General features: G+C 42.4%; 2 protein-coding genes across 7 annotated transcripts; one reads left to right on the forward strand and one right to left on the reverse strand.

Moving 5' to 3' along the window:
* The first annotated feature begins 18,358 nt into the window (after window positions 1-18,358).
* On the forward strand, window positions 18,359-33,075 carry SHH (sonic hedgehog signaling molecule). The gene is made up of 3 exons (XM_073334563.1): window positions 18,359-18,890; window positions 23,839-24,100; window positions 32,127-33,075. The coding sequence occupies exons 1-3, from the start codon at window positions 18,582-18,584 to the stop codon at window positions 32,849-32,851; spliced, it is 1,296 nt and encodes a 431-aa protein (XP_073190664.1). The 5' UTR covers window positions 18,359-18,581; the 3' UTR covers window positions 32,852-33,075.
* Window positions 33,076-66,269: 33,194 nt separating this feature from the next.
* On the reverse strand, window positions 66,270-212,537 carry RBM33 (RNA binding motif protein 33). 6 transcript variants are annotated; one of them, XM_073334566.1, is made up of 19 exons: window positions 212,429-212,537; window positions 202,847-202,925; window positions 195,128-195,176; window positions 190,264-190,340; window positions 182,785-183,097; window positions 181,153-181,266; window positions 168,521-168,692; window positions 161,299-161,507; window positions 158,320-158,569; window positions 150,290-150,348; window positions 130,048-130,216; window positions 128,923-129,254; window positions 127,633-127,902; window positions 126,515-126,802; window positions 118,006-118,647; window positions 100,473-100,676; window positions 95,466-95,654; window positions 71,925-72,013; window positions 66,270-71,706 (listed from the first exon to the last, which is right to left on the reverse strand). In XM_073334566.1, exons 1-19 carry the CDS (start codon window positions 212,451-212,453, stop codon window positions 71,658-71,660), a joined length of 3,579 nt encoding a protein of 1,192 aa, XP_073190667.1. In that variant the 5' UTR covers window positions 212,454-212,537; the 3' UTR covers window positions 66,270-71,657. The 6 variants fall into 6 exon arrangements, 5 of the variants coding, with proteins under 5 accessions (XP_073190667.1, XP_073190666.1, XP_073190665.1 ...); XM_073334565.1 differs by lacking the exon at window positions 212,429-212,537 and adding an exon at window positions 204,182-204,960 and having other exon boundaries at window positions 100,473-100,673; XM_073334564.1 differs by lacking the exon at window positions 212,429-212,537 and adding an exon at window positions 204,182-204,960.
* Window positions 212,538-288,358: the final 75,821 nt, after the last annotated feature.

Here is a 288,358-nt window from a genome sequence, read left to right on the forward strand (position 1 = left end):
CCCCAGAATGTATAATTCTGTGACATCAAACATCATGGATTGCACAAATGGCAATGAGGCTTTCCATATTTGTGATGTCCCATTCTGGCGTAGCTTCAGGGAATGCATTAAACAGGCTTTGAAGAGGGAATACTAGAAAAGGTTAACTATAACCTATTGTAGCTGACTCCCTTTTGGTCCAGATTGGCCTAAGCCTGATGCTGTGTGAGCAGTGTAGACTTGAAATTGGCTAGTGGCAACAGCTAAAATGAGAGACTTAGGCAGCTAAGTGACTTTCGTGCTTTCCAAAATTTGACCTAACCACCCCACATCCCCCTAGGGGCAGCACAGTAGGTATTCCACATAGTATAGTCACATGGACAGCTAACTCTTGGCAAATTCACCTAAGAATGACATGTGTTGTTCTTTGCATTACAACAACCAAAGTTTGTATAATCCACACACCTCCTGGGTGTGGTGCTCTGTCACATGTAATGGCACCAAGACCACTTAGAGAGGGATTAATGAGTTTGCTCTACAGCAGTGATGGGCAACCTGCAGCTCGTGGGCCACACACGGCCCGTCAGGGTAATCTGCTAGCCAGCCACGAGACAGTTTTGTTACATTGACCATCTGCAGGCATGGCTGCCCACAGCTCTCAGTGGCCGCAGTTCACCGTTCCCGGCCAATAGGAGCTTCGGGAAGCAGTACGGGCTGGCCGCTGCTTGGGAGATGCGGGCAGCTGTGCCTGTGGACTGTCAATGTAAACAAACTGTCTTGCGGCCCACCAGAGGATTACCCTGATGGGCCGCATGCGGCCCACCACTGCTCTACAGCCTTAGCTAAGAGTCATATGGCTTTAAACTGATGCATTTAGCTCCAGAGGTCCCAAATTCAATCCCGCTCGCTAACAACCGGGGTCGGTTGGTGTTACACTTGCAATTAACAGAGCTATTTTTACTTAACCAGAAATTAGGGTTTGTCATTTGCTGCAGCTCATTCTCTGTCTCACAAAAGGGATCCCTTTGGCCCTTCCAGCCACACCCACATCCTTACACAACAGCTGCTCCACACAACAATTGAGTGCAAAGGCTGAAACTTTCTACACTTGGCTTTTGTGATAAGGTGAATAAGGACCCAATCCCACAGTCAGATTCATGCACATTGACCTTCGCACCCAGGAAACTCCCCACTAATTCCCAGGGGATGCCACATTGGCATTCAGGGAGTCCATCTGGAGTCAACCGGACTCTAACAAGTGCAAAGATCCACACATATGGATCCAGTTGCACAACTGGGGCCTTATTTTGGAAAAGTATGAGGCAAAAGACTCTTGTTCCTCTTTTGAGTTATGAGAGAGTGGGGGGGAAATATATACATTTCCCATTGAGAAAAGAAATACTAAAAATGCTTTTTTGACCAGGCTATTTATGCTATATTGGGGAAGAGTCAACATGGCTTTTTTAAAAGGGAAATCATGCCTCACCATTCTATTAGAATTCTTTGAGGGGGTCAACAAACATGTGGACAAGGATGATCCAGTGGATATAGTGTACTTGGACATTCAAAAAGCCTTTGACAAGGTCCCATAGCAAATGCTCTTAAGTAAACTAAGCATTCATGGGATAAGAAGGAAAGTCCTCTCATGGATCAGTAACTGGTTAAAAGAAAGGAAACAAAGGATAGGAATATATGGTCAGTTTTTACAATGGACAGAGGTAAATAGCAGGGTACACTAAGGATCTGTCCTGGGAACAGAGCTGTTCAACGTATTCATAAATGCTCTGGAAAAGGGGGGTAAACAGTGAGATGACAGTTTGCAGAGGATACAAAATTACTTAAGATAGTTAAGTCCAAAGCTGACTACAAAAAGTTACAAAGGGATCCCCCAAAACTGGGTGACTGGGTAACAAAATGGCAGTGAGGAGGGGTTTGTTAAGAGGGAAAAATGTGTGAGGATGTAAGCCATCCTCAGCAGGAATTACTTGTGGGTGAGGTGGTATTACTTGTTTTTATTTTCTAGACCTCTGGCACATTGGGGGTGTGGGGGAAGAGGGCTCATAGGTGATGATTAGAACAGAAGTTCCTCCCATCTCCCTATCTGAATGCATTTAGGGACCCTCCTTGAGTTCCTGAAGGGAGATTGCTATTCTTCCACCTTCTCAATCACCCTGAGGATGTCTCTTCTAATTGTAATATCTGCTTCTCTGGGAGTTTTTCTGGTAGGAATATGTTACAGATGAAGTGTGAATCAGATCTACCCCTTGTTGTTTTTTTTCTTATCTTCAGGCCCCCTAGGATTTTGTTGTCTACACAGAATAAGGAGGAAAGCATCCCTTTGTGCAATTTCCTTGTGTTTGTTCTCCCACTTATACTATCCTTTCCCCTAGCAGAAGAGTTCCAGAGATAACAAAGGATGCAGATTGGCTTAATCAGCAACTCAGCGCTCCCTCTGGAAAGAGTTCCTAATATCTCCTAGTGAAAAGCCCACCTGATTTAGCTTGCTTTGGCATTCCCACTGTCAGCCCAGAGCTAGCTTGTCTGAAGTAAAGCCATCAGCAACTTTCATTTCAGAGGGGGTCTGTGGGGGTAAAGCAAACAGCCACCTGCTGCTAATCATGGCCATTAGGCAGAGGCAAGCCCAGATGAGATTAACGGAACAGTTCAAAGGTGGACAATCAGTAGTTATTATGAAGCAAAGATCATGGGATGTCTATTTAAGGCTTGAGCCTGGCTACAACCCACTTCTGGTGGGATCCTGGGGAGGTGGCCTGTGCCCATGGGTTTCTGGAGTGCTGTAAGGTGCTTTGGTTTAGTTAATAAATGTCCTGACTAATTCTGCCTCCCAACGTGCTTGTATTGTCTTCATTTATCAGACAGGGCTCAGAGTGATATGACAACATGTAAAAACACTTGACTGAGCATGTGCAGTAGAACATATGCCTAAAAATAAAAGAACAACTCTTCCCACGCCTGTACTGTGCATGTATTCACAGGTTGACAAGGGGATTCTGTCTGGTGTAGAAGATGAAATAGACCAGTTGTGCTTTACCCACTGAGGGACTGGGGGGGATTTGTGGGCCTGTGGGAGGGGCGCAAGAATGTTGGACCTCTAGCTATGCTGATGTACCAAGATCTCCAGTTAAATCCTACAGATCTCTGCTAAGACCACAGTCCCAGATTCTCAAAGGTAGTTTGGTTCCTAACTTCCATTAATTTCAGTGGACGTTAGGAGCCTAAATACCATTTGAGGAGCTGGGTAATGGTGTCTGCAAAGACCAAGCTGTTCCTGCAAACGGCTCTTAAGCCACCCTCCCTCTTGGCAGCATGGGGACTCAGGAGCTGCCATGGCCTCATGACCTATGTCTGGGCCATGCACCTGCCAAGGGAGTTACTGGCCCAGAGCAGGACTCTGCAAGTGTTAAGAATAGTGGGGTTGGAAATTTTCTATAAAAAAAACTTTTTGACAGAAAATTGGCTTTTCTGTTACACTAATGTTTTCTCAGGATGTGTCCTCAAAAAAGTTTGATATTTCATCAGAAACCTCTCCTCTTCCCAGCCACACACAAAAAAAGTTTTTCTGCAATTTTCAGACAACATTTTTCAGTTTGGGGCCAAAAGTTTTCAGGTTTGGGGGGGGCGGGGTTTTCTCACAGAAAATTTCAACAACCAAAAGTTTATTTTACATGAAATTTTCCTCAGGGGAAAAAACAATTTTCCAACCAACACTACTTAATAATGACAGGCTTAACATTAACTTCCACATGTTGTTGTAATTATTATGATTAATTCTTTATTATTTGTATTAGTAGAGCATCTAGAACCACTAGTCATGGACCAAGACCCAGCTAGGCGCTGTACAAACTCAGAACAAAAAGAACAGTCCATACCCCAAAGAACTTATAAACTAAGTATAAGACAAGAGACAACAGATGGAAACAGACAGGTGGGGGAGTGCAAGTAAACAGTGATGCAATCCTGGGCACCATGATAGGCACATGATCTCTGCACAGTAGCAGCCTAACTGTTGTCAAGTTTTATGTCGGTATCATGACAAAAGAGGAGCTTTGAAGAGCCATTTGAAGGTGGATAGTGAGGTGGCTTGTAGACATATAGAATGTCTGGCCATGCCCCTGCTCTCTAAACCCATAGATCCTGGATCAAATAGTGTTTGTGTAAGGAGGTTTCCAAAATCTTAGAGGAGGGGACATGATACTGTGTTGGCTCCTCTCCCATCAGGAGTTTTAGGGCTAGTGTAGCAGCTCTCCATTTCTTTCATCCCTTTTATTGTTGGGGATGAAGGGAAATAGTTCATGCCTCCTTCAGAGCTCACAGTGCAAGATATACTTCTTTGTACAGTCCTTTTCTCAGTCAAGAACATGAGTTCCATGTGGAGTAAGAGACATGCAGAAGAAACATTACATTTCCTGTTCTCCATACGGTTCTGCTCTTTGACTCAAGTCGTTATGCCCTAGACTTCTGGTCAAAAGAAATGAGTGCTTACCTGATTGGAAGATGCTGCTTTTCTTCCTAAATCTCAGTCCAGTAACCTGAGAGCAGTGAGAAATGTATTTCCAGCTTCTTTGCTCTATCATGACAAACTATCCTGAGATACAAGCATGTACAAACTGTTTCAGATCAGATCAAATCTGACCTAATAAATTGGTCAATTATTCCATTAGTGTCCTGTTTGTTTTGCTTACATCCACCTTCTGTTCAACCTCCATTTCTAGGTTGCTTTTAATATGTTTCAAGTCTTATCACAGTGCATCAAGACTAGGCATAAGCAGTGTGGCACAGGTCTTTGACATGATACATTGTTCTAAGGAGGCCTGCTGTTCAAAGCCATCATGATGATATATCATGAAAATATACAGCATGGAGACCTTATCAGGCTGAGCTTTGCCTTGTGACTTCCTGTCAATGCATTGGACCAATGCTGTCATAATCAGATCTCTGAAATGATATATGATGTGAATGTACCATATTTGAGATATTACTCTTAATAATTATTGACGTGATATGCTAAAAATGACTCCTTTAGAATCAATATTGTGCATGCTGTCAATGCAAACTAAGACTAGCATACACCATACTTTTTATGAACATAGACAAAGAATCATTACCACCAATGGGAATTTACTCACCCTTATTAGGAATGAAGGCACTGGAAGTAAGGGCTAAATAATTCCAGGGTATAGACTGACTATGGCCACCATAGATCCTGGAGGAGTGCCTCAGCAACAGAAAGGCCGCCAACAAAGAGGTTGCTTTGATGGACAGCATCGACAACCTATTTTCTACTGGGGACATGCAAAGGCAAACACAGCCACCAACAAGGATAATGTTGGCCAAACAAGAAGTGTGGACATGGGCTTAATTCATTCCATCCTCTGAGAAGCTGCTCTGTAGGAGCCCTGGTCACCACTTAGAGCTGCTCCTTCAACTACACACCACAACATGACCTTCTCTGTCTTGGGGTGAATCCCCACAGATGAGGAAGGGCATTGGTTGGCACAGGGGAATTTTGCCATCTTGCAGAGTCCTAGAGCCTGGGCTCCCGCCCAAGCCCAAATGTCTACACCACAATGAAACTGCCCCTTAGCCCAAGCCCCATGGCCTGAGACAGCTGGCAGGGACCAGCCACAGGTGTCTAACTGCAGTGAAGATGTACCTTAGAAGTTTCTTCCTAACTGTAGGCAGTAGTGGTAGCCTTATGTCCAGAAGCCTGGAGGCTAACACCTCTCATAAACATATATCCTAGCTAGTGCAGAGATTCTAATTAATTATGTCTTTTTTGGAACCCTCCAGAGCTCTTTGCAGCAGTAACATCCAGTAGCAGTGATTTCTACAGGTGAATTACCTACCTCCTAGGCACATTCTCTGCCCGGGGATCATTTCCTGTGTGAAGCAGGGCCTGCAGGGGTTCAGACCTGGCCAGGAGTGTGCAATGTACGGGAAGAAAAGTAAAGAATGATGCAAATTTTGATGGAAGCCTAATGGGTCACATTCATCCCGGGTGTAACAGCACGGACTTTGTTAGAGATACACCAAGGATGAGTTTGGCCTGACAGCTTTAAAAACACTCAGCTTTGCTGGAGCTACAGCCTATTCAGACAAACTCCTGTCAGGGATGGTCTAGAAGATAATACTTAGTCCTGCCTCAGTGCCGGGGACTGCACTAGATGACCTCTCAAGGTCCCTTCCAGTCCTACCTTTCTGTGATTCAGTGTCTGATCCTCCAGGGTGGTTCCTTTCTGTGGGCTAGATTGCAACACCCTGAGTCACATTTGGTAGTGTCTTACTCTGTGAATAGTCCCATTGTCCTCAAAAGGATTTCTCAGCAGAAAGAGTCTGCTCAGTGTGAATAAGGGTGTAAGCACACTGTGACAGGGACTGACTCTTATTCTTTGTTAGTACAATGCCAGCCGCAACAGGATCCCATTCTCACTTGGCACTACCATAATAATAATAATAATAATATAATAAATATGACCATATATGAAGACAAACCAGCTTTTGAAACAACCTTGGCTTGGCCCTTCCTCACTGCCATTATAATGGCAAAAATACTAATTAGAACTGAATCATTCTGCATCAAATTGAATGAATTTTCACTTTATAGTTGATCTGGGGAAATGTTAGTTTGCTCTTTCCTCAGCATATTTAGATATAATGAATACATTCTAACAATCGCCTCTGTCTTCTGGTTAGTGCATTTTGAATTTATTTCAAAATTTCCTTAGGTTATATCAGAGGACATTCTCCAGCGGCTCAGAAATCACGGGGCACCCAGTGCCCTGTTGTCTTTGTGTCTTACGTTGTTTACGTGCCAGGACCATTCTCTACACCACACACTGAGCCTTACTTTGTAAGGCTGCCCTTATATTACTTCGCAACTGTTGAGATTTTCAAGCATCCATGCGTAAATTATCATTTATTTTGCTCTCCAAATGGAAGGTTGAGAGAGTATTTGTGTGTGGGGGGGGGTGCGTTATGAATATTTTTAAAGGATTTTTTCTTCTAAAAAAAATATTGCACATCAGCTAAATTTAAATGTTCTTTCTACATAAAAAAAACTACACAACATACAACGCTGAAATTAACTGAAAAAAATAGCCTTGGGCCCTGTATTAAGAGGTGCTCAGCACTTGTAACTCTCATTGGAGTCTACAGGAGCTACAGCTGCTCAGCATCCTCAAAAGTTGGCCTTCTGTGATCATTAATATTCCGTCATATATATATGTATGTGTGTGTGTGTGCATATCATGCCATGTAATATCAGCTAGATAGCTACAGACCACCATTACATACATTTGTCAGTACTAACAACAGATATATGAATTTAATAGGCATCAATATAAATATTGTCCAATTTTGAACATAACGATAGTGCAGTATATTGTTGCCCACAAGTTACTCAGACGTTATTATGATACTGAGAGCCAAAAGGTGAGGGCATAATTGAACTATTGCCCAAAGGCAATTACTGACTAAAATTGATTCATTCTACAAACAAATTTGACCAATGGCTTAGTAGACACATTACAGCAGATTTGGGCAATTATGCCATAATTGTTGAAGAGACATAACTGCCTAATATTAGGCAGTTAATATAATTTGTTATACTCTAATGTTTCTTGTTTGGGTTAGCCAAATAGATCTCATGCAGGAATAGGGAGCTGCACAGTATTTTGTGAAGTACATGAGTTTTCTCTTGCTTCCATAAAAAGCCAACAAAAATGGCTTTTTGGTTTTGGGGGTTTTTTCAGTATCTTCAATGGAAATGCTAAACTTTCAGTAATATGAGGAGGGCTGCTCTAAATGTAACGGGCTCATTAGGGGCCTGAGCCAAAGCCCATTGAAAACAATGGAAAGTCTCCTACTTATTTCAATGGGTTTTGGATCAGGGCCTATCCCATTAAGATGAAGGTCATCCTTCCTTGTATGAAGCCTGATGGGTTTTCTGTGGGGAACTCTGTGGGAACTGGGAGGGAACGAAGTTAGCTCCTATCAACCCATAGTCAGATTGCAGGGATTTGGGGCCACTGACATGGACATGGACTCATGCCCACTTTTAATAGTTCAGCACCTGAACAGAGACCACTTCCATGGTGGCACATAGCATAAGGGAGCCTTTTGTTGCCATCCTTCTTGTGAGCCCCCAGTTCCTCCACACCCAGAGGAATTCACCTTAAGAGAGGAAACTGCTTTTTAAAGCCGTCTGGGCTGAAGATGGTCAGGCCTGCTACTAAATGCCCATGTAGGAGCTGCACTAAACATTTTACTTAAATTTATTTATTTATTACATCGTCACCTAACAAATGACTGTTGTTTTTGGATGTAAACATTGCCACAATTATACACCACCTTGAGACTAGGCTACTGTAATGTGCATTACATGGGGCTGCATTTAAGACTACCTGGAAACTGAAGCAGAATGTAGCTGCCCACTTTCTAGTGTGGTGTCTCACTGGGAGCAAAAAAGTCCAAAGGTCCATTTCCTACACTGGCTATCATTAGCTTCCGAATGGAGTCTGAGGTATTGGTTTTAACCTGTAAAGCTATACATGGCTTGGGATCAGGACACTAGAGAGATTCTCTGTTCCCATGTGACACTGCGGCACTTATGATCACTGGGGGAGCCCATTGTGGAGATATCTGGGACAATTCCTCAGCTGATGTAAATGGGTGTAACTCCATTGACAATGCCTCCTGAGGAATGGGCCTGCCTCAATTTAAAGAGGAAGGGCTGAACACAGCATTCTACATGAATGCCCCTAAGCTTTGGAATTTGCCTCCCCATTTGGTCTGCAAGAATGTAGTTTTTGTTAAACCTCCCAAAACCCTTCAAAGCCACCCCCTTTCTTTTCTTAGGCATTTTTGGTGGGCTAGGATATAGCTGAGAGATTGAAGGTCAAGAGGGGAATGTGTGAGGCATCGGGGTGCTGTTATTTTGGGTGGGCAATGGATGATGCAGACAGATAGTTTAGTACATGATCCTTGTGTTATTTTATAGTGATGTTGCAGTATTAATGATTGTAAAGTGCCCAGAGTGATTCAGATGGGCACTTACTGTTGTTATTAGAAATCAAAATAAATAAATAAAAGTGATCAAGTTTGATGCATCTAAGAATTGCTTCAGAATCTACTGCTGTGATACATGTATGTCAAGCAATATTAGGCACTTTTTTATCAAGGTCACAGATCAATAGGACAGTTAAATCATTTTCAGGCACATACAATATATTAGGGACAATTTTAACAAGCACATTGGCACACTCTGACTGGATTAAACAAAGTATCTGGAAAAGCTAGATGTAAATATGCCAGAAGAGAAAGAAAACATGTATACTATGTTCAAAAATAGTCTGCAAGTGTAAGGAAACAAGAAAAACTGAGACAATCATGTGCATACCTCTCCTGCTGCCATGGACCAATGAATACAGTGGTTACCATGGCTGGATCAGGCTATGAGGTGGACTTTAGAGGGAAAGCTTTGTTTCTGGTCATTACCCAAACAGAGAGTCTTGATCCAGTCTGTTGGTTTGTGTACTTTGGGCAAGCCAATTTCACATTGCAAGAGCCAAGGAGATCACTTCAGTCAGAATTTATCTCATGCCTTCACGGTTTCTCTTAGCATTCTCCTGCCTGGCTGTCATATCATACAAACATGGAGATGAATTTCATTTGAAATTCCAAAATATGACTCTGCATTTTTTTTCCTGAAAAAGTGCAGTGAGGAACAGTAAAAGTCACAGTGATAACGTTACTTTCATTGCCAAAGGCTATTTATGGATCCTCTTTTTTTTCAAAGAGAAAAATAGTAACTTAAAATGTAGATCCTACTAGTAAACTAGCTCTGTCACTGATCTGGGAAGTGTTACTATTTAACACGTGGGCGACAGTTTTTTCAAAGCTGAGCTGTTAAACACGTACATTGGACTTGATCCTAGCTCTTGATGAAGGCAATTAGAGGAAGAGGCCTTCCCACAAATTCTGGAGTGCCTTCTGCAAAAGGGGAGCCCCAAGATTTTCAAGTAAGAATTTTCTTATTCTAATATTCGGGGTCGGGAGGGGAGATCTATTGCAACATCTATATCTTGCCACAATCTAGTACTAATGATAGAATTTCTTTTAAAGGTCACATCATAATAATGTTTAGAAAATGTAAACATTAATGTTAAGTGACTTACCCTCAGAGCAGGTGAGCATCAGAATCAGGACTAGGGCTCAGGAGTCCTGTGCTTGACCAGCTGGAATACACTGTCTCTTCAGCCTTCTGAATCATTCATAAGAACAGAAGAATGGCCATATTGGGTCAGACCAATGGTCCATGTAGCCCAGTATGCTGTCTTCTGACAGTGGGCAATGCCAGGTGCATCAGAGGGAATGAATAGAACAGGCAATCATTGAGTGATCCATCCCCGTCACCTATTCCCAGATTCTGGCAATCAGAGGCTAAGGCCATCCAAAGCATGTGATTGCATCCATGACCATCCTGGCTAATAGCCATTGATGGACCTATCCGCCATGAACTTAGCTAATTCTTTTTTTTGAACCACGTTATAGTTTTGGCCTTCAAAACATCCTTTGGCAACAAGTTACCCAAGTTGACTCCAACAATTAGAAGCTTAAAGAATATGTACCACCAGGCTATTTTACCTCACTGTATTGATATATTCATACAAATAATTTTTTTTTGCAAATATATAGAGTGAGAAAATGCTTTGTTACAAAGTTATGTCTGTGGCCCCAAAACTTTTCCATCTGGCTTTTAGCTGAAGACCTGATCTCAAATCTACTCTCAAGCTTCCACTTATGGGAATGGCAGGAGACTATGTAAACTGTGGAGGTGATGCTTTGAGACTTGAGATGCTTTAAGAGAGTTCTGATCTTTTTAATATCTAGCACCCCTAGTGGCTGTTTCATGGAGTTCCACTTGTTTCATCTGCAAAGATAGCTTCTTGCTTTTCCCCCTTGCATTCCCAGAGGAAAGTAGCTGAAAAGAGGTGTGGATGCAGATCACAGAGCAGGGAAAACATGAGGATAAAAGTAATCTCTACTTGAGAAATCTAAAATGGGAATAATTCTGAGCGGGGGGCGGGGAGAGGAATATAGAGTTGGGGATGTCATAGAGAAGGGGAAAAACTAGAACAATAAATCTGACAATTTCTCCATAATTAGAAGTATAATTAGACCCATGCATTGTATTTTGTTTTGTATTTGCCTGTTTGCTCTGATTTTTGAGGTACTATGGGTATCGAGAATCCTGTGGAAAACTCTGTTTTAAAGTACATCTAGCAACAACAAAAAATATATAACCTGTGTGTAATGGTGATGGAAGACACTATGGGCCACATTTGAACCAGTGAAAAGCAAGAGGTATCACCACTGTTACCCACACAGGTGCACATGAAAACTACAAAAGCCACATTAATAGGTGCCCATACCCTGGAAGTCCATGGTCCCACCCACGCCAACATGCAGATTATTTCTTCCTGAAGCATGAATAATATGTGGGAAGGGTGTGTCTATGGACCTTTGCCAGGACAAGTGGCATACAGCCATAAACATGTCGTCCATACTGCAGAGTATCCTGCCATGGCAGTGCAAAGCCAGGCAGTGTCCATGGAGTGGCTCTTCCCTAGGTGTTGCTGCAGAGCAGAACTGGGGTGGACAAATTCTGACTCTAGTTTGCCTTGCTGAATACAGGTTTTCTGACAAGGTCTGTGCCCATTACTTTCTCAAATTTGGCCCTATAATTGTGACATAAATGATATTATCTGCTATTTGTTCAAAATTCTAAATTGACCATGAAGATGTCATTTCCAATATCATCAAGAGAGGTGAAGTTTGCTACCATTGGTTAAACATTTTCTTCTGCAAGAGAAAATAGTTTAACATTTTAATGAGTGTGTGTGTGGGGGGTCAACCTCCAAGGTTGAAGACAATGGGCCTGCCTGATTCTCCTTTTACTTATCCCAGTTTTAGAGCAGTATAACTCCCTTGACTTCGCTGGAGTTAGTCATGATTTACTTCTCTGTAAATGAAGACTCAGGCCCAATATTTCTTGATAAATATCACACATGCAAAGAGGTTACAAGACATGAAGCTTTAACACTCTGCAAAGTGATAAACTGATTTCAAAAGTCATGTATTAGAGGTGAGTATAAAGGGTGACTGTTAGAAGAGTAATTAACATCCAGTTATCTACACAAACATTGCATCTGCTGTTTTGTGAAGGAAACTTGAGTACTTGTGGCTGCATTCATAATTACGTAAAAGCAATGAACCTCGCAACGTTTAAAATAAGCCACTAATAAACTTGCTGTGATGTTGAAATGCCTCAATGCTCTTACATAATGCAAAATAATAGACTACCAGTCTTTTTAAAAAAAAATAGTCAAGATCTCAAGTAGTTTATATTCCTGAACTGCAAAGTGGAATAATGAAGTCAATTTATAGATATTTATGATACATATATAAACATACAAACCCAATGTGTGTGTTTATAGGGGGGTATGTGGTTCATATATTTACATGTGCACAACATATAGATACACACATTGGCATGCTGTGCCTGATCCAACGTCACTGGAGTTAATGCAGAGCCTGATTTACAGCAATACAATGGTACTCGCCGCTGCCAATGCTTTCAACGATAGTATGGTTGCCCAACACCACTGAATGTCAGGGCACTCTAAAAGGTGATTCTCTGTGTGTCTGTCATGGCACTATTCATCTGCAATTTAAAAAAAAGAGGAGGACTTGTGGCACCTTAGAGACTCACAAATTTATCTGAGGATAAGCTTTCGTGAGCTACAGCTCACTTCATCGGATGCAATGAGCAACAAGAGCTTATGCTCTAATAAATTTGTTAGTCCCTAAGGTGCCACAAGTCCACCTTTTCTTTTTGCGGATACAGACTAATAACACGGCTGCTACTCTGAAACCTGTCATCTACAATAGGTGCCACTGAGAGACAATGACACTACAACCAGAGCCTCTCCAAAGGGCAATGGAAGATGCTGGGCCTGCTGCAACCCTTGATCTCAGCAGCCATAGTTTTAAGAGAGGATGAAGCTGGTGCAGAGGCTGAGAGTGACAGCTGAAGTTGCTGCAACAGGGGAGAAATCTTGACCCCACTGAAGTCCATGGGAGAATTGCCATGGACTTCAGTGGGGCCTGAATGTCACTAGGAGTGGAAGGTACAGGAGCTGGGACTTCTCCAGGGGAGATGAGGGCAGACGGTCCTGGAGCCCACACCTGATAACAGAGCAGCTCCAGTGGGCTTGGCAGGGAGAGGAACTAGCCACTTCCCTGGAGCAGGAGATGCTCCATGGAAATGAAAGCGGCTGACACACTGGAGCAGCGTGCTAGGCCTGGAGCAGGCCCTGCAGCAGTGAGAGTGGGAGGCGCTGGGCTAGAGCCCTTGTCACAGCAGGCTTAAGCTACAGCGTGCAGAGGAGGTGAGAGGCCCCCAAAATGGAGGTGGCCCAGTCAGTAGGTTGGAGCCAGCTGCGGGTGTAGGGAGAAATGCCCGAGAGAGCAGCAGGCCTCCCTGGAACTACGATTAGAGGAAAGAGCCGGAGCCCCTGGCTACAGAGAGGGCAGGGTGAGGGAGGCTGGAGGCAGAGCCCTTACAGGAGAGGTGAGAGGCGCTGGACCCCGCAGCGCAGGTGGGAGGCCTTAGCCCCACCCCCAAGCCGGTGCAGCGAAAGTGGGATGCGCTGGGTGCGCTGGAGCCGGCCCCAGAGGGTTGCCCGCCGGGCGCGAAGCAGCGGCGGCAGAGCCCTGCAGTGAGACGGGGGGGAGCCACTGGAATCTGGCTGCAGTGCGCGGTGGGGGGGGGGCGGGAGCGGGCTCATCCCGCTGACAAGCGCTGGAGCTCTGGGGAAGGGGGCGCTGGAAGCACTGCAAGGGGAGGGGAGCGGGGAGAGGAGCCGGACCCTGCTCCCTGCCGCAGCCCGAGCCCCGCGGAGGCGCTGCTGGGGTGGGAGCCTCCGGGAGAAGCGCTGCAGCCGGGTGCTTGGCAGAGGGGGTCCGGCCGTGCCCCTCGGGGCGGCGGGGTCCGGGGGGCCAGCCGGCGCTGTGAGTACCGGGCTCGGGCGGGTCCCAGGCAGCCCTGCCCTAGGTGCGGAAACAGGCCCGACTGAGACTCGGGCCCAGTGGGCGCAGTTGCGGCAGCCAGCGGCCGCCCTCCGCCGCTGCTTCCCTGGCAACTTTCAGACACCGGGAGAAAAGCACTGAGGGGGGCTAGCGCCTGCCGAGCGGCTGGGGGGCGGGATCGGGGGCGCCCTGCCGTGAGTCGGGGGGGGCGCCCTGCCGAGCGCCGGGGAGAGATCGGGGCCCCTGCTGTGCGCCGCGGCTGGGATCGGGGTGCGCTGCTGGGCGAAGCGGAAAGGAGCACCCCGTGCTGTGCCCGAGAGGGAATCGGGGGGCGGAAGGCAGCACCGCTGTGCCAGAAGAGACGTGAGGGGGCCGGGGGAAGAAATGCGCCGATGACAAGGATTCTCTGATTGTGCCAGGGCAGGGCTGGCATCCAGCAGTGGGCAGCAGCGGGCCCGGGAAGTGATGGGGAGAGAAAGGCACAGAGGGCAGGGAGCATCTCACGTGGGTGGGGAGGGGACAGGAGAGTTGGGGAGAGGCTTGCACTGAGCACAGAGGTTATCCAGATGTGCCAGGGCACGGCTGGCCTCCTGCCCTGGGCACAGGAAGGAGGAGAAGTTGGAGGGGGAAGGCTGAAGGAATGGGGACAGAGAGAGCCTAGGTACGCTGTATGGATAGGCAGGGGAGGGAAGCAGTGACGGGCAGCTGAGATAGAGGGACACTGCAAGGAGAGGGCCGGAGTGATGGCTAGAGAGAGAGTGATACTGGCGGAGGTAGATGCAGAGATGCTGCTAATGGAGGGAGACCCGGAGAGCTCAGCAGTAGGGTTACAGGCCTGGGGGGGGGGGGCGCCAGACATGCATTGATGCTCCGCATTTTAAAGACGGAGCGATGAGGCAATGAGTGTTGGAGACAAAGTGCCAGGAGAAAGAGCGGGTGGCCGGGGGGAAGAGGTGTTAGAACCCTCCTCGCAGTCTGATGCAGACAGAGCCTGGATACAGGGCAGCAGAGAGCCCTGCTTTGTTGTTTCCCTCAAAGAGTTTGGGGCTGCCTGGTGAGGGGCCAGAGTGCAGGAGCGGGCTGGTGTCTCTGGGACCTGGAGGCACTGGGATCTGAAGGCAAAGAGAAGGTGGAAGCAGGCTTGTGAATGGAAAACAGAGACACCAGGCACCTGAAGGCCGGGGGGGGGGGCAGCCTTTGAAATGGATGGGACCTCAAGATGGGGCACTTTTATGTCTGTTGAGCCTCAAGGCGGAAGGAAGGAATCCTGTGTCCAGGACCGGAAGCAGAGGAAGGGAGCTGTCTTGCATCTGGGGACCTAGAGGAGGAGAGGGAGCAATCTTTTCTCAGTGGGACGGTCTCACGCAAAAGGAGGGAGCCAACTTGTGTCTGGGGACCTGCAGGCAGCGAAGGGAGCAGCCTCTGTGACCTTTTAGGCATGTGGGAGGCGAAGCCAGGAGCAGTCTGATGGCTAGGGACCTGCAGGCAGAGGGATCAGGGCTCTGCATCCTTCCCTTCTGAGGCTTGGCAGCTTTTCCAGCTCCATTTGGTTGAAGAAGGGAAGATTCTTTCACAAAAGAGCAAAAGAAAAAGCCAAAGGAGCTTCCGAATTTTGAGACAACTGGACTCAACACTGATTTTTTAAATCCAAGACTGAGCGATTAATCCTCCTAAAGAAGGCATCAGTGCCCGAATGGTGGTGGTTGGTTTTTCTTAGTGCACACAGATACACATCTATTATACACAGAATTTACAATCTCAAAAATCCAGGCACATCGGGTAAAAATGTGCTCTGGTCTCTTTATCCCCAGTATTTCTTTAGAAGTTGTGGTTAAAAAGATGTAATTTTAGTAACAGCACAAACTAGTGTTATTGATGCATGCAAAATGTATCATCAAGGCACAAAGGCTGAAGTGAAGAGTCTGCCCTCCTCCTACCCCATAGAAATAACCTTCCGTTTGCATTCACGTTCATTTCTCTGCTAGGTCATCAGAAAGTACAGCTGGTAGCCATAGACTTTAGGTGAAACTGACCAGATCCACCCAGAAACCATAGCTCTGCTTTCTTTCACATCTAATTTGATAGCAGGCTGATTTTAAGCTTCCCATCGTTACAACTTTTCTTGATTTCTCCCTTTTCTCCCCCCCATGCATTTATTGCTTGCATTTAATTAATTCCTTCTTTGCGTTTCCTTTCCTGTTAATCTTTGGGTGACTGCTTTGTACATATGGCAATCTGATAATGAGGGTGTTTATCCTTATTCTATACTTCATCATTGCAATGTCCACGCATTTACTAACTGGTGTATCGATCATCTTTCATGGGGGGCGGGGGGAAAGAAATAGGCAGGGGGATAAAGGATTTGTAATATCCCCCACCGTTAGGAGTAGTACTTATAACCTGGCACTATCTAATCAACTGTTACATCAAGTCATGGTGATTGAGGTAACCACATCAAAAGAATATACTTTTTTTGTATAAATTATATATTCCCTGTATCTTGTCTTGGCACACGCACACACACAGACAGAGAGAGGGAGAAGTTAGTTTAAAAAAAAATAGTGTCAAGCAGGTATTTAGCTGTTGTACAACTTGTTTCTTAAACTAAGTTACTTCTCTCTGAGAAGTTAAAAGGTAAATCTTTCCAGATTCCAAGTTTAATCATGGAAAGGGGAAATCAATGTAGTAGTAAAAATTATAAAAAGAAAAGTACTTTGGGTTTTTTTGGTGAAGGGAGGATCACAGGTTGAAATCGGTCTGTCAATTTTGAAAGGAGTTCATTCGGCTTTAAAAAATTGTCTAAAGGAAAATCACATACAGTTCTCTGAAACTCTGGTGTTCTGTTTGTTACAGCTTAGGACAGAAAACTTTTTTGCACTTAAAACTACTTTGTTTTTTGTAAAGTCCATTTTTACACGGTTTAAGTTGATTGAACTTAGTTATGTCGCAGACAGGAAAACTCCCCTGTGCTGCTTGTCCCAAAAAGTTTGCCTTTTTAAATAAAGTGGATTTTTTTTCCTGAATAGGGGAACTTTTGGATTACTTCAACATGTCGCTTAGGATTTTAAAGAACTCTTTTTAAAAAGTCCTTAAAGTTTCTAAATTCTTGGACAAATTGTATTTTCTTTGGAGCAAAAGCAAATGAGCTCTTTACAGAAACAGAAGTGTTTGTTCATAGTGGAACGCTGCTTTTCTGTCTAACCTGCTTTATCAGCACCATCTCTCTGCGATTTTGCTCGTCTCTCAACACCTTTGTCTGATTAGTAGCTTTTGGAGATCGGGATAAAGACATCACTTGCCACGCTGCATAAGATAACAATTAATTTAACATTAAACTTATCCCCTTTCCATTCACTTTACTTGGATCGATCTCTGGTAATTGTGTTTGCGGATGCTTTCAATACGATGCTTTTCTAAAAACTTAATGACACCCCACAAGAAGGTATAAGGGTTTTTAATGCACTTCTTAGAGTTAGACCAAAGAAACAAAGCATATAGTCCCAACATGCTCAGGACATCAGAGTCTGGTCTTTTAAAAATATATAATCAGTTCGCTGCTTGTTTCCTTCTTAAGGTACAATATTTTGTTATTTTAAGCTGTTTTGTAATAAAGTACCATTTAACATCTATGTACACTGCAATTGCACCATGTAAAAAAGTTACACACACAAACTTTATAAAACTACCATTTTATATTTAAAAAAAAAACTTTTTTTCCTCCCCTAAGTCAGCCACTTACCTGCTGAAAAAGTAAATGTGTTTGAAAAGTTGCGGTGCTTTCATGCAATGTTTCTTTTCAATGAAAAAGAAAGATACCCTTAGAGGGGTTAACTCTCAAAGGGCTAGTCATTTTGCCCCTGACAGGCTATTTTTCAAAGTTGTTTGATAGCCAACGTTTTATTTTATTTTATTTTTATTTAAACCCGCCCTCGAAAAACTTTAAATGCAGTGAGGCAGCTTGCTAATATTTTTATTTCACAGAGACATCTGTTACTCCTGCTGACAAATGTACCACTCTGCCAAGAAAGTTTAAAAAAAAACAAAACAGCATGTAATTGATGTTATCCCAAGAAAGCGCTATCTCCACCCCTTTCAGCTCCAAGCCCTTCAGGTAAAAGAAAAAAAATATCTTTCAAGAATTTGTTGCCTTTTTGAGGGTTAATACATCAGAAGACAAGCTTGTCTCGCCTTGGCCAATCAGAACTCGGCTCTGGCAGCTATAATATAGAACTAAAGGCAGACTCCTCTCACAAGCGTCTCTAGCCTTGCTACCATTAAAATCAGACCCTTTTTGTCTCTCGATTGCTGTCTCACGACCAAACTCCGATGTGTTCCGTTATCAGCGACCTAAAGCCTGCCATTCCAACACCTGCCTTGCTAGGGATCGGTGGATAGTATACGATTCAGAACGCAGACAAGGACGTAGGAAGAGAGAGATCTAGAGAGACAGCCAGGGATAGACACAGAGAGCTTTGAAGTAATTGGATTCAATGGACGAAATGCTGCTGTTGACAAGAATTCTGTTGGTGGGCTTCCTCTGCGTTCTCTTGGTCTCCTCTGGGCTGACGTGTGGACCAGGCAGGGGTATTGGAAAAAGGAGACACCCCAAAAAACTGACCCCTTTAGCCTATAAGCAGTTTATTCCCAATGTGGCAGAGAAGACCCTAGGGGCCAGTGGAAGATATGAAGGGAAGATCTCAAGAAACTCGGAGAGATTTAAAGAACTAACCCCAAATTACAACCCTGACATTATTTTTAAGGATGAAGAGAACACTGGAGCTGACAGACTGATGACTCAGGTAGAGCTACATAGATACATATATTTTTATTTGTTAGCATATCTGAGCAATCATAAATTAAAACATCTGTCTTAGCATTTTTAAAGACACCCCTCACCCCAAAAACCCCTCATCGGTTAGATTAATATTTAAATATCCAGTTAAGTTTGCAGGGGCATATAGTCATAGATATATATTTTGGGGGGTTGTGTAATACTTACAAATATAACCTTGCCATGACGTTCCCTGTAACTTGGTTAGAGATTTCTGTTTGCATTTGTCCCCAAGCCTGCACTTTGATCAAACGAATTGTATACAGCTAAGAGGACCCCAAGTGTCTAGTGACCGTCAGGCCACTCTTTCATCGGTTGGTACAGCTGCCGACTTCTTTATTTTTATTTTATTGTATTACCCTTCATTATTGTTGTTTGCAAGCGGATTCTAAATTTAGTACCTATGGAGTCTTGTAAATCACAAAGGCATCTGAAGTCCAATCGACCATTACTCTCCTGTTTGTGTATTATATAGCTTGTATTGCAAAACCATCCTTTGCAATTGTGCCCATCAGAGCGTAAATATATTGATATTTCTTTAAGGATGCTCGCCACCAATGCTCTGGTACTTCCAAATGGGAGGGACTTGCAACTTATCAGCATTGCATCACTTCTGTTTTAAAAATCAGATGGCACAAGGTTTACAGCTGGATAAATATTGAATCGGGAGTGGAATCAGAATGCGGAACCATCGTATGCAAAAAATAAACCCTCCCAAACAGCCACATTATTACAATAATTGTTGCTATTGCTCACTGAGCGATAGGTGAACGCAATTAGTGGAGTTTTTGAAACTACATGGAATCGAGATGCCATCTAGGCGCTGGAAATGGGTTTCATCCAAATATAGGTCAACAGCCTTTCCCCCCCTTCCCACTATTATGTATTTTAAGTCCCACCTTCAGTGCTATAACTCGGCTGCAAGAATTACGTTGGGGATGGGAAGAATTTCCTAAACTCTCCCCTTTGCCTCGGCTTGATTTTCCGCACATTTACTAGATTTATTTGGACGAGGGACGTGTCTCGTCCAATCTCCTCCCGACCACCTTAAATCTTACTGTACCTATGAGTGTTGGCGCGCGCGCCTCTGCCAGATAGAAGCGCGAGCCTCAATTAAATATGCACAGGCCATGGTGCAGAGCATGTTGTGTAGAGAGTTCCCAGTCCAATTCGATAGCTTTAATCTCGCCTCCTAATGCAAAAGAAAGGCAAGTGGGAGAGGGTCGGCTGATGACTATTGTGGCATGCATTGTAAGATCCAGTCCAGTCCCTCTTATAGCCCTCGGTCATCCTCCCTTGCTGAAAAGATGCAAGACAGTGTAGCTGTGCGCCAAGTCAGACACATCTCGCATTTTCAGCTCCACTTACTCCTCTTTTATCGATCGCAACGGCTAGGATTTCAGTTTGTATCCTATTTAATACGGCAAATGCTGCTGCTGCTGCTGCTGCTAGGAAGCCCGAGGAAAAAAAGAAGACGTGCTTGGGTGTGTGTGTGTGTTACCTACACACACACCATACTCATGAAAGAGAAAATGAAGCTTAGGCGTAGAAAGGAAGCGAGAGGGAGAGCCAGACATAGATTGAAATACAGAGGGAAAGAGATGGGGACCCACAGAGGAAGGGAAAATGTGTGATGGTGGGTTTTTTTTTTAAAGGAGGGGGTGGGCTGAAGAGAGGGAGACCCCAGCCTGTGTCGTAGCGTCTCCTTTCTCCTCTACTGCAGCCTTGGATGTGCCCTGTCTCTCTAGCTCCCTGGGAATACAGAGCCTTCTACATGGCTTGCCACTCTCGCTGCAATAGCTGGCAGCATTTGAACTTCTGACCTTCTGTCAACTTCCCTCAGACGAACGAAACGAAAACAAATACTTTTTCCTTCAGTGGCTATTCTCGTTCCTTACACACACACACACAAAAAGGGGGGGGGGGGTAGATAACACCGCTCTGTCTCATAGCACAGCTTAGGTACCACACCAAAATAAGAGATCAACGTCTGACTGCAGCTTCATTACTGCACCCCCTTTGGGGAGCAAGAGAAGGGAGAAAGGACATCGGTGATTGCATAATGATATTGGGGGAGGGGAGAGGAAGGGACAGGAGTGATCTCATAACCCTGGCTGGAGCTGGGGAGAGGTAATGGGGTGATTGAACAGTAGTGGTTCTATAGCAATGTTCGAGGGTGGGTTGGAGGGGGAACTGCTCGGTGGTCTTCCAATAACAATATTGTAGGGAGGTGGTGGGAAGCTGCCGCCGACATCAGAATTTCCTCATATTGCAATCCTACAACGAGCTGGGCCAATCTCTTTCTTTTCTCTCTCAATCAGCAACCTCTTGTTCTGTTAAATTCAAGCCTTTAAATGCCTGCTTCACAAGCCCTTCAACCATGGAAAGCTCTTCCCTGAATGGAATTGTTAAACTTTCAGAATCGTTGCTGAATGCATTAGCTGCTAGTTAATATTAACTTAAGAAGGGAAAAAACGCAAACAGAGCTAGGTAAGTCAGGTTCTTAACTTTGCAGGTGACAACAGCAGTTTGCTGAATGCCCCCCTCCCCGCCCCATACACACACGCACACACCCAGAGCAACCATTGGCTGGATCTGTGAAAGAGATAAGGGGGCCAGGTCAATATGATAAAGCTGGAATTTGGATGAAATAAAATAGAAATCTAGTGCCATACAGGAACACCACCGGTGCACGATGTGAGGGATTTGGAGATCAACTTGGCATTTAGGAAGCCCACCAGGTTGTTTACACTGACAGGTACCTGTTAAGTGTTTCCTTCGAGCAATTCATTTGTGAAGAGATTAGGGGCTGGCAGGAGAGGGCTTGCTGAACAACTTTGCCTCCACACAAAGCGTTAGTCGAGGCAGCCCTGCTGAGTTTCACGGTGGCTGAACAGAATTGGGCTTGATTTGTGGCACACGACCCAATGAATTAATAAATAGTCTGGTCTTCACGGCTTTTGACTCTGACAGTCCAGCTCAGCCAATATAAAAGGAAGGAAAGTCCTTTAGTAGGTAGTTCCTTTCCCTTTTGTTTTGCCAGAGAGACTTTAGCTCATATGTATAGGGGAAGGAGCTGGAATAGCAAACCTGCCCCTTCTGTTCTCCTCCCTATTTGTTTTCTTAGTTGTAAAATAACACGGCTTTAGACTGCTGTGCAGCTAAGGGCTTTCTCCTTGTCCGTGGCCTAAAACACTGAATGTTTCGCCTTTTTCCTCACAGTATATCTGTGAAAGAGAAATTAACAAGCTAAACTTCCTTACGGTTTTCTGCTTTTCCTAGACTCACATCACATTAGAGACCAATCCGCTCTATCCATAAAAATGTTATATCACATGGAACAATCGGCCAGGGGGTCCAAAGTGGACTCGCCCCGGCGTTTTCCATTGAACTGCCACAGAAGTATTGCTACGGTATTGCTTTATGGCTGTAACATACGCGCTGAAACTTTCTTGTTGAGCAATCCGGTCACGTACCTAAAAGTAGTGTAGCGGCAATCGTGCAAGCGATTGCCCCCCCCCCCTTTTCTGGGAGCTGTGAAAAGAACCTTTGTGGTGTGTTACTTTACATATTGATAACGTGTTGGGGTGAGTCCTCGTGGAGAAAGCCAAACATCCCTACCCACTTGATGCATTTGCCTTGAGCTTTGCTCAACTGCTGGCAACATGCTGTAGTCTCACATTTGCCAATGTGCCTGAAATGTATATTGCTTTTCCAATCCTGGAGGGGTGTGGATGGCAGATTACCTTTTTCTCGAGCTGATCGGTTCATGCAGAGCAGTATTCTATTTAGACTCTGGGATGTGACAGGAATCTACCCAAACTTTTCTTACTTTATTTAGAATGATCTCCCCTAGCCTTGCTCAGGCCTCCCTCTCTGCCCCTTCTTCCCACGCCCACGTTTGTCCATAACCTCTTACAATTTCTCGCCGAACTGCCAGGTCCTGCAGGGTAAATTTGGTAAAACCAAGAAAACAAAGGAAAGGAGCTGGTTAAAGAAAACAGAAAGCTGATCATGTGGTAGTGGTCTGCAGAGTTAAAAGAATGTGGCACTCCATATGAAGAATGCTTGTTGTCACTCCCGGTTTCATATTCTACGCTAGCTCACCTCTGGGTTTGTTGGTTTTTAACATTGCTATCAGCTTGATCCCTCTCTGCTTTTCATTCTTTCCCCTAAGAGATATCGTGTGGGTTTGCTCTTATATATACACGTATGTGTATTTCAAGCTGGATGAATGTTTCTAGCCCAGGCTGGTCTAAGTGAGTGATCTGCGAAGGATAAACTCCTTCTAGCACAGAAAGGCTGTTAACGCGAATTGAGAACCTTTTCATCACCGACTTAAGTTGAAAAGACCCGGAGAGACATTCCAGGGGAAACTATTTGACTCCCAGATGTATGGCAAGTGTTTGTCTTTTGGAAAACTTTACTCTGCTCCCAGCAAATGTGAAAATGCACGTATTAGCTGGAAGACGGAGGAGAGATCATATCAGGCTAAAGGTTTCCTTCTGACACTCAAACAGGTTGCAGGCTGTAAGAAAGTGGGCGATCGGGGTTACATTTCGACCCCACTCACTCCGTACTCTCCGAACTTCAACCTTCTCCTCACCCAGCCTCACTTGACTTCCTACAGCAGACTAACAGGCTTTCCCATTAGGTATCTGAGAAGCTTTTCAATTCCCCTAGGCTGCCCCCTTGAACGGATATATAGGGCGAAGTCACCAGGAGCTTTGACATTGTCGTCAATGGTAGTGGGCCTAGGATCACAGTTCAGGGACTGAGCATAGCTCAGGCCTTGTCCATAGTCTTTAACTCTTGAAATGCCAGGTGTGTGTTATTTTTAGGGTTGGGGGGTGTCAATGGCTGTGTCAATGCCGCAGGGCCTGTGCAATGCCCCTTGTGTGCCCCTGTCCCTGCAGAGATGCAAAGACAAGCTGAACGCCCTGGCGATCTCGGTGATGAACCAGTGGCCCGGAGTGAAGCTGAGGGTGACCGAGGGATGGGATGAAGATGGGCACCACTCCGAGGAGTCGCTGCACTACGAGGGCCGGGCTGTGGACATCACTACGTCGGACAGGGACCGCAGCAAGTACGGCATGCTGGCTCGGCTGGCGGTAGAGGCTGGCTTCGACTGGGTCTACTACGAGTCCAAGGCCCACATCCACTGCTCCGTCAAAGCGGGTAAGGAGGACAGCTGAGCCCCCTGGCCTGCCCCGGGGCACCTAGCCAAAGCACCCCCTTAAGGGCCGTGGGACCCAGGCCTGACAGGTTGGACCCATAGGGGAGAATAAAAGTATCCCAGCAAGGCCGGACCCCACAAGGCGTGTGAACCCCCGCTAAGGCAGCCCCCGAAGGGACTTACAGCATCACTGGGGGGAGAAGGGCACTCCCCTGGGTCTGCTGCTGTTTGTGCCAAGAGCAGGTTGCATCAGAACCGGGCACCCGACCCGGGGGAGGATGCGGGTATCCGGCCATTGCTTTGCATCGCGGCTGGGCTGCAGTGGGAGCGGGGGCGGGGGGCGCTTCTGCGGCAGGCTCTCGCTCTTCTCTTGCCATTGAACGGATTTCGATCCATACCTAAGTATAAAACTCGGTCACACGGATGAGCCATCCTCGTCCTGTGCTTCTCTGCCTACGTAGGAGGGGCTATGCGGAGGACAGTGCAGATTTAGAGCGGAGCTTACAAAGGCAGGGGAAAGCCCCCATTCTGATCACAATCTGGGCAGAGAACGGATATGGATATTAACACGGTTCTCTAGCTTTCTCACTCCGCCTGCGGGTGGGACGAATGCAAGCCACGCACCTTACGGGCCAGGTCCCTCTCTAGCCCTATGTTAATCATAAGGATGCAAAAACTTGCAGCCAACTCATCCACTCTGTTATTGATTCCCCCTACCCCGACTGAGCACACAGCTCTGCAAAATAAGTGTCTCCCCCCCCCCCCCCCCGGCATTTATTTTTTTCCCTAAATCCACACCGTATATTACAAATACCGTGACCATTTAAGAACATCTAGCTGGCTGCGCGCCCCGAAGTCTAGTAGGATTACTAGTGCCAACCCGCTGGCGTGCGCAGGGAAAAGAAAATTCATGCCATTCATGGCTTAATCTGCAGCCGCTAGGAAACTCCAGGATTTTTTCCCCTGTGCTTACAACGCCACATGCTGTTTCAGCAGAGGAATAACTTGTAACAATAAATCGCGAAATTCGAAACTTCATTTCTGCGCATAAATTGACGCGTTTAGCAAAACTGTTAACAGTGCATCGCCGACGAGCTGGGTTTTTCACCTCTCAGTGTTTGTTGCATAGCATCTAAACTGTATTTTAATAGCCTCTTTTAGCCAAGAAACACTTTTAAAGTGTCAAGAAATACTTAGTTGTGAAAGAAAATAATTACTCTCTCTAAATATATCTGTTTGCTTAGAAATAAGGTAACGAGGGGCCTGATCCTGCTCCCATTCACAGCAATGGCAAGACTTCCATTGACTCCCCTGGGAGCAGATCAGACCCCTTCACCAGCTTTACATTCTGGGGCTGATGAAAAGTAACACTTCTCCTGGCCAATGCAGGCTTTACATTGAGTCCGTGATATTGCTTCGGTTAATCTTCTGGTCTTATTTAGCCAAAGAAATCTCTAAATGGCCTTTTCTAGAGTAAAGATATGCTCAGCTCGAGGTGTCTGTGATGCACAGTAACCTTATTCCAAATGAACATAATCCAACTCCATGTATATTGCATAGGAGACGAATAATTCCAAGAGAACAAATCTACTCATTAAAATTCCACACACACTTGGAGGTTTGGGGTAATATTTAGTGCATGTCAGGCAGGGTCGTGTGACTGTACAACACGGGCTTCAAGAGAGCAGGCTTGAATTCCGCCAGCTAAGTCTGATTTCAAATTGTCAAAACCTCATTTCATGACAGAGAATCTTATGAGAAGATTAAACCCTATAATTCCAGGCAGGAAGATTCTTTATCTAGATCTCTATTTGCAAAAAGTATGATCCCGGAGATTGGAATGCAAAGAAGAGTTCCCCCAAGGTCTGAATTATTGTCATCAGGACAGAGAAGAGAGGCTGGGGTGGTAAAAGGGACATTGATAATGAGCTACTGCAAGTATTTAGAGCAAGCTCCTACATTTAAAATTCAAATACACATCTTGAGTGTCTTGGAAAAGTGGCTCTGCTGTGCAAATAGTGCTTGGAAGGTCCTGGTTTTTTGGAGAGTATGTGTGTGAATTGGCACATAGGGTTTCTGCACCTGAACAAATAGGGGTAGGGGGGTGGGAGGGAAGAAGCTGGGAAAAAAATGGAAGTGTCCTCTCTTCCAAGAGTGTCTGCATTTATTACATGAATCAGAATGACAATGCTGATCCTTTATTGGATTTTAATTAGAGAACCCAAACAGCACTGCTCAAAGCAGCAGATTTTCACACCTCTGCCAATTCACTGGCATGTTTGTAGAGTTGCTACACTACTAGATCTATTCATCAAGCCCCTGAATATGCAAACAAAGCTCAAGCAAGAGCTTTACTTGGGGCTTGTACTAAGGTGTAGTTTGCTAGGAAAGGACTCTACATAAAGCACATAGCTCGTTTGTTGCCATGTTCTCAGTGAAGAGGCCTTGGAGATCTTGCTGTTTCATTTCTGAAGCACAAGTGATAAAGTCGTTAGCAAATCAATAACATTCTAATTTTCGCCCTTCCTGTCCTTCCTGAGAAAGTCATTAGGAGACTCCCCAAGTGTTTATTTAAATCATAATAGCTTATGCACCAGCTACAGAGGCACAAAAATAAAATCTGTATCTGTGGTCTTACTACTTTTAGGAGGAAAATTACTTGGACTAGAAATTGGCACACTCAGTAACTGGGAGAAAACTGCAGTGAAGTCAAGGAACCGAGGAAATATTATTTCCATTCCACCCTAAGGAATGGAAATAATTTTATCAAATGCCCTTGCTACAGTGGAATACTGTGAGTGCACAAAATACTGTGAGTGCACAAAATACAAAAAAAAAAAAAATGTAACTAGAGTGTTTACGAACACCCAGGAATCACTAGGTGAAGTTCCAGACCCTGTGCTATGGAAGAGGGCAGAATAGACAGTCATACCAGTCTCTTCTGGCCTGAAAATCTTTTAAATTTCTACATATTATAGCAATATTTTCAAGGACAGAGACTTCAACTCCATAAATTCGGGTTGATCTTGTTTTTAAAACGGCTAGGATTTCTCTGAAGGACTAATAATGAGGCAGTGGTGACAAGAATAACCAAGGGCCCTAAAATTTAGGATCAGATTAATCCCCCCGAAGTAACCCCAATGACTAGCCTGGCCTTGTGCATAAAGTAGAGGATGTTTTAAGGTTAGGCAGGGGGAGCATACACACCTGACCTGGGCTGAGCAGAGACTTTTGATCTAGCGAGGGAGGCAAATACTCCCGCTTTGGGAGAATGGGTGAAGTGTTGGGTGGTGACTCTTGCATGGTGGGGGGAGAGGGTGGGGGGGAGAAGAGACTCTTACCTGAGAAGGGAAGGAGCTGCAGAGAATCCTCACCTAACGTGTGGACACAGCGACTGCTGTAGGGGAGTGCTCCCAGGCTCCTAAGGCAATAAGAGGCAGGAGGATCTAGTGGATAGGGCAGTGGACTAAGGGCTTGTCTACACCTAAACTGCAACAAGAAAAGGAGGTCTTGTGGCACCTTAGAGAGTAACCAATTTATTTGAGCATGAGCTTTCGTGAGCTACAGCTCACTTCATCGGATGCATGTAGCTCACGAAAGCTCATGCTCAAATAAATGGGTTAGTCTCTAAGGTGCCACAAGTCCTCCTTTTCTTATTGCGGATACAGGCCAACACGGCTGTTACTCTGATCCCTGGTAAAATGCAAGGGTGGCACTGCTGTGGCACCTCAGTGTAAATACTACCTATGCCCATGGGAGGGGGGTCTCTTATCAGGGCAGGTACTACACCTCCTTAAGAGGCGGTAGCTATGGCAACAGAAGAATACTTCCATCCCTCTAGCACTGTCTACCCCAGGCTTTAGGCTGGTAAAACTACATCACTCGGGTGGGGATTGTTTACATAGCTATGTCTAAGTAAGGTCCCAGTGTAGACCAGCCCTAAGGCTATGTCTACACTGCACTTTTGTTGGTAAAACTTGTCGGCCAGGGCTGTGAAAAAAATACCCCCTGACTAACAAGAGTTTTATTGACGAAAAGTGCCGGTGTGGACAGTGATTTGTTGGCCAAAGATGTTGGCCGACAAAGCTACTGCTTCTCTTTGGGGGTGGTTTTATTTTGCCAGCAGGAGAGCTCTCTCCTGCCACCAAAGAGCTGTTACAGGGAATACCTTACAGTGACGCAGCCATGCCACGTAAGGTACGCAGTGTGGACATTGCCTAAGAGTCAGGAGCCTGGGGAGCTAAGTCTAGCTCTCCCATTGACTTGCGATGTGACATTAAGCCAGTCACTACACTTCTCTGTGCCTCTGATTCCCCTTCCACCCTCTTGGCTGTTTTAGGTCTGGTCTACACGACAGACCTATATCGGAAGAACTACGTCATTCAGGGATGTGAAAAATCCACACCCCTGCGTGACATCTATGGGCCTAACCCCCTGTGTAGACAGTGCTCTTCGTGGGAGAGCCTGACGCAGCCAGTGCCTCTCAGGGAGGTGAATTAACTGCGCCAACGGGAAAGCTGTCTCTTATCAGCGTAGTGTCTTCATTGAAGCGCTAGAGCAGCTGCACCAATGCAGCGTTTTAACCGTAAACTTGCCCTTGCACGGTCTATGCTACAGCAGCACAGCTATGGTGAGCGTAGACCCTTCCTAAGCGATGGAAGAGTGTCTCCCATCGCTGTAGTTAATCCACCACTCCGAGAGGCAGTGGCTTGCTCCACTGAATGCTTCCGTCAACAGGCAGGTCTACACTACAGCCGGAGTCAATATAACCTACGTCACTCGGGTGTGGAAAAGCCCCCCATCCACCCAGAGCGACAAGTTTTGCGCTGCCCACACAGGTGCTATGTCGGCGGGAGACGTAGCTTCTGCTTCTCACCAAAATGGAGTAATTATGCCGCTGGGAGAGCGCTCTCCGGCCAGCATAGCGCGTCTTCACCAGCTGCGCCAATGCAGCACTGTGCTGTAGACATACCCAACCTAGCGGCGTCTATCCCAGGGGGTTAGGTCAGTTGAACTACGTCTCTCAGGGGTGTGAGTTTTTTCCCCCACAGCCCTGAGCAGAGTAGCTAGGTCACCCTAAATTGTAAAAGGGCACAATTTAACTCTGGACTTTTCTACTGGGGAAATTAACTGGAATAAACTATTCCATATGGACATAATATTGCATAATAAAAGTGATTTTATTCCAGAACAACCTCACTTCAGAAGTTCACTAATTATTCAGCAATAAATTCTCCCCCTCCCCGCCCCCCCAGAGTAGTGTCCACATGGGGAGCTATTCTGGAATAGTGACTGCAGAATAGGTTATTTTGCAATAGCTATTCTGGTCAATTTCCCCCCATGTAGACAAGGCAACATTCATTTTGAAAGGGATCCAGTTAAACTGGCCAAACCTCCAACTAGTGTAAACCACTTACCCTGGTTTAAGTGTTAGCCTATATTGAGTTAGCTTCAGCTTCAACTGGATGATTGCCTGTTCTGTTCATTCCTCTGAAGCAATGGGATTGACCACTGTTGGAAGACAGGATATTGGGCTACCTGGACCACTGGTCTGACCCAGTACAGCCGTTCTTAGGTTCTTTGTAACGTAAGGGCACCTACAAAGGGAGGCTGCAGCACTTTCACAAGATCAGTTTTATTACTTTAGTGAAAGCAGAGCACTCTTCTAGACAAAGCTTTAACTGTCTTGTCTAGTTAGACTGTAAACTCCTTGGGCCAGGGACCGTCTCTGGTGATGTGTGTATCTGGTGCCCAGCACAAGCAGCCCCTGGGGTTTCTAGGCACTACTGTACTACTACTAATGGAGGACGTGGACGGGGGGGGAGGTTGCGCAAACTCCTAGGAGAGGAAGCGGTTCACAGCTACTAACCTGAGCCAGAAAGGTGGCATGCAAAGGCCACTGCTATAAATGTGTGCACTGAAACCATAACCCGAGCTATGGGATGCAGACAACTCCTACCCTGGGGATGTGAGGAGGAGGATGCTGAGCAGACCTGGCTAGGGAATTGTACGTCTTATGGGATAGGAGGTGGGGGGGATTGTGGGATGCAGAAAGTCCCTGCCCTTGGCTCTATGGGAGTGGTGGGGGGGGAGAATGCAGAGAGCCCCTGGCTAGATTGTGTGTTGGGGCAAGAAATGAAGCCAGCCCCTAGGCTGAAAGGGTGGGATGCAGAGCAGCTGGCCTGAAGCCTGTGTATAGGATGCAGACAGTGGAGGATGCAGAGAGCGGGGTAGGGGAAGAGGGTGCAGAGTGTCCGGGGGTAGGGGGTGCAGAAGAATGTGAGCAGGGTGCAGAGAGTCCAGGGGAGGGGAGGGGAGGGGTGCAGAAAAATGCAAGCAGGGTGCAGAGAGCCTGGTTGTGTGTGCGTGTGCATGTGCAGAGAGCCTGGAGGGGGTGGTTGCAGAATGGGAGCAGGGTGCAGAGTGCCCGGAGAGGGGGTGCAGAATGGGAGCAGGGGGGTGCAGAAACCCCAGGGGGGGGGTGTGTGCAGAGAGCAGGGGGGGGCAGAATGGGAGCAGGGGGGTGTAGAATGGGAGCGAGGGTGTGTGCGCAGGGAGGGAGGGGCAGAATGGGAGCAGTGGGGGGGAGGCAGAGAGCTCAGGGAAGTGCAGAGTCCAGGGGAGGGGAGGGGTGCAGAGAGCCCGGGAGCAGGGGTGCAGAATGGGAGGGGGGGGAAGGGGTGCAGAGAGTCCAGGGGAGGGGAGAGGTGCAGAAGAATGCGAGCGGGGTGCAGAGAGCCCAGGAGTGGGGGGTGCAGAATGGGAGCGGGGGGAGGGGTGCAGAGAGTCCAGGGGAGGGGAGGGGTGCAGAATGGGAGGGGAGGGGTGCAGAGAGCCCTGAGGGGGGTTGTGCAGAATGGGAGCGGGGGGGGAGGGGTGCAGAGAGTCCGGGGGAGGGGAGGGGTGCAGAAGAATGCGAGCGGGGTGCAGAGAGCCCAGGAGCGGGATGCAGAATGGGAGAGGGGGGAGGGGTGCAGAGAGTCCAGGGGAGTGGAGAGGTGCAGAGAGCCCGGAGGGGGGGTGCAGCATGGGAGCGGGGGGGGGAGGTGCAGAGAGCCCGGAGGCGGGGTGCAGCATGGGAGCGGGGGGGGGAGGTGCAAAGAGCCCGGAGGGGGGGTGCAGCATGGGAGCGGGGGGGGGAGGTGCAGAGAGCCCGGGGGGGGGTGTGCAGCATGGGAGCGGGGGGGGGGGGGAGGTGCAGAGAGCCCGGAGGGGGGGGGTGCAGCATGGGAGCGGGGGGGAGGTGCAGAGAGCCCGGAGGGGGGGGGTGCAGCATGGGAGCAGGGGGGGAGGTGCAGAGAGCCCGGAGGGGGGGGTGCAGCATGGGAGCGGGGGGGGGGAGGTGCAGAGAGCCCGGAGGGGGGGGGTGCAGCATGGGAGCGGGGGGGGGAGGTGCAGAGAGCCCGGAGGGGGGGGTGCAGCATGGGAGCGGGGGGGGGAGGTGCAGAGAGCCCGGAGGGGGGGGTGCAGCATGGGAGCGGGGGGGGAGGTGCAGAGAGCCCGGAGGGGGGGGGTGCAGCATGGGAGCGGGGGGGGGAGGTGCAGAGAGCCCGGAGGGGGGGGTGCAGCATGGGAGCGGGGGGGGGAGGTGCAGAGAGCCCGGAGGGGGGGGTGCAGCATGGGAGCGGGGGGGGGAGGTGCAGAGAGCCCGGAGGGGGGGGTGCAGCATGGGAGCGGGGGGGGGAGGTGCAGAGAGCCCGGAGGGGGGGGTGCAGCATGGGAGCGGGGGGGGGAGGTGCAGAGAGCCCGGAGGGGGGGGTGCAGCATGGGAGCGGGGGGGGGAGGTGCAGAGAGCCCGGAGGGGGGGGGTGCAGCATGGGAGCGGGGGGGGAGGTGCAGAGAGCCCGGAGGGGGGAGGTGCAGCATGGGAGCGGGGGGGGGAGGTGCAGAGAGCCCGGAGGGGGGAGGTGCAGAGAGCCCGGAGGGGGGGTTCAGCATGGGAGCGGGGGGGGAGGTGCAGAGAGCTCGGCCCGGGGCCCCCTCCGTCCGCCCCCGGCTCTAACCCGCGCGCCTCTCTCGCCCGCACAGAGAACTCGGTGGCCGCCAAGTCGGGCGGCTGCTTCCCGGGCTCGGCCACGGTGCACCTGGAGCAGGGCGGCACCAAGCGGGTGCGGGACCTGAGCCCCGGGGACCGCGTGCTGGCGGCGGACGCGCAGGGCCGGCTGCTCTACAGCGACTTCCTGGCCTTCCTGGACCGCGACCACGGCGCCCCCAAGCTCTTCTACGTGATCGAGACGCGGCAGCCGCGGGCGCGCCTGCTGCTCACCGCCGCCCACCTGCTCTTCGTGGCGCCCCCGCACAACCACTCCCAGCCCCAGCCCCAGCCCGGGGCGGCCCGCAGCCGCGCGCTCTTCGCCAGCCGCGTGCGGCCGGGCCAGCGGGTCTACGTGCTGGGCGAGGGCGGCCGGCGGCTGCTGCCCGCCGCGGTGCACAGCGTCTCGCTGCGGGAGGAGGCCTCGGGGGCCTACGCCCCGCTCACGGCCCAGGGCACCATCCTCATCAACCGGGTGCTGGCCTCCTGCTACGCCGTCATCGAGGAGCACAGCTGGGCGCACTGGGCCTTCGCCCCCTTCCGCCTGGCCCACGCCCTGCTGGCCGTGCTCTCCCCCAGCGCCGGCCTGCCCGCCCCGCCCGAGGCGGAGCCCGCCCCGCCGGGCCTCCACTGGTACTCTCGCCTCCTCTACCGCCTCGGCAGCTGGGTGCTGGACAGTGACTCCCTGCACCCGCTGGGCATGGCCGTGCAGGCCAGCTGAGAGCCGCCGCCGCCAGGCCCAGGCAGCCCCGAGAGAGAGAGAGAGAGAGAGAGAGAGAGAGCGCGAGGGAAGAAAAACAAACTCACAGGAAAAAGGAAAGGAAAAAAAAAATGTTTTAAAGGAGAGCACGGCTTGAGACAAAATAATAATAATAATAATAATAAAAATAATAATAAAGTAGGACAGTCCAAAGTAGACTTTAAGGAAAACAAAGACCCCGGGAAGTTTTGTTCTGTTTAGTTTATAAATATATTATATATATATATTTTTATTTGGTTGGTTATTTTGTTCTGTTCTCTTGGTTGTTTTGTTTTTTTCTCCTCTCCTGGATATTTATTGGTTTTGTATTTTAAATAGATGTTTTAAAATGGATATGAACCGGACCTTCAAGAGCCTTAAGAAGTTTCTTTGATAATTTATTATCGCCTGAACTGCACTCACAGGGGAAAACATTATTTTGTGAGGCCAAGCAAAACTGCGCGGAGTCTATTTTTCTACATGTCACACGTGTCCTGACTTTCAGAAAGCAAAATTCTGTCCTTTCCCAACCCTCCATTGCAATGCTCCTTCTGTTCAGCAAGTCTAAACAAACAAAAAAGACAAACTTCATGGGGTCCATAAATTATATTTTTGTACACAGAATTGTAAATTAGATTTTTTTGAGAGATCAATACTTAACTTGAATCACATTTCGTTTTTGAAATAGTGTAAAATATGAGAATATATTATTTTAATTTAAATAGTTTCAACTGTAACATCATTTCCTGTATTTTTCATGTTTCGTAAATATTTTGCTTTGTAAAAACACCATTTGGGCCACATTCTTGGAAGTCAAGACTGTTACAAACTTTTTATTTACAAAATCGTAAGAAACTTTGTTATTTTGAACGTCAAAAAAAAAGAAGAAGAAATGTATGAGAAAATAATATTTTTTCAAAAGCGCACATGGCGGTGATTCTGTGACGATGGAGAGGGTAGTTTGTACAGAGGGGGAAAACGGATGTTTTGCATTAATAAATTGAGAAATAACTGCTGTAAATTTACTAAAATGTATTTTTGAATATTTTGTAATAGTTTTATAGAAATAAAAGTGTGCCGTGCACAGTCTGGTTAGTGTATAATAACTAAGAGTTCCTGGTGCATCCCCTTTTTTTTTTTTTTTTTTTTTTCTTTTTTTGCTTATTGGTTTAGGAAACGGGATACCTACAGAAATGCCCATTGTTTTCTTTAGATGCGTTGCTTACACTTTGAATTCTGCTAAACTTAAGGAAGTAACCAAATACATCACATCAGCTCTTGGGAAACCTCAGATTTGATGTACTAACAGTAGAACCTCACTTATTCTCGCTAATGACTGGCAGGCACATTTTGGATTACTGCAGTCTGGACCAAATCTTGCCACCCTTTCTCAGGCAAAGCTCCACTGTTCCAGATTCTGTGTTCACTTAAGAACTCATCCAAAGACCACTGAAGGCAATGGGAATCTTTCCATTGACTTCTCAAAGGAGAACATTGGACGATTAAGGCAAACTAATCCTCAAGTGAACCACGGTGCCCATGAAGAGCCCCAGTGACTTCTATTAGTTTGCAGAAATGGGGTTCTAAACGGATGTAAATCTGGTGCAGCCACACCAACTTCAATGAATTACTCTGGATTCATACTGCTGTAGCTGAAAGAAGAATCTGGCCAGTAGATTTCAGTGGCTGTCTTGCCTGAGTAAAGATGCAGGGATTGGAGCTTTTTTAAAATCAACAAGGAAGAGGGAAAAAAACACAATATAAAAAAAAAAAAATCAAGGATATTACATCAAATATACTTTTTCATTTATTCTGATGCATTATGTAGTTATAACTATTTATGATACTTCGCAATATATTAGTAAATGTACTGGAGTGTATTCTATAAAATTAGTGATGCAATCTGAGTAATATGTGATCTCACTACTGTACTCGAGATAAAATCTTTGGTGAGGATCGGGGTATGACTACCAGGCTTTTGGTGAGAATTGTCACATGTGCTGATTAGCAAGGTGCCAGTTAGCGAGGTTCTGGTGTATTTTGTGATACCTCCCTACACCCCAAAGGAAATTTTTCTATTTTTAAAAATTTTGCAAAACTGTGTGCGCATTTCAGATAAGAACACTACATAAGGGAGACTTCCTTGCCTTTTCACTTTTTCTTCAGTTTTGATTACAGTTAGGATGATTACACTTCAGTTATCATTTTGCTCCAGAAGTTTAGCAAAGTCCTCCCCTGAGCTGGAAAGCAACTACCTTGCACTCAAACAGTCTTCCAAGAGGTCTGCTTGGGCTTTGAGGCTCTTGTAAGGTGGCAGTTTTGGGAGGAGGAGGTTCATAATTTTTTAATCCTTAAAGTGTGTCTGTTTCTGGAGCAGTAGTAGGCTGTGATGGCCAAATTCTGATCATGTGTACATCATGTACAATTCATTGACAATTGGATGTGCTCTCTGTCCTCTGACAGTCTCTGGTTTTGTGACCTCTTTTCCCTCAGAAGTGTCTGGGATTGTGTGTACATCGAAAGCAGAACCTGGGGGTGTAAGCTCTTTATGCTCAGAGTGTTGCAGTGTTTTGGAGTTGTGAACTACCTGTGTCCGAATACAGTAGTCTCTTTGGGAGGAGATTAAATCTCTTGGCCCACCGTTTGTGGTGCTGTTTTGAGGCCCAATCCAGCTCCCACTGAAGACAATGGGAGCCTCTTCACTGAATTTAATGGGCGTTGGATCAGGCCCTTAGACAACAATCTCCTTGAGCTCAAAGTAGGACAACATCTGCAGTTTGTAAACTATCTTACCTCAGAACACGGCAGTGCCTACTCGCTCTGAGCTCAGACTACAGCAGTGTCTGGGGCTGCAGATTCTGTCTTCCTTCTTTGGCGAAGTCTGGGGCTATAATCAATCTCAGCTCAAAACGTAGTAGTATTTGGATTGTAATAACTTCAGACTCAGCTTGTGGAAGTGTCTGGACACATAATTACTTCACAACCAGACAATGAGTGTGGCTGAGGCTGTAATCTCTTTAAGCTCACTGGCAGTGCATGGAGCTGTGCACTCTGCCCACAGAGTTTGGTCGGTCAGAGTTGTAAACTGTCTGCCACCCCAGAGTGGGATATTGCTTGAGATTGTAAACTGCCTGGCCTTGCAAAGTGATGGCCTTGGGTTTGTAAAGTCATTCTCAGTTCAGGCTGTGCTGTGTCAATGTCATTAGGGTTGTAAACTCTCTGCCATTAGTTATGCTAATACATCTGGGGTTATAAATGCCCTGAGCTCAGAAAATGGGTATTTCTGGGTATGTAAGATATGATCTCAAAACAAACGAATCTCTGAATTTTTAGGAGTTTTGTCCTTAATGTGGCAGTGTCTGGGCATCTAAGCTCTCTTATTAGTATCTCTGACCAGCAGCTGGGCCTCTACAGTTAGACTGTGACCATGTCAAAGACTGTACTTTCTCAGAGTTCACACTGTTACAGTGTTCAGGGATGCAGGCTATTGAACTTAAGGCACAGCTGTGTCTGGGGCTGTACTAGAAATCAGAAATGTTAGAGTTGAAAAAGACCTATTAGATCAGAGCCCATTCCCCTGAAAGGGTAAGACATAGTCCCCAGATGTTGCTGCATTTGATCTTAGCCAAAAGGCCAAGAAGAGCTCAGAGCATTGCCGTGTGAGAGCAGCTAAGATGCTGTGTTATGTAAAGAAACACTGTGCTGTGTTTTCATTGCACATATTTCTAATAACTAGATGCTCCCTTTTCACGATCCATTTATTACATCTCCTGTTGATACCTTCAGAGCTTTATGTCTTGAACACCCCTCCATCCTCTGCATTAGAAGTGCTTTGTTGGATCAATAGAGAATCTATAACTAAAGCTCTCGTATGAAGGATCTACTGTCTTAACATTGTGCAAAAAGTTTAGGAAATGTCACAGTCCATTTTCAGGGTCTGAGTATGGCAATAGTTTGTATAAAATGTACAAATAGTGGTGGCTACAGAATAGTTTATGACTAAATACATATCTATTACTGTTAAAATAATGTATAAGAATGTACTTGAAGCTATTATCCTTGTGCGCTGTTGTTTGAATAATTAAAGAAATTACAGAGACTTCCTGAAATGTCTGTTATGTGACAGCATTCCTATCACATACTTTCAACTAGCTGGATGTTTTCTCCCTATGACATTTAAAACCAAATTTGGAGAGACCACATTTTACAAATCTCTCCTTTAAGTGCATGAATATTATGCATCTGTGTGATTTTCACTGGAGGTGCAATGGCGCTTATGACTCATTTCAAACAAGAAAGGAATTCTAGGTGTGCCATTTGGTGCAACTATGGGAACCTTCTTTTCCCCCTGTTTAATACCCATGTAAACGGCGTAATATTTACATGTGAAATACTGTATGGCTATGCAAAAATCCCCAATTTGTCAAGTGTTTTGGGAAGAAAGAGAAGAACAGAACACTAGTGCATGAAGAACTGCATGCACTTCCTAACCTGCCCCTCAGACTCAAAATGAGATATCATTCTCAGTGTAGGGATGTTTATTTTCATTAATCTTAACTGATAATTCACACAAACATCCAAATCTGAAATCCTTGTGTGCCAGAAACAGCAAATGAAGCCAAAGGGAATTTGGGGTGCACAAGGAATGCAGGATCACAAGCCCGGTGCATACTAATTAGATAAGTCAAGCCAAACATCATAGTAAAAGCAAGTATTTCATTTCCTGGTTGCAATCCAGTCCCAAATCCAAAAGTTCTGTCTCTCTCTCTCCCCCTCATCTCATATATATGTATATATATGTATATGAATGAGAGAGAGAGAGAGAGAGAGAGAGAGGGGCCATAACTGTTTGCATCAGTCTTCCTGAGCATTTCACATCATACTAAAGTTGAATGAGACATTTGAATCAACGGAGTTTGGCGATAATCGGATAGCAAGTTTGCAGCTCCAGCATGACATCCATTTCAATTACAATGGAAAAGAAATACAAATGAACATTTTATTTTACTCATTATTGCAAGCTATAAGGGATCAGTAGATGTTCCTAAGATGCTGAAATTCTCTCTAACAGTTTCAGCCTTAATCTGGTGCAAACGTAACAAAGAAAAATGGATAGCGTGCAAACCAGTTGGTCCTGCATCATTAAAAGCAGTTGAATTTTGCCAGATTTTGATGGGAGCAGGAGTAGGCCCAATAAATAGCAGGAGTAGCTGTACTGCTGCCTTATTTCAATCCAGTCCTGTACAGGATCCTTATGTAACTGCATTTATTTAAAAAAGGAAGTGTAAGAAAACTCTCACAGACAGGACTTGCGTGCAATTCCGAAATAAAACCGTGAGCTCAGGAAATGGATTTTTTGGGAAAAACATTTGTTTTGATGTGTTGTGTCCTAAACTTGGAAAAAAACCCACATTAGGTTCACACAGTGTGTTGTAAACAAATATCCATTAATATTAACAAGGAGACCAGAAGGTAAATATAGCTGTCTGTACAATGCCAGCTGTTCTTCACTCAGATAGTCACTTTTAAGGGCAAATCCAGCCCCATCTCCCACAGAGGGGCCCTTGGCTGCAAAATGGTATGTTTCTGCTGCTCAAGGGAGGTTGGAGCCATGATGGGGGTGGATCATAGAGGAGAGGCGCACCTCTTAAGCCGCACAAAGCCCCCTGAATTGCTACCTGGCTCTTTCCATCTCCCCCTACTCCCTCCAGGCTGGGGGCGAGACCTGCTGCACATTTGCCCAAAAACTTGCTCAGGTACCTGGGATATGCACTGGGATCAGGATTTGTCTTCTTAAAAAGTGACCTTGCTCTCAGTTGACATACACTGTAAGGTATTCTAACTTATTTTTTTGTCCTGGCATGAAATTCATTGTAATAAATTGCAAGTATGTATAGAATTAAAGACACCTTTTGTATGTTATGCACACACAGAATTCACAATGGGCTTCCTCTTTAGGAAGGAGATGTAAAGCCAAGGTCCTGGCCAGTTTTGACCACTAAAGAATTCCAAGACATTTTTTGCAAAGGATAGCAGTGTTACCTCCAGTAACACTGGCCCAATAGCTACTCCACTATTACATTCTGCCTCTCTAAATTCCCCTTTCAGATTCACTTTAACACTAGTCTTTGGATGGAAGCAATAATAGTGTAATATTAAGTTAAAGAAATCAAGCACTCAACCATCAGGATATTCTAAAACTAAGGTGGAATGCTTAGCCTTAATTCCACCCCTTTCTGCACACACCGTAAAATTAGAGATGGTAGAAGCATTTTGCTGTGAATGTTAGTTGCAAGTTTAGCCTTTTTTCCGGTCTGCAAATAACTGATGAAACCCAATCTGTTTTCTGTTAATGAATTTGGAACTATTTGCCAAACAGCTAATGTGTACAAATTTCAGCATGTGGGTTGCTCATGAACTCTTTGAACAATCATTATTTACGGTGTGTGGTTGGTCAACTCAGTCACACGGGATTGTTTCTACTCCCTGCCTGATAGGATGGGGAGCTATTTAAAAACAAGAAAACAACAATCAGTAAATATCAAACAGGTCACTTCTGGCACAAATATTTGTATGAATAATCATTTGTGCTAACATTGGTGAAAGTTTCAGGATTCAGAGTTATCTTCAGAAACACTTGGCAGCCAAGCAAATATTTGCAAATAATGAATAATGTGATCCCATAAATAACAGAAAACCAAACTTGCTGCTGATAATGATGAAAATATTTGTAAATCGCTGTGTGCGTTATCCAACAACTACTAATGTCAACAGGAGCCTTTCCACTGACTTCAAATGGGCATTGTGTTAGGCTCTGTTTGGCCAGCTGTATTCATGGTATAGTTTGTTTTCATATCATATGATCAAGTAATACAATCTATAATGCAAACAGGAATTTCTTATACCGGCTAACATAGTGGGCCATATTGTGCCCTCATTTGCACGTGTGCAACCCCATCAACATCAGTAGGGTTACATGGACAAGTTAGGTCAGAATTTGTCAGCCCACTTTATGTGCCATCTGGTATTAAGTTTACCCCCAAGGTCCCGGTCTCTTTCTCACTTAAGCCATTGGGAGCTTTGCCATTACCTTCAATAAGTGCAGAACAGGGCACTGAATATTTACTCTTTGCAATAGAGTATAATGGGGGGGGCGTGACAAATTTCCCCATGTTTCTTCCCCCCTCTACTGTTCCTCAGACGCTCTTGTCAACTGCTGGAAATGGCCCACCTCAATTATCAATCCAAAAGGTTTTCTCGCCCCCACCCCACTCTCCTGCTGGTATTAGCTCATCTTAAGTGATCACTCTCCTTACAGTGTGTATGATAACACCCATTGTTTCATGTTCTCTGTGTATATAAATCTCCCCGCTGTATTTTCCACTGAATGCATCCGATGAAGTGAGCTGTAGCTCACAAAAGCTTATACTCAAATAAATTTGTTAGTCTCTAAGGTGCCACAAGTCCTCCTTTTCTTTTTTCATGTACTACTGCATTCAAAAAGCAAAACAAGGTTCTTATTCACAACTTTGTAGGGCATTTGCTTTCAGCCACAGAATCTTCAAAAGCCAGCAGAGCATGCACAGTTCTTAAGCGAGAGCTGTTTGCAAATGGATATTGGGGACCTTGGCTGAAATTTTCACAGCTATCTTAAGGGGATTTAGATGTACATCTTCTGTTTGCATGTTCAGATCTCCAAAACTACTCTGAAAATATCAACTCTTGTTTATAAAATTAAACTATAAAAAAAGCCTATGAGGATGCCAGTCAAAGTAGAATGATGCGAAAAGAATTCTGCTCAGAGCGATGACAACTACTCAAGAAGAAAAGTCTTGTGTACATGGGACTAGACTTGACTCAGCAGATCTAGTTTCAGTTCTTATCTCTTCCACAGACTTTCTATGTGATCCTGTGCAAATCACTTATAATTCACGTGGTGTTAAGAGGATAAATTCATTAAGGTGAGGTGCTGGGACACTCCTATAATGGGGCCATATGAATATCTAAACAGAGCTTTCTCAGGGGTCAGTCCTCGACGGTGGAACAAACTCCCGCAGGACTTCAGACCCACCACAAACCTCCCCACTTTTCACTCCAAAAAACCTTGGAGGCACACTCCATCAACCTTGTCTTCATTAGTACAGACACCCAGCACAGCGTACACGTAACTGGTTAATTAAAGAAATTCCCACACAAAGGTCCCCTAGGTAGAGGAAAAGAAAAGAACTACATGTGGGAGATGCTAGTCACTTTGTTTAATGCACTCCTGGAAGGCACTCAAGTCTATGGTGGGAAGAGCTGTGTCAGAACTTGAATAGAAGAGTAGAACACACATCTGGAGATGTTTCAGAAAAAAATCTCATGTTCTAAAGGAAGAGAAGGGGTGGCAGCCAGAAGAGTGGCAATCTCACTACAGAATGAAAGTCCTTCCCTTATACATGTGAGAGGGGCATAATAGGTTGGCCAAACCCCACACAAGTGATATTTGCTCCCTGCTTGGGATAGGTATTGGTCCTCCTTTATGTTGTCAGGTTCTGGGAAATCCACCTATCAGGGGATCAGATGTGGGGCACTGAGCCAGAGACATGACCAGGAGAGGCCACAGCAGCCAGTTATTTGGATGGCAAGACTGAGTAAATGGCTGGGTATTCTCATTCTGCTCTGATGGACAGAAGAGTGACATGGACAATGGCTCAACCACAAACGGTTCCGGCTTCCTGGCTCTGAAACAGCCTAGTGTCCAAGAGCCTTCCAAGTCTTCACAACAAAAACAAGAACAGACTTGTGCGCTCTCTCTCCCCCTTCTGAGCAGGTAGCACTGAATTACTGGTCTAGGGTATGTCTACACTGCACACTCCTTATGGCAGTGAGTAGAGTACATGCACTCCACCCGCCCCCCCCCCCGCAGGGGTATAAAGAGCAATGTCGAAAGTAAGATTGCACAGGTGTGAATAGCAGGCAAAGCATTGTTTAGGCAAGTCGAGCAAAGAAACATTTGAATGCTCAGGCTACGTCATCTACACAGCTCTCTACACACCCAAGCAGCGTCCCCCTCCTGCGTCGACCCTGCTATTTTTAGCAGTGTAGATTCCCTCTGCCTCCCTGCTGCTGGAGCCTTTCCCTGCCAGAGGGAAAGGCTCCAGCAGCAGGGAAAGCCTCTGGCAGAGGGAGGCAGTGGCATAGGTGCTGACTGCGTGGGTGCTCTGGGGCTGGAGCACCCATGGGGGAAAAATGGTGGGTACTGAGCACCCATCGGCAGCCGCCCATCCGCTCCCCCTGTGCGTCCTGTCCACTGGCAGGCCCCGTATATCAGCGCTTCCCTCTCCCTCCTTGCGTCTCCTGCCCACCGTGAACAGCTGTTTCGCAGCGTGCAAGAGGCTGGGAGGGAGCGGGGAGGAGCGAGGACGCAGCGCGCTTGGGGGAGGGGGCGGAACTGGATGAAAAGAGGCGGGGCGAGGGTGGGGCCTCAGGGACGGGGTGGAGCTGGGGCAGGGCCTGGGTCAGAGCCGGGGGTCAAACGCCCCCCAGCACTTCAGAAAGTCGGCGCCTGTGGCCACCAGGGAAAATGTCCTTTGCCAGAGCCTTTCCCCGCTGCCTCCTCCTCCCAGAGCCTTTCACGGACACATGTAGCAACACACCACAGTGTGGATGCAGCTTGCTTTTCCCTGCAGCTTGTAGTTATACGTACCCTACATGCTGCTGCCTCTGGTGTGCAGTGTAGACATAGCCTTAGCTATCAGGGTGGTTGGTTCTTCATTATCCAGGGGCAAATGTGGACAAGAGAACACTTACTGAGGAAAGTAAATTCACAAAGCTGAATTCTCCATGCTGCGACGTCTGGGGTCATTTTTATCTCTTGTGGGCGTGAGTTTCCAAAGGACCTCATGACTGACTTAGCAATCTGAGGGGAGATGTCCTCAGTAGTGGGGCTGATGGTACCCATCCAGCAAGTTCTTCAAAGTGCTTTCTTCTGCCTAACTTCAGCATCAGCCAGCTGTTCTTTATCCAGGTGCATGAGGAGCATGGATATACTTCCCTTGTCAATGGGCAAGAAGAGGTCATTCACCAGAGCAACAGGTGCCACCTCATTACCATGCCTAGGCCTGAGGCCCGTCAGAGGGGCTCAGGAAACTGGGAGCAGATTAGAACCCCCCAGTGCTGCATAAGAGTGATTTCTGGTCCATGCTACTAATTGAGGACTCAAATAACTTCAACACACACTGAAATCAACAGGAACTGAAGGTGTTGAGAACTTAGCAGGATGGAGCCCAAAATGGTCACAGAACCAAGTTTGCTAAAAGAAAGCAAGATTTTATGCCAAAGGATTGTACATTTTGGACATTCATAAAGAGACTCAATTTGGGCCTTGGTATTAGAGTTGCTTCCCCAACATTCATGTACCACATAAGAAACTTTTCACATTGTCATGATGTGTTCGTTTTTGTTTTTTTGTTTTTTTTGGTAAAGACATTTTTGTATATAATGCATCATCTGAAGCGGAGACAAAGACAAATAAAACATGCAAGTGTGTGTATTATATATATATATATACACACACACACAAATTTTGTGCCTGAATTGAGTGTGACCCAGTGGGTATTAAAATTAGAAAGTTTTCTTGCAGTGTTCTAGTCTCAGTGTAAATTCCTTCCTATTGATAGTGCAATCCCATCAAGACTGCTGTTTCATGAGTTAAATAACTTTGATGTTCATCATAACATATGCAAATTAAGTGGAGAACCTTTCATATTAAGAGAAATTCAGGGCCAAATTCTCTGCTGGGTTATATGGACACAGCTCCATTGACTTCAGTGGAGTTTCACCTGTTTACACCAGCAAAGAATTTGGCCCAAGAAGTTTACGTAAACAAGCATCATAACCATGTGCAAAAAAGTTTGCATTCAAAATGATTTCTTAAAAAAACAAAACAAATCTTAAGGATTTTCTTCTCAAAGTGGAATCAAAGTGACCTCTAGTGGTTCTCTGTTAACTGTGCAGCTTAAGAGTCAAAAATAGAGTCACTATTTGGGCAATGATCGCATAGTATTGTACCTTCAGCTATTGTAAATGCGGTCAATGCTTGAGTAAACCTTCATCATAGGGATTAGCAGCTCTGAAGATCATTTTTAAAATTCAAGTGTAAAAACATTTTAATGTAATTTACTATTTTCTTAGTTCAGTGTACTGCTCGTTTGGCCCAATATATTGTACATAACTAATATGGCCAAAAGAGATTGATTGTTCTTATTAGATAATTAAAAATAAGCAACAAAACAATCTCACTTCAGAACTGCACCAGAAACTTAACCATTGACGTGTCCTCTGGGGCTACTTGCAGTATAAGGCGCTGTTCACGGTGAATATGGGTGGCAGAATGTGCATTAGAAATATGACCCTGCTGATTTCTTGCTATCTGGTGGAATGGTCATAGCCTGATGACAAAGCTTTTACTATTTCTTATACAGCATAACTTGCAAGGTTCCAGCTACACAACATTTAGTTAGTCTGGATGAAAGGAAAGTGATTTTTACCATTACAAAGTGATCTTTTTCAAACTAAGGATCAAGTAAAAATAACAGTGTAGAGAAAGGATACAATTAATCAGTAATGTGGAAAACTAAAAATACATCAGCCAAATTATGTCAGTTTACGATGACAATCAGTAGAATATGGAGGCCCAAACAGGATATCACTCAGGTTCATTCACAGTATATAATCATCCAGACAACAATATGAAGGGATTAAGGCCAGCAGCTAGATGATTACGAGTTCTAGCCTAACATCCCCATGGCAGATTTTAGCATTTGAGTGGGCAATAAATAAGATATTGATCACTTTGGAACAGGAGTTAGGGATGAATACGAGAAGATGCTGAGCTGTGCGAATACTTAGAGACTACAGATTAAAAATTAATCCTTTATAGGGAATATTTGTCTTGGGGACACAATGATCCTCAAACTAGAGCTGGATGAAAACTGAGGGGGAAATCCATGAAAATGTCATTCTTTTTGGGGGGTTGAATTTTGAAGACAAATTTCATCAAAATTACAAATTTAGAAAATTTTTGAGCACCTGCACTTCTAACTGTCTTTCACCTTTTTCTCCCCCTTCTTCATCATCCTCACTATGAAACCAGAGGTTCTACATCTCCCATCCAAACAAACAGCAAAAAAAAAAAAAAAAGAGCAATGTCTTTTGCTCATCTTTCCTTTTACTGGTCCCTCTGACTTTCATAGACAATTCAAATTGCTATTTGGACCTTTTCCAGAGCTCCTTAACATTCTCCATAATTGTTAAGGTTTTCAGAATGTCTATGCACTGCAGTGGCCCAGGCTTGGAAGCCACTTGCCCCCTTGTTGTAGTCAGTTGTACTTTCATCAAGTTTTGCAATCTGGTACTTTTTCCCCTAGTTGCTTTTGTCAGCACTCTGCACCTCTTACTCTTGAGATTGTGTATTATTTAAAAAATGACTATGGCAAATTTTAATATAACTTCCCTTGTGAGGAATGGGACTGCTTATATAAGGGATACTCATGTGAGTTGCGGTTTATAGGATTCTGCCCCATATTAATGTGTTGTTTTATCTTATAATACTGAGATATTAAGACATTTAGAAATGTGAGCATTTACTGAGTATAACCTTATTCATCTTGGGATATAATGAGACTACTCACATGAGTAAAGTTAAGCATGTATATTTGCAGGCCTAAGTTTGTCTACAGTTGAACGACAGTGACAGCATTCAATAAATAATAAAACTCCCAAACTGACCTTCTCTCATCCCTCAACCTCCTCCCTGCCTCAAAAATCCCCAACTTCTAGATTTAAAGAACTATATGCTACAGCTATTTTTCCTCATTTCCTTAAACAAGCTTAGTATTTAGCCAGATCACATGCACTTGGCCTGCAGATAAGATGATCGAAAGAACCATTAGCATAAATAGAAAATAAATCTGCAGTATAATTATGTTCTTTCCTATGCTCTGCTAAACTTCTCTCCTCCTACAACCATGAAAGGTTTGTGTAGGAGTAGAGAGAGAAGTGGCAACAAGTCACATTCACATTTCACTGTTAAATAAAATATCATTTGACCTATGTTTGCTCTTAAGGTTTACAGACTAAAAGAAAGACAATTATGACACTAAAAGCAAACCAAATAAAAACAGGTAGGTAAGAAGAAGCAGGGCCCACTACCAGAACTAGCTGGAGCTGACTGACTTTCACTATTTATTAAATATGTACATTTTCCTGCAATGTTAAATTAAAAACGTTGCTTTGGTCTATTCAGAATCATTCAAAAATGCAACAGATTTGCAAGTATTCCCTGTTCACTTGTCTAAAATTATACAGTTTTAATGAAAAAAGAAAAGGAGGACTTGTGGCACCTTAGAGACTAACCAATTTATTTGAGCATGAGCTTTCGTGAGCTACAGGTGAACTGTAGCTCACGAAAGCTCATGCTCAAATAAACTGGTTAGTCTCTAAGGTGCCACAAGTCCTCCTTTTCTTTTTGCGAATACAGACTAACACGGCTGTTACTCTGAAACAGTTTTAATGAAGGACAATGGCTGGAAAAACAATCTGTTTTGAAAGGGATACTTTAAAGTTAAAGTCATATAGTTTTTTAAAAACAAATGTGTACCAATCTGCATTATTTATAGCACCTTGGAGTCATACATCTGAAAGCTTTTTAAAAGTCTAGTTTACTTTACATGTACATGCTTTTTTCAGCTAAGGCAAGAGGGTACACTGGGTCAGTTTCACTTTTGAGGTCCAGTGTAGGTACTGTGAAGAATCAGAAGTCATGAGACCGGGGTTTTCGTCTTGACTTTAGGGTTCAGACCCTACTACGGAGCAAACTGATTTTCATTTGTTACATCCCTTTTAAAGGTTTAAAGACATAAAAATATAGCAAAGCAAGTTGTTGTTGCCCACCAATCTGCGCTTAGATCAATACATAGATTTGCCCCCAAAGTAGAAAGAATCATTAGCATAAATACAAAATAACCCAATTAACCCCCTCTAGACTTCTCTTTTCTATGTCATAGTGCTGTAGTTGTAGGAGCATGAGATCTAAAATACCCAGAATCCACCACATTTAAGGCTTTATAGGCAATGTTTTATTGTGAGTCTCCCAATATTTGGGGGTTTTCATAAGGCTCCAGCTCCTCATTGTTGCAGAGAAAAGCTTGAAAATGTGAACCCCACAAGCAAATAAAAAGAAGCCAACATCTAAAAAAACATCATTTTTAAGACAACTTTATGATTTTGGGGGACTTGGCTCATTACTTCTGAATCCTTGGGGTTGGCGATACAGTACAAGCCAAAACCAACACTTTGAAGCATTTAGACTTTATGACGTTGGGTGCTATAGAAATGTCTAAAGCAGACAGATGGAAACCAGGCTAGCACAGTCCAAGAGAACTTAATGCCCTTTGACTTAACACTTCTTAGAAGGAAAGTAGATATTCTGGCCTTACCTATTTAATCAAACTTTCAGAGTTGTCTAAACAATAATTCTTTGTAAGGGAAGTAGATATGACTACATGTTCCTTAAGAAAAGGCTCTATCGAATTTAGTAGGAATGAAACCAATAGGGTTCTACAGGAATTTAACAGACTTCTATATAAACTATTCAAATAACCTACAGATCTGAATACAGAATACTGAAATCAGGTTTTTTACAGAAATTTCTCAAAAAGCCGACAGACTTGAAGATTGAATACAGTTGATTTTCAAAGTCTATAGGAATTCTCTCATTTTTTATAAATTTCTATAGGACTTTTCCATAAGGGGCAAACCTGACCAACTCAAATAATGGAAGCAAAGAGTAACAAAAGGATCGACAGGTATAGCTCCCTTGCTAAGGCTGCTTTGTGTATTATGCCAGGAAGTGCTTTTGAACCCAAAGCAGAAGAAAGCTAATCCATAACCCCTTAAATGTCAAATACCAACATAACAAGAGCAGTTTTTTTCAACATACAGTATTCATGTTCCTTGCTATAAATCACTGCTTAACACAACACCAATCTAAATAGTAATATACTGATATACGATATAATTCACTTTTCCACAGAGGGCCAGCACAAGGTGCATTTGCCACTTTAATGCCTTTTAAGATCTCATATTAGGGTTTAAGTAGGATCTAGATAGGGCATCGGCCTTGTGGGTTTCTCTGTATGGTTTGAATGTCACTCATAGGAAAAATGCACCCAAAAACTTAATCACATCCAAAGTCATAAACCCATAGTCTTACTAGTCAATCCACACGGTTAAAGTTACTCCTTGATTCACAACCATTGTCAAGTATTCATTCTCACCCATGATTAAAAATTTACATGCTTGCTACAAACACACTAATAATAAAAACTATTTACCTTAAACTTGAGTAGGTATATCTTCTATACTCATCCTCATAGAAGTATATTGTTTGTAGTGCATTAAAGACCAAAACACCTGATTGCCTGCTATTTAAAATGGCCACCAAAATACCAGGATGTACAATGACTGGGCATGCTGATAGCAATGCATTCTAAATGTTTTATTTAAAGAAACAGTACAATCCAATTGAAATTCTGGGAGGGGGAAAAAACAGAAAGATTCAGTAGGACCACAGGATACTTTCACCTGAGACAGACTGATCCAGTTAACCTCCCTTTGCAAAAATTGTAAATTAATAAACTTGGCCTGACTATGAAGAATGACCGTCTCTATCCAAGAAGTTTTAGATCTGATGATGGATGATTTACACTGAAACTGTGAAAGTATGGGGAGATCAGATGTCTCAGGTCTCATGTTTTCTCTGTTTAAGCTCCACTGCCATTTCCTTGACACAGACCCTAAAACTGCAAACCCTTGCCCCAAACACAGTGCTTAATACTGTTGTAAGTATTCCCACTGACTGCAAAGGGTCTTTACATCAGAACCGGTCTTACCCTTTACATTGGCCCCTGACTTCAGCAGAACTACTCACAGGAGCAAATACTCTGCTACGCAGTAAGTGATTGCAGGATTGGGCTCTAAAGATTTTACAAGGCGATCAAATATGTAGATCACATTTTTGGTGGAACATCAGATACCTTACATTCCTTCACACTCAGTGGTTTCCCTTCTCTGGGTAGATAGAAAACGTCACCTCAACATGCTATTGCATAGTTATTTTTTATTTATTTATTTTGATTTCTTAAAATAAATCAGTTGTCAACAGTTGTGACAACAGATGCCAGGAACAGCTGTTGAGTAATTCCAATATGTGACTTTGCTAATTTTTCATGGATGTTCTTGTGATTATCAGAAAACAAAGTTGGCTATTTGCAAATGGAATGAGGTGCACTGTCCTAAACCAAAATACGCCAATATCATTTTCAAATTTATCTCTAGATCTCATGGAAAGTGTATCTTCCTGTATCTTTCCTTTTTCTCCTTTCAGGGATTTGCTTCTTCTCTTTTAGTCAAACTAGTGACATCAGTAAGGTATTGACAATTGATGTACAGGTTTTCCTAAGGCACTCATCATTCTATATATTGGGTACTTTTACAAAAAGTAGAAACAGACACTGAGATTATAACAGGGTGAAAATCACTCCTAAATATAAGGGCTATGTACTATTCAAGTCCCACTTAAATTATCACAATAATGCTTACATAAGATTTAAGTCATGTGTATAGGCCATGTATGGTCCCCTGTGAAGGGGCGAATTTTACCCTATATCCATAAAAGCCTCTGCTGCCCCAGAGATAACTTCATTTACCCACCACTATGTCTACTGTTATCACAACAGCCCAACCATCCGCTCCCTATAAACATAGAGTTTAAGGCCAGAAGGCACCATTAAGTCATCTAGTCTGGCCTCCGGTATAACGCTGGCCATAGAATTTCATAGAGTTACCTTTGTATTGAGTACAATAATTATTTCCTTAGAGCATGTCTTCCACAAAGGCAACCAGTGTTGATCTGAAAACTTCAAGAGATGGACAATCCACCACTTCCTTTGGTAGTTTGGTCCATTGGTTAATCACTCCCATTGTTGAAAATTTGTGCCTCATTTCTAATTTGAATGTATCTGGCTTTAACTTCAAGCCATTGGTTCTTATGCCATCATTCTCCAATATATTAAAGAGCCTTTTAATACCTGGGATTGTTTCTCCTTAATCAAGTCACTTCTCAATCTTTTTGACAAACTAAACAGAGTGAGCTCCTTAAATCTCTCACTGTAAGGTATGTTTTCCAGATCTCGTATAATTTTTGTGGCTCTTTTTCGCACCCTCTTCAATCTTAATACACTTTAACCCTCAACAGCTTTCCAACACAAACATGAAAGAAATGTTCTTGCCTGCCCAACACCACATACCATGAAAAGAAAGCAATTCTGTTTCATATTTCACCATGATAACAGGGTGTACTGGCCTGGGGAAGGTTCTGGGGCCAGCACCACCCCATTCCAGGGGTTTATAATAATGACAGCCTTTTGGAACAAGGAACTAAGAAGTGAAAAAGTCTTGGGAAGGTACCTAGAAGTTTGGGAAGAAAACCTCAACTGTTGCCTCTGTTGAGAGCCTGCAACTAGAACTGCAAAGGGTAGGGTGGGTCAAAGCTCCCCTCTGCCCTCAGTGTTGTGATCCTTAGTCCTAGGGCTACTGGAAATTGTAGGCCTCTGCAGCAAGGCATGCTGGGAAGTGGGCAGAGTACGAGAAACATTTTTCCTCATAAAAGAGAGACTCTTGGAGAGTAAAGAATCAGTCTCACCAGGGAAATGGTGAAAATCTGGTGAACTTGATACAGATTCTGGGGAGAATTTGTGATCCTGTGTGGAGTGGTCAAAATGGTCAAAACCAGCTTTATGGCTCGTCTACACTGAAAACGTCCATCAACCTAGCTACCGCCTCTTGGAGAGATGCATTAACTACAACTCTAGTGAGTGTCTACACTGAAGAGCTACAGAGGTGCAGCTGCAGCGTTGCAACTGCACTGCTGTAGCACTGTAAGTGTAGACAGACCCTGAGAAAGCGAATTTCCTTTTCTGTTTGCTTGGGATAGAGACCCAGATCTCTAAGGAGAACCTGTGATCTCAGAGTGCCTGGGGACTAGTATCTTTGGGAGCAGGGGAAACTGTTCAAGTTTTTTGGAACTCTGGAAAGGGTCTGTTGCCCCTGGAGAACTTGAAAGGAAAGTGCATCCCTGAAATAAAGAGCTGGAGGGTTTTTTGTTGGTTTTTTTTTACACATTTATCCAAAGCCAAAAAATGTGAGGAATCAAACCTGAGAGAGAGAGAGAACTTTTTATTTTGATTCCGTGGGTGTAGTCACATGTATAGGTACCACATAAGCACCCAATTAAAGGGGGGGGAACCTAAAAAAAATCTATTCTATTTTAGAATCAAGAGATGACATCTAAGTATTTCATAAGACTGTTGCATACTCATTGAGGCATGCAGGGGGTGTACAAAGATCAGAACACAAGCCAAATAACATTATTAGGCTTGGGGTGTTTTGTTCAATTCCTCCTTTCCCACCCACCCCTTTTTTTGTGTGTGTGGTCTGACTCACGTTTTTTGAATGTTTGGAACTGGCAATAATGTATGTGATTTTTTGACTTGATGCAAGGACCAGCTGGGGTTGAAGGTTAATGTTTATAAGGCTATCAAAGCTTGCTAATAATACAGTTTTATCTAATGTAATACAGTTATTGTTAATCTAGCCTAAACTTTCCCTCCGTAGCTTTATACCATTATCTTCTCCTAATATATACAATCAAAGTTCACACCACTGTCTGTGAAGAAAAAGACTGCCACTCTGTATTGAGCTGAATGACATTCCGTGTCCCACGTCATCTTATTTACTCAGATAATATCATGCTACCAAACAGTGCCTGAGTCTTGCATTCACATTTAACGTGTGTCCATGAATACATTATTTTTGTTTTCTTTAAATTAATTTAAAAATTAGAGATAAGTATGGAGGCCACATTACAGACTTCATGTATTTTACACATTGAAACCCAAATAGCTGTTCCCAGCAGGCTATATTTAAAAATGTAGCTTAGGAAGAGTTTTGCCTCACTGGTATGCTATAAATTTTTTGCAATATGCTGTCGAAGTAATGCACTCTCAAAGCTAAGGTCTGCAAAGCCTTCCTAAATTCTGAGCACCATCTGCTGGAATATTTTATAAAAACATCTCAGTTTAGCAGCACTCATGCTTAAAATTGATCAGCAATGTAGTTCCTTGACCACTGCTGAAATGTAGATCTGAAGTTTTGTGTTAAGTCCAGTAAAAGTTTGAGCCAGACTATTTAAAAACTACACCAGTAGCAGTCTTCAATAACAACAGGGAACACTTCATTAATCTTTGTGATGCAAAGTCAACAAATGTAACAACCATGTAATGTGGACACCAGTTGTCATAGAAAAATGGATGCAGTACGCAAGAGGTTCAGAAAGATTTAAAGGTCCAATACTTCAAATCTTTCCTCAGATTAATAGTTGCTCCGAAGTCATTACCTCATGTGAATAAGAACCACATGAGCAACCGTCTGGAGAATAGTCCTATCCGAATGACTAGTTCCTGAAGTGAAAGAAAAGGGACAAGACAAACGTATGATAATTGGGGAAATCCTAAACTAGTCTGACCAGGCTTTCCTTGGGCACCCAAAAGGTAGCTGGTGTTGTGCAGCATTTACTACTGGACTATAAGACCTGCAAAGATCTTAGCATAACCAGTCCTTCAAAGACTTATTCAGGACAGTAAGCAAGTGAATAGTCCACTGAAACACATAGGCCTCTAGGACTTGAGCTAGAGGAGTTCTCTCCTAGCAGGAAGCAGTAGTAGGCCCTTATCATCTCTGTGGGCCCACCCAGCTAGTAGAGATGTAAAGTTCCTAGCAAGTAAAGTCCCGAGTAAGACTTCTTCTCCCTCTACTCTCCAGCAAGCCCCAATTCATGTTTGTACAACTCTCCTGGCTTCTGGCACCAACCCAGCTTCTGCAGAAGAGAAGAGTGGGGATTTGATAGCAGCCTTCAACTACCTGAAGGGAGGTTCCAAAGAGGATGGAGCTTGGCTGTTCTCAGTGATGGCAGATGACAGAACAAGGAACAATGGTCTCTAGTTGCAGTGGGGGAGGTCTAGGTTGGATATTAAGGAAAACTATATCACTAGGAGGGTGGTGAAGCACTGGAATGAGTTACCTAGGGAGGTGTTGGAATCTCCATCCTTACAGGTTTGTAAGGCCCGGCTTGACAAAGGCCTGGCTGGGATGATTTAGTTGGGGATTGGTCCTGCTTAGAGCAGGGGGTTGGACTAGATGACCTCCTGAGGTCTCTTCCAACCCTAATCTTCTATGATTCTATGAGTTGGCAACAGCTCACCCCACCGTCTAGCAGAGATCTCTGAAATGTACCACATTGGGCCATACATCCCACACGCCAGCTGGCTCTGGCTCTGTGCCCTGCTGCACTGCAAATGAAGGCTGCATGCTATGAAGCAAGGGTGCTCTAACCATGTGTGTGTGCTGGAGGAGGCAGCCTGAAGTGATTGTTGTGTGGAGGCAGATTTGAGGCCTCAGTTAATTGTAGTGGTGGCAGTCTAGGCAGGGACAGCTCCTACTTTCCCAAGACCCCTTGCCCCTGATCATTTAGGGGTAGCTCAAGTGGGGAATCTCTCTGCAAACTATACCCAGCATAAGAACAGCCACACTGGGTCAGACCAGAGGTATCCTTTGTATCCCAGTATCCTGTCTTCTGACAGGGGCCAATGCCAGCTGCCCCAGAGGGAATGAACAGACAGGTAATTATTAAGTGATCCATCCCCTGATGCCCACTCCCACCTTCTGGCAAACAGAGGCTAGGGACACTATCCCTGCCCATCCTGGCTAATAGCCATTGATGGACCTTTCCTCCATGAATGTATCTGGTTCTTTTTTGAACCCTGTTATAGTCTTGGCCTTCACAATATCCGCTGGCAGAGTTCCACAGGTTGACTGTTCATAGTGCGAAGAAATACTTCCTTTTGTTTGTTTTAAACCTGCTGCTTATTCATTTCATTTGGTGACCCCTAGTTCCTGTGTTATGAGAAGGAGTAAATAACACTTCCTTATTTACTTTCTCCACACCAGTAATGATTTTATAGACTTCTATGATATCTCCCCTTACTCAGGCCCCAAGCAATCTGAACCGGGCCCCCCCTTTTCCCCTCACCTATATCAGGTGACAAAGCTGGTTTATTTTATTCTCATAGCAGTGAGACAGTGTCTTATATTTTAAAACCCAAAACAACCAAACCGCTGTACATTAGTGCATGGTGCCCAACAAACCACAGTGTCTCTGACTTTGGTCTCTTGGCGTACCTTTCAATGGCTGGTTTTGTACAAGAGCAGGTTTGAAGGGGGAGAGGTACACTCCAGAGTATACCCCCATCCTGTGAAGGGCAGCCAGTCTTGTCTAAAAATGTGGGATAAGGGTGGCAGCAGAGCACAAAGGTCATCCACCATTCTGGAAGGCGGGGCTCTGCACTGCGGCCAAGACCATGCTCTGGTTGCTGTTGGACTCCATTATAGAATGTTTCATTAAAATTAATATAAGAGTTTAATATAAGCTCTGTGTACCTTAATCAGGAGTCGCCCATGTGACTCTACACCCTATATTCATCACAATGATGTTATTATGATATGATTATGGCATAATTATGATTCCTTTTTTTACATGATGGCTCATGTAAGGTGTTGTCGGAAAAATTATGATTTGCTGAATATGATTATCCTATTTGTATGCACATATCATTTTTGTATCTGAAGTTATACATATTGACTATGGATCTGTATTTCAAATGGGCTTACTCTGGAAAACACCCAAAGCCAGCCTTTCAGGTACAACAATGAAGAAGACCGAAAGTGCTAACGACTCACCAACAAAGACAATGGGCTGTGGAATAGCTTAGCCTTCCTGTAACCATTTCGGCCAGACTGTGAGTAATGGCTGTTATGACTCTCCAAGGGCATGTGACCAGACCACATGGCTCTGAACTCCATCTTGGGTACCTGTATTTTTTCTCAAACTGGTCTGGGAACCAAGTTTGAAAAAAGGGTTCCCGCCCTATGGAAAAGCTATATCAGGCTGGGAGTGACATCATTGGTTGTTCTTCACTCCCCCACAACTCAGCACCTGAGAGAAGCTCCGAACAAAAAAGACTTGGAATGGGGGAGGGGATCGCAAGCTGCAAAGCAAATGCAGCGTGTCCCTTAAGAATCTGCCAGCCTGCTTGTATCGTCAGCCAGGGTGAGAAACTGCTCAGTCATACCCTATCTGTCTCGTATATTAGACTTAGTTCGTGGTTCTGTTTATTTACCAGGTAATCTGCTTTGATCTGTTTGCTGTCACTTCTAATCACTTACAATCTAGCTTTTGGTAGTTAATAAACTTGTTTTATGTTTCAATCTAAACCACTGTGCCTTTAAGTGAAGTGTCTGAGGGAAAAATAATCTCATCTTGGTTAACACAAGTTTGTTGCATATTCCTCTTCAGGTTGAGGGAGGGGCGAACTTTATAATCTTAAAATCCCTGTGCAGGGCAAGACAGTAGAATCTTGGGTTTCTATTCCAGGAAGGTGCAGGGTGGAGGAGCTGGGAAATTGGCTGTTGTCTCCTGCCTGTCTTTGAGCATGGCACTCAGGGAGTTCAGTTTGGGTGTGTTGTGCCACTTGCTGTTGTGTTGGGTGATCACAGGGCCTGGAGAGGCTGTGAGTCACCAACAGAGCCGTGTAGGAAAGGCCAGGCCAGCTGGGAGGTTAAAGGGGCGCAGCAGTTCCCAGGGCTCCCAAACTGCACCCCAGGGGTGACAACCCATCACACCTCTGACTGTGCCCTTTCGCTGGAACAGTCTTTAATAGGCATCTCCATGGCTCTTTTTGGGAAGGCCAGGAGCTTCTTCAGAGGTCTGAGGGGTTGCTCCTCCTCATTCTCCAGGAGTGTTATTGATCAGCTGGGGATGGAGTAACCTTAAATTGGCTCCATTCATTTTTCTCAGAGATCATTGCAGTAATCTCGTCTTCCCTTCTGAGCATGCTCATCTGAAGATCCTAGTTGGGTTTAACCTGGTCACCCTTCTGTTTAACCCACATGTGAAGGCACTGGGGAAAATGTCATAAATATAGTACTCTGTTCTCTGCCATGTTAGAGGTGGAGGGAACAGCAGAAGCCCTAACTTTTAGAGCTAGTAAAAAAAAATGTCAAGTTTGTTTTTGATGGAAAATGCTGCTGAGCACAATAGTTTTGTTTAAAAAAATCATTTTGGCTGATTTTTTGACAATTTTCAAAATATTTTGAAATGAGTTCCTACAGGCTGGGGAAAACCTCCACACACATACTCACTTTTTTCCTCCCATTTTGTTTCCCAATGGAAAGTACAAGTGCATTTTTTCCCACCAAAACAAAATGAATTTTGTTTGAAAAAAATGGAAAATTTTGAATCGGATGAATGATTTCCATTTTATTTTTAACAAAATATATTTCTTTTCAGCCAGCTTTGCTGCTTTCTCAATGCTTCATGAAGATGGGGCCTTTGATAAAAATAATCTTAGGCACAGTACATGTAAGATGGAGATGCTGTTACTTGGCAGGGAGAAGCAGCCGAGAGCACTGGCAAAGCCTAAAATTCCTTCTTTTATGGAGGGCATTTGTCCACGTATTGGCAAAATGATATGGACTCTTACTAAGCCCTGCGTCATTCATAGACTCTATAGCTGTAATGATCAGAAATGCCACCTTTCAGCTTTTGCTGGCTGAGATATTCTATCCCTCTCAGATACAGATCTCAGTACAGTTATCCATGCCTTTGTCAATTTGATATTAGCCTGACTGTGACATGTACTAATGGGAGGCCTTCTGAAAGCCAAGCAGAGTTTGACAAGTGTATAAACAATAAATGTTTAAAAATCCATCAGCCCAGGTCAGACAAACCACCTATTACATGTGTCTGACTACCAAGTTACATTTGACTGAACTTCAAAGTGCTGGCTACTATCTATAAACCCCTAAATAGTTTATTACAATTTGCATAGCGTGAGCATTGTGCTGGATGATTCACAGGCAAGGTCTGTTTCAAATAGCTTACAAGCTAAACAGATTCTATATATATATGGGAGAAGAGGAGCAATGGAGAACAGCCTGATTGAATGGTGCCGCTGCTGCCATGAAGCTTATGGGAAACTGCCCCACCACAGTGACTAGCACAATGACCAGTGAGAAGCGCTGCTTTGGATTTTATTCATTAGTTTAGTTAAATCCTATAATTAAAGAAAAAGAATGGCTAGAACCACCAAGCCAGGGACAGAGCTGAGTAACCACATGTTCCTCTGTTTGCCAGAAGCTGGGAATGGACCACAGGGGATGGATCACTTGATGATTATCTGTCTGTTCATTCCCTCTGGGGGCACCTGGCACTGGCCAGTCGGAAGACAGGATACCGGGCTAGATGGACCCTTGGTCTGACCCAGTAGGGCCATTCTTATGTTCTGTTGCCCTGTTTGATAACCCTCTCCCACCCTCCAACTTATAAGGTCTTGAATTAGATTGTAAGTTTTGTTTTTCTCTGCACAGTGTGTAGCATACTGGGACCCTAGTCCTGAATAATACCTGAATGTAAATAATAATGAAGTTAAACATGTTCTGTTAGCTCCAAAATGCTTGCATCTTCAATATTACATGAAGAAAACACGCCAGGGAGTGAGGAAGGGAAGAAGGTGCAGTTCATGTATGCTGCAGAGAGGGACAGCATGAAGCCCCAGAAGCAAGACAGGGACACACTGGTGTGCACTTAGTCCTGTGGTGGGGCAGAACAAAATGGGGTAGGGTAATGGAAAGAGACGAGGAGGAACGTAGGCAGGGATTAGGATACAAAGAGCCTTGATGGTGATGACCCCCAGTTCTAGGTTTGGGTGCCAGTTATTTCAGAGACAGCCGTTCTACTCAGGCCCTATCAAAGTAACTGGTCAGAAATGAAAGCTGTTCTCAGTGGTGGGTCCTGCTGGAAATCCATGTGAGCACTTGGGGCATCTGAGCATTTTCATACTGAGCTAGAAAGACATGCCCTGGTTCAGATTTCTTGCAAACTGCATTTTAGAATCTCTAGAAGTTTTTAAAAAGAAGATTCGTGGCTTGTGCGTATGTTGTTGCACATACAGGTATTGCACGTGTGGAGAGTTTGGAGACCCTATGCTTGCACAGGCTTAGCCCTGGGTAGCCACAATATCCAATTTGTGCACACTCACACAGTGAGTACATTTGTCTGTTATAATGGAACAGAAAAGGTGCTCTTGGCCCATAAAAGCACATAGAACTCCTTGTAATAAATTATGTAAATTTCCACTTATTGAAACAAGAAGAACTAACTAAGAGACCTATCCCCATTTTCAATCAGCAACAGGAGAAGTGTTTTGGCTCTAAGCCCATACCCAAAAGAGGAGGAATTGCCTAGTAAATTGTTTGTCCTGGGTTTTGAAACTCCCTGGAAACTCAAAGCCCAGTGAGTTGTGCTGAGTCCTTGAAGAGGAACATCACATGTAAGCAAAACTAGAATTGATTTTATTTATTTTAGTCTGTTTAGGCCACTAAGATTGTACGCATAAAATATTAGAATGGATCCTTCTTACATTCTAACCCTCTCCTGGCACAACCCCCTTCATCAGTAGTATTCACAGTCTGAGAACCCATTTCACCTTTTAGAGAGGAGGTAATTACTTCTTGTCAATTAGACTCAATCACTGAACTATAAACAGCTGCTGGCATATAACCATTCAGCCTCATTTACAACTGTGATAGCCTTTTAGCTGTTATAATTTTCACATACTCACACTACCATTTCCCCCCATAAATTCTTTTTTTTAAAAAATTCATAAAAATGTATGAGAAAAAACCATGAAAGTGGAGACAGCTAAGAGAAAGGGTACTACACATTTTAAATGAAGATGAGGGTTACGTACCACCAGCTGTTTGAAGCTCAGTGATTGAGGGTCTAGCTGATGAGCAATGATTACCTCCCCACCCCCACTCATAAAAGGGGAAGTGTGCACTCATTCTGGATATCACTGATTAAGGGTCATGTGGGGAAGGCCCAAGAAAAATCCCCATATTTTAATTTGATAGTTGCATTTTTCTGGCCTTAGTGAATGAAAACAAACCTCTTGCAACCAGGAAGGTTCAATGTTAGGAACTAGCCATCAAGTATCACTTTGCAATCTCTGCATCAGAGTTCATATAAAGGATTTATCCTCTCATTCAGCTGAGCTATGATTTGGTTTTCATTGCCTTTTTTTTAGGCTCAAAATTCTAATCTGCCACTAGGTCTAAGGAAAGTGCTAGGATGCCCTTTACTGAATTCTGCTGAGATGTCCAGCACCTAAAGGCAAATATATATATATTTGCACAGCACAGTAATTGTGCATGACACTTTTTAGGTAGATTTAAAAACAAGACAGAGGATGAAATCCTGGCTTCATTGAAGTCAATAGCAAAATTCCCATTGACTTATATGGAGTCAAGAATATGATCCCTTCCCTAGGGAGCAACTATTCTAGAGTAGAGACCAGCAGAAGTGACAACAGCCCATGATGGGAAGTGGCATAGAGTAAACAACAGATTAGGCCAGGGAGATAACGAATTTGGGACAAAGGGGCTGAAATTCATTCCAGAACAGACGTGGTCCATGAGGCCCCCTGTACCATGGAAGACCTACTACAGCATAGTGTGGAAAGGACTGAAGTGGCACTAAGCAGAGCTGCATGGTGTTTTTTGCATTTTGATTTTTTTGCTTTAATTTTCCATCAGCTTTTAACAAAAGACAAACAGAAAAATAGAAAGTTTGTCAATGTTTTGTTTTATCAAAACGCAACATTTAAAAATGGCAACAACCTTTTGAGCAAGTCTAGTCTTTAGTGCAGATTGCATGTAGGCCCTCGGTGTTGGCATGGATGTCACCAAACAAGTATCACGAATCCACTCGTGCTGAACTCGTGTTTCTGGTTAGTGCCACCAGTACACTTTCTACCATGTGATGGCAGGAGAGACCAGCTGGTGCACATCGTTTTACCATTTTCTTAGCATGCCAGCACCGAAGCAGCTACGTTGAAAAGTGCTCATATTTTTAGTTGTGATGTGGTTTCCTTCTGGAGGAGCTGTGGCAAACAACAAGGGATTTTTACAGTGAATTCTGGGGGCAGAGTTGCTTCCTGGGAACTGGGCACTGGCATGGGCTCAGATTCCTGAAAGAGGGGAATACCATCTCTGTTTCAGGGCTGGTGTAGATGATCTGAAATGAATGTTACACTTAGAAAATACCCAGATACCGCATCAGTGATTTCTCCTCCAGTGGGAAACTGACCTGCAAGGACCCAATATATGCCACTGCCTACCAGGTGGGCTACAATAAAGTGTGTGTACATAGATGCACATCTTATATGGAGGGGATATCCATAAAGTTGCACAAGCAAATGGAATACATTTGTCATAGGGACCATATCTTTTTTATCTACCTGTAAAGTGTCATGCAAAGCTCTGGTGTTTCAAAATATAGGCTCAAAACCGATAATGAAATATTTTTAAACAATATGTAACTAGACTGTGAAACCCATTGCCACCATAATTTGAAGCCAAGAACTTAGCAAATCAAGGGAATTGGACATTTATGTGGATAGCAAGAATAGAGAGAATAATCATAATTAATGACAACACATTTTGCAAGGGCTATTATATCTCATGCTTCAGGGTTTAAGCCAATCTATTAGAGACCAGGATGAGACCTAATATGAGAGGCAGGTTACCATAAACCTGCCTATTGTGGCGTTCTTCCTCTGAAACTGGGCACTGTTGGAAGCAGAAGACGAGACTACATGGGCATTGGATCTGATCTAAGGTATGTCCACACCTTGAATACTGTGTGCAGTTCCAGTCATGCCATCTCAAAAAGATAATTAAAATTGGAAAAGGGCAACAAAAATGATTGGGGGTATGGAACAGCTTCTGTATGAGGAGAGGTTGAAAAGACTGATTTCCCATCTTCGAAAAGAGGCGACTAAAAGGGGATATGCTAGAGGGCTATAAAATTGTGACTGGTGTGGAGAAAGTGTTATTTACTCCTTCACATAACAAAAGAATCAGGGGTCACCCAATGAAATCAATAGGCAGAAGGTTTAAAACAAACATAAGGACGTAAAGTATTTCTTCACACAACGCATAGTCGAGCTGTGGAACTCGTTGCCAGAGGATGTTGTGAAGGTCAAAATTATAAGTGTTCAAAAAAGAATTAGATAAGTGAATGGAGGCTAGGTCCCCATCAATGGCTATTAGCCAAGATGGGCAGGGATACAACCCCATGCTCTAGGTGTCCCTAGCCTCTAACTGCCAGAAGCAGAGAGTGATTGACAGAGGCTGGATCACTCAATGACTGCCTGTTCTGTTCATTCCCTCTGAAGCACCTAGCATTGGCCACTGTTGGGAGACAGGATATTGGGCTAAATGGATCATTGGTCTGACCTAGTCTGCCCGTTCTTATATTCTTATGTGGTATGGTAATTCCTATGTAGCACTCCTTAATAGTAGAAGGAAAATATACCTTATTTATGTTGTAAACTTAGCACTTGCCTGTGATTGCATCACCTGCCCTCGAGGCCAGGTCTGCACTTACAAATTCTGCTGGCATAGCTATGACAGTTGTGGGTGTTAGTTTTTGGTTAGTTTGACGGACACATGGCTATGCCTGCAAAAGCCCTAATGTAGTTGCAGTTGTATATGGGGGAGTAGGGTATAAAAAAGTACTTTTCACACGCCAACCCAATATAAACTATGCTGGCAGAAATACTTATTTGCTGGCATAAACTGTCTATACTAGGACGGTTTTGCTAGTGTAGCTATACAGCAGGAGAGTGAGTTGGGGGGGGAGGGCGGAGGGTGAGAAAACCTGGATTTGTGCTGGAAATGGCCCAACTTGATGATCACTTTAGATAAGCTATTACCAGCAGGACAGTGGGGTGGGAGGGGGTATTGTTTCATGGTCTCTGTGTGTAAATAATGTCTACTGCAATTTCCACGGTATGCATCCGATGAAGTGAGCTGTAGCTCACGAAAGCTCATGCTCAAATAAATTGGTTAGTCTCTAAGGTGCCACAAGTACTCCTTTTCTTTATACAGGAAATGGTTTTAAGGGTAGATGAGGCTTAAGCCATCTCTCTGGGACTTATTCTAGCATTGCAAACCCTTTCAAACTTCAATATGCCAGAGGCTGAGGACAGGCAAGGTTCAGAGTCAGGGAAGTAACAGGTTCTCTAGCTCTTACAATTTTAATTTCATGCCCTCCAAGCCCTGCATATTTGGATTCATGGTAACAAAGATGCCTGGTTTTACAGGTTCATGAAATAGTCCCAAGAACATTTTAAAAATTCCCTAAAACTATTTGTTAAAACAGTTTCTGTACAGAATATGTGACAGTGTGGAATCGTGTAAACGTTTCATCAACACTCATCTGGGAACAATTGCATAGCTCACTTGGGATTTAGATGATTGAGTCATACGACCACCCCAAACGCATGCTGATAACACCTGTATACCCCCACCACACACATTCATGGAAGTAGTACGTTCTGGCCAGGGAACTGCACGAAAAGAAGTCACTTGAACAGTACTCAGTTGGTGGAATGTAGGACAAGAAACAGGAAGACCTGACATTCACTCTCCTAAGGAGACTCAAAAATTTTCATAGTGTGGATCACATCCTACCAGAAAGATTCTCATGGATCCGCCTTTCTCCCATTCTCTATCACTGGCAACCTCCCTTCCCACTTGCAGCTACAATTTTCCTGTGGTAACTGCAACAAGAGCTTACATAGAAAGATAGAGAAGATATGTAAATGTATGTTTAGCTGACTTTTAACGTAATGTAACATTTGAAGATAAGGAGCACCAGCACCATGTGACCAGTCTGAAGACACTTGTTTAGTTTGAAGGGTAGATATTCAGCCACACAGATGCAGAATTCCCTTAGCAGCAAGACAGTTTAAAAGATCTAAGAACAAATTTAGATGTGAGCTTTCTTAAAAGGGCCAGCACTTAACTTTGGGCAGGTGGCCTTGATGCAATAGGGCCCAATCATGCAACCTTCGTATGAGTACGTCCTCATTCTCATGAATAGCCCTACTAAAATCAATAGAACTATATTCAGGTTAATGAGGAATACTTGCCTGGGCCCTTGGTTTAAAGCAAATAGTTTCAAATAGAAAGGTTGCTTCAGAGTGAATTGGGGACCCAAAGTCTTTCAAACCTGTAGAACAGAATAAAAGTCTTGAAGGAATGGTGATAAAGGTTAATGAAACGATGTATTAACATTTTTCCATCTTCCCCTATCCCTCCCTCAGACAACTCCCAGTTTTGATCATGCTACAAATTGGGAAACTGTTCTAAAAATCAGGTAATCAAAATGCAAATAACTTGATGCAAGTGAATAGATCATGAAGAAGAATGGCAGGATTAACTGTCTAGCCCAGGGATATTGGTGGGCCCTTTATTTCAGCCTTTTAAAGCTACATTGTGGGCAGACCAATACAAATGGAAACAATACTTTTGCTAAACTTATTATATTAATGCTTTGTACAATCTTTGTGAAAAGGTGTAGGTAAAAACTCATTAAAATATTCTAAACTAGCTTTTAGCTTGAAAGGAATGTACGGAAATGTATGAGACGAAGAACCTCAAATGGGTTTTAATTTCACAAATCCTTACTGCAGGCATCCTACACAAATGATTTTGAAATTAGTCTTCGTAAACATTTGTTTTCAAGCTTCTTAAAATTGATTTTATTTTGGATAAAATTAAGCAATATTTTGTACCAACAATAGGCTATTCCTGTAGATTTAAGCATAAGATCCAGTACATCAGAGATATTTAATTTACATGAACTTCTTAAACTTTCTGAGATCTCGACGAATCAGTGTTCATTAAATGCCTACTGTGGGTATCGGTGATTTAAGGACTTTGGGAATGTCATGATAGTCTGTTCTGAAGTTGGAGGATATTTTCTCTTGTTCTAGGCTCAGTAATAGTTATAGGCTGCTACATGACATTGAAAGCTTACAAGCTATTTCACATGCAGCAGTTTGAATCTCAAAACTGATTTTCTATTATGAAAATACTGGGGCCCTTCTTATGTGAGTTATAGTACATACATTCTTCACAATACTCTAACACACATTTTTATGTAAATAATGGTGCCTTAAAAAATCACACTACAAATGCGAGAAGTGCACTGTGAATATAGGATCTGGTTCTGATTGCTGCTACACTGAAATATTTAAGTGAGTGGAATTACTCTCTATTTACATTGATATAACTATGTTCAGACTCTGATCCATGGTGATCATACTGGGATCATTTACACCTTTGTATCAGGTCTTGAATTATGCACATATTGTCTGGCACTGGTTAGGCGAGTGGCCACTCATAACTGTTTGACATTTAGATTACTAATTTATGCAAAAAGCCGTATTTTTACTGTCACCTGTCCCCATCCCCTTTTGTCTGCTTATTCACCTGTGGTGTCTTTGAAAAAATAAACTAAATTGCAGCCTCTCTGGGTCATGGATTGGCTTTTTGTTCTACTCATTTGCAGTGCCTTGAAAATGAGACCCTGCCGTATGATTGGGCATCTGTGGGTGCTACCAAGAAATAATAACGATACGTGGTATTTGTAATTTGTGACAAATGTGAAGTTCATGTTGTGCATAAGAACAAGATACAAAGGCAATATGCTACAAAGAAAAGGAAAAAATATTTTATTAACACAATTTAGTTACAATAAATACACTTAAATACATACTGACATTTGAAGTATGGAATCACATAAGGAACTTGTACATTATTTCTGTGTTTTCATTTTTACATTCACACCTAGCATATACCAACGAAGGATATCTAATGCAAATGGAAGGACTTAGTATAACACTTAAGAAATAAGTAAAATAATGTGTGTAGATGACGCAGTAGAAAACATGAAGCAGATGAACCCACAGTGGAGTCAGTATCATGATACAGTCGCCTCTTGAATTTATATTCTGAACTCCTAATAAACACAAGCTTCATAATCCAGATTAGAGCAGTACATTTTAAAGTACAGTTTCAATATACCCCAATCTACCCAGCACTTAAGAGTTTCTAGGTTAGGAAGGATCACATTCAGTAACAGTAATAGGGGTAGAATTGTTCGGACAGGTGCTCATTACGGCTAAGTGGCAATGATACAGTACTATTACTATCACTGAATTCAAGAACAGAACTCCTGCAAAAGTAAAGGACAGAAACAAAGTTAGTAATTAGTCTCATATCTCCTGGTATGCCACAGAAGCTAGAGCATATCTGGAAATTGCTCTCACTCCCCTACGTGGAAAAGAGCTGTGAAACAAAACGGTTAAGTACTATTTTCTCTACACCTTTGGAATGTGCAACACGTCCTAAAGCGTGAAACCTCTCAAAATGACCCCTCCTTTGGGTGGCAGCTGTTTATGCTCAAACATTTACAACTACCATCTGTAGGAAAGATGCAGCAGTACAATCTACTTTCAATACAGGCGACCAAAGCCTTGTATGAGGGAACTAGAATAGAGAAGGATTCTGAGAGATGGGTACTACAACTGTCAGGCAGGCGGAAAGAGAAAGTTGTAGACAGAGATGAGAAGAACGCCAAGGAGGAGACAGCAGTAAAGAATTAACATTCCTGCAGGTGAATTAGGAGTGAGGGGAAATAGGAAGGGGACAGAGAGAGCGTGAGGGGAACAAAGGTGACTAAGGATAACTTGGTAAAAAAATAAAGTGTTATGACTTGTTTTAATGGTGTCTCTTCTTAAGGGTACAAATTATATGGTCCATTAAAGACAGATGATCAACTGTAAATAAATTCATTAGTCTTGTCTTTGTTGTATCTGTAAATGAAAATGTATATTAATTTGAAAGTTAAATTACGGAAAACCCCCATCTCCTGCAAAGTAGTCCTGCAAAAAATTGTTTCATTAGTGAAAATAAGTAGTTTTATTTCTATTTATGCAAAGTAAACCTGTCAGACACTAGAAAAATTACTATGCACAATGAAAAGCCTGAACTATGAAATGCATTTTAAAAAAAGGTAAAAATAGCAGTAAAATGCTTCTTTTAACAGTGATTTTCCATATAATCAGATACTATTTCAGCCATAATATATTTTATGCAACTGTACACAGGACTGGTTTTTTTTCTTTTTTTAAAAAAACTACATTTAATCTGTAATAAAATTTAAAATAGTGTAAGCTCAATTAACTAGGATGCTGTTAAATTAAAAATCCTTGATGTAAACCTGTTGAGAAATTATGAAATATGTGCAACGACCCCTTTCCATTTAGAATTAGAAAAATAAAGTGTCCAACTTGAGAAGTGAGAAAGTAATGCAAGTGCTTGAAGACCCAGTGAAATTAGCCTTCCCGTTAAGTTTTACATAGTGCAAAAGACAATGTAGTTCCCACCAAAATAAGCACAGAAATGGAAACTGAAGAGTAAACAAAAAAATTAAAAAAAATTTACCCTGCAAAAGGTCGTGCTAAAGAATAAAACAAATGATCCTTCCCAACCATATTATACCAGAAGATGGTATACGTGAGGATCCAATATGAATCAGTGTTTTTGTTAATAAGACCTTACGCTCATGTGGAGAATAAGTTAAAACGTAGGCAATTTTTATGATAAAATTAACTAGGTTACAAAAAACCTTACATAAAATCCTTAGGATTTAATACTAACTTAAGATAAAATGCTTCCAGTATTAAAACTGTTGAATTGATTCATATTTAAAGAATGGTGCTAAGTAACATTTCAGAATCAAAGCCGGTTTAAAAGTAACATTGAAACAAGAGCCTTAAATTACCCTAATGATTTATTCCTCTCAAAATCTAGTGGACTTTCTTCAATCTGTCTAGTGCCTCTTTCCCCCACATTTATTTTTCATCCAACACTGCTGCTAGAAAAATCAAAGTACCAAAAATAGCTAAAAAGAAAAAAGTTACGCCTAGAGGACCAATACTAAAAATCCTGTCTAACAGTAAGTATGTGAAGCCAGAAGCATATCCTTGGAGTAGAAACATACATAGAATATTGCAGTGCTAACAGGGAGGACAATACAACATCTACAGGAGTATGGTGGAGCGCAAATCTAGGACATATCCAGAAAAGTCAAACTATGGATAAAGGCAACACCCACAGCTACTTCTGCTAATTCTAGGAAGTGGCCACAGCATCTTCTTAGAAGGGGCAAAACTTTTAAAACTGGCCAGACTGAAGATACTATATTGTGTAAACATTCAAAAAAATATTCAGGACGAAATAAAATGCTCTTATTTATTCCCCAAAGTAGTCAGAATTAGTTGCTATAATGTACCTAAGGTGGTAATGTAGTAATACACAGGCATGCTGAGAATACCTACAGTTTTGTAAAAGTTCTTCAGACTAAATCTCTGCAATGGAATTCAACTATGAAAGGAATTAAGATGTCCAATGAAGATCTGGTAAATTAGTTACTAACAGGGCCTTAAGCAGAGCTGTGAAAATTAAAACCAACCTTAAACCAACCTTAAAATTTCAGAACCAACCCCCAAATGGGAATTAAACCTATTAGTTGAAGATTTATTTTTGTCCTATATTCTGTAGATCTGACTTCAATATTTATAAATATAATCTTTTGTCCAATTACATTGGAGATGAATCAGTCATTCTTGGCCCACATCAGCCTGCTAAATTAAAAAAATCTGTCACTATAGTTTATAAAACATTTTGTAGCAATTCCTATATTTATGAACATTCTATAGGTCTGCACTTCTGCCTCTCCCCATCCATAGGATTTTACCAAGCTCCTCAATTATGTTTAATGGTTTCTTTTCATCATACAAAGTGTGCCATCCTGCTCTCTGAGATTGTGAAAAGAATAAAATGTTAACATCACCAACTTGAATTGTGTGTTGAACAACAAAAACTAAAATAACCCCAAGCTCCCAATCTTTGAGAACAATATCTTTAGACCGACCACTTTGTACTTATACAACAAAAAAAGAGCCTCCTCTCTTCCCCCCCCCCCCCCAACCCAAATCTTGGTCTGACATGAGAATGTGAAGACCTAGTGTAATGTATAATCCGTTTAACCTTTAAGGACAGAGGCTTCTTAAAGAAATTAAGAACATTCTTCTATAATTTCACACATAATATGGCCAGACCAATCTAGTAGCCAAGATGTGATATGATAGAGTAAAATGAATTTAGAAGTGCCACAAGATCAAAACAAGATACCTGAAAAAGAAAATATATATATATTTGGCTCCACATAATCACCTACTGTATATTTACCTATTAAAATAGCATTACTAAATTTAAGTTTCTCTGAAACTTGTGAACAAATAATACACAGATCAGGATATATGTATTGACTTACTAGCATCTTTATAAAAATTTGAAGAGATACACAAAACACATCAACATTTATGGAACCATGTCCATTAAGCTTAGATAAGACAACACAAAAAAACTAACAAGTAGCTAAGATGTGGTTGAATTGTAAGCACTTTGAGTAACATCTTTTAATTTTAAAAGTTCCATATTTACATTGTATATTAAATGCAATTTTTGCATTCTGCATCTTATTTTAAATGCATGATAAAGAAAGAACAAGATAATGGTTGCAACAGATCTTCCAAGAAAATTAACTTAAGGTGGCCAGATTTAACGAAATGCTGTAAGAGAACATGGAAATAACATGGTCTTCTAATTTTACCTCTACTTCCTTTGCTTTTGTGGGAGGAGCCACAACAAATGGAACCAAACTGTGATGCTATTGTTCAAATTGGTCATTGCCAGCAAATCCAGTTTTAAGTTATGAGTTTATTACTGAAGATATGTTTTATTGAAACATTTTTAATGTATGCCTAAACCTAATGGTTGTTCTTACTACTGTACTTTTTTGAAGATCATCCTGTTAAAAAGATTTGTAATATACAGGATGTATGTATGTGCATAATTGTATCCATATGAACATACATACATACAGAACATACTCACAGTCCCCATATGATACCCAGCTGCTGTGATAAGCAGCTACAGTCACTATCAAATATGTCTGCATTCTATCTATGCACACGCAATCATCTAAAGGAACTGTCTATAAAGAGGGATATATACAATTATTAAACAATGCTTACATCGCTCCAATCTATTTGGTAAGTTTAAGGAGACATTGTTCATGTCTTTGTTTTCAGTGCCCCAGGATGGTTATGTGGGAAAATGTTTAAAAGACCCTGACTAAAAATTCTTAATCCCCTAATTGCCAAATGTTGTTCTCCTAGGAACTGATTCAAAACCCACTGAAGTCAGTATGAGACTTTCCATTGACTTCTTTAGGCTTTGGATAGGGCCCCTATTCTTTAGGCCTCAAAAAAGCTCATATTCCAACAACAACATCTGCTTATAAAAGAACAGCTGATCAGCTGCAGACTTGCCCACTGCTGGACTTTGCCTACTGAGCTATTTGTAGTCACATCCGGCCCATACTTCCATAGGCAGACACTCGGGTCCATTTATTTTCTGGATGTTTTTCCAACCTTCCCCTCACAGAGAAGCTGTTCCTTAACAGTGGGGTACGTCACCACCTTTAATGGCCCATCTGAGATGTAAGCATTCCTTTTTAACAATAAAAAAATACAATATTTGTGGGGTTTAGTAATGGTGGATGTGAGGAGGGAAGAGCACTAGTGAGAGCCAAGCACCATGGAAATCAGGTATCATGCCTTCACATACAGCCCCACCAATTCATTTCTACCTGTGACACATCTGCTACTCCCAGTCTTGGATCTGTCCTGAGCAGAGATCATCAATTGTGCTGCACTGCGCCAAATGTTATGATTTAGATACACGCAAATGTGAGAAAATCCACTTTCATATGTGAGTATTCTAATGATCTTACTGTGATCTGCTAAGATACACGGTGCTAAGATGCAAATGGCTTTAGAAACTATTATTCCTTAAACATTTTCATTTTCCCATTGTAATAATGTCAATACACTACATTATTCTCATATTATGTCAGTGGAAAAAGAAAGCAGTTTTACCGCGGAGACTTTAGACACTATTTATTACTCAATCATTAATTTTTAGTAACTTCTACTTAATTGGAAATCAGTATAAAAAACTCTGCTGTGAGAAAGCCAGTTAGAAAGCCTATGTGAACTGCGTCACCACTAAATTTTACATATTAGCTACGGTTTGCTGCAACTAATTTGTTTCAAACTGTCATTCTTCCATATTCTGGCACTTGTTTAGACCCCATTCACAAGCTCCTGCATCATGTTAGTGTTTTTTCTGTTTCTGTTACTTGAGTATCCTCAAAGATTATGAAGTTTCCAGAGGTGCCCACTTCAAAAAGTAGGTCAGCACTCAAAAGTACTGTATATCCTAAAAATAAAGAATGAAGGAAAGCTCCACCAAATAAAAACTAAGAAAATGTTTCATAAAACCTGCAATTGGATATAAACAATGGCATTTTGCTAAATTTGTCCAAAAGTAACTGAAAACTTGTTCCTTTGGAAATACCATCCGGATGGTTCTAACCCAAAGGAAGTATAATGGATTTTACCAACTATAAAATGCAATCCCCTTTAATGTTTGCACATAATTTTTAGAACTGCCAATTTCACAAGCAGCGTAACAACATCCTCATAATCCCATCTCTGTGGGGAACACCATGTCACAATTCTTATGCCTTTGCTCTAATTTTTTTTTGTAATGGTTTAGCATTAGTCACAAAATAAATCTCAAGGAAAAATACTAATCGACAAAGATTAAGAGGAAGCGTACTCTGCAACAGTGGCACAAAGAAACACTATTGGGAACGTACCACTTTCTCTGTGTCACCCTATTTTTAAAATGAGCGTAAGTGTTTCACTTTTTCTTTGTATCTTGCAATCCCATTTAAAAAACAATTTAAACTGTAATAAATTACTACTTGGAGTAAACTACCCCATTATGCTATTGAAAGGTGAAGACCAAGATCCTTCATTTTAAACTATGGGGGGAAATGTAGCAATGTTATTCCTACAAAGTGTTTTCATTTCACAAAGGGAGGGGGAAGGGAGTAAAGAGGGAATGTGTGTCAGACTAGAAGATGCAAAAACCGATCTAACGTATTTACAAACACAGAAACTACAGCCTTCCTGTGTCACCTCCAAAGCCTTTCAAAATATCATCATCAATCAAGTAGACCACGTCTTAAATCTATATAAGAATGCATCTTTTATCTTCTCAGAGGAACAACATACGTGTGTGTGTTTTGTTTAGAGAAGTGAGTTTTCATTTAAATACCCTTCACTGAAGATAAGAGCAACCATTATCAAATATTCTTTGCTATGAAGAAACTTTTTAAATTTTTCAATGTAAGTGTTCTTTTTCTCAACTCAAGTCACTGTGATCACACAGTACAATCTTGAAGAACAATGTCTACATGCATTGTAAGCACTTTGAAAAAAAATTTGCAGTTCCATAGGGTTTCAACCGAATGTGAAGAAATCGAACACAAACTCCACTTTGCTAGATCCTCTTAAGTTCAGCTTATCTTGAGGAAATCTTGTTACTTTCTGTAGTTCTACAGAGCAGTTAAAGAAAGACTGTAAACTGAAAAGACTTCAGATCCTGATGGTTTTGCCTTTGTATCTTCTCCCTGTGTAGCTCCACAGCATGCTTCTATTAGCGTTATCAGCTATGCTCACTCAACTATCAATGCCACGTTAATGTGGGACAGATCTATCATATGCCTGTAAAATGTTAAAGAAATAGTTAGCATTTTCTTCATTCGGCATACAAACTTTTACTATTATATGTATGGAGAGTAGAAAACAAGGTTTTATGAAGGTCAATAGTAAAATATACATTTGAATATGGACTTGAATATGAAGCTCTCATAGGAGACCATGATTTCAGCTTATAAAGAGGGCAGATAAACTAAAGAATGAAGCAATGGCTAAATATTTACCTGTGGAATTTCTGTTGAAATGCTAACGCATGTGCTGGTTCCTTAAATTTCGCTATGGCTTTCCGTTGCTGAGGAAGCATCTGTAAACTCTGTGGAAGACAAAAAACACAGTTATTTTCTCAGACAAGATCACTTTCTACAAAAAAAATCTCATTATCTTTGCTTCAGAGACATTGCAAAACTAGTAATTTTTCTGTTACCAGAAACGCTTATTGGCCTGTAAAAGGGAATTAGACTGTTAATATTATTTACATAGCTGAGATGTGAAACTGGAGTTCCCTGCTGTTCTATATGCAGAGCTTTCAGTCAGAAATCAAGTTAGAAACGCACTGGAGCTTTCCAAGAGAAGAGATTAGAGTCCAAACTTACAATTGTACAGATGGGAAAACTGAGGCAGAGATGCCTAAGTATCTTGTTGAAGTTTAGAGCATAACCCTTCAATCTGATCCATGTGGTTGGACCACAGCATCTGTAAAGAGCCCCACTAACTTCATTGGGAGTATCCAGACAGGCCCAGGTGAAGGGGTCTAGCCTTGGGGATCAGATTGAAGGATCAGGGGTACACACAAGAAAGAGTGACGGAACCAGATCTCCTGACATCAATCCATGTGTTGTAACCACTTGGCCACACTCCCTCTATTTTCATAAAAATGTATAGAACTGGCTTTTGACAGACATTAGGGGAAATTTATAGAATGAACTGAAATACAATAATTACAGTGCTTTGGTAACTCCTGATTGCCAGCTCAGATGAGAAACAAAAGTTACGAACTAGCATTTTAATAATTATAATGGCAAACTTTTCACGTAGAACGCAACTGGAAGAAACCTGAGAAATGTAAAAAAATATATTTACACATGATGTGCATAATAAGCAGCTACTGATTCATAAATATGAACGTGACATATGTTCAACATGACCGGAGACTCACCTAAAAGAAGATCTGCCCCACTTCCCTTTCTCCAAAGACCAATATACAACCTATGAAATCCAGAGTTATGTTCAAGTTGGGAGAGGGAAGATTTAATTGAAGAGACTGTATGTAAGGCACCCTTCAACTTTCATGGGGATTGATAAAACTATACTTAAAAATATTAATCCCAATTTGCAGCACACCAATAAAGATGTTTCTGGGAATTATTTTTTTTCAAACTAAGAGTAAGTCTACACTGCAATATAAACCCAGGGCTCGGACCCGGAGTCCCAGGACTCCATGGGGGTGGAGGGTCCGAGCCCGAGTCAAGCTGGGAGCCAGGTTTTAAGTCTTATTGCTTTGCAGTGTAGATGCAGCCCCGCTGGATTTTGGCGCTGAAAGTCCACCAAAAATATCCCACAACCCCACACACAGACTTTCTTTGTCCTCTGGACAGTCAAGTTTAATGGACAGTCAAGTCTTCCCACAATCCATCATGAACAAAGTGCGAAAGCAGTCACATTTTGGGAGTGCACTAGAAAGTCTCAGATATCCATAGCTGGACTCAGGCCTTCATAATACAGTGTAGACACAAGAGCGCCAGGCTGGGAGCCAGGGTTTAACAATTCCTATGCTGGGGTTACAAATAAATGTAGATGCTCAAGCCCTAGGTTAATAAACCTAGGGTTTGCTAACTCATTTCTACTAACCTTGGCCTTACACTGCAGTGTAGACACATCCCGACTCTTAAGTATTCCAGCCATAAAGGCTGGAATATCATCTTACACAACAAAACTTCAAGACATGCACAATCTAAAACAGAATCAACACGTTATATTACTACTGTAACAATTGTTCTTCCTCACTCTGTTCCTCTGATTGTCACTGTATCACTACATCATGTCTAAGGGCAGGTCTACTCTGCACATACACACACAAAAAAATGTATTCTTAACTCAGGTTAAGTAACACACATTAGTGAACTCGGGTTCAAACTATGGTTGCCACCTGTCTGGCCTTTACCCAGACAGTTGGGTTTTTGGCTTCTGTGTCCAGGTGCCATTTAGGGTTGCCAGGTGCCCGGTTTTTGACCGGAAAGTCCAGTCGAAAAGGGGAACTGGCAACCCTAAATGGTACCCAAACCAAAAATCCGGTTACCAGGGGGAGGTGCCAGGTCATTACCCTGTACTAGTCCCTGCTCAGCCAGAGCTGCCTCCTACCCGCAGGCAGACTCCTTGAGACGATCCAGCAAGCAACAGGGGGAAGAGGAAAGAGGAGCAAGTGTTGGGGGCGGGGCCTTGGCAGGGGAAGGAAGAGGTGGGGCAAGGGCAGGGCCATGTCCAGTTACCAGCAGTTAGAATGGTTAAAACAGGAGTGAAGACATGGAAACATGGCTTTTAACTCCAGTTAGCTGGTCGAGTTCTCCCCCAGACTCAACTATAGGTTTTAACTCGAGCTGCTCACTTGAGTTGCCATGTCTTCACTTGAACACACTTTTTCTGGAGTGTAGGCAGTATAGACATACCCGTAGATTGTATTGCAAGCTGTCTGGAGCAGGGATTTTACCTTTTTGGGTTTCTGTAAAGCACTTATCACCTTTTTTTGTATTACAGAGAAGTAACCAGGAAAAGACCGTAGGGCTCCTTTTCTGTGCATTTTATTCAGTCTGTTGTGCTTCACAATTCTGTGATTAGTACCTGACTGCAAATTCCAATCCCCATTGCTGAATGGAGCATCTCTAAAAATGGGTCTAGATCTCTCCTACAGCTAGACACATGGCAACCCACTACTCTCCTTAGAATGCGGTGAGAAAACCAAACACATGTAGCCAGCATGGCTCTGAACGGCTGGTTCCTCACTTGATCTCAAGTAAATGCTGCCTGTGCTCCTGTGTGGCAGCTGCAAGAGGCTCTCCATTTATCTCTGCTGCTCAAGGACAGCAGTGTAGTCAGTGCCATGTAATGGGTACTTGCACGTTCACTTTTTTCCTTTGCTTTATATTAAAGGAGCATCTTCAAAGTTTCAGGAAAACTATCCAGATTTGCTGCTTCAGACAATTTGGAGAATGTAAGATGTAACTCTTTGCTCTTTTACAAAATAGAAGTTAAAAAAAAATTAAATAGCCTTCCACACCCCAGATTTTTCCAGAATATTTCAACGCATGGAGCGAGCAGCATCATTCTCGGGAGTTTCTAGACAAAATATTTGCTTTTTCTTGTTACTGTTCATTACCAGCTAAAAAGAGCTATACCTTTACAGCAAGTGGGGACAGTGTATTCTGCCTTGAATAAATTCATTCTTTAAATTCTTCATATTTCTTAACTTAGCAGGGGATATCAGAGTTTTATGCTAGGTAGCGTAGCGTGGTCTTCACTATTTCTCTCAGTGAAGAACTGAAAGGCAGTATAATGATGTCTCCTCACTTTAACTGGTTGCCAAATACATCAAGCTTTTTTGTTTTCTATCAAAATACTGAAACTCTCCCTGCAAAATGGATCCTAGACTACTATTTTACCATCTAAGGCAAAGAAGATGGCATTAAAGCATCAATGGCCCAATTGTAGAGGTAAGGTGTGCAAACAAGGAAGGACAAAAAATGAGCAACTTAAGCATGAAAGAAGTGTACCTTGGAATGTGGTCAAGTGTGTTTGGGCTAAAAGTCAAAACAATGATGAGCATAGGCATATATGTTAATATGACTCCTGGAGCACACAAAAAGGGAAATGGTCAAAAGTGAGGGGTGACTGTGACAATCATTGCATACTGACTCTCCCTGACAGTAGGGTAAAAACTTCTATTTTCATGAATAACTTAATTTCACCGTAAGGCAGGAATAAGGCAGGTGTGTAATGGACTACATGTTATACCAGGAGAATCCAGGTAGGTCTGCTTAACAGACAACTTCCTCAGAATGGCAAGTATATCATATCCATCACCATTTGTGATGTTCCATAAAGAATAAGGGAAGAAAAAATAATAACTGAAGACACCTGACCCAAAAATTCCATGACTGGGTGGCAATCCCAAGGAAAGAAAAAAAAATCAGTCAGCTAAAGATAATCCTTATGTTGTCAACCATGAGCATAATTGTGGCAACAGCCTTAAACTAGAGGAGGGACCATGACACTGCTTCTAGTATGCCTTTTATTCTACCTGTGTCCCAGAATCTGGGTGTAAACTTGCATGAATGTTTCCACTGAGGGTTTTGGGGGTTTTCCTTCATAGGATATGCATGAAGCATAAATGTCTGAAGTTCATTGAGTGTTTAGGGCATGTTTAAAGACGCATTTCGATTACAACAGAAAACTACACTGGCACCAGTGAGGTAAGGCTGTTACTTTAATTTTTTCTTTTACGATTTAGGTAACCTACTCATGGAACATTAATAGGAAAATAATAGTAATCTTCTTTCAGTGAGACATTTCCATGAACACAGAAAAACATTCAATTTAACAGGAAAGTATTCACGTTTCTACATACAACGTATGTATATACTTCAAACATGAAACTTTCTTCACAAGGATATGATGTTCCCATCATACACTACAGCATTTTCTATTCATATCGTATATTATACACAATCTTTAACTAAAAACACCAGTTTGTTAAAATCCTCAGTTTTTCAGTTGTTACATATTAAAATTAAATCGCAAACATGACATTAATGTCACAATGACACTTTGATTATGGGAAAGCATGAAAAAGTTTTGTACCAAAAAATAGGGAAAATAACTTGACTGCAGGGGCTAGACAGGCTCTTCAGGTTGGACAGTTGTTTAAAAAACAGCAACAGGCATGATGATTTCAACATGTTTCTTCTGCCCATACAGCGTATAAAGTAACTATTCGCAGTAACAAGAGTGGAGGTGTAAATTAAATGGTTTTTGAAAAGATCTGCAAATGGATCACATTTGCTACATTAGACAAACTTTTTTCCTAAATTATTAGAAGGATTACAGTATATTTGTAATATAGAGCTTCAGCACAAATTCTTCAAGCTAGTGGACAGCACTGAGAACCCCTCCTTCCCAAAACTGTTACTAAGAAATCTTGATGGGCCTGATTCTCATTTACATTAAGACCATGCTAGCAGTGTAAATTATGCTCACTTTAGGGCCCCTTTAATTTCCACAGCAATGTAAAAGGGCTGTAGTATAAATGAGAATCAGACCCAATGAGAAATACTTGAGATTTCATTCATTTTCCTGTTCCCTCCCCGCTTTAACCTGTAACTTCCCACTCTCTTGTCCCTTATTGTAGTTTCCCTGCTCAATTTTCTCTGTGGTCTCCCCTCATTTTCTCTTCCTTTCAGTCTTCTCCAACAGAATGGGGCCATTCAGTCAGAACCACATTCCTGACCACTAGCTATTTCACAATGGTACCAATATTATAAAACTGACACTGTTTCTTATAGTTTCTCACTGCTGCTGGTGCCTCCTGGAATGAGGAAGAGCATAGAATGGTACAAGCAGAGGTATTACTACCGGAAGGGATCCATCTATTGGAAAATGAGGAGTCAAATATTAAAGCCTGCCCCCCTGGATACAAGATGTGGGTCAATAGTCCTTATTTGTATAGCCTTGTGAGGGAGACATGCTACATGTCTTGGAGCTTTACTGAAATTTACTGCATGGCTTTAAATATTAAAATTTAAGTGTGAAGGACATACTGCAATATATACAAGGGGTTCATTGACAAAGAACCCCTAAAATTTCACCCTGGATGTGGGGGGTGGGGCAAAGAACCTTTATTCCCTTCAAAGAAATGCTGAGAAAACGTGTTAGCTATAACTATTTGGCACAAACTTATTTGCTTAGACACGTGGTACGCTATCACTGACAAAAGACTTTCTGTAGTGTTTTTTGCCTCCATAATTGTCTCCTGCTAATTTCAATCACAGCATTTGAGTAACACGTGAATAATTATGTTAGTCAGTAGTCTAGAGTATTTGGAGTACATTATCCAGTCAGTATTCAGCCAAAATTCACTATCTGTATTCTAGTACAGGAATGAAAAAAATAAGACAAATCCACAGTTCCATGAGGCTTCTGTAGTAATCTCATGCTACATCTACCAAGCATTAGGAAGTTATTATTATAGAAAACAAAGGCAAATATTTGCCATTTTATTCCCAGGATTCAGAGTCTGTTAAGTGGCAGACAAATATCCACATTAGTTGTGATAGTTGTGGTTTATGGAGAAACACACCTGCTGCAACTATTTCAAACTAAACCCCATTTTACTTATACAAGGATACTATCAACACTGATAGAGCTGAAAATTGACATGACCTTATCAAACATTTTATTTAAACATAACTCCCAAGTGACCAGCACTGAGTGCGAAGGGCAAAGAAAAGTCTCCTAACTGGGCCTATCACCCAGTACTTTGGTACCCTCTGATTCCCTTCAGAGCATTCTCCTCCTGACTGGCACTTCATTGGCAGTGTTGCTTATACCAAGGCATCATGGGGAGCAAAGCACCAATCAGAATTGCAAGGCAAGGGGAACAGAGAATGAAGGAGTCGTAAGTGGGAAAAGGAAACAAGAAAAGAATGCATTCCCACATTACTTTCCCCCCTCCTTTCCTGTCAGCCTGGTGTCTGCCTTATGCAGGATGAGCATTTCACATGTCCAGGTTGAGAGAGTCCAACTACACACACTAATCTGTATAATTTCTACAGATATAGTACATACACCCCATTGCTGCAGCACATAATATACACGAATAGGTACGTCTGATATGCTACGTATCCCTCTGTGAGCTGACGGAGGCATGCTGCACTACTCTAGAATGGGGAAGAATGGCAGATTCATCATGTTGATGTGCACTCCAAGGATTTTAAAGAGAGATACTGTACTTCCATGTAGGGAATCCAAGTGTCCCTGACCTTAGGTTTCTTCTCTTCCTCTACACTAAGTGGTGCATACAGCACTGTTCCTTGCACTCTGTGGTAGGGGGCAGCACTAGGTAGTAGCAGAAATGGATGATAAGGGTGAGAGGGAACATACTGTAGGAACGGATTTCCAGGGAAGCCTGAGTGGGAGAATGGGAAACAGTAAGGAGGACAGCTCTACAGGGTGGGGGGGTGTGTGTGTGCTGATGAGAATAAAAGAAAAGAGGAGATAACAGTGATAAAAATGAGGAGTTGGGAACTAAGGAGAGAGAAAGGAAAGAAAGAAAGGAGACAACAGCAAGAGTTGAAGAAAATGGGCAGAAGGGATGGAAAAAACTGGAGAGAAAATGGGGAAAAAATGGAAAGCAACTGGCAGAAAAATACATATGAAGGAAAATGAGACAGGGTACAAACACAACAAAAACCCATGAGTGTGAGAAGACAGGCAAACAACAGGTAGCAACTGTCTCAGGGTACGACATGGGCAATCCAGGGGTTCAGGTGCAGATACTCTATGCCATATGAGGGCTGCAACTAAGAAAGGTTGGGAAGTCATTACTTTAAGGATTTCTAGCCATCTAACAGGATCTTCAATATGTCCAAATTTTGGAGGCTGGTCAGTGTTAAAGCTTAAAAACATTGGCAGGGTAAGTTTAATATTATATTTCCACTGTAAACAGCAAGTCTTAATGTTTTACTGTTAAAGCTACAGTGTTCTTTACAAACAAATCACATTACATGCAACATTTCATGCTGACGTTCTATTTTCTTTGGGAGTTTGAATTACATTAGCAAAAATTTTACATAAGGCAACAAAAATTGCATTCTCTAGTCCTGTTTAATTAATGAACATAATTTATTCCATTGCTCCAAGTCAAAGTTGAGCCGCTTAACTATGTAATACAATTCTGATCTTTAACTTGCTGTTGAAAGTAATCACAATATACACATTGACACTTATTCTAGTCTGTGTGCTTGCAAGGAGTTGTTTACCTTACTGAAAAATAATAATTTAAAAAATGTACTTGTGTATATTTCTAAGTAATTCTTTAAAATAATTTTAAACATGTAAAGGAAAGCTGAACCTGAAAATGATAATAAAAGTACCTAAATATTTATGCTACAGCAATTCTGTGCCTGCCAGAAAAATCTTATATAAATTTTAGAATATAAATTTCCTTTTATTTAAGTTTCCTGTTCCAGAAATCCACTGGGGGGGGGGGGGGGGAGGGGGAAGGGGGAATACAGATTACAGGAAATTAGCACCTTCATATTTGCAAAGTAAACAAACACTGGGGTGCTGTAATTGGCTCATATCCCAAATAGGAAAGATAAGAGACTTTTGTAAGGAGTACAGAAAAAATGGAACACTAACAGTCTCAAACATTTAGGAGTAGAATATTTTCATTGGAGCAGTTCCATGCGTGTAGTTGAAAACAATATCCCAAATAGCTCCCCCATGTTCCTTTCCCAAAAATATGATTTAGCAAAACTACTCAGCACCAGCTTTGGTGAGTTTGTATTGTATTGTTTTGCTAAAGTCTATCACAACAATAAAAATACATCGCTAAGTCATTTCAATTTAGTAGTTTGCAAGCTCTTCAGTACAGAGGGCACCTTTTCAAAACCTAAACACTTAGTACTTATATAGTTACCATTTTTCATTAGTAGAACTCTTTACAAGATTGGTAAGTACCGTCAACCCATTTTACAGATGAGGAAACAATCACAGAAATCAAGTGCCACACAACATCTGTTGAGGAGTTTGCAAATGAGCTCAGTTCTCCTATACCGTATCCACTGGACTAGGTGAGGAGGAGCTGCAAAAGCTTCTGCTTCTGACTTCATCCTTAGTGGAGTTTGTACTATTATGATTTACAGAACAGTATCTAATACAAATTTACTTTCTCAACACCATCTTATTATCCAGACAAGAGAAACACTTTCAAAATTCTTATTGAATTTGTCACTTGTTCTTGCATACTCAATAACAGAGGGTGCTTAGGTGTACTAAAGCAAGCTGCAGCAAACATTTGAAAAACAGAGGTTGATGAAGTAATTAGTATAATCAAATCAAGAGACACAAACCCCGTTCCTGTGTCACTTGCCACAGAATATGGCAGTTTAACAAAAGAAAAATCCGCTTAGCTCACTGAAGAGATGAAATACTTAAGAATACAATCAGCCAATGTAAGTGAAAAAGAAACACAGGGATATGTCCCATCAGCTGCACTCCGCAAGTCCTCCTCTGTCATTTGCTGCTCTCTCCCCTTGCCTGAACAATCTTCAGCCCTTTTGCTAATAACTGATCCTCACAACAATGTTAGGTGTTTCTCTTTCAACTACTTCAGGACCTTCTCCCACTGCTTTAGGCTCCAGCCTCCTGTCACAGTCAATTGAAGGGAGGAAAAAAGAAGAAGCTGTATTTAGCTACTGAACAATTTTTCACAATAACTACTGACGTATCATTCCACAAACCTATCTGAGATGCACAACGCCAAAAACTGGGAAAGCAGTGAGTTTACAGCCCATCTCCCTTTAACAGTGAAATTATTCTGAGCAAGTTGCCTCCATAATTAAAACAATAGGGTAATAAAAGGAGACTGGGTAAAGAGAGCCATCTTGATAGCGGGTACATTAATTCACCAGGGAAATCTATATATAGTATTAGCAAACAGAATTAGAAAGCATTAAAAAATTATCTTATGGCATGTGATTTACCTGTACTTAATGTGAGATTGTAAATTTTGTTGACAAAAGGGTTTGGCTATTATATCATAGCTTCTCCATGATTCTTCTGTTCTGGCATGCATTTGCACTGAGAAACACAACCATTTCAAAGAAGTACTTCTAAATTACTTTCAATTATAATACTTATTGGTGTTGCCTGGAGGTCAAATTGCCATTTTCCAGATAGGACTAGTATGGAAAAGCGATGCTCATTTCAGCTGTAAATATGAAATACTGTGGCAACGAAAATGAAAATATTTCCAATGAATTTCAGTGGAAATTTCATCTATTTACATCAGGTCTAAATTTGCCTCCAAGTGCTTGATTTGTTCAGTTTCCTTAGGAAATATTTTGATTTGTATTTCCACACACAATTACAGTTTCAATTATTGCAATTAGAACCTTTTGCATGTTAGTTCTAGCTACAAAATATTACTTGTTCTCAAGGCAACTAAATATTGTAAATTAAAACAATTAAGGACTTTACAAATGTAATTCCATTAGATAGGTTTTATTGGCTAATTAACTTCATTATATCAAGATTGATTTGTGCTCATTTACAACCAGGTCTCAATTTGTCCTTCCGAGTACTTTTTGAAGGGTTATGGTCAAGAGTACATTACAAGGATAAACAAAAACCTCTCAAGCTAAAATTGTTTTCTTCCATTTTCTGTTGTTACGTTGTATACACAATACTGTACAGGACCACTAGCTTGTGTAAAAGCTAATGGGGCATACTGAAGATGAACTGGCAACATAAAATTCAAGACTGCAAAACAAAAGTGAAAGATCTAATTTCTTTTAGTAAAGAGTGTTTGATCTTAAATAAAACATGTTAGTAAAGGGATCTTAATTCAAGCCTAACAGCCTGAATAAAAACTAACATTTGCTGCACTTAAACTAACACTGTAGTGAAAACGATGCATGATTGTTTCAAAGTGGCATTATTCAGGCTTTTTTTTCCAACATTAGCTGAATATCACTTAACATGCTAACATATAGTTTAGCATGATATGAAGTGCTGACACTTTCAATCTTACCCTCAATATCTGGTTCATACAATACAGTTTAGGCTTGCTTTGGATCAAAAATATTTTTTCTAGTGAGGATAAAAATAAACTAGGCCACTAGTTTAAACTGTAAACTACTTGGCATATACAAGACCATAGTTTTAAATAGCTACCCCAAACCTCCTTACAGACAGAAAGTGTGTAGCATCTTAGCTTCAAGCGTATTTTGTTTTTTGCCTTTTATTTAAAAAAAAATCATGTGTACTTATGTCACAGCCCAACAGATTTGTGGGGATTGTTCAATTCACCAATGAAAACTTGCTAAAAAATCAGTTATGTTCTGGAGTAATATTTTTTCATTTTATTTCTTCCTAAACTATGAACTTTCTGCTTAGGAAATTAAGGACTGACGGCACTGGCTACAGCAGTGGTCCCCAAACTTTTTCTGTTGTATCTCCCTGGGAGCCATGGCTGGGAGTGGGGCCAGGAGCAGAGCCAGAGCTCTGGTTGGGAGCCAGGGCCGGAGCAGCGGTTGGGAGCTGCGGTCAGGACCCAGAGCTGCAGTGGGGGATATGGCTGGGACCTGGAGCTGCAGCAGAGGTTGTGGCCAGGAGCCGGGGCTGCAGCTCTGGCTGGGGCTGGAATGGAGTTGGGGGCAGAGCAGGGCTGGGTGGTGCTCCCGCCCTGCCCCCTGTTGAGGCTGGTCGGGGCCTGGCCATGCCCTTCCGAATGTTCCACTGGGCTATAGCCACACACAGTGCAGGTACATGTTGTCTGCATGCAATTTTGACAGTGCACTTTAGTGTTGACCTGTTATTCTAGCCCTGAGTTAGAAAATCTTCTCAATCACTGATGAGTTGTATGAAACAAAGTAATGTCAACTAGGGAAAAGGTTCCACTGAACTCCTACAGTTGTGACTTGAACTGCATTTCAGTTGAAGTCTTCATAGATGACATGTTATCATATTAATCTACTACATTATCTTCCATACATTTAATGTTGGGTGATGCACAAACTTAGGTTCGTCATGCTCCTATTGAAGCTAACAGTAATACTCTGAATAAAATGGAACTTTTGCACAAGAAAAATGCAGGCTCAGGCCTTCTGGTATTAAAAAAACAATTATACTATGAAGCTTAGAATCCCATAATTTTGTAAAAGACTGTTATCCTAAAACTTACTTTACCAGCTTCTGCTTTTTGGATTCCAAATGCAGGTGCTAGGAAAATACACATACAATTAATTAATCTGTATATCATAGTTACGTTGCTATAATATTCAGTGTAATAGCCTTAGTTTTGTCTCCCTGTTAAAGACAGCTTTACACCAAAGCAAACCATTACTAGTATATATAACTCCTTCCCATAATAGTTTGTGTGTATATAAACACACCCATTCTAATAACCTCACATGAAAGTTATTTTCAGCATTCTCTGTACAAATTTATCTAGACTTCTGTCCAGATCACTATTTAAAAAAAACCTCCTCCTTTTAACAATTATCTAGCTGACTTGTACAAAATTCCCTAAGAAGCATTTCAGAATTGTTAGTCCCATTCCCTCACCCATGTACTTTCTTTCATGTTAAAAAAAATCCCTTACACAAAAGAAGCAAAGTGAGCACTTGAAAATGTATCAGTGCTACCCAGTACTATCCATATATAGTGATATATCTTGCACATATAAAGACAGTAGTTACCCATAATGTGGTAGTAGTAGACAGTAGTTACCCATAAAGTCTCAACGCCTATTTATGTTTCACTATTATACATCTATTTATAACCTACCATCTCCGCACAACCAATACCATATAGCTATTAAGTACAATTTAAAAACTTGGTTTCTTTTCATACTAGCCTACCAATCCTAGAAAGTAATTTTTCATAATAAGTACTATAATAGTTTCATAAAACAAGAGCATGTCTGTGTGATCCTACAAAAATGAGCTATTTACCTAACCTCATGCTCTAGTATTTGTACACATATGAAACATTTTCTCCACTCTGCCTGTTTGCCCCAAGAAGTAAACTGAAATTAACAAAAATTCTGTTGGGTATTCACAGAGAAGATAATTCATGAGGCTTTTGCTTTAGTAGCACCTGCCTGCATGAAAAGAACAAGTGTAAGGACAGCAAATGTATTACATGCATGTTTCCAAATAAAACAAAGGTAGATGGAGATACAGTACATTAAAGCTGCTAAACCTCGTGCTTGATGCCAAAGTCTCTTCACATTTCTCAGCTCCTTTAATTCAAGACAGCTAGCTGGATTCCCCCCATGGCAGCTTGGTTCTGCAGCTCCGCCTCCTGTGTGGCTTAGGTACTGCTGCACTGAGCTACACAAGAAGTCCAGTCACTCTTCAGCAACCTCTAGTCTCAAGCAGTAGATTTCTTCTGACTTTAGGAGTTCAAAAGAAACCGATTCAAATTTCAAGGAACATACTCTTCATTTGGATGACTTGGCCTAACTGGATGGAGCAGCACAGGATGAAGGCCCTCCTCTTGGATCCATCTCAGGCACAAAGGATTTTCCACTACAACAGATCCAGAGGAAATGGAGCAGGATCATTCAGAAAAAGTTAAGAAGGACCTACAATGGAACTACTCCTGGAAACACACACAAAATCCCACCCAGTGGGATTCTGAAGCACTTTCAAACCCTGATCATTTACCTCCCACCCACCTCCTCTCTTGAAAGTGAAGCCACATTCCTGGCCTACAGATCAAATGCCTTTAAAACTAGATCTAGAGAGATGGAAGAGAAGGAGATTAAGCTTGATACATCTGACTGAGGAGAGCTGGCAGCCAATTCAGTTCAATTGATGGAGGCTTTGCAGCTCTATAAACCCTTATCCATCCTTTCTCCTGACGGGTGCAAGAGACAAAAGCTCTGAGCCCTGGAAAAATTCAGAAAAGGCTGTCCTTTTTCCAAAGCTGTATTACAAAAACAGCTGGAAGTGGAAGATGACAGTCAGAGATGTACTATAGGAAGCATCCGGGTATTATAATGGGGTGGTAGCACTCTTATAGTTAAGATTGAGATATGTATCAAGTTAATAGATCACCATTGTTTGCTATAGATTAGCACTGCTTGACAATCTGAATTGCTTCAACAGTTAAGCCTATGTGACCGATACTCTGTTGAAGAAAAGTGAATTCAGGCTAACAGGGATTCAAAGTTATTCACCTGAAAGCCTGAACTACGTACGTTGATATTTTTCAGCAGATTGTTCTTTTCCCTGTCTGTCCCAGAGTCACCATGGGATAAGAGAGACCCTGGGAAACACTCTGTAGTAAAAAAACCCCGTTTCCAACTGAACTGGTTTGGAAGCTGGGGGACAGGGAGGGGAGTCAGAGGTGACAGGAATGGCTCCACTTGAAATCTGTCAATAAACCAGGGTGAAACGAAAAGTGGAGAACATGCACGCTTCGGAAAAAAAACAAACACAGTTCCATTAATCCCAGGGAAGAGAGGCCATACATTTCAGAAGGTGTTTTACCACTGTAGAAAATCCAGCAGAAGTCTTCTGTCTGTAACCTCTCCAGGAACGAAAGTGGCTAGAGGGTGAATAGAAGCTGGAAGTCCTGTGCAGATAAGATTGCCAGCATACTATGCGAGATCTGCAGAAGCGCTCACAGGTTAACAAAAACAATTTAGTGAGCCCCTTGTACTAGAGTATGACTGGGGAGGAGGCAGCATGACTGCCCTGTCCTGAAAGCAGCTCAGTGGCTAGCTGGCACCAAAGAATGATACTCTTCCACCCATCTTTCCCTTCCAGCCTCTGCTCCCACAAACCTTCCCATTTTTACTTCTTTTCCTCTCATACTTTTCCATTTCGTAGCTAAGAACCAAACAAAAAGCTCAGGCACGGACTCCATGTTTGCTATGCAGAAGAAGCAAAGGGACTTAGGTGGCTATAGGACAGAGGTTAATACCAATCTTGACTGTCCATTCTTTTGCTTCCTTGGTTATGTCTACACTGCAAAGAAAGACCCATGGCAATGAGTCTCCGAGCCTGGATCAACGGACTTGGACTCAAGGGGCTCACACTACAGGGCTAAAAATAGCATTGTAGGAGTTGGGTCAAAGAGCCCAGGCTCCAGCCCAAGTCCAAACATGTTCACTGATATTTTTAGCCCCCTAGCATGAGCCTGAGTCAGATAATCCAGGCTCTCAGACTTGCTGCCACAGGTGGGTGGTGGTGTTTTTTTGTTAGCAGAGTAAACATACCTAGTGTACTGATGGGCAGAGCTGGGTGTACAGAATTCTCGTGCAAAAGAAAAGTACAAATAACCAGTACTTTAAAATCACTGGTGCTTTTAGTATAGATAGCTCATTTATCATCACCTTTATTTTACAATGTATTATTTTAGTGAGCAAATTGTAGAGAAAATATCATTTTCCAAGAAAATCACCAAGAAATACAGCCAGGGCCTAAGGAATGCTCATGTTTAGTGTCAACTCAAACAGTAGGGCTGGAAAAGACAACATGGGCCATCCAATCTGATCCCTGGCATTTTAAAGGGACTATTCTCCACGTCAACATTTCTCTACCAGTGGCCGTTGTTGCACTATTGGTCTACAGAGTGATTGCTGGTTACACTGGCTTCTCCTGCCTTAAAATTACATTTACAAGTGTCCAGGCTCAAAGGAGATCCAAGACACCTGTAAAAGGCAGCTAATAAAGAGGGAGCTGCAAAACTAGCAGTCCCCATTCGGAGCTATTGCAACCAGAACGGGGAAGCCTGGTGACTGGATGCAAAAGATCTGTCTATGGGGAGACAGCTAAGAGTCACTAGTCAGACCAGAGCTTCCTATATGAGGTACTTGAACAAGGAGGGAGAAAAGAAGAGACAGTGGAGAGTGGGAACAGGAGACTAGTCAGATAGAGAAGGAGACGGAAGCACAGATAGGAGGTATTCAGCTAATTCACTGATGGGAGACCATGAAAGTGAAGTGAAAAGGAGAAATTCTGGTAAAAAGTAAATGGATTTTAATATTAACTGTACATGTACCAGTTCACCAGTGACTGAAGATCTTGTTGAGTTGGTGTGGATTTGTGAATGGGGCAGATTAGGAGAGGGGGCAGCCCAAGAGATAAAAGCTTGCAGGAAGTGGTCCACACGAGAATAAAGCATGAGCTTCCACACCGGTGTTGATTTAACCTGTTCTCCAATAAGTGAAGCAATGGCACAGCAGGAACATTTTAAAAGGATCAGATTCTATTTTTGTTTCTCCCTCAGCTTAGGTCACATCATTCAGCCTCCTTTTATTGTTCCACCACTTCCTGACGCCTGCACTTCATGTCTGAGAATGACAAGCAGCACAAATTCTGGTCCAGGATATGTTTCAGAGTCCAGGATATATTTGCCTTTTCTTCTCCTATTGTGTCTGACCTCTTTCCTTTCTCTTTGCCGCTCTCTTTCCTTTCCTGCTACCCCCTCGACACTCTCACTGCTTCAATATCTCTGTGTACTACATAGGATTTCCAGTCTATCGCTAGCAACAGACTCTAGAAGCAAAACTGCAACTGCTTAAAAAAAAAGTTGGGATGGAAAAAGAGCATGGCTCCCGCTAACCAACTAGTGCAGGGGTGCTCAGACAGGGGGTCCCGAGGTTATTACAGGGGGGGTCGCGAGCTGTCAACCTCCGTCCCAAACCCCACTTTGCCTCCAGCATTTATAATGGTGTTAAATATACAAAAAAGTGTTTTTAATTTATAAGGGGAGACTTGCTATGTGAAAGGGGTCACCAGTAAAAAAAGTTTGAGAGCCACTGAAGTAGTGTCTCCCTCTCAGACACACACAGGGAATTCCTGACTCAGGAAAGCTTGGTTCAAAACTTCAGAACCTAGATGATGTCCCTGGTGGATCAGCCTTCTCCTCCAGCTCCAGGGAAGAGGCTGGGGAGGCAATGGCAGGGGTGACCATCTCTGCTTCCAGAGAGAGCTAATGGAGACAGTAAAGATTCTCAGTTGTGACAGCATACAAGGCTGTCACAGCCAGGAGGAACAAATGGGTCACCAGACTTGTATGCAATGTCACATGCTAAAATGAACCTTGTTGATACTAGAAGAACCCCATGGGCTGGGATTATTCATCTATTACTCCGTGTGTCATTTTCACTTATAAGCCTCAGCTCAGAAAATAGAATCAGCACTTTTGAATAAAATTACTGAGAAAGTTGCCATTACTCTGACTGAGCACTAGGTAGTGCCATCACTCTAAGAAAGCTAAGTGGGATGCATTAACAAAGCACAATCATTTCCCCTTCTAAAACTGGAAAAGGAATAGTAAGAGAGAGATCAGGATACAATTCTTAAACTTATCCAGAGAACGGCTAGAGTTACACCAGCCTGAGCTGTATTTACATACAATCATGAAAAGCTATTTTTATGGCAGGAGAAAGACTTTCTAATCCTAAGCAGTGCTAGGAGTCTACACTAATGGTCTATTTTGGGAAACACTTGGTGCAAGGAAATATTTGATTAAAGGAAATTACAGAATTGCTGCCTAAAATGGCCAATCATTACTCAAGTTATTTGGCAACTGGAACAACTTGCTTACTCTCACGTGATTCCCTGTCTCCCATACAGTCCTAACAGATACAAAAGAGTAACAATGACTAGCAGCAATCAAGCCTCCTTAGAGAGGTGATGGTAGCAGTACATGGAACCTTGAGGCTAGCGCTGGAAAAATGGGACCCACTCATGCTCTTGGCAATCCAAAAATAAATCCAATTCAGACATCTGCTTAAATTCAACATGTTAACAGTCTACTTCAGTAAGCAATACTACATAGAGATAACAGTGCTGAATGTCATTACATACTTTGGCACCAGGCCTCGGAGGCTGTACTTTAAACACACCATAGTTCTTGAGAGCCTTTTGTACCTTCAAACACTTAAAAAGTGTGATTATATAAAACAATGCACATCTTGTAGTCCCTCACTCAGATTATGAACTAATTTAATGTCATGTTATTTAAAAACAGCCAAATAGCTGATTTATTGATTCTTTCCACTCTTGACGGCGTTTATGAAGATGACAATGGACAATATTCAAAACGAAAGCATGTTTTTGTATTTTAATTATGATTTTTTTTGTTTTTAAAACAGGGCATTTGATTCAATAATTATGCTGGAGCCTAAAGCATTTTATTACATTTTTCAGTATCCTTGGAATCATAGAACAGGTGGAAAACCCCTGACCAAGAACAGAGCAGCTTTATAGAAGAACAGGGAAAGTGACGAGTCCAGTGATGAGACAGGATGGAGGAAGCATTTCAAACATTCATGTGAAGGAAGAAAACAATTCCCCTCGCTTCCCAGGTCTGGATGAAAAATGATGGTGCATCTCCCTTTCCACTAACTGCATACACCTTCCTGACCTCCTCCTACCTCAGAGTTCAACTGTTCCCAGCTTATCAGATCTGACCTATTGCCCTTATTCACAGTATCACCATCCTGATGTAAAATCTAAGATAGCAATGTTGAGAGGGAGCAGAAACTGGATTCATTTTTCAATTTCATTTTCCAGCTGCTTGTTGGTGTATCCTGATACTAAAATTCATGTGCAGTCCCAGGGTAAAAGAAAGTCAAACCTTTTACACCTAGCAGGTCTCTGAGATAAGGCAGTGGACTTGCTCTGCTTCCTCCGAAGTCTGAGAACAACCAAATCTGACAATACTTTGCTTGAATGTAAAAGCACACTACAGTATTCCGACTGCAACAAATTATCCAGTAGGTACCAGCCAGACTGATTCTATTTGCCACCAGTGTTCTAACTGCATACCTCTCTCAGTGGCAAATCCAGTCCCCTCCTTCCATAGATGCAGAGGGTTTTCCTGTAGTGAATCCAGTGTAGTTTTGTCATATGGGGGTTAGGCAAGATTTTGGGAGTTTAGGCAAGGCATGGGCGCCCCTGTGAAGCCAGGAGCCCAGCTGCAGGGCAATAACGCAGCTGAGAATGAGGGGAGGTGGATCAACTCTTATGTGGATACATGAGTCAATTCCCACACGTAGTGGGAAGTGCAAGTAGCATGAGACTATTCCAGCACTGAACTGAGGATGGACTAGTGGTCATGGAGTGGCTCTGCTCCTGTAGAGTCAATGGAAGACTGTTCAAGTTCTGCTCTAGGACAGGGGTGGGCAAACTTTTTGGCCCGAGGGCCACATCTGGGTATGGAAATTGTATGGTGGGCCATGAATGCTCACGAAATCGGGGGTTGGAGAGCGGTAGGGGGTCCAGGCTCTGTGGTGGGTGCAGAAAAGAGGAGTTCACTGTGTGGGAAGGGGCTCCAGGCTAGGGGAGTGGGCTCTGGGGTGGGGATGAGGATGAGGGTTTGGGGTGCAGAAGAGAGCTCTGGGCTGGGACCAAGGGGTACGGAGGGCAGGAGGGAGATCAGGGCTGTGGTAGGGGGTTGGGGTGTGGGAGGGTATCAGGCTCCGGGCGACTCTTACCTCAAGCAGCTCCCAGAAGCAGTGTCATGTCCCCCCTCCGGCGCCTATACGGAGGTGCGGCCAGGCAGCTCTGCATGCTGCCCCGTCTGCAGCTGCCACCCCTGCAGCTCCCATTGGCCAAGGTTCCTGGCCAATGGGAGCTGTGGGGGCAGTGATTGGGGTGGGGGCAATGTGTGGAGCCCCTTGGCTACCCCTATGTGTAGCAGTCGGAGAGGGGACATGATGCTGCTTCCAGGAGCCGCGTGGAGCGGGGCAAGCCCTGGATCCTGCTCTCGGGCTGGATTAAAATGTCTGAAGGGCTGGATGCGGCCCCTGGGTTGTAGTTTGCCCACCCCTGCTCTAGGGCAAAGAACCTGGACTTCAGGCAGTCCACAGCCCTTATCAGGGCTGCCTGCTGACAGAGGAAGGTAACACTGGCTTACATCTGACATATATTTGGTAGGTTTTGTTGCCCCCCTATAAGGGCCAAAGATTTTATTTTTTCCCCCAACAAACTTACACCACAGGCTCGATAGAAACTGATGGGTAAAAGTCCCTCACTTACTAGGGAAAGTGTCTACTTTGAGACAGGCAAGTCTATGTCAAAGCTTTTGCATATCCCACTGCCTTCAGAAATACCTAAACCCTAACTATCCTCTCTATTCTCCACAACTAAGCAATCTAAATAGGTTGTTGTTACAGCCTCTGCCTTGACTTTTCCTTCCCCTCAGACTCCCCTGTATGTCCTCCAGCTTCAGCCCTCTTCACTATACTGAAAACACCCTTACCAAGGTTTCTAACAACCTTTTCTTGGCTGAGCTGTGGGACCAGTACTCCATTAATCTCACCCCTGATTTTTCTGCAGCCTTCAGTACAGGTGATTTTCTTCTCTTCACCACCTGTGCTCTCTTGACCTTCTTCACCCTCCCTCCCTCTTGGTCTACTTCCTACCTAACAGTTCTTTTAGGAGTTTCTTCTCCTTTTCCCCTCTTTCTATTGGAGTCCCTCAGGGCTCTGTCTTTGGTTCCTGCTCTTCTTCCTCTTCACTTTATCCCTGGGTGATCTCATCTGTTCACATGGTTCCAACTATCATCCCTATGATGAGGGCTCACAAATCTAGCTTACCACACTTGACCAGTCTCCCATGTAGCCAAATGTTTTTCTGGCCTATTGTCTGGTACAGTCTGTTGCCAGTAAAATCTTGGCATAGCCAAAATGAGCTGAGTTTCTTTTCCACCCCAAATCCTCTCCACTTCCACCTTTCTCTGTTGCTGAGGACAACTCCAGCATCCCTATCACTATGGATCTCACTCCTCTGGGTTACCCTGGCACCACTTTCCCCTTTGACACACCCATGCGGTTACCAAGCCTCCACAATGTTAAAAAAAAATAATAATCGGATATTTGCTATCTCTGACAGCTAAAATACTTGTCCATGACCTGGCCATCCCCTGCCTGGACTACGGGAATGTCCTCCTCCCTGAAACCCAGACCACCTTCCCAAAGTCTGTCCAAAACACACCTGCTAATTCAGATCATGTCAGTCCCGTCTGAATCTCTCTTGCACAACGTATCAGGTTTAAACCTCTCAGCTTGGCCTTCAGAGCTTTGCACAATCCTGATCCACCAGGACCTTGTTTTGTACTGCATCACCTTCCTGTTGCTCCTCTCCAGCATCACTGTCCTTCAGGTCTTTTAAACCTCCAATCTCTGTGTGATGAGCCCCCTTCCTCTGTTCATTCAGATCCCTCCTAATGGCCCAAGCCTGTGTTACCCACAGCCATTAACATGCATCAAATGACTTTTCGTTCACATTTTTAAGGAAGGGAGAGTAGGAGTAAGAAAGCAAGGAAACAGAAGAGAGAAAATATTTAAACACACATCCCCTCTTCTGGTGCTCCCAAGCTCATCCCGCCTTCTATGTTATTTAAATTCCAAACTCCTCTGTGCAAGAACTCTGTCTTGCACAGCGCTGAGCACAGATGCTAATAAAAATGATGCTAATAAAAATATTAAGTCAAGATCACAAGAAAACTTAGCAAAGACTCATTCTCTCTGGGGTTTCTAGCCTCGCTTTCAAAATCAAGGGAGCATACCTATGAACATGGGTCATTACTATGAAAAAGGTCAATTTAAACTCTCACATTTTTCAATTCCAGCTTTCTCACAAACCTTCTTTGCAGCCTAGGAACTTACCGGCCTCAGTTTCCCCATCAGTAAACAGAGATGATACTTGCTTGTTTACTTCACTTGGTTGTTGTGGGGATTAGTTAATATCACAACAGCACTTTGAAGAGGAAAAGCACCAGGTGTTCTGTACAACAGGCTTCTGTACAACAGGCTTCTGTACAATACCCATCCTTTCAACCCTCCCACTCCCTTCCCCCGCCCTTTAACCACTCACAACCATATCTACACCTGGAAATTTCTGATCTCTTTTTTCCAGCAATGGTGTAAACCAGTGGTCCCCAAGCTTTCTTGTGGGAATAGCATATTGCTATTTCCAGAAGACTGTGGCGGGCGCAGACACCCCGCCACCGAAATGCTGATGATGAGAAGCGGCAGCGGCAATAAGCGTTGCCGCTGAAATGCCGCCGAGAAACGGCAACGCTTCTCAGCGGCATTTCGGTGGCGGGGTGTCCTGCAGGCGCACAAAAATGCCCCAGCAGGCACCATTTTGGGGACTCCTGGTGTAAACTCAAATGTAGGGGTGCTTTTGCTACTAATTGCTAACCTGGCTGTTTCTTATTAACTACTATAACCTTTAGATTCCAGATGTAAGAGCAGTGCTCAATCTTTACTAGAAGGTGTATCTATACTAAAAAAATATTATTTTTTCAGCAATGGTGCAGCTGCATCCATTCTACCAATGGTGCAAGCTCTTGATTTGCCTGGGCAAACAAACTTGTACCACATCATCTGAGTCTCTGAAAAATGGTAAGAAATTCCATACCATAGATGAGCCCTTCTTGGCAAGACTGTACTGTGACACTGCATTAGGAATCAAGCAATTGTGGTATTTGATATGAAATAGGAAGCGGTGAACAAGTTTTCCAGAACGTTCACAGTAAGTTTTCTTTACCTTGAATACTCCCACAGCAAGGTCTGTGCTAATTTCCTACTAATATTCTCAAACAGGAGTTAGCAAGTAAAAACTGAGTAAATGTGCTTCAAAACTGATCCTTTACAGGAAAACTCTGCTTGCACAAAGAATCAGATAATGCAGCACAAATTTTTCTGATTTTTCATCACACCCTAGAACACAAATTGCTGGACTCACACCTACATTTAGTAAATGAATGAAGCAGATCAATTTCATCGTGCAAATGACACCTTGCTTTTACTCCCTTGTAGTGCAGGATTTTAGGCACAACGAATGGCTTAAAAAAAACTCTAGAAAATAATTTCTGTACAAAGTACTGTAGGGGTTGAAGAGAAAGTAGTGTGTGTGAATGTTCTGAGTATGCAAATATAGAAAAATCTAAATGTTTTCCTTAAACAGTACAATAAATCATATACAATAGCATTTATCAAAGCTTTTTACAAACGGAAGTTAAGACTCTCAGAACTACATAGGTAAATCAGTAGGGTCCCATTTAATAAAGAAGGAAACGGAGATGGAGGCATACCTCCTTATGACATCTGTTTTCCAGGATACACAACGATATAGTATAACCTAACTCAAAAGGTTTCAAAGCCAAGAAATAGCATCAATATGACAACTGTATTTCTGTCTGAAAATTCTGTTCCTAGAGTTAAAAGGAACACATGAAATTACTAAAACTGAAAGATTAGAAGCGGGAAAGAATCTTTTTTTTGTTTGTTTGCTTTGTGTATTTCACAGCACTTTGGTGGATATTTTCAAAGTTATTCCTCAGTGAAAGTCAATTGGACTTCTGCTTTTAAATTCATTAGGCATTTTGAAAATCTCCCCTTTCGTTTAAAGTCATCGTCACTATTTAGCTGGTAAGTCGCATGCACTATCAGTCAGTGCATGCACAGAAATAGGCACAAGAGTTAGGCTAGGTCATATTTGGTATGGTTCTTGGGCTTGTTCACAAACCGCTTCTGAAAAGGACTTCTAAATAACATACAGTAAAAAATCTCAATAAATCCTTCAAAAAAAGATTTTTTTAAAGTCTGGCTATGATATCAGAATATACTACTGAAAATTGATGGTTTAAAAATCATCCAGTTTAAAAAAAAAAATCACTTGACAGTATCTTTTTAATTAGTGATTCTAAAGAATCAGAGCTAAATGTCACAGAAAAGCCTCACTAATTTATACTAACAATAGTTATTGAATGTTGTGAATGTGTAAACCAACAATAAAAAACAAGTATAATGAATAACTAAACACGCTTTCTTGGACATGATGACAACACTTCATTATATGCTTATGTTTGTGGCATTTTATTCAAAGAGTGGGAAAAGGTGCCTTCAAATATAAGTAATTGCCAATGAAAATACCGTATTTAGTGTCAGAGAATTAATTGAGCTTTCTAGAATGAAAGACTTCTGGCACAAAAATTATAAACCAAGCCTGACCTACCTGAATGGGTCCTACTGACATCAGCAGGTTTTTCAGTTGGACATCAGTAGTTGATGAAGAAAGCCCTTCAACTGACACAACACAGGGCTGAGGTTTGCACTCCACCACTCGCAGGTTCTGTTTATTTGGCATCAAGCGTCCTCGGCCCATCTGGCCTCCTACTCCTCTGCCTCTCCCATGCATAATAACCTGCCAACAACAAAAGTAACAGTATTTTGATTTCCTTAGTTCGTGCTTCTGTTAAGGTTTTTGACAGATAATATGAAGTTAGCAATTTATTTAAAGACTTGATTAAAGTACATGTCGATAAAAAGCAGCATGTCACTGTTTGCTAATTTAAAAGGTCATATGTTAACATATTTATCCGCTTCTTATCCAAATATCTCCCCAAATTACAAGAAGTTATAATAGGTACAAAGCCTGCCTTTGCATTTTGAGGTGGGTTTACAAAGCAATTGAGCACCTTAATTCCAAAGACTATATAGTCTATTCCTCTTCACAATGATTGCACACATGCATGTGATCAGGTCTAACATTTTGGGATGGGTCAGCAAACAACTTTTTGCCCCCTTCCCTCCTCAGATCTCAAACTAAATTCACTATATACATATACATATGGGAATGGGATGCAGGCCCTCCCCGGTCTCCACTGCTACAGAATGTTTCTCAATAGACCATGCTACCTATTACCCCGAACTGTCCCTCTTTTTTTGAGGAGAGTCCACACTGGCTGATCAGTATGGCTAATCTATAGCCAGGAACTGGAAAGAACTTGAGGAAAAGCCCCAGTCTGATTTGTAGGGCTTGAGTCACTCAAGCTGGTGCCAATCTCAGCCACAAATTGATTAATTCCCCTTCCCAAACAAGAGTTTCCAGGTACCCAGAATTCACTGGCCTCATAGGATAGCCCTGAGCAGCTTTTTGGAAGCAAATGAGGTGGGAAGACAACCTATGATTCTTAGGGAAAGTCACCATCAAGCTTTTAACCCTAGTAACTGGTTTATCAATGTCACCTCCATAATGAAAACAGCAAGCAATTTTTAGAGAAAAGAGGAGACTAGCTTTCACACATTTATAAAACCAACACATTATTGGAGAGCCCCTGGCCCTGAAAGCTGGCTCTCATAGGTATCTTATAGTATTGATAGCAATATTGACTAAGATTTAATGCAGTACCTCATGCATAATGCACTTTTGCAGCTGCATAGATGTCTTCTTAATATTTGCTGCAGAATTCTGTTTCAGAATCTAAGCTTCCATTATAATAAACAGAATAAAATAAAAAATAGGTCTCTAGACTCTTATCATTGCAAAGACAATTTTCAAAATGTAAGCCAGATGTAATCAAAGCCTTAACATCTCCCTGATTTTGCAGACAGTTTGAAATATTAGCTATGAGACATGTGAACTGGTTCAGGTCATCTCACTGGGGAGATAACGTAGAAAATTAATGAGAAACCTCCCTAAAATGTAAACATGTTAACTATTTGAATGCTGATTATTTTAGGAGAAACTTCAAGACAATGTTTTTCGCATTATTGTTGGATGTAGTGCGAATGTTGTGATGGGATCCAGTGGTATTATTGTCAGATTGGGGTAGATATTATCAATCACTGTTTAAATTGGGGACAGCACAAAAACTGAATATCAAAGGAATAAAAGCACTACTGATTGCACTGGACCGGATGAAGGGGTGAAAGCTACAGGGAACAGGGAAGGGTGCATTATTCTGGGGTTCTTGCTGTAGAATTCATATCTAATTTGATGCACAGTGCATGTGGTCTTGAGTCACCGTCAGAAACATACTTATAAAAAAAATTAAATATCCTAATATTAACCCTGGCTGGCAGGACAAAATGAAACAGCAGAGAAGGTACCGTCTAGCAGCATTACACCAGTTCTTGAGCTTGATTCTTCAGTTGTCTCTGCGAAATATAATTAACATCTGAAGACTAAAAGCTTTTGAGGAAGCTAACTATGAGTCAACAGTGTAAAGCTGTTTCAAAAAAAGCAATCATTCTGGAATGTATTAGCAGGAGTATTGTAAGACATGAGAAGTAATTCTTCTGTTTTACTCCATGCTGATTAGGCCTCTACTGGAGTATTGGGTCCAGTCTGGGAGCCACATTTCAGGAAAGATGTGGGCAAATTGGAGAAAGTCCAAAGAAGAGCAACAAAAATGATTAAAGGTCTAGAAAACATGAGCTATGAGGGAAGATTGAAAAAATTGGGTTTGTTTAGTCTGGAGAAGAAAAGACTTAGAGGGGACATGATAACAGTTTTCAAGTACATAAAAGGTTGTTACAAGGAGGAGGGAGAAAAATTGTTCTTAACCTCTGGATAGGACAAGAAGCAATGGGTTTAAATTGTAGCAAGGGCGGTTTAGGTTGGACATTAGGAAAAACTTCCTAACTGTCAGAGTGGTTAAACACTGGAATAAATTGCCTAGGGAGGTTGTGGAATCTCTAGCACTGGGGATTTTTAAGTACAAGTTGGAAAAACACCTGTCAGGGATGTTCTAGATCAGTGGTTCTTAACCTTTACTGCAGCCTGCACCCCTTTGGTTCTCAAAATATGTTCTCGCATCCCTTATCAAAAATCGTTGAAGTAGGCCAGTTCTTTAAACCTAGATATATTTTTTGTTTGTATACTACAGTAATCGTTAAAACATAGGTTTGATGAAACAAAGTAGTTGTACTTATGTGCCTGTGCTTAATTTGTGTTTTCGATGATTTACCTTCTAAAAAAATCTGGCATGTCTCGCACCCCCAGAAAGGGCATCTCGCACCCCCAGGGGGTGTGTGTGAGAACCACTGGTCTAGATACTATTTAGTCCTGCCTTGAGTGCAGGGGACTGGACTAGATGACCTCTCGAGGTCCCTTCCAGTTCTATGATTCTATGAAATAACTCCTATTTTCTCAGGAGAAATGTCTTCCAAGTGCTGCTCCTTCTGAAACTCACAGGAACTCAAGGATACTCAATATAATTCACCCTAAAGAACAGGAAATGACCTGCAGCAAAGGCAGAAGACTCCAGAACAGTAGGCAGTGCAATGTTTGGCTCCACTTAGGTGAACGGCAAGTACACATTTGTTTTGCTTTAACTTAGTTTCATGTGGTGAATGCCATCATTCTCCAGAAGGTAGGGGACAAGCACAAACGTTATTCAACTAATTAAAAAAGTTAAATATATATTCCCTCTAAAATTCTCTTGGCACTTTCAGATTCACAACAGAATGCATCACTCAGTGATCTTACAAATACCACAGACTGCAAGGAAATTTCTGGTACCTGCGATATCATAGACTCATGTATTATGGCAGGGTTTCTCAAACTTCATTGCACTGTGACCCCCCCCGACAATAAAAATTAATACATGACCTCAGGAAGAGGGACCGAAACCTGAGCCTCACTGCCCCACCATTGTGGGGTGGGGGCCAAAGCTGAAGCTTGAGGGCTTCAGCCCCAGGTGGGGAGCTGTATCCTGAGCCCAGCTGCTCAGAGCTGAAGCCGAAGCCTGAGCCCCATTGCCCACGGCTGAAGCCCTTGGGCGTTGGCTTCAGCCCTGGGCAGTGGGGCTCAGACTTTGGCTTCAGGCCCGGGCCCCAGCAAGTCTAATGCCAGCCCTGGTGACCCCATTAAAACAGGATCGCGACCCACTTTGGGGTCCCGACTCAGGTTGAGAACCGTTGAATTATGGGATCTCTTCAGTGAAGATGACAGTACCAAGGAGATCACACAAATAGGGATTAAATAAGTTTTGATAGTTTTTAAATTATGTGCTGAGTGCCTCTGAGAGCCTTGTTAGTGGGAAATTAAGCAAATGAGTTCTGAACTGAATTTCTGTGTTTGCTTTGGAGGTCAATTTTAATGGCCTACTCCAGAGTGCCATTGTTATACAAGAGGTGCTGAGCTCCTTTCAAAAGTATACCAATAGCTGACTTTTGTTTTGTTTTGTTTTTTTTGCTTAAAACTTACACAAACCCGAACCAACTATAGAATATTCAGAACTAGAGGGATGTTACTTCTTTGACTCCAACATAGAAAAGCCATAGCATGGAAGAAAAATAAGGAGGCTGCAGGGTCCACCAAGAATCTATACCTCACAAAAGTACTATTTTACTGACCTCCCCATAGAGGTTCCTTGTCCCAATATTCTCCATTTACAAAATGTTTACATTAGAGGAGGTCCAAATACTTATTCTGTACTTAAGGGAGAATGTTGTGACAAAGGGTTATACGGTATATCAGTACCATCTAATATAACGTAACACATGAACAGAAAGCAATAAGATGCCAGAGGTACGTTGGAAAAATTACAGCCACTATCTCATACTTTACTAGCGTTCCAGGATTTACGTAGGACTTTTACAAGTAGAGGTTTACTCTACTTAGTTTTACCCAGACAGTAAGCAACATAACATGCTTAATCATTTTTAATAGAGAAAACAGTTATAAAAACTTAATTTATATCTATAATTCTAGTGGAAAATACCACCCTGACAGTGCTAATCCTTTCTCTACCAGACATATACACAGAATACGTAGCATAACTTGGGACCACTTCTGGTAGGAGAGAGTAGTTCAGTCTCCATACTCATTCAATCTTTGACATCTCTACTCATAATGCCAAAAAGCATGCTAGACAGTCAGCTGTGATAATGATTTTCGAGTAGTGGACATTCCTCCACTGGAATACTGGACTGTCATCACCTAACAGAATTTACGCAGGCCACAGAACCACAATGAGACGGGAACAACTTTCAGACATTACCAACCTGGGCTGGATTGAAACAAGTATCCTGTAGGTTAAAAGCTTTATATCCCCTTCTCAATTTCCTGAGTCATCCAGCCCTCCATTAATAATTTTACCTGGGCAGTTACAGTTTAAATTTCTTTAATGCTGGTAAGGATTCTGGTTATTTTTTAAACAATGCTAACATTAATATGGCAACACATTCAGCAGATAATACAGCTCCTAGCAGCAACAATGCATCTAAAAATCACCTTTTTAGCTGGATAAATCCCCTGGATATTTTTGACTCCTTGTGGAACTGTTGAATGTATCTGAGCCTGCTGCTGCTGTTGCTGCTGGAGTGGTCCCTTTGTCAACGTGACCTTCCGCACTGGCTGCTGTCTCATTTCTGGAGGTTGTTGGAGGCGTTGGGGCTGGCCTTCTGGGTGCACAAAGCCAACATTCTCCCCCTCCTGCTGAAATCAAAACCAGAACATGCTGTTCAGTACCTATCTACTCAATGCAAACATTCACTTCCTCTGAGACTTGCTGTGGAGAAGAACTTTGTTAGCGCGCAGAGGATTAGAACACAGACTTGCATATTAAAATCAAACTAGCGTCTGCAAGAGAAGGATGTATGGTACACACCTCAGCTAGGAACTATACTTAGTTAAAAAATCCATAATGCAAAGAAGTACAAAATACTACATTAAATTCACTGTGCTTTTAATTGTTTCCTTTCAGTAGACTGTGAAAATGTCCTATTATTTATACAAGGACCCACCTATTCATTCTTCACAATTCCAGCTTTTCAGGAATTACGTTATATTTACGTTCCGCTAAACTACATTTTTTTAAGAGACGTATATTCTAGACTAGAGAAGGGCAAAACAGCCTGAACGAAGCAGGAACCAGTCTGAATCTTTATGCATCTTTTCAAACCAAGCAAACCTTGCAAGACTAAAGGCTGGTGATTTTTATTAAGTGCATCTTTATGCTGCCTATTTATAGCTAAAATAAGCTTCTAAGTAGTCTCCTCCCTCTAACAATGACCAATATTAGAGTAGTTTTCTCCTCCAAGTGTTTTTATTTTTTCTCCTTAAAAAAAGAATAAAAACAGAGGTGACAAACCATGTCCCTGTCCCAACCTCTGAAGTCATATGTGGAAGTACTACAGTCTTCCCAAAACGAGCTGTCTCTGTAATTCAAGCTTGGGATGAGAGGAGGGGTAGAAGAGAGGAGCCTTGAAGAAAAGAGTAGAAGTTTGCAGCGGCTCAGCTACTTCCACCCAAGGAACCGGTAGTTCTCTCACATGGATACGTGTCCACCTTTCCCAGATCAAATACGGCCAAGTTTACAGTCACCATACACAGTTTTCTGAAGATTACATTCAGCAAGAGGCAACATAATTGGTCTACTATGGCAAATGAGAAGGCACTAACTAGGCAGCCTCACAATTATAAAGTGTTTCAAATGGAGGATCTAGCTTGCAATGCTATGCAGCACATTAACAGCTTAAAGGGACTCCCGTCAAAACACTCAGTATCTGTTACTGTTACAGAATACAGAGTAACAGCCGTGTTAGTCTGTGTTCGCAAAAAGAAAAGGAGTACTTGTGGCACCTTAGAGACTCACCAATTTATCTGAGCATAAGCTTTCGTGAGCTACAGCTCACTTCATCGGATGCATCTGATGAAGTGAGCTGTAGCTCACGAAAGCTTATGCTCAAATAAATTGGTTAGTCTCTAAGGTGCCACAAGTACTCCTTTTCTTGTTACAGAATAGTAGAGAAACGGCTACTCACCAGTAACTATGCTTGAGTATATATTACCTCTGCAGACCCACACTTAGAATACCCATTCCCACAGAACTGTTAACTCAGAACCACTGAGAAATGCAGTGCCTGTCATGGCTGCATAAGCACCCCTCCACAGATCAGAATATTCTAGAAAACCAAGGGCCTCGCAGCATCAACTACTCAGTTTCTTTCACTAATTTGAAGAATCTACAGAAGGTCTCAAAGAAAAGGGGAAAGAGGGTGGATGAGCAGAGGTATTAAGACTTGAACAGCAGTTACTGGAAAACAGTCTCTCTCTGTTCCGAATTACCCTTGTAGATTCCCAATCTGGGAGATTAGTGCCCAACCCCTGGAGGAAGTCAGATGATTAAAGGAGAACAGCCTAACTCACCCAAAACAATCACTGCAATGAAGTACCAACCAGGATATCATGATGCACAAATGTATACACATACACAAACTGGCTTCACAAATTTCTGTGAAAAAAACCCATCATGTTAATTGCCCTAAATTGTCCAATTTAGTAGAATGAACTGAGTCTTTAAATTAGAATGTGCATAAATACAAAATCTAATCCATTTTGAAAGCATTTGTTCTCACAGTTCCCTTTGTTCCTCCTTTTGACTTGTCACCAAAATCTATGAATAACTTGGGGAATTAACAGAAGAGTTTCATCCTAACGTGCCAGCTTCTTACTGATCAGGACAGACAACATACAAGGTTTTGGGAAGAACAACAGATCTATACAGTCTGAAAGTCAGTAACTTTTTGATAAAATCATGATTGAGGATTTCATCTCAAGGGATACTCTAAAAGGAAAATAATTAACTGAAACCGACAACTTGCTCACTCTTCTTATGGGTTTTATACCAGAAGGAAACATTCAAGATGAGGCAGGTTGTCTTTTCAAATTCCTCTTGTACGTTTGCTGAAATGCCTGACAGATACTCTCTGATACGGGCAAAAAATTGAAGCAAATACTTAAGATTATCAAAGGTGAAATTTTTTTTAAGCAAAAAACCCAACTATTTTGGATATCTTGAAGATTTTGAATTAAAACATTATGGCAGCTAGAAAATTATGATGTCTGCAACAACGCAGGAGTGAGGAACTAGGATCCTAAGGTGGCTTCAGATGCAAGAATCAGGACTGATAAAGCCTGACCTGATGGTTAAGCGCCTGCTGGGGGCGGGGGGGGAAGGGGTGGAAAGAAGAGGGAGAAAGACTTGAACAATCCTCTCTTTTCTTACAAGTCCACGAGATGAACCCTATATATAGGGAACACTACGCCAGAGTGTGAGGAATCCAGGGATACAAGAGGCAGTATCTGGCATGCTGATGCATCATGGATATTTTAGAATCAGACAACATACACCTCTTCAACTAGGCCTGTTTGAAAGACCAATACTTAACTACTGGGCCCACATATCACACAATGAAACTGACCAGACTGAAAGATGAATCCAAGCAATACAAAACCTTTAATGGCCTGGAGTCAACCTAATGCAGCAACATGGCTTCACAATCTTGCAGAATTCTAATCGCTAAAGACCAAACAATGGGGAATTATCTAAAAATTTTACTAAGCTTAAAACTATTTAGAGAAAAATGAAAAGTTATAAAAAGAAATGAAGAAGGTGCACTAACTCAAATACACGTGAAAGCAAAAGGAAGAGAAGTGATACCACAACTGACCCTGGCAAAGGAGAAAGAAGGGCAGCTGGATCCAAAATCTGTTTTTATAGCCTTGTTCTAAACATTTAGGATTTCCACAGGTCCCTTATGCAGCCAAATAGTTATTGCTTTTCTAGATGGCTTGGAACTCACAGTGCAGGAGTACCATGCATGTGATGAGGGGGATCTACAGCAGCAGCTCTTGAAAGAGACTTGTTTGTGCATTAAAACTATTTGGAAGCTACAGGGCCAACAGTGCCACACCCAGTTCATTGCAAGCAAGCAACAAGTTCTTTCTTTTTTCTTTGCATAACTATTCGAGATTTTAACTTAACATGGTATCAATGTCTTTCTTTGGGGAGTTCAAGAGCAAATATTGCTCTCAGGTCAGCACTTGCCCAGGAGTAAGCAAGGAAAGGCTTGTAAAATGAATGCATCTTAGTACTATTGATTTCAGTTTGTTACAGACATAGCTGATCAAAGAGACATTAGCCAAGCCAAAAAAGGTACCTCAAGGTGAAAATGAACAAAGTGTACATATTAATATGTTTATTTCACAGTTCAAATATTAGAATCATTATCCACATCATGCTCTAAGTCCAATTCCTTACACTGGACACAATCAATGTCAGCTTCTAGAAGTTCTAAGTCTGAAAAACTAAGCCAGTAATGTCAATACATCAACTACACATACTTCAGAGACAGAACATTTGGACTTCATGCTACAAAAATAACTAGCAGATCACTTATCCCTGATAGGGATATGGCATCAACTTCAAAAATTTTTGCATACCACCTACAAAGGAAAATGTAAAACATAATACATGTGCTGGCTCCCAATTCTCCTTCCGGGGAAACATGAAGGTGGGATCCCAAGGGCAAACAATACATACAGAAGTGGAGCTTCTAATCGGCATATTAACATTGGGAAAGGTTCTCTGGTTCATGGTAGGTAGAAGACGGTGGTGGTGTTGAATCCTACTTGATGCTAGATTCTGTAATGTCTGGGCCAGAGCAGGTGGTTGAGCTGCTGAAGAATCAGGCCCACAGCCTGTAGAAGGGTAAGGCTGAGATGGTAGTGTCTCTAGTGTGTCCTAGCATAACTGTTAAGTTTCTTAATTCTTGCTGATTTTTCTTGTAAACACAAATAAAAATTTGACAACTTCTTACAAATTTTCCATTTTTTTAACCCTTTTCACCAGCCTATTTTTGATTTATTAAAACCTTGTAACACCCAGGGTAAAAGAAAGGGGCTAGCAGGCCCACCCATCATTTTAACTTTTGTGCTCAAAATCTATTTTGATTTTAAAAAGTTCAGAAAAACACTTGGACTTTTGGGATATGTATTTTAATACCAGATCTTGCAAAGAGATGTCAATCGTTCATTTACTCTATCATAGACAATTTGATGCACAAAGTTTTGACACTTCAGGTGAAATTTACCACTATTCACACAGTGAACACATGGCAGTGGACCACAAATCCACTTAAATCCTACACTACAACTCCTCTTAAAACCTCTACTGAGGACCTAATTCGGATGATTTAAGTGGTGAACGGCTTCTGCCCAGGGGAGAATTTCATCCTTCGTCTAAATACCAATGATTAAAAAATATTTTCTTGAGATACTGCCTGCCCCGTAAACTCTAAAGCACAAACCATTTTTCCCCTTCACAATTTGAATTATCAAGTTTTATCCAAGGCTTGTTCCCCAATTGCTAACTTACAGTCAGGCGTGAACATTTCTGGTCAAAACCCTGAAAAACTGGGTTTAAACGGCAGTCATGACAAAAGCTGCTATGTGTAGCAAGAGTTCTATCTGTTCACCTGCAAGTCTTTGGAACATAAGTGAAACTGGTTATTTGCCAAATAAAATCTGCTCTTAAAAGTCACCTGACATAAAAAACTCAATAGTTCTAAATGCTGAATATAATTTAAAAATGAAAATTCTAAAGGAACGAGCAAGTGGATTTGGTCTATATTATGAGTATTTTTTCAAACTTCTAATGCTAAAGAACATATTTGTAAAGTATTCTAAAACAGTGCAATGAACAGGAATCATTTCAGTCATGCATGACAGTGATTTTAAAACAGATGTGTCAGATATAGATAGTGACCATATTTCAAAGTGGTCACTATATGATATTTCAGTTGCTTATTTAATCAATTCTTTGCATCTTCAGAAGTTTAGAAGTCATCCAATTGAATATAAAAATATGAGTTCTATAAAGGGAGTTTGTGTTGTTTTTTTTAAAGAGGGGTGCCTGAATTTAGTAAGCTAAGGCATTGTACTCTATCAGGGATTTTAGACAGTTTTACAATACAGATGAAGTTTGTTTGCCACCAACATTAGCAGGACAAATTTATTTATAACAAATGCTTTAAAAATGTACTGATAAAAATGCCCATTGATACTGTCAGCGCTTCTTGCAATTTGACAGATCAAATCTTATTTTCATTCTTAAACCCCATGAAGGAGTGATATCACCAACTTGCATTCTGTAGTGAGCAAATTGATTAATCCCTCTCTATAGAAATCTCAACTCTTGATTACACCTATCAGACGTTAAGCAGCATTATTCTAGAGTGACAACACTTGACAAATTCCCTAGCCATTTTTCTCAGCCTTTGTGGCCCTGCTAGCTTGTATTAACCCTGATGAAAAATTAATTTTCCTTATCTTCTGCTAAACCCCAAAATCCAAATCCGCCAAACTGGCAACTCTTTCTGTAAAGGTATTATGAAAACCTCTAAAAGATTAATTGCATGTCTTCAGGTGACATTAAATTAATTTCTATACTCATGACAGACACTTGATACTCCGTACTGAGAGGACAGATAACATTGTCAGGATACACAGAAGGACAGTGGTGTAGTGTCCCAGGGCAGCCTCTTATGCATTCTCCTTTCGATAAGGCCATACTTCACTGTCACTGTTACTGATCTTGCAGCCCATAGACCTCACTGCACAGGTTTCTATTAACTACTACAATGCTGTGTCTATCCATGTAATCTTTAAAAAGCTAATTCAAAAATCACCCAACAGTAAATGAATGTGCATGCTGCAAAAGCACTTCACAAATCAACCTAAGTTTATTTACTTTAAGTATCACATGCATCAAAACACAGAGACAACAAGAACAAAAAGAGGTTCTAATATGCTCACCTCATTCTGTGGGCCTATTTGTTTAACATACACGATAATTCAAACAGAGCATGTGGCAAAAGATGAAGTTTTAAATCTTACCCCGAAAACCTCAGAGCCCCAAATGGCCTTTGTAATTGATTTTCCTTGGGAGAAAAAAAGAAATACTCTATATGCATTTTAAAAGTCAGTATTTCCAGAAAATAGTCACTTTATAGATCACAGCAGTTGAGAGAGAAAATACCTGTCAGATCACTAAAGTCATCCTCCTTCAATGACAGAAGATAGTCACTATATTTTATCATATATCTACAGTATATTGGTCTCTGTGTGTAAATAGATTTTAAACTGATACAACAATTGGTTATCGTCAAAAAGACTGAAGTCCAAACAGCAGACTGTGATACTAACACAGCAGTGTGATACACAAAAATAGACATTGTAAAAATAAAGCAAAACCACTGATATCTACTCTAAAATGTAAGAAAAACAGCTAATCAATAGTCCAGGACATTTATCAACCGTATTAGCAGAACAATAGGTGTCAGACAAAAAGAATCTCTTATATACCACTTTTTATATACAGATACTGAAAATACTTCACGAAGATGGTAAATATTTTTCCCATTCTAAAGATTGCTAAACTAAGGCACAAGGCATAATTACCAAATATCACACAAGTCAGTGGCAGAAAACCACAGGTCTTCAGACTTAAATTTAGTGTTCTCCCTGACTGGGACGTGCCTGATGCTGGTCATTACTTTTTAAATGAAAGAACAGTAACAATACATTTATTGAATACAATTCCCACTTTGCTCCCTCCACCCATATTGGATCATAGCCATCTCTATTTAAGAGAGAAACTCAGGTCTGATGAGCAATCTAAGACAGAAATTAACTATCTAAATTCCAACTATTTACTCTCATACACAAAAAGAAAAGTATATGCCTGGCGGACACAAGGTTAGATTAAGTATGACTCAAATCAAACAACTGGGTGACCAGTCAAGCAGTCTCCATTTATACTGAAGGAACTGACCTTTTCTAACTCTTATCAGAGCGTTAAAGTGTTTGAGGAAATGTATATTTTCTCCTTTATGATTCCTAAAATTTTGATCATGAAGCAAGCTTACTCAGAACAAATATACACAAAGAGATAATACCAGAAAAAAATTGACTATTTCTATTCCCAGCGTAACTGTATTCCCTTTCCAGCTCAGTACAAAAGGAGGCACGTTGCAGTCAAACTACCGAAGGGCATTCAGTGAGCAATGATGTATTGAATACCCTGGATGCCTCCTTCAAAAGTGGGCTGAAAATTTCCTTGCTTGGCCTCTGCCTGAAAGTGTATGTTGTTGTTCATAACTGCAGAGGCTGTAGCATAAACAGGGTTAGACAACAGTGGTAAAAGGGTACGAGCCTTATCTACGCTACAGCTTTAGCCATTACTATGACTGCAGTAACTGCACAAATGGTGACTTATCGCTACTCACTTTATTAGGGTAGAATCAACCTCTGAGTTATTGAGCGTTGTATGGGAAATTCCCCAATAAAATGTAAATATAACTGCAAAGATCCAATAAAGTCAACTAAGTTTGAAACTTGCTTTGTACATAACCTTCACTGAGTTACAGTGCCTCTATTTTAAAACCTACCTCCTTCCACCAAAAACAATGCACTGTTTTAAGCAATAGAAAAAGGTCACTTCAGAGCAAGTACACTGGGCATATTATTATTTTAGCAGAGGTAAAGAAAGCCCCGTAATACATATTTCATAGAATACATGGTGTGTAGTATGCATATCTGCTATTGGGACATGATTTTGGTTGGAGACAAGGGGTTTGTCAAGAAAAATTCTTGTTTTGAGGGTAGAACATCCATTCAAAATGCTAGGGGCTACCAGACCACAGAAGTTGGTCACTATTTTGTTTCTCCAGTTGTGCAGTAAGTCTTTCCAAGAAAATCTCCATGTCAGGCATTTCTACTGGAAAACCTCTATAAGTAGTTCTCTCTCCCTCTAAGTCAGTCAGCTTTTTTATCTTGATTCTTAAAGCACACATCATTGAGATATCTGAGCACCCAAATTAATATTCAGCAGGTTTAAAACAAAACAAAAGCAAGTACTTCTTCCCACAGTGAACAGTCAACCTGTGGAACTCATTGCCAAGGGCTGCTGTGAAGGCCAAAATTATAACTGGGTTCAAAAAAAAAAATAGATACATTCATGGAGAATGGATCAAGGACACAACCCTATGAACGCAAGATGGCCAAAGACACAACCCTATGCTCTGAATATCCCTAAACCTTCAACTGCCAGAAGCTGGGACTAGATAACAGGGGAGGGATCAATCATAGCTGTCTGGTTCTGTTCATTCCCTCTGAAGCACCAGGTGCTGGCCACTGTCAGAAGACAGAATACTGGGCTAGACGGACCACTGGTCTGGCCCAGTATGGCTGTTATGTTCTTAGGCCACTGAAGTGAGCACAAGATTAACCTTTCACTTTCCCCCATTCTGTAAGATGCTTGTTTTGTTTCAAAACATGATTTTGGTGTGCTCATCATGAGTGGATAGGTCAAAATAGGTTCTGAACATACCCAGATGCATCATTCTGATCTCTTCTGTTAGGAAAAACAACTCTGCCTGCTCCTTGCAATCTTGACACTACACTAGTGAAAATGTCACTGTGGTCATTACTTTACAGAATGAAATAGTCCCACTGATAATTGAGGCTATCGTAACATAGGACTTTCAACATGAAAACCAAAATCTTGAACTTGAGCCAGCATTCAACAGAAAGCCAGTGAAGAGAGATTACTGGGATGATGTGCTTTTGTTGGACTGTGCCGCTGAGGAAATAAGCTATGTTCTGAACTGTTTTTCCTTTTAAATAAAGAACAGTAAAAGTTACAGGATGCTCATTTCTAGAAACTTTTGACTGTGCCCCCACTTTCCTGGAGGAAAGTGCCCCCCACTTTATACCCACAAGCAATAACCCGGGTAGGTTCTTCAATAGATTGAGGTATTGATCCATAAGTAGGACTACCTAGAACCTTGGAAGAAAAGTCAATGCTTGTAAATTTAAGAGTAGTCTCTCTGAAGGAAACTCAGAAAATGTCTCACCTCAAGGTAAAGTCATTCTGAGCTTTGTCTACATTGCTCCATAGTTTGGACAATGAATGGTATGAATAGCAATGTGCACTGAAGTGCTGCACTGTAATTCCCCCATGGGGATGCTGTGGGCTTGAACTAAAAGTTTCCTAGTTTGCATTAATGTAGTCCTCTTCAGCCAAATAGGTCTTGCAGCCTTAGAGTTGCTTAGATGAACAAATCTGTGCAGACTGACAATTTCTTAACCAATCCAAAACAGGAACCCAGTGCGTACCACTCTGCTATGGCTACAAAAATCTGTTCACTAAACTCTTGCAATGTTCTGCCCCAAGCTTCTAGCATTATGTTTCCATGGCACTGATGGTATTTGGTTAATTAGTTCCATTTGTGTTTGAGTGTCTTCTAGACTCAAGGCATACCTGTATTAGTGGCTGACGCCAATTTCTTAAACTTTGAGCATTTTATATTAAAGCATTTCACTGCTCTTGGAGTCACTAAATTTAAATGGGACAAATCTGTATCCTTTCCCACTCCAATAATCCCATGCTGACCAATTTTCACTTTAAAGTAAGATTCCTTCTATTAGCACATATTTTTACTTACACTGTCATGGTTGTCCCTCTATCATTTCCTCTTATGAAATCCAACTACTACTTGATGTTGCAATAATGTACATCAAGCCCACCACAAGAGATTGTTTTACAGTATAAAATTCCAAAATTAAACTGCAAAAGACTTTCTATTACAATTTTAAGGGAATGATGGAATCTGCATTTACGGTACTCAATGAAAAGCCTAGTCTTTCCTTCCTGGGGAGGAAAAGGTGAAAACTACAGGGAGCCTCAGACTGTACTCAGGTTGATAAGAGGAAGCATTTTATTTTGCATATACTCTAAGTTATTTGAAGTGAAATTAGTTTCTAATTTAACCTGTTAAACATGGATTCCTTTTAGTCAGGATTTGATGGCTAGCCTTTCTTAAAGTGCTGTCTAGTTCTTCTCTTGCTCTTGACCTCACCTACCTTTATGCCCTGGTCTCCTCCTGCACTGCCTTTCCATTAAATCCTCCTTTGCTCATGTGTGGCTTTGTGTCTCCTTTCATACAACCCCAATAAAAGGTGTATCTCCCAACTAACATGCAATATCCTTACCCTCATCTCTAAAAATTTCTGAAAATCATGACGTATTCCACCTTAGTTAACATCAATCTATGCCCCAATGGCACCTATATAGTTTTTAAATTAAAGTTTTGCACCAACCTGTGCCTTTAGACTTTACCTTTTCAGAGCAAGAATTCCAGTGGGTTTTTCAGTAGGGAACATTCTAATTTGACAAATATTGCTAGACTGAAATTTTACAGATACTGGAAGTCAATTTTAATCTGAGTTTAATCTGACTGAGTTTTAATCTCCTTGATGTTTAGATTAGTGCAGCTTTTCAGGTGTCAGTCTTTTTGCATTGTCTTTAAGTTGTAAGTATGAAAAAAAGACATTAAAATCCAATATAAAATGCTGGCCTTCATTAAGTTTTTGCCTGCGCACCTAATAAGACATGGATACTGCCCTTACCTGTGCCCAAGACCATTCTTTCAGATGGGGGATGAGTACTGATGCTGATGCCATCCTCCCACTCTTTGAAAATAATTTTACTGTACGCTGCTAATGTTCTGACATTCCACACCTCAGAGCTGCATTTCAGATATGGGTTGAAAGCTCCCTATATACTTCTTGCCACATAATTGTTGGAGACTTTAATTAACATTTGTAAAAGCACTTCTGATGTCTTTGGACGAAAGGCGCTATAGAAATTTAAATTATTTAAACAATTTTTATTGGCTATAATGAACAATACACATAACAAGCAAAACAACAAATACAATCATCAAGCAAATCTTAGTAGATAAATTTACATCATCCAACAGGATTGTCTAAATCAAGAACTTTCCCCCCCATTTTTTAGAATTCAGTGTTCAACTACCTCCCTCCTTGACTGCTATCCTAAATAAAGCAAAGCAATCTGTCCTTTATTTCCCTCTTCAATATTTTTTATACAACCCAAGACTATATCCTTCCAGACTGAATTTCCAACCAAAATAGTTTGTCAGCTATTTCAGTCAAGCTTTTAAGATGAATTGTCAGGCAGTAGTTGCCGTAACTCATGAAAATCTAAGACTTAACTTTTAATCCAAACAGAACATAGGTACTTATACAAAAGGCCCACTAGTGCAGATCTCCACACAGACAAAGAGTGTGTATTCTTGGTCCAGCATAAGAGTCAGCATTTTCGGGCCACAGAGGCTGAGACATATCACTTTGAGCAAGGAAGACCAGTCTTTGGCTAGGGAGAGATCACCCAATAATAATAATATAAGATGACTGAGTGGTACAATAATGATTTTAAAACATCATGCAATGCTAAGAGAACTTCAGACCAATCAATGGACATGTCTAACATGCACAGTTTGTATAACCTTTTAACACATAAGACATATAGAGCTAACACTGGGTACAAACCTGCTCCCTCATGGCCAGGATCATTCCTGCTCTATGACATTGGTTTTACAGATTTCAACTGCACTAGATATTTTTTGGAAGTATCTACTATGCCTGCCTACAAATATCCATTTATTACTGTATTTCCTCCCAACAAGTACCATTTCAAGATCTTATCCTGTCTGAATCCTCTTGTGTTCTTTATCTAGTATTGAGATCAGGCCTCTGATTGAGCCAGACAAATCTAAGACCTTTTTCTCATGGACAGCACGATAATAATATGCTGATCTTGTGTATCCAAGACCCAGTGAAGTGATGTCCTGAAGATATGCAGCAAAGTAAGACTGAAGCTAGATAAGCTATGCTGACAGAGGTGTTGTAGCTCTGCAAAAAAGCAAAGCCTTGATATCAAATATATCCGCTGAACACTTAGTCCCACTTTCTCTTCAAGTCCTAAAGATCAGACTGACTAAATTTGGCAAGCATATTTGGACTACCAGGACTGAAAGGGAATAATCAAAATAGAAAACCACTCACATAGGCATTCCTCGTTGCTCATCTAGAGGCACAAAAGGAAGGGTTAGCCTTAAAGTGTTTGAGGAACTAGGATTCTGGTAAAAATGACAGCTGTGACATGGAATCAATAAGGACAAATCCTATCATTAACCCCTTGCATCACACCACTAGTCCCTGATATGGCATGCAATACTTTGCAGTGTCTGACATACAGGAAGTGTTAATCATCTTCTGCTTTCTTTTTTTTGAGGCTTGCCAGGCACATATTGGAGCATCTACTGCAGGAGAGGGCAAACTGCAGCCTGAGGGCCAGATCCGGCCCCTCAGGGCTTTCGAGCCGGCCAGTGGGATTGCCAGCCCTGTGGCACAGTAGAGCTAAGGCAGGCTTCCTGTCTGCCCTAGCCCCACACCGCTCCCGGAAGCGGCCAGCACCACGTCCCTGGGAGAGGGCTCTGTGTGCTGCTTTCACCTGCAGGCACCGCCCTCCACAGCTTCCACTGGCTGGGAACGGGGAACCGTGGCCAATGGGAGCTTCACGGGTGGTACCCACAGGTGAGAGGAGCCACTGCTGGACATGCTGGCCACTTCCGGGAGCGGCGCAGGGCCAGGGCAGGCAGGGAGCCTGACTCAGCCCCACTGCCACCCCAGAGCAGCTCAAGGTAAGCGGCGCCGGGCTGGAGCCTGCACACCAAACCCCTCCCACACCCCAACCCCCTGCCCTAAGCCCCCTAGTCCCCTGCCTTGAGCCCCCGGTCGCACCCCTCCTGCACCCCAACCCCTGCCCTGAGCCCCCCGCACCCCTAACCCCCTGCCCTGTGCCCCCTGCTGCACTCCTCCTGAACCCCAACCCCCCGCCCTGAGCTCCCGCCACACCCCGTACCTCTCCTGCACCCCAATCCCCTGCCTTGAGCCCCCGCTGCACCCCTCCTGAATCTCAACCCCCTGCCCTGAACCCCCTCCCGCACTCCGCACCCCCTCCTGCACACCAACCTCCTGCCCTGAGCCCCCAACCCTGTGCTGAGCCCCCTGCTACACCCCACACCTCTCCTGCACCCCAACCCCTTGCCCTGAGCCCCTTCCTGCACAACACACCCCCTCCCACAACCTCCCTCCCACACCCCAACCCCCTGCCCCAGCCCTACATTCATGGCCCTGCATACAATTTCCCCACCCAGATGTGGCCATCGGGCCAAAAAGTTTGCCCACCACATATCTACTGTGTCAGAGACACTGGACAGCAAGTATCTTTTTTTTTTTTTTAAAAAAGATATTTAATTGGAAAATATTGCAATTTCATGAAATCTTCTTGAAAAAGATTATTTGTCCCATGAGTGTGAACTCTGGTCATAGCCACTTTGACAGGCCATCTTATTTTATTCAGAGATGAGGGGACATTGCATACCTGGAGTCAGATACCCTAACACCTAGTAACGTAAAGGGCTTGCTGCACACAAAATAAAGACTCACACTGGGGTATGTTCTTGCTCAACAGCAGGAGTCACTGTTCTCTGAAAGTAATTTTGAATGAAGAAAACGGACAACTTCTTAACAAGGTAAGTTAAATTTGGAGCTGCTTTGACAGTAAATAAAACCCATCATTAGCATATAATGCCACTTCGATAACTGTTCTACCCACCACGGTATCAGTGAGCAGTCTAATGAGCAGATAGTTTTTGCCAACAGCTCCAGTGCAAAGCGAAACCGGTTTAGATCAAAGGTGGTATGAGCATGATCTCAGTCCATTCCCTGTTAGATAACTGTTTATTTTACATTATTCAGTACTACTGCTAGTCTGCTGAAAGAAAGGACTTTTCAAGTGTGTACTGACATACTTCGGCACAGCTGGGTAGAGTAGTCTACACAGTGCCTAACCAGTATGAATCTCACCATTTCATGGCCATTAAAGACTTCATCTGCACAAAAAATTAAGAGAAAGGGAAATGGGTATAAACGATCTGTAGTTTTGACAGCAGCAGAGAGGCTGCTATACTGCAGAATCAAGTCACTGCTTACAGATAAAAGAAGCCAAAGCATTTTCTGGTGGCTGACAGCAGGGAAGTGAGGCAAACCTAATTTAAACTGGTTTCAGAGTAGCAGCCGTGTTAGTCTGTATTCGCAAAAAGAAAAGGAGTACTAGTGGCACCCTAGAGACTAACCAATTTATTTGAGCATAAGCTTTTGTGAGCTACAGCTCACTTCAGTTAGTCTCTACGGTGCCACTAGTACTCCTTTTCTTTTTTGCTAATTTAGACTGAGGAAGGACAATTAAGGAGTAAGGGTTCGTTTAAAAAAAAATAGTACTCGGGCATCTCATAGGTCTGGCAATAAGTGGTGTATGCTGCAGTACTAAAAAATAGAATTATAAACATTATAATCCTTACAGTTTGCAGGGCTCTGATAAACTTGTTAATCTTTTTTAATATACTGAGCATCAAAATAGGCCAGATTGCCCCCCTGCTACTGAGATTTTCCTTTTTCACTGTGTGGCACATGGAACAAAGTAATATAGATTCAGCTTTCTGACAAACTATTATAAAATTCATTAACCATCTTGATCAGAGTTAAAAAGCTAACTGTAACGCTCGCTTTCATTTTTCTATAGTTTGAAAAAAAAAATATTCCATGGTGGCAAGGAAAAGCAACTACATACCATGCACAGACAGCCTGTTCTATGCTGATGATCCTGAAGATATTAAATGAATTTTCAAGGGACAAGAGCAAGTCTACATAGAATACAATGCAGCAGGAACGACACGTACTTAATGTGGCTAAATCTGATGGCAAGCAACATTAGTGTATAATCGGTAAAAAAATAAGTCACTTATGGTTTGCTGGAAAAAGAGAACACTGAGGAAAAAAACTCTTTCATGACACTTGCTACATTGGGCACTGAATCATTTACCCTAGAGACCTCTAATGCACTGGTGGCTGGGGTTGTAGCTTGATGTTGTTTTATTTTACCAGATCAGAAGAAAAGTTGGGGCCGACTGCTTTTGTTGAATTACCAAGAATAAAATAAGCCAGTCACACTAATTGCAGGCCAATGGGATTCCTGAAAGTATGATTATATTTTTATTTAGTCCAACAGAAGGGATTACTTACAACTTCTGGTATTTCCTCCTTCTACTGGACTAAAGTTACTACCAATGTCTGAAGAAAGAGTCATCCTCCACTCTCACCAGATCCTCATTAGTCATATTCTTTCCATTATGCAAATATATTTCTTTAAAAATTGTTAAGAGGACCTTTACAGTCACCGTGTAACTATACAATTTGAAACATTTTGGAATTATCTGTAATGCAATAAAATCCTTATGAAAAGTAGTCACCTTTAATACCTAAGTCTCTCCAGCATTTTAATTGCCTCTTCCCTTTTAAAAACACCAACAGCGATATCTGTCGCCCTGTTGCATATGTATACTGTGCTCATTACCAAGGTATCTGAGCACCTAAGACTATATTTTGGTCTACTTATTTGCTAAATTCTATTATTTAAAAAAATCAGATTTTGAGAGAAGAGTGAGAAGCAACTTCTGTAACTGAGGTCCTGTTCAACCTCTGCTAACACACTCGAAATGTCCACCTGCTTGTTGCCTACTGCAGTTCTAGTGGTTTCCTCAATTAGTGTATAGATTTCTTTCGGATTGCCCCTCTCCTAAAAGGTATCAAAAGATTTTTATATTAAAATATTTTTGCCCAAGGCAAAGCAGGGACCAGATCTCTCTGGGAAAATCTTGTAGTTAGACCCTCTGAATTCTCAGCTTATTCGGCACTCCAATTTTTTTCAATAATAGAAAATCAAATTTAATATAGATCAGTGGTTTTCAATCTGTGATCCGTGGACACCTGAGGGTCTGCAGACTATGTCTAATATTTCCAAAGGGGTCCACCGTACCTCTATTCAAAATTTTTTAGGTGTCCGCAAATGAAAAAAGGTTGAAAACCACCAATATAGTTATTTGCTGGATGAATATAGAAAAACATTGCAAATATACAAATCTACCAGGACTACCACCAGTGCTCAGGAGCCAATGTAGACAATGGACCCCTGTCAAAAGATAAGTAAATCTGATTTAGACACAAAAATGAAATGGTGGCATTATCTAGTCCCTAGAAGAAAATTTACTCTCCCAAATTCTGTTTATATCACAGTTTTGCAATGCGGTTCTCAAACAAAAAAAGGCTGCCCACACTGTTCAGGAAAACATGCTTAACCATGCTTAAACACGACTAGCTGCTAGTATGGTTTCAACTGCAATATGGACAGGGCATACTTTTTTTTTTTTTAACCCCTCAAACTTAAAAATAGCCACACAAATTCTTTTCTCCCATACATCAAAACATTTCTGGACCAAAATGCTCTATGCCAGGGTTTCCTAAACTGGGGTCCGCTAGGGTACTCCAAGGGGTCTGCAAATCATGTCTGGGGCCACCAGCCCCACTGATCAACTCCTCCCCGTCCCTCCCAGTGCCTCCTACACACCGCGGAACAGCTGTTCAGTGGAGGGCAGGAGGCACTGGGAAGGACAAGGAGGAGCGGGGACAGGACGCGCTTGGGGGATGGGATGGAAAGAGGCGGGGAAGAGGAGGGGTAAGGGTAGAGCAGGGGCAGGAAGAAGTGGGGCGGGGTGGGGCCTTGGGGGAAGGGCTGGGACTAAGGAGGGGGCTTGGGGGTCCGCGAAAAATTTTAAATCAAAATGGGGGTCATTGGGTTGCTAAAGTTTGAGAACTACTGCTCTATGCGAAGATTCACAGGTGAAGAATTTTTGGGCTCAAGTTACAAGCACCAAAATGAGTAGATATTATTCAGGAAACAGTGATGTAAACTTAATGGTAACCCCACTCCATTGCAATATATTACAGCAAACCTCTGTTCCTACAAGTTTTTTTTAAAATAACTCGTTTATAGCTCTGAAAATCATCTTCTGAAATACCGATTATTAGTTCTGTTGAATTTGCTGTTTTCTTTTCAAAATAGGTTCTTTTCCTATTTTAGGATTGCACTGAGTAGAACACACAAAAACAGACCATGACAAAACAACACAAAAACAGATGAGCCTTGGAAACTTACCCCTCCTGACAACTTAATCACCCGCACTTTGGTGCCGACATGGGGCCCATCTCCACTACCACTGTTTGCCCGTTGCATGACAGTCCTTTTCACACCAGGTTTCAGTTCCTGAGGCCTTCCTTGTATTGATGCCACCCTAGCAGGCTGTCCTGGGGTGAGCGATGCTGTAGTTGCAGCAGGTTTTGTTTGTAATACTTTCGGCGATGGCTGAAGTGGACTTTGAGGTACTGTTCTAGTCTGTCTCAAAGGCTTCACTGTTTTCACTTGCTGTCCTTGAAAATGCATATTAGCCCCATCCTGCATGAAATCGGTGGGTTTGGGCTGAATATTTGGAACTACCATGTCTTGCTTTTTAACAAGAAGTCTATTTTTCACATTTTGCCTGGCCTGTGCACCAGGATGGAGTATAAATGGGTTTCCATTGGTGGGAAACTCTGATAATTCCTCTTCCTGCTGTGTGAAAGATTGTTGTGTAGGAGGCTGTTGCTGCTGTTGCGCAAGTCTTTCAAGTAACTCTCTCTTTCTAGCACCTGCCTGCTGTTGCCGTCTCAGCTCCTTTTGTTTCAGAATTTCTTCTCTTAGGCGTTTCTGTTCTTCTATCTTCAAACGGTACAATCTGGTTTCTTCATCTTCATCGGGAAACTATAAAAAGGAAAGGAAAGGCATTTACTGAAATAGGGAAATATGTTAGTTTAGTCAAAGCTAACAATAAGTTATTATTTTATAAGATGTCATAATGGCAGAAATCTGAAAAGAGATTTTGAAATTACCCTGACATAGTGCTAAAACTATTAGTGACATATCTTCCAGGAAGATTTGCTATTCACTAGAGACAGGGAGCTCAAATCTGTTTTAGAAACTAGATATGCTACATCCTGTTCCCCCCCACCCCCCAACTATATTGCTAGTTTGGAAATCTTATCAAAATACTAAAAATGAAGTCTTATAAATTGGAACTCTTGTAGAAGTTTCTGAAACCAATTAAACTATTAATATAATAATTAAAGATATCAAAATATGTTTCAAATGGAAAGTAACAATACAGAGGCAATCCACTGTCACACAGGTTTTATCTTTCTCTTTTCTGACAAACTAACAAAAGGTAGGGTGGTAAATGACCTGAAAGGCCCTGATTAGAACTATTGATTTTTCTTACAGAATTTTCAGCCTGATCTCAAACTCATTTGTCACACAATAATTGGTTATAATGAACAGCACAAGTCAATCTCTCTGACCTTGAACTCATGCACTCTCTTCAGAATCAAAATGTTGCCAAATGCAGTGTTGGAATATTAATGGTATATAGAGAATGCCTTTAATATTCCATCCCTAAGCCTTTCTGAAAGTATTATACTCTGTCAAATAACCTTTCTAAAGATTCTGCAACTTTGGCAGAAAGTGTCCTTATAGGAAGCTATAAGAAATAGAGAACAGTTAAGGAAATGCATATGCCCATCTTCATAAGAAAAGATCCACCTTGCTTTTGAGCTGGCTGCTTCAACAGGATGTACATATTATTACAAAATATACCTGATGAAATTAGATTCCATTTTAAATAGCTTTAAGATTATTTTTAAAGCAATCTGCCTATAAAACACGCTATATAATGAATTTATAATTTTAATGAACAGATCATTCTGATTTTAGGCTATAGTTACCAGATATATTTGTCAAATATAATAAGATTAGGTTTTCATCAAATAATAATACATTGCATTTTAGTTGTCTTTCATAAAAGGGTACTAAATATTTCATAAACAACCTGTGTGTCCAGAAAAGAACGGTTACTTACCATACTGGTTCTTTGAGATGTACTGTCCATGCAGATTCAAATATGGGTATGCACATGAGATTGGATTATTGTAGCAAGCAGTGTTCATTAGGGCCGTGCCTGCGTCCTAAATGTCTTTGAGCACCCTGCCCGCACCCCGGTCAAGGGCATAAGAGGCAGAATGGGTCCAAATACCCCACAGTTCCTTCGCCAATACAGAGGAGTAAGACTCTGGAGCAGTGGGGAATCATGGACTCCATGTGGACAACACATTTCAAAAAAACCACTGTTACCAAAAGATAAGTAACTGTTCTTTCTTCTTTGAGTGATTGTCCACATGGATGCCACTCCTGATGACTAACAAGTAGGTGAGAGATTTAAGGTTACTTGAACTGAGTTGATGACCTGATGTAATGATCTTCCTCAGATCAACACATTAATAGGATATGCATAAACCTGTATCCCTTGCCTCCTTAAAAGAGCTGCTACAACTGTCAAGTATTTGGTCAACACCTTGGTACTGTGGGAAGTCCAATGGGCAGGATCCTGTACTGTTAGTGAGATGTTCCTACTAAGAACGTGATGAATTTCCTGTGAGCTGGATGTATGCTCTTGAGATATCAAGGTTCAGAATAGGCCCTCAAGCCCCCTTCTTTGGGACGAGAAAATAACAGGAATGAAGCCCCCTGCCCTGAACTCTAAGGGTACCTTTTCTGCTCCTCAAAGATGCAGGACAGGTCCATCTCTTTCTTCAACAGTATCTCATGAGAGGTGTGAATGGGGAAGATGGGAGAGAAGGTAGGAAGGAACTGGAATTGTACATAATACCCAGTGCTGACAATCTCTCAGCTGTGGTGATCCTACTCCAAGCTTCTTGAAGAAAAGGCAGTTGCCAGCAGGAGGCTGAGGGCAGAGATTCTCCAAAGGTTCTGCCAGACTTTCAACTGTGGCATGAAGCCTCCTGTCAAGAGGAAGATGTCAAGTGCACTGTATCTGAAGAAGTGGTGGGATGTCTACATTGGGCCTCTGCTTCTCTGCTAGTGGCTCCAATGCCCGCATCGGTTATAATCGTATTTAGCAGGAGGACACTATCTGGACAAGGTTTGAACTCTGGCTTGCCTTCTCATTGGGGCTGGAGTGTACCAGCAGAGGAGTCGGCTGTCTTGGAATTTAAGAGGTTGCAGTCCTCAAATGGAAGATCCTCTACCGTAGTTTGGACCTACCTGGGTATTCCTGATCACAGGAGGCTCTTTCCATCACCACAAATGTGATCATGTATGTAGGTACACCAGATACATTCAAAAGCAGCCAGCTGGGAAATGCCAGCTATCAGATTCCCCTCTAGCACAATGGACCTTAATTCTTCCATGGCCCTGCATGCCTTTCTATATGCCTTTCTTTCTATAAACTAAGACAATGTGTCCCAGTGTAGATTGCCAATTACTAGATTCTTCCAGCAAAATGACTCTGTATATCTGGAGACTGGCAGAGGACCAGACTTTTCTGCTGAACAGATCAAATCTCCTGGGTTATGCCTGCACTGCAATTAAAAACCTGTGGCTAGCTCATGCCAGCTGATTTGGGTTTGCAGGGCTCGAGCTAAAGGGCTGTTTAACTGCAGCGTCGAAGTTAGGGCTCAGGCTGGCTCTCAAGCTCTAGGATCCTGTGAGATGGAAGAGACCCACTCTGAGCAGGAAAAGTAGGTGACACCCAATGCTCAGCAGCTCTATGTGGTACCATGATTTCAGTGACTGAAGGCTTAGTTAGAATTTTGAGATTGTACGCTCCAACAAGGAAGACTCTGGCACTGGCTCACAGATGTGTCACTTGGTGATGAATAGGCCACGGCACCAAAAAGGCTAGTAATGTGGGAGCTGCATACCAAGAGTACAAGAATTGGTGCTGAAGGCGGGCAGCAGATTTAGCTAGTACTGCAGGCACTTTTTTCATACCTGGTAATGAAGCTCCAGAGGCACCCATCTTAGGCCATTTGCTGCCCTTTGAATGCAGAGCATGACACAGTGTAATATGTTGATTCTTGCATCTCTGTTCCAAGGGTCCCACGGAGGGAGACCGATGTCTTGTCTCTGGAGCATGGTTCCTTTCTATCCTTTTTTGAAGTCAACAACTGCCGTCTCTTAGACATCTTAGCCATGGAGTTTGGGAAGGAACAACAGCTTGTTGGGGCACTTGTTGAGCAGGAACGGAGAGAGGGGTGAACCTTCACTACATACTCCTTCTCTGAATAGGCTTTCATGGAGTGCTCTAGGATAACTTTAGGAAGGCATCCCTTAGCTTCTGAGTCCACTTGGAAAGAGAGTGGCAGAAGAATCAACAGTTAGGGATATGCCCCCTGTCTAAATAAAGAAGGCACTTAAGAATGCCCAACACAAGAGGGGCATGTCAAACCAGAGATTCAATTTCTGCCATACCACCTCAAGTCACAGTACCGAGGAGGGCACTCAGAGCCTACTGTCTATAAAGAATTAGTAAAAATGATCTTTTTAATACCAATGGGCAAACGAAAAGTAATTAACTACCTAACAACTATACTAACTAGTCATTAACACTAACTGTAACAGCATCGCAGAGAAGCAGGAGAACACTGCACACCAGCAATAAGAAGGAACTGAATGATGGTGGGGCCTGCTCTGCCTTTTATGACCTTGGGTGGGTTGAAGAGGGCACAGGAGCAGCCCCAATGGACACGGATAGCCAGAAAAATCCAATTTCACGTGAATGAACACCATGAGTGAAATCATGTGTACAATCACTCAAGGTACTATTATTCCCTTTATACTGATGGAGGATGAGGCACAGAGAGGTTAGGTAATTTGTCCAAAGAAAAAAGGCAAGTATGTGTCAGAGATGGGAACAGAACCCAGATGAATTGACTTTCATGCCTATGTTTTAAATTCAAATTTACCCCAAATCAAAATGCTGACAGTCTGACACTTGATGAGCTATAACCCAAAGATCTGAAATGAACTTCAGGTTCCTGATGACAGCCTTGATGACAGGCTCTGAGCCTCTGAAGAGGTGGGTGCATCCCACAGGATGCAGGTCCTGAAACACCTTACTTGTACCAAACAACAGAGAATGAAAAAGAATGAGATATGATGTTGCTTTTGAAGAAGTGTACTGTCCTCCTCCAGTCTTTTTCTCTCTTTAACAGGAAATTAACAGGATGAACTGGGAAAAAGAAATGATGACAAAAGTCCTCTAATCAAATAACCTTCAAACAAAATAGGAGGAAAACACTCCTAAATCTGGAAACCAAAGCCTATACAAATCGGAAAGAGACCAAAAATGACCACATAGAACAGGAAGTTATCAGCTTGTTTTCCCACCTTATGGGAAAGGTTTATGGAGAGAAGTTAATGCTTTATTTTCACAGAGGCAAAGAAAACTTTTCTTTGGGCACTTCACAAATTAATGAGGCTCCTTTATTTCATATATTGCCAGCCTTGCAAAACTGATGTGAAAATGTACCAGCCCATCCACAAAATTCATTTCTCTGCTCTTTATAGTGATGACTGATTATAATAGAATCATAGAATACAAGGGTTGGAAGGGACCTCAGGAGGTCATCTAGTCCAACCCCCTGCTCAAAGCAGGACCAATCCCCATTTTTTGCCCCAGATCCCTAAATGGCCCCCTCAAGGATTGAACTCACAACCCTGGGTTTAGCAGGCCAGTGCTCAAACCACTGAGCTATCCCTCCCCCCCCCCATCACAAGATCAAATAGAGTTTAGAGTTCTTTAGAAGTAATTACTTGGCGCAGAAGACTGAAATTTTGCAAGATGCTTATATATACAGTTGGCAGTAATATCCCGATTATAAGTTTTAGAATAATATGATACATTTAAAATGCAGCTTTGATGGCTTCACCTACCCTCTGATTATTAATTCATCTCCCCAGGTCTGAGTTCTAACATTCCAATTGTCCTAAATAGCTTAAAACAAACATTTTTCAAAATTTTTCAATTTCTGTTTATTTTCTGATACTTTTAGATTCTTCTATGAGGAACTGATAAAGGGGAAGGAGGGAAAAAATCCTTTAGCATCTGCTGAAACTAAAGAGCAAAGTTAAACAAGTGACCTCTTGAAAAACTGAACCAAGGGGTTTTATTCCTGATGATGAATGAGTGCACAGGAAGTTAAATACTGATAACTGCATGTTTCCTTCATGTTTCATTTGTGGAAATGAGAGATGGTCATAACTAATTCAAGAAAAAGAGGAGGAGCTAATCACCAGCAACTTAAAAGAAGAAGTTCTTGAAAGAAACCTGGTGTTTGAGACAGAGGGGTTCATAGCTAACTTAACATGAAGGATTCTGCTTGGGATTACTTGACATTTGAAAATTGCAATAGTCATTTAACCATCATGTAGATACAGGTTTCAGAGTAACAGCTGTGTTAGTCTGTATTCGCAAAAAGAAAAGGAGTACTTGTGGCACCTTAGAGACTAACCAATTTATTTGAGCATAAGCTTTCGTGAGCTACAGCTCACTTCATCGGATGCATACTGTGGAAACTGCAGAAGACATATACACAGAGACCATGAAACAATACCTCCTCCCACCCCACTCTCCTGGTGGTAATAGCTTATCTAAAGTGATCACTCTCCTTACAATGTGTATGATAATCAAGTTGGGCCATTTCCAGCACAAATCCAGGTTTTCTCACCCTCCGTCCCCCCCACACAAACTCACTCTCCTGCTGGTAATAGCCCATCCAAAGTGATCACTCTCCTTACAATGTGTATGAAAATCAAGGTGGGCCATTTTCAGCACAAATCCAGGTTCCCCCCCCCCCCCAAAAAAAACCACACAAACACAAACTCACTCTCCTGCTGGTAATAGCTTATCCAAAGTGACCACTCTCCCTACAATGTGCATGATAATCAAGGTGGGCCATTTCCAGCATAAATCCATGTTTAACCAGAATGTCGGGGGGTGAGGGGGGTTAGGAAAAAACAAGGGGAAATAGGCTACCTTGCATAATGACTTAGCCACTCCCAGTCTCTATTTAAGCCTAAATTAATAGTATCCAATTTGCAAATGAATTCCAATTCAGCAGTTTCTCGCTGGAGTCTGGATTTGTAGATACATGTAGATACAGCGTCTCATAGTGTTCAACATTAAGGGCCCAATCCTGCAAACTGCTCCACACAAAAGAGGACTCCCCGTGGCCATGGGGAGTCCCACAGGTTTCCATGGGGTTCCATACAGGGGTAAGGATCCACACACAGCAGCATTCAGGATCAAGACCTGAGTGAGGTTCAGAGTACAGCTATACCTCACACTCTGGGGGGTCCTGGCAAATTAAATAGCAACTTTTTTCAAAATGGAGAATAATAAAAACAAAATATTTTATATTTCCTCCAGATGAGATGTAGGGCAAGTATCCGCTCCATCAGCAGAAGAGGTGCCTGAGGGGATGGCTCAGTTGCAGCTTATCATGAGGACTCCAGGACCTGGAGGAGATTGGCTGGGCTGGGGAAGCTGTGTTTCGAAGTCATTTGGGTCTAATTTCAGAGACCAGAAAGTGGAAAAGAAGAGGAAGGAAGGGATCTGGTGGCTGTCTTATTCACAAGAATGGGGAGGAAGTGCTGAGCAGTAGGGAACCAGTTTGGAAGAGGATGTATTAGATTGGGATAGGTATTGCTGAGAGAGTGGTATCTGATGCTATGGGAAATTGTAATAGCCAAAAAAGAACTAGACAAGTTCACAGAGGACAGGTCCATCAAGGGCTATTAGCTAAGATGGCCAGGGATGCAACCCCATGCTCTGGGTGACCCTAAACCTCTAAATGCCAGAAGCCAGGAGGGGAAGACAGGAATGGAGCTCGCCAATAATGCTCTGTTCTGTTCACTCCCCTTAAGCTCTGGTACTGGCCACTGTCAGAGACAGGATACTGGGCTGGATGGACTACTGGTCTGACCTAGTATAGCAGTTCTTATGAGAAAGCCCATACTAAGCAGCAGGGAGCTGGTTGGACCCAGAAGCCTCTTAGTCGGATATGGGAAGCTGCAGGACCTGAGGCAAGGGAAGAGAAGCCCTGCTGCTGCTAGCCCTACTCCAGCCTCCTTTAGTTCCACGTCACTTGCTGTGGTTCTAAGACACTTAACTCCACCAACGGATTTCAGGTCAGCAATGTCCTGCCCATACCACCTCTGAAGCAACTCTAAGTCCAATTCATTCCTGCTCAGTGTCCTCCCCACTCTTCTCTTCCTTTCCTATTAAGTAGCTGTTCCTACTTTAACAACATATACCAAAGCAGGGTGCCCCTAATCAAGTAGGTTACCTGTCCCCAACTTTTGTACGAGTAGCTCCCTTACCTTCCAAAATTGACTCACCCATCCCTTCCAACCTTCAAGACCTGGACCCCTCTCCTGGGAGGAGCTTGCAGCTCAGCCCCTTCTCCCCCTCTGAAAACACTATGAGGAGAGTCTGCAATCTGGAAGTGGGACGCCTAGTGGTAACGAAGTGTAGCACAGGGGTGCCTATAGGTGAGTTTATACTCCACAAATCAGACTAGCAAATGTATAAAGTTGTTATTTAAAAAAGATAACTAGATTATCCAATGCTTTAACTGTTACTACCAGGCAGCGCCATACTGGTATGTTTTGCAGGTATTCCTCATCTGTACCTATAAGGCAACTGGTTACATTAAGAAATAGAAATGCATATACTACAAACAGCCATTTAACATTAATGGAAAATCTCCCTTACCTCTGGTTCAGATTTTACTTCTGCTTTAGTTTGGACCACTGGCACGACTGCTCTAGCTTTCGTTTCAGTCCTTCCATGGGGGTTCCCAACACCAACTACAGCCCTTGTCGCAGGTGCTGTGCTGGTAATGGGTTTCACCTGTGCAGCAGGTGCAGCGGTTCGCCGGTTGTTACTAATCTCAATAGCATGCGAAGGTGCTATTGGTAATTCGCGCAAGTTGCTATTCCTTGAAGCAGTTGACTGTAGCTGCTGATTCGGACGCTTGACAATGTTCTGTGTTGGTGTACTCTGACAGAGGCAAAAAGACAACATAGCTCAGTGGTTTGAGCATTGGCCTGCTAAACCCAGGGTTGTGAGTTCAATCCTTGAGGGGGCCATTTCGGGATCTGGGCCAAAATTGGGGATTGGTCCTGCTTTGAGCAGGGGGTTGGACTAGATGACCTCCTGAGGTCCCTTCCAACCCTGATATTCTATGATTCTATGATTCTATATAATATGGAGGTCTTGGTAGCCATTTCAGAGTTCAGGTTATGTTTAGATTTCCACTTCAAGCAGGACTAACATTTAGTCTCAAAAATTGGCACTGACTCTTCAGAGGACAATTGCATTTTCAATATAGCTTTTTAGTAGATGGCTACTAACTTTTGAGGAGTAAGTGTTTAAAAGTGCCCTCCTTCTGAAATGTTCTCAGTTCTATCACATATCTTTAGGTTTCTTTAAACAGCAAAACTTAAGACTTCTCTCGCATATACACCACTTCTAAAATAACCCTCCCCACTATTCCACCCTTGATCTCTAGCTTCTTAGCATGAGAGGGCAGTGTGTCTGTCTACCTCTTTCTTTCACACAGTGAGTGCAAAGAGGAGGGGAAGAGGGAAAGACAATAAGTCAAGGGGGAGACAGAGGTGGAGGGGAAGTGGTTATAAATATAGGATATTGAAAAATGAGGAAGGACAGAGGAGAGAATGAGTGAATGAAGGGGACAGAGTAAGAGGAGAAGGAATAGGAGTGAAAGACTATGCTCAAAGGTTTTAAACTTGAGCTCAGATACACAATCTTTACACACACACACAAAAACGAGGAAACACTGATGTATGCCAGTATTTACTGATACTTACATGTCTTGGATTCATTGGACCCTGCCGCTGTTGGCACTGCATTCTATTGTTATTTGACTGTTGCTGTGAAGTCTGCAAATGAGGTCTGAACTGTGGCTGGGTAATGGGAATCAAAGGCTGTGGTGGACCGGCAAGATGATGGTGATGTTGATGCTGATGATGCTGCTGCTGTTGGTGCTGGTGCTGCTGCTGCTGGAGCTGCTGCTGGTGATGCTGGTGGTGTTGTTGCTGCTGGTGAGGCTGAGGTGGTAGAGGAGGGTGCAAGGGACCCTTTACATTTGAAAAAGAAAAAAGACATTCTACACATTTGGTTTTCAATCCAAAGGAAAATAAGCTCCTTACGCCATCAGATTTGTTCTCGTACGGCAACGTTATTTTGGCTGGTACGTAAGGAGCTCTAGGCTTTCCTGGGGCGACAGTATTTGTGGATTGTTGATTGCTGTGCAGGGTAATGAGATCACTTGATCACTGAACATTTGTACTTAGATTTTGGCTCAAATTCTTAACGTGAAAAAAAATCTAAAATAACGTTACTAATGAGACTACAATAAATAAATCTAATTGTCCTACTTGCTTCTAAGAATTACTACAGTACAATATTTACTCTTAAGAAGAAATTCAGTGTATACATCGTGAATCTATAACAAAGACTCCCTAAAGGGAGTCAAGGGCCTCTGCATAGTATTTTTCATCATTATACCAACCATTTGTCTACTTCAACAAATGGTTTAAAAGAAAAACTAATTTTTAAGAAGCCATGCTGATTTCTGTCACTGCTAGTCCCCTAAAACACACAACTCATTTTTATCAGCAGAGGGCACCCAAGACCTGTGACAAGAGGTGAAATAACCCAGCAATGTCTATATTTTGTATACATACACATCTCTCTGTAAACTGACGTTTTTGAACAATACGATACTTTCATATTTCTGCTGGAGTAAATTAATGTAAGGAACTGTTGAACAAAATATGTCATTAAGAACTTTTCTAATCTCATTAGCTGTAAGCAGTTGAGCAGAAATCACAGCCACTTTAATAATTTCACTATATTGGTGTATGTTTCACAACTAAGTTGTTGATATGGCGATGAAAATCCACTTCACTGTCTAACACTGCAACATGGTAACAGGCACTACACTTAAATCTACTTCATATTTGTAACATCAAACAAGACGTAGCCATTTTGGTTAGATCGTTGCCATCAGCTGAACGCAATGATCCCAATATAGCTTTCTAAATGCAAAAGTTCTAAATAGTGCTTATCAGCCCCCTTTTACCATTGATTCATACCTGCATATTGGGCTGTGTATGTGTTCCTAGAAATGGCTGTCCTGGGCTTTGTAAGAACTGTTGTCTGGGCTGCATGAAAGGCCGTGGATTTGCTGAACCTGGTTGGCTGAAATGAAGAATTCCAGCAGGATTCTGAGGCTGAATGTTTGGCCTTACTGGTCTGTCTCTGGGAAATACTGGTTGCTGCCCTGGTTGATTATATCCTGGTCCAGGTTGATTGAAAGGCAGAGGATTCTGGGTAGGGACAGGATGGGTATTATTAAGGAGTGGGGGGTGGGGTGGAGGTGGGGGACTCCGTTGCTCGAACAAATGATGACTTGGGAATCTTGGATCTGTTGAAATCAAAACATTTAATTAAGTGACAACCTCCTCATGAATACAAATGTTTGTTTTAAATACAGTCTTGCCACATTTTCAGTTTCAGGAGAGTAACTTGATAATTTGAGGGAGGGATAACTACAAAATATTTTAGTTGGAAGAGCAGCTCCGCAAGGTTATATGAGAGATACTCCTCCTGCTTGTGCCAAGAACCACCTTAGCATGGAAGGTGCAGACCCTTGGGAGAAAGAGGACAATTTGATAACTGGCTGGCATTAATAGTTATTTTTATTATTTCTACTGCCGAAGCACCTAACAACTCCAAGCAAGAATTAGGACCAGAGAAATGCAAGCCCTGACAATCTAAACAAAACTAATACCCTTTCAATCCACGCAAAGAACTAGTCAAGCCACTTTATTCAATTTTTATATTTTACTTAACACCATGTTTGTTGTGTTGTAACTTTAACATTAATTGAAAGATTGGACAAAATTCATAGAAAGTTAAATTTGTAGGGCACCAATATTCCAGATAGATACAACTGTTAATGGGGGAATGACCACAGATGAATGGAGGAATGGTACTGATATTTAATATCTGAATTGTAACAAACTGAAGACTATGTATTTTGGCTGCTTTTTGAGAGATGACAAAATACAGGATCACACTAAATCATAATGGTCCCTTCTGACATTCAGATCTATGAATGAATCTATCCACACATATGAAAAGGGAGAATATTCAAATGGTATATTTGTGATGAAAAAGGTCACCCTGTATACGAATGTAAAATTAAAATGATCTACCTCCCATGAAGAAAGGATCTCTTTCCTGGGGAGGGGGAGGAGGTGGAGGAGGTGGAGGCATAGGTGGTGGAGGTGGGCCTCTCCACTGGTCCTGGAGAGGGATTCTTGGGGCTTGGGTGAAGTTGGTAGGAACAGGTCCAGGAGCATGCTGCTGAAAATCTGGAGGGCCCTGTTTAATAAGACAAAAATCAGCCAAACTAAGTCCATCTTTGAGAAATTCATCCATAGGCTATTAAAAATACTCTTAAAAAAATCAGTTGATTTATCAATTATCTCCTGTAATATGTACAAGGTTGGCAGCCCTACTGAGTCATTCTTGCACAATGGATCAGACACTGAAGCTGAGAACAGGATTTTGAAATCATTTCACAGCGTTTTAATAGTCATTGTAGCACCACAGGAATGCCATTTCTTTTCAAGCTTATTGAAATCCACGCAATTATTGACCTTCTTTCCCATTAATCCAAAAGTCTGAATGTCTACTTTAGAAAACGTTCCTGACATTTATCTTCTTAAACCATGCTATTCTTTGCCATCTATTTAGTACAACCTAAAGCTACAGAAATGAAGCAGCTTTACTTCAAAAGGAAAAAAAAAATCAATTTGCGGCATCTAGAAAATTAGTGCAATCATCTTACAATAAATAACAGGAATTAACATTTCTACCAATTCACATAAAACTTAAATAATTAAGCATCTGAAGCATTTCAAAAGGCATATGAAAAATTTACACCAAATGTGTCTTTTCTTGATTTTTTTAAAAAAAGTTTTAAATAAGCCTTTAAACATTGGCTTAATGTACTGTTATTTCACAATCAGGAGCACGCAGAATAATTCAGATTTAATTCAGTAATTCATACTACCACTATCAATTTTTGCTTTTATATGGAAAGGTTTGACAATTTAAAAAATTGATACCATTCACTAAAAATGTGAGGCAGTCTCCCATCTATCAGTACATTCACAAGGAACCAGATACCATATTCATGATAAGCATGCACCATCCTATTACGCATGAAAAAGCCAGAAAGGTAATCAATGTCGTCTCAGTACATCCCTGTTTTCAAACAAACATGCATTTAGAAATTAGTGATGTGTATTACATGTGCACCTGGTATTCACCAACAATTAGAACCACATTAACCAAAAACAAGTCCTTCAAAGTAAACAGATTCACGAAGAGACACTCCCTTTTAAAGTTAAGTAAGAGAATGTTAAAAGTCTGAAAGAACACAACACAGATCTTAAAACGGCGCTTGGAAGTTTAACTCAAATCTGCCGTCCTTCCAGAGGAGAAGTGCCACAGCCTCCACCCTACCACTCACCCTAATGTGCACACAGGCATGGGAAAAGGTAGGTGTCACAGGGCTAACCATAATTCAAGAATATCACTTCAGCGAGTTGGGCAATTTTTACCATGCTAGTCATCAATTTTAAGAACAGTTGAGTCTCCATGCCCATAAAACTTCTGGCCGCTCTGCTGAGAGCGCGAAGATTGAGGTTTTTGAGCAAGTAACACCTTTCCACTAAAAGCAGGGCTCAATCACTCATTTGACATCGCTAAACAGCTGTTAGACATAACGACTTTTGGTCACTCCTACCCTGGACTAGACTGGACCGAGCAAACCTACAGATTAAAGGTTCTATATCCCATTATCAGTCTCCTGAACCATCCAGTCTCCAGTGGCTACTTCATTTAGAGGAGAGGCATTATTTTAAGCATGACAGTCTTCTTGATGCATGTAAAATTTAGAGGGAGAGCTGGTAGTGGCTTTTCTATTTAGACTGCCTAACATCTTCCATTATAAAATATTCTTGGGACCTTTTTTTAAAAGCATCTTAACACCTCCATTGTAAACAGCCAGCCTTTGAAATTCAGTAAGGAAAAAGCCTCAGGCTAGAGAAGTGACTTTTCTTGTCCCAGGAAATTCCGTTCAGGTTTAGCTGAATGTTACTATTAAATATTGCCCTTCTCTCATGTTGTGCAGGAAAATTCTGGCAGCCTGCCAATATGACAACTGAATACAAACATTCTGAAGAGCTAGGCCTGCCCCACCACCTAAACAATAGCACCATCACCACACACTGTTCTGGGAACACCCAGGAGCTGCCAAAGCACCTGTAGTAGAGTGGGGGAGGAAGAGAGCACGCCAAACCAGGCTACCCCATCTGATCAAACCCCTTTTCTAGACCTGGCACATGGTACCAGTTAGAATCATAGAATATTAGGGTTGAAAGGGACCTCAGGAGGTCATCTAGTCCAACCCCCTGCTCAAAAGCAGGACCAATCCCCAACTAAATCATCCCAGCCAAGGGTTTGTCAAACCTGACCTTGAAAACCTCTAAGGAAGGAGATTCTACCTCCTCCCTAGGTAACGCATTCCAGTGCTTCACCACCCTTCTAGTGAAAAAGTTTTTCCTAATATCCAACATAAACCTCCCCCAATGCAACTTGAAACCATTACTCCTTGTTTTGTCATCTGCTACCACTGAGAACAGTCTAGATCCATCCTCTTTGGAACCCACTTTCGGGTAGTTGAAAGCAGCTATCAAATCCCCCTCATTCTTCTCTTCTGCAGACTAAACAATCCCAGTTCCCTCAGCATCTCCTCATAAGTCATGTGCTCCAGCCCCCTAATCATTTTTGTTGCCCTCTGCTGGACTCTTCCCAATTTTTCCACATCCTTCTTGTAGTGTGGGGCCCAAAATTGGACACAGTACTCCAGATGAGGCCTCACCAATGCCGAATAGAGGGGAATGATCACATCCCTTGATCTGCTGCCAATGCTCCTACTTATACAGCCCAAAATGCAGTTAGCCTTCAGTTTCTCATCTCCTCCTCTTCTGGGGGCTCCACATGGGACAGGAGCCCCACACTTCCTGGAAAGAAGATGGGAACACAGACCCAGGCAGGGCTCCCCCGACCACCTACTTTACCCAGCACATGGTGCCAGTAGCCCACAAAAAACACTTCTGCTGCTGCCAGCCAACATAATTAATGCCTGTCGCTAAACTGGTAGCAGTGTGTGTTGCAGAGCCAAAGATTCAGGGTTCGAACCCTCATGATAATGCATGATGGGGAGATTATTACAGCTGCACATAAGAGAAATTGTTTTACCTTTTTAAAAACCTAGCAAATTGCATATAAAAAACCATCACTGTTAAAAGAAAGTTATTTAGGTTGCAAAGTCAAGTACTTCAAAGGTAGAAAATTCCAGATTTACAGTTGTCAAGGCAACCTTAATTCTACCCACATGTATGCATGAACTATGCTTGTCTTTAAGAACATAACATACTATTTATTCCACAGGACCCAAGCCTCATTCAGTGCACAGGATTCACTATTTTGTCTTCTCATTGTTCAATGTGTAGCCCAAGTCTGTATTTATTGCACACTCTTCAAGCTCTGTTCTGAAGGCAGAATTATTAATTTCCTCATGGCATTTTCTAGCATATCAGAGCGTCACAAATATTAATTTATTTTCACAATTCCCCTATAAGGAGAGGGAGCATTATGATCCCCATTTTACAGATGGAGAACTGATGCACAAAAAGACTAAGATGAAAAGTATCCACCTAATTTTGGGTGCCTAATTCTGAACACCGAGGCCCTGATTTTTCAGAGCATTCAACCTCATATTGCTACTTAATATGTTCAAAGTACTGCTTCCATAGACTTCAGTTGCAACTGAGCGCGCTCAGCATTTCTGCAAATCAGTCCCCAGGTCTCAACCCAGGTACCAGAAAATAAACAACACAATTAGTGATACCACCCACCCCCACTGCCAAAAAAAGCTTAACAGATTTGTTCAGCACCACACAGGAGCTCTGTCGTAGAAGCAGGGATAGCATCCAACTCCCCAATGCATCAGTCAACTACCTTTGTTATGAGACTGTCCTTTTTCTTACTGCAATGCCCTGTCTCATTCACCACACACCTTGCCACTTCTACAATAAATGAAGCAGGCATAGAATCACAGGACTGGAAGGGACCTTGAGAGGTCAATTAGTCCAGTCCCCTGCACTCATGGCAGGACAATGTATTATCTAGATCATCCCTGACAGGTGTTCACCTAACCTGCTCTTAAAAATCTCCAATGATGGAGATTCCACAACCTCCCGAGGCAATTTATTCCAGTGCTTAACCACCCTAACAGAAAGTTTTTCCAGATGTCCAACCTAAATCGCCCTTGCTACAATTTAAGCCCATTACTTCTTGTCCTATTCTCAGAGGTTAAAGAGAACAATTTTTCTCCCTCCTCCCGGTAACAACCTTTTATGTACTTGAAAACTGTTATATCCCCTCTCAGTCTTCTCTTTTTCCATACTGAACAAACCCAGTTTTTTTCATCTTCCCTCATAGGTCATGTTTTCTGGACCTTTAAGCATTTTTGTTGCTCTTCTCTGGACTTTCTCCAATTTGTCCACATCTTTCCTGAAATGTGGCGCCCAGAACTGGACACAATACTCCAGTTGCGGCCTAATCAGCGCACAGTATGAGTGAAAGAATTACTTCTCATATCTTGCTTACAACACTCCTGCTAATACATACCAGAATGTTTGATTTTTTTGCAACCGTGTTACACTGTTGACTCATATTTAGCTTGTAATTCACTATGACCTCCAGATCCCTTTCTGCAGTACTCCTTCCTAGACAGTCTTTCCCATTTTGTATGTTTGCAATTGATTAGTCCTTCCTAAGTGGAGTACTTTGCACTTGTCCTTATTGAATTTCATCCTATGTACTTCAGACCATTCTCCAGTTTGTCCAAATCATTTTGAATTTTAATCGTATCCTCCAAAGCACTTGCAACCCCTCCCTGCTTTGTAGCGTCTGCAAACTTTATAAGTGTACTCTCTATGATATTATCTAAATCATTGATGTAGAATATACATCAGTAAACTAACACTTGATACTGTCTATTCAGCTATTAAGATGTATTATTTAAGCATTAGTCCTTGCTAATCCATCCCAGCTGACAACTGGAAATATCTAACTGCAGTCCAGTCCAGTCAAGTATAACAACAGAGAGGCAATGGATGTGGTTTAATTAGGCTGCAACATTACTCACTTAAACTATTTGGGAGTACCTAGCAATAAATTGCACAATGAAGGTTATCTTCATTTCCTTCATCATTTCCTCATAACCCCCAACATGGCCCCTGCCATCCCATTGCCAAGAACTGTCACCCTCCCGTCTTAAGACGACTAAGGGGGCTATAAAACAAAGCAGTTTGGCTTCCCACTGTATCACATGTAGGAGCCCCAAACCCTCCTTCCTCAGTTCCCATAGGGATGCTTTCCCTTTAAATCGTTTTCCAATCCATTTGATCCGATAACCATATCCCTTCCATAATAAGTACCTGCATTGGACATCTGCCGCAAGTTTTACATACTAAGTTGCAACGTTATAATTTTACTCCCCTGCTCTACCCCACGGGGTCCCACACCCATTGAGGGAAAGATGAAAAAATCCACCTCACCTCGGCCAATCTGGTGGTAAGGGAAAAATTCCTTCCTAGTCCCCAAGGAAAAAGAGTCAACTAGCATAATGCTCAGAACAGATCATGAAGGAGCCCTGTCCTCTTTCAGTTATCGTGGCTGGAAGGCTGGATGCTGCCAGCTCAGTCCAGGTAAAAGAGGGTTCCTCCGGGACTGCACAGGATATCTCCTTTCTGAGCAGCTGGAAGGGAAATGCTCTCTCCTCCCAGATACCTAGTCTAGCCACTTCCCACTCCTACAGGGGGTAAACTTTCCCTTCCTCCCCAACTGGACAAAGACCCACTACAAACAGCTGCAGTGAGTACAGTTTGCCGCTTACACGTTTTTAAGGTTTTTACAGGTTATTTTGAGTAGCCAGTGAAAAACTACATGAACTACCACTTACTGTTAGGCTGATAATATGAAGGACGAGACATGCAAAGTCAATTATAAATAGATTTGTTATTCAAAGAAAAGAAATGTGAAGGATGAACATTTTTCAAGGATAGTAACATTTGGACAAACTATGGGCATGATTCTGCTCTCCCAGATGTCAATGGAAGCAGGATTGGGCCCCTATGATTTTTAAGCAGGGTTTGATTTGACTTTTACTAAAAACTGGAGGAAGAATTTATTACTGTGCCTAAATTAAATAGTAATCATGTGTAATTTTATAGATTTGTACAGATTCAGCAGTTTCAATACAATTCTTTAAATATGTGATGTACAACTTTCCAAGTTTTTAATTTTACAAAATTTTATCCAGTGCAATCATTTATTTTCTGTTTCAGAGTAACAGCTGTATTAGTCTGTATTCGCAAAAAGAAAAGGAGTACTTGTGGCACCTTAGAGACTAACCAATTTATTAGAGCATAAGCTTTCCTGAGCTACAGCTCACTTCATCAGATGCATATCGTGGAAACTGCAGCAGATTTTATATATACACAGAGAATATGAAACAATACCTCCTCCCACCCCACTGTCCTGCTGGTAATAGCTTATCTAAAGTGATCATCAGGTGGGCCATTTCCAGCTGGAAATATTGGTCCCACCTGATGATCACTTTAGATAAGCTATTACCAGCAGGACAGTGGGGTGGGAGGAGGTATTGTTTCATATTCTCTGTGTATATATAAAATCTGCTGCAGTTTCCACGATATGCATCTGATGAAGTGAGCTGTAGCTCAGGAAAGCTTATGCTCTAATAAATTGGTTAGTCTCTAAGGTGCCACAAGTACTCCTTTTCATTTATTTTCTGACTTCCATTAATTTAAATTCTCAGACAATGTGCATACATGTAGGTTGAATTTTTTTCTGTTTTTTGTCTGTTTTTGCACTGCGTTTGAGGCACTGATGAGTTGAGTCAAATCAGTTGAGATACGGATTTATTTACCTGTGAGATTATTATATTTTTCATTCACATAAACATCATAAACTGCAAAGCACCAAAATCACAACTGCACCTTTGAATGAAACTTCATTGCAGTTGTTTTAATGGAGAATTAAGGTACAGTAATATTACACTTACTATTTTACTGATAGATGCACATTACATACATTTCTGAAAGATAAAGGTCAAACCTGCACTTAAATATATCTAGAAAAACTGCAGTTAATCTTAAATTTACTAGAATGCCAGTGCTGAATTATTACTTTAATGACTCATCACAATACTAACCTCTAAAGTCATCAAGTTAACTCTTTTATACCTCCAACTGCCATTGATATTTTGCAAACAAAAATAAAAGCAGAACATGCACCAGTTATTTAACTTTAAAAATTAACAGAGCAGGTGCAGCAGCCAGTTTTCATAATGGCATATTTTTGATAAAATCAGCATACTGTAACACAGATGCATAATAAATCTTGATATGCACAGTAGTTATTTCCATTTTTCATGGTTTTATATCTGTCCAGTTTCAAATTACAGCAAAATAGTGAGTATAGATGTTAACTCAGATGTCTTTTCGCAAAAACCAAAATCTATTTTAACCCATTACTTTGCTTGAGTAATCAGTACTTTGATTCCGTAGCACCTCAACTAATCTTACAACCTTGAACACTTTAAAAAAAGGGGGGAGGGGCGGAAGGGGGGTAACTGGTTCTCAACTAAATGAAAGAGGCTCATACGAGCTAATGTCATCATGCAAGGTAATAGAGGTCAAATCCCTTAATCTCAAGGCTGAGATTTGTGCTTAAATTGGGGAAAGAAAAGGAGGAAGTGCCTCACTGTCACCCTCCAGCAACCCACCTGGGGCAGACCGCAGCAGCAGAAACAAATGGCTATACAAAACCAACTTCCAGACTTCCATCCCAGAAAGAAGGCAGCTGCAATGCAGGACCTACAGCATGATGTGGGAAGAAAGATGGCTAGATGGTACTTGGAGGAGTCCTTTCCATCAACAACAGGGAATACTAGTTTCATCATTGATTTGATAATGTAATAAAAATGTACAGTATTGAACAGAAAAACTCTCGAATCAGAGCAACATGTTTATGGTGCACGTCATGTCGTAATAGGCACAAGCAGTTTTGGCAATGATTTGCCATGTGATTGGTCATTTTTACTACAACCACACTGCATCCATCTGTACTATAGATTTCAGTGAAACTTTACACAAGACAAATATTCCACTAGATGGAAGATGATAAACTAAACTAGAAAGTAAAGTTTCCTGAACTAGTCCAAAATCCAGGACTAACACCAACTAGTCACCAGCACCACTCACTTGAAGGGAGGGGAAGGTAGCAGGGTGAAAAATCTCAGAGAGGCTTCTCTATTTCTACAGTGGTTTGATTTAAATGCTACATCATTTTTAAGCTCTACCGGCTTTAGGGTTTGATAGCACAAAAGCCATGAAAACCGTTTTATAGTTATGGTACTTCTTGTACTTTTCCTATTGTCAGATTTTAAACTAAGTAGAACTTCAGTGAGAAGGGACTGGAGGCACCAAACTTCTTACTACCCATAAGCAGACAAACCCTATCATTTAGGATTTGAAATCTGCAACTCTACAGGACAGAGCCAAAGCAAATGCAGGCTTATTAGAAGAGAGAAGGACTGACTAAATTATGAATGTACAGTGGGACTGAGTTCCAGAAAAAATGTTGGATTAGCTGTTTTTTACTAAAACTTACATAGCTAGATTTAGAGAACTGATTCGTTTGTTTTTTTCGAGCTCCAAGGTCGGAACTAAAGAAAGGGTGATACTATACTAGTGAAAAGCTATTTACCATTCAGTTTGTGGATATCACTGTTTATAGTGGGTTAAATATTGCTCAGTTACCTGGGTGTGAACTTCACTGAAGTTCATGTGTTGTACTAAGATAACTTAGGATAGAATTTGGCCCTTTGAAATAAGGTTGATAGCATAATAATAAATTACCTAATACATCATGGAAGGCAAAGGTCAAAGGAGGCAAACCACAGAGTACACAACTGATTATTCATTTATAAAGAACTGTAAATTACATAGTGCGTTGCAGAAATACAAAGAGGGTATCTCTGCCTCAAAGCTCTTACAATCTAAATTCACACATTAATATTTTTAAAAAGATTAATTTCTCTTACTTATTAACAGAGACTTTTATAATCCCAATAGAGTACTCCAAAATGAATGTTTTGCTGTATTTAAGCCTACTTACAAAGACAGTGAGGTGAATGGAACAATTCGTGTCCTATTGCTATCTTTACTGCTCAAAATATTCCATTTATAAATAGAAAGATTACAGACAAATGTGGTCAAACATGCAGCTTGTGTGACAAGGGATCACTTTAGGGAAGCCCAGTACTACCATGTAAGGTCTGCATTTAAGAGGGTATTTTTCCCTGAAGGTTGGTAAGGATTAGGAAAAATGCAAAATTCCATCCCTTTGCATCAGCAGTCATTACAGGTCACATAAGAGATTGGTCTGAAGTCACCAACAGATGGTCTGCATATATGTCCTCTATATGTAGTGTATCGATCTCTTATGATCAGCTCAACATTGTACCAGCAAAGTTCCTGCTAACATGCTAGACTAGCACCCCCTAACAGTAATGAGAATATGTCAAGAGAACTGAGAGGCTAATTAATTTCCTTCTTTGAAGGCATGATGTTAAAGACTCATTCCCACTGCTCAGGTCTTATGAGCTTTTCCAAAGGGATTTGCAGGTCTGGAAGGGAACAGACAACAGTGGTCATCACATTTCCTTATTTGGGTGTCCCCACTGTCCATTCTCTCAGAAAATGGAAACATGACAACTTCCAGACTCCATGCTAGGAATGCAGACTGTTAATTTAAAAAAATCTTTACAAATTTTAAACTGAACTAACTTGTTCTGGAAATTGTTGAAAAACAATAAATGTTGAACTATTGTATGCCATTTATCCCAGAGCACTTGAAAGTGCAATTCTACTCTGAAAAGTAAGGAAAGTTGCAGCGGATAAATACCTAAAGAATAACACGTAAAATTTGCTCTGCTTCCATGATGACAGGCAAATACCTTAAATAAACTTTGTTTAAAATTAACTTTGTATTTAACTGTTTATGTCTGAATTTTAGAAATCTCAAAAATATTGTGTGTTAAGTTTACCTGACACCCTCCTCCCCACAAAAAAGAAGTCCCCATCCACTCCAGCACTCATCCCCTCAGACAACAAATTATGGCTCCACAGACAAATATTGCTTTCTACAGTCTTACATGCTATGCTGGTTATGCAATTTCCCTTTATACTGACTTCCATTATTCAATACATCTAAGGCACAACTTACATGCTATCAATCACTTCTGCAAAAATTGCAATGCTAAGTTGTGTCTACAATTCATTAGAGTTGTGAATAGCTCATTGAACATGACTTTCACACACTTAGGCAATCCTCCTTCTGAAAGAATATGAGATAAGGTTACTTTAATCCTTTCAAAGAATTGCACTATTTTGCTTTCCTTTTTATCCCCTTAAATATCCTTCCTAGTTAAGAAATTAACATTCTCTCATACAATTCTTACACAAATTGTACTTTTACTTTTCTGCATCTCTTGTTAATTACATGATGTTATCTGGAATAATCTATTCAAGAAGCACCAATAACTTTGGTTACCAATAAAAGAGAAAACTTAGCATAAATTGCTTAGCACAAAGTTAATCTTATAAAGCAAGGAATAAAGAGGATCTAACAGCTATTATATGACTTATCAGCTTCCCAAAAAGGGTCACTCTATACTTTTTTCAAGAGACTAATTAAATACCTTAACAATGTCATTGAAACTTCATGAATCTTTCAATAAATTATACCCTGCCTCTATAACATGTTTTCATTTATTAATCTCACTTAAAATGCAAAGAGCTATGAGAACCTCATTGACAGTTAAGCAGGGCCACTCAGTTAATTCTTATTATATGGTTTAATGCAAAGAATAATGACCGCTATAACCTATGACACAATTAAAACTATAGCCATCTGTCACAAGACGTTAATCCTCTTATTTCAGCAGTCATCAGACTTTTCAAAAAGCTTTCCTAAAATGCCTACCTTTTAGGAGAAAGCACTTATTGTTGTGGATAACTGGACATGTTTTATATACCTGGAGTGCATTTTACAAAATTTTAATGTAGAATTTATACACACCACTGTATGCTTTTAAGAGGTATACTTCTAATCAATTTCTCTTGGTTCTCATTTACTAGGCACAATGTTTTTAGGATGAGGAATGATGATTCATTCACTGAAATTGAAAAATAATATACGCATTCTAATACTATTTTAAACACCTAAATTTGGGACCTAATCTGCTCAATAGCTTCCATTTAATGCTTATTGCAGTGATGCATTTGCATTGAGGAAAAAACAGAACCCACTGACTGGCATAATTATTTTCTCTAATTAAATTAAGACTTAAACTAGGTCTTTCATTTAAGCCCTTATAGGCCTTTATCAAGAGCAGGACAATAATAATAGTTTATAGTAATAGACAGATTCATGTTGACATTGAATGTCTACCTTAAATGAAATATGTAGCTACTTTCAATAGAATCAGCTCACTCAGGAGTCAGTTAAAAAAATTCATAACACAGTAGTTAGCTCGATTCAAACTGTCTCAGGAAATGGAAAACTGGTTCAAACAGAAGGGCTGTGGGAGCTGTAGGACTATAGGCAGCTCCAGGATGGGAAAATAGGTTGGGCATATCTGTCCAAATTAAGTCAAAACTAAAGAAACTTTAAATAATATTAGGTGTGGATGTGGAATATATGTTTGACACTTTATAATGCTATGTATGACATGAGAAGTCACATTGGGACTGAGCCATCCTGTTGGAAAATCCAGAAGAGCAATAACACCTGGTTTCTTTATCTTTACACAAATAAAAATTCCATCCATGCTCTTACGTAGGCTGAGAGGGTGGAAGACCTGTGCAAGTCAAGGAGAGTGACAGAGGAATTTCATGTTAGGATATTTAGGTAAATAGGGCAAGAAATACTGTTCACTCTTGTCCCAAACTCCAGCTTTAAAGCCATGATGGTAACAATGATTCTTGAAAGCTGAGCTCTCACTGCTCTGTATGCCTGGCTGAAAAAAAAAAAAAGAGTATTTACAGTGAGCAGGGAAAGGGCATAGCAAAGTGATGAAACCTCATGGACAAACCTGAACAGCCTCTGGTATCTGCAGGAAGAGAGGTGCAACCCTAAATGTTTCAGCTGAGATTAGAAACCTTAACATAACAAAATGTTTTTTTTAAAAGTATAGCTGTTTAGTTTTTAAACTAGTGAGCCTTCTGCAGCTTCAACTTCAGTTTCATCTTTGGTTTACAAGTCTCTTCTCTAGGGACTTGCATAAGAAAGTTAAAGATGGCCATTACCACTAACACTGAAATGTTTAATTGAAGATTCAATATAACATAGGAATAGCACATAGAACAGAATCTGGAGGACTGGTGCAAAACAGCAGTTAAATTTAGGGTGGCAGACTAGAAAATTTCCCATTGGCAATAGAGACTCCAGCAACCACTTTGCTTAAAGACAATAAAAATCTTTTTGAAGATTGATGTGCTGGGAAATTTACAATGTATTAGAAATCTCAGACTGATCAGCGTCCCCAAACACGTGAATAAGAAAAGCACATTTTAGAAATTCCTCAGTTTCAGGACTATTGAGATTAAGCTTCATTAAGAGCATTTCTTCTTCCTTAGATTAGAGGCTATTAATTGGGAAGACTATTAACAATGTTTATGACCTGGTATGTCTTGGTGATCCCGCAAGTTACCAGTGAGAATTCTGAAAAAGACTAGAACTAAATCAGATCATGAATACAAGAAATTCAGGATCTCTACATTTTAATCCAGCCTGGGTGGTACAAAGGGATATTCTTGTAACTAATATAAAAGCAATTTGGGAACCTCAAAGCAAAAAAAACACTGGAGTGATCATGTCTTTTAAAAAATGAAAACAAACATTTTATTTCCACCAAAAAACAAAACCCAAACAAAAAGCAGCTTTATAAAACTACTAATATTTCTGATGCAGCTGACTGAGGCCTGAACTACACGGGGGGCGGTCTGAACCAAGATATGCACCTTCCACTACGCTATTCACGTAGCTGAAGTCCAAGTTACCTGGCCATCCTCACTGCAGCAAGTCTGGACTCCGTTTACTCCTCCTGCCGAGGTGGAGTACAGGCATCGATTCGGGGATCGATCGATCACTACCCGCCAAGTCGAGTAGTGAAGATGTACCCTTAGACTAGGATATATGCCAGTAAACAACAGTTAAGACTTTGCTATACAGTTGTTAAATTACATGATTCCTGGTTTATGTTTCTGCAGAGAAACTCGATTTTGAAAGTGATTTACATAGCCTTGACCCTATCAATACTTACATCTGATACCCCTGAGGGACTTCTGTGCCAAAAAAAATCAAAAATTTTGCACACAGTATTTTTAAAATTTGGCAGAATTCTGCAAATTTTTATTTGTCAATAAATAAATGTGGTTCCAGCATGGCAATGGAGATCACCCTGAAGCTCCCATCTCCCCCAGTACAGGGACTTGGCAGCGAGGCTGCACCTGACCCTGACACAGTGCAAGGGCTGGGCCTACCCCAGAAACACGCCCAGGCCCTGCCCCTGTGCACCAGGTATCCACCCCCTTCCCTCATTTCCCCCACATCCCCTTACCCAGCCCCACTGCCAGCACTCATTGTTGCACAGAAAACAGGAAGGCTCCCAGCACACAGATGGGAAGCTTGACTGGCACTAGGACCCAAGAGGCAGCATTCAACTGCAGAGTCAGCAGAGCAAAGATGCAGCCTCCTTCAACGGGGCAGCTCCACACTTGCAGAAATGGGGGGAGGAGGTTAGTAACATGTAACCCCGTGTGCCCCCCCCCCAACAAAACTGCACCCATAGTCATGTCTCTCCTCCCCCCGCAGCTTCCTTGCCGGTTTATGTTGGGAAGCACAGGAATTCTGCAGGGGGGGGGAAGGGGGCGTTTTCTCTGCATGTGCAGTCACACAGAATCCCCCCAGGAGTAATCTGAATAATTTTATATGTAAGAGCTCTCCCACTGAACTCACTGGTACTATTTGCGTGCATAATGTTATGCACTCATGCCTTTCCAGGTTTGGGACCCATCTGCCTTGCTACACTCAGACTCTATTAATCCAGTGCATTATCTCTCAGATGCAGATCCAGTTTGTTGTAGGACAGATAAATTCATTCATACAACTGTTTCCTGTATACAATGGTGTGAAACATGTTCACTGGATTTTTTTTTTGGGGGGGGGGGGGGAGGAGGTCGGGTCTTGACTTTTGCCATCGGAGTCTCCTTATTGGCCTCTAATTAATTGCTATATAGTTATGTTTAATAATTTGTGCTGGTTGCCCCTCTAGAGAATTTGTGTCTTACTCACAAGACCTAGGGGAGAAAAGTTAAATTTGCATTCATTCAAATTATTTTTTTAGCAACTTTTAAGTAGTTAGATAATAAAAAATGAAACTATTGAAAAATCTAAGATTTCATTAATGCAGGAAAAAAAATTTTAAAAATATTCTAAGTATCTTTAATTCCACAACTCAGGATGCTCACAAGTCTGAAATAGCAGTTAGCAAACAAACCAAACATGGTAAGTACCATGAAATATAAATGTATGAGTTCTCGGTTTGATTTTAACAACTATGGAGCATGTGCACCGTGGACATAGTATGACAAGTTAAAGGGTTACTGCATTTTAGAAACCATGTATTCCTCTCTTATTTAATAGCTGTTACCATCATGTTTAGCTGCTGCTGCTCCTCTTGCAGATGGGAATTCACTGATATGATTAAATTTGATGGTATGATAATGTATGGTAATCGTGATTAATCAGAAGCCTACTAGCAAATGGAGGATGTTGGGTATTATGTCACCTGCATTTTAAACTGCATTCCCTCTATGCCAGCTTGACAATATTTGACAGCTGGAGGGATCTCATGCTGCATCTGCTTGCTACTACTTATAGATCTGATAAGAGAAAATGCCCATCATTCCTTCACTATCTTAAGTGCTGTAATTACAGGGCTTTGCAGACAAGTTGTGAAAACAGTAAATGTTCAAAACGAAAGCTTTTTGCTAGATGTTGAACAAAGCTCAGTCTCACATCTGCAAGGGTCATAATCTGAAAGAAATGTAATTTGATGCAGCAGTCTCATTCAAACATGATTTGCATGAAATGCCATATAAAGCACTATCCAAGAAATGTCAATCAACACCACCTGATACCATGTATCCTGTTAAATGGAAACAAAATGCTTTCTACACTACCTGTGATCTGCTGTTGCCACACAGTAATCCAGTGAAAATTTAATTTACTGTTACTGTTATTATAGTACAGCCATAACTAAAGCAGAATAATTTTGAGGAAGTAGTACACTAGACTTGTTTTCACAAGTTTTCTTTCATTTCCATTAGTAATTTACCTCCTAAACAAATGCTATTATAAAACATGTAATAGTTAATCACCACCCATCATTGAATATCATTCAGAAATGACAGACTGTTCTGGAGATGTAAATTGCAAGACATGAATTAAGAGTAACACACTTGTTAATGTGAGCCAAAAACTTTAGATACTAGGTTTTTAAAACCCCTGAGTTCCTTACTTTTATACCACCTCATTATTAAATCTGAAATAATTTTGAAAATGACATGTAATTCAATTTGCTTTTTGCACTTTCCAGTACAATTAAAACAATTTCATTTTGCCTCATTCCCCTAAAATGTTGCAGTGTTTAGGATCCACTAAAGCAAAGAGATTTTTACATAACAAAAAATGCTTTAGTATAATATCACAATATCAGTTCAGCTACTAAGTTTGCTAAAGCTTTGGTTTCAGTTTTGGACCAAAGTTCAGCCTGTACTCCACTTTATAATGCTACTTAGAATTAACATTAGTAGCAACATATATTGTTTGTATCATAGTAGTGTTTAAGAAACTTAAGACTTCTTTTTAGCAAGAAATTTACAACGAAGGGTTCAATGCCAGAACCAAAACTAATCTGAAATGTAACCTTATATACTGAATTTTTTTTTAAAAGAGCTGATATAGTGGAGATATGTGGAAGCATACTGCAATCAGAAAATAGAAAGAATATTTAGTAATGATGGTGGTGATTTTTGTAAGAAAAATACAATCAGAGAAGTAGAAAGCAAGGATTTTTAAATAGAAAGGGATACAAATGGATAGATACCAGAAACAAGAAATAACTATGAAACGTGGAAAGTTGTTCATGAATGCCTGAGGGCTTTTTCTTCTATTAAAAATCTTCTTTTTATACTGAATAAAACAGAATTTATAAGAATGATTTAATTTAGTAGATTTGAATTCTGCTCTGTACACAAAAGTGTTTTATCAAAGAATAAAGTTTTTGGATCTCAAAATAAAAGGACAGTGGCCTATGGTTGCACCCCTCCCCCAAAGGGTATATCTAAAGGGGATCAAAAAAGCAAAGATTCACCAAAGGGGTGGTGTAAAGAGATGCCTCAGTTACTACTTCTCTGACCCACAATCATTTCCTCTCCATTCTAGAGGACCCTCTCCACCAAGTGTCTAAGGCCCAAACTCTGCCTCCTTACTTTAAAACCCCATGCAAACAAAAGGCCCTAAATATAAAGAAATTAGTGCAGGTCTGCCTGTGGAGAGAGGGCATGACTCCAAGATCCAACTAAGGAGGTCCCCACACACCTTGTGCTTCAGAGTTAAATAATTTGGACCAGTACAGCAAAAGAGAAAGGGTCAGTCAGTGCATCTGTAACTACAGGTACCACTGGCCATTGTCCCCTATTCTCAGGTGGAGCATACCAGCTGCCATTAGCAGCTTGATGCGACCAAGCAGCGTGAGGGGGGAAACAGTCTGCTCCATAGGCTGTTACTTCAGCACAAAGCTAAAGTTCTTGCTAAAGAACAAATACTTTTTAGCCAATTGTGTCAAACTCATTTGCTTAAATTCAGAACACATTTAGTACTGTATTTCTATAGTGTTATTGTGACTCACTTGCTGCATGACTGTGATAAAGGCAGTTACTTAAACATGAAATTTTTCAAATTCATTCCTTACTGTTAAGCTAATAAAGTCATATTACAAATTCAAACTACAATTCATAGGTCTGATCTTCAAAAGTTTGAGCAGCCAGAACCTACTATTGACTTTGCAACTCGATGTCAATGGGTAGGATTTTCAAAAACATCTCAGTTAGGTACCTAACGCAGTTAGGGTAGACTTTTCAAAAATGCCTATGGGTACTCCTGGCTGCACTACACTTTTCAAAATCAGGCCTCTTATTTAGGTGCCTAAATATATATTTAGGGGCCTAACTAAGCCACTATTTTGGAAAATCTTGGCCTCTTTGTGCCTGTTTTCCCAGCTGCAAAATTCAACTGTAGGAAAATTTATCTTGACTTCCCTGAAAATTTCCATTCTTCCAGTGGGAAGGTCTGCATCCTGTTTGCAGCTTGCTCAGAGCCAGAACCAGGCTTGCCAGTAATGACAGGAGGGGTGTGCCCTCACATATGTAGATGCCAAACACTCTGTTCCACCTCCAGCCATTAAAAGGCAGGGCTCTGCTGGATATTCTTCTCAGAGCAACTGTTTTATTAATTATTAAAAATCTCCTTCTGATTTGGCTGTTTGGGCTTTCTTATTTGGCAGTGAGAAAGATAGGAGGGTTCTGCCAAGAGATCTTCTCTCTCCCATTTTACACTAAAATGGGGATAAGAACATGCAAGTGCTAAGCATTGTTATATTTGATGTCATACTACACATGGGAAACATGGTCCTTGTATCAATGGTATTAGAACCTTCAAAAACACAATTTAAGCATAGTATCTCAACTGACCATATGAGTGGCCAATCTCAGAATATTTACTACTTCTTTTAATCTACAATGTTTAATGGATTAACCTTCAGTTCCAAAGCTTGAAGGACTGAGTGCACTTTATGGAGAGTTTTGAAAGAAGACATAATACACAATGCATTACGATTGTGTATGTTCCTGGATTAGACTAGAAATACTAAAATAGAAATATCTGCAACACAGATTTTAACACATCAGAGCAAAAAAAATGTTCCATAACAAAAGCATTTCCTCCACACAGAAATCGTTAAAATATGTAATACCTCTGATAATGATGCAAATTTCACACCATATTTTATTTTCATGGAAAACAGGATGAACAAATAAATGGAACACACAGAACTTTCAAATCTGAAGGTAAATTTGACTTGAGTTCAACAGCTATATACTACAATTGATAAAACAAAAGTGAAATATGTACAATGCTACTCAGACCTAGCTCTTACCTAGCAGCTTTGGTACTCTATGTAATAAACAGTTGTAAAGCACTTTACAAAGGAGGTCAGTATCATTAGCCCTATTTTACAGATTCGGGTAACTATTTTACAGATTTGAGAATGGAAGTCACTTACCCAAGGTCTTACCCAGCAAGCCAGTGGCAGAGCCAGGAATAGAATCCAGGTCTCTTGAATCTCAGTCCAGTGCTCTTTCTACTAGGATGCACTGCCTCTCCACTTAATAGGAACAGACGCTAACCAAAAGAATTTTCTTAGCTCTGAATATCAGCTACTTAACAAACAGTAAGTACCAGTGACATTCTCACATAAGAAAGATGCCCCATTTTCTTTAGGGAAACTTTTAGGGGAGAAAAGAAAAATATTCCTATCCAGAAGAGGAATACAATTCTATATCAAAAGTAAGCTGAATCTTTGTTATTTTATTCCATTTAAAAGTTGTGCTGTATATGAATTATTTTTGCTATATGTATGTACGTTAGTATTTGTCTACTGCAAATAGGAAAAAATATTTTAAAAATTCTAATTGTACAACCTATTTAAAGAATCAAGTTCTAATTTTAATATGTTTTCACTTTTTCAAGGATGTCAATTACAACAGATTTATACATTCTTTCTTCCTCCGATTTCTTTTCATTTCAAAATTTGCTCACTAGCAGACTAAAATATATCACATGAAAACAAAGTGTAAGATTCTGAGATACAACATAATTCCAATTTTCACAAACAACAATTTAAAGTAACATTTTTAAATGCTAGGAAGACTTCTCTGTTTTGCACTCAGATTTGCTCAGATAAAAGTATTTCCTCTAGTTACACCACAGTCAAATTGTGGTAGCCTGGAGTACAGAAATTTCACAGAAGTATGACAAAATTGGGTAAAATGATAACTAGGCTTTGTAAAGCTACAGTTTGTTTTAGGATATGTAACATTTTTTATACTTCATAAAATAGATTCTATAGTTATGACTATCAGTTACTCTGTACAAAATGAACAAGCATAAGTAACTGATTGGATAAAGATCTTTGAGAGGAAATATTCTGCACAGAAATAATCCTCATACTATATGCATATGGAAATCACAAAACCAGCACAGTTTTTTGTAATCTGCCTTTTCTAGCTACAACTGATTTCTCTACCGATGAACTCTGTATATGATACACATTTACTTCCCCCTTCCACATTCCATATATTACCAAGGTTTAGCTTTCCCATGTACAAGAAAAGCACATGTGGGCCTCCAAGTTTTGGCAAACGAAGGCAACGTTACACAAAAATTACTCATTTACATGATTTGATACTCTATGTGAACAGTTGTAAGTAACTAAAATGACAAAAAAATAAATTAAGATGAAAAATACCACAAACTGGAAAACTACGAACAAGTGATTTTGCACACTTCGTCCACTCAGAATAAATCAGGTGGTCAGATTAGTTTAGAGAAAGAGCTAAAAGATGGCTAGTATGTTTTGGAAGCCAAAGATAAGCAAGAAGTGAAGGAGCATTCAATGCCAAATCCATTTTTGATATAAAAATAATGAAACCTTTTAAATGCTTAAAGCAAGCAGAAAATAAGGCACTGATTTTATAATAAAAATATGGAGCTTTTTAGCCTGAGATATGTTTTTTTTCCCCAACAGCCTTTCTAAAGGATGCCAGTAGTAAAATGAAAAAAAGTTCTCTAAGACAAGATGCATTTGTACTTCTCCCTTTGGAGAGACTAGTTCAACAATTTTACAGTTAAATAGAATTAATTCTGCTCTCAAAAATTCATTGACCTTAAGCTTTTAACAAACATTTTCAACTGCAGAGATTACTGTCAATATTTACAAATCCTTAAAATTATATTTCATTGGAACAGCTTTTATTTGCTATATTAATATTTCTTTGCAAATGTATGCTTATCCATATCACAGAAGAAGCAGCAGCTGCTACTCACAGGAAATCTCTGAGGTCCTACAGCTGGTCTTGGCTGGGTTGGGACTGGCAACAAGGGCACTGAAACAAGAAACACCTTTTAATACAATTTATTTTACCTAACAGTTGTTGACTTTATCTCCAAAAGCAGTCACGTAGCAGATCTTAATCACTGCTGGTTATGATTACTTTAAGAACTAAGCATGTGCTCCACAGTCCCTAAAATTAGCTAAGAGGAGACAAGTTTTGTTTCCAACATGCAACAGGCAATTAGTATTCTCATGGTGTAATTTAGATAATGCAATCCTGAATTTTCCAGAATTAAACAGCCTGTTGACATAGGGGAAAAAAACTACATATGGCCAAACTGAAAGAAGTACACTCTTTTAGACCTGTAAAGGTGGATCTAAATGACATAACCACACAGCATTTAAACAATGCTTGAAATGCAAAAGAAGTAATCCAACATATTCATCCTAAATTCTTCTCTCTCAGATCCTTTTAGATAGTCATTGTGACTCCCGACAGACTCCCATGCTCCAGCGGCTCTTTATAGTATCTTAACACTATACATGCTAAGGCATCACAGCAGATCAAGAACTGGAATGACTACAGAGAACCTAAAATGGGAGGGAGAGGGTAAGAAGTTCAGAATTATGCACAGATGTCTCCTATTAACATTACTGAACAGGACATTCCACACACAAGGCTCCTTCCTTAAACACCTGGCAGGTTGAGAAGGGTCACACTCAATTTGTGATATTCACAGTATCAGTGTAATATCTCATATGAAAAATAACCTTTCTATAAAAGACTGCAGCAGGCAAAGGATCCCCCGCCTCAAAAACATAAAGCTATTAAACTGAATTTCAAAACTTCAGTAGTGGATCAGCACTCCTCTATATTACTGAACTTCTTGGGGTTGTTATTAACAAAACCACAATACACACAATTACTAAAGTTCTTCCCCTTTATGGTGCACAGGAGAACACGGTCATATCTCAACTGATGTGGTAACAGAGCTGTTGGGAAACTTTCCAGAAAATATTTTTTTTCCATTGGAAAATGCAGATTTATTTCAACATACTGTTTCTGGAACAGGGTTGGTTTGAACAAATTTGCTGCTTCAAAAAAAGTTTTGGAAAATATTTTGAAATTGTTGGAACATTCCATTTGGACATTTTCTACATGAAAAATTACATTTTTTCCACATCAAAATTTGAGCTAGTTTTAGTAAAAACAATAAAATATAGGTCAAAATTAAAATGAAGCATTTTGAAAATGTCAAAACAAAAAACATTTTGACTGACCCAAATCAATTTTTTCTTTCAGATTGCAAGTCTGTGAAATGAGGAATTTCATCCTAATTTAGGATGACCTTTCCATAATTTTCCCAGGATGGAAAAATCATTTCCCATACATCTCTAATGGTCAGTTATCAAATATGACTTTAGATGGAGGCCACCGTGCTACATTTCTGAGCAGGAGAATTTAACATTAGAAGAAAAGACATCCAATAAAACTTATTACCTCACCTGCCTTGTATCTAATACCCTGGGACCAACTGGACTACAACTACACTTCACACATAAATTCTTAGTGGTATTCACAGCAACTATTAGCACTTGACACTTCACCACTGAATTAGCAAATTTCGTATTGGGGAATCCAAATCCTATCAAAGATTTCTCAAACTTCGCTTCTTAAAAAGTGAGTAAGATACAAGAACTAATGTATTAGGTGTGACCTAAGAACAGTTACTATGTCTAACTTCCAAACACTTCTGTTGAATATTTCAGTTTTACTATTTTATATATTGACATATGGGCTAAATACACTAACTTTTCACCTTTGGAATAGTGTGTTCAAACTCTATATTAGGTTACAGGTTAAAATCAGTTTGATGGTCTCGTCTTAGTTCTCACTGAACATCTGTCAGTATCATACAATCATCACCCACTTTCGAAAGATGGGGAGTTTGACAGAACCATGACTAAAATAGCTTAAGTGTTACAGGTCAGGTCCTATATGCAGTAAAAATGCTGTATAGGAAAGAACACACACAAGAAATAGGCCAGCATTCTGTTCAACTGTCATCATCTGTTTTGGTATAGTGCCTCTGGCAATGCGCCGCCACCCCCCCCGCCTTTTTTTAAAACACGAATGAATTTAATACTTGTGAAAGATGATAGTTCAAATCCTTTCAAACCTTGGCCTTGCTGCTGAGGCAGCAAAGATGGCTCAAACCAGCACTCTTTTCGGAACATCAAATTAATCCACAAATTTTTAATGATAGAAGTGGAAGAACCGGTGGTATAACATTTTAAAGCAGCACAGTGTTGGACAGGATTTTAAATAAGAATGGAAGTAAATATCATCTGATGGTAAATGACCAAGAAATAGTTAAAAGAGACAGCAGAAACCATCCCTGTCTCATGTTTTAAGGGATTTTTTAATAATATTTTTTCATACAAACCAGAAAATTGCTTTAATTTAAAGAATATTTTTAAAGGATAAAATTGAGTCACTGCATAGCAGTTTAGTAAGTTACTAAGGGACAGTTTGGTAGCTCACTTCTGAACTTTTGTAGCTCCCCAAAATCCTTGGTGGGATAGTTATTTGTGATACCAATATTAAAGGAAAAAACCTGAATCCCCAAACTCAAAAAAAGAGATTAATTGATTTGTGATTACTGCTCAGATTGGGATCATGCTGTACTATCGTATTTGTTAATTATTCTTATTGGAATGTATTGACCTATCCAGTGCTCACAATCTTGGGGTGGAAGAGGCAGTATGTTTGCAGGAGGGTAGGAAGGAAAGAAAAGTTTAAGATACAGCAATGTGAAGGACCTAGTATCCAAATGCTGCAAGTGACTGATATCTGTATGTAGGGTTACCAGGTAGCAACTGAGAAAAAAGGGACAGGGAGTGGGGGATAATAGGCGCCTATATAAGAAAAAGTCCCAAAAAACGGGACTGTCCCTTAAAAAATGGGACATCTGGTCACCCTAGCTGTATTTCAACGTCATGTCTGCTGAATGTGTAAACGGCAGCTTGCAGATTTTCATGTGCGAGTTTCTCTTCCATTCTTCCTGAGGCTGATGAAAGCATGGAGTACGGTTGTACTCCTCAGGTACAATCTTGATTTGAACATCTATCTTAGAAAGCAGGAAAAAAAAAATCTAAATTTTCAGAAAAAAGCAGCTCAGACAAGAAAATTTTATAGCCAAGATACAAGGGGTATGAAACCGTTTTGTGGGAATACTTTGCCTTAGAGAACAGGACTGGTAATGGGAAGTTCTTCTCTGATATAAAAAGAAGACTTTATCTTGGGAATGAAAACAGATGTTACCTACAGGTAGGACTCTTCAATGGGAAAGTTTCAGACTCACTCTTCAGGCCAAAGTGATGGCCATTAGGGAGACTACTTCCACAGTCCTGATGGAAAAGTTCAAATGGCAGCTTCATGACAATCGACACTATAGCTGTGGAGACTGTTTCAGAAGATGTTTAAAACTATTATTAATCATGTTTAAGGCTATGATTTGAATATGATAATCCTACTTGCATGCATGTATCATTTTGGTAACTGAAGTTAGGAATATTGTCTATGTATCTATTAAAAATGTGTTTACACCTGGGGAACGCCAACTAGGCACAAGACAGTCAGTCTAGGTGGCTGGCTGGGAAGGACCCATTCAAGTCAGTGGACCATAAGGAAGAACACTAAGTCTTAGAAAAAGCTAATGTCCCACCTGGGAGCCTTCCTGAGGATGCTACAAACAGCCTCTGAGTCATGGCTGCTATGACATTACAGGGACATGTGACCAGATCACCTGGTACTGGACTCCACCTTGGAATACCAGTGTTTTTCTGCTGAAAGGCATGGGACCCAAGCTTGGAGACAAAGGATTCCTGCCATATGCAAAAGGTAAGTCAGGGGAGTGACATCATTGTGGCTCTTCACTGACTCCCTGCCCAAAGAAGACTCTTGGAAACACCTGAAGGAACAAGCATTGAACTAGGGGGAAGTGTTGGACCAGGCGAGAGGGATTTCTAGCCTGTGAAAGGAACTGGGGTTTTCAAGCTGCAAGCAAGGGCAGCTGGCCCCTTAAGAATCTCTGCAGCTGGCTTAAATCATCATTTAGGATGAGAATTTGCTACTTATATCCAATCAATCACTTTAGTAAATTAAGATTAGATTGTGTTTTTGTTTATTTGCTAGGTAACCTGCTTTTTGATCCGTTTGCTATCCCTTCTAATCACTTAAAAATCTATCTATTGTAGTTAATAAATTTGTTTTGCTTTATCACAAACCAGTGTGTGGGAGTTGTATCTTGGGGCAAATTTGTGTTGTATATTCCGTCTTCACAGTGAGGGAGGGGGAAAATTTCATGATCTTATTCTGTACAGATCTGTGTGCAGCGCAAGACGGTATAATTTTGGGTTTACATTCCAGGGAGGGGGAGGGGTGTTCTTGATCAGCTGGGCAGTTCCCTAACTGTAGCCTCCCCATGCAGAGCAGATCACAGCAGCCTGTAAATACTTCAGCTGGGTGGGTCCCTACCTGTGTGTACACTGGTGAAAGAGCAAACTTGGAGAGCTTGGCAACTTTTCACAGCAGCACTGTGAGAGGGAGCCAAGGCTGGAGGGTCAGGGGGGCTCAGTGATACCCCTGTTACAAGTGACACCCCGAGGGGAACCCATCTCCGTAGGTACTGCCTGGGGCCTAGTGCCTTCAGAGAAGGGGGTCTTCCCTCACAGTTCCAGGTCCACAGGACCCTGGGGGCAAAGGATGACCCTGGCTTGGTCCCATTTTACCCCCTCCCCCAAAGTGCAGCTCTCTCTCCTTTGGCTGTTTCTGGTCCTACCAGCTGGTATCTCTGGCTGGCTTCTCTCTGACAATTTCCTCCCAAGATTTCACGCATGAAAACAGATTTAGAGAAACAGAAAATAGGAATGTAAGAAAGTAAGTTTCCCTTATTTCTGTTTAGAACAAATGTCCTTAGTAAAGAGACCTAATCATACTTGGGCTCAGCCCTGCAATAAAATCACTTGACAGAAATTCCAGACAGTCCTGCAAGAAAATTTTAGTGACTTGGTATCACTAAATTTTACAGAATATGCTCGTCTGAGTACCCAAAGCTTCAAATCTTGGTACTTCAGCTTCCAGGAAGCACATTTCAGACTGAATGGATTCAAATGAACTTAGTGAAACATCTACCTAAATTTGTATGATACCCCACATCACTGCAGTACATAAGCACCTTTTGCATGTCTGGGAATGCCAGAATCAACTAAGGAGGGCAGGGTACCATCTTGATTCACCAAGAAAACGAAAGTATACTGAACAACAAGGGAGCCGAACTATTCAGTATCAATCTGGCTTGGTCCCACTCTTCCTTGCAGGTCACTCTGACAATAAGTTAAGTTGTAAGTCATACAGTCAAAGACCCATTCACCGCATGCTGAAGTTGTCAACTGACCACTTTTTTGCTTTTGTGGTACCATACAGAGATATCAGGAACTGAGCATAAGAAATATTTTGTTTTGTTGATGCCCAATACAAACACCTATTTTGGGAAAATAGGTCTAAATTTCCTTTTAACATTTGGGTCTCTGTCTCCCATTTACCTGAGTTAAAGGAATGGTGACTCAGTCAGTCTGCTTGAACAACTAATTGTGCTGGATGTGTGTTACTAAAACTGTATTTTTCTTCATTGAAGAGTATCATTCTTTGACCCCCAACCCCTTCAAAATTTACACTACTGACGTCCTGTCATCATCTTCCATAAGTATACACTTTGTAGGCATTCAAGTGACAGTAATCTACTCCTAAAATCTGAGAGAATGATGGATAGCTGGATTTGAGTTAAAGCCATCTCAACAGACCAGGATTTTCAACCAAACAGGCTAGAATCTATTATTTTGGTCTACATAGAGGACTGTATTTAGCAGTTTTCTGCTTGTCCACTAACACAAGTGCTAAATTGTCTTATTGGTGGTCAGTTCAGAAAAAAAGGAAGATTTGCTGGAGTTTAAGACGAAGAAGAGGAGATCAATGAACTGTGTCAACACAAATCACCATAAGACCCAGAAGGCAAAGACTTTGTCATGTTGAAATTCTAATATATAAAGGTTACAAGACTCATTCTTCAGGTGCCTACCTCTTGCGAATACAGCTAGACCTTCACTGGCTAAAAAAAAAGGAGCTCCCACACAAGAGATCTTGAACAGAGATGAATTTTTGAAAAGAAATTACAAATCAATTTTGAACTTTGAATATTCAGAGCATACAAGAAGGAGATATTGAAAGATGTTGAAAGGAGATATTTTGATCAACAAATCAAGACAACAAAAGCCATATTTGAGATAAAGAGGTATCACTGGCATGACCAAGATTTAGAAAATACTATGGGTGCTGTGGCAAGGCCCAACGTGAGCAGCATACTGACAGTATCTGTAACTACTGATATAAAGAAGAAAGCCATAAAAGGGTGGATGGAGGATGTGCTGGTATGCTTTTTGAAGTCAGACAGAGCAAAAATCCCCAAATGCTGTTTGCTAGAATTAGAAGAGGGAGGCTGTCCATCTGGATGCAAAACTTTCATTGACTAGTTGAAGAGGTGTGGGACAGGCTGAATGTGATTCTTTGCTTTTCATAAAACAAATACCTTCAACAGTTGCTTTGGAAATCTTAGAAGGATGAACAAAAGGGATTCATCCAAGACTAAGGAGCTTCTGAACTATTGCAGTTATTCCAACATACTGACTGAATAGGTGGGAAGTATGGCTTTTATTAGATATGGAAAACTAAAATAATCTCCAGGGAACAGCCATTCTGAAATCTATCTGTGAGAAGCAGATCTGGTACAGGACTAACATACTTGAGATTTCTCCCAATTGGCAAAGCCTAGTCCTGTCAACTTTCCTTTATTTGACAGAATGATAAGCAGAAAGTTAGCTTCAGGCCAGGACCTCTGCTCATTTGAGGACAAAATATCTATCAGATCAGAATGTAAAAAAATATTTGCTTTTTCTAGTGATGACTACAGTCACAAAGACTTTAAATTATACAACTATTGCTTTTCTTTAGTCTCAGGCCTTGTCTACCCTACAGGGGTAACGACACCTAAATTATGCTACTCCAGTTACATGAATAATGTAGCTGGAGTTGACGTAGCTTAGGTTAACTTACCGCGGTGTGTATACTGCGGTGTGTCGAGGGGAGACATTCCCCTGTCGACTTTCCTTACTCCTCTCATTCTGGTGGGGTACCGAATCAATCTGAGAGAGCTCAGTCATCGATTTAGTGGGTCTTCACTAGACCCGCTAAATCAACCCCCGGTGCATCGATCGCAGCGGTATCAATCTCCATTAAGTGTAGACATGGCCTCAAATTCAACACAGCCAAAGAAGTTGCAACTAAAAGTTGCCCAGCAATGAGTGCTGGAATTAAATAAGTTATGAAAAAAGTGTTTGCTTCTCAGGCTTTGAATCAAATAATCCATTAAAAGCAGTGGAGCTGAGAAAAGAACAAGCAGAGCATATCTTTTCAAATTCATCATAAATAAAATGGATGCCGCTTGTACCTTTCACATGATAATTGCAGTTTGAGAGGTGTCACAGTATATTCACACACAAATAGTTGGATGGATGTTCTGAGAGTGCCTGGCTGAAGCTAGAATATCACTTGTGAAATTTTAAACTGCAATGCTTAGCCAGTTCTTGAAAACTGATGTCCACTATTTAAATATATCTTCTTTACAGTTGGCAATTCAATCGCTCCTTATTATAGGATAATGCAAATTTTACCTTAAGTGTCATTTTAAAGAAGAGCTAGAAATGGAAGAGGCTTTGTTTTTTCAACAAACTACTAACTTTGGCAAAATATTTGCTCTATGATTAAGCAAGGAGAATTTTAGCCTGAAATAAGTTTTTGTGTAAGTTAGGACTGAATGATCACAGAAAACCAATCCTGTAGATAGCATTGCCAATTCAGGGAAGAGGGAGACACTAACACAAAACTTACAATATTCAGAACACTCACCTTGCACAGGCGTCACTACTGTCCCTTTGAAATGTGGGTTTATATGTATGTTCTTCGGTTGTTGGGGTGTCACTGGGGGTGGAGTCATCATTATTCCAGGTGTTTCCATCTGGGGTGGCATATGTAGTCCTGGAGGAGGAGATGAATGGTGCTGATGCTGCATAGGAAGCAGCGTTTGTAGCTGTTGCTGCTGGAACAGACTCCTAATAGGCTGCTGCTGGTGAGGAGGAATTAACCTCTGTGAATGACTCTGCAAATAACCAAAAAGAACAAAATCTATTCGGTTAAAATCCAAGTACACGGATGTAAAAAAAAAAAAAAATCAGTAACAAAAAACACAACTTGGATTCTTTGAGAATGTTCGAGGCCAAATTTTCACAGAAAGACACCTCCTATTCCTATCATTAAACCAGCTGAAACTACTGGAACTACAAGTATGGAAGGAATCATTTGAAAGCAAAAAAATGTCAACACGAAAGGAAAATAGACAGGAAACAAGTAGTAAAGGGGCCAGAGCCTAGCACATGGAATGTTACCAGTATCCAAACAAAATTTAAAAGACAGATGAGAATAAAATGTCACCGTCAAGTATGGGTGTAGGTATCAGAAAATGAACAGAAGTAGAGAAAAAAACACATATGGTGAAGAATGGCTTGTGTTACTAGTGATGATCAACTGCAGTGTAGTACCAAACAATTAGCTCTGTTTGTATGTGTCACTGGGAAGCACAGTTCAGATGCTAGTGGATTTATTATGGTATCTAATCATTGTACAGCAGTAGAGCCTCGCTAAGAAAACTGGCATCTTTTTGTTGTACTTTGTTCCAATGTAAGTATTGGATTCACTAAAGGATGTAGCTGCATGGACAAGTCACATTTAACTAAACATAACCTTCAGACTTGAACAAGTAGCTTCAAAGTATTGGGTGGGAGGGGTGTGAAGCGTAGGATAGGGCTTCTCCACATGAAGAGTCACAGATGTACATAAACAAATGTGTCTTGATACCTTGATGATAGAGCACAGAAAGTCTTATAATAAAATTATTAGATTTTAATTTAAAATACATTAAATTAATTGAAGACTGCAGCAATATAATAGGTGAAAAAACAAAGGTGATTTATTTCCCACACACACCCCCAATCTGTTCTACAAGCATGAAATATTGACATGTATGTTTTGAACCATCAAGTATTACAGCAATATCTACTAACAATCTGTTATGGTTTAATTAATCTTTCCATGTAAAACCTTGCTCCCTCCCTTTAATGCATCACTTCTATCATACCCATACACAGACTAATCTAAGAACAGGGATCCCAGATAACAGTACTTCACAAAAAACAAACAAAAATTAATGATATTTTTTCACCACTCAAGTGTTCTCTTTTGGATAAGACATTAAATTAAGATTTTATCATTTGTTGTCATTGTTGTTCCCATGGCATTTTTCATAACAGAGGCATTAACCCCAATAACTTGGCCAAATTCCAATGTGGGTAACTAATCTGCCTACCGAAATTCCCCTGTAATTTCAATTGCAGAAGTTATACTTCATCTGCAATCTTAGAAAACGGTTGTGTAGCATTGCTGAAGTAAAACTGCTGTGTGCTAACCCACAGGTGACTACATTTCCATGGTGAGTGAAGACTCCTCTCTAAGAGCTTGTCTACACTAGCGAGCTTACAGCAGCACAGCTGTCCTGATGCAATTGCGTGGCTCTAAGATCGCTCATGTAGCCGTTATATGTCGACGGGAGACATAATAAAACCACCTCCACGAGCAGCGGTAGCTATGTCAGCAGCAGCAGGTCTCCCGCCAACATAGTGCTGTCCACAGCAGCGCTTCTGTCAGTGTAACTTAAGTTGCTCAGAGGTGTGTTTTTTCCACACCCCTAAACGACGTAAGTTATACCAACAACAATGGTAGTATAGACAAGCTCTAGGTTTTTATTTTCCCCTCAGCATAATGTACAATATTAGAAATATAAAAAGACTCAGTTTTAAGAAATAAAGTCACATCACTATTTTAACAGAGTCTTGAAAGTCACCAGAATGAATTCAACAGAAAAGGAATTATCTGGTCACATTTTTTCCATGCCAGGGTAAGTAGCAATCAGTAATGTTAGACTGAACAATCTCAAATGCAGAGATGGCTTCCCTATACAACTGGAGTTAACCTGTTCCTCTCTGTTGATGCAAAAAACAGAGAGCCTGATTATCTGTTAGCGTCATTTGAAAAATGCTTGACATTTTGATATACCAAGGTCTCAAACTCTGAAGTGGAAATGTGACCCTTCTCATACTTCCACAATCACAACTATAGTTGAGAGAATAATGGATTACTTTTAGGTTTGCTGGCAAGACCAAACCATTGGGGAAAAAAAGATGAGTTTTGGGTCAAACAATTTTTTTTAATTAAATATTTTCAGCAAATCGAGAAGTTGAAAAAACTGTTTTGCATCAAACAAAATGTTTCATTTTGATTTTGAGTATTTAACATTTTTAATTTTTTAAAAATTAAATTAAAGGAAATTTCAAAACAAGAAGTCATTTTGAATGAAAAAATTCAAAACAGTTCAATTGCAAAAAATGTCTAAATTAAATTGTTTGTTTGTTTTTTTAATTTTTCACTGACCAAAACAAACAATACATGGAAATCTATGAATTTGGGGACTATTTCAGCATTGCCAAATCTGTATTTTTCACTTAAAAATGTTTTGGTCAAAAATGTGCATCAAGTTCTAATCAAAAGACTGTGAGAAGCCCATGTTACATTATGGTCCACTGGGGAAGCAGTAAATTAAGGTTTGGGTTTTTTAAATCTTTGTTAATGATTAAGAATAGTACAGATTCTTCTAAAATTCACCCCAGTTTTGAAAGACAAGGAGTGACAAAGATCTACAAATCAGAGTAATAACTGCCAGAATTACTTTCTTAAAAGTACCAATTTCATAAAGAAAATACTGTGCATTTGAGTTACCGCTGTCGGTGGCTGCGTTGGCAGCAGCGCAGGCCTGTGATCCTTCATTCTTCCCCTTTCATTGTTGTCTCTTCTTTGTTCTCCCATTCCATGACACATTATGGAACCTCCTCTCCTCCCTCCTCTCCTTGAGCCGTAGCGTCCCTGTTTAAGCTGTCTTTCCCTTTCTTCAAATTCAAATAACGCTGCTTTGGCTTCTGCTGAGAGTTCTGTTATATGGGAAAAATGCATATGTTAGGTATTTGCGGTGAGGATTAGAAAGGACACCATTATAAGTAGAGAAAAGTGTCACTACAACCAAGATAAAATTTGCAGGCTCTTTGATCACCTTAAGGTGGCAATGGCATGTTAACATTTCATTAAAGCAAAATCAATGTTTTTCTTTTTGTGTATTTGTATCTGCTGCAAAGGTAAACATGTAGTGGCAGGTTAATGAAACTAACACGGAGGAAAATGTTATTTTACTATTGAAGTCTGCCTTACATTTGTTGCTTGTTGTTGAAGAAGTTTGTTATGTGAAAGGAACTAAACTGCCAGCACTGGTAACTTAATTCTCTGTTTATCCACAGAAAAGGCAAACAGAAAAGAAAGCATCAGGAAACACTACAGCAAAGGTTATGCATAAGCATAGTTTTCAAATGCTTCACCTTCTGTTCTGTGCATTTGTCTTGTGTCAAAGACCTTTTTTGAACATATTCAGCTAATGTCATTTTTGAGAAATATGAAAACTAAATAATACACACATTCTTATGCCATTTATTTTCCTGCATATGTGGCTCAAAAAGAGGGATGAACTTTACAGGGGACAAACAAAGACTAAACACATACTATAGATTTTGGGCCCATCTACAACTGAGAACCTGGTTACAACAGTTGCCCCCAGTTTGTTTATAATGTGGCTAAATTTTGCAGAGTAGATGATACTCTACTAGGACCTGGAACTAAGTTAAAACCCAAGACAATGCCCTTAACCGGGATAACTATGATTCAGGGGACTAAATTACAGTGGAAGTGTGGACTAACATACAAAGTCTGTACTAAATATTAGGACATAGAGCGAAGGTTTCACCAGCAGCATGCACCAGGCAATACTTTATATGTTGTACATTTTAATGGGGTCCAGTTAGCGACAAGCAATATAATAAGCTAAACGCTTAACTAAAATATCACTAATAATAATATGGTGCTGCTTTTGAAACGGACTCTTCCCTTTATCTTGTTAACTGTGCAAACTTAACACCATTAGACTATGTATTTGCTGGACGCTGAAATGAACTTACGAATCCCCCTTTTTTTTAATAAAAAGAAATAATCCATGTTTAATGTTACAATTTAAAGGGACAGCATCAAGATAGTCACATTTCTGTATGAAACATTTTTCTCAACTGGTATTACAAATAATACCTAAAATTGAAAGTTTAGAGAGAAAAATGTTTAGTTTGCATGTCAAAGCATGCTGGGTATAAATCAGTTTTACTGCTCCTACTGAGTCATTTTTCCATGTTGTATGGGTCTTTCACATAACCATGGGGAGAAAAATCTAAAAGTAAGAATGTGACAAAAATGGCAGGTGATGTAATAGCCAAAGCTACTTAAATCACTGTTTTAAACTTACTTATGAGTGATCTCATTAAGCTTTCAAGTTCACAGCTGAATGAGGCATGCATGTGTGTATGTGTGGGAGGAACAGAAACAGGAACCTGCTGCTATTCTTATTTGGGTGGAGATATTTTGCGTGTTTGGATTGTGAAGGCTGTATATTTGCAACAGAAAAGATAACTAGTGGCCTAATATTTTAGGAGGCCCTTAAAAAAGGGTTTAGAACTTGATGAGGATTACAAAAAGTGGCAAAAACTGCAGACACCCTAACATTCATTATACATTTGCACAGAGTTGTTGCCAGTTGCTGATGAGAAGATGGAGCCCGGTGGACATGAAGGAAAAGTTGGATGACTTGATGGTGTATGCTTCTACTAGTCAGCTACAACCATGTTAAAAGTTCCAGCAATACCCTAAGCAGCAGCGGTTCCTCTTCTTACCCAGCACCTGGCTTTGGGAGAACAGCAGCCCTGTCACAATCAAGGAGAATGTGCAAGGTGATTTTAAAAAGGGGGCAGGACTTCAACCTTGCTAAAATCTTAATATGCTACTAAAGATGCTCACCAATGATTTTAAAAAGTGCTTCTCGAAACCTTTCCCCAGCCACTTAACCCTCATACAAGAAGAGGGTTGCTGGGAGCAGTTGCAAAGGTTTGGGAAGCTGACAGCAGCCCTTCACCAGATGGAACAGATTATGGAAGGAAGGACAAACTGCATTGGACACATTATTGCCAGGTAGTTTCTAGATGAATTAATGAAGTTCTGATCGAGTTAAAATCACATCCCTTGTCTCTCATCTTTCTTCCTGTGTGTCCAGGATAATGCCCATGCTATGTTTCAAGGTTCAAATTTCAGTTGTGTTGGTCTCCAAAAAAGTGGTCAAACTGAGGAAAAGGAGAAGTGTCTAAACTGTAGAGGAAGCTATTATTTCCACTCAATGAACTAAAAAACCATAATAGCTGACAAATGTATTTTAGGTCACATCAGCACAGACAACTTGCTCAATTTTTCAGCCAACAAACACAGTTCCATAGAATTATGAGTGTAAAAACAGGGTTATAACGGGTACAGTTCTGCAACAAACTGCAGCAGGCAGTGCGACACACGTACTGTGAGGATGGTGATTATTTGGATACGATTTTGTTTACTTCATTGCAGTTTAGAAACATTTAACAAATTTTTGATTGTGGGACTATGGAAGCACTTTATGAGCTCAGCAGAGATATTAAGTGTTTTAAGTCTCTCTTTCCTATAAGAACAAAGAAATCAACCTGAGGTTCAAACTTTATGCCCCAGCCCGGAAACGTGCATCTGCATGGTATCGCACTGCAGTCAATAAGGGCCTCTTTTCATGTACAGTGCTGCAGCTTGCCACCGCTGCACTTTAGTGAAGATGCTACTATGCTTACGGGAGAGCTTCTGCTGTCATCATAGTTAATCCATCTCCCCGAGAGGTGGTAGCTATGGCAGCGGGAGAAGCTCTTCCACTGATATAGTGATATCTACAGAAGGGTTAGGTCAGTATAATTATGTTGCTCAGGGGTGTGGATTATTCACACCCTGGAGCGACAGTTATACTGATAGAAGTCTGTAGTGTTGGCCTGGCCTAAGACTCCACTCAATGGAAGAGTACACTATTTGTACATTTATGTGGCGGTTCAGAGCCCTAAACACTCAAAAGTCATATAATGCAAAAGTTAAGGTTCTCACAGTATCCTTCATTCATCCTGTATGCATGCACAGAATATTTTGGAACAATGCCGATAAACATACTGTAAATCACCATGGGAATAATTCTGTTTTACACACATATGCCCAACATGAACTGTCTTCAGCAGGAGTGCCATGGATGTATCAAAGGGAGAAACTGGGTGCTATGTATGCGTTGGTGATGGGACAAGGTTAAATTGTGACAGTTTGCGTATTTTGTGATTTGAGCACTTAGACGTGCAACCTTATTACATTACATGTTTCTGCGTGGGGGTGAGAGAAAGGGCAACAAATTTAATTAAACATTGATATTTCAGACCAAAAACTCAGTACATTCAAAGTGAGATGTTATACCAAGAGTAACTAGACTACATTGCACATATTATTGCTGACATCAGCATCAGTATAGCATCACTAATAGTTCCACCTGCTTTGTGTATGACTTTCCATAAGTGTGGAAGCCATACTGTTTGGGTTTTTTTTAAATCAGGCCTTGAGGGAGGAGTTCCTGGGAAGCGTAGGAGACCGGAGCAGAGCTGCTTTGAAGTATGCTGTTGGGTTTTGATTGTACCAGGCCAAATAAGGTAACTACCTCCCCCCCTCTTTCCTTAAAGATAAATAAGTCTGTTGTATACATCCATCCATAATGTAAATTCTATACAGCCAGTCAATAATTCTACATGGTAATAATGAGTAAATAAAAAGCTTTATTTAAAAGGATGAATTCAGTATTCTCAGAAACTTATTTTATATCTTTTCCTTAACATGTCTCCCTAAAATCTTTTCAAAACCACCTATTACATTTTCTTTGTTAAAAAAAACCACACACACTCACATATTTAGGAAAAGTTTCAACACCATTCATGAGAGAATAATTTTTATCTTTTATATATTTATTTTCCCAGCACACATTCTAATCTTGACTACACGGTTCTCTCTCTCATACACATACACAGTTAATGTAGTGAATCAGCAATTATTTTTCTAGTGGCTCTAAGTGTCAAGATTAATTTCACTACCCCTGGTAATAAAATGGTTTCAAATGACATCTTTAATCAGCAAGTAAGAATGCTTCCCTCCAATAGAGACAAGCTGTCACAAAAGGTCACCAAAATGTGACAGGATGGAAATTACGTTTGTAACTTCAACTGAAATGTTAATTTCTCTTTAAGTGTTTTCTCAACTATGTCCAGATTTTAAAGTAAAGAGATGTAGCTATGCAACTAAGTTTCATTTTTAAATCAGTAATATCTATTAACAGTAATCCCAAGAGCAGGGCTGATATTTATATGCAAATGACAAATTTTGCATTGCTGTTAGTGTAACGGCTAGAGTATCAGTTACTGTATGTCCTTTCATTAACAAAAACAAAAATTAAACAAATCACATTTACAGAAACTGTTCTAACAAAAGCAACTGGCAAAAAATACAAAAATAGAATTAACCAAATGTCATTTATTTTAGTTCATATTTGGATAGTCATTTTACCTTGTTTTGCTTGTATCTGAGCCATATATCAAGTAACTCAACAACTTGACAAAAACTGTAATATAAAAGCACTGTTTCCCTTTAAGCTTTTGCCTTAAGCATTCACAGTTGTTACAAAACCACCTGGATACACTTAAATCTGTTTACAGCTGCCATTTACCTTAATACTAGGCAGCTATATACCAATTCTGTGCCAGGGTTTACATCAGTTTAACAAATTTCATTAAAAAAAAAATCACTTTAGTTGAGCCAGTGACACACTTGTGTGTAGATAAGGCATACACATCTGAGGGTACTTTGTGCATACAGTATCACATCTCACTCATCTCTATACCCTTTATGCATTATTGAGTGCTTTGGTGTGAAGCCCCTCTGGAAAGCTCGTCCCATCCTAGTCAGGATGCATTCATCATTCTATAATAATGTGGATTGGAAGTCTTTCCCTAATTAAAGATTTCGCCTGAAATACCAAAACAAACATGATTCAATAAGAGTCAATAAGAGTCTTCCCCTGACTTGAAACTATCGAAATCTCAGGGTCCACTGAGGTATGACATGGATCACATGCCATGAATTTTGTTGTACCAATCAGGCCAACATCAGTAGCCCAGTCCTTGCTGACAGGATTTGTCATAGTGAATAAACTTCTGGAATAAAAACTTTCCTTCTTTCTTCAATAGCATGAATTCAATTACTTTTTGCCAAGAATCAAATTTCTTGCAGCATTATTCCTCTTACTGTTGAACTGTAGAGGAATCTCAAGAAGGGCAATTTGAAGCAAGATGTGTTGCCTTGCTGGATCTTAGGTAACTGGTGTTTATTGAAGGTAAAAAGGCTCTTAATCTCCCGCCATAAAAATGCTCTCTGAAGAAAGCACTGGCCATCTAGCTACTTGTTATGAGACCTTTCAAAAAACCTGGAGGTTTAGGACACTGGCTTTCTTTGGAAGGAAAGCAAAAGCAGCCTGATTATTGAATTCAGCCCTAGCTATGTAGGCTAACTTCCAGGCTGAGGCCGTTCCCTTGACACCTTCTTTGTCTGAAGAGGGACCAGCCATCCTATAGAAAGTCTTTATGAAGATCTGATGAGTGCAGCCATACATATCTGCAAGCATCAGTGTCAGCACCATCTGCTCTCAATGCCTTAAAGACCAACGGTATCTGATAAGCTACCTCCATTCCCTCTCGGGTTAGCTGCTTCATACCTTGACTCTCTTCAGGAAGACATCCAAACCTTTTTCCACAGTTTGAATTGATACTTAGTTTCTGCAGTAGAACTCTGAGCACTGTGCAATGGCAAATACTTCTTCCAAAGGTGTTCCAGCATCTGTATCATCATCATCATCATGGACTGCCATATTTTGAATCTGGGCAGTCTTGATTCTAGATCATTGTGTGTTAGCATGTAACCCCAGTAGTACCATGCACTTCTGGCATCAGATGCTGGTATTGATTGTGGCATCAATATATACTAAAAGTGTTGCCATTATCCGAAATGCAACATAAGCAGAGGCTTCAGTGATCCCCAACTGACAAGGGATTTTTTTATATCACAATATCAAATATTTCAGCATCCAGAGCATAAAAAGATTTGGTGAAATGAACCCCTCTCCAAGATACCTCACTGTGACTTTATTTGGACAGATGGACTAAAACTGGGCAAATAAGGGGAAGCCGAAAATCAATTTATAATTTTTTCACTGAAATCGCACATAACGTCACAACAGTTTATTAGCTAATTGATTAAAAAGTCTTATTAGGATTAAGCACATAATGGCTTTCCCACTTCAGTGCTGAAACACGTGCCAAATATACATTCAGTGCAGCTGGATATATGCTGTGTGCCAGCGTACCATAGCAAGTTGCTTTCAACTAGTGTGATGTTTACTATAACTGTAAGCCTTACACCAAGCATGAAAATCTGAGGGGGTCATTTAAAAGGTAGAAATACTAAAACAGTAGTGGAATTTTTCCACTGTATAGCCAATTGTTGTTTAAAGACATAGGTGCTGGAACTAAGGGTGCTGCAGCACCCCCTGATTTGAAGTGGTTTACGTTATATACAGGATTTTCAGTTTGGTTCAATGGCTCACAGCACTCCCACTATAAAAATTGTTCCAGCACCCCTGTTTAAAGAACAGCCAGGTTTAAGGAATCTGAAAAGCTTCCATTAATATACATTGCATTGGCTTTTGAAAAAGCATATATTTTTTCTGATATTCTGAAGGAGATGGAGAACTAAAGCTACTAGGAAAACAAGCTGCAGAAGACTGGACAGCTTGGATATAGACAAGCAGAGTCTATGGCTGACTGCATTCTTTTACCTTAAGAATGACATTTATTGGTTAATAGGGTTTAAAGTAATCCAATCTTTTCCTTTCTTTTATTATAGTCTTTTATTCTAATCCATTGCCACAGAATCTTACCCAAAGTTTCTGGAATGTTTCTTCTCTCTCTCGTTATGTCTGAGAGCCTAATGATTGTTCCTTCTTTTCGTTCAGTTTTGAAACGTAGTCGTCCAGATTCTTCATCCTCCTCCTCCTCTTCATCAGATTCTTCTTTTGTTTCCTCCTGAAGTTCCAAAGTTTCAATAGCCGCCTGCATCACAAGAGAAAAAGAGAGAGATTTTCAACATGCTAAAAATATTACCATTTTGGAAAGAATCTTTGTCAAGGTAGGAAACAAAACAAAAACAAATCCATGTCTTGTATAAGGGCTCCATTGCCTGTACCTTTCTGGTATTATAAAGAATTCTTGTGCACCATTTGGGGACAGCAGGTGATTCACCATATCTTATAGGTTTGTTTGGCTACAATATACAGTAGCTACATATCTCAGGTATAATTGATTTCTGTAAATCTTTTCTAGCCAAACTCTTGGAACATATCTTGTATTGTTATTACAATGCTTAGGACGGTATTTTGAATATCCTATCAGAACCAAATCTGATCAGTCCACAGCTTTAAAACCGCATCAAATATCCTGTGATGACATGTAGAAGAATGACTATTCCATAGTTTCAGGTTTTGTATACCATCTGTTTGGATTATTCAAAAAACATTAAAAGAATAAATTAATTATTCTTAGTGTTTATGACTCAGAGCAATTGTCAATAACATGAAAGAATAAAGACTAGGTAATTCACAATTTCTAAATTATATTTCTTTGATTAGGTACAGTTTTACTTGTCTTGAGAAAATATTCTAGTGGAAATGAAGTTTAAATTGAGCAGTTTCTCATCTCATCAAAAGAATGTACTGTTATGCAGTACCCAATTTTAATATACTAAATCTGCACACTGGAACGTTATGCCCTTGTTCTCAAGTCAAATTTGAGATCTTCTTGTGGGAGCAAACCTTTATTATTCACAGAAAACCATGTCCCAAGTGTCAGTGTGTCTCTCCAGCCTGTCTAACCTCCACCCAGTCTTCCCACCCCCACCCCAAAAATTTTTTTCCTGACCTGGGATGGTGGACAGAAAGTTAAGAATGTTACATTCAGCTTAAATTTGATTTATAGTTTGAAATTTAAAATATTATAATATAGCATTATTTGCCATGAAAGATAGGGATTAGGGTTTTTTTACATACTAGCAGTTCGATTCCTGATTTATTGGGTCTCACACATAGTTTTTAGTTCTTTTTAGAGTCAACACATGAACTATGACATTTTTTTCTGTTTGGTGAATACAGAAAGAACATACTAAAGCAAAACATGATTGTCTCTTCTAAATTTGGGCGCTTAAAGTAGTAATTAATAGAAAGGAGGCAAGGCAGGAATGCATAGGAGCCAGTTAGCTCCACAGGCAACACACATCAAGCCTAATGTCCTCACCACAACTGAATGTGATGACTGTCTAGGCAACAGGAAGATCAGGATGGAGCTCCTTTAAGGGTCCCTACTACATCTGGATTACAAGGAAATAGAAGATGGGGGGACAGACTTCTCTGAGTGGAGCCAAGTAGGGACTAGGAAATGGCCTCTGGCCCATCACATGCACCAGGAGGAGGAGAATATATTTACACACCATGCATGCCGGACAAAACTCTTACCCATCAATCACCAATTATCAGCACCCTCCTCCGACCCATGGGGTCAGAGCAGGACCACGTTTTATGATCTGCTTTGGACTTTCCCTACTCCCCTTTTTTCTTTTAGGGCTGGGAAGGAATTTTTTTCTCACCACTAGACTGGCTGAGGTGGGGGGGGGGGTTGCCTTCCCCAAAAAGATCTGGGATACAGTGAGATAGATACAGAGATCAGGTCAAGATATTGCAGCTAAGTAGGTAGCAAGTGCGGTAGGTGTCCAGTGCAAGTATTCATTACAGAGGGGATATGATTCCCCGATAAACAGGAGTTGGAAGTGGATTTAGGAGGAGGCATCCCCTAAGAAAGCCAGAAAAAGGTGCTGTGGGGCTGATAACATCTGGTATAGTCGGGAAACAACCCCTCCATTTTTCCAGGTCCCTTAGTCTTCATACATGGGGAGGTTTGTTAGGCTGACGGCAGCCCTTCCAAAGAGATGGATATGATTAAGAGAAGAATTAATGATGACCTGCACTACGGAATTTATTGTTGGGTATTTCCAGGTATGTTAATTTAGTAAAGTTGTAGCCAAATTAAACCATATCTGTTGCATCTTGTTTTTCTTTTTACATTGCCTTGACGAGTCATTTTCTTGTGATTTAAGTAGGGAAGGCACAGGGGATCTCTGTAAAACTCTGTAGCCCAGGCCCAAATGCTTGTGTTTTTAAAAAAAAATAGAGTACCTAGAATCTGGATGGATAAGCTCACAGGGTGATTCTTACCTCAAAAGGTAGCAATGAATGCTAAAACTGTCAAGATAGTCTTATAAAGAAACAGGAAATGAAAAGAAACCGGATCTTTGCTCTGTTTAACAGCAATGACCTGATTGCTCAACTGTTATTGGCTCTCTTATGGGGATAAAAGTCACTTTGAATTTCCTCTCTCTACTTTCTGGTAAGAGGTAATATAACGCAATGTCTGGGCTCACCCAAGCACTGTAAAACTCCTGTTACCTATTAAACTTAGGCATTTCTACTAATGATTGTGGCCTAAATTTTCAACAATAGAAACTTAAAGCTAGGCTCCCCAAGTCTATACTTAGGCACCTACGGGTGGGATTTTCAAAAGCACCTAAGTGACTTGGCAGCACAAGTCTCATTGACGTCAATTTTCCCTCCCTCATGTCTTTTCCTACCTGACATGTTTTCCCTGCCACTGTTTTTACAGAAATAGGCCTCAATCATGCAATCTGATCCATTTACAGGAACGCGTACCCCTGAGACTCCACGTGGGCATGCTCATGAATCATATTGCCACAGCTGTATTTAAATATTTTGGAATGAAATATGAAGGTTTGTAGAATTTTAATAAACTAAACAAAGACGTATCTGTTGAAAAACTTCCAAGTTTACAAAATTGTCCATTAGTAAAAAATACAAATTATTAACAAAAATCATACCATGAGAAACACACGAGACAATTATACATATTTTCTGTGAAAAATGAATGCGTCTCAATTGTATTTTATAGATGCATTATCTAATCTTTGCTTACTTTCCATGCTCTGTACTTTTTTGTAGTTTTTTTGGTCTTATTCACTTTTTGTTTGTACAATGCCAAACCCACCTATAGCACTATATGAAAAACCATTCACACAAATGTTAAGAATCAAACACAAGAAGAATACAAAAAGCTAATGGAGGAGAAGGGAAAAAATAAGGGAAGCCAGCGTGTGAGATTTAACCAGCTGACCCATATCCAAACCTTATTATAGGTATTGTTGGAGGAGATACATTAGTTGTGATAGTAACACAAATGTTGATAATCAGCCACACATTCCCCATGTATAGCTCTAAGAAGGGTTACTGAAATTAATAATGAATCTACATCCCATTTGTTCTTCTCAAAAGACTTTTTTCAATTTTGCTACAGTTTTTGTAGTAGGGAATAATTTATGTTTAACCAACTATAACTGGAATTTCTTTAGCTTTTCAAAACAGGTTGAGCTGTTTCACGAGAAGATGAACAAACACAAAAATGTTTTTCAGACTACATGAATACATGAAGTATGACCCAGAACACAAGTGAAGATGTGTGGAGTTACAGCAGAATTTTGGAGTGAAATTAATAGATTCTAGGACTTTATACCAAAAGATTTTATTGAGCACGCTCTAACCATGTACACCTCTATGTGTCCTTAAATAGTCATTTAATTCTTGTGTGTGAGGCCAGTTGACTAGTCTGGTCAGCTCAGGGTTGCTTAACAGTTCCCAACCTACATGAAAGAAAGCAGCATCCAGACAACATCAATGATTCTCTCCTGTAAAGGCCCACACAATGTGAAAGGGCTTTCCTCAGCCCATGCTCAAACTGTATACAACTCTCGAATACTTCAGGAGAGTCCAAAGCGTGAAGGTGGCCATTTCCTCAGCCAAACCTCCAAACTGTACAAACAGCAGCTTTTTTTCAACCAAGTTCCAAGTCCATAAAAGACAACTTTCTACATCCAAATCCCTCTCCAAAAAGTTAAAATGGAACGGTGACCCATGGCCTCCATCCAGTCCAGCTCAGCTCTCTTCTCCCCAGGAAGCAAGGCAATTCATTCAGCAGCTCTTCCCCAGAACATATAGTTAGGTCATAGAACTAAGCAACACCTTTCCTATATCTAGTCTTCACAAGACAGCAGGGGTGGAAGCAGGGGTGAGAAATCCCAACTTCTTTATGCTTCCCTCTCAGTGAGCCCCAGATGAAGGACTCTCCCCTCCTCAATCAGCAGCTCTAATTATGTCTCCAAGATAGTGCCAGCTTTTCCTTTTGAGGTCTGCGAACCCTTTCCTAGCATTATGTGGGGTACACATAACAAATAATAGATATAATTATTCTATATTACATTAATATCTAGAGGCCCCAACCAAGATCAGGGCCCCATTTGCTAGGTACTATACAAACTGAACTGGATTGGCACCTTGCAATCCAGCTTGAATAAGGAGCAGTACCATAGCCTTGTTTCCCAGAAGCAGGGCAGGGACTAAACTGGGACTTAAGAGTCACAATTCAGTCCTGCTTCCCCTTTGCTCCAAGGGCATAAGGAAGCTCCTGTCACTCCCTTACTCCCCTGTGGAACCGTGGAGCTGGGCTCATGACTGCACTATAAGAGACAGTCCCTGCCACAAAGAGCTTACAGTCTATATACACGAGTCAAAGAGAACGCTATCCCCATTTTCTAGGTAAGGGAATGAAGGCAGAAAGACTACACCTACCCCTGTCAATTTGCAAATATGTGTTTCAAATGTGTTTCAAATACTTATTTTATAAATTCTTGATGGTGGCATATATAAATGTAAGATTTTGGAACTGGATCATTCTGGTGCAGAGCTTCATCAACTCTTCATGGATTTTTTTTAAGATTCCCTTCTAGTGTATAAGAGACAGATTTTAGTCTTTGGGGCAAAGCATCTACAAACTTGAGCATAAGTCCTGAGAGGAGATCAAGTTTGTAAACTTTACTCTACACAATGAGATCATCTGAGAGTAAAGCAATTTCTTGTGCCAGAAGGTGAGACTTTGGAACTTAGCAGTTATGCAGCACTTCTGCATGAAAAATTCTCTTGCTTAATGTTTGTATTGTTCATATTTTAATCACATCACCTAATATATGGTTTAAAGGGTCCAGCAAGTTAAGTTATACAAAGAGAAGCCTTCTATACCCTTTAGCATGTGCCCATGAGATTCATGAGGGGTTCCATTTATAATGTTGGCTATAGGGTTGTTAACTTATTATTGTGTTCCATTATTTTACACGTAATCAGATTTTTTTTTTTTTACAGAAACAGATTACTGTAAAACTACTTTTCAAAATGTGGAATTGATGAGTAATCTGGGTTTTTTGGGTTTGGATATGTGACCCCTGCCAAACCACTCTTAGGTTCTGGCCTAAGTATTCCAGAACAGAGAAAGTCCAGCTTAGATCAGCAATCCACACTTTGCAGCAGGCTGACATCTTTGATTATTGCAGCCTGGACTTCAAACTTGCAACTCCTCACAAACAATTCTGGGAGCTCTCCAGGAAAGGGTTGGTGAAGAATTGCAATTTAATCATTGCCAGTACAAATATCCTCCAGTTTTGGACGGATGAATACAGAACAGGCCAAAAAGTCTAATATTCAAGGAAATTCATGTATGCACCAAAAAAACCTTTTGTCAACCTCATTGTCAAATTCAACATGAGGAATTCTTCCAGTTTGACTGATATGGATTCATCCACACATAGTGAAGAAATCTTTCAGCTCCTCAGGAAAAGGAATAAAAACCTTTGTGTGCTCAAGTAACCCATGTTTCTTACCCCAATTTATTTATTTTTTTTAAATCACACCACCACTCTTATTTCCACTGCTAATTAGTCATATTTAGCACTAGTGGCAGGGTGCAGACACCCTTGAGAAACTGGCTTACTGATGCCCAACCTGAGAGTTTGTTTTTGTGTGTTTTTCAAAGGAGTCACAGACTATCATTGTTTTTAAAGTTACATGCCTTTGTATCAAGAAAAGAAACTCATATCAATTTGAAGCAGAATTTAGACATATAAATACTAATCACCAACATGATTGGAAAAATTAAGTAAAAGGTGACTTATGAGTTCTAATTTGGGAAGGAAGGTCACATTCTGAATAATATGGTAAAAGCAGTCAATAATATTACTTCTACAGAAATACAGTTAACATGTAAGAGATTACACTCAAAGTAACTGTCAACATTATTTGGCTGCTTGATGTCATGACATCCGGATATTGGACTGTGCATACTTTAAGACAATGATACGCAGACTAAGGCTTGTGAGCCGCAGGTGGCTCTTTAATGTGCCTCCTCTGGCTCCTTGCAGCACGTGATGTGATATTAAAACACTGATTTAATTATCAGCCAGTCTAAGTTATTAGAGAGAGAAACTAAATATTTCCTGTCATATGGTTTAAATTCAAAAATATAGTACTATAATAAACGAAACATTGAATTCACAATACTGTGGCTTTTTTGGGTAATGCTGATGGCTAATCTGGCTCCCGAATCACTGAGATCTGAATATGACTGCTTTAATGGAAAACAAACATTCTCTGAAGCAATATTTGTAGCTTGTCTCAGTGGAACGCTCGGCAGAAATTGTTTTTTGTTAGACCGTAAAGGAAGTTTAAAAATTACAAGCCAAATTATACCAGCATATCACTCCGGATAAAGTAGAACTTCAGCGTTACGAACACCCCGGAAATGGAGGTTGTTCATAACTTTGAAACGTTCGTAACAAAACATTATGGTTCTTCCAAAAGTTTACAACTGAACATTGACTTAATACAGCTTTGAAACTTGACTATGCAGAAGGAAAATGCTGCTTTCCTTTTTTTTTTTTTTAGTAGTTTACGTTTAACACAGTACTGTACTGTATTTGCTTTTTTGTACGTGTGTCTCTCTGCTGCTGGCTGATTGCATACTTCTGGTTTCAAATGAGGTGTGTGGTTGATTGGTCAGTTTGTAACTCTGAGGTTCTACTGTACTCTCTCTCCTGTGTCAGTTAGCTATTGGCTTCAAACCCCCTCACAACACACACTCACAATCTTCTCTGTAGCTGTCCTCCATGCTTCCCCTCTTCCCTTCCTTCTCTCATCTTATCTGGCTTACTCCCCTTCCTTCTACTTCCCCTCTCCCTTCCTTGCTCTCCATTTAGCTAACTCTTAACAAAACCCCACAGAATTTTTTTTTTTAAATTAAGGAAATTGCATGAGATTTGCAAGCAATCACTGTATTCCCTCTGTATGTTACAACCTTTCCTCTACCCTGAGTCAATCTTGTCTATTTAGATTGCAAGCTCTTCGGTGTAGGGACTTCTTACTCTATATTTACATATTGCCTAATAAAATGGTTCTTGGCTGGCCCCTGGGCACTACAGTACAAATAAACTATAGCAATATTTACTCCGTGTAAGCAAGGGGCACAAAGTTTGCCCAGGAAAGGTCTAGGTTTGGGGCGGGGAATTTGCTAGCCCATTAAAAATGTGAATGTACTTCTAGCTCTATAATATAGAAGAGTTGGATCTATAAATCCTTCACCACAGAGCAGTCTCTCTGAGTGGCATCTATCCAGTGAAAATTAATGAGATTCACTATTCATGGACAACTTGTAAAAGCCGGAGTCCAGTTTTGTATATTTAATGTCATATATTCAGTGATTCCTCATTTGCTTAGAGCAGCAAACATAACCCCACAAGCAAATATAAATAGGATATCCCTAGGCATGTTTAAAATACATTTCCAAAATATGACCTCTTATTCCCAAATTAAGTTCCTTGTGCCAACCCTCCTCCCATTTTAAATTAGGAAAGAATGCTAGGACAAAAAGGAAAACCCACTTTAGCAAAAGGAAATATACTTCCCTGTAATTAAAACTCAGTAAATGCAGAACTTTGAGACACCAAAAAACAAAAAAACTCCCTGTGAGAGCTGGAATTGTATTAGCTTTTTTAAGTCTGAAAAGTAACTGACAAGAGACATAATATTCTGGGTGTACACTAGGGTCTTATGATAGTGACTCCTCCAAAAGTTCTAACTTTTTGAATTCTAGTCATGTGTTGAATCTCACATCTGTGGCTAGAAACCCAGGAGTGGGAATCTGTAGGGATTACTTCCAGAGAAATACAGTTGCAGTTTGTTTTTAGCAGTCTCTCTTATCTTTTATACCAAATATATAATGGCATGTGCAGTGAAATTATTTTTTAAAAAAAAATGAATGTTCATAGAGTATTTACATACAGAGTTTACGGGTAATATGTATTTCAAGATAAAAGTTAATATATATATTCTGATTTTATTCTTACAAGAGAGCATTAGATTTCATTCAAATTTATTTTGTGATAAGGAACTTCATGTAAACGGATTCTATCTTACTGGCAGGGGTATTTTATATCGTCCTTGGGGCAGGGATCATCTTTTTGTTCTGTGTTTGTACAGCACCTAGCACTGTGGGGGTCCTAGTCTATGAATAGTGCCGTTAGGCACACAATAACAAAAGCATATTACAATATAGTGATAATCTAAGTCAGGGGTAGCCAACCTACGGCACAGGTGCCAAAGGTGGCATGCGAGCTGATTTTCAGTGGCACTCACAGTCCCCGGGTCCTGGCTGCTCTGCATTTTAATTTAATTTTAAATGAAGCTTCTTAAACACTTTAAAAACCTTATTTACTTTACATACAACAATAGTTTCGTTATATATTATAGACTTATAGGAAGAGACCTTCTAAAAATGTTCAAATGTATTACTGGCACACGAAACCTTAAATTAGAGTGAATAAATGACCACTTCTGAAAGGTTGCTGACCCCTAAGTGTTTCCAAAAGATAACAAAACTCCAATTCACAAAGCAAAGAAACCTGTAGTTTTGTGAGGACTGGCCACAAGCACAATGAGAGTAACATTTTGTCTGGGGTGGGCTACACTTCATGACTCAACAGTATTTCTGTCCCAAATCACTAACTAATTACCATGGACAGAATTATATGCATCCCCAAATGGAGGTGGAAGGATTATGCAGAGAAAAATAAATAACTATAATCCAAAACTTATTCTCCATCAACATAATGGAGATGTCTCCATCAACATGAAGCATTCAGTTGCGTCAGTGAATGAGAGCTTGAAGCTGGGGGTTCAGGTATCAGACCAACAGAGGTCAAAGCACAATACATCTATTATTCAAGCACATACATTAAACCACTAAAAATGTGGAAGGCTTAGCATTAATACTCCATGCCATGCTGGAGAGCCAAATTTAACTTCTGCTTTGTCACTCGGATATTGGCATTCTGCTAAACAGCAGAATCTCCAGATGCTATAGGAGCCACACTGATGAGCACAAGCAAGTTCTACTCAGCAGATTACAACCAGAAAGTGGGGCAATGATTGTGGGAGAGGAAAGGCAGGGGAAATGTAGCAGAAATGAATACTCCAGCTTTGTTCAGGAATGGGGAGGATCTCCATTCCCAGGGAGAGGAAGGATAGTAATGGGCAGGACAAATAAAACAATGTTTTCTTTACCTAAGAGGTGGATCTCAGTTACCAACACTTTTGGTCACATTGCATTTTCAAACTGATAATGAAGATCAAATACTGTTGACATTTTTGTCAATAGCGAGAACATAAACAGCTAAGATCACAGCCATATAACACCACACACCATGAATGTATTGATTCTCTTTTGAATAAAGGAACAGAGCTCATTAGTAAATTGCTTTTACTGAAAAACTGCAGGCAGGCAAGTCCTCAAATTATAAATCGGAAGCAGTCTGAAGTTTCTCTTTCAAAATATAGGCTACAGAGCAAGTACATTTTTAGTCAGTTTTAAGGTAGGTCAAAATTTGGGCGTACATAGGTTGACATCTGCTTTAAATCAATGACTAAAAAGAATCTCCAAGGATTTGAGCTGATGGAAAAAGTAGATAATAAAGTATATACAGGGTGCATATATGCAAGCTCACTAATTATGTCTTTTCTAGTTATACAATTTGTCTAATTTTCCCAGTGGATTCAAGCTGGTTAAATTTTTCTGCTGTTCCTGGAAAGGAGTCTAGGACATATTATGCCTAACAGCAAACCAACTCCTCTAAGGTCTCAAACTGTACACTCATGATGACTGATCTGATTTTTGCTTAGCCTCTGATTCTTCTTTAGCTGTCCAGAAGAATCTCTGAAAGAATTACTACTGAGATCATTTCCCCTCTATGAATTTATAACTTTGCAACAAATGTTGAAGTAGGCTCATATTGCACATAAGATGGAATCTGTTAGCATCAAAGTATTTACCCACAGCTACACCCTAGTGGTCCTAAAGAGAAAGGTTGTGCTTCACCAGGGTGCAAAGGACAATTTCTGTTCTGACCTCCAGAATATTTAACAGTAAGAAAGAAAGCTGAAGAATTCAAGAGTTCCACGTGCTGAAAGATCTAGTTTCAAACTGTATGACAACTGGATGTTATGCGAGTTTGGAGACTGGCATTTTCGTTGTCCTGCTGAGGTCAAATTACCCAATACATTTTGGGTTTCTGCTCCACAACAATTTTTTTTTTTTTTTTTTTTAATACTTGTCAAGGTGTTAATTACACACAATGGTCTGATTTAAGTAATAACATGACGGACTGTGCTTTCATCAGTTAATACACAGACCTTGGCTCTGGATAGTCAAAGTACAGCAGAGAACCAGAAGGAGGGTGTTTATAGGCCAACAAATGCACAAAATTAAGTATTACTAAATGGATCTATAAAACATTACTAAGACTTAATGTTTATTAAATATTAATCTACCAAAGATGATTATTCGAATGTAGTTTGTTTATTTGATACAACTAGAGACTGAAAAGTTCTAAAATTGAGTGAGGATACAAACAAAAATGCCACTTTTTGAGCCTCTTCGGGTTGAACTTGCTGATGGATTAGTACTCTGAAGAGGGAACCAAGGGCTCATCTACACAAATTGCTCCAGAGGCACAACTGCGCCATTGTAGCACTTCAATGTAGACAGTACCGACACCAACGGGAGAGGTTCTCCCGTCAGCGTAGGTATTCCACTTTCCCAAGAGGCTAGATCGACCAAAGAATTGTTCCGAATTAGCACCATCTGCACCAGGTCAGGCTGGCTTAACTATATCCCTCAGAGGTGTGGATTTTCCACACTCCTAAGCAACATAGCTGGGTCAATCAAGCATTTTAGCATACACTAGACCCAAAATTCAGAGATTTCACCTCAATGAGTATTCCAATAGATCCTATAAATTAAACTTTGGGATAACAGTAATACTGCAGCAGATTCCTGGGGAGGTGGCAGAAGACAAATCTCCTTACTACCCCCACCAGGAATCTGTTGCAAGTTAATGTTGTAGAGTCTGTACAATCCCTTCCTACTTTAGCTAGTGAGCAAATACCTGTGGATTTTTGGCATCAAGCCTCTGTCTAATTCTGCAAGAGGGGAACAAGGGACCTCACCTTCTTTTCTGATGGAAGAATTAAGAAAAAACTGCAAGGAGAAGCTTATAGAGTTTTCATACCCATGCACAAGATGCTCCCACATAAGGCACCAGATGGGTCTTTGTCTTTTTGACTTTCAATGATACTTAGGCTTCTAAATGCTTAAATTTCCTTTGAATATGGGACTTAGGGACTTTTGAAAATTTTACCATCTTGACCCCAATATATTTATGTGGGCAGGGAGGTGTCACATTATAGTTACTAGGGATATACAGTAGAACCTCAGCGTTACAAACACCTCGGGAATGGAGGTGGTTCGTAACTCTGAAAAAACATTATGGTTGTTCTTTCAAAAGGTTATAACTGAACATTGATTTAATACAGCTTTGAAACTTTACTATGCAGAAGAAAAATGCTGCTTTTAACCATCTTAATTTAAACAAAACGAGCACAGAAAGTTTCCTTACTTTGTCAAATCATTTTTTAACCCCCGCCCCCTTTTTTTTAATTTTTTTTTTTAGCTAGTTTACATCTAACAGTACTGGCTTTTTTTAGTCTCTGCTGCCTGATTGTATACTTCAGGTTCCAAATGAGGTGTGGGGTTGACTGCTCAGTTCATAACTCTGATGTTCGTAACTTTGAGGTTCTACTGTATGTATAAGATCACTGATACCGTGTTGAATTATCATCATTCTCCCACCTAAAAACTCCAATTGTGTAAACATTAAAGAAAATACAGCCTTCACACTTATCTGTTGCCTTCGGGTTTTCAGAAAAAAAAATTAAATCCAATAGTGTCATTAGAAAAAAGTGAACACAGATGCTAGCAAAACTAGCAAAGGACAGTAAAACATTTCTGCAACATACCATCCATCCTAAAAACAAAGTGATGATATCACGAATTAATTGTTGGCATTTAGCCAGCTTGCAGCCAATTGGCATTAATTCTTAGCCAGCAATTTGAACAATTCTAAATTATTATAAATTCTGCAATAAGCAGCTGTTTCAAGATTTCTGTAAGATGCACTACATACCTCTTCCGATTCATTTGTAGGTGTTTGGGAATCAGCGACCTCCCCCAATTCCTCTTCAGCTACATATTCTTCCTGTTCTTGTTGTTCATTATATGACTGTATATAATCTTCATCCTAAAACAATTATAAAAGCAAGTTACAAGGAAGAGCCACATGTGTAAAAGTTCAGAACTATACATGTACAGATTATAGCAATTGAAAACAGGCTTCATCAAAATCCAGGCTATTACTGTGATTTTCTATTACACATGACAGTTAATCTAGCAGGGTTTTTAGGACAGTTGTAGGTTTCAGAGTGGTAGCCGTGTTAGTGTGATTTTCTATTACACATGGCAGTTAATCTAGCAGGGTTTTTAGGACAGTTGTAGGTTTCAGAGTGGTAGCCGTGTTAGTCTGTATCAGCAAAAACAACAAGGAGTCCTTGTGGCACCTTAGAGACTAACAAATTTATTTGGGCATAAGCTTTTGTGGACTAGAACCCACTTCATCAGATGCATGGAGTGGGTTCTAGTCCACGAAAGCTTATGCCCAAATAAATTTGTTAGTCTCTAAGGTGCCACAAGGACTCCTCGTTGTTAGGAGAGTTGTAGGGCCTTTAATGCTACTGACAATATTATATTAACAACAGTGTACAGCAACACAGATAACTAATATGGTGTGATCCCGCTGTTGCCACAACAAATAACCCATTAATTTCAGTGGGATGAGGATCACGCCCTTAGATTTTAAAAATTCTTTGGAGGGAAATCTGGAATATTTGCTTGTCTGAAGTGCCATCTGCCCCATGGCACTATATTGACAATATCCATCTTTATTTTAAAAATGAAAAAATAAAATATTACATTATTCTTTAAAAAGTTGTTCTACTAATTGTATATAGCTATTATTCATTTGTATGTAAGTGTTGTCTAAAAGGCCCAAACAAGGATCAAGCACCTATTATGCTAGATGCTGTACAAACATGAATAAAAAAAGAGAGCAAAGGACTTTCAGAATATGTCAGCCGATATTTTAAGCAGATTTTTTCCTTACTAAATGAATGAAGTTTAAACTGTGATTATGTAATATACTCACTTGCAATTAAAATCAGTACATGCTCTTCTGTATGCTGCTTAGAAGATATCAAATTATGCTTGTGACATTTTCTGAACTAACCTCCAATCTCTTTATTCAGATTGAGACAGTTCTCAGTTACAAAAAGGATGAATGAGCAGGACATCAATCACTTTGGAATATTAGCACCTTAAAGATGTCTTTAGCAGGTCAATAATCTTTTCACCTTGGAAGGACTTTATCAGATCTTGTCTAAAGCCTGGATAAAAGCTTTTGCATTAAGTACTTCTAACAATTGGCAGTGTATCTCCACCACACAAAGCTGTTTTCTTCCTTAAGGATACAACGCTCAAGGTCATGGTTCTCAACTGCCTTCCAGCATGACAAAGGAGCATTACCTACCGCCAAACAAGCTGTCAACACAAACTTTGTCACAGCCTAGATAAAGAAACTGGCAGACAGTGATAATAGGTCTAATTTCTCCCCCTCCCTAGGGAAGTAAACAGATTTCAAATCAGTCTAAAAAACGATGCACGTGAAGCAATGTGATCTTTGGAGATACAATAGGAAGAAACTCACTGGAAATTCATCTAGAGGTTCATTGATTTCAAGGTCTAGCACTTCATCATTGTAAATTTCTTCCTCTCCCTGTTCTTCCGCATATTCTATTTGGTCTTCTGTCAGCTCAGCATCATTGCCTTCATACTGTCCTTCCCCTGTGTACTCTTGAGAGTATACTTCAGGTTCATCCGATTTGTCATAAGCTATTTCGTCCTCCCCTTGGTCATATTCCGACTCATGTTCTATTGAATGATCATTAGCATTCTCAGAGAAGTCATATGATGTAACCATGCCAGATGTAGCATTAAGACTAACTGTGACACCTTGAGAACTGCAGTGGAAGGGGGGGAAAAAAAGATAAGATTCAGACCAAAGTTGAAAATATACCAATTGAGTACATTTGTGAGGATTTAGTACAATGGAGCAGACAAATACTTGTATTCTAACTTATTGAGCAAAAATATAGCTTGCACATCAACTTGACTGCATGCCATAAACTCATAATGCATACTGTACCACAGCTTATCACCAGCTGCAGATTATTTGACATGGGGAATCAAACCAACCAGATGGTCTAACAGGTCAGGCTGGCAGAAGTCCTGCACGGTAACCAAGCAGACTGGATTCAATTTTAATTCCCAGACTAACAAAAACACACAAAATGACTTCAACTGCATCTGCTTTCTAATGCCTCCAAGTAAGCTACTAAATCATTTTTAATACTACATTAATATAGACAGGAAACAATCAATTTGAATTTAGATTGTTGTATTTATTGTGGTAGATTTAAGTTTTTATTCGGAGAAAAAAAAATACAATTTATACAGTCAAGAACTGTCTTTTAAAGGTGACCTGTGGAGGTTTAAAAAAAATTCTCTTATGTCAATAACAGAATTTGTGTGAACCTAAAAACAGTATTAAAGAAATTATTTGAAAACTCCGATCCTTCTTATGAGCTAAGGTTAGAATTTAAGTTTTGATGTTTAATTTGCAACGATTGATAACAAAACCACCTAAAAAACAGTCAGTCAATCTCCAACTCGAGATTTGGTGAGAAAGTAGGAAAACAAGTTGATTCACAAGTATGATGTTTTAAATTGCATTTACTTGAAATGCACCATTACTGATCTGCTGAACATTTTGATTGAAAAATGTTTTTGGAAGGGTGTTGTACTTTTAAAAACTTTTTCCTTTCTCATGTTACAATTCTACAAGTTATCTTAAAAGGGACCTACTTCCTCAAAATTTGGGCCCACACGATCTAAACAGATTTGTAAGCTGTTTGCACACCAAATTGGCCCCAGACTGGAGGTCTTTTGAGTGGAAGTTGGAGGGAAAAGCAGCAAAAGCATTCACCCCATGGGTAACAGTAATACAGCTGCCAGAGATAGAAAAGTAAGAGTTCATATAAATCAAGGCTTATGCACAGCTAAAATGCTACCGTGGCGCGCTTCAGTGAAGACACCACGTATACAGAGAGGAAGGGTTCTCCCATCGGTGCAGGTACTCATACACTGCCTACACCAGCGGTTGGATCTGATTTTACTCAATCTTAGGACAGACACCATTTTGTCTTCTAGAGTGAGCTTTCCAACCTGTCAGATATATTGTATTGGACTATATGACCTCTTTAGCCTGTACCCTCAAACAGCTATAGTGAGTTAGGGACACACACCACCACAGAACATTCATGTGGCAGGGAGTGACTGTTCAGCTCTAAAGCCTTTGTACAAGTTTCAGTACTGCATGGTGCAAGAAGGGATGCAACAACACAGTCCTCAATTCAAATTTCATGCATTTGGAGCCACCCTCCACAGACTCAGAGGATGTCAGATAACTTCTTGAAGTTAAGGGGGCATTCCTGGGGTTCTGCAGGAGACATGGCTTACAATGGTGATGGAGGGGGGATGGAGAAACAGGACTTGTGCTGATATCAATGATTTAAAAACAAAAACCCGTTAACTGAAAGCTAAGATTCAATAGCCGAAATGTCTTTTAGCTCATAAATTATATGCTTAAATGATGGGCTGAAAACAAATAATAAGCAATTTTAGGTCAAGCAATAATTTTAGGGATAGTTTTACAAACCACTGCAATTATAAGATAATTGCTTTCTCAGCCATAAATACAGTAGAAACATGTTTGGTTTATACAAAAAAGTGTCATGGATATATCCATATACAAGGGAAAGCATTTCAAAGCAAATAATTCAGATACAATCTTATTCTGGCACATGGAAATTTTTGCAAGGATTGATTTTGATGAACAGGTTTTACTATATAGAATTACTCGTGCAATGATTACCTGAATATCTGGCATTCCTGATTCCTAGCACTCCATTAAAAGTCAGTGAGAATACCTACTGGTTGCAGTGTAATTGTAGCTGTGCTGCTCCCCGGATATTGGAGAGACAAGGTGGGTGAGAGATCATCTTTTATTAGACCAACTTCTGTTGGGAAAGAGACAAGCTTCTGAGGGTATGTCTATACTGGCTGCGCTGTGATGTGGGCAGTGTAGTCACGCTTTATTGCCGGGTCAGAGCTCTCCCGGCGATAAAAAAATCACCACCCCGAAAGAGGGTTGTAGCTTTATTGCCAGCAGCACTGCTCCCAGCGATAAAGCGCTGTCTATACTGGCGCTTTTCAGCACTCAAACTTTTGTTGCTAGGGGGGTGTTTTTTCACACCCCTGAACGACTAAAGTTTTAGCGCTGAAAGTGGCAGTGTAGAGACAGCCTGAGTTTGCAGAGCTCTTCTTCCAGTCCAAGAAAGATACTCAGAGGGTCAACAAATAAATACAAGGTTGAACAGATTGTTTAGCATATGAGTTAATACATGTTGCAAGAGACCATTCAAGGTGAAGTGGACAGTTAACACTTTTGCAGTCATGGGACAAAGGAGGGCTAGTAGGTTACAGGAAACCTACATAACACCACCAAAAAGTGAGCCTGGGAGCTTAAATCTATAACTTTTCTAGATATTAGAAATCATGGACTCCTATTTGTCCTAGGAATGCAAAGGTATTAAGTGCCCACTTCACCTTCAATTGTCTCTTGCAGCATGTGCTAACTCTTTATGCCTAACAATCTGTTTCATCTTGTATTTAGCTATGACACCTCAGAGCCTGGTCTACACTACAGGGTTAAAAGAAAAGAAAAGGAGTACTTGTGGCACCTTAGAGACTAACCAATTTATTAGAGCATAAGCTTTCGTGAGCTACAGCTCACTTCCTCAGATGCATATCGTGGAAACTGCAGCAGGCTTTATATATACACAGAGAATATGAAACAATACCTCCTCCCACCCCACTGTCCTGCTGATAATAGCTTATCTAAAGTGATCATCAGGCGGGCCATTTCCAGCACAAATCCAGGTTTTCTCACCCTCCACCCCCCCACACAAATTCACTCTCCTGCTGGTGATAGCCCATCCAAAGTGACAACTCTTTACACAATGTACATGACAATCAAGTTGGGCTATTTCCTGCACAAATCCAGGTTCTCACATCCCCCCCACCCCCATACACACACAAACTCACTCTCCTGCTGGTAATAGCTCATCCAAACTGACCACTCTTCAAGTTTAAATCCAAGTTAAACCAGAACATCTGGGGCGGGGGGGGGGGGGGTAGGAAAAAACAAGAGGAAACAGGCTACCTTGCATAATGACTTAGCCACTCCCAGTCTCTATTTAAGCCTAAATTAATAGTATCCAATTTGCAAATGAATTCCAATTCAGCAGTTTCTCGCTGGAGTCTGGATTTGAAGTTTTTTTGTTTTAAGATAGCGACCTTCATGTCTGTGATTGCGTGACCAGAGAGATTGAAGTGTTCTCCGACTGGTTTATGAATGTTATAATTCTTGACATCTGATTTGTGTCCATTTATTCTTTTACGTAGAGACTGTCCAGTTTGACCAATGTATATGGCAGAGGGGCATTGCTGGCACATGATGGCATATATCACATTGGTGGATGTGCAGGTGAACGAGCCTCTGATAGTGTGGCTGATGTTATTAGGCCCTGTGATGGTGTCCCCTGAATAGATATGTGGGCACAATTGGCAACGGGCTTTGTTGCAAGGATAAGTTCCTGGGTTAGTGGTTCTGTTGTGTGGTATGTGGTTGTTGGTGAGTATTTGCTTCAGGTTGCGGGGCTGTCTGTAGGCAAGGACTGGCCTGTCTCTCAAGATTTGTGAGAGTGTTGGGTCATCCTTTAGGATAGGTTGTAGATCCTTAATGCGTTGGAGGGGTTTTAGTTGGGGGCTGAAGGTGACGGCTAGTGGCGTTCTGTTATTTTCTTTGTTAGGCCTGTCCTGTAGTAGGTAACTTCTGGGAACTCTTCTGGCTCTATCAATCTGTTTCTTTACTTCTGCAGGTGGGTATTGTAGTTGTAAGAAAGCTTGACAGAGATCTTGTGTTTGTCTCTGTCTGAGGGGTTGGAGCAAATGCGGTTGTATCGCAGAGCTTGGCTGTAGACGATGGATCGTGTGGTGTGGTCAGGGTGAAAGCTGGAGGCATGCAGGTAGGAATAGCGGTCAGTAGGTTTCCGGTATAGGGTGGTGTTTATGTGACCATTGTTTATTAGCACTGTAGTGTCCAGGAAGTGGATCTCTTGTGTGGACTGGACCAGGCTGAGGTTGGTGGTGGGATGGAAATTGTTGAAATCATGGTGGAATTCCTCAAGGGCTTCTTTTCCATGGGTCCAGATGATGAAGATGTCATCAATATAGCGCAAGTAGAGTAGGGGCTTTAGGGGACGAGAGCTGAGGAAGTGTTGTTCTAAATCAGCCATAAAAATGTTGGCATACTGTGGGGCCATGCGGGTACCCATAGCAGTGCCGCTGATCTGAAGGTATACATTGTCCCCAAATGTGAAGTAGTTATGAGTAAGGACAAAGTCACAAAGTTCAGCTACCAGGTTAGCCATGACATTATCGGGGATAGTGTTCTTGACGGCTTGTAGTCCATCTTTGTGTGGAATGTTGGTGTAGAGGGCTTCTACATCCATAGTGGCCAGGATGGTGTTATCAGGAAGATCACCGATGGATTGAAGTTTCCTCAGGAAGTCAGTGGTGTCTCGAAGGTAGCTGGGAGTGCTGGTAGCGTAGGGCCTGAGGAGGGAGTCTACATAGCCAGACAATCCTGCTGTCAGGGTGCCAATGCCTGAGATGATGGGGCGCCCAGGATTTCCAGGTTTATGGATCTTGGGTAGTAGATGCCAACATTTTTATGGCTGATTTAGAACAACGCTTCCTCAGCTCTCGTCCCCTAAAGCCCCTACTCTACTTGCGCTATATTGATGACATCTTCATCATCTGGACCCATGGAAAAGAAGCCCTTGAGGAATTCCACCATGATTTCAACAATTTCCATCCCACCACCAACCTCAGCCTGGTCCAGTCCACACAAGAGATCCACTTCCTGGACACTACAGTGCTAATAAACAATGGTCACATAAACACCACCCTATACCGGAAACCTACTGACCGCTATTCCTACCTGCATGCCTCCAGCTTTCACCCTGACCACACCACACGATCCATCGTCTACAGCCAAGCTCTGCGATACAACTGCATTTGCTCCAACCCCTCAGACAGAGACAAACACCTACAATATCTCTGTCAAGCTTTCTTACAACTACAATACCCACCTGCAGAAGTAAAGAAACAGATTGATAGAGCCAGAAGAGTTCCCAGAAGTTACCTACTACAGGACAGGCCTAACAAAGAAAATAACAGAACGCCACTAGCCGTCACCTTCAGCTCCCAACTAAAACCCCTCCAATGCATTATTAAGGATCTACAACCTATCCTAAAGGATGACCCAACACTCTCACAAATCTTGGGAGACAGGCCAGTCCTTGCCTACAGACAGCCCCGCAACCTGAAGCAAATACTCACCAACAACCACATACCACACAACAGAACCACTAACCCAGGAACTTATCCTTGCAACAAAGCCCGTTGCCAATTGTGCCCACATATCTATTCAGAGGACACCATCACAGGGCCTAATAACATCAGCCACACTATCAGAGGCTCGTTCACCTGCACATCCACCAATGTGATATATGCCATCATGTGCCAGCAATGCCCCTCTGCCATATACATTGGTCAAACTGGACAGTCTCTACGTAAAAGAATAAATGGACACAAATCAGATGTCAAGAATTATAACATTCATAAACCAGTCGGAGAACACTTCAATCTCTCTGGTCACGCAATCACAGACATGAAGGTCGCTATCTTAAAACAAAAAAACTTCAAATCCAGACTCCAGCGAGAAACTGCTGAATTGGAATTCATTTGCAAATTGGATACTATTAATTTAGGCTTAAATAGAGACTGGGAGTGGCTAAGTCATTATGCAAGGTAGCCTGTTTCCTCTTGTTTTTTCCTACCCCCCCCCCCCGCCCCAGATGTTCTGGTTTAACTTGGATTTAAACTTGAAGAGTGGTCAGTTTGGATGAGCTATTACCAGCAGGAGAGTGAGTGTGTGTGTGTATGGGGGTGGGGGAGGGATGTGAGAAAACCTGGATTTGTGCAGGAAATAGCCCAACTTGATTGTCATGCACATTGTGTAAAGAGTTGTCACTTTGGATGGGCTATCACCAGCAGGAGAGTGAATTTGTGTGGGGGGGTGGAGGGTGAGAAAACCTGGATTTGTGCTGGAAATGGCCCACCTGATGATCACTTTAGATAAGCTATTACCAGCAGGACAGTGGGGTGGGAGGAGGTATTGTTTCATATTCTCTGTGTATATATAAAGCCTGCTGCAGTTTCCACGATATGCATCTGAGGAAGTGAGCTGTAGCTCACGAAAGCTTATGCTCTAATAAATTGGTTAGTCTCTAAGGTGCCACAAGTACTCCTTTTCTTTTCTTTTTGCGAATACAGACTAACACGGCTGTTACTCTGAAACCTGACTACAGGGTTAGGTCAACCTAGCCTTGCATCAACCTAGCTGTGGAAGCTTCTTCACTTAAATTTGGCTCCTGGCAATGGAAGTGTCTCTCTATGCCCATTTAGTAACACCACCTCCCTGAGCGGCGTAGAGTCAGGGTCAACGCGTGATTAGATTGATGCAGTGTCAGTGTAGAAACAGCACTGCTCATGTTGACTGTTACTGGCCTTCAGGAGCCATCCCATAATGCTCCACATTGACAATACAAACGATACAAGTGCTCCTGGTAAGGACATGCACCACCAACATAAGGAGCCAAGTGTGCGCACACACAAGCGATTTAATAATTATGATGGATCCATGCTGACATAAGTTACGTCAACAAAATTTTGTAGCGTAGACATGGCCTGAGTAACTTCCCTGACCTGAAGGAGAGCTCAGAGACAAGCTTTCAAGCTTACACATTCACCAACAGAAGTTGGTCCAACAAAAGATATTACCTCACCCACCTTGTCTCCCTAATAACTTACCTATGTCATTTAGCAGCAACTTAGTGAAACATTAATCCATAACATTTAGAAAACAAAGAACACATACCTGAAATTTTGTTCATCTTCATTGTCACTCTGTAGAAGATCATCATTCAGCTCTTCATCTGACAAGTCTGACTGATTCTATATTATAATAAAACAAGAACAAATGTTCATGACTTTTTTAAAACACAGTATTTCTGAAACAAAAGCAAAGCAAAAGGTTCTCTAAACACTACAATAAAAGAATACTGGCAATAAACAACATGTTGACAATGAAAAAGCCTGGTCAAATTTGATTGCTTTTTGAAAGAATTCTATAATCAGCTGATGAAAGGAATGATGTAGAAGACAACATATCTAAATTTCAGTAAAAAGAAAAGGAGTACTTGTGGCACCTTAGAGACTAACAAATTTATCTGAGCATAAGCTTTCGTGAGCTACAGCTCACTTCATCGGATGCATTGATGAAGTGAGCTGTAGCTCACGAAAGCTTATGCTCAGATAAATTTGTTAGTCTCCAAGGTGCCACAAATACTCCTTTTCTTTTTGCGAATACAGACTAACACAGCTGCTACTCTGAAACCTAAATTTCAGTGAAGCATTCGATATAGTCTCTCATGAAAATTGGAAAATTCATTCCAATTGGCTTAGATTTCAACACTGCCACCGGGACTGAAAACTGGCTGAAGGACAAACTAAAGGTAATGATCAACCAGCAATGTAATGAGGTGGGGGAGGTGTTTAGAGGAGTATCAGAAGAGTTGGTATTAAGTGCCTTCTTATAAACAACTTAAATAATCTAGTAGCATGCCCCAAGGTGGGAGTGAACATCATGTTACTGCCATTTCTCGAGGATACTAACTAGGGAGAGACAAATAATTGGAAAGGATCTAGAGAGGTTAGAAATATGGACAAATAGGAAGGAGTTCAAAGAAGATAAAAAAGTTACTCAGAATTATGTAATTTTTGCTAAAAGAAAAGGAGTACTTGTGGCACCTTAGAGACTAACCAATTTATTTGAGCATAAGCTTTCGTGAGCTACAGCGTATGCTCAAATAAATTGGTTAGTCTCTAAGGTGCCACAAGTACTCCTTTTCTTTTTGCGAATACAGACTAACACGGCTGTTACTCTGAAACCTGTAATTTTTGCTGCCGTTCTCTGAACTGCTTCCAGTTTGCTAGCCGTGCTATCAACTGTTCTATTTATCTGTAACAATGAGTGACTAACTAAAAAGAGCTAACTACACATAGCTTGGCTAAGTGACAGTATTCCCATCCTCTCAAAGTAGTAAAAGCATTAAAAATTATACAAAGGTGGGTTTAGCTATAAGTAATGGGTTGAGATTAAGAAGAAACCAATTTAGGTTTAATATCAGTGAAATAACTTCCCAAAAGATTTGTTATTAGGCTCTTGAACAGTATCTCACAGAGTGGTGGGAGTCCTGCCACTTGAAAAATTTAAAATAAGACTGCACAAAGCACAACAATAGGTACTCCTGGGGGCATTCTGTGCCAAAAAATTAAAAATTCTGCGCACAATATTTTAAACCTCTGCAAATGTTATTTGTCGAAACAACACTACACAATCACACCAGTTTCAATTTTTTTGGTAATTCTTTTTTCAAAATACCTGTCAGCAAGTATGTCTGTAACAATACAGACACACACAAAAACTCCCCCAGGAGTAGAGAGTTAAAGAAACCCCTATGACAACCCAGTTCCTGTTTCTTTGTCCCCTTCCCTCCCCCACAGCCCAGCTGTGGGGCTCCTGCCCCCAGCCCAGACACACACCGCAAGTCCAGGGATCCAGAGGGAGAGAAACCTGATGCTCAGTCCCAGGCTTGCATGGAGTTTCTTGCACTCTGCCTTCTCCTTTCCTCAGGGCATGCTGAGAACTGCAGCTACCAAGAACTCTCTAGCTCCCTCCCCCTCCCCTTGGCAGTCTCTTCTATGTGCGAGATGGGGTCTGCAGGGTCCAGCAGCCCCTAGTGGCAGTTAACCGCACTGCAGCCCATTTCTGTGGGGAAAAGGAAATTCTGCACGCACTTAATTTCTGCAAAATTCTGCATTGCGCAGTGGTGCAGAATTCCCCCAGGAGTAAGTAGGTAACTTTGAAAAGAAATCCTGCATTGCCTGTATGATGGATTAGAATTTATTCATATTTGGATTAACATATCTGTCTAACTCTGACCATTCTGAGAGATGTTTTTTCACCAATTTATTATAGGAAGGATTTCCTATCTAGGTATTATTCCTACCGTCTTAAAAGAACTAACCACAAATGCCATCATGAATGGAATTAAACTAATATTTATGGTGAAAACCACTAAAAATGCACCCAAAGAGAGCCAGATTTGCCTGTGGTACTTGAGGTCTGTTTAACATGAAGTTATATCATAAAATCTATTCTCCAGCTGTGAGGAAAATGTTCAGAAAACAATTTCTCTTTTTAATTTTGTTTTCTTAGTATTTAACAGAGTAGCCTCCTCTTTTTCTATTTTCTCTTCCTATTCATAGAACCATAGGATATCAGGGTTGGAAGGGACCTCAGGAGTCCAACCCCCTGCTCAAAAGCAGGACCAATCCTCAACTAAATCATCCCAGCCAGGGCTTTGTCAAGCCTGACCCTGAAAACCTCTAAGGAAGGTGATTCCACCACCTCCCTAGGTAACCCATTTCAGTACTTCACCACCCTCCCAGTGAAAAAGTTTTTCCTAATATCCAACCTAATCTCCCCCACTGCAACGTGAGACCATTACTCCTTGTTCTATCATCTGCTACCACAGAGAACAGTCTAGATCCATCCTCTTTGGAACGCCCTTTCAGGTAGTTGAAAGCAGCTATCAAATCCCCCCCTCATTCTTCTCTTCTGCAGACTTAATAATCCCAGTTCCCTCAGCCTCTCCTCATAAGTCATGTGCTCCAGCCCCCTAATCATTTTTGTTGCCCTCTGCTAGACTCTTTCCAATTTTTCCACATCTTTCTTGTGGTGTGGGGCCCAAAACTGGACAAAGTATTCCAGATGAGGCCTCACCAATGTCGAATAGAGGAGAACGATCACGTCCCTCGTTCTGCTGGCAATGCTTCCTACTTATACAGCCCAAAATGCCATTAGCCTTCTTGGCAACAAGGGCACACAGTTGACTCATATCCAGCTTCTCGTCCACTGTAACCACTAGGTCCTTTTCTGTAGAACTGCTGCCTAGCCGCTTGGTCCCTAGTCTGTAGCAGTGCATGGGATTCTTTTGTCCTAAGTTCAGGACTCTGCACTTGTCCTTGTTGAACCTCATCAGATTTCTTTTGGACCAAACCTCCAATTTGTCTAGGTCACTCTGAACCCTATCCCTACCCTCCAGCTATCTACCACTCCTCCCAGTTTAGTGTCCTCTGCAAACTTGCTGAGGGTGCAATCCATGCCATCCTCCAGATCGTTAATGAAGAGAAGCCCCACTCTCTCCAGCAGACAGAGTAAGCCTGCTGAAGCAAGTAAAATCTGTTTTTGGCCCATCACAGGAAGTTTGGTTTTGGGAATGGGTCTCCCTCTTTCTCTCTCCAGGAGTCAGAAGTCTGTGATGCAGGGACCCCTAGATGTCCAGTTCTTCTTGCAGTCCTCCATCTGGATCTGACCTTTCAGTACCATCTATCCCCCAGTAACTGACATTAGGGATTTTCCTACTGGGAGAAGGACAAAGCCATTGCCTAGTAGTTGCCCCATGCACAGAAAGAAGTGGGAGTGGCTATTAGCCCTGGCTGCTGCCTACCTTCCCCCTACCCTGTGCGTGCATGCTTGATAGAGAAGAGCTGCAGTTCACTGGTTGTAGAAGCTGCACTGGTATCTCAGATTGGGAGGAATCAAGAAAGAAAGAACTGTTGGAATGGGTCTCAGGGCTTGTCTATACTTACAGCTAAATCAGCACTACTGCAATGGCAGAGCGCTCTCCCGTCGACATGTGTACTCCACCTCCCTGAGAGGTAGAAGGTAAGTCAGAGGGACAGCGTCTCCTGTGGATACAGCGCGGTGTGGGAGTTCAGTTACGTAAGTTACATAACTGAATGGGACAGAAGTTGACGTAACTTTGGTCGACTTACAGCTTTAGCGTAGGCCAGCCCACAGGAAGGGAAGAGAGGAATGTTGGGTAGCATCAGGGAAGTGTTGTTTTTGCACTGCTTAAGTGACAGAATAAGCCAAGCAGAAACTGGTGTTAAGAACCACCTCTCTGGACTCAGAGCGGTAGCCCTGTTAGTCTGTATCAGCAAAAAGAACAAGGAGTACTTGTGGCACCTTAGAGACTAACAGATTTATTTTGGCATAAGCTTTTGTGGGCAAAATAAATGTGTTAGTCTCTAAGGTGCCACAAGTACTCCTCGTTCTCTCTGGACTGGTGAGTAGAACTCGGTGGAGAACAGTAATTCCATTTCACAAAGGATTGGTTCTGATGTGGAACAAAACCAAAACATTTAGAAATTCTCTGCAAAAGGGAATGAAGCACTGGGGCAATCTGCAAGGCAGGGTGCCCCAGAGTCACAGACACTGAAAGCCCTGGGGTCCAGAGAAACTTAGTTGAAATTGAATCATCTCTGCGAAACGTTTCAGTTTTGACAAATGAGGTTTTTTTTTCCACTGAAAGTTGCTGATGGAATTTCTCCAACCACGTTTACTGTTTAGATGATCTAGGTGATTGTGATATACGTATATGTTTAAAAGGTCTGCTATTGTTTGTGCTGTCTTTCATAGTGGACTGCAAGAATTGTTTTGAGCTTGTTTCAGATTTCTGTATTTAAGTTGATTTTACCCAAATAAATAGGAGATCCTTGATGATTTATAAATGGTTATATAACATGACAGCATGAGTTGTGAGTAAAATATAGGTTCACATTTAAAATTGTAATGAATTATTAGGCATACATTAAACATGCTTATTTCTTACCTTTTTACCAGTAAGCAAATCCTCTCCAAGCAAATCATCTTCAAGTTCACTGGAAAATATAAGTGAATATTAAGAGTACCCATATCACACACATGAAGAAAAATATATTTTTTTCTGGAATAATTATTGTATACAGTAATTTCAATAATGGTCAGAGCAGAATTGTTACTGAATCCACAACGCTTTTTATTTTATTTTATTTATTTAAAATATACAGCACATTAATATGACTACTCAGGAAAGAGGTACATTATGCAAGGGACAAGCACTAAACTTCTATATTAAGGAAGGGTGGATGTTTTCAAGATGTTGGAGTCTTTTATAAGCCATTCTTCCAAAGACAGTCAAATCGAAATACTCAAATCCAATTCCCTACATGTGGAGATCTTCATGCCTTTCACCTCTGTAATTCTTCTTGATTAAGCAACTAAGGAGGCACAAAGAAGCTAACATTCCTGGTAGTCCATTAGACCCAGTACGAACAGCTGAAGAGTGAGAAGAACTTGCATTTGGAGGGTAAGAGAAATCCTGGGGGAAAAAAAGACTCCTCCCCTTTGAAGAGATGTGTTCATAGCTGGGAGAGTTTGAATGCTTTTGTTCATGCCACTCCTTTCTCATTATAAGCCTTGCCTATGCTACAGAGTTAGGTCGACATAAGGCAGCTTACATCAACCTCTCTTTAAGCGTCTACACTAAAATGTAGCTCCCACCAATGTAAGTCGCCCACTACACTGACTTTACTCCACCTTTGCGAGAGGAGTAGTGCTTAGGTCGATGTAGTTAGCTTGACACAGTGTCCGTGTAGACATTGTGTTGCTTACGTTGCCTGTTGCTGCCTGACAGCTGTCAGCGCTCCAGGCAGCAGGACTCTGGCTTTCAGCACCCCACAATGCCCCATGCTGACAGTTAAATCAGCGGACACACTCCTGGTGAGGACGCGCACCGCCGACAGAGAGATTATAGCGTGGACATGAAAAACAGACTTAAATACTGCAGTGGCTGTAAGTTGAGGTAACTTAAGTTGACTTAATTTTGTTGCGTAGACTTGCCCATAACCTCTCTCCCATAACTAAGTTCTGGGTTGCCCCAAAGAACCACTTTTGCATGTGGTGAGAAACTTTAGGGCCTTGCTAGATCTGCCCAGATCTTTCCAGTGGCATAAAGAACAAGGGGAAGAGACAGTAGCATGTAGATCCCAAAACACAACAATAGGAAGGAAATGAAGTTCCCATTCCGTAAGCGTCAACATTAGGCTCTCCAAGCCCTGATTCTGAAAGTTTGCATAAAGGATTCAGAATATGCCTTAGTGTTAAGAAATAAGAATCTACCCTTAGATGTCTGGCAGGCAGAGCTTGAAAAGAAAACTTGGCTTTCTTACCTTCTCCCACAATGGAAATCAGTAACAGCCCATAAATTACAGTAAAGTAAGTTTGGGATAGATAAACAGGGAGGTAACAACCAAAGTAGAACATTCATCTTAATATTTAATCAAGCCCATAGTGAAATGGTTAAGCACTTGACATTTTTCCAAATTATTTGCCAGTAAGTCTAGCTGCAGATCCAAATTACACTTGCTAGATCTGAGAGTTGATTGGTAATATGGAATAGGTATTTCAACACAGCTGAAGCCCAATGAAAATTCCAGGACTAAGGCTGGTACCAAAAGCAGCCCTTAGAAAAGGATAAGGTAGTTTTACTGCCTGACAATGTTCAAAAAATATTCTTAGAATGTCAAAAGATGAGGAAGAGATTTCAGTTCAGCAATAAATAAGAAGGGATTATCAGCATACAACATTCATTTATGCTTGCTGTTCTCAAACTTCATCCCATGAATACCCGTATATTAACAAACTGATTGCTAAAGGTTCAATAGCAATATCAAACAAGAGTGGGTATAGGAGGCACCTGTCTTGTGCACCCCTAGTAAAGTGACCAGAAATTAGGCCCCTTTCTGTACAGAGGCACAGACCTCTGTAAAGGAAATGGATCCAGTAGAATTTAAAGCCAAACCGCATCAAGGAGGCAAATGTTTAAAAAAAAAAAAAAAAAAGCATTGTTAAAATTCTAATGGGAAACAATTTTCCAGAACCTGGTCTTGTTTTGCATTCTGGATTGCTCCCTAGATCTCTTCCAAAGTAACAGAGGTGCTCCAGCTCCTGGTTACCATGCTCCAATATCCAAGGAAGGATAAGGTGATCTAAGAATTCAAAAGGGTTTCATGGTGGGGGGATGGGGTTCAGCCAAGTAGCGACCCAAAAAGGTAGAAGCCATGGGAGATGATCAAAACTACCAGAGATGACGCATAGGGGGGTTAGGGTTGCCAACTTTCTAATCGCACAAAACAAAAAACCCACACCCCGAGGCCCTGCTCCCATCACTCCATCTCCCCTCCCTCCCTCACTTGCACCAGGCTGGGGCAGGGGGTTGGGGTACAGAAGGGGAGTGAGGGTTCCAGCTGGGGGTGCAGGCTCTGGAGTGGTGGTGGTGGGGACTGACAGCACAAGACCCACCACCACTGCGGGATGGGTGGAGGGCAGGAGCGCATGGCCCCAGCCCAAACTTCAGCCTCTGAGAGCTGAAGCCAAAGAAGTCAGGGAAGAATCTGTGACTGCCGTGACCTTCATGACTAAATAGTATCGTTAATCTTAAAATTATAAACACCTGGTAGTAACTACAATTTAAAAAATGTCCAATTTGTACGAACAAAGCCGATCACAACTGTATTGTTCAATTAATACTGGTAAGTTACTGCTTCATATAATTAAAATATAAAGTGAAGTAAAATAAATTCATGAAGCACAATGAAGAAGCTATTTACATTTAAAGAAATGGACTAGCTCGCCTCAAAACCTGAACTTTCATATGCCTTAACTCCTTACTAAAAAAATTAGTGTTTCCGCATTTCTAACCAAAAAAAAAAAGCTTCATTATAAGTGGAGTTTTACCGTAACAAGAAGCTCATGGCAAACAATGCCCTCATTTCATCACAATAGCAGCACAGTGCTTCTTAAAACCCTGCAGTTACAGTGGCAGTTGTGGGGTGGGACAGGAAGGAGTACTGGCCAACCTCTAGAAGGTCACCTAGTCACTCTCAATGGAAGTAAACTGTAGTGAAAAATCAGATCTCACTATCTACTGGTTTCAGAGTAGCAGCCGTGTTAGTCTGTATCCGTAAAAAGGAAAGGAGTACTCGTGGCACCTTAGAGACTAACAAATTTATTAGAGCATAAGCTTTCGTGAACTACATCCGATGAAGTGAGCTGTAGCTCACGAAAGCTTATGCTCTACTAAATTTGTTAGTCTCTAAGGTGCCACAAGTACTCCTTTCCTTTTCACTATCTGTTAAAAGCAAAGGCAGCAAAATGGGAAACCTTGGATTCCTACTTGCCTTTTCTCTCACAAGGGAGTACAACTCCCCTCCTTCCTCTCTTGAGCAACAGCAGAAGGGGAGACAATTACTTTGGAAGGCAAGTGAAAAGTTAGTAGGTGATAACTGCTGCACTTACAGGGCAATAGATCCGATGAAACTGCTTAGCCTGGTCTATACTACAAAGTTAGGTCAACATAAGCTGTCTTGCGTCAACCTAGTTATGCATGTGTCTACACTTAAATGTCTACCACCAATGTAAACTCTCCATTACACTGACATAGTAACACCATCTGCCTGAGCAGCGCTGAGCCATGGTCAATGTACTGGGGTCAATGTAGCACAAGTGTAGACACTGAATTACCTATGTCAACCTAACAGTTCTCCAGGAGCTCTCTCACAATGCTCAACACTAACCGCACTGGTCACAATTGCTAATTCCACTGCCCACGGGTTACAGAGGCCGGAAGCCACACACCCCATCCCTTTAAAACCCCGCACATTTTGAAATGCCTTTTCCCCGATTGTCCATCTTGGCAAGCACACCGAGCAACTTTCCATCATTGTGTGAAACTGCCCAGCTGGCTCCACGTTCCAGACTGGAGTACACAGGAGATACTGGATCTCCTGGGTCTGTGGGGAGACGAGGCTGTGAAAGCACAGCTATGGATTAGCAGTAGAAACATGGACATCTATGAGCAGATTGCACAGGAGGTGCAGGAGAAAGGGTCTGACAGAGAGCAGCAGCAGTCCCGTATGGAAGTGAAGGAACTGCGGCAGGCACATGAGAAGGACAGGGAGGCAAAGAGTTGGTTCAGTGCCGAGTCATGAACTGCCACTTTTACAAAGAGATGCATGCAATACCTGGGGGGAGACCCCACCACCACCGTAGATACCTCTGAAGAGCCCAAGTCACAGGCCCCCGACATGAATAGGGAGAAAGTGGAGGAGGAAGAGGAGGGGGACATGCGACCGCAGGCCAGGACCTGTTTGAGACTCCACTGCAGTCCAGTCAAGCATAGGCAAGCCTGATGCAGAGGAAGGAACCTTGGTTAAATGTGTAAATTTGTTTCCCATCACAGTGATGGCACCCCCAACTTAGAAAGACACAGCTATCGACTTTTCTTTAATCTAGTTGTACGAGACAAGGTAGTGGTACAACGAAGAGCTAGACATTTATCTGCTTTTTATGTCCCTGTAAAGTTAGGCCAGTAGTGGAGGGCATGAGAAACACTTTGTTTATCTTTCAGGAGAATGTCCTTTGAATCCTTCTGAGAGATCTCGATGAAGCTTCCATGGAGGTACACAGCAATCCTCTCCCAGAGGTTTCTAGGGAGAGCTGCCTTATTTCTTCCTCTGCAGTAGGACACTTTCCCACGCCAATCAACAATATCTATAGATCGCACCAATGCAGTAAACAGACTAACAGCATACGAGCCTGGGTGGCTTCGGGATGCCTGCAGCAACTGTGCTCTCTGTGCCTTTGTTACCCTCATGAGTGAGATATCAGCTAAAATTACCACCACCTATGGAAAATGCTGCCACTATTCAATGCCATTTCCCTGTACTCAAATTCATGCCACGGAGCAACTCCCTCCTCATTTCTCTCATCCCTGAAAGGCCATACTCACTACAGCTGCTGAGCACAAGTACTCTGAAGCAGAACTGTCCAATAAACATGTCTTGTTTAAAATTTTAGGGAAGGTGGTTCCAAATCTTATCTTTTGCTTTCCATTTGTGACTATAATGATAAAGTACCTCTGTGCGTTTTATCTGTGGCTGCTGCTGTTGGGTGATTCCCCTTCCACACCCAAAGAGCACCTGAGCCAGATAAGGAGGAAAAAGGATGACATGGGATGACATGTTCTGCGAGCCAATGCTGCATCAGACAGTGAACAGAGGGCCTGGAAGATGAATACTGCAGATTGTACAGAGAGGGAAAGAGTGGACAGAAGAAAAGCTCAAGAGTCCCAGCAGGAAAAGGAGAGGGAGATGCACCAGGAAGTAATGGGACTTCTCCAGGAGAAAACACGGATACTGCAGACCCATGCAGACCTACAGATTCAACAATCCCAGGTTCACCTGCCTGTTCAGTCCATAGAGAACTCCAATATAGCACCTCCCTGCACCCCCCTCCCACAACATTCCACATGGCACCAGGGCCGTCTCCCTTCCCCTACCGCTCCACACTGGCAGACATTAAGGACAATATAAATACAGTGACCTGTGAGTGCCACGCTTGATGCATGTGTAGCTAAAATGGAAATGAATGTTCCTTTCTATTCTTTAAGCTCTGTTCCATAAATGTATTAAGGTTTTAATGTATCTGCTTTTAACTTACACAGAGTTATTTTTAGGTATTTTCATTAGTAAATAAAACTGAATTGTTTGGAAAATAATTCATCTTTATTAGTTCCCAACACATGCTGCAGAATGCCTAAAGTAGTGAAAGCAACCCCACAGCTGGTATTGTACACTGTCACTGATCCTATGAGTTGTCACAAACAGCCTAAATCATAAATGTACAGAAAGCACCATAAAATTAATAGGTGCATTGTCAGTGTTATACTGATAGATGTGCAGTAAGCACCACATAATTTGTAACAGGCCCCCAAACTGCAGGGCCAGATAGAGCACAGTACACCACAACCCATTACTGTGGCTCTCTGTTGAAGTTTGTAGCCTAGACATACCCTTAGAGTTGATAAAAATTGTACTGTAAACTGAGTGAAAGATCAGACAAAAGCATTAAATCAATTAGGGACTTTGATTAGACTCTACATCGGTTTCACTATACTAAATGTCTGCAAAAGAAAGTGTTAACCTTTTTGGCAAATAGCTTGACAAGTGTCGTTGGATTGTAGGACTCAATACAAAAGAACATACCTTTGCCTTCCAACTAAGGGTATATCTACACTGGAAAGTTTCAGCACTGCAAGTTATACCACTTTTATTAAAAGGCTGGAATTAAATCTCTGTTGCATGTCCACATTGTGCGCCTTGTGACACTGGAGTGCATCCACATTAGCAGCTCTTGCAAAGGCAAAGACAGCAGTGCACTGTGGTAGCTATCCAACTGTGTAACTGGCCGCAGGGTGCTTTGGGAAGGGTTTGCAATCCTTCATGGGGCAGGAACAGCATCACATGATTCAGTTTCCCAATCCCATTGTTCCATGGGCATCCTACTACATTGCCAGCTGCTTTTCAACTGAAGTGGGGGCAGGGGAAGTGTGAGACAGAGAGTGTGTGCACATATGGAGGGGGGAGGAGAGAGAGACTGTGTTTTGGGGGACAAGTGTGTCAGCATGCTGTCTTGGAAGTTCAGACAGCGGCAGGAAGCAACCAGTCCTGAGGCAGGGGGAACCCAGACATCAGCCCCCGCCTCTCTCCCGGAGCGCTCTGCACAGCAATCTCTTACACACACACCTCTGTGTTCAACAGCACCAGCATTCCACATTAATGGTTTGCTTTGTGTCCTGGAGCAGATCAGCACAGCATGCAACTGCTCACAACTGCTGTCAGAAATAGTGCTTTGAAAAGGGAGAAGCGCACATCTCCAGGGCAGCCGAGTTCAAAACAATGAGCAGAGCGGTCACTTGAGACATTATGGGACAGCTCCGGAGGCCAATTACAGCGCAGAAAGCAATCAAGTATCTACACTGGCAATAGAATGCTGGAGCCTCTGTGCAAATAGCCTTACAACTCTTGAGGTGGCTTTTTTGCAGCACTGCAATTGAGGAGTTTCTGCGCACAAAGTGGCTTGGCAGTATGTATACATCTGCAGTTTAAGTGCAAAGAGCTGCTTTACTGCGCAGAAACTTGCCAGTATAGACAAGCCCTAAGTTTCATTACACTTTCAGATCTTTTCAATAGCTTTATATTTTTCAACAGAAAATCTAAAAGAAATCCACCCATCCTGACCCCCATTGCCAAAAAAAAGAATGAATCAGACTAAAGATATGAATTTATTTTTTTAAAAGCAGTAGCCAAAGATCACAAGTTTTAACAGGAGTTATCAGCTGTTTACGGCATGTTCCTCCAAAGACTGGCTAAAATAGCTTTAACTATTCAGTGGTTCAGAAGGTAAGTGTAGTCAGAAAGCTGACTGTAAAAACAGTTACATACATCCAACATTTAAAAATCTATTCTATGCTGTATTGTATCTGTTCATGCCTTCAGACTTGTCAAGGCAGGTATATGTTTGGCAACATTTAGCATCCGCTGACACACAGCTGCCAACAGCTTCATTAGTATCTGAATTTGCACTGTTTTAAGGATTAGAATACAAAATGCCACTCCACTAAACTAAAGCAATGTAATTCAATGTCTGAACATGAAAAAATGTTAACTACCTGTCCCAGTCATCGTCTCCAGTTCTTCTTCTCCAAGACCTTTCCGCACCAGGCTTATCAAACTGATCAAAGTCATCATCTGTAAAGTAGAAGACTACATTAGATAGTTCTTACTGGAATATAAAGGAAACACAGAAGTTTTCTAATCCTGAAGCAATGACTTGTTCTCTTTAGGAATTACTGTCCTACCCTTTGTGGTTTTACAATTTTTCTCTAGTATTTGTTTAATTCAAAAAGTTAAGATGTAGTTTGGTCTTATTTAGTAAGCAAGTAGTAACAGTAAGATGTAGAGGTCTTATTGCTAATGGAGGTGACGCTGCAATGGGGTAAATCGAACGTAGGAAAGGATGTCAGCATATTGTTGAAAAGTTTACAATCAAAGGGTCAGCCCACAAGCAGAAAATAAGCTACGTCTGCAGTGAAACCAAATTTCAGATGGTAAAAAGTATTTAAACACTATCTAAAAAAGCCAAGTTATGGCTGACTGATCATCTGGAAATACTTTGCTTTTTAAGTGAATTTGTTTGTAAGTGGCGACAATTTGGCAGCCTCAGAAACTGAAGTCCTAAATTTATCCACAAAATAGGTGCAGCATGCAGCGTTCAAACAATCTTCCCCATATTGCCCAGCTAATACATCTGACCTGTAACCCAGAGGGATCATCTCTTGTGAGGACAGCATAATCCATTCCCCATCCCCAACTGGAATATGGCAATAGTATGAAAAAAGGTTATCACTAGAATTTTGGATTAACATTTTTTTTTGTTTTAATGGCTTCTATAAGACAGGTGCCATTTTTACATAATCACTTTCCTGACTAGAATAAGTACAATTATTTATCTCTTACGACCAACGGGTACCAAATTAGGGCCAATCTCAGAATGATTTTTTGATGGTTTGGTTTGAAATAAGCCTTTAAAAACCCACACCTTTTCAATTTCCACTTAGGATTTTTTGTGTGTTCAGGACCTCCAGTTCAACTGGGCATCCTGCTGTGACAATTCCCTCACCCAGTGGCCAACCTTAGTTATCTTCCTTTTGTCTAATTTAAATGCAGGTTTCATTGATGGTACTCACGGAAAACCCAAGGTGAGCATAAAAAATAATGAAAACTCAGCTAGGGCAGTCATCACTAATACAACAGTTTTCAAACTAAAATGGTAGTCACTATACTTCCCCATGCCATTAAAATTGTTGATGAGGTATAAAAGGCAAGAGGAATTTTTCTAGATTTCTTCTGGCAAAGGAACAAAACACCCCTTTTTAAGGTCCTAAGCAAGCAAACTCAACTACTTAGCATATTAGTGCAGCACTCCACATCCAAGCAGTATCTACATTTTAATATTTTTTCCTCCATAGCATCCGAGATCCAGCTTTTTCTCTGCCCTCTGCTTGTCCAGGACTTCACATCATCTTGCTTCTTGACCATTAAAACCTCCTCCTTTCCAGCTTTACAAATACTATCTTGATCCCCTTATAATCAAATATTGCTACAGAGACCATTTTCCTGAATTATAGCTCCGATTACGTACCACTCTCTCCATTTTCCCACTCACAGGCATGGTCTACTCTACACAGTTTTTATACTAATATAACATGTCAGTTGGGTGTGATTTTTTACCAATAGTTCTACAGGTACAGCCCGTAGCATGGGCACGTTATACTAGTAAAAAGGTACCTTATACCAGTACAGCTTATTCCGTACAAAAAGGGGAATAGGTTATACTGGTACAACCATGCCCATCATGGGGGAGTTATACCACTTTAACTATATCGGTATAGTTAAAGCAATAAAACCAACTTTTGTGTGTAGATAAGCCCTATGGCTCTTTGGGGCTTAACTTCATCCTACTTATTTCTTATAATGGTATGTATTCTGCCATCAACCTTTACTTCAGCCTGGTCTACACTAGAAAAGGGGCAACTACACTGACAAATCCTCTCCTACTGTAGATGCAGCTCTAATAAGCAAAAAAAGGTGCTTTTGACAGTATAGTTTATACTGAGCAAAATAAATTATACCATTTGAAAAGTGCTTTTGTGGTATAACAATCTATACCAGGGCTTTTCCCGGCATAGAAGTGCCCCCCCCCCCAAAAAAAACAAACAAAAAAAAAATCACATCCATAATTAATATTACTATTCCAGCAAGAGTTTCTACTGAAGACCTTTCCCTCCATTCTACCAACACTACCAGCCTTTATTATCCATTAGTCCCTTTATCACTCATCAGTGTCCTCTAAATATCTTTGCACTTTCTCCCATGCCATCCCTTATCCATGAGAGGAACTCCTTGTAAAGAGCCACAAAGCTACATTATCCTCTTTCAAATCTCTCATTAAAGTTGCCTCTGCTATGATTCTTACCAAAGACTCAACAATGGCTAGACACTGCTTAATACAAGAATCATGACTGTCACACTTTTTATCTTGAGCCTCCCATGTCTGTCCGTCATAGTCTCTCGTTGTCTCATGTATTTAGACCATAAGCACTTCGGGGAAAAGGGACCATTCTTTCATTTTTGTACTTTGCCTAGCATAATACAAATTAATCTACAGACCAAAAGTGAGAGTTACAAATTACCATGGTACTATCAAAATTTGACTCAATACTTTGAAATGTATTATTACAAGAGCCCAATAAGAGGGTTACAAGTATTTCTGTACTCAAGAACGGAGTCATGATAGAAAGAAATTTAGGAACCCCTTGTGAACAGCATTCATTTCTAACATTTATGGTTTGCAAGATATTAAACATTAAAGTGGTTTTTGATTCATTGCATGACCAGTGTTATTTGGAGAACAGCAAGTCACAATCAAGTATAAATTTTTCATTTCTGAAGCTACAAATAAAAAGGAAAAAAATACTAGAATATCAGGAACTCACAATACAACCAAAAGTAAACTTTTTTGTTTAGCATAACTAATTAGTACATACTGTAAGAGATCATTCAAGGTAGTGTAAGACTGACAGCCAAACATTTTCCACAACTCTCGGACAGCAGCAGGAAGAAATCAGGCACAAAAAATAAACCCCAGTCTGACAGGAAACCACAAGACTTGCTGCAAAAGTGGCTCCTACCAGCCCACATGCATGCCTGAAGCTCTCCTACAGTAGGTAGTGAGTCAACAAAATGACTCTCTCCTTCTTCCCACCTCACCACCCTGGATAATATCAGGTACTTGATGCAAGGCTGAAAGATACTCACTGAGGGCATCGGCACTCTACATTAATTTTCACAGGTGGCACAGGAAGAAAACAAGAACATTTGTGGGCTAAAACATACCAGGATTTCCCAATTGAAGGGTAGACTTAAAAGGACATCAGTGAAAAAAGTGGTCCATTGTTTGACTCTGTATTGCTACAACAAAAGAAACCCTGCTATCAAAGAAAGAAGTCAGTGCAAAATTGCACACACACTGGCTGAAAGTCAGCATTTTGTTAGACAAGTTTGGCCTCCCTCTGGAATTGGCCAACATCAATTCCTTAACACGCACTAAGGTTTCTTAACATAGTAGCTGACAGGTTTCAGAGTAACAGCCGTGTTAGTCTGTATTCGCAAAAAGAAAAGGAGTACTTGTGGCACCTTAGAGACTAACCAATTTATTTGAGCATAAGCTTTCGTGAGCTACAGCTCACGCTCAAATAAATTGGTTAGTCTCTAAGGTGCCACAAGTACTCCTTTTCTTTTTAACAAAGTAGGCTCACTTTGCTGGCAATATTTTTTCTTGCATTAAATTTTCCTATTACATGGGAGCACTGTCGCATGTGTTTGACAGTCATATTTCCATAATTTGGTAGATTGATTATTTTCTGATTCTGAGTGTTGTATGGCAGGTAATGTTTACACGTATTATCCTGCTTAAAAGGGACACAAAATCATAAGGATTTTCTGAGGACAAGCTTCCACAGAGCAAGGAGATCTCATTTTTCTTTCCATATCTACTAGCTCCTTTTTAAAAAAAACTTCAGTAAAATACATAAGGCCTTGTGTACTAGGCTAAAATTAAAAATTGCTCTTTAAAGACCCCATTACGGTGGTAGATGAATCAGTTTGGATTGAATGGTAGATCAATCAGCTTTGGCTAAAACCTCTCATCCAAGCAAAACATTTGACCACACCATTCTCCCTCACTCTCACACACAATACCAGACAGAAAAAGACTGCAAGCCTCCAACAGTAAGAAAGTTGTATGTTTTCAATATGGGATAAAAATCAATCATTTTTTATTTCAACTGGACTTCTTAAATTTAAATGAAATACATTGTTTCAAATAAACCTAATTAAAATTAAATTTGAAACTACGACAATCTACCTTAAGGTCTAAATTTACTAAAATCATTTAAATTAATTTAAAAAATAGTAACCGTACATGTTTGCTGCCCAGTTTAAAGAAAGTCAGACCACTAAACTGGTGGAAGTCACTAAGCACCTGGAACCAACACTGGTTGAAGTGCTAAACCAGTTTTTGACAGTAGTAGTTCTTCTGCAGATGCAGACACTATGTTTTCATTTAGGTTGAATCAACTGTTCATTTCAATTAGAGTTAAGAAACCAACTGGGAGGTGAAAAAGCAGGAAACCTTGTTTTCCTCTCCAACCTATGAATAAAAATTAGGTGTGAAAGGATGAGTTTTACTAGTTCTAAAATCTTGAAGAAAATGTTGACCTAGAAACAAGCAGTTCAATTCACTAACTACAAGATAATACTTTGTTTAATATATCAGTTAGTTTTAAACATGTTTTAATAAATTTGATAAATCTTTTTTTCTTACATACCCTGCACATTTCAGCTAGTTTTATTTAATAAACAATTTTAAAATGCTGCTTTTGTGTATTTTAATTAAATTTTAAATTTCCATCCAAATAGACCTTGACAAATCATAAGTAAAAAAAAATCACCTAGTAAATAAGAAACATTTTCTAACATAATAAAAATGTAAAAATTAAGCATCTGAATAAAATGTAAGTTAAGCTATACAACTGCTTAAATAAATGTGTGTAGCTATAAAAGATCTTCTTGGTTAGCAGAAAAAAGCACCAAATTTAATGCAGATGCTACATTCAATTGCAATTGAATGTTTTAATCCTTACCAACCAATTAGAATCAACCCTTCTTTAGGAAAATAACTAAAAAGTACAAATGCTAAACTAATTTAAAACCATGATTTAAATCATTTTCATTTAAATCAATCCACCCTGTATGTTTCATTTCATTTCAATGCTTCTCATTACTGCTGGTCAAAGTACAAGAATTTGATACCATATAACATCCCATTATTTCATTAAATCAAAAAACCTTGTAAATTTCCCCCTTGTCCAAAAATCGTAAGTAAAAGTCAGGAGAAAAATTATATCCTACAGTATGATCCAATGTTCAGTAGGCAAGAAGTATTTTCTTAATTGCTTCTATGTTTAGTTAACTGCTTCCTCAACGGGTATTTTAACAAACTAACCAAGCTGGCACTGTTTCTGGCAGGAAGTTTTTGTTAACCTGGAGAGAAAGCTGAAAAACTCAATTATTGTACGATCTTTCCAGGCTAATTCAATATGACCTTGCATCAGCTATTTTGACAACTGCTAGAGTCTAACCAGTGCTGCTACTTTTTCAAAATCTGGAACCTGTTTTCAGATCATGTAGAACTTCAGTGTCTAGTCTTTGTGAGACAAGGGCTGTTAAAACTGTTTAGCTGTTTCTTCTCCCATCTCAGCTTATCAGAATTACATGAATATATTTTTCTTTAAGTTCCATTCTCTTTTACCTGGCAGGGCTTAGAAAAATTGTTGTGAATTAGCAGTTTTTCCAAACACTGGTCCTAGATCAATGATCAGCAAGAGAGCAGTGCATAATCCCTGACAATGTACCATTATTAATATTCTTTGCTAGTTATTTGCCATAAACAATGTCTTCTGTAGCAAATCATTAAGTCGATTGATAACAGATCTCTAAGACTTTAAAAAACAAAACAAAAAAACAGAAAAGAATGTCAATAAATATCACATGCAGAACTGTGCATAATTTAACATAGCTTTATTTTGTCAAATGACTATTACATAAAATTATGGTTTGTATGAACTAAAGAGACAAAAATATCTGCAGTACACTCATTCAGGGCCAAATTGTGCAATCCTTATGCTTGTGTGAGCACTTACTCATTAAGATACTCCCTCTGAAGTCATTGGCACTTTATGAATACTAATCAGAATGGTATGACTTTCAAAGGACAGCTTTCTAAAGGTATGAAAAGAGTTGGTTTTAGCCATGAAAATTTGAAAACTATCTGCCACTAGCCCCTCAAAGTGGTAATGCCTTATTAGTCCTGGCCTCAGGTCACTGTAATTTTCAAAACCCTAACTTCTGTAGGCCCTTGTCAATATAGTTTCAATATAGCCAAAATGGAACACACACAGTAGTGGCAAACTGTCAGACAGCATGACAAAGTAGCATGCATCTTATGTACACAACAATATCCAGGACTCAGCCCATCTGACTGCACAAAAAACAAATCTCTCTCTAGGTTTTGCCTTTTATTGTCAAGAGAAATTAAGTTACAGTGAAGTGAGACAAACAATTTTAACTGGACCTGTGCAGGGTTCAGGAGAATTTGTAGTACACCTCTGAATTGTGCAATGGCTAACAACATACAAAGATGAAGGGAAGGATGCTAGAGTGCTAGTGGAAGAAATTATGTTCTCTCTCTCATAGGTCCAACCCTTCTCTATCCAAAGAGCTCCGACTCTCATCCAAACCCAACCTGTCTACTATAACCTCTTCCTCCAGAGTTTCCTTGAGACATCACCTCCCTTACAGTCCACATAAAATACACTTGGCTAAAGTTATCTGCCTCACCAGTTCTGACCATTTGATACTCCCTCTTTGCACCCCTTCACTGGCTCCCCATTTCTTCCCCACATCAAGTTTCAACTTTTATCTTTACTTTCAAAGTCACAGCAACCAACATTGTCCTTTATTGTCTACCCAGCTAATATCACCATCCTTGATGCCACAACCTATTCATTTCTCCCACAACCATCTCTGTCTAATTATTGTATCACCCCCAACACAGGAAGTGGCCACCCTATTCTAGATCACCTCTCCTCATTCCTTAAACTCAATTCTGCGATGGGAACAAGAATTGAATCTACAACATTAATGCATATTTTTTTTAAAACTGACCAACTAAGATGTGCACATACCTAAGTTGAGTAACCATATATCATTGTTGAGTTCCTTGTTTTTCCTCACCACATCCTCTGGCCTACAGTTTACTACTGTGAAATATGTTTAAAATTACATCGTAAACTCTTCAGAAAGGGACTATGTGTTTTTATTTGTACATTAAAGCATCTAGCAGTTTGGAATATTGAATAATATATTTAACAATCCCCCTAACCAGGGGTTCACCTCTACTAGCTACATTGAGATAGTCTTTATGTGCACTTTTGTCTACACTAGAATATTACATCAGGAGAACTATTTCAACGAGCAACACTTTTTTTTTTTTTAAAGTAATACATAGTCTATATTGTAAGCTCACAGGGACAAGGACCACATCTTCCCAACCTCTGTTCATTGCTGAACACAATGCTGACGCTGAACAAACATTTTTTTGAACCACACTTAGCACAATGGGGTCCCGGTCCATGACTAGGGCTCCTAGGCACTACAGTAAGACAAATAATAATATACCTGTAGCTTCAAACAACATTTCGATCAACTCCAGCTCCCTGATCTTGACTGTCATGGACACGTTTTCACACAAAAGGATGCCCATGAAGCTTGTGAGAGTTTTTAAATACATCTAAAGACGACATATTTTTCCTTTCCACAAAATATCAAGTGTTTTTACAGTGTGAATTTTAAAAACCTCAGTAACAGAACCCAAGTTTTCAGAGTTCACTTTCACATAACAAATGCACTAGTTTCTTTCATCTAGTCACCTCAAGTAGATTTAAAAAAAAAAAACATCCAAAACAATATTTGACACCATTAAAACTTGACACCCTCAAAGGTATTTACAATCATGTATACTTGTACTAGTGTTGCTCGCATTCTGATCCTACCCCAAAATCCTCCCCACTTTTTCAATTTTTAACAATTAAACATTGACAATCATTTTCTTTTAAGGGCTTATCTTCACTAGGAACTTTAATTATGTTTACATCCTTTTTAACAATTGGTCAACATGATGTTACCTGACTTATCTGTGTAACAAGGATAAGTCATGTTCAGCACTATGACAGTTACTTGTGAGTAAATCTTGCTCCCAACTGGGTTTGCTCATAATTAGTGCTAATGATAATCATAACTTGCCATTGTTTCTGCCAAAGAGGCAGCATCCTATCAGCTAACCCAACTGTAAAAAAAAAGTATTTAAATACAAGTACATTTCTTAATGAAACTGATTCCCAAGAGCTACAGAGCAGGGAAAAGTTGAATACGTTTTTTACATTATACTTTTCTGAAGAACTGATTAGATGTGACCCAGCATATCTTTAACTCTTAAAAAATTGCATTTTGTAGATATGCAAAATATTGCTTGAGACATTTAGAATAGGACAAGATAAACCAATAGGCTATTTTAATTTTATAGACTCATACAACTCAAGGAAGAATGGCCAAGTGGTAAGAGTTCTGGAGTTGAAATCTTGGCTGTGTCACACATTTTCTATGTGACTATGAGCAAGTTAATTAATCTGCCTGTGCTTCAGTTCTCCATTTGTATAATAGGGATAACTACCTCACAAGGTGGTTTTTAGGATAAGTTATTACTGGGGAAGTGGTCACATACGAATGCCACTGGAATAAAAGCCTCTGAATAAAAATATGAGATGAAAATGGATGAAAATGGGGGCAGGGATAGCTCAGTGGTTTGAGCATTGGCCTGCTAAACCCAGGGTTGTGAGTTCAATCCTTGTGGGGGCCATTTGGGATCTGGGGCAAAAATTGGGGATTGGTCCTGCTTTGAGCAGGGGTTGGACTAGATGATCTCCTGAGGTCCCTTCCAACCCTGGTATTCTATGATTCTATGACCCATTAGGTCCCATCTAGTCCAGAGCTTGGTAAATCTGCTGTGCCAATGAGATTTACTGCTCTTTCCTGGCAAGAGAGTGCTAAAAACACAAACTATAGAAACTTTCATTTTGTAAAAGTGTGCAGCCCTTACGAATGGAAAAAGATCTTTCTAAACGTGAAGCAGTGAGGCCTTCAGGAGGCTTCCCACACCAGCCCCTTGGCTGCTGCCCACAATTTTCCCAGGCATCAGAAGAGCAACTGAGGGGCCTGGTCAGTTATTCGAAGCCTGAGGAGCAGCCGCGAAACTGACCAGAACCGAGTCAATTTCACTCCCCAGCGCTTCTGATTGGGGAAACGACAGGAGACACCCCACAGGGAAGGGGTAGATAAGCCCCATCGACGCCACCTGCAGGCCCCCTTCAGCGCCGTAAGCCCCCAGCCCCCGCGGCCAGAGCTCTCGTCGGCTCCCCTGCAGTCCCCCTAGGCCGCTGGCCTCCACCATAACTCCTAGCGCCCCTGCTGCCCACGCCCTCTCGCCAGGCAGTCGCACCGCAGGTCTCAGCTACCTGCTCCTCCCAAGGCAGCAGCCATGGCGCCTCCTCCTGCCCGGGCGGCGGCCGCTCCTGGCGGTGCCTCCCGCAGCTGCAATGAGGGCTCGGAGTGGGGGAAAGGCCTCGGACGCAAGCCCCGCTCGGCGCCCGGCTGCAGGGGGCGAGGGTACTCCGCCCTCCCGCCGCCTGCTCTGTACCACCAGCCGCAAGAGAACAACAAACTAACACAACATGGCGGCCGCCACTGACGGCTGGGGGTCGCGGCCGCAGCGCATCATGGGATAGTGGAGGGCCAACCCTTCCCTCTGAGAGAGGAAGGCGAAGAAAGGCCACTGGTTGGCTGGCTGAGGAAGACCGCGCCGAGGCTATCACGATGGGCGCATGCGCCGCACTTGCCTCGGCCGGAAATACAAAAACAGACTGACTGAGACGCAAAGCGCATGCGCCAAAAGTGACGGCGCCGATCTTGGTGACGTACGCCGCAGTCTACTGGACAGGCGTGTATCTGCGGCTGGGGATGCTGGAGGCAAAGCTGCGGGCTTCAGTGCGCATGCGCAAAGGGCTGCTCGCTGTGGGCTGGAGGAGAGCTGCTTTAGGGTGCGTGGTGGGCCAAAGGCGTCCTTCCTTGGGGCGTGCGCACTGGCTTCGCTGGAGTGGAGTGGTGCGGCGCGGCGGTGCGCGGCGCTGCTCAGAGTGGAGGCAAACCTAGACCCTAGCAGGTGCAGGGCCTAGGACAGGCACACCTGCGCTGCCTGATAGAGAGCAGGGAATGCTGCAAGCTGGGCTGGCAAGATGCTGCACCCACCTGCCCAGGCAACCGATGGGCCCTGGTGGCACGTCAGGGATCCTGTGCAGAAATCCGACCAGGGAATCATAGCAATGTAGGGCTGCAAGCAATGTGCCCTCTCATTTTTGACAGGCCGTGTGTGCAAAAAATTGCTTCAGTGCAAATTGTGCTTCTGTGCAAATTTTTGTGTGCGCGGTGTTTCACTGTGTGCACGGGGTTTAGGATCTGTGTGCACGCGCACAGCTTAGAGGGAACAGTGGCTGCACGGGACCTCGAGAGATCAGCTCTCACCCCCTGTGCTGAGGCAGGACTAAATCAAGATCATCCCTGACAGATGTTTGTCCAGCCTGGTCTTAAAAGTCTTCAGTGGTGGAGATTACACAAGCTCCCTTGGAAGCTTGTTCCAGTGCTTAACTATCCTTATAATTAGAAACTTTTTCCTAATAGCTAACCTGCCTAAATGTCACTTGCTGCAGATTACTTCTTGTCCTACCTTCAGTGGACATGGAGAACAAATGATCACCATCCTCTTTATAACAGCCCTTGTCATTTAAAGACTATTATTAGTTCCCCTTCAGTCTTGTTTTCTCAAGACTAAACTTGCTCAGTTTTTTTGGCTTTCCTCATAAGTCAGGTTTTCTAAACCTTTTATCATTTTTGTTGTTTTTTGGACTTGCTCCAGTTTATCCATATCTTTTCTGAAGTGTGTAACCCAGTATTGGACACGGTACTCCAAACTGAGGCCTGACCGGTGCCAAGTAGAGTGCCTGCACTGAGATTTGAAAACAGATTTTGTGTCTGAGCTGATAATTTTATAATGCTTCCACAAATCTTTTCTAGCAGCTGTGCTAGTACTTAGAAATGGAAAAGACCAACTAGGTCAGGGGTTCTCAAAATGGGGGTCAGGACCCCTCAGGGGGTTGTGAGGTTATTACATGGGGTGTCGCGAGCTGTCTGCCTCCAGCATTTATAATGATGTTAAATATATTAAAAAGTGTTTTTAATGTATAAGGGGGGTTGCACTCAGAGGCTTGCTATGTGAAAGGGGTCACCAGTACAAAAGTCTGAGAACCCCTGAACTAGATCATGCATCCCCCCTGCCTAGGGCTCAGATTGGGTGAAAAAAAGGTGGCAGTACTCCTGTAAGCTCCACCCACAAAATAAATCCCACCCATTAAGTCACCAAAATGAGATGCTATTTACACAGTAGATTGTGCAGATGGGCTTCTGGAGTTTAGCTCCTTCACTCTGGCGCTTGAATATGCCTATGGGCCCAGCCAGAATTCTTGGGCTCAGCTCCCTAGCTGGAGGGGGAAAAAAGTTGTATTTCCCAAATGCCACCCACTGGTGACACCAAAGAGGGGTCACTTATGTTGGTCACTACAGGGTTTCTGACTAAGCTGCCACTGAGATGAATGGACAGTTCACACCTCTGAGAGCTACTGTGCAAGTCTCATCTCTGCATCAGTTACACTGAGGGCAAGTCTACACTAAAAGGCTGTAGCACCTTAGTAAAGACACTGCAATGCCAATGGGAAAGCTTCTCCTGGCAATTTAATTAATCCACTTCTGCAAGAGGCAGTAGCTATGTCAACGAGAGAAACTCTCCCATCAACATAGACTGTGTTGTCTACACTGGGGATTAGGTCGGTGCAACTCTTATTTAGGATGAATCAGGAGTGTGGATTTTTCACACCCCTGAGCAATGTAGTTATGCCAATGTAAATTTGTAAGTTCAATCTCGTTTTTGAGATTTTCGTCTCAATCATAATGATTAGAGACTGACTTTTTGTCTCTTTCCAAGGACACACCCAGACTTGCAGCCAAAAATTCACTGCATTTTAACACACAGTCCTTCTGCAGGAACTGCTTGCTGGTACTTTAACGCAATCCTTCAGATTGAATTGTATGGAGTCAGAAGGTAAAATCCTGGCCCCACTGAAATCAATGGCAAAACTCCTATTGACTTCAATGGGGTCGGTACATCTTGGTGTCAACCTTCTTTTTGTGTAGATGCTTTGCAACACAAAAGGAAACTCATTGAAGTTTCCCTCCAAACAAGAAAGTGAATTAAACCTGCCTACTCTCCTTAAGGAAAGGTTTTATGATTGCATCAGTGACCCCTAATGAAAAGCTATTACAAGATGCAAGTCTGCTCATGCTTCTAATAATTTTTGCAGGCTTTCTCTGAACCTCTTCTATTTCTGAGATGGAAAATTGTGTTCAGTGAAAACAGTATTCAAAGTGAGGACATAGCATCAATGTATAAATTGGCATTTATAGTATTTTCATGATTGTTTTCAGTCTTTTTCTACCAGTTTGATTGCTTTTAATGAACAGCACTGTATATTAAATGTTTTCATTGAGTTATACTACACCAGACATATAGAGGGCTAAACAAACATTTATATTAAACTGATATCACACTTGGGTCTAAGTTTTTCATCCTGCTTTGGTCACTTGACACTATTCTGATGGCACAAAGAGGCCATCTCTTGAAGGTTTCTGAACCCCAGTTGCACTAGTGCATGCATCCCACAAGTGGGACAGTGCATAGGCAACAAAAACAAAAGACAAAAGTCAATCTGTGGCAATGGGGCATTATGGCTCATCAATGAGAGATTTGTATCATTGGTTCTTGAGATCATTTCAGAACATAAGGTAGAGCATCATCTTTTTGCTGATGATATGCAAAGGAAGATTAAGAATCCTGGTAACACTATTAAGCATGACCTTTTTTGTGGAAAGCCATGTGTCAGCTATTCTACAATGGTGTTTTCCAGTTGCATATTTTGTGCAGGCTCCTCCCCTATTTACCTTGTGACAACTTTGCAAAAGTAATGCATGCCCTCATACTACAAGGTTTAATTACCATCATTCCCACTGCCTCTGGCTTTTGGCGGCACACTTGTATCATTCACAACTTGGTCAGAATGCAGCAACATGTTTGCTGATTGTTTTGAACAGCCATTATCCTACGATATTCACCCTGTGCTCTTTACATTGACCTCAAGTTTGTGCTGTTGATTTTTAAAGCTTTTGATGATTCAGGCCATGATGATCTCTCAGATCTTTGTCTTGAGCCTTGTCCAGACAGGTGCCTGAATCTCCTCCTGACTTATGATTTTTACTGTGCCTTAGCATAGAATTTGCATTTAATAAAACTGTGGCTGCAGGCGCTGCTCTACTAGTACCATTCTCTTTCCTTGAGACTTTCCCTTAAGTGAGGTTGTGGTCCTTCATCTTTGATATCAAGCTACTGTAAATGCTCTTTATTTTTCATCAGGACTCTCCAGGCTCAAAGTCCTTAAGACTTTCTTCTGAATTACCATGATTCTTTCAGACGCATCTCCTGGATTGCCTGAACCTTGACTGCCTCTGCCCCGTTTCCTTTGCTTTTTCCTTATCTAGTGCTGATCTCATAGATTCATAGATTATAAAGGCCAAGAAGGGACCACTGTGGTAATCTAGTTTTACCTCCTGTATAACACAGGCCACAGAACTTCCCTGAATTAATTAATTCCTGTTTGAATCAGAGCATATTTTTTTAAGAAAAATATCCAATCCCCTCTCCATCCCTCCTTATCACTGCTGGTGGAAGGAGTTTTTTCCTCCATGTCTGTCATTATCCAACACAGCTTCCCTGTATCTATGGAACTCACTGACTCTCCAGCACATTTCGTCTCTATCTTTTTTCTCTTTCCTACTGTACATCTCTCAGTTTTTCTCTCTACCTCTGCTGTTATTTAGGATTGTAGTTGTAGTACTTACATTGTATGAAGACCCTGAGCTTCAGTTTCCCCATTTGTAAAATGGGGTTAAAGATACTTCTCAACACAGTTTGAGATCTATAGATGAAAACCAGTATAGAAGAGCGAATTCTTAAATATCACTGAGAGTTTAATGAAAATCATGTGTTGTCGCCATGGCTTCTAGAGTTTTTAGCTGACCGTGACCTGGGAATATGGCAGATCATCTTTTAGGTGGATTAATCATAAGCTATGGAAAATTATGTGGCCTAGTGGACAGAGCACTGGACTGGGAATCTGGGTTCTACTCTTGGCTCTCCCACTGGCCTGCTGGGTGACCTTTGGCAAGTTACTTTGCCTCTCTGTGCCTCAGTTTCCCATTTTGTAAAATGGGGATAATCATACTGACCTCTTTTTGTAAAGAAATTTAGACCTAGTGATGAAGAGTGCTATGTAAGAGCTAGGGAGGTAGTAAAGTCACTACCCCAACAATAACCTTTATTGTTTTTCTGGTGGCATAGTTTTGGGGTTAAGGGTTTTCTCTAAGAGATCTGTCTAAGGTGATTAGTAGACTGTTTTGGAGCAGTCACGTTATTTTTTCCTTCCCTTTTTGTTCAAATTACTTTGTGGAGGTTAACAACAATAAGCACAAGGTAAAGAGGGAAAGACGGGGAAGATATATACACATTTGTTTTCAAGTCTGACAGTGTTTGTGCAGTAAGCACCTACATCCATAAAAAAAGTGCAGATGAATCAGGCTTTCAAAAATAATTACCATAAAACAACACTTTGTTGTTTTATTTTTCTTAGTTTAATTTCAATCTTATCAACAGTAAATGAATGCCAATTCTCTAACTAATATATTATGCTAAGATATATTCTTACCACAGCTTCCCTCCTTAGGAACTTGTATTCAAGTACCCATTTGTCTACCAGAACAAATACATATGGCTTTTGGTCTCTTATCTCTCCAGGCTGAGATAGATGAATGCCCCATCCTTAGACCCAGCTTGTCAGCCCTTAAATCATAAGCCTGGACATGTCATTTCCTTTCAAAATGGTGTCTGAGCTCTTGGCAACCTTCTTCTAAACAAGGTTAATTCCAGCCCCAGCCTGCAATTCTTCCAATGCAGAAAGTAAACCACAAGATGCATTCTGTATGTGCATCCCTGGCTGTCATGACAATGCCACGTGACCAAGTAAACATTCTGTTGCACTTGCTGCAGATAAGCCCACAATATTCACACTGTACCAATGTGTACCTGATGAGGAATTCTGGATTCAATACACACCTGATAAGGTGTGCAAGGTTGTTCTTTTTACAGGTGTCTATTGGTCTGATCCAATGCCTACTGAAATCAATTTACACGTGTCTATTGGTCTGATCCAATGCCAACTGAAATCAATCAGGGCTTGTATACGGTAGTGAGGAGACCGGACTTGTTAAAAATCTTCCGCTATCTCTCGATGCGAGGATGATGTCTGGTAAGGGGGTTCATTGGCTCATTTTTAAGTGGCTGGGGAGCCCATTTTGTGCCCTGCAGATTTTCTCACAGAAGTGACTGATGTAATCTTGGAGGAGACATAGTTGTTGGCTGGACTGTTGTGACCTTTCTTGTTTGTGCCCTTTCTTTTCCACTTTGTCACAATACAAAGGATTGGTGAATGGCCCTGTCACACCTTGGAAATGCTATGTGCAAGGGAGCTCATCTCATGGGCTGGAAGGCCAAAAGTAAAAGATAAAACAGAGTCACCAGAAAATTGATCATCTCGTTGCTATTTGAACTGTCACAGGGCCAGAGACATTAAACAAAGGCAGAGCTCACTATGGGAGCCCCCTGGGTGCACCTTGAAAGACATTCTGAAATGACAGATTACCACATCTCTGTCATCTTTAGGAATCCTAGATGGTAACTCATTCGTGTATACACGTTTGCTGGCTTTAACCTGTAAATAATTCTTCTATTTCTTTTTCCTAGTTAATGAACCTTTAGATAGTTTATTACAAGATTGGCTACAGGGATTGTCTTTGTAAGATCTCAAGTACCAGTTGATTTGGGGTAAGTGACTGGTCTCTTGGGACTGGAAGCAACCTGAATGTTTTGTGATTTTTGGTGTGACTGACCATTTATCACTAAGTCCAGCTTGCCAACGTGGCAAGATAGACTGGAGAGTCTAAGGGGACTGACTGTCTGTGACTCTATGGTAAGACTGGTATAGTGATCCAGAGTTGACATTTGTTCCTGGCTTGGTGAAATCTAATTATAGAACATGCCACCAGTTTGGGGTGACTGCTCTGTTTTTGACAGTCTGCCCTGAAGAAGGCACTCACAGTTGCACTCACAGGCACTCACAGTTGCGTGCTGCTCCAGACTGTGACACTGAACCCAGCAGCCCTCTGATTGGTCAAGCGCACTATTTAACCCTGGGCAATCCACATAGACTTCAGACCTCCTGCAACTCCCAACCACATCCTGTTTTCCAATCTCTGGTCTCTGACTCCAGCCTGGCTCTGACCCTGACTCTTGCCTTCTGATTCCAGCCTGGTACTACCTCTGATCTGTGGTCTCCAATCTCGGCCTGACTGTGACCCTGTCTCTTGTTTACTGAACCTGACTCTAGCCATTCTTATGACCACTGCTCATGGACTACTGTCTTATGGCTGTCCTTGATGTGTGGGCACTAGCCAGCTGTGACCACTAGGCCAGACCACCTATGCCCCATCCCACTTTTGTTCAGCTACACAGTAGTCTTGACTGTTATAGACCAACTGACCAAAATGGCACACTTCATCCCTGTGACCGCCTGCCTCTGCTGAAACAATGTCTCAGCTCCTAGTGGTGCATGTGATCCATCTTCATGGGCTTCTGGACCATATCAACTCAGACTGGGGCCCACAGTTTGTCGCATGCTTTTGGCATGAAATGTTCTGGTTAATGGACATTCAGCCTTTTACGTCTTCTGCATCACATCCCCAGCCAGATGGGCAGACAGAGGGGGTGAACCAAGTATTAACACAATACCTAAGGTGCTTTCTCAACTACCATCAAGATAACTGGTTCTCCCTCCATCCTCATGCCGCGTTCTCACTCAAAGCTACCAATTATGCCTTCATGGGGTAGATCACCTTTTTTGCAAATTACGGTTCCATCCTCACTTCCATCCGGCCTTTCCAACAGTGTTCCTGAATCCAGCAACTGCCGGCTGGATCCAGTGAATTCATCAAATCCAGGAGGAGCTCAAGGACCACCTCAAAGATACGAAAAGGGACTACAAGCATTATACAGACCATCAACACCAGGAAGGCCCAGCTCTCACCATGGGTCAGAAGGTCTGGCTTGCAGCAAAATATCTCCGTACAAACAGGACATCCCACAAGCCAGACTCTGGACTGTTGCAGCTTTGTCAGCAAATCAACCCCATCACCTTCAAATTGCAGGTTCCTCGATCCTTTAAAATGCACCCTGTTTTCCATGTATCTCTCCTGAAGCCTTACACAGAGAGCCTCTCTCCTGACCGGTCCCAACAGCCACCCCCACCAGTCGAAGTCCAAAGGCATGAGCAATATATAGTCTATGCTAGCTCAACTCTAAACTGCAGAGGGGGAAGCTGTACTACCTAGTTGATTGGGAGGGCTAAGGTCCTGAAGAGCACACCTGGGAACCTGCTGTCCATGTCCATGTCCCTGACCTGGTCAAAAGTTTTCATCAGGAACACCTGGACAAACCAGGCCCACCAGTGAGGCACCCCTGAAGAAGGATAATGTAAGGATCTGTGTGACTAGAACCCAGGTCTGTAGAGCCTGGGACAGCTGACATTCCTACTAGGACAGCAGGCAGACCCATATCCAGGCAACACTGTAGAAGTTGGGTGCTGCAGGAAGTACTGCCCAAAGGGTCCAGAATGACAGTAGCCTGTGTACTTAGACAGTAGCCTGTGTTTTCTCTCTGTGCTGCACTGGCTCTGGCCAGAGAGCCCATAGAGCAGGCTCCAACTGAACTGCCCAATAAGACCACAAGACGTGGTTTAGAAGCGAAGGCACCTGGCCAGATTTATTGTCAATGAAGCACGTTAATAGCACCCGACAGACTCTCAAGGGATACTAAGGGATGTATCCCAGTGACAATGGACTCAGCTCAGTGAATGGCAGGACTTCCATTCCGCTCTCGGCTGGCCAAAGACACACCCTCTGAGCCTCCCTTTTATACACTGATACAAGCAAGTTACATATTGCCCCTCTAACATAGCTAGTTACAACCCTTTACCTTGTACATGTTGGTTCGATCAAAACATCTCTATTCATCACCCTGTCATCTTAACCTTATCTTTACGAGAGGGTCAGTGTGTCCTTGTATCATCTTCAAGGAATGTGTTTACACCATAACCCTGTAGCAGGGTGTTCTGGTACCACTCTTCTGCATGGGTGGCCTGGGTTAGCGGAAGCTTAGTCTCCCCGGCCTATTATGCCCCCCGCCCATGCCCTTATGGAATGTGTTTGCACGAGTGTCCTGTGCCTAGCACTTCTTAGGAATGTGTGTGTTTTTGCAATGCCAGGCCTGTCTTGCACATTTCTGTGAACTTGCAAGCAAGCACGTTTTATAGCAGGGTCTGACTTCTACTCTCAGCCTAATTTTTGCTAACTTTGGTTTTATTAGCAGGGCCTGACTACTACTTTAGTTCAGGCCTCAGGTTCGTACCAGGCCCCTTATGCCAGGCCTCATGTCTCAGGGTCTTTCTACTACAGCCTGTGGCCCTCTGATTGGTCAAGTACACTATTTAACTCTGGAGGGTGCCCCAGGAGGTTGTGTTGGCATCCACACGGCCTTCTGGCCTGTTGTGACTCCTGAACACATCTTGTCTTCTGATCTCTGACTCTTGCCTTCTGATTCCAACCTGGTACTACTTCTGGTTTCTGTTCCAGGCCTGACTCTAACCCTGACTCTTGCTTATTGAACCCGGCTCTAGTGATTCTTCCGACCCTTGCTCACGGACTACTGCCTTATGGCCGTCGTCAGCATTTGGACACAAGCACACCTGTGACCACTGGGCCAGACTGTGTAAGCCCTGGTCCCTTACAATGGATGTTATTTGATATTTTGCACATGCACTTAGAGGTTCCACTGCTGACAGGAGCATTTGATACTATGAAAAATAAATGAAAAGATCTTGCCAGTGCTTTATTTTAATAATGGGTTTATTTGTAAAGAACTGCAAGTATTAAACAGTTTTCTGAAAATACACTTGTCTGTGTAGCAAACAAGATAACTTTGGGTTGGCTTTGATGTTCATGGAAGGTTGATTTTAAAAAAGGAATCTTGATACTAAGGCAGTAGTTTTCAACCCTTTTTTGTTTGCTGACCCCCTAGAAAATATCAAACGGAGATGCGGACCCCTATGGAGTACTTAGACATAGTCTGTGGACTGCCCGGCATCTGCAGACCACAGGTTGAAAACCACTGTAGTATGGTATTTGTTGTTGTGTAAACACTACTGATATATGTTATTGGCTTAATTCTCCTCTCACACTGGTGTACGTAGACATCAATATTACACTGATGTGAACTGTACTCCTATTACTTACTATCAGGACTCACCCCTGGGTGTCTGTTCTCATTGACTATGTTTGTTTAATTGATTTCACAATGTTTTAAAAATTATTTAGGGATATATTCACTTTTACATTGTGCTGGGGAGCTGGCTCTGCATTTTGGCTGGGCAAGATCCTACAAATGTTCTATATGCAGAGCCCCCTTTGACATCCGTCCACACATGAAGGGCTGGCAGGATCAGGCCCTTAATATGTCAAATCAGTTTCTTCCTGGGGGTCTTTAATTTATCTGGTCAATCCAGCAGATTTATTTATCACAGGCTATCCACATTAAGCTTTGTTTATAATCAGTTCCTTCCTGCCCAGGAACAGGTTACAAAACATGACCCATTACACCATCCACAATACAGAGAGCCAATGGACATGCTTTGTCCAATACAGACACAATCTGAAGTGCTCTCTTGTATAACAAATTATTGACTTCATTGTTCATAGTATTACGATTCAATTAAGCGATAAGGCCCATCATAGTGGTCCTTTATCTGTCAGATAAGGATTTGCCAAGCTTAGCCCAAGAGGTCTTTATCTGAGAGATAAGACAAAGGCGTTGGTGCCTTCTTGCTGTTTTAAATCTTTAATTAAAAGGACCTTTATATTTTTAAGTTCTATGTTGTTGCCTTTTCTTGCAACACTTGATAGTTTAGTGTTCAGTAAAGATTGTGATGGGTTTTTATCGGAAGATTATAATGAGAAGGAATGTTGCCATTGTCCTTCATTAAGTGAAAGTGACAGGGCCTGTAGATTTTATTTCCAATGTATCAAGACATCCATTCAGGTGGAGATTGAGGGCCTGGTCTGAAGTTTGAGTTCAAAAAGAATCTTCCCATTATCTTCAAGGGGTTAGGGCAGGGGTGGGCAAACTTTTTGGACTGAGGGCCACATCTGGGTGTAAAAATTGTACAGTGGGCCATGAATGCTCACAAAATTGGAGGTTGGGGTACAGGAGGGTGCTCTGGGATGGGGGTGCGGGCTCTGGGGTGGGCTCAGAAATGAGGAGTTCAGGGTGTGGGAGGGGGCTCCGGGATGGGGCAGGGGAGTGGGGTGCAGGGGGTTGAGGGCTCTGGCTGGAGGTGTGGGCTCTGTGGTGGAGTTGGGGATGAGGGGTTTAGGGTGCAGGAGGGTGCTCCGGGCTGGGACCGAGGGGTTCAGAGGGCAGGATAGGGATCAGGACTGGGGCAGGGAGTTGGGGCGTGGGTGGTGGCTCAGGGGTGCAGGATCTGGGCAGTGCTTACCTCAAGCAGCTCCAGGAAGCAGCAGCATGTCCCCCCTCTGGCTCCTACGCGGAGGCATGGCCAGGTGGCTCTGCGCACTGCCCCGTCCACAGGCGCCATCCCCGCAGCTCCCAGAAGCAGCAGCATACCCAGCTATGGCTCCTATGCAGAGGCGCGGTGCTAGCCATGTGGCTCTGCGCACTGCCCCATCCGCAAGAGCCACCCCTGCTGCTTCCATTGGCCACAGTTCCTGGCCAATGGGAGCTGGGGGGTGGCGCTTGGGGTGGGGGCAGTGTGCAGAGAGCCCCCTGGCTGCCCCTAAACATAGGAGCTGGAGCGGGGACATGCTGCTGCTTCCAGGAGCCATGCAGCAAGCCCTCGGCCTGCTCCCTAGCTGGAGCGGGACAAGCCCCTGATCCCAGTCCCCAGCGGGAGCTCGAGGGCCAGATTAAAAGGCCTGATGGGCTGGACCCGGCCCAAGGGCCATAGTTTGCCCACCCCTGGGCTAGGCCCTTAAGTGAGCCAAATTCATTGCTTATCTTGGGGTGTAGTGGTTATTCCTGGAATGAATTTGTCCCACTGTGTCAGGAAGTTCAGAAGAAGTAGTATTAGATAGTTCTTGCAGAGCCCTTTACTTTGAAGGCAATTGTGTAAAATTATTGGGTATGATCCTCAGTTTGTGTGAGCTGAATTTCACTGAAGTCAATGAAGCTAAGACAATTTATGCTAGTTGAGGATCTGGCCCATTAATGTTAGTATTACACAACATTTCTGTAGTATCCTGAATTTACCCTTCACTTCACAAATGCAAAGACATTATCCCTGCCCTGACGAGCTCACAGTCTAAATGAGAAAAACACAAGATCACACTTCAGATGGAGGTTGAAGGCATATTAATGCTGAGGGAGGAGTGAGGTTTTAAGGAGGAACCTGAAGGAGAGGACACTTGGTAAATGACAATCCAGACAGCATAGGGGGCAGCATGACAAATGCCACAAAGCCATAAGCAAAGAAAAGAGACTAAGGGCTAGTTTGTGGTTGAAGTCACGGGGCGTGGAGGGGGTCACACTGCAATGGAAGCCGCCGGAGGAATTATTCCTGACACTTTCTCTCCATGAGGTATGCACCTCCAGGTTACACTAGGGTCAAATTGTCTGGTAAGCTTGCCCATGCTGTTTGGTGTCTGCTCAGTAACCAAAGGATCTTATTTCCAGTGTTGACACCTTTTCTGGGCAATTGATTCGTTTTTAAAAAAATATGCACACAGACGCAATGAGTGGCTGGAAAGGTGTGAATTAAAATGTATATACAACTAAAGACGATGACTCACATATCTGTTTAGACCTGGAGCTGCAGGAGCTGAGCTTGGATTATTCTCTCTTGGTCCAGCTACCCTTCAGCAACCGCCTTGTGAGCAATTTTTATTGTTTGTTTTTTTTTTTGCCACTTCGAAAAATGATTGTGTGACTTGAGTTTGTTGCCTCAGAGGAAGTTCTAATCACAAACTCACCTTTTCTTATTACATCCCATTCTGTAACTCCTGCTGATGAGGAGACAATGGTACAGATCTCTGCTGGTGAAAACTGGCACAGTTCCACGAAAGTCAATTGAGCTATGTCGATTTACTCTAGATGACGATCTGACCCAACAGGTGTCTGGAGTTCCAATTTTTATTCCAGGAAAAACATATTGTCTAACTGCTTCTGTAGTCTGCAGTGCATTCTGCTGATCTGTTCATTCTTAACGACTTGTAAACCAGATGAGAACCCTTTAATTAGATTAGTTTCAACACAGAGTTACTTGGTACATGAATTTGATATAAAAAGTGGGCTTTCTTCAGTCAGACCACTCTGTGACGGGACCTTCCCAAATCTAAAATGTTCACTCTCACAGTACACAGTTGTTCAATTCAAGAAAATAGTGGTGGAAGCTCCAACTGTGTGTCCACTGTCATTCTGTATTATAATTCAATGGCAACCTAATGATATGCAAGCTTGATCCTTCTGTAATGCTTTTCCTTGGAAGTACGGCTCTGCCTTTTCTGCTGTCAACCTTCATTTAGAGTGCAGAGAATGCTGCATGACTTGAAAGCAGCAGTAGGCAATTCCCAGTCTAAGCTTCAGACATTTCCATATTTATGCTTGCATCCGTGGAGTAAATATACTATGAATAAATTCTATTTTGTCTGAGACTGTACTTACAGCATAATAGAAATATACAGTATGGTTATGCAATCTCAGGTATGCCTTCAGCATCAATATGGACATACATTTACTAAAGTATGTATTGTTAACATGGTATTCAGCTTCCAGGCCCTGTTAGAATACTTTGTATAATATGAGAAAATAATGAGGAATAAGTTGTTTAGTCTTAAAGCAAAAATTCAAGGAAGACAGCTGCTGCAAGTGTAATAATTTTGCAGGAAATAACAATCCTATTATGTTCTATTACACTGTGGTTAAATTTTGTTATTGCAGTTTTAAAAGTTTTGTGCATCCAAATGTGCAATGTATTACAGCCATTCATCAAAGGCCACAGATTTTCAAAGGACACTGTCAGGTATTATTAATACAGTACCATAAATATGCATATTTTATTGCCAAATTTGGGTGCAGTTTTCTGGGAAGAAGAATATTTTACAAAAATGAATATTAATGCAAAGGGTTTTTTAGGAATTTAATAAATACCAAATAATGAAAACTGCCTATTGTTTGGATTTAAACATCTCCCTGCAACCAGAGCACTGCAGTATTATTAACAGAGTGCAAGAGAAGGGAGAGTGGTTAGAAGAGAGGCAGTGTGTTCACTGGGCACTGGCTTGGAAGACAGGAGATGTGGGTTGCCACGGAACTCGTTCTGAGATCTTAGGCAAGACAACTTCTGTTGTCTCTGTTTCTCTTCCCATCTTTGTCAATCTAGACTGTAAACTCTTCAGAGCAGAGACTGTCTTGTTCTCTGCCTCTGGCCAGTGCCTAATGCAATGAAGTCCAGATCTCAGTTGGGACCTCTAGGTGCCATCATACTGTAAATAATAATAGAAGTGGAATTAACTAGTCTGTTGTCATTCCACTAACTGGTTGAGCAGCGATAGGGATTATAACACTATTTTTTTTGTTTAATTCTTTCCATTTTAACAAGCTCTGGGGCCTGCTCCTGCAAATACGTATTGCCAGACAGCATATTACTAAACATAGTCCTGTGGAAGCCAATGGGACTACTCACAACAGTACACTCTGTGCCTGTTTGTATTTGTAGGACTATGACGGGGTGGACTAGGCCCAGAGGTCCCTTGCTGGAGGCCTCAGTATCCTGCAACACCTGTCCCAGGAAAGGAGCAGCAGAGGAGTCCATCAAGCAGCCTAGAGTGACTGCAGGGGAAGCAGCCAATCCAGGCCCAGGAGGGCTGTATAAAAGGAGCTGTAGAGCTGGTCAGTTCCTTCCTGGAGCTAGAGGAGTGTAAATGGTGCTCCTGGCTGGCTAAAGGGAACTGTAGCACCATGGACAGCTCAGTGCTGGTAGGGACTGAGGCAATGAGGAAGCGCTTTGGCTGGCTGCTGGGCCTGAGTTTAGATGGGCTCTAAGGTAAGGGTGAAGCTTTGGCAAAGGCTGGGGCTGTGGGGAAGTGGCCCAGGGAACTGAAAGCAGTGTAGTTAAAGGGACATAGTGGCATGTGGCTGCTATTCTTAGGGTCCCTGGGCTGGGACCAGGAGTAGTGGGTGGGCCTGGGTCTTCCCATAGGCCAGTGGGGAACTGGCCTACAACTGGACAATAATAAACCTTCAGAAGGGGATCTGAACTATTCAGTAGCCCAGCTGGGGCCAGGATAGACCAAGAGGGTGAAACCATTGCACCCAAGCAGGAAGCCTTGGGGGCATGGTCTGATACCAGGACTGGGATTATTTAACAATCACAGGCACACCTGATGAGAAGGGATGCTTGTGAGAAGTGGGTGCCAAGTCATTGCTAGGACTGAGCCCTAGGATGGTGAGGACATATTTTTTTTTCTAGAGCTCAATCCTGCATTGACTGGTGCCAAAGGGAATGTTGCCATTGGTTCAGTGGGTGCAGGATCAGGCTCCTAATGATCCACTTTAGGAGAGGGTAACTGTCAGGTTAACAAAGAACAAGTCTGGTTCATTGCTTTGTTTTAGATGGTGTGATCGTTAAATAACACACAAATGCAGTCACTCATACTCAACTGTAATTAAGCAACTTGTCTGTGGACTTCCCTGTACCACCCTCTCAAAGCGGGGCCTTGATTTTCTGAGGCTTAATCCAGCTCCCCACTGCCACCTATAGTAAAGCCCTCTCTTCTCCCCCTATCTCCATCCCTGCCACAACCTCAGTCTCTGGCAACCTCCTCAACCATGTGTGAGGTTAAGTCTCCCACTGACCTCCTAGTACATGGATCAGAAATGAAGCTGAAAAGCAACCCTCAGAGCAGAGGAGAGTGGTTAGGGATTCCTGCCTCTGGTGCCAGAATCCGGCAGGACTGTGGCTGGATGGCAGGTCAGGGGAGCGAGAGCATGTATGTGGCAAAGAATGAGACTCTGCAGTTCATATATAGCTAAGGCTGCAACTGGGGAGGCTACAGCTGTCCCTTTCCTCCCCCCGCCCCTTCTCATCCCGATATCAAGTTCTTTCCCTTATGAGGGAGTATCTAAAGGACACTGTCAATCCTACTCTATTTGGGATGTCTCGCGGAGGGTGAAACAGCAGCTCTCAGACTTCTTGAAGAAACAAACCATGGCAGTTCTGAGACACCCCTGTTCTGCCTCTGGTGGTGTGAGGTTCCTTCCACTTGTGAGTCACCAACACAGCTATAAAAAGAATTGACCAAAGGACCCTTTATCTCTAGGTCACTGGTTAAATTCTGGCGCAAGCTGCCAATGACAGTTGTTTGATGGCCTGTAGGAAATTAGTGTAAAGTCTCAGACACATTTCTAGTAGACAGATGTCTACATCACAACTGTTGCCCTTGTTCACAGTCTCTTCAGAGAGACCAAGGATGGACAGTTGCCTGGTGTAGAGACTGGCATGGTACAGGAAAGGCTGTGCTATAAATTACTTGCTCTAGGTGGAGTGAATTGTAATCTCCAGTGTTGTTGGACTGGCACTGCATTTATGCTGCGGGGAGAGAGGGAAATGAGTAGATCAAATGTTATGTTATTTTACTTGACGTTTGGAAGGAAAAAAGTTCCCAAGTGCAAAGCATGGCTTACCTGTGTAGGCAATGAATTCTGAATCAGTTCACTTCCTCTCCTCATTTTTCATTTACATCCCTATAAAAAAGGTACAACTCCCAAGCGGGTGATGACATTACAAAGGGACAGGGCTCCCTCTGACATGTACAAATGGTTAGGACCAATTGTACCCTGTCCTGGGCAGGTGTGCAAGGGAGTAAGGAGGAGTGGCAGCAGGCAGCATTCCCCACAGAGTACAATCCTGTTGGGGAGTGAAGTCCCCACTCTTTGATGGTTTTCTGGACAACCCACGTACAGGTACTGGAACCAGAACAGGAAGGAATAAAGTAAAGGTGAGACCATGGCCTCTTTACTCTGTGGTCAACAGTGCTGCCTGGGTGTGGAGAGGCGCACGTGTAAGGGTGAAAGAGATGCCATTTTTGTCATGTGCTCCTTGGGAGCCTTTCTGAGACTGACAGTTTCTCCTGGGGCTTCCATCCTTCAGCGTGGCTGTTCTGCACCCTCTCCAGGCTATGGTTTAAAAGCCACAATCTGGCCACTAGTGCTTGTGAAGTACAGTTGGTGAGTTAATGATACAACTGACTGACGGGCTGCAGGGCAACTGTTGGCCTCCTCCCTTCAAAGATTTCAAATATGGAAGCACCTGTTATTGTTTAATACATATTGATCCAGCTCCTCTCCATGTTGTTGTTCTACCTTACACCTCTAGTGGTGACATCTGATGATAGAATTTGGCACGCCACCTCTCTCGGGCTCCTGTGGCACCTGACCAGAACTTAAAGCTGCTCCCTTAGGGGAGGAGGACATTGGAACTGCTACCTGGCCTCCCCTGAATACATCCCATCTCAGGTAAGGCTGCCCCTTTGGGAAGATGGGGGTGTAATTCACACCACCCTCCGTGAATCCAACCTCTTGAGGTTAACGTACACAGTATCTTGTGATAATGTTTAAATGGCTAGACTCCTTTTTAGGAAAGAAATGGACTTGGTTTTCATGCAGCTGTGACCACTACTTATTACACTTATGCTAACTGACTCACTGTAACCATGTGCTCCCAGTGACTGTTGCATCTATCTCTTGTGTTTCAGACTGTAAGCAATTGAGGGAAAGGACTGTCTTTTTTGCCGAACATTGTACAGTGCCTAGCACCATGGGTCTCAATCTTTGATTAAGGCCACTAGGTGCTGCTGCAATACGATTATTAAACAACAACAATTGCTACATGCTTCACATGCTGGGACGAGAACTAGATGAAGAATATGAGTCAGCTTGAAATGTAGTTCTGCTCTGAGCTGTGACTCAGTAAACTGGTACTGGGGAGGGAAAGGTTTCATAGCTGTTGTCTCTTTGCAGTCTGGATTAAATTTGCTTCAGTCATAAAGAAAACGACTTAGCTTGTTTCAGTGCATTGTAATGTGGAAATAGAAAAACCTGTCTGTCGAGTAATTTATACTGTGTTCATCAGCATGGTAGGTGATTGCACTGGTTATAGTGCAGTTGGCTGGTAAGTAAAATGTTCCATTGCTCTGCCTTTCCAATATACCATGGCAGAAATGGAAGGATAGCCTCCTACCAAGGGAAGTGCCACTGAGAGAGCAGGGAGTTCTGCTCATGTCTATTGACTGTCCAAGTGGAAGTTAAAGCTATCAAGGGACTCTTCCAAATGAGTAGGAAAGCAACCTCAGCATCCTAATCAACGTGCCCCCTCTCTCAAAAGGAAAACAAAGCCAGCCTTTCACTGAGCTTTTGCTGTTTAATTATAACTGAGTATTCATCCCTCTGTTTCAGCCAAGGTGATATGCTAGGAGAGCACAGGGCTAATGGCGTATAGCACTGGGGTGGTTTTGTTTGCTTTACAAACTTTGATCTTACCAAAGAGATCTTTCATAATTAAGTGTGTTCCCAAAATATCACCATTAAGGCTAGCAACCCCACTTCCTGCCAACCTCAGGATTTTGTGTAATTTAAGTGATGAAACCTCATAACCTCACTGTCAGCTAGCTCCAAAGCAGAAGCCAGAGGTTTTCCCCTGAATTAGTGGGTACTTTTGAAAAAATAAAAATGTGCCTAAAGGTGCAGATCCTGAGCAGCTTGAAGGGGAGCCTGCCAAACCCAGCCTTTCCCCGTCACCTCACTCTTAGGTGCCATTTGTCCCATCTCATACCATTTACATAAGGTCACTGTTCATGTTCATAAGTGCAGACTATGCACAAGGTTTAGTCTTGTACTTTAATAATAAATCATTAAAACAATGCTGTGCACCATGTGTGGGCAGATTGTAGCCCCAGGATTCCCACACTGAGATCTTTCCTTACCTGCACGCAAGATGGGTGGGTGGCAGCCACTTCTCTGCTTTCCCTCAGCCTATCACCTCCCCACCATCCAATGCCCCCTGCCTGCTATTGAAGAGGGGGCACTGCTCTGCACTATGGTAGGGACACAGATGCCCTGCATGGCTTTTTCCCAGCTTGTCCCCCACCATGCAGTGGTTTTACTTCTTCTTTGAGGGCCCTCCCAGCCTGCTAGAGGCAGGATTTTGCTACCAAGATCTATATGCATTATGTAGTAACAGCACACTTGCTAAGCACTGACAGAACCTACATTACACTCCTTTTTTATGGACCAGAGGCATCAACCTTTAAAGTGGTTGCCTAAGGGAATCTCTCTTGGCTTCCCAGCGTGCTCACTGTTCGAATTTCCCCCTCACCTCTGGTGCAGTTTTACAGAGGGCAGAGTGAGAGCTGTTTTGAGTGGCTTAGGGCTTGTCTGCACTAGAAAGTTTTGCTCCTTTAACCATACTGGTATAGTTAAAGTGTGTTTGTGGGGGAAAAACTAGTGTGGCAGTTATACCAATATATAGGTGCTCATACCAGTGTAGCTCATTCTGGCTTGGGAAGTAAAATAAACTCTCTTCATTCAAAGATCTCAAAGCACTTTACAAGGGCAGGTGTTATTCTGTATTTACAGAGAGTGAAATTGAGTCACATAGGAGATAGAAGGCCAGTTTGTCAAAAGTAGCTTCTAATTTTACATGCCTCAATTTTTGGGTGCCTTCAATGGGTGTTTAGCACCCACAATGTCATTGTAAATGAGGCCCTAGCCTTCTAATGTGGGCATGAAAGAGAGCATCTGGGGGGTCTAATCTCTCTACAATACTATGGCCTCATTACCATAGTTTCTGAGCACCTCACACTCTTTACTGTAATTATCCTCACAACATCCCAGGAGTGCTATTATCCCCATTTTACAGATGGGAGACCAAGGCACAAAGAGATTTAGCGACTTTCCCAAGGTCCCATGGGAAGGCTGTATGGAATTGAACACAGATGTCCCGAATCCCAGACTAGCTTCCTAACCACTTGCCCATCTTTCCTTGTGCTATATGGCAGGGCCACAATTAAACAGCAAGGCTGTAACAAGCAAGGCTGTAAATGGGTCTCCTTTTCCTGTAATCACTGGAACTTAGTATTGTAGATAAGTGTATGCAGACCGGAAACCCCTATGCATAAATTATGCAGCTACACATTGAAAAAGCACAATAAATTACATTTAGCCCCATAGAAAACACACTTTGGGCCTGATGCTGCTCACATTCTAGTCATTGGGGATTTTGCAATTGATTTCAATGATACAAAGATTCAAAATACAAAGAAAGGTATGACACATTCACTTCAAGAGCCAAGCATCAGAGTAAAAACATTGCTATAAATCTTAAGCAACCTTTAATTTTAGAAATAGGAGAATTGGTATTCATGGGAAACTTCCATGTAAACTACAATAATTTGAAAATCTCCTGTTGAGGATAGAAAGCACCATAGCAAACCAATATGTCTTAATTAGTACTCTTGCCTGCTCAATATGATTGCAGAAATGTTAATCACTTAATGAGAAACTATACTGGAGTCTTGGCTGGAAACAAATGGATTTATTTTTAGAATTCCATGTGATTTATTCTTTCAGAATCAAATTATTTCAGTGTTTTGAAGACAAATAAAGACTGTCAATGAATATGTATATGTTTCCTGAAGTAGAATATGTCTGTGAATATTTTAGAATAGTTTTGTAGTCTACAATTTACATGTTTTCTTTGAAGATCTCACTGATATGAAATACAGTCATTATCCTTGGGTCACACACCAGGTTATTTATTTGGTTAGACAAAGGAACAAAGCATAGACAAAATTTACCCAGACAAGCATACTTTTCAGCCTCAAATAGTAAAGCATCTTGAAAGTCCTACTAAATAGTTTTGAGACAGCTAAAACATTCATTGACATAATTAAACTAGCTTGATTTTTTTTTACACTTTAGGGAGACAAAGTGAGCTTTTTCTTGTAGGTTTAAGTGAGAAAAAATTATCCTGTTTCATAAGAGGAAATGGAGGGTTATAAATGTCATATCTCAGAATGAGAGCAGAAATGAGTGGGGAAATGACTAAGATGCAAAAATTAAAAGGGGTGGGGGCATTGCTGCTCTTGTGCTTGGTAATGGTCCCTACAATTAGGCTAAATGTAAAAATAAAAGCAATTGTCACTTTAAACAGTGATACCCCTGCAACTTCAAATATGCCTAATAAGGCTGTAATCTCATCAAGAGGTTTTGGCATCTCATTGTCCATGAAAACAAACCCTCCATAGTGCTGACTTCATGGTTTTCCATACACAGAGAGCAACCATGCTTCCAGCTGGTGGATCTGCAAGGCTGGACCCTTGCACATGTGTGGAGCCCCACTGACTTCAGTGGGACTCTACACAGGTGTGGGGGCCTGCCCTCATGGATCTGATTGCAGGATCAAGGCCCTAGTGACATGGGATGACTTGACTTCAATTCAGTGGGATACTCATAGTTAGAAAGTTTTTAATAAGTCAAGCACTGGAATTGGCTACCAAGGGAGGTTGTGGAATCCCCATCATTGGAGGTTTTTAAGAACAGGTTGGACAAACACCTGTCAGGGTGGTCTGGGTTTACTTGGTCCTGCCTCAGCACAGAGGGATGGACTAGAGATAAACCCTTAAGGTCCCTTCACATTTCTATGATTCACTGTGCAGGATCACAGCCTTACTCTGTATTGAGGGGAAACAGCAAAGCAAAAAAGAACTAAAGTAATTTCTCCATTATTATTATTTATTTATTGCATTATAGTAGCTCTTGAACAATCCAGCTGAGATTGGGGTCCCATTGTGCTAGGAGCTGTATAAACTCATGGTAAGAGACAGATCTTGCTCCAAAGAGCTTACAACCTAATCAAATAAGACAGACAGAGAGTAGGAGGGGGAAAAGAAGCAAGAGGAGGGAAAATAACTTCCCCAAGGTCATGAATGAGAGAGAGCACAGTGTCTCCTCTTTGAGATGTTGCATCCATTCTGCCTCACAAAGTGGCAGCTGTTTTGTAGACAGCAGGCTCCAAGAAATTTAGTGGTGAAGTATTTGGAAGACAAGATCATAGCAATTGCCATATCTAGCCGACTAACAAAATGCATGCCAGATTCACCATTACCAGCACATCTTCCTGCATCAGATAGGCTGCTCTCTGGAGGCAATTCACCCCAAGAAAGGGCAAGCTGGGTTACCATTGCCTGTCTTCCACCATGGGTTTAGAATGGGTTTCTGCCAGCATTGAATGACAGCTTTCATTTGCAATGGAAGCTACAGTAGCCCCACCAGCAGAGGCTGCTCAGGGAATGTGCTGAATCAATGCATTCCATGCTTGTCTTAGCCAAACCCCTTCCCACCCCGTGACATACCATTTATGGGCTACGCAAACTGCCTAAGGCACCTTGTTGCCATTACAGTTGCATTCTAACACCACAGCCTCTTCCACCTGCAGATTTTCTGCCATCTGGGCCTTTGATGCTGGGGTCTGATAGGGCCCCTGTATTGAAATTCACTCTACACTTAAGAACTGAAGGCTACAGTTGCCATGAGCTGAGAGGAGATTTTGTTTTCAAAAGAAGGGTCCCTAGTAGGGCTGGTTGAAAATTTTCCATCCAAACCGGTTTTTGTTTTTGTTTTTTTTAAACAGAAACTTGGGTTCTCAATACAACCATTTTCCTTTTCACGAGAATCGTAGACTCCTAGAAGTGTAGGACTGTCTGGAAGCAAGCTTAACAGGTCACCTAGTCCAGTCCCCTGCACTCAAAGGCAGGGTGCTGGAACAATTTGTATAGTGGGGGTGCTGAGAGCCATTGAACCAAACTGTAAACCCCGTATACGATGGAAAACACTTCAAACCAGGAGTGCAGAAGCAACCTTAGTTCCAGCACCTATGCTCAAGGCAGGACTAAGTAATAAATAGACCAGTGTTTCTCAACGTTTTCGATACCAGGGACTGGCTTGCTGCCTTCTTAAACTGTGTCAGGGAGATGTCCATGGGCTGGTCGCTGAGAAACAATGAACTAGACCATTCCTGACAGGTGCTTTTCTAACCTTTTCTTAAAAACCTCCAATGACAGAGATTCCACAACCTCCCTAGGCAATTTGGTCCAATGCTTAACTACCCTGACAGGGAGTTTTTCCTAATGTCCAACTTAAACCTCCTTTGCTTCAATTTAAACCCCTTGCTTCTTGTCCTATTCTCAGAGGTTAAGGAGAACAATTTTTCAGCCTCTTCCTTGTAACAACCCTTTACGTACTTGAAAACTGTTATCATGTCCCCTCTCAGTCTTCTCTTCTTCAGACTAAAAAAAATCCAATTTTTTCAATCTTTTCTCATAGGTCACATTTTCTAGACATTTAAACATTTTTGTTACTCTTCTCTGGACTTTCTCCAATTTGTCCACATCTTTCCTGAAATGTGGCCCTCCAGAACTGGACACAATACTCTGGCTGAGGTCTTAACAGCATGGAGTAGAGCAGAAGAATTACTTGTTGCGTCTTGCTTACAACACTTCTGCTAATACATCCCAGAATGATGTTTGGGGGTGGTGTGTGTGTGTAGACTGATATTTAGCTTGTGATTCACTATGACTCCCAGATCCCTTTCTGCAGTACTCCTTCCTAGGCAGTCATTTCCCATTTTGTATGTGTGCAACTGTTTGTTCTTTCCTAAGTGGCGTATTTTTCATTTGTCCTTTTGGAATTTCATCCTATTTATTTCAGACCGTTTCTCCAGTTTGTCCATATCATTTTGAAATTTAATCCTATCCTCCAAAGCACTTGCAACCCTTCCCAGCTTGGTAACATCCACAAACTTTATAAATGTACTCTCTGTGCCATTATCTAAATTGTTTATGAACTGTCTGCTTGCCATGGAAACGTTCATCTTTTTGTCAAAAAGTCAAATACCCCAAAAAGTATTTTTGTCCAAAAAATGAAAGCTTGCCAACTCGGAAATGCTGCTGAATTGCTTCCTGGGAGTTGTAGTAGGGATGCCTCATGCTCTCATTCTTTTCTGTGGGGAGGGCTACGCAGCCATATGACATTGTTGGGGTACAGTGTAGCCACAAAACTGCAGTGATGTACTGTAGTGGCTCAGCAAGAGTGGGCTACTATGGTGCACCATGGGAAATGTAGTCCAGCTAGGGAGGGGCCCACAGAGGAATCTAGGGAGTCAGGCAATTTAACTACAACTCCTTTGAGGCATGTCTTTAATCACAAATTTTCATTTTTGGTTTAAAAAAATTGTTTTGTTCTGAAATATTCTATGGAGAAATACATTAAAGAACCAGCTCTACTCCTGAGTTGCATTATGATGCATTGTCTTAATTTTAAATTCTTTTTGCTTTAATTTACAGTTTGTTGGTTTTCAGTTAATAAGCCATGGAGAGGGTTAGTAGTTACAGACCCAAGCGTAGTAAGAGTAGCACACCCACGTGTTTGTTAAATCTCCTTGAACACCAGAGGAAATAATTGCCAGTTTTCACCTGACAATACACAATAGTGACACAAAAACAAATTTCAGGATCTGAGCCCCACCATGGAAATTGGCTTCAGAAGATGATTATGAGGTAAGGGTGGCAGCAGGAACTTAGCAAATACTCTAATACAAGGTCCCCACTGCTGTGTATCAGTCCTGAAAAACACTGCAAAATAACCATATCCACATATAAACATGATCATGGATTTAACATGAATCCAAGTAACAATGTTAGCAGTCATTGGCCGCATTGCATGGCCAGCACTTGCCCAAGAAGCCACTCCTCTGTAAGCCAAAAAATCAGATACTAACCCTACATTTTATGTACTGTATGGGAATGAGGAAAGATCCCACATCCAATGAAACAGCCACAAGAATTTGGGAAAAGTCAGAATGGAAAATACTGGTAATTTAAATACTCAGCTTACACTTAAAAGTTGCCTAGTCTACACTTAAAAGTTTTATACTGGCAAAATCCTCATAGTATAGATGCAGTTTATACCAGCAAAAAAGTGAGCTAAATAAATGATACTGGCAAAAGTACTTTATGCCAGTATAACTGCATCTACACCAGGGCTTTTCTCAGGATAGCAATGTTGCAAAAACAAACAAACAAAAAAAAACCCCACACACATCTAAACAACAATATTTGCTGGCAAAAGTTTTTAATGTAGACTTGGCCGTAGGCATTATAAAGTCTGTAGCCAACAGTATCAGAAGCAGAAATACCTTAATTTAGCTCTCTTAGAACCTAGAACAAACAAGTTGAACTATTCAGATCCCTTCAGAAGAATCTTCAGTCTCCCTAATCATCTGTGCTTCAGGAAACAACTGGCACCCTGAAAAAGAAAACAAACTGTAGATCTGGCTTTATACCTGATCCTAAGCACCACTGGAAAAAACAGAACATAGCCACGTCTCCATAAATGTATATGACTTCCTCTTCTTTAGTCAATTTGGAGTAAAAAATTAGCTTTGACTCCTATGCATAGCTCTTAGATACCATTGTGATTGGTGCTGTAGAAACACTTAGGCCTAGTAGATTAGATAGATGAAAGCTCTCCAGTTTCCCTTGCAGCTCTCAAAATTGTTTTGGGCATCCACTGTACAGGGAAGAGCAAGTGATCTAAACTGTATTGCTGATTTATACCCCACTTTTCTTGACAGGGAGCAATTGCACTGTATCAGAATCTAAAGGAGAGCGTTGGTGCCATGCGTGTTGCTGATTAAGATTGGCTGGAAAACAAGAATTCTGTTTTTCAAGATTTCAGAATTTGTTTTCTTTCTGTATTGGAATGCAGCCAAGACTTTTTTCTGATTTTTGTGAAAAATGAGACCCTATCCTAGAATAACCAGTAGCTTCATGGTTAGAGCCCCCACCTGGAATGTCAGTGCCCTAGATTTAAATCCTTACTTTGCCTGATTCAAGAGGGACTTGCACATCTATCCTCTATATCCTAGATGAGTGCCCTAACCACTGGGCTGTAGAGCCAATCTTTCCTTTAGGAGCTGTTCTGCTTTGTATAACTAATTAAAATTAATTGGGCCATAGATAGAAGTAGAGATTGAGTCTACAGCCTGTGATTAGGTCACTCACCTTGGCTGTGGGAGACTCAGCTTCAAATTACTTCTTGCCTCATTTGAGGGAGCGATTTGAAGCTGTTTCTTCAGCCCTGCAGGCCAGATGATTACCCTAAACAGTTGGCTGTCCTGGGGTCTCACTTTGATCAGAGGTTCCTTTCTGGACTAGAGAAACCTTCCCAACCTTCCTCAGCTGACACATTTTCATGGAAAAAAAAAACAGGTTTTAATTAATTGGTGTTTTCCAAGAAAAACATTTCATTGAAAATTCCTGTCCAGCTCTAGAAACCAAACCACCTATTTAAATCACTAGCAGATTTTAGGCCCAGTCCTGCTCCTGTTGAAATCAGTGGGTGTTTTACCATTGAGCTGAATAGGAGCAGGAGTGGGCATAGAATGACATGTGCTTTCAAAAATGTATCAGCTGGCAACAAAACCTGCCTTCAAATTCTGTCCCCAAGCTAAAATACTCCTCTTTGTTTGGATACTCATCCAGTGTACAATTCACAAATAAGTCCATTTAGATGATCTTCAAATCTGCAAACTAAAAAAGGATGTGGGGGGGGTGTGTGGATGCACAGAAGTGTGTGTGTGTCTGACTATTTTTAGGGATATGATGAATTCCTCATCAGTGGAAATCTTTACATCAAGATTGGGTGTCTTTCTAAAAGATATCCCTTAACTCACCCAGAAATTATGGGCTTGAGGCAAGAATCACTTGGAGGAAAATCTATAGGGTGTGTGTGTGATGAAATGGGAATTTTTTGTAATATTTTTATGACCCCTACCCATGCCTCAGTTTCCCCTGTATGCTGGATTGTTACCCAGTGTGGGGGAAAAGGGATTAAGTTTTCTGTCAGGGCAGACTAAGATACCTAGGTGAGTGTCACCTCCCTGTCTGGATGGAATGAAGAGTTGTTAAGGAACCAGTTGAAACCAACCCAAATCAACAAGGGGGCCAGGGAAACAATGTAGGCTCCAATGATTGATGGATTTCTCCACCTCTGAGCAGGTAAACTGAGCAAAGACTCCAGCTCAAGAACAAAAGATGGAGAGGTCTGAGATTAAGTGTTGTCTTCTGGAGGAAGCTGGGTGCTTGCTCACCTGGAAACTGAATAAAGAGGTCAGACAGAGACAGAGGCTGAAAATGGAGTTCACTACAGCTTGGCAGGACTCTGGGTTGACCAGAATGGATTATGCTTTAACCTTCATTTCTCTACGCTAACCTAAGGACTTGCTATGTTGTGATCCAGTTGATTAATAAATTCCCTTTTGAAAATGCTGCCTATCACTGTAAATGCTTGGGGAGGTGCATTAATCCTGGAAGAGTGTACCACTCTCTACCAGGAGTCCATCTCAGTTGGACTTGCTGAGTAAAGCTCATGGTGTGAAGCAGGTGCTGGAGCCCAAAGGTTCAGTCTCAGGAAGTGGTGAGGCTGCCTGGCCTATCCTGAAGGAAGAATGAGATCCTTTGGGGGCTGGCACATTGAAAGGGGTTCCTCCAGAGACTACTCCAAAGCTGGGGGCAAAGTACCGATCCTGTGGATCCATGAGACTGTGTTATCCAGAAGGTCAGACTAGATGTTCATAATGGTTCCTTTTGGCTTTAAAAATCTATGAATCCATGAAGAGTAGAGTTGGGGCAAAGCCAAAGTAAGATGTATGCTATCCTGGGAACCAAGATATATTGCTATAGAGAACTTGGAACCAATGAATGCTCTGAGGTGGAGCACTGACTATTTCAGAAAAACATCATATTTTGATGTGGTAGAATAGAAACACATTTCATGGATGTGTAAGCATCTGGAAATCATCTGCAAATGCAGGGAACAGATGCTTCATCTCTGACTGCACATTTCCATACACCACAACTTTCCAAAGATTCTGTGGTAGGGTGGTGCTTCTCTAGTGAATGGTCATGTCTTCTGGAGGAGCCTGACAAATTACATGAGACCAGGATATGAAGCAGTCAAGTTCAATGTGGAGATGTAGCTGGGCCTCAAGATCATATTTTAAAGCAGCATGGAGGACACTGGACGTCAGACCAGGGGTAGGTGATCAGGAATGAAGTGAGGAAAGGTCATGAATTGGACACCATTCAATCACAAGTATTCTAAATGCAACCTCTGTCCCCTTAGTGATATTCTGACCCCTCCCCTATGTAATAAGAGCGTCAACCCAACCCCCATCTGTATTATGGCAGTGCCTAAAAGCCCCAACTGAGACCTGGCCCTTTGGGCCATGCACTGTACAAACACATAGTGAGAGACAGTCACTATGTACCCTGAAGAGCTTACAATCTAGTACAGACAAACGATGGGAGGCAGGGCCGCACTTAGGGGTGGGCAACATGGGCAATTGACCAGGGCAACATGGTCAGGGAGGTACCATCCCAGGGCTGCAAGCTGGCAGGCCAGGGTTGCTGGAGTGGGGTTGAGTACAGGTGAGCCCAGGGCTGGAGCCCCTGCCCAGCCAGGTGCAGGCAGTAGGGCTCACCCCTGAAGAACCAGCAGGCCAGTCCCTGAGCCCGCACTTCCTGCACGCCTGGTGATAAGGGGGTGTATGGCCAGGGGAGCCCTGGGGCTCAGAAACTCCTCCCTGTGCAACCTGGCCTGGGCAGCTGGATAGCAGCTGCTGCTGACTGGGCATTCAGCTCTGAAGGCAGCGCCGCTGCCAGCAGCAGCGCAGAAGTGAAAGTGGCAATACCATACCAGGCCACCCTTCCTTCCGGGCTGCTGCTGGTGCTGCCTTCACAGCTGGGCACCTGGCCAGCAGCTGGCGCTCTCCAGCTGCCATGGTCAAGAAGCAAGGAGGGGGGCAGGCCTGGAGTGCGAGGCCACGGAAGGGAGCTCAGGGCAATGGGAGGAGAGGCAACGGGGCCCAGAGGTGCTGGGGGAGGTGGGGACCCCAGGGAAGCTGCAGGGGCCAGGGGCGATGGGAGGATGGATGGAGTGACAGCAGGGGCCAGGGGTGTCAAAATACAAGTTTGCCCAGGGTGTGATTTTCCCTGAGGCCAGCGCTGATGGGAGGGTAGCAACAGGGTGAAGGGGTTTGCCTAAATTCACACAGCAGGTAAATAGCAGCAAGACTAGTACCCATGTAACCAGAGCCCTTGTCCAGTACTCTAACCACACAGTCCCTCCAGGTCTTTAGTTCCGTCTTGCTATTCTGGTGGGATTTCAGCTCTCCCCCACCCCCCGCATCTATGTTTCAGAGTAGCAGCCGTGTTAGTCTGTATCCGCAAAAAGAACCGGAGGACTTGTGGCACCTTAGAGACTAAGAAATTTATTTGAGCAGCCCATGAAAGCTTACGTTCAAATAAAATTGTTAGTCTTTAAGGTGCCACAAGTCCTCCTGATCTATATTTCAGTCAGTCTTGTACCCTAACTCCCAACCATTGTGTTTGTAACAGCAAGCATTATGGTATTCCCATGAGTCCCAGACCCTCAGAGATTCTGAAGTCCCTGCTGAAGTTTAAAAGGAAGGCGGATCCTTCCTGTATTTTGGATTTGTTAGAGATTTTCCCCCAACCTTCCCTCCAACACTATTTAATCAGATCTGCCAAGTAGAAACCATTTGGGTCTCTTTGTAAGGTAGGTTTACAAGTAACTGTCTTTAGCACCAGTAAAAACCAACATGCAAGCAGTCGCTTGAGCCAGCACTGGTACAGTGCCAGGTGTCCACAGAGTACTGCCAACAAACTTCAGCCCTGAGCGCCCCCTCACTCCTCCCCGCCCCCGCACCCTGGATCTCGCTGGAGCAGGGACTTCTGGATGTGTAATGGTTTTCTGATGCAACCAGATGGGGACTAGTGAAACGCCATTTCCACTCGTGACTTCAATCCGGATTCTCAGTCAGGCGAAACGGGCACTGGGGGTGGGAAGGGCATGCAATGAGCTGGTCTCCGGATGCTGCAGCCCCGTCGGACAATTCGCATTAAGATGAGCCTTGCTTGGTTCTCCAGAAACCCGAGAAGAAGCAAATGTCCCAGGAGGGTGTCTCCTGCAGTTATTCCCCATGGTGCCTTGGGATCCAGCCTCTCGCTTCTGGGACTGTATTTGGTCCCCAGCTAACAAGAGTTATAAGTATTATGCATTGAGGAGAAGATGTTAACTGCCTGTGATGTTGAGCTCGGGACACCCAGAACTGTGTTACCCCTCTGCCTTAGCAAGAGTGAGAGCTCTGCAGCTGCTAAGCTGTGTCTCAGAAAATTGATACACCAGCCTGCCTGCCTGGCCAGCAACTCTTCAAGATTCTGCCAGTCTAATCCTGGCCTTGCAGATAACAATCAGTGAACTATGTTCCTAAGTTCACCAGAGACATCTCCCTGCACAGTCCAGTTTTTCTCTCTGAGCACCCACAGAAATTATTAAGATAGCTGCCTCCAAAGAGACAGAGCACATATCAGCTTGTTAGGTTGGCTGAAGATTTACACTTCACTTTAATACACCAAACTGAGATGGTTTTGTAATAAAATAAGAATAAGTGTATTAACAAAGAATAGAGATGTAAGTGATCCTAAGCAAGAATAAAAGAGATAAGTATGGTTACAAACAAAACAAAACATGCTTTCTAGTTACGAAAACTTAATTTTAGCAAGTTACTATCTTTGCCTAAGCTGTTTTCTTATTCACATGAAGTTACCAGCATCCCTAGCCCCTCCAGGGGATCCAACTTTCATAGGTTCAAAGGGTGCTGTACTCTATCACTAATGGATAACTTTTTGCTCCCCTTATATTTCTCAAAGTAAATTGTCTGTGCCTCAAGAGCCAGGAGGGCTTCCTGGGGTATAGGTTTTGTCACTGGTTGTTGAATGGTCTTCTCCCCTGCTTGGTTAGCCTGATGGCTTTGTTTACCTTATATGTAAATATACAGTCATCCTCTGCCTGTAACCAAGCCACTCAGAAAGGTAAGTATACTTGTCTTTATTAAATTTCATTGTGTTCATTTCAGACCAGTTTTTCAATTTGTCAAGGTCCGTTTGAATTCTAAGCCTATCTTCCCAAGTGCTTGCAACCCCTCTCAGCTTGTGTTCTACAAATTGTATAGGCATACCCTCTATGCCATTATCTAAGACATTAATGAAAATGTTGAATTGTTTTGTTTTCCTACTGAATTATTCCACCAGCTGATAGTATCAAAGCAGAACCTAATCCAAACAACCTCCCACCCCAGACTTGAAGGAAGTTCAGATCTGGATTGGACCATCTTGGATCCTGGTCCAGTGTCAGGTAAAGGACAGCTCTTTGATTTCAAGGGAGCACTTGCCTTCCACCTTTGAAATGTGTCAGCCCCCTTCTGTAACCTGTAGTAATGAGAGAAGAGAAGTTTTGCCAGTGGATCCACTGCCATCTCTGGACCTCAGATTCATAGATCTAGATTCAAAGGTGCCCTTACTCTGCCATTGTGCATTTCATAAGCTCTTGTTCATAGAAAATGGCTTCATATAAAGAGTTACCCCGTTTAAGTTAACTGATTATTTGAATCTTGTAATCACAACTGTCCTTCTGGGTTAATACTGAGCCAATGTTCCACCATAATGTTAGAAGGCACGGTTATGTTGGATGTCTTGTTGTTTGGATAAGGTGCCAAACTGATGTTCTGGCCACAGGTGGCCATTAAAGATCACTTGGTATTCCTATAACATTCACCATTGACAAACACAAGGTCATGTACATTGGAAGACATAATCTGAACTACTCATATATATTGCTGGATTCTAAATCACCTGAAACAACTCAGGAAAAAGACCTAGGCATCACCGTGGACAGCTTAATGGAAATCTCTGCTTAATGTGCAGTGTGTAGTTTGTGAAAGATTACAATTTAGAGAGGCTCCCTCATATGGGACAGTATTATGAATATAAGAAGTTCGAAACGCTTCCTGGAAGCAGCAGGTGTGTGTGGAGAACAAAGGGCATTACAGTTTATCATGGATGCTTTCTAGGTTTTGTTGTTTTTAATAAAAACTTATTCCGTCCTCATTCACTGGTTTGTTGTTTAATAAACCCCCAGGTCATTACATGGTGTCAGAGGTGCCAAATGAGAAAGAGGCTGCAGTAATTGTGAGGGTAACTCCTGTGTTTGAAACTGAAAACAGAGGAAAGGGAAGCAAGTGAAATCATCAATCTATTTGCCTGTTCTTGGGGAGAACGCATTGGATATTTATAACAATTTTAAGTTTGAAGAAGGTGAAAACATGAAGTTAAGTAAAATACTGACCACATCAGAGGAACATTGCATGCCAAAAAGAAATGAGGCCTGTGAGAGACACAATATTTTTACATGCATGCAAAAAGCTGATGACACTATAGGGCAATGTGTCACAAAATTAAGGGGACTCAGTAGGACTTGTGACTGTGGTGAGTTAACAGTCTCTGGTCAGAGATAGAATCATCTGCATTAAAGACAAGGTGTTACGAGAGAGACTTCTCCATGAAGGAGATTTAACTTTGGAAAAAGCTATCAACGCACAAGTCAGAGAGCTGAATTCACCGGAAGCGGTTATCCATGTACTAAGTACAAAAGAACATAGCCAGAAAAGATCAAATCAAAAAGTGGAACCACTTGCTATGAAAGCAACTGCTAGTCGAAAGGCTCATCACACCTGGCACAGGTCAGCGAGTGACACAGCCTAGATTCTCTGATCCTGCTACTCCTTCTTCCAGCGAGCAGCACTGCCTGGCCCTTAGGCCTTCTTGTTGCCCCTGATACTTCAGTGGACAATAGGACTTGGATTCTGTAATCGTAGCTTAGTAATATGAGCTCTGTATATTTTACCTCTGCCTCCTAGAGGCCAGAAGGCTGGTTAACCAAATAGAAATGCCGAGCTCAATAGAACTGGCGGTGTGCACACCAGTATTTACAAAAACTGAGGTTTTTTACCAATATTCCCCCTTACTCGCATTCTCCACCAAAATGTTACACCAATAAAATAAAAACTAGCAGGATCTTATTAAAGGGGAAAAGGCACAATGCCACATTTATTGTGAATACAGAAAGAATCATAGTAAGCAGTTAGTTATATCTATGACATTCCATTCAATTTCATATTTATTCACACATTCATTCACACACACACACGCACAGGTTCTGCTAGGTTGTTATCATAGTTACCAGCCTTAGAGTTGCTCGTGCCAAGCCACTGGCCAGGTGGCCTGGACACGAGGAGGGAACAGGGCCTTATCAGATGCTCATCTGATGGTCCTGGAAGTTGGTTTGCAGAATCAGACCCCAAAGTTCTCAGTTTCTAGAGTTCATTTTTATAGGAATTTCTTCCTATGCCAGTCTATGGGAATTGCTTCATCATGCTGTTGCTGAATCAATCAGCAGATGGCACATTCCTGATGGCTCCGTGCTGCCAGATGTCATCTTGTTCTTCGATTCTCCCATCCTTGAGACTGTTGGGTAGATTCCAGTCTGCCGTCTGGGGGTCCTCTGGTTGTTTCCACTTGACGCCTTCTTCAGCCGATGAACACTGGATTCTTAGGCTGGCACCTCCCTGATCATTCAGTTATTATCCACACCAAGCATCCATCCACATATATCCTCTGTCTCTATTTTAATCACAATTGTTAACAAAGCGAGATAAATACAACAAAAGGCCGAGGAGTCTATGTGCTGTTTCTGTTGTTACAAAGTATTGCTTTGAGAACAGACTCTGTCTTAGAATGTACTAACACAATTAGCAGCTTGCAAGTTTCACACACAGAGGGAGAGAAACAATACCAAAAACCAAGAGACCTCTTAATTAGTAATACCCTGGAATTTAAACTATGGGGAATCAAACTCATTTGTGATTTTAATACAGAACTTCTTTAATATGATCCAACATCTGAACAAGATTATGAGAGACTGAAACTAAGTCCAAAACTGTGGCCAACAAAAATAAAAGTAACTGGTTATTCTGGAAAAAGAAAAGGAGGACTTGTGGCACCTTAGAGACTAACAAATTTATTTGAGCATAAGCTTTCGTGAGCTACAGCTCACTTCATCCGATGCACAACTATACCATTGAAGGGGGGATGCATTGCTAGCATCAAATATAAAAACACCATGTGCAGACTCCAGTTCGTTATAGTACCAAAGCAGGTGGCACCCATTTTAGGCCTACCCACCCGTGAAAAACTCAGTCTGGTAAAATGGGTGCTCTCATTCCCAGATCATACTGAACCTGGCTATGAGGCGTTTCTTTGGGAGTATCATGACCTGTTTCAAGGCTTGGGTTGCTGTTGGGGTGAACATACAATCCAGATAAACAAGCAGGTCTGACCAGTTACCAACCATGTAGAAAGGTGCCATTTGCACTCAGTGATGACTTCACGGCTGAGCTTGCAAGGATGGAAACAGTGCAACTAATATGAAAAATTGAGGAGCCAACAGAATGGGCAAGCTCCCTAGTCATTGTGGAGTAAAATAATGGCTAGCTACACATATGCTTAGATCCAAGAGACCTCAACAAAGCTATAAACAGACCATTTCAAACTGCCAACCAGAGAAGAGATTATGGCTCCATTTGGGAATGCACAGTATTTCAGAAAATTGGATGCCTCCTCAGGATTTTGGCAGCTAAAATTAATTGAAGAAAGCACAAAACCATGTACATTTAATACCCAATTTGGAAGATACATATTCTTATGCCTACCATTTAGCATAGCTTCCAGACCAGAAGTGTAACACAAACCCATACATGTGATCTATGAACATATTAATGGTGTTGACACCTCAATGTATGACATCATCATCTGGGGCTCAACTAAACAGGAGCATGATTGTAGACTTCAAGATGTCTTGGATGCAATGAGAGCTGCAAACCTGAAACTAAACAGGGAGAAATGTGTTTCAGAGGTTACTGAACTGACTTTTGTTGGAGATTTTACTTCCAATGAATGCATCAAACCTGATAAGAGGAAGGTTTCAGCCATTGAAATGATGCCACGTCCCCAGTTAAAGAAAGATGTCCAACAATTCCTGGGAATGGTTAATTATCTTGGAGAATTCATACCTAATCTATCTACAAAAGCAGCAGCTTTGAGGAAACTCCTGGAAAATAAAAAAGGGAAAGTACTGGGGTGCAGAACAGGAGGAATCAGGGTTTGAAACAACAAATGCAAGAGCCAGTGTTGAAGTTTTACACACCAGCCAGGCCTATTAAAATTTCAGCAGATGCTTCACAGTCTGGGTTAGGTGCAGTGATTTTACAGAAACACAATAATCATTGGCAACCAGTAGTGTACGCATCCAAATCACTGACTCTTGAGGAAACCGGATACACACAGAATGAGAAGTAGCTTTTAGGAATATTGCTTGCCTGTGAATAATTCAATGAATAATATTTACAGCCAGATAGTAGATGTTGAAACGGACCACAAATGTTTGATAGCATTATCTGGCCAACCTCTGAATGGCTGTATCTTAAGGATTCAAAGAATGATGACTAAAGCTGAAAAAATATTATTTGGTTGTGACCTACATGCCCAGTAAATTCATATTTACTGCAGATGCATGTTTCAGAGTGGTGACTCCCACTATGAAACCAGAGAAGACCTCAGAGATAGAGATGTAAGCTGATGTAGCTTTGATTGTAAAGTCAATTCCTGTGGAGAACAAAAAACTGCAACAAATAGGAAGGGACATAGAGAAAGACAAATCATTGGCGATCCTTAAAAAAGTGATAGTTAAAGGGTGTCATGAAAAAATAAGCAGTTACTATCCAAGTATAAGAAACTATTGGAACTGAAGACCTGAACTTGCTGTGATAGATGGGGTGATTCTCAAGGGCAGAAATGTTGTAATTCCAAGCAGCCTTCAGAAAGAAATGCTATAGAAGATCCACAATGGTCATTTAGGAATTGAGAAATGCAAACAACGAGCACGAGAGGTGATGTATTGGCCATGGATCAATCACAACATTAATTATACTATAGGAAACTACTTTTCACGCTTGAAATACAAGTCATGTCAACAGGCAGAGCTGCTGAGACCTCATCCAGTTCCACAAAGGCCTTATGAGGTGGTAGGTACTGAGTTATTCATCTGGCAATCAAAGGATTATTTAATAGACACAGATGAGTATTCTCTGTGTTCAGAAATGTGTACATTGCACAGTACTAGTAGTGAGTCAGTGACAACCATCATGAAGGGAATATTTTCCAGACATGGAATTCCAGATGAAGTCTTTAGTGATAGTGAGCCACAATTTTCCAGCACAGATTTTAGGCAATTAAGATTGGGATTTTTGATGTAAAACATCAAGTCCAAATTACCTCCTCGAATAGACTTGTGGACAGGTCTATACAGACAGTAAAGAACCTTATGAAAAAGACTTTTGACAGTGGGGGTGATTTTCATAAATTTTTATTAGTTTACTGCAGTACACCTCTGGAGAATGGTGTTACAGCTCAGCTGTTGATGGGAAGAAGGATCAGATCTAATTTATCAATCACTGATAACTTGCTGAAATCTCATGACTATGAAACCGTATGGAAGATGAAAGAAAATCAGAAGTGGAAGCAGAAATTATTTTGCCAAAAGGGCCCATGACCTCCCTTCTCTTAACCAGGTGACAGAGTGTGCCTGAGGAATCACATTGCTGATGCTTGGGAACAAAGAGGTACCAATAAAGAACAGCTGCATTCAAAATCTTATGTAGTCCAGGACAAGGGGACACATTTCAGTGTAATTGAAGGGATCTAAGAATAATTCCAGAAAGTCCCAAAATGCTGACACAATAAATGTGAACTCTGGCATTTACCAACGGACGGATCGTTATCATTGAGAGACAAAGGAGAAACTGGCAAGCAATAACGCAGACTCTAATGAAAAGCTGATACTGTGAAAATCAAAGAGGAAGATCAAATGTCCTGAAAGGCTCAGGCTATGTCTACACTAGCACTTTTGTCAGTAAAAGTTAGGTCTCTCAGGGGTGTGGGGGAAAAAACCAACCCCCTCTGAGTGACATAAGTTACTCTGAGAGAAGCACCAGTGCGGACAGCACTTATGTCAGTGGGAAACGCTCCTCTACCTACATAGCTCGTGCCGCTCATTGGAGGTGGTTTAATTTTGTCAGTGGGAGAGCCTTCTCATCGGCATGGAGCAGCTACAGGAGCAATCTTTCCGTGGCAAAGCTGCATCCGTACAGCTGTGCCGCTGTAAGCTCACTAGTGTAGACATGGCCTCAGATGTGCTAAACTGCCTGGAGAAGTGAGTGGTAAAGGCTCACTCCAGAGTGATGCGGTGGTAACATCTCATATCTAGGTAGTTGACACGTTGGATATATGGAGTGTAGTTTACGGCAATGTGCTAGATGGGTAGAGAATTTAATGTATGTGTTATTAGATAGTTGTTTATATAAAAGCTGACTCTTTTTCAAGGGGGGAAGACGTAGAGCTAGATTTGCAAAAGATGATCATTTAGAGAGCTTCTCTCATAAGGGACAGTATTTGAGTATAGGAATTTTGAGAAATGCCCTGGAAGCAGGAGGCTGAAAACAAAGCGTAGTTGGCTACAGCAGTTTACCATGGACATTCTCTAGGGGTTTTTTAAAATAAAAGTTTGTTCCTTTCGTATTCATTGGTTTGTTGTTTAATGAATCCAAGATCATTACACAGCGGTGGTCGGAAAAGCAGCCAAGATGCATGGCTGTAATGTGGGTCAGAAATCAAGCCAGTGAATGGGACAGAAATAAAGGCTGTCAAAAAAGAAAAGCATATGTCTCAAAAGAACTAGAAATAAATGAAAACAATTTCACTTTGGTCAAAAAGGTGCACAGAATTCTTTGATTTTTTTAAAAATTAAAGAGAATAGTTTTGATGGGTAAAAATCCACCTTTTTTACTCCTCCCCTTTTTGCCAATAGAATTTGAAATATTTTATTTTTGAATATTATCATTTACCATGAAAATGCTTATCAAAAGTGAAAATATTTTGCACTTTTCTCTGAACTGTCAGAGCGGGGGTTTTGTACTAGATAGACTAGGAGTCTGATCCAATCTGGAAATTCCATCGTTCCTATGTTTTTTGTAAAAGTAAAATTGTTCTGGTGTCCTGATCACATCCCAACTCAGGTAATAACATTCTTTCTAAATAACTTTCATATGATACCTTTGTTCGCTTTTTTTTATCCTGCATCACTGCTGTAGTCTTGAAATATTTTTAACATTCCATCCCATAGGTGGTTGCACTTCACTGGCTGGAGGAGTGACCCTGACCTAACTCTTACTTACCTCACAAGGTTGCTGTGTGGCTTAGGACTGGTCAACACTTGAAATGCTACAACAGCACAGCTGCAGCTGCGCCACTTAGTACTTCTGTGTAAACACTACCTTACGCCAATGGTAGAGGTTCTCTCACCGGCACAGGCAATCCACCCGCCTGAGAGGGGGGGTAGCTGGCACTGTCTATACTGGAGGTTAGGTTGGCCTAACTACATTGCTCAGGGGTGTGAATTTTTCACACTCTTGAGCAACGTAGCTAGGCTGATGTACGTTTCCAGTGTAGACCAGCCCTGAGCTAGTTATGGTTCATAAAGTACTGTTATCTTCTGAGGAAATGTGCTACACGTGCAAACGTATCATTGAGCTGATCAATGTGCAAAAATATTATTATTCAGCTTGTGATGAGGGCTCCAAGTGCTGAACCGGGCCACCCCGTTGGCCCAGTTCGGGGTTGAAACACCCTGTCATGCAATTGTCAGGATTTCTTGCTAGTTCAGGGAGTTGCACCAAGGTGGGCTCTGGTCCCCTGGCAGGGCCACGTAAACAAACAATCTGTAGCCCCTCAGCCTCCAGGCTGGGACCAACAACCACAAATGGAGTTCTGGCCCCCTGGATGGGGCAGAACAACTATCAGTCTGCAGCCCCTGAGCGGGGCAAAACAAACAAGCAGTCTATGGCCCCTAAGCCTCCTGGCTGGGGCAGGCAGGAGCAACTGGGGAATCGGCCACCTGGGCAGAGCAATACAGCAATCAGTCTATGGCCCCTGGGTGGGGCAAAACAAACAAACAGCCCATGTCATAGAATCATAGATTTTAAGGTCAGAAGGGACCATTATGATCATCTAGTCTGACCTCCGGCACAACGCAGGCCACAGAATCTCAAGATCCAAGGGTTTGGGTCTGTGTTCACCTATGCAAATTGGTGAGGATTTTTATCAAGCCTTCCACAGGAAAGGGGGTGTAAGGGTTGGGAGGATTTTTTTGGGGGAAAGATGTTTCCAAATGGACTCTTTCCCAGTAATATACCGGTTAGACATTTGGTGGTGGCAGCGATAAAGTCCAAGGGCAAAAGGTAAAATAGTTTGTGCCTTGGGACAAACCCCTAACTTATGTCTGAGCTATTGAAGTCCTCAAATGGTGGTTTAAAGACTTCAAGGAGCAGAGAATCCTCCAGCAAATGACCCGTGCCCATTGCTGCAGAGGAAGGCAAAAAAATCCCAGGGCTTCTGCCAATCTGCCCTGGAGGAAAATTCCTTCCCAACCCCAAATATGGCAATCAGCTAAACACTGAGCATCTGGGCAAGACTCACCAGCCAGACACCCAGGAAAGAATTCTCTGTAGTAACTCACATCCCACCCCATCTAACATCTCATCACAGGCCATTGGGCCTATCTATAAGGTTCTGGGCTGGGACATAAAGCAGACAGCAGCCACGCCTGTTAGCCCATGGGAGGGAAACCCAGCCCCACCCTCTCCACCGGGTTCCAATCCAGGGCCCTATGAAGCCGGGGAACTCCCCGTTAGGGGTTCAGGCATCGGCTTCTGCTACCTTCCCTGAGCCAATTCCTGCCACAAGTTGTGTCCTGGACACTTCCTCAGCTGGTGCGACTTAGCTTCCCCTTCAGTCTCCATGGTCAGCGACTCGTCTGCAGCGAAGTCTGGGTCCACGGGCTCTGCCATCTGGAGCGTCGCCTGCACTGCTACAGGAATCTGCAGTCCACATCCTTCCTCCTCTGCAGCCATCCCCGACTGAGCTGGGCTGCCCATTTTATCTGGCTTTACCAACTGGAGCATGCGCAGCAGGGGAAAGGGGGTATGGCCTCCTGGGCCCACAGTGATTGGTCCAGTGCGGGGTTGGTATACCCTGTCACACAATGATCAATGTGCTGAAAGGATAGTCATGTCTCATGGACTTCTGAGAACTGACCAATATATATCATCACTGCCTCCTGCTCATGATGTGAGAATTCTGCAGTCTTATCCCCTTTTTTATCTTTTGAAGCTTTTCTTTGTCATTGAACAAGGCATTGTACTGATGAGATAATTTCTGCATGGTCTTTGAGTATGAGGGTGAATTGCTTCTTTGAACTGATGAAGAATTGTATTTAATTCTGCATCAAGTTTATGTAAGCCTTAGGAACATCCCACCATATAATACATTAATATACCTAGAATGTCCTTTCAATAATGCACCTGCAAACTGTATTGTGTAATGATTATTAAATATTTGCATGCTGCCATAGATATGTTTATATGTATATGTATATATGTATATATATATGTATATGGAAAAAATAGGCAATATCACATCATGGGTTTTCATCTGTTCCCTCATTTGCATCTCTTTATTTCATTACAAATTTGCATTGTTTCTGCCTGAAAGATTTAAAGTAAACTAAACTACTTGCTGGTGGTCCTGGAATTGTCATGAGGTTTTTCTTCTTATTTCTGCACTGATCCGTTGAAAATACAGTATCACAAATTTTATTTTTCAGGTCAAGGAAATGTCAGGGAAAGAGATCTGTACTTTTGGATTCTAAGGAGTGTTCTAACCATAGGTAGTATTTTGTTGTTGTTTTTAAATCTCCATTTACACTTTGGTTTGTTGCTGACTTTTAGGTTTGGAAAATTGCCTATTTGGTTTCTGAGGCAGCAGCCTGAGTTGTTTTGAAACTTGGCTGTGAATAGAATGCAAAGGGAATCTCCCCCCCCACCCCCTCCCATCAAGTTTATGCATCAGTGACCATGCTAGGCATGTTATTCCACACCGTATACTGGGGATGGATAAACTAGTTCTGATAAAGTAAGAACTGATGATGCTAGTATCTTCATGTAATTTTAACCAAGCCTTTTTGAATTTAGCTTGGCTGTGGAACAAAAAACACTGATGCTGCAAATACTTATGCATATGAGCAACTCCACCGAGTTCAATTTGCAGGATTCGGGCCTTAGTGATCACGAGGCCTCATAGCATTGTATCTCTACTGTACATCTTCATTACAGTATCCAGCTTATGGCTTTGGTTGCATGCGATGCTTTCCAAACCTTAGTCATACACTGTAAGGCATCTGTTAGCAGCAGTGTTTACCTGCGCAGGAGCCTGGGCATGTGCTCTGATTCACACCCACTGTCCTGTGGTGAATTCAGGGAGAGTGCTGCTTCCTGAGGGCTGCTGTACAGAAGTCGCCTTATTGCTGCTCCTTAGCGTGGTACATAGAGCAGATTGCAAATTTATAGCCAGGACTTTGTTCTCCCATGAAAAAAGAAATGTTTTGTCGTTAATCCAAACATGTGTGGAAAATGTTCGTTTTTTTCAAACTTTTCCTTTCTTGTATTGAAAATAAGGAAAGTTTTTTTAAAATTTTTCAGTCATTACTTGCCCCTCCTCTTCTTCTCCCTCCCCTGCCTCCTTTTTCAAAATGGAAAAATAAGGGGAAAGGCCAGAACGTGAGGGAGATGGAAAAAGCGGGGGGAGGGTTGGTGTCAAAGGGAGGCCCTGACTGGAGCCTCCTCCTGTGGCAGGCCGCATCTCAAGTGGACCCGCCTCAGTTTGCCTCCTTCAGAGACCCCAGAAATAGTTCAAACAATCTTTCTGAGTACTATGGTCCTTGGGGGGTTAATTTACTACAACACTTCCATGCACATAAACCATAAGAGAACAAGTCCAAACACCAAGTCCTATAACTGTAACGCCAACAGACTCCCATCACCGGCAGGTGGGATAGAACCTGGGACTTCTGGAGCTAAATGCATGACCATCTACTGCATGAGCTGAAAGCCACATGCCTTAGCTAAGGCTGTGGCAGACTCATTAATCTCTAAGTGGTCTCCTTTCCACTAGAGGGGACAGAACACCACACCCAGGAGGTGTGTGGGTTACAGACTTCCCCTAGCTGAGGAAACGTGTCCTGAGCTTCAGAGACTTCCCAGTTGAGATCCTGGATGAGCCCCCACTTGTAAGGCTGACAGACCCCAGTCGTCGGTGGGTGGGATCGAACCTGGGAGCTAAATACATGAGCCTCTACTGCATGAGCTAAAAGCCACATGACCCTTAGCTAAGGCTGTAGCCCATTCATTAATCACTAAGTGGTCTCAGTACCACTGGAGGGGACAAGACGCCACGCCCAGGAGATGTGTGGGTTACACAACCATAGCCCCAACAGTACATCAAAAGGACCCCTGGTGTCTCTCGCCATGCTCCAGCTTTCAGCCCTCTCTTGCCCTTTGACTTTATTTCTCTGGCTTTGAGAGCCAGCAGGCATCATCCTCTGCTGCTTTCAACATTCGGCCCTCTCCAGCCTTGGTCCTCTGGTTACACAGGTGACTTGCAGGAGAGCTCTGTGTAAGCTCAAAAGCTTGTCTCTTTCACCAACAGAAGTTGGTTCAATAAAAGAGATGACCTCACCCACTTTCTCTCTCTAATATCCTGGGGCTGACACGGCTCCAACAATGCTGCATCTAACACATGAAAGCTTTTATCTATACAGTGGGCTAGATTCTCTGCAGTGGCTACACACTGCTCCTCTACTGTGTCCATAGGAGCAGTTGTGACAAAGGGAGGAGTCATCTTAGAAAAGGTCAAGGAGAAATACAGCTGCCTCTCTCTCCCAGGCATTCGGTTAAGGAAGGCAGCCTTACAATCAAGCCAGGTAGCCCTGCCTTAGGCTGCCTAGCAGATGTGCTCAATCAAAACATCTGTAACAAACCTGTGGGCTTATTACTGGGCATTGTGTTAGTCCCAGCTCAACATCCAGCCAGCAGAGAACTCTATGAACTTCAGGGTACAGGAAAGGGAAGTACATGAAGTCAGAGGTGATTAGGCTCTGGAGATAACCAGAAACTGCATTAGTGGTTTAGTGCAGGAGCCACAGGCCAGAGACAGCAGTCTAGGGGCTGGGGATGGTGGACAGAGAAACATCCTGTGCTGGCAGGGGGCCAGCAGGAGAATATAGGGCTGAGATTTGCTGGCCAGGCGACAGTCCAAAGGCATTACAATAATGTGGTTATCTGTAAACCCCTGTACTGAACTGCCCTTAGAGGCTGGGTATAGCTAGTGGGTATATCTCCAGTACATAGTAAACCCGGGTTTAGGGGACCCGCACCTGCAAACCCGTTCTTTCCAAGCTAATGCTTGAGCACCCACACCACATTGCTATGCAAGGTTCATACCCGTGCCACTCCAACCACAATGCACTCTGCAGACACGAGTCTGACTTTGCTGGTTCTGGAGGCACATCCCAGGGTTCTTTGCTCGCTTGCTAACTGTAGCTACTTTAGGTCTTGGTTCATGGTGTATTGTGGGAGCACTTGTCTGTCCAGCCCACAGCACTTGACTGGAAGTGCTCTTAGCCCACCAATACAACTGGCCAAGCCATTTTTGGGTTTGCATGCTCCCTGCAATTAGAGTCAGCAACATGGATTAAGCACCGGTGGAAAAACTTCTCATGCTCATGCTTTCCCTCCTGTTCTGGGAATCAGGCACCGCATCTGTGAGATGCATATTGTGGTGGCAGTTTTTGTCCTATTGAAGATTCCTCTTGGACGGGATACAGACACGGCAGCCGTGACCCAGCTGGTGCTGCTCACGCCTGTTTCCATAGCTGCAGATTCAACATTGTGTACATGGCTGCTTCTGAAGCAGGGCCATGAGCACAGACTGGTGGGATCAGATCATCCTGTGGACCTAGGATGACCAACTGTGGGTCCAAAACTTCTACATGAAGAAGCAGACATTCCTGGAACTGTGTGATCAACTTGCTCCAACCCTCCAGCATGCATAAGGGAGGCCATGCTGGTCCAGATACAAATTGCTATAGCCTTCTGGAAGCTGGCTACCCCAGACTGCTACAGGTCCTTGGGTAACCAGTTTAGTGCTGGCAAGTCAACTGCAGGGGTTGTGGACTTTGGTAGTGCACTTTGGTAGTGGACTTTGTGCGGGGATGAGGACTATGATTTACCCAAAGGTGGCAGGCAAAAACAATATTCCTGAAATAACTCCCAGCTTTGAGAGATTGGGCTTTCCCACCTGCACTGGGACTAGCACTGATGTGCCCATAGGTTCTTGTCCACAAGAAGCAGAGTACATAAACTGGAAAGGGCCCTACTCCATCATTATGCAGGCCCTAGTCCACCACAGAAGAAGGTTCATGGACACAAACATGGAATCTACTGGCCAGGTGCATGATGCCAGAGTTTTCCTGAGATCAGGCCTTTACCTTCATGGTCAAGCTGGGATATTATTCCCATCAACTGGCATTGTTATGAATGAAATCATGGTCCCCACTGTTATTTTAGGGGGCCCAACATATCCCCTTTTGGCATAGCCTATGAAACCATGCCCTGGTTTCAGAGGGCTTGGCAAAAGAAGGTTCAGCTACCTGCTCAGTAGCCGTAGGGCGGTGGCAGGATGTGCATTTGGCAGATTGAAATCCCATTGGTGCTGCTTTTACAACTGTCTGGATGCCAAAGTTGTCAATGGTGTCCCCACAAGTGGGGCCTACTGTGCACCGCACGAGGTTTGCAAGACCAAAGGTGGGCCATTTTGCCAGGAGTGGACCCACAACACTGCTGGAACGGTGCACTCATCCAGAAAGCGCCCCTATCCTTACTGGACCAGGATCCACATGCACAGTGGAAATCAGGGATGTTTTGTGCACTCACATAATGAGTTTGCATGGTGCCACAGATGAGGGAGAAGTGACAAAGTATTTGTAATTGTGTCACATTCATCCCACAATTTCTGGGGCTGGGACAGCTCAGGAAGATTATTTTTTGTGAAATTTTATTATGCATTTTAAATACACTTTTCATGTACCTCACCCAGCTTCTGGATTACTGTGATGAAGTTCCATTTTCATAAAACTCGCTTATGTAATCTTATGTGCCAACTGAGCATTTTATTTTAAACAACCTTTAAATAACAGGTAATGTAAATGACCAGCTGCCATCAAGATTTAAAAAAGAGTGAACAAAACCAGTGCCTATTAAGAAATCAAACAAACAAAAGTGCAAAAGGGTCAAACTATGTACACAGCCAGCATAGCAGTTTTGCTGTTTGTGTATGTCCTTTCTCCTCCTGTTCTCTTTGGCCCTTCTGGTGCATTTTTGCACATGTTGGCCACAACTGAATAGTCCTGGGGGAATGTAGAAGGTACATTTGACTGTTCCGTGTAGTGTTCATTCCTTAGGCCACGGACCAGTCAACCCGAGAATGTCCAAAGGCTGCAGGACATGGTAGTGCATGGACCTGGATCCTGCAGCCTCGTGGCCATGAGAGCAAGGAACCTCTCAAAAAGCTCCTTCTGTTGCACTCTGTCCTCCTTCCCCATATCTGTTTCGGTCATGCTCCAGGAAGCGTGCTGCCTGAGAGAGGGGGGGGTCAGCTGACCCACTCCCCAGAGGGGGGGAGTGGAGGGACCCAGACCCAGCCGCTTGCTGTTTGTTTGTGGACCCGTATCTGGCCGAGAGAGTCTCTTATCATCTGCTCCGGCATCCCTGGAATGCTACAGCTGCAAAGAAAGCCCGGAAAAGAAAGGGAAAAGCGTCCACCGGAGGAACACCACCCGGGAAATCTACAAATCGCCGTGGAGGGGGCCTTAAGACTGTGCTCTCGTGTGGGGGGAGACCTTGACTGTGTCTTGACTGTGTTCGTAGGGACACAGGGGATGTGGCATGGAGCTGCCCCCCGATCCATCTGTGTCCTCCCAACCCCCACACTACTATCCTCACCACTGCCCTCCTCCACCGTCTTTGCTGGCTGTCTAACATCTGCCTCTGGACTCAGCTGCTCGCCCTGATTCCACCATGTGGGCCAGAAGCACCAGCCAACCAAACAGGACTCTCTGTACGAGCGTATGTTGGTTCATGTGCCCCCCCCCCCAAACTGTCCATCCCACAGCTTGTCCCTTTTTACCTGACCCCAACTCCTGTTAACCACCTGCCACCGCCCCCGCTGGGGCATCGGCAATGGAGGGCACTGGGGTGACCTCCGCCACTGCCATGCCCATTGCCTCCCCAGACTCTTGGGGAGCGCCCCCAGCTGGCAGGAAAGGCCAGGGCAAGAAGAAGGGGAAGGGCCCTGCTAAAACCACCAGGCCCTCCGTGGCAGGGGCCACCCCACTGCTGCGGCCCCGCCACCGACCACGGCGTCCTTCCCCGCTGCCCCCTCCACCAGCTCTGCGGGTGTCCCTCCCTCAGCCCCCAGGATGTATGCCCGGGCGGCGGCAGCCCCCCCACCTGCCGCCTCGTCATCTCTCCCGCCCACCGCCTCCACCACCATCAATAGTGGCCAGGGCCCCTTCCTCACCATGACAAGGAAGCACGGTGTCCGATGCCTCCTGGTGCCCGCCTCGCCCCACGTGGAGACCTACGTGCGGGCGTTGGCGAGGGTGGTGGGGCCCTCGGCCATTGTGGTGGCCTCCAAAATGTACAGGAAGGTCGTCTTCTTCTTAGCGTCGGAGGCTGCCACCCGGGAAGCGGTGGAGAGGGGCCTGGCGGTGGGGGGGGGTGTTTGTCCCCCTAGAGCCGCTAGAGGACCTGGGCGTCCACCTGGTCCTGACCTCTGTCCCTCCTTTTCTCCCCAGTGCTGCCCTGCTACCTGCCCTTTCCACCCTGGGGAAACCTGTTTCTGTTATCAGCCCTCTCCCGTTGGGCTGCAAGGACCCCACCCTCCGTCACATCTTTTTCTTCCGCCGGCAAGTGCAACTTTTACTTCCGTCAGCGGCACGTGACGGAGAGGCGCTCGTAGGGTCCTTCCTAGTCCCCCATCAGGGGGCCCATTACCGGGTGTACTTCTCCACGGGGGAAGCCCGGTGCTACCTCTGCTGGGCATCGGGGCATGTCCGGAGGGACTGCCCCTTAGCTCGGCAAGGAGGGGCACCTGGGATCCCCAAGACCCAGCAGGACATCGGCCCCGTCATTGCCGACGCCCCTAGCCCCCCAGTGCCCGAACCTGCCCCCTCTTCCTCTTCGGACCACCACTACTCCCGCTCAGGCCCAAGGGGCACCTCCCCTACAACGCCCAGATGAGTGGGAGAGCCCCGCCCTCGCTGCTGACAATCTGGCGGGGCCTATGGAGGAGGGTGTGGCAGAGATACCACCAGGCATGGGAGAGAGCCTGCCCCAGGGAGAATCCTCCCTCCCTTATGCTGCCCCACCGTCCCCCCGCCAAGTCTCTGAGCCATCACCTTTACCCCCTGACACGACCCCTGCTAACCAGCCCCCAGATGATGCCATGGAGGGCCCGGCCCTAGTCCAGGGGAAGCGAGGCAAGTGGAAGGCTCGAGCTCCACCTCATGTACCAGAAGCAGAGGCCCCCCGGAAGACCAGGAAGGGGGGCACCGATGCCGAACCTTCCGCTTTGCCCACGAGTGTGTCCCATCCACCGGTGTCAGCCGGGAAAGACATGGCAGCACCGGAAGGTAATGTCTCCCCTCCACGGGAGACCCTCCACTCCGAGACCCTCGAGGAAACCCCTTCTGTCCTGACACTACCTGTGAACCCCGAGGCAACCGTCGTGGCGGGTGCCAGCGGGGAGAACCCCGGGGCGGCAGAAAGTGTCCTCTTCTCCATGTTCAAGGAGATCGAGGCCCTAGATCTGACCCCGGTCGCCCAGGGGGAGGATGAACTTTTGCTAGCAAACCTCGATCTGGGCGACCTCACTCCACCCCTCTTTTCCCCAGGCTCCCTCCCCATAATTGCTACTTCTGCTCCCACCTCCAAGGAGCCCCTGGACTCCTCCATCGACCCGGCCACTGATGGCACCCCGCTGAAGACCACCGAGCCTGCTCAGGTGACAGCTGGTGCCACGCGGCCGGGACACGAGTCGCCATGGGCACCCCTGTTGGTGCGGAGCAATCAACTTCCTTCCTGGGCAGGGGCCCTACAGAAGTTAATCCACCTCCTAATGCTGTGGTCGCTAAATCCACCATAGAGCCCGCGCCCGGTATCACTGAGAGCTCCCTCCCCACCCCCTTAACCCTCGAGCCTGATCGGGAGGTGCCACCATCCAGCTGCTTGCCTTCTGAAACCCAGAACCTCACCTCTGCCCCTACCCCTGCCCCTACCCCATCCAGTTTACCTCCTGCAATGTTATTGCTGCCCCAGGGGCTGTCTCCTTCCCCTTTCCAACTGATGACCCCCAGGGAGTGGCCTTTGTGTTCTCCTGCCCCAACCCATTAGAGGCTGCTATTTTCCCTCCACTGCCCCCTATTGCCCCCGGGGTTGAGGCAGGCCTAGAAGCTCCAGCCCATCAGGTACCCCGTCGGGGGTCTGCACCCTGCTTGCCTGTTTTAGTGGGCCATGGGGCTGCACCAAGGGCCCCACCGGGGAACAACCGGGAAACCGTAACCCCACCCCCGCATGAGCTGCGAGGAGAGCTGCGGAAGTTTTTAGAAGGTGTCCGTGGCTCCCGCAACAAGGTACAACTTGCTCTCCAGTGATGGGGGGGACTTTTCTCAAATCCTCCGGACCACAAGGGCCCTCATGGGGGAAGGTAAAAGGACGGGGAAGCAGGATGCTGCTGCCTACTGGAAGGTTCGCGTCTTCCGTGACCAATTACTCACCTACGGGATGGGTCAAGGACTGTTGCGCGGCCCGCTGGGGGATGCGAGCGTCCCTGCCAGTGAGGATCCCCCCCCGGCCCTCCCCATGACACTTCTCACCATCGCAAGTTGAACACCCGGGGTTGTAGGATGGCTCTCTGCAGGTCTCAGGTGCTCTCCTTCCTTCGGGAGGGAGGGTACTCTGTGGTTTTCCTGCAGGAGACCCATACGGATCTGACCACCGAAGACAGTTGGTGGCTGGAGTGGGGGGATAGGGTCTACTTTAGCCATTCCACGGTTCGACAGGCTGGAGTGGCGACCCTGTTCTCCCCCGACCTACGGCCCAAGGTGCTAGGGGTCGCTGAGGCCATGCTGGGTCGCCTGCTGCATCTCCGGGTCCGTATGGAGGGGCTCATGGTTAACCTTGTTAACGTCTATGCCCCGACATTGGGCCTGGAGTGGCTGCAATTCTATCAGCAGGCGTCCGCCTTCCTCAGCACCTTAGATTCTCACGAGTGCCTAGTCCTGGGAGGGGATTTCAATACCACCCTCGAGGAGCAGGACCACTCAGGGACCAAGCAGAGCCCAGCCGCCGCGAACACCCTCCGGGAGATAGTTGAACATCACTCTCTAGTGGACATCTGGTGTGACCACCACCCAGATGACACTTCCACGTTCACCTTTGTCCGGGTGGGAGCCCATCGGTCAAGCCACTCCCAGTTGGACTGCATTTATTTATGACGCTTCCATCTCTCACGAGCCCACTCCTCCAACATTCGGCCGGCCACATTTTCTGACCATCACCTGGCCACCGTGACAGCCTCCCTCTGTGTGGAGAGGCCGGGGCTGGCCTATTGGCATTTTAACAACAGCCTGTTGGAGGATGAGGGCTTTGTGACGTCCTTCCGGGAATTCTGGCTGACCTGGCGAGGGCAGCGGAGTGCCTTTCCCTTGGCAAGGCGATGGTGGGACCTGGAGAAGGTGCGCGCCCTAGTCTTCTACGCAAGTCTTTTCTCCCCAGATCCGACTGACCCTGGCGATTGCAGACTGCTCTGGGAGGAGCTCCCTACGGTCAGCGCGAGCGACCGAGACTGGCTAGAGTTGCCTCTCACCCTGGCCGAGTTCTCAGAAGCCCTCCATCGTATGCCCACTAATAAATCTCCAGGCATGGACGGGCTGACCGTGGAGTTCTATCGCGTGTTTTGGGACATCCTCGGCCCAGACCTAGTCACCGTCTGGGCTGAGTCTCTGCAGAGCGGGGTCCTCCCTTTTTCGTGCAGATGAGCTATTCTCGCCTTATTGCCGAAGAAGGGAGACCTCCGTGATTTACGAAATTGGAGTCCTGTCTCGCTCCTCAGCACGGACTACAAAATCGTAGTGAAAGCAATCTCGCTGCGGCTAGGGTCTGTGCTGGTGGATATGATCCACCCAGACCAGACCTACACCATCCTGGACCGCAGTATCTTTGATACTATTTCTGGTTCAGGACCTTTTGGAACTTGGGTGTAGAGACGGTCTGTCGTTCGCCCTCCTGTCCCTAGATCAGGAGAAGGCGTTTGATAGGGTGAACCACGGGTACCTCCTGAGCACTCTGCGGGCGTTTGGCTTCGAACCCCAGTTTGTGGGTTTTCTCTGGGTGCTGTACGCTTCCGCAGAGTGTCTGGTTAAGCTCAACTGGACCCTGACCGAACCGGTCAGCTTTGGGCGAGGAGTACGGCAGGGGTGCCCCCTCTCGGGCCAGTTGTACGCTCTGGCGATCAAGCCCTTCCTCTGTCTCCTCTGCAGGAGGTTGACAGGGTTGGTGCTGCGGGAACCGGAGCTGCGGCTGGTCCTGTTGGCGTACGCCTATGACGTGCTCCTCATGATCCAGGACCCGGGCTATTTGGCGTGGGTGGAGACTTGCCAGGCCATCTATTTGGCAGCCTCCTCCGCCCGGGTCAACTGGGTCAAGAGCTCTGGCTTGGCGGTAGGAGACTGGCGGCAGGCGAGCTCCCTCCCACCCGCACTTCAGACCATGCGATGGTGCGCGGGTCCGCTGCTCTACCTCGGCGTTTACCTTTCTGCCACGCATCCCTCTCCACCGGAGAACTGGAAAAATTTAGAGGGCGGGATGATAGAACGGCTCTGGAAATGGACGGGACTTCTCCGATGTCTCTCCCTCCAAGGGAGAGCGCTGGTGCTTAATCAACTAGTCCTGTCCACGCTCTGGTACCAGCTCAACACCCTGATCCCGGCCCCAGGTTTCCTGACCAACCTCCGGACATCGATGCTGGGGTTCTTTTGGTCAGGAATGCACTGGGCCCCTGTAGGGGTTCTTCATCTACCTCTGAAGGAAGGAGGACAGAGCCTGAAGTGTCTGCACACTCAGGTCTGCGTCTTCTGCCTCCAGGCCCTACAGAGGCTCCTCTGTGGTGCAGGCAGTTTGGCGTGGAGCATACTGGCACGTGCCATCCTGCGCCACATCCGAGGGCTCCGGTGTGACCAGCAGCTCTTTTATCTCCATCCGGGAGGTCTTCCGCGAGACCTCTCCGGGCTGCCAGTCTTCTACCAGGACCTCCTCCAGACTTGGAAACTGTTTTTAATGACCAGGTCCATGGTGGCCACCGAGGGGGCAGATCTCCTCGAGGAGCCCCTGCTACACAACCCCCAGCTCCGTGTGCCGGTGGCGGAGTCCCGCTCGGTGCGCCAGAGCTTGATCCTGGCAGAAGTCACGAGAGTCGGAGACCTCCTGGACTACAACCAGGGAGACTGGCTGGATCCCCTGATGCTCGCTCGGCGCTTGGGGCTCTCCAGACCTCTTACCCCCCGGCGCGTACTTCAGGAGGTGAAGGCCGCTTTGCCGCCCGATGCTCGAGCTTACCTCGACCGTGCTTGAGGGCACGCCCCGCCCACCCTCTACCCCAGGCTCGCTGGACCTTTTAATTGGACCACTGCCCCATAGACCCAATCGACCCCCTCACCCTTTTACTGCGAGCTAGCTGCATGAACTGCAGCCAGTGTGCTTCCAAACTGCGCCAAGGAAACATCTATACACACTTGTGCTCCACTCCCTTCATGCCCTCACCCTAGTGTCCCGCCCCGACACAAAGTGGCGAGACCTTCTGCCACCTTTGGAGGATAAGCAGCCCCGGTGGGCCAGCCTATATTCCACCTTGGTTCCGAGGCCCGTCAGGGACATCAGTTGGCGGCTCCTCCACGGAGCTGTAGGCACGGGCACATACTTGGCGCGGTTCACCCCCATCCCAGATACTTGCCCCTTTTGTGGTGTGAGAGAAACCCTGGCACACGTATATTTGGAATGCGCCAGGCTCCAGCCCCTGTTCCGGCTCCTCACAAATCTTCTGTTACGTTTTTGGTTGCATTTTTCCCCTCACCTTTTTTTTTATGCAATCCCCATCCGGGGCCTCACAAAGTCACGGGATCTCCTAGTTAACCTCCTCCTGGCCCTGGCTCAAACAGCCATCTATAAAACCAGAGAGAGGAAGTTGGCCGATGGAGTTTCCTGTGACTGTGGGGCCGTTTTCCGATCCTCAGTCCGTTCACATATCCGGGCGGAGTTCCTCTGGGTGGCGTCCACCAACTCCCTTGATGCTTTGAGGAGCGGTGGGTGCTGTCCGAGGTTCTCTGCTTGGTGTCCCCGTCCGGTTCCCTTTGTTTGACCCTTTGATTGGGGGAGAGAGTAAGGGGCCCCAGCCTTCGCTGCTGCGGACACCACCACCTTAGAGGGGTCCTTTCACACGTGGGTGCACGTGCCCCCCCTCCCCGGATTGTCCTCCACACAGCCGGCCCCTCTTGTTGGGTGCTTTTAAAGGAGGGAATTGTTGGTGACACTGGGTGTGGCGCCAGGTAACTCGAGGGGGTGGCAGACCTTGAAAGTCGATGAAGCCCCCTGGCTCTGGGCCACCAGCTAACTCGGAAGAGTGGAAGATCATGAGAGTCGAGGCAGCCCCCTGCTCTGGGCCCAGGCAAGCTTGAACACTTCCCTCCCCTGAAGCTAATGAGAAAACAATTGTGTTTGGCTGCTGTGTTTACACATTGCATATGCTGTTGTTTTTGTTTTGTAAGTGTGTTATACAAATAAAAACACTTTTTTTGTTTCCAAAAAAACACCAAAACACTCTCCTGCTGCCCTCTGGCCATGCTGTATCACACTCTTAAGACACAGAAATCCAATCCTGTTCTTAAAGGTAAATTTTATTAAAAGAAAGAAAGAATGAAAGAAAATACATCTGGGAACGCAGGCTATTGCTAGATTATAAAAGAGCAACTACTAGGATTAAGCACCAAAAATAGCTTTCCTGAGGTCCAGTTTAAAGGTTACAAGCAAAACAAAAGCACGTGGGGTTAGCATAGAGGAGTCCACAAGCCATAAAGAAATAAAAGGGATAAACCTAATCGCGTCTTCCTAGACATTTCCTGATCTACTTACATATCTGGGGTTTCAGATGAGCAGCTTCTAGGTATGATACTGATATTTTTCATACCTGGCCCAGCTTCTTACAGCATAGCTGCTGCCTTGTCCCCCTCTTCCTGCGGGAAAGATAGACAAACAGACAGACAACAACAGACAACCAAAGGGGACGTTTTTTTTCTTAATTTTAAAAAGTTCTAGCCTTTCCACTGGCTCTTTTGGTCAGGTGCCCACTCACTTCCTTTTACCTATGCATAAGAGTGAAACTTTTTAACCCTTTACAGCTAAAGCAAGTAAAGAACAGCCACTAAGAGTAATTTTATAGCTGGGTGGCTGGGTGTCCACAGAGGGGACCTACCACCCCCCTCCCCCTTCATTTATCACACGCCCCCCCAAATCACAGACAGTGCTAGCCAGCCTGGTTCAGGTCGGGTCCACACTGGCTGGGATTTCTTCCTGGAGGTTTAGGAAAACAGAGTTAATAAGATACATGCACCTCTAATTTGACTACTAATTAATGAAGAATTAAACTGTATTTTCCACATTTCAAGGACTACAATGACTTAGAATACAGGGACATTTTCACCCAGCTGATTCTGGGAAACCTTCCCAGGAGAATGCATCAACCACTTCGTTAGAGTGTTGTATTTCAAAATCAAAGTCTTGAAGAGCTAAACTCCACTGAAGAAGTTTTTTGTTAGTCTTTTTGATGGTGTGAAGCCACTTCAGTGCAGCATGCAGGTGGAAACGCCATTCCCAAATGTATGGGCGTAGCTTCTCCAGAGCATATACAATGGCGTAACATTCTTTTTCTCAGACTGACCAGTGGCTCTCCCTCTCAGAAAGTTTTTTTCTGAGAAACACGACAGGATAGAATTGTTGGTGTGGTCTTTTCTGCATTAAAACTGCTCCTACACCATGCTCAGACGCATCTGAGGTTACAACAAAAGGTTGGTCGAAGTCCGGGGCCCTTAGTACAGGGTCAGATGTAAGGGCCACCTGAAGCTGGTTAAAGGCTTTCTGACACTTCTCAGTCCACTGAACTGCATTTGGCTCTTTTTTCCTGGTCAGGTCTGTCAGTTGGGTGGCAATTTGGCTGTATTGCAGTACAAATAGTCTGTAATACCCATCCAAGCCCAAGAAGGATTGGACCTGCTTCTTTGACTTAGGGACAGGCCAATTTTGGATAGCATTTACTTTAGCCTGTAGGGGGTTGATAGTTCCTTGACCAAGGTACGTTACCCTGGTGTCCAAGGTACGTTACCCTGTTAAGGCATATTTGACACTTTTTGGCCTTAACGGTTAATCTTGCCTCCCTTATGCGTTGGAAGACAGCTTGGAGGTGTTCTGCCCATGAATCTGAGAATATGGCCACATCGTCAAGGTAGGTGACTGCAAATTCCTCAAATCCAGCCAGAAGGTTATCCACCAGTCTCTGGAAGGTGGCGGGTGAATTTCGCAGTCTGAAAGGGAGCATGTTAAATTCATACAGCCCTACATGGGTGATGAAGGCTGACCTTTCCTTGTCTGGGTCATCTAGCAGCACTTAGTTAAGTCTAAGGTGGAGATGAACTTGGCACATCCCAATTTCTCCAATAGCTCATCTCTGCGTGGCATTGGATAGTTCTCTGGGTGAGTTACAGCATTTAGTTTATGGTAGTCCATGCAAAAGCGGATTTTCCCATCTGGTTTGGGAACCAGAACCACTGGAGAGGCCCATGCACTCTCAGAGGGGTGGATTACACGCATCTGTAACATGCCCTTGATCTCCCTTTCTATCGTGGTTTTGGCTTGAGGAGCCATCCGGTAGGGTTGGGCTCTAATTGGGCGAGCATCACCTGTGTCAATGGAGTGGTATGCCCGTTTTGTCTGTCTTGGGGTGGCTGAAAACACTGGTGTGAAGCTGGTGCACAGCTCCTGGATTTGCTGTTGCTGCTTACACCCAAGGGTCAAGGAAAGGCTCATCTCTTCTATGCCACCGTTGCTTTTTCCTTCATAGTAGACTCCATCAGGCCACTCAGCGTCATCTCTCTCCTGGGCTGTAAGCTGGAGAACCTTGATTTCTTGGGAATAAAAGGGCTTTAGAGAATTAACATGATATACTTTAGATTTTAGGGTAGGATCTGGAAACACTATGAGGTAATCAACAGCTCCCAGGTGCTCTTGGACAATAAATGGCCCCTCCCACAATGCTTCCATCTTATTGATCTAGAGCGCTTTCAGGACCATGACTTGGTCACCAACTCTGAAGGAACACTCTCTGGCATGTTTATCATCCCAGGTCTTTTGCTCTTGTTGAGTATCCTGTAGGTTTTCTCGAGCAAGGGCTAGAGAGTCTTTGAGGGTGTTTTGCAGGTTGGTTACAAAGTCCAAAATGTTAGTTCCTGGAGAAGATGTAACCCACTCCCATTGCTGCTTCACCAACTGTAATGGCCCCTTAACTTCGTGGCCATTAATGAGTTCAAAGGGTGAAACCCCCAAACTGGGATGTGGTACAGCCCTGTAGGCAAAGAGCAACTGCTGCAACACTAGGTCCCAATCATTGGCGTGCTCATTCACGAATTTACATATCATGGCCCCCAAAGTCCCATTAAACTTCTCCACTAGGCCATTCATTTGATGGTGGTAAGGGGTGGCAATACAGTGGTTCACCCAATGAGCTTCCCAAGACATTTCATGGTCCCTGCCAGGAAGTTAGTTCCTGAATCTGTAAGGATGTCAAAGAGCCAACTTACCCTGGCAAAAATGTCTGCCAATGCTTGGGTCACGCTTTTAGCCCTGGTGTTGCTTAGAGCTACTGCTTCCGGTCATCAGGTGGCAAAATCCATGAAGGTAAGTATGTAGAGCTTTCCTCTGGGTGTCTTCTAAGGGAAAGGACCCAGAATATCCACAGCTACATGCTGAAATGGAACCTCAATTTTGGGGAGTGGTTGGAGAGGAGCCTTGACCTGGTCTTGGGGCTTTCCCACCCTCTGGCACACCTCACAGGACTGGACATAGGTAGAAATGTCCTTGCACATTCCCTCCCAGTGGAATGACTTCCCCGAATGGTCTTTGGTCCTGTTCACCCCAGCATGGCCACTAGGGTGAACGTGGGCTAAGCTCAAGAGCTATTCCCTATGCTTAGTTGGAACTACCAATTGTCTCTGAGGATGCCAGTCCTCCTTGTAAAAAGAAAAGGAGTACTTGTGGCACCTTAGAGACTAACCAATTTATTTGAGCATAAGCTTTCGTGAGCTACAGCTCACTTCATCGGAAGCATACTGTGGAAAGTGTAGAAGATCTTTTTATATACCCCCCCCCAGACGTTCTTGTTAAACCCTGGATTTGTGCTGGAAATGGCCCACCTTGATTATCATACACATTGTAAGAAGAGTGGTCACTTTAGATAAGCTATTACCAGCAGGAGACTGGGTTTGGGGGGGGGGGGGGTGAGAAAACCTGGATTTGTGCTGGAAATGGCCCAACTTGATTATCATACACATTGTAAGGAGAGTGATCACTTTAGATAAGCTATTACCAGCAGGAGAGTGGGGTGTGGGGAGGTATTTTTTCATGCTTTGTGTGTATATAAAAAGATCTTCTACACGTTCCACAGTATGCATCCGATGAAGTGAGCTGTAGCTCACGAAAGCTTATGCTCAAATAAATTGGTTAGTCTCTAAGGTGCCACAAGTACTCCTTTTCTTTTTGTGAATACAGACTAACACGGCTGTTTCTCTGAGTCCTCCTTGTGCCAACCAGAAAGTGTCTCCGTGTGTAAGAGTCCTCCTTCTACAACAAACTTGGACCTATTAGAAGAGCTGAGAGGTGGTGGGTCCCTCTGTGCTGCCATCCAAGCTCCCTTGAGGCTGTCATCCACTTCCTGCTCTGCCTGGAACTGCTCCATTGATGCTGGAGACCTTAGTTCCTCACTGGGTTGTGGACTTGGGCTTGGTCCATTGGTAGCAATGCAGGTGATGGGGGTGTCTCCGTTGACTGTGAACCACTCTCTGCTGGTCACTAGGTGGTATTTAAGGATCCGGTTGAGTCCCTTGTGCTGGTTTATCTGCTGCTACAGATGCAGGCTCTGTGGCGCCCTTTGGTGCTGGCTTCCCTGACTCTGGTAGGGTTGCAAGCATGGGCTCTGGTGGTGACTGCTCCACCCATTCCGATCCTTGGACTCGTTCTGGCTGGGTCCTAGGAACTGGATCTACAACCGCTGTCATAGAGTCTGGTCTGGGGTCTGGTTCCACCACCTCTGGCTGGGTTCCCAGGCCTGGGATATCTGGGGACACAGACTGGACCCTTTTAGGAGGCTCAGAAATGGAGTTAGGTGTGGAGGCCTGTTTAGCCTGGCTGTGGGTGACCAACCCCACCCTTTTTGTTAGTCTTGCATGGTTGGCTAAGTCTTCTCCCAGCAGCGTGAGAATGGGATAATCGTCATAGACTGCAAAAGTCCATATTCCTGACCAGCCCTTGTACTGGACAGGCAACTTGGCTGTAGGCAAGTTAAAAGAGTTGACCTTAAAGGGTTGCACCATCACTTGGGCCTCTGGGTTGATGAATTTAGGGTCCACCAGGGATTGGTGGATAGCTGACACCTGTGCTCCAGTGTCTCTCCACGCAGTAATCTTCCTCCTGCCCACGCTCACAGTTTCCCTTTGCTCTGGGGGTATTTGCTAGGCATCTGGGCCTGAAGGCTCTCGGTGGGATCCTTGTGTGATGAGTTGCAGTCAGCTGGTGCTCTTGGAGCAGCTGGCTTTCACATGCCCCAGCTCATTACATTTAAAGCATCGTCCAGCTGACTGTGGGCTGGGGCAAGGTGGGTGGTTGGAGAGTAGGGCGTTGGGCCCCAGGGCCCATCTGAGCCACCTCACTCCCCCACCAGACACCCCGCCACCCGCTGCTTGCTAGCAGCATCCCTCTTCACTCCTCTGCCCTCAAGGAGAAGCGATGTGGAGAGCAGTGGGGACCTGGGGGCAGGGGAGGTGGAGTGCAGGTAGGCAGGCAGCAGTAGAAGCAGGCGATGCGTGGAGGGGCCTCAGGGAAGGGGTGGGGCCACCGTGGTCCAGGTATCCCTTGGGACCTATTATACTCGCCGTCCATGCTTCCATCCAATTTTAGTTTTAAAAAAGTAAGTATTGCCCTAGGTAAGGCCTCCCACTCCTGTGTTCCTTGGAATGCCCTAAGCTGCATTAGCTATAGAGTTTTATATGTTTTAGAGACATAACAGTGTACAAATATCATTAAATATCTGTATTTTAATATGTTACTTTTGTTTACATACCTGTGTATATTCAAATTTTGGCAGAACGAGCGACGATTTCTGTAACTTGGGGCTTCTTTTTATAAACTATAATGTTATACTGAAAAGTGTGTGACTTTTTTTTTCACGTGGTCAGTTAGGCTCCAATCCAGCAATGTGGAATCCCTATCCTACTGAAGTGTCTGTCTGCAGGCATCTCATTGCATATCGGGGACCTTGCTCAATATTTGTACCATGTTTAAAGATATGGGGATCTGATCTTGTGAGGGGCTGATCACCTTCAATCCCTCCTGCTCAGCCTCTCAGAATTGGGCCAAATAAAAAGCTGCCTATAGAAGTGCTGAGGATGATTGTTGATTGTTTCCTTAGGCAGAGACTATGGAAATGGTTCTGCTTCTTTTGGCGTTGCTGATGCTACTCACCTTATCCAGTAACAATATGGAGGGAGAGCAAGATCGAAAGGTGTTTTGTGGAGGTTAGTGATTGGTTTGTTTGGGTTGGGATTTTTTGCATTCTTATACTTTGACATTGCACAAATAAAAAAAACACGTATGCCAAAGTTTTCAAATGTAGGCGTCATACGTAGGCCCTCTAAACAGAGGCCCTCTATAAAAGCAGCCTGATTTCCAGAGGTGCTGAGTGCTGGAGATGGTCGGAAAACAGAGCCGGGATGGGGGAATTTTGCTAACTTTTTTTAGAAATGTTTGTTTCTGGTTTTTGTGCATTTTCTGACCAACTTTCCTAAGCACTCATTGCTCTCAAAATCTTGCCTCTGCCCTATGGAGGGAGGTCCAGCAACTTCGCTGCCTCCTGCTGGTAGCTGCGGAGTCTCTTCTTCCTGGAGGATACCAGGACTCTCTTAAAGGGCCAGTGCACCAGGGAAATTCCATGAAGGGCTACAGTCCTTCCAGGGCAGGAAGAGGGTGGCCATTTTCTTTTACATTAAAAAATAATGTTCTATGGTGGCTAAACCTCTCTTTTTAAGATACGATGAAAGGAAGGGAGACCATTCAGACCAAACTGCACTTTCCTACACAACATCCTTCCTAAGGAACCCCAAATCAGGGTGTGGTGGATGCACCGAGCAGCACTGGGGAGATGTTAGCTGGGTGTTTCTGGTGTGATAATCAGTCATGTAAAAGTAACATTATCAACACTTAAAGCTAATAGCCCTTTAAAGTGACTGAGGGATTTTAGCAGCTCTCTTAGTGCTGTATTTATCTCTCCACACACTCAGTTTTCTTTGCAGTCAGGATTAGAATCTTAATTTTTAACCAAGTGCTGTCTTAGATCCTGTTGGAGACAGCAGAATCTCCGCAGGGAGACTCTGAATTGTTAGAATTTCATATTTTTCGGTATCTGCAGAGACCCCCTTGTCCTTGCACGCAAGCCCACCACCATCTATCATCTGGCATTGATACTTCAGTCACCACCAGTCTAGAAGAGATTCAAACCAGTAGCCTAGATAAGGGAGGCTCCACAGCCTCTTTTCACTTCCTTCAGCCACCCAATCCCCTCCCTAGCCCTTTAAATCGTACAACCTTTCTTTACAAACTTCCCTGCAGCTCTGCCTGTCTACTGCAGCTCTAAATTGGCACTTCTGAAAGCAGTGTCTCTGGAGCAGCTCCTCCTGAAATTGCAATTTGATGCTGTGCAGGAAGGGAGGTCTGGCATGCTTGAGAGGTGGCATGGAGGCATTTGAAACGCCACTGAAGTAGGCAGAGGTAGCCTGGTTTTGTTCATGAGTCTTGCCTATATACAGGGCTACCTGTATCGCACCTTTCATCCAAAGCTCTCTCGTCTTGTTGGTGATTCCACCTGGCTCCAAATAACAAGGCTTTGGCATATATTGACAGTAGCGCACACAAGGGGAAAAACTCTCCATCTGTGGTCTCATAGCAGAGAGACAAGTGGCTGAATTTCTTAACAGATGGCTTAACAAACTACAAGAAACACGGGTCCCCCTGAGACAAATAACCTGACATCAGATCATTTCAACAACATATTGAAATAAATCCTCCCTCATGAATGCTGGGGCTTCAGATGCAGCCATATCTCAGTCCCAGGATCCCTTGACAAAGCCTTGGGTGATGCAAGCACAACAGTTCTGAGAGATACCACCCTGCATTCTCTGCAAGCAGCAGAAGGAACCAGGGTGCCAGGCTGAGCAGTGACTGAAACGGCCTACAGATGCACAGTGATTAGAGAAATTGGGAGCTGAGGTATTAGTACCTGTCAGCCAATATTAGATCTATTTAAGCCCAATAACCTCTTTGTTCTGAGAACTGTTTGTTTTAACTTTGTGATAGTTGTATCATTTTAACTGGGTGGGAATATATTTGGGCTGCCTATTACAGACAGAGCTGACACTGTTAAGGTTTCCTGACACTTCCCACTAATCCTGGTTTCAGTTCCTTATAACTTTGCCAAACTTTCACTGTTTGGGCTGAAATTCTCTATACCAGATGTTTGCCTCAGGCTGAAATTTTGGGGAAAATTTCAGCAAAAATGGTTCCGTTGTTTCTATGAATGAGATTAGGGAAAAAAATGGGTTTTGCCTATGTTAAATTTTTTACAGCCTTGTCACTGAGAAGCTTTAATGCCCCCATGCTTTAGAGTGGGAATTTGACACTTGGCTCTGAGGTTTACCCTAGTTTCAGGATATGCCTTTTGCTGCTCCTGTAAAAAAAAAAAAATGGCCAAATTGAACATCTTTGAAAAACTGCAGTTCGCATATGCTCAGTTAAGACTTGTTAGAGTTTGGCAACTAAATTATCCAGCAATTGCATTTGCACTGAGTATGTTCCGGCTGAGGGCTGCAGGGGCTGAGCAGGACTTTCCCTACAATTCCTGACCTGACTGCTGTGAACCACTGTAATGCTGGGCATTGGAACTGAGAGCCAGGAGACTGTCTCAGCTATGCTCTCAGTGATCCCACCACTATCACTCAGGCACTGAGGAAGAGAAAGCTGTCTGAAATGCAGTTGGGACAAGAGACAGACGAGGAATGAAAGCAGTGGTGCCAGAACAAGGGGATCCAGGGGGCCAGGGTCCTCCCACTTTTTGCCAGGACAGACCCCGCCTCCTTCCCCTCCCCCGAGGCCCCACCACCCAGCCAGGCCAGCAGCTGGTAGAGCCCGGCCAGGGAGCCCAGGCAGTTGTGGGAGCTGTGCAGACCCCTGAAGCAGCCCCCTGCTCATGTCCCCATTCCCCAGGCTCCCTACTCAGCCCAGGGTAGGTGGAGGTGGAGGGCCCATGACTCCATGCCAGCTCCCCACAGCTGCCCATGCGGCTTTGGCCCTGACCAGGCTCAGGGAGGGGGGTGGGGGCTTTGGACAGAGCTTTGGACAGCTGTGAGGAGCCGTGGACCCTCCATCTGCCCTGGGCCGAGGGTCTGGGAGGCAGGGACACGGGCCAGGGGCTGCTCTCCTCAGGCCCCCCACACCATGGGCAGTGGAGAGTCCACCGCAGCTCCCCACAGCTGTCTGGCCCCGTGCGGGTCGTGTCATGGCTGGGCTGTGTCTCCGAGGCCCCACCCACTGGCCAGAGCCGGGCTGGGGACAGAGCCACACGGGGAGTGGGGCCCTCCACCTGCCCTGGGTGGAGGGTCTGGGTGTGGGGACATGGGCAGGGGGCTGCTTTCAGGCCACTTTTGGGAAAGCTTAAACACTCTTGAATGGAAGTGAGGTGAGGGGGTGGTATTATCCCTGTTTTACACATGGGGAACTGACGCATGGAGAGATTAAGGTCAAAAGTGGCCACTAATTTTGAGTGCCCAATTTAGGTGTTAGAAGCTCATTTTTCAGACTACTTAGCATTATATAGCTCTTTATGTGTTCCAAGCACAGCTCCCATTGACCTCATTTGCAGCAGGGAGAGATCAGCACTTCTGCAAATCAGACCTCAGGGTCTCATGTTGAGCATGCAGAAAATGAGGAACACACAGTGGCCACCCATGAAAAGTTAGGTTTAAGTAACTTGCCCAGCATCACACAGGAGCTCTGTGGCAGAAGCAGGGGTAGAATCCCATTCTCCAGAGCAGCATTCAGCTGTCTTCACCATGAGACCATTCTTTCTTTTCCCATAATCGCCTGCCTCATTCGCTAAACACCTTCCAACTTCCGCAACAAAGAGGCATGGGTTCTACAGACAACAGCCTCCTTCATGGGCCATCTTCATTCTGACATTTCCTAACTTATGAGTGTTAAACTTTGCAACCTCAACGTTTTTTTTTTAATGTAGTTTGTGTATCTGTGATTACTTATTGATGAGAGCATGGTAGGCGAGGTAATATCTTTTATCGGTAATATTGGAAATATCTTTTATTTTTATTTACTTATTTATGGCATAAAAAGCTGTGCTGGGTGTTTTACAGAAAAACATGATCCACACCTCAAACAGCTGTCCAGTATAAAATATATAGTTCCTGAGCCATAGATGCTGGCTGCTGCAGCCCCTGGCTTGAAGTGGTTTCCATCATATACAGTGTTTAGAGTTTGGTTCAATGGCTCTCAGCACCCCCACTATACAAATTGTTCCAGCACCCCTGTCCTGAGCAGTTTTATATAGTAATTTTCTTCTCAGAACATCTAATCGTGGCCTGAAATCAATCTATATTTAAAAGAAATACCTTCAAATAATGCTGATGTGCAGCCACCTCTGAGGTGGAATATGGCAGCTCTTTAACACTGGCATGCTGCACAATTGTCCAGGACGGAAAGTGAAGGAGAGAACATCTTACCACTCTCTTTAATCATATGCAAAAAACTCAGAACAGTTACCTAACCAACAATATAGCTTTTTTTAAAAAAAAACAACAACAACTTGTAATTAAATAAATATTCTATCTCTTAAGAACGTACTGCAAGCTTAATTTCTGATGTTACCGTTAAATAAGGAAATATGTATCTGATTAACTGGAATCCTTTCATGCTTATTGCTTGAGTCAGAGCTCTTATCAAAAAGTATTTGAGATTTTAAACTGGGATCTGAGGACAGCCTGCATCTCGTCTCTAAGCAGTCTGATAGCGTTGCGATATTCTGCTCTGTGGCTGATAAATATGTTTATTTATTTGTTGGGATAAAACAAATGGTGCTCAGATCTGAACCATAAAATAAACATATTTTTCTGGCTACTTGTACTATATTATTTGTACTGTTACAAATTCTCAGCCTTGGTTCCTGAACTTCCACACTTTCAGCCACATAACTTGTGATTGAACTGTGATAGAATGTATATTTTAGAAAGACATCCGGTCTTGATTTAAAGATTCCAAATGATGGAGGGGAAAAAAAAACCAGATTTTTTCCTTAGAATAAACAAGATCATCCCCCTTCACCACCACCCCCATTCCTTCTCTGGTTTTCATTCCCAGAAGACTGCATACTGTCCTCTTTACATCCTTCATCTTCCTTTCTGAATTTGAGGGTGGTTTCTGTTTTCTAAGTTACTTTTCAGTTTGGTCAAATTGGAACAATCCCACCATATTCTGAAACTGAGAATATTTTCTGCTGAAGACTTACGTTCTCATTATAGAACCTGTTCAGTAGAGTATAAGTAGGTCATTTTCCAGACATAAAAATCCCCTAAACACAGTATTTGTTAAAGAATAATTAATGAAATATCTAAGATGCTTCGGCCAGATTAAGTCTAAAGCTTGATGTCTAGAGGAGTTAGTGTGCCACATTTGACCCTGTTTGCTAGACATTATGGTAATTTCATAGAAAGTGATATTGGCCTTTGTCCCAGAGGTTGCGTCTCCACTAGGGTTTTGGCAAAAAGTTCCCACCATTGCTACCACTAGTGTAGTTCCACTGATGATAATAATAGTGGGAGCTCTAGTGTAGACTGGCTACTGGGCTTTTTAGCACTGGTGTCTAACCCTGCTTGGAGCAGATCTAAAGGACAAGATATTAAATACACTTCTGACTGCTGGAGCCTTATATACACTAGTGCTTCCACTGGTGGGAAATTGTTGCTAAAAATTCCTTGTGTAGACAAAGCCTAATGTAGACACCCTTGACTTAGTATGTGGGAAAGGGAGGACTTGTCTCAGAATGTGCTTACCTCCTCCGTAGACCCTTGGTCCCTGCTGGGAGGTGGGATCTGTGGCAGTGCAGTCTTAGTGAGATCACAGTCTGAGAAAGAAAAGGAGTCCTTGTGGCACCTTAGAGACTAACCAATTTATTTGAGCATGAGCTTTCGTGAGCTACAGCTCACTTCATCGGATGCATGAGCTCACGAAAGCTCATGCTCAAATAAATTGGTTAGTCTCTAAGGTGCCACAAGGACTCCTTTTCTTTTTGCGAATACAGACTAACACGGCTGTTACTCTGAAACCTGTCTGAGAAAGGAGAGGAAAGCAGAGACGCCAGAGATAGCTGGATCTCAACACAGACCCCAGATTCACATTCCTCCAGCCTCCCTGGACTGTCTTCTTCAGCTCTGGCAGCATGGCTCATAAAGTTGGCATCCTACCATTGGTTTCACCTCCCCTTCTCCTGCTGTGCATACACACTCCCCACCTTCACCTTGCATTAAAAAACCAAAAACACAGAGAGGGGAAATTCTTACTGCTCAGAATTAATGACCTGGCAAATTAGGATAAATGCCACATTGAGTCACTGTTCTCTGACACTCTCCTTTCCCTCTAACTAGCCATTCACTCTAGCCTTGTGGAGCCAAGCTTATATAGCCCTTATGGTAAAATCTCATAGTATTTAACAGTGATTAAACCTATAGGAGTCTATTGAAATGACTCAAAACTCTGTAGTAATAGAGAATGAGATCCTTTTTGAACCATCCCAGAGGAGTCCACAAGAGGATAGAAGCCATATTTACAGCCCACAAGTGAAACATTAAAATACGTATTGCATAAGAGCCCTAGGTCTTTAAATAATTTTGACATTTGCAATGTGATGGTATTTACAAGGGACCTAGCAAAATAAAGTCTCCTTTTGTATGAGGAAATCAGTCTGGTTTTGTTTCTTGATCCTGACAGCTACTACACTTACACACACACATTCTCTTTTCCTTTGGTAAGATCTTTCCTTTCCCATGGACTTAAGAAAAGATCTTGCTCCAACTGAAATCAATGACAAAGCTCCCATTGATTTTAATGGGAGTAGGAGCAGGCCCTTCAAGCTTAGCAGCGTTTTGTTATGAAATCGCTATATGTACTTTGTGAGCCAGGTGGTTAAATAATCAGAAAGCTTTTCTCGCTGATGCTAGAACATAGCTGAGATAGAGGAGAATTCCACTGTACCCCCAAGGAATGGTCTGGTTCCAAAGCCCATAAACTATGGCGATCTTAGTAGAAGATACAGTAACATTTCAGTGAGCTGCTTATTTTATTGGTAAGTTTTAGATACTGTAGAGTTAACAGATTTTTATCTTGTCTGAAAGATGCTTAGTCGAGGGCATACTTCAGTATGGCCCCATTGTTAGCAGACCTTCAACAGCTTGTGTCAAATATCAGTATAATGGACTTACACAGGCTATTGATTTAATGACAACTATTGCTGTTAGGAATTGATCTAATGTTTTCATTAGACTTAAAAAAAAAATGTTTTAACAACAAGTTCATTCAGAACTGGATAATTGCAAAGCCCTACACTGCTAAGGATCGCATTCCCTATAGAAGTGTAGTTTAGATGATCTTTTTGGAAGATAAGCAGACTAATAATAAAGGGAAGGTTGAGGGGAATTGGAGATAGTCTAAATCTCTTAACAATAAAATAAATAAATAAGTGTTATTACAAATTGTATTATCAATGAAGCTGGCTGAAATTTTTTGAAGTTTTGACCAAAATATTTTAATGGAAAAAATTCACTCTTTTTTTGTTTTTACCATCTCTAACCATCAAAATGTTGCCATTAGCCACTTTTCGTATCCCTTTTTGACTATTTGTTTATTATTTTTTATTTCTCCCACTACTGATTGTCCACAGGGATTGAACCTGTGACCTTCAATACAAACAGCATAAGTCTCTTTTGCTTCAGCTAAAGGGAAAACTCTATTAGCTTTTAGCAGTAATAGGCTCTTTTCCTTTATGTGAGCCAGCCAGTCAAGGGCATTTTGGGGAGAGTTTTGAGAGCAACTCTGCTCTCTCATGCATTTGTGGAACTCACCAAGAGCCCATGTTTTTCTAGAATGGCATGCTATTATTGACTGAAGTTAGATCTGTATATACTTCCTGATTAACTAGCTCAGTGGTTTGCAACCTTTTTCCATTTGTGGACACCTAAAAAATTTCAAATGGAGGTGTGGACCCCTTTGGAAATCCACAGACCACAGTTTGAAAACCACTGAACTAGCTCAGTGCTAGAACAGCCCATGAACACGTGCAGAGAAGGAGGTTCCCTTGTGCAGCTGTTATGAAGGTTCATAACCCAGCCTCCCCTCCATCTTTCGGTGATGGTGTTTTTCTTCTGAAGTAGCACCACTTAAGCATTATTTACAACTTATTTTGAAGGGTTAAGTGAGATACAAGTGTTTGAATACGCCTTGTGCTGGCCCTTTGCACAGGGATGAATTTCACCTCTAATGCATAGTATAGCTCTAGGAAAAGACATTGACACCAGAAGGACTAAATAATACTCATAATAATCTTGACAGGTTTTTAATTTTCTGAAAAGATACTGTACCATAACTGTAACAGACAGCTAGTACATACATAGTTAGATTCTTAACTCTGTTTCCACTGAAGTCAATGTGAGTTTTCCATTGAGTTCAGTGGGAGCAGGAGCAGTTACAAAGTTATCGATTTCAGACACATTTTTCATTTTATTCTCTATGAATGTTAAATAGCTTAATGTTACTATCTGAGCTATAACTACATAAGGGACATGGGATTCTATGTATGTAAATGTTAAAAAATCAGCATCATGTAAAAGATAGCATTTACTGGGTGTAAAGAAAAATTAATAAATATAGTTTTCAAAAAATGCTATTCCTGTCTTCAATAATTTATTTCCCTTTTGTCATCTATTGGATCTGAATATGTACATTAATGGAAATAGTCTTCTGGTTTTGCAGTCGCCAAGACTGAGGATTCTTAATAACAAATATAACTTTGGAGAAAGGAATTTACTGTCTAGTAAGTCCGAGTGTGGTCTCACTTACGCGGTTTTCAAATCCGCAGAGTTATTCCTGATTTTCCATGGTACGAGATCAAACTCAGATGTGTGTAAAACTCTGGGCCAGATCCTGAGCTTGTGTAAATTAGCAGCTCCCTGGAAGTCAATAAAGCTATTTGAATTTGCATGAGTTGAGGCACTGGTTCTGTAGTGCTTCAATCTCCTACTTTTCTTCCTATGTCCTGTGCTATAATTTTCTTTCTTTTTAACTAAAGAAAACGAGGTTGGTTTGAGAGAAAGAGGAACCGACTGAAAGAAGGTATTGTGTGCTGAACGAACCCCTTGAGGCACATGGTTTGACTGCCTCATCGGAGCATGTTACTTAGCTCACAGTTGTGCATGTGAGGGCAGGAGACCCGAGAGTAAGTAATTTCCCCATTTCTCTCTAAAATTGTGTTTAGTAGTACTCACAGGGACACCCTGTTCTTTTTGCCTGCAGAAATCGTTTTGCATTCCTTCAGCAACTTCAGCTTCTGCTTGATTTCTCTATCTACCTAGAGCTTGGAGTTAGGTAGATGGGGAGATAGGTTTGAAGTTATCCTCTTGTGCATGAATGTCTGCTTGTTTCAGATAAAACGTTCTGACATCTCAAACTTCTATCCTGAGCATATATTAGATACAGTCGCTTCATATATATATATTGGCCTTGTTCACAGTGTGATAGTTCAGTGGAACGTTTCCATTAAAAATACATTTTGTGCCTGGTTTGGAGGAGGAGGAAAATGTATAACCCAGCTTCACAGATTCACTCTGAGCTGGAAATTGGCTCAGCTTGAGGTGAATTCTCAAGCGCTGTATATATATGTTTAGAGACAGAGAGAGGAAGGAGGGTCCTGTGATTAAGGCAGTGGACTGGGATTTGTGAGATAAAAGTTCAATACTTGACTCTGGCACCCATTCACAGTGTGACCTTAGGAAAGTCGCTTTATCTGTTTATGCCTCAGTTTCCCACTTGTAAAATAGGGATGATAATATTCCTGCCTTCCCATCCTCCAGTCTTGCCTAGTTAGAATGGAAGATGCTTGGGGGAAATGAATTACTATGTCTTTGGACAGATGGGGTCTAGGTACTACTGTTATGCAAATTATATATTTAAAAGATCAGAGTAAACAAAATATGACTATACTCTAACTCAGCTGTCTGACTGGTTCACAGCTACTTAAATTAAGATCTTTGGTAACCCTGGCTATAGACTAAAAGATCTATTTTTCTTGAGCTTCTTCTATTAGTTCGTATGAAGAAAACATGAAGTGTTATTGTGTTCTGCCTATGTGATGCCTATTGATCAACTTGTGAATCAGGTTTGTAATCCTCTAGTTAATTAAACCATACTTCTCTTTTTCATGCTTCTGAATGCCCAGGAATGTATTCTGTGGTTTCAGGCCAGTTTGAATCCTATATTGGAGGGTCCTGTTTATATTTGCCTATAATTCTTCACTTCTCTCAGTGAGGCTTACCCTGTCACTCTGGTCTCATATTTCACTTGATTATAATATTTTCCTCTTTCCTTCCTTAAGCACACCTTTAACATGTGTTAGGCTGGTATTGGGAGTGGGGAATATTAACATATAGGACTAAATTAATAGGCAGCAGGTTTAAAACAAACAAAAGGAAGTATTTTTTCACACAACACACAGTCAACCTGTGGAACTCTTTGCCAGAGGATGTTGTGAAGGCCAAGACTATAACAGGGTTCAAAAAAGAGCTAGATAAGTTCATGGAGGCTAGGTCCATCAATGGCTATTAGCCAGGATGGGCAGGGATGGTGTCCCTAGCCTCTGTTTGCCAGAAGCTGGGAATGGGCGACAAGGAATGGATCACTTGATGATTACCTGTTCTGTTCATTCCCTCTGGGGCACCTGGCATTGGCCACTGTTGGAAGACAGGATCCTGGGCTAGATGGACCTTTGGTCTGACCCAGCATGGCTGTTCTTATGTTCTTATGGGTGATAGATGGTGGACAGGGTACTTGGAGCCCCTGCCTCCCCTGCCATGATACTGAAGCTTTCTGTTCCTGGGCCAGATTCTCTAGTCAGTTATTGGGATGCTGTTCCCTTTGACTTCAGCGTGAGTCAGACCATGTAACAGAGACCATGGCTAAGCAGCACTGGGAGCAGTACTGTCACCCCAGAAGAGGTGTGACCTTGGGGGCTGAGGGCATGGCTATCGACTGGCCCTTTTGCACCTGATAGTACCTGAAGGATGGTACTGGGGAGAGCACACTCCACAGTTTAGATGTGTACTCAGTGCCCCCTCGGACTGCAACTCTCCAAATCCATAGAGCCTTCTGCCCTTTGCAGGCATAATGCCTTCAGCCAGTATGGCTTGGGATTGTGAACTCCACACCCCCACACCCAAGCTCCGCTGGCTGTACAGGCCATATTTGACTCCTTCCATTTACTTGGTAGTTTTTTTATTCCTTACAAGTAGACTCCTCCTCCCCACCCCCAATCCTGTTTGCAGGCAGGCCTGTCTGCTGCTGATGTGGGACAGACAGGCTAAAGACAGAGTCCCAAAACATTCTGTGTGTGGGATCTTTCATTCTGCTGCTTCCTTCTTCCTCTGGCTAACTTAAGGCTGCCTCTCTCCTTGTCCGATGCCACGGCAGTTGTGATAAGCTTAGCTCAGGCACTTGAGCTAACAGTCCCACAGTAAACAGGAGCAGCCTGGTAGCAGGGGTCCTCTACTCTGAAACTCACTTCTCCTTTTCTCCCTAGATTTGGTAACTTTCAGTGCTTGCTGCCAGGTTATTCTGTTTCCAGGCTCTAGGTTTGCTTAGAATTCAGGAGTGGAGGGAAAGAAAGGAATTTATTTTGGTGTGTGAAGAAACTGTTTCTTGGTCATTTTGGTCAATGCAGATGTGTACGTATTCCTAATGAGCCAAATCCTTAGGTGATGAGTCTCATTGATTTGGATGTAACCCACTGATTGTGGGCTCTCAACAGGCACTCTTATACATAATACAAAAATAAAAGTTCATAGATTCCAAGTCCAGAAGGGACCACTATGATCATCTTTGTAAAGAAAGATGACATCCGTATCCTGCATGATATTGAACAGTACTATTCTACCCAGATTGATGAAATGTCCATGAACGTTGCTGATCTTATTTAAAGAAGCAAGAAACGTTGAAGACCAGTAGATGGGGAGAGGTCCATTTTAGACTTTTACTTTACAAGCAGTCTGAGTCTTATGTGGTATTTTTATTTAACTATGGTCATCTAGTCTGTCCTCCTGTGTAACACAGCCCATAGATCTTCCCCAAAATAATTCCTAGAGCAGATCTTTCAGAAAAACATACCCTCTTGATTTTAAAATTTCTAGTGACGGAAAATCCACCACAGCCCTTGTTAAGTTCCTCCAGTGATTAACTACTCTCAGTGTTAATAATTTACACCTTGTTTCCAGACTTAATTTGTCTAGCTTCAACTTCCAGCCATTGGATTGTGTTATACCTTTCTCTGCTAGATTGAAGAGCACATTAATAAATATTTGTTCCCCATGTAGGTACTTTATATATTGTATTCAACCTTAACCTTTTCTTAGGCTTTGTCTACACTAGCACTTGTTTTGGCAAAACTTTTGTAGGTCAGGGAGCCCCCTCCCCCCACAACTGACATAAGTTTCACTGACAAAAGCATGGGTGTGAACAGCGCTATGGCAGTGGGAGATGCTCTCCTGCCAACATAGCTACCGCCGCTCATTGCAGGTGGTTTAATTATGCTGGTGGAAGAGCTCTCTCCCGTCGGCATAGAGCGGATACATGGGAGACCTTATGGCAGTGCAGCTGCAGCGGTACAGCTGTGCCACTGTAAGGTCTGTAGTGTAGACATCGCCTTAGTTAAGATGAATAGATCTGAGCTCCGGGAGTACAAGTATAAAGCATGGTTTTCTAATCCTTTAATCATTCTCATGGCTCTTCTCTGAACCCTCTCCCATTTATCAACATCCTCCTTGAATTGTGGGCACCAGAACTGGACACAGTATTCCAGCAGCAGTCACACCAGTGCCAATGACAGAGGTAAAACAACCTCTCTACTCCTGCTCAAGCTTCTCCTGTTTATGCATCCAAGGATCACATTAGCCCTTTTGACCATAACATCTCACTGGGGGCTCACATTCAGATGATTATTCACCATGACCCCCAAATCTTTTTCAATGTCACTGCTTCTGAGGATCGAGTCCCCCATCTTGTAAGTATGGCTTACATTCTTTGTTCTGAGGTGTGTACATTTACATTTGACTACATTGAAATGCATATTGTTTGCGTGCACCCAGCCTACCAAGCAATCCAGATTGCTCTGTATGAGTAACCTGTCCTCTTCATTAGTCACCATTCCCTCAATTTTTGTGTCACCTGCAGACTTTATCAGTGATTAATTTTATGTTTTCTTCCAAGTCATTAATAAAAATGTTAAATATCATAGGGCCAAGAACCAATCCCTGCGGGACCTGACTAGAAACACACCCATTTGCTGATGATTCCCTGTTTACAATTACATTTTGAGACCTCTGAATTAGCCAGCTTTTAATCATTTAATGTGCACCATATTAAAAATAGCTGACCCAGAGAGTATTTTCTTTACAATTTGTGGGGAGAACTCAGAATGAACTGAGGAGAAAATTGGAAATGGGAGTGTTCAGCAGGCAATAAGAACCACTAGCCAGAGGGTGCAAACATTTGGGGCTAAGGGAGGCTGCAGGAATTGGGAGCATGAAGATTCTAAAACCAGACTGTGAGCCTGTTTCTCTTCTCACTGGCACTGGATAAATCAGGAATAACTGTAGCTCATTAATTGTGTTACACTTCTGTAAAACTGATATAAGCGAGGGGAAGGATCAGGCGCTGTGCTTATACAAGGAACTGAGGAAATTCTTAAGTATCTGGGAAACTGGAACTGCATGGACTGTGTTGTATACTGGCTTGAGTTCAGGCAATCAAGAGTTGAGTCTTCCCTGAAACTCACAATGGAGTTGTAACTATATATGCATCAGCCAGGGGAGTTTGCATTATTTATGCACAGGAGACTGATGAATTCCAAGATAAAATGTCTTGATCTGGAACTCAGTTACATAACTTTTTAAAAATGTGTTTTCAACCCATTACCAACAACTGACGTTGAAGATCAAGATGCATAGTTTCTTATGGACATTTGCTTTTATTTCTGGTGTGCTTTCCTGGAAAATCATAAACCTGTAGAGATATAGCTGACAAAATGGTAAAGAACTACATATTTAGTTTTGGCAGTAAGTCAAACAGACATCTAGGCAGTTCCCTTCCGTTCAAGATGATAACTCAGAGACGTGTTTATTATGTCTCCAGGAATCCCTGTTATTTTAGGATCCTTTCCAGACTACAATCAGTGCTAACTCGTCAATATTTGGAGATTCTTGTCTCTGCTTTGGTTTCCTATCTGGCCTGGAGTACTCAATTGCTGGCCTCCTTTCAACCTTTCCAGTTCATTTCCTGCTTCCATGCAATTTCTTGGGGAGCGCTGTGAGGCAGTCTAAACATTCGGTCTAAAATCTTCATCAGTCCTGGTGGGTCTATGCTGGGTTAACTAATTTTTGAAGTGTATTAATCTGCACACAGCTTCTTGTGGAACCTAGTTATCTTGGCAGTGTGGTGAATCCTTAAATACAGGGCTGATCTCTATGCTCAGCCTCACTTTGACTCTTGAAAATAGCTTGAAGTCCAGTCTTGCAGTGTTCAGAGCTCCCCTTAAGAGGTGATGAGCGCCTTCAGTTCCACCTGAGGAGGCACCTGCAGAATGGGGCCCCATCCTCTCTTACACAGAAGTAATGGATTCTGCTTCTTTGGATTCCCTGTGATGTTCCTTGCCTCTGTCCTGCTACCAGGCCCCCTTCCAAGTTCCTTCTGACTTCTGGAGAGCATGTTTTCTGTAGGAGCCTTGTTTCCAGTTGCTCTCACAGTAGCTGCTTCCTGAGCCCCCCTAAAAGGGGAGGTTTGACAGTGAGGGAAGGCAGGTTAATACAGCTACTTTCATTGCAACTTTGGGAAGGAGAGAATTTGGAAAGACATCTCTAGGTCTGCAGAGCCCCCAGGGAGGGATTCCCATTGTTCATGGATTAGAGTATGGAGTCTTAACGCTTTTGTAGTTCTATATTCCTTTGTGCTTCTTTTAATAGGTAGTACAATCATTGGCTCCACTCAACAGATAAAAATCCAATAGTGGGCTGGGTAAGAATGTAGCATTTTTGAGAAACTGGGCCATATTCTGCTCCAATTCACATCAGTGTAAATCCAGAGTAACTTCATTGACTTCACTGGCATTACTGTGGATTTACACCAGTGCATCTGAGAGCAAGATCCAACCCACTAGATCTACAGTGTAAGGAGCACCATTCAGCCCACAGGAGTTGTAACTCCTGCCTAACTTGATTAGCTAGCAAAATAGTTACTGTTCCATGAGTACACCCAGTGCCATATAAGCCAGAGGCTTCCCTCAGGCAGTGAACATATGAGCTTAGTTGGAATAGATTTTGTTCTCTTTTGACACTTGATTGGGAAATCAGTTACTTCTGTGGGGGAGAAAAGGTGCTTGGTTTGGAACAGATGGTATTCCCCTTCTGAAAGTCGCAGAGTCTCTAACTAGCTAAGAAACTCAGACAAGGACAGGGCTCCTGGAAGCCATTCTTTTGTCACCACCCAGTGGAATGATTCAATTTGGGACTGAATGCAACAACCGCCAAAAAAAAAAGGGGGGGTGAGGTGGGGGGAAATCTGGGGCAGCCCTTCTCACAAGCATGATGGGCCACCATGACTGTATCACCTGTGCTTTGTGAGCTGTGCTGGCTCCCGCTTGGTTTCAGAAAAGAATTCAAAGGCCGGGCCTTAACCTGCAAAGGCCCTAATGGATTGGGACGGACTATCTCAGAGACTACTCTATAGGCCAGCTACCCTGTAGGCCAGCTATGCATCACTACCCTGTAGGCCACTACCTTATCGTCCACTACCCTGCCGGCCAACTATGCATCACTAGAACATTACAGCTGAGGGGACAGCTGTTTCCATTGGGATATTTTTAAAATGGCTTTTTATACAGTTTGTTTTTACAAAGTCCAAATTTTGAACAAGCATATGTAGTGTTTCTCCTAAAATTAAGTTGTGTGCACAATGTCATGGGAAATCAACAGACGGCACTATTATAAATAGTGTTATAAATGTTGCCTATTTGATTATATAGCAGTTAGGGCTTGAATAAAATGCTTGCTGCCAGCTGTGGTGCAGTTCATGCTGAAAGATGTACATACCACCATAAAGTTTGTTCGGCCTTTTTTTCTTTCTAAGAATCCTTGTAAGGGACTATCTCCTGCCTGCAGGCTGTACCCAGGCAAGCAAACAAAATATTTCATGGTGCCAAAACATTACAGTGTGTGTTTATACTTTTGAATACAATTTATAAACAGTTCTGCTAATATTTCATCTATTTTCCCTGTGTTTTTCTTCTCTAAATCGTTATTACTGGTGAATAAACAGAATGGGAAAAGACATATCTGGTGCACTTAAGCATAAGATGAGGTGAGGAGTGAGGTGAGGAGTGGACTCAAGTGTGAGGGACTAGTTGCCCCATTTCTGTGATGTGCTGAACTGTTAGCTCTGTCGCTAAACTGAAGGGATTGTGGGGGAGACTTCCTCCTTTTGGGGATTGATCCCCTTCTCCCATCCCTGCTAACTCACCCCTGCCAGAGATGTCAGCCCTATGTCTCATAAAAAGATCACCTTTCTGTACCCTCACCCCCCCTTTCAACGGACACAAGCCGAACACGGTGCTGTAGTAGCTCAAGGGAACAAAGCAGAAGCATTTCTCGCAAAGTGCAGTTTAATATGCATTTATTTGCCAGATGGTGCTGCCTTCCCTCCTTGGCTATGGCTTTGAGAAAGCATTTTGTTTAAACGATAAACAAATGAATGGATCCCCATCGCACCACCTCTCTCCAAACACATGCAACTGCCATTCCTGGGACACAAGGCTTATTGCAGGCTACGTACGGACTGTGTGTGTGTGTGTGTGTGTGTGTGTGTGTGTGTGTGTGTGTGTGTGTGTGTGTGTGTGTGTGCATGCACACACATACTTGCACCTCAGTAATATATTGTCAGCATCTAACTGCCCCCTGCAAATGAAAACCCCTATCGGATAGGCTGATATGGTTTCTCTTGTGACAATGAGTTTTCTTTCTTCCTCTTTAGCTTGCAAGGCACTGGTCGATGAGCTACTGTATGACATTAGGAAGGTGACTCCGAAGAGGACCACTGACATAGGGTCATTCCGAATAAGCCCTGACAGGACACAAGAGAGGACTAGGGTAACAGGAAAATGATCTGACAGTACATAATTGCTGATATGTGCAATTACCAACCACTTATCCAAACAGC

This window comes from Lepidochelys kempii, chromosome 2 (genome assembly GCF_965140265.1).
Source record: "Lepidochelys kempii isolate rLepKem1 chromosome 2, rLepKem1.hap2, whole genome shotgun sequence".
Classification (NCBI taxonomy): domain Eukaryota; kingdom Metazoa; phylum Chordata; order Testudines; family Cheloniidae; genus Lepidochelys; species Lepidochelys kempii.

Bases quoted from the DNA above. Each gene is read 5' to 3' on its own strand.
- SHH (XM_073334563.1), top strand. From the start codon at position 18,582: ATGGACGAAATGCTGCTGTTGACAAGAATTCTGTTGGTGGGCTTCCTC. The intron at 18,891-23,838 runs GTAGAGCTACAT...CTGTCCCTGCAG, and splicing joins CTGACAGACTGATGACTCAG to AGATGCAAAGACAAGCTGAA. The intron at 24,101-32,126 runs GTAAGGAGGACA...TCGCCCGCACAG, and splicing joins CCACTGCTCCGTCAAAGCGG to AGAACTCGGTGGCCGCCAAG.
- RBM33 (XM_073334564.1), bottom strand. From the start codon at position 204,275: ATGGTCAAGAAGCAAGATGATGTGAAGTCCTGGACAAGCAGAGGGCAG. The intron at 150,349-158,319 runs GTGAGTGTTCTG...TTCTTGTTTCAG, and splicing joins AGTAGTGACGCCTGTGCAAG to TGCCCTTGTTGCCAGTCCCA. The intron at 118,648-126,514 runs GTAAGGGAGATT...TCCTTTTTATAG, and splicing joins AAGTAAAATCTGAACCAGAG to TTTCCCGATGAAGATGAAGA.